The sequence below is a fragment of the Rhinolophus sinicus genome, linkage group LG13 (assembly GCF_036562045.2).
Source record: "Rhinolophus sinicus isolate RSC01 linkage group LG13, ASM3656204v1, whole genome shotgun sequence".
NCBI classification, from domain to species: domain Eukaryota; kingdom Metazoa; phylum Chordata; class Mammalia; order Chiroptera; family Rhinolophidae; genus Rhinolophus; species Rhinolophus sinicus.
The window spans coordinates 23843164-24131521 of NC_133762.1; the positions used below are offsets into that span (position 1 = coordinate 23843164).

The window sequence follows — 288358 nt, forward strand, 5'->3', positions numbered from 1 at the left end:
TTCCTTCTACCTACAACACGCTTCCCCATACTCCCTCACTTTCTTAACAAGGTTGTTTTTTACAACATTTTTCCATCGATCTATTCACACTTTTTTTTTTTCAGGTATAAGTTCTGCTTGTCTTTCTTTTATGGTTTCAGCATTCCTTGAGTGGTGATTATTGGCTGTTCTCTCTTTCTGTAGTTGAGATTCTTCATTTGTTTGTGCCACCCACGACGACAGGGCCTGAAGTTGTGACTTTAATTTTGGTGAGCGTTGGGGAATGGAGGCCTTTTTGTAGTTGCTCTTCTGAGCATGTAACTCCATATGTCCGCCTGCCTCTGAGTCAAGCTCCTACGTTCTCTGTTCTAACTTGCAGGCAGATACCTCCCTGGCTGGGCCTGGTTTAAAAGAAGGGCTGCAGGGGTCACCCATCATGACCTGGTCCTCCAATGAACCTTGTCATTCGATCATGGGCTCTCTCTCACTTCTGCCTGTTCTACCTCTGGGCATGGAACACCTGCGATGGAAATCCAGTCTTAAGAACAAACTATTTCTTATCTTTATATGAGACCACATATTTCATTTCTTTAAAAAATAGTTTTTCTACCATTTCGACCTGTTTAATACAGAAAGATTGGGTCTGGAGCATGTCCTCTGCCTATCATCTTGAAAGAGAAGGTATTATTTATTATGTCTTTCTCATTAGACTATAACCTCCAAGATAGTGTGGGCCACCACGTCTGTCTTTCTCACTAGAGTATAATTGGCATCTATCACAAACTCTAAAAGATGGCAGGAACTCAATAAATATTTACTGAACAACAACAACAAAAATAGAGAGTCGCAGATTTTCGATAACTCGTGTTTACTATTGGGAGAACCAACAGCTCACAACACAATTGAGCCTAGAGCCGTTTTGAAAGATGAAAAGTGAGCAAAGAATCTTAACCAAAATCTCTTTATGCTTTTAATTCCCATTCATGTCTCTTTGTTGTAACAGGAAGAGGTTCTCTGGTTCTGAGAGTGAAGATCTGAGAAAGACCCTCTCCTGGCCCTGGCAGGGAGAAGAGAATAGCAATCACCATGAAATAAGCCCAACACATCCTTCATAACAAAGCTTGCTCTCCAGGAGAAAAGACTTTACCAGAACCCTATCACAGATAAGGGTAGGGAATTCCTCTCACTATAGCCTGCTCCAGGCCCATGGCCATAATGGGAACAACAAAATGAATTAAGTATTTGGGTTACAACCCAAAATGTAAAATAAATATTCATGCTGATATAAACCAATGATTGGATGGATATACACATATATACATACACACATAAATGGAAACGAACTGACCAATCTTTCACGCAGAAGAACTCCAAATAATTTATATAGATACTCTATCCTCAAGGAGGTGGAGAAAAGCCCCTCAACTCCTTGGGCATGAGCTATACAGAGTGACTTCTTTCCAAAGAATACAGTATAGAGAGTGGGGGGAGAGTAACTTCATGGGTGAGAAACCTGGCAGACAGTACCTCAGCCAAGTGTTCAAGATTCATGTCAACAGGGGGTAAGTTGGGTGGATCGCACGTACTCTTGATTTGATGTGATGAAAATGGCGCTTCACCTCTGTGGTCTCTCATCTCCCCCAGGCATATAATCCTAGTCTCATAGTGAGGAAAACATTAGACAAATCCTCATTGGAGGACATTCTGCAAAATACCTAACCAGTATTCCTCAAAGCTGCCAGAGTCACAAAAAACAAGAAAAGTCTGAGAAACTGTCATCACCAGGAGGAACCTAAGGAGACGTGACAAGCAAGTGTCATGTGGTGGCCTGGGTGGGATCCTGGACCAGAAGGAGGACATTAGAAAAGAACTAAGGGACTCTGAACAAACTATTGACTTTAGTTAATAATATATCAGTATTGGCTCATTAATTGGGACAAACATACTAATGTAAGGTCATAATAGGGGAAATTGGGTATGGGGTCCATGGGAACATTCTGTGCTACCTTCACAACTTTCCTGTTAACGTAATTTTTTTCCTAAATAAATTTAAATAAATAAAAAGCTTATTTTTTAAAAATCCACTCAGCTCCCCCTAAAATCAGCAGCCAGAATCAAATAAAATCAAGTGTCCAGCACCCAGCACGACTCCACCTTTCACCGTATCCCACCTCCTTCCTCCGCTTCCGATTCCTTTTGAAGATCCCAGCTCCTGACCCCAGTTCTCGCTTTTGCTTCTACGGGAACTAAGCACCGAGGACACGGTAGCATACCACGTTCTCCTTCCTATGTATTTTGGGATATATGGTCTGATATCTCCTTTCACCTCCCCGTCAGAATTCTGCCTGGAAGAATAGACTTAAAATGCTTACGAGCACAATGAGGCCCAGAATACCTGATTTATTAAGGCTCCCAGTTCAGTAATCCTGCCCAAATGCAGGGTTTTGCCAGTAGACGTTGTACTGGTAAGAAGGGACGTTACAGGGCTGACTCTGCCAAGCCTCAAAGTGGAGAGAAATTGTTAAGGAAGAGAAGGAGGGAGGGAGGGGGCAAGGGAAGGGGGTGGAGGGAAGAACAGAAGAAGGCGAGGGGAGTGAGAATGGAGCGGTACAAACTAGTTTTCCACAAATCAAAGCTGGTAGCTTTTTATGATTGTGCTCTGTGCTCATGCATATTTGGGAAATTCTAGACAAAAAAATAAAAACCTAAACATGTTTCTTTAGGGCAGAACTTCTCAGATCTTTTGATATGCTGATAAAAGGAATATCTAATATGGAGATAGAGAAAGCAGCAGTTCCTATGCTTATTTAATTATGGATTTTTTGTTGGTGGTGGTGGTGGTGGCATGCCTATTAGCATTATAAGGTTTAACAAAAGAGAATTTCAGAAACACTGTCTTAGAGGTATAAATGACCCTGTGCCCTCATCACAATACCATCACCAAATATTTGAGTATCAGTTATGTGTGAGACAGCACAGCTGTCAACCTGCTTTTCGGGAACTACAGATATGGACTCTCCTACTTGGCTCCAGTTCCTTCTAGGAAGGGTGGACAGCCTAAGGGTCAGGTCAGGCAAAGCAGATGTGCAAATTACTTGGCTTATTTTCCTCATCACCAAAGTCAGCTGGAGATACAAGCAGTGCCGTGAAATACTCGAAAGCACCTTCCTTCCTATTGTTGTACAGTTTTTCCGCATGCTTTCCTGGACCTTGCTTGTCCAATGAGCAGCTGGCTTCTCTGATGTGTGACTCCTCAACTCACCGTTGACTTCACTGGCAAGTGGGTATTCTAACTGTTATGTCCAAAACATAGAGGGGGACCCCACTGCCAAGGAAAGCAGCAGTGGGAGCCCCACCCCATTAAGTGACGGACACCTCTGCTCTCTCTGCTAAGAGGCCAGCTGTCCTTTGGACACACCTCAGGTCAGCGGACATAGCATGTCAGACATTCTGTGAGCTCACCCTCTCCAATGTATTTCCAAGCATTCCATGTTACCTACATTTACTGATTTAACTCAGTTTATGTGTCTTAATGCTTTGTCTAACTCAGTGACTTCCCTTTTGATCACTACTGCATTCTCAATACACTCTAGTCAGAGAGAGAGAGAATAGAAATATTTCTATATGTAAATAACATAGGAGAAGCGAATGCAGAATCTAGAAGTAAACTAATAAATTACTATTCTATTGGGTGCTCTTGTGCTAAACTCTTTACAATGAATTGTATTTGAATCTCATCTTTTAGGACAATAATCATTATTTTCCCCATTGCACAGAAGGAAATGAGGCTACAAGAAGTCTACAAGACTTGCCAAAGCTATATTAGACTTGGGTCGTTGGGCACCAAAAGCAGCGGCGTCCCAATACAGGCTCTTGTGTGCTTCTCTGGGAGGTTCCAACAGACAGCACGCTTGGTAGACACGGCCTTTCAAACTGGGTAGGGCAATCAACACATGCTATTTTTTTAAAAGGAATACATAAATATCTAAACATTAACAACATAACCACTATATTACTTCATGATTTCCAACGTTCTCAAAGGATGTTGCTGCTTCTTAGGGCTGATTTATAAGTGACACACAGGTGACTAATGCCAAATTACAGTGCTTCCCTGTTTTATTAAAACACATTAAGAGGGTTTCTGATGTTGATTTGTATGCACATCAGATATTCTGGACTACTCCCCCCACCCCGTCTTTGGTCCATGGCGTGCTGTGGAATTACTCAAAAGGCAGCATGGTCTGGAGTCCTGATTTCATTCAAGTCGGAAGGATGCAGTAATGAAATCATTCCTTATAACATGTTTCAGCTCTATTAAATAAGCACATTGAAGAATTCCTGTTTCATCTGAAATGGGCTTGTCACAGTAACCTAATTGCAGTGTCTGTACATCAGGAAAAACGTAGCCTTCTTGGGATGATTTTAAGAATTAATTATTTAAGTTTCCTATTTCCACTTAATAATCTCTACAGATTAGTGCATTATACTTATCCCATTATGATTTGTAAATTTGTCTAATTATTGTTCTTGGTACAGCCAAGCATGACATTCTTAAATGTGTTCATTCCCACCTATGGGAAGGATTGCTGAGCTAGGGTGTCTGTAGGTAAGAAAAAACTTTGTCGGGCCAATTTACTAATAAAACCTGGCATGATGCTTGCTGCAAAGATGCTGCCTGTCAAAGGCTTAATCAGGGAGAATAATCTTGCCCACTGTTGCATCCAGGAAAGTCATTGTTTATGACTTCAGGGAGTAAGTACTATCTTGTTAATTCAAGAGATAAGCTGAAAACCCTTCTAGAAAAGTGCATAAAGGGCTGGGGACGGGGGAGGCTTATGTAGGGTGCTTTACGCTTGTTTCACATCAGTGAACCTTAAAAGAATCACAGAAACTCTTCTGGACTGAAATTTGGAGGGGAGCTGGCTGATGATTTTCAGCCTTTCCATGCCATCTACACAAAACCCTGGCCAGTTAAAAGTTCAATTTGCATCGGGATTTAGGTCAGTAACAGAGAAGCTCCTGCATAGATTGTCACTAACGTGTAGTTCCCAGACCAAAAGCATCAGCATTATCTGGGGGCTTGTTAGAAAACCAGAACCTCAAACCTCACCCCAGACCGGCTGAATCAAGATCCACATTTAAACAAGATCTCCAGGCTACTTACAAGCACATTAAAATTTGAAAAGTACTTGCTTGGAGCAATCATCTCCAGAGTGGGTGCATTTACCCCACGGGGTATCCAAGAAGACCCAGTGGGGAATGTAAACAATAGTAACATTGATTTTTATATACTTGTATAATTTCTATTTTGTGAATTTAAATAATGTGTATGGTATTGCATAGCAGTACTTGAATAAAACTTATAAATTACACATATTGGTTATGCATGCTCAAAATTTTCCCAGGCTCCACCATGACCCACTGAAACAATCTCTGGGTCCAGGCATCAACAATCTGAATTCCATACAATGTTCATGGACCATTCTGCTACGTGCTACAATTTGAGAACCACTGTGTTAGTCCACCTCCCGCCTACTTTGTTTGGAGTGAGATATTAGATGATGATGTTCATTGGCTTCCCAAAACTTAATTACCACATCCATTGTTTTTCACCTGGACCAACAGCCAAACATCAAGATTTTCATGATACCGTTTCATGACATTTATATCATTTGTACATCGTTATAGTCTTTCATTTTTTCACTTAATAAAAATATTGCTACCATGATTTTGGAATATGTTTCAGGCTCTTTAGATACGTTCATAAACAAAGGAAATAAGAATATGTCTACATACTTTCCTTCTCTAGAGTTAGTTGATATTTGTGTCTGTGTACTTCCCTCTCAGCCTCCAATACTGGGAGGTAACAGCCAAAATGAAATAAAACTTGGAGACCAACAGTGGTCAGAAGGGGGCCATTTTATCAACATTCCTCTCCAATGTAGTAAGGGACAGGTGTCTTATCAGATTCTACAGGTGTCTTAAATTTGAAGGAAATTCAATACCATTCCTGATTTTCAGGGGGGCCCAAGAAATAATTCTGGCCAAGGTCAGATACCCCTCAAAGCACCTCAATTTTCCTATTTGTTTCCCACTAGGTTTAAACAGCACGCAAACAGTAAGCAAACTCTTCATGTAATCCCACTATGAACTGCGGGCACAGAGATAAATCAAATATTTGTCTGTGTAGAGTAGCATGAAGTGTGATGTTAAAGACTCCATAACCAATTAAATAAATTATGATGTGTAAAATGCAAAAAAAAAAAAGAATTTGGGGCAAAACCTATGGGAATAGTCAAGAAGAAAGCAATTCCTTCTTCTTTGGCAAGGTAGTGGGAGAAGTAAAGGAGGGCTACACAGCACAGATGATCACTTGCTGGGCTCAGCCTTGAAGGATGAATGGAATTGCACTGGCAGAGAAAGGAGGGGTGAAATAGAAAAGAAATTCATTATTCCTAGGCCCAATTCCTGCTGCTTCTCAAATCATCTGTTTTATACAGATTTTGTAGAATGTGATGTGGGATGGGTTCCTCCTACCATCATCATCATCATCATCATCGTCAATAATATTAGTTTTTCGTCTGTGCCTTGCACATGTCTTTTCTAATTTAATCCTCAACATGACCCTGGGGGGTTATATTCTACCATCGCCTCTATGAATAGCTGGAAAAACAGAGGAACAGAAGGCATAAGTAATTTGCCCAAGACCACACAGCTCGTAAAACTGCATGATGGGATTCAGACCTACGTACTGGACTCATGACATCTCTCAAGATGACTTGTTCTTTGCTGGTCACTGGCCCCATGAACAAGACACACAGCTGTTAGTGGAGCCACGCACCGTGCATGACTCTAGTCACTGAATTAACTCTTCAGGTGAAGTTACATCCACGAGCAGCTGCCCCTGGTTGACCAAGTTAAAGTGCCCTTCAGAAAGCTGGCTTGCGCCATATCATTTTTGTTCCTGCACAAGGTGATTTGTTGTAATGCTGCCAATTGCCTAGCAATCAACTGCCAGCTCTGGAAATAAACCCTGCTCCCATTTAGAGAGCAGTAAGGAGGAGCCCTTGATGGCTGTGAGTTGGCAGGAAGACATGGATCCCACCACTTTCGACATCCAACCTATGGAAATTAATTGTCCTTGCAGTGCCTGGCTGTTGACCTATATCTGGGCTGCAGACCTGGTCCCCATCCAATGCACTCTTTGGATCATGGATCTGTGTCTCCAGGGCTGTGAATAAGGTCCTTTTTCCCAGCACTGAATTTCTCCGAAAATTTATTTTCCAAAACATTATTTTTAATGTTAAACAACCCCAAAATGCATTTTTCATGTTTATTGCTAGTGCATAAAATTACAATGCTGTGAACATTTTTAGCAGCATACCAATATCGTGATCCATAATTTAAAAGGTGACTTTAGTACGGCAATAAATTTCATGAGACACTGAAACCTCTGCAGAAAGTATACAAATTAAGGGCCAGCCATTCAGCCAACATTTGGGGGGATGTGGTTAATTACTGTGTCCACCATTAGAGAGAACTGTGGGAGTGGCTATCATCTGTGCCCTGGTGGAACTGTTGGTGCAGGAAATACTGAGGGACCGGGTTTGCAAACTCTCCTTTAAGAAGATGGTGATGACGTTTAGTAGCAAGAGTGATGAAATCAGGGTAAGAGACATGCCTTCACAGATTTACCCCATTAGGAAAAAAAAAAACCCTTAGCAAATGCACACACACCCCGGCTCTGTTGCATTTGCCAGAAAGTGAACTCTGTGTGTCGGGAGTGTGGCTATTAGCTCTCGCTGGCTAAGTTTCACAGTTTGAAATTAATTTTTTTTTTTCTGTATTTTTGCCCTCCTGAGGTCCTGACCAATTGCCACTTTGTCGGTGAGCTTTTTTAATTTTCAGGGAAGGTAGGTGGTGTGTGAAACAAATCAATTGCTCCTCCAGAAACCACATCTGTATGGCTTCTCACTTTAGCTTCTGCCAAGCTGGAGGCAACACAGGGGTTTTTTTCTGTTTTTTTGTTTTTTTTTCCAAAAGGTCTGAAGCCCAATTAGGAAGCCAAGTGAATATGGAAACAGTTTCATCAGGCAAAGAAACTGCACAAGGATCGTTTTCTTGGCGGAAGGTGGTCACGGACGGATGCTGGGGTGAGATGCTGGACAATGAACACATGCCTCGCAAACGGACACCGAGGGCATCGGTTCCCTCTGTGTGCTTACGGGAAGGGACTCGGTGATGGCAGGAAGATCATTAGCAAGTGCAAAGCTCTAATGAAGCCTTGGAAATTAGCACAGCCCTACAAGTTGCAGGGCCGGGACCACACAATATGCACACACAGGCGCACACACACGGCCCAGATCACATGTTTCAGATGACTCTCCACATTGGCATCATTACTCTATTTAGGCTAACGATGCCTGAGACCACCAGAGCTACCACTGCTCTGAAAATGATAAGTACTGTATAGAAAGGCCCCCCGGGGAAATTTGGCCTGTTAAGTCTCTTCAGGTCTGATGGATTTTTTTTAATCTGTGTACCAGACTGCTTTGAAAGCTAAGTGGGTGCCCATCAACAGGCTGCCAATGGTCAGCAACGTCACATATTTTGCTTGTGTTGACAATTTTTGTTTCCATCGAATGGGTCGTTAGCCAGATGGCTGCTGTCCTCGTTAGGGTCTTTTAGCACATCAAGTGAGCATTCTTTGGGCTGATTTCTGTAAAAATGGGGTGGTCCTTTGTTCCCAACTTTTTTCTTTTAGATCTGAATTCACTGGTGGATGTGTTTTAAGGGATGTGTGCCTATGGGTATCACCAAGGTGCATGTATAAGCATATGGTGGGTACTGGGTGTACAATCCCTTCTTGTATACATAGCGTGGGATACAGACAGAAATATAAACTTAGGAAAAGGAACATTAGTTAGGAAATCCCTTCATTGATGGCCACTGAAAGTTCAAAGTCCTTGGAAATACCACATCAAGTACTGTTTAACATCTTGGCTTCTAAGGGCAGCAGTAACAATTCTTTCTGTAGCACGACCTTTGGCACTCGAACAGGAGAAATGTTGCAAAGATCTAACCACTTCCTGAGTGACACAGGCAACTGAAAATGTTTCTCCCCCCACAGTACCCTCCTAAATGAGCCCCTTTCCTCAGCTCCTCCTTGCAGCAAACTTCTCAGTGGACTTGCAGAATCACCCCCTTTGCTTCACTCTCCTGCAGGTCGTTAAGATATTGCAGGCCAGCTCCTCACCCACACTTCTGTGTGCTTATTTGAGAGAAGGCTCTGTTCTGTCCTCAGCTTTCCACCAAGGCTCCCAATCCTATTGTCCCTCTCAAGCTGTTTGCTAATTGCCACCATGTTTCCAGGTCTGTGGCTCATATATCTCTGGCCTCATTTTACTCAACCCATCAGAAGCACTCTACACAGGTGACTACTTGCCCCACCCATCCTCTTCACTCTCTCTATTGTTCTTATGGCATCTTGTGGGTTTCTCCATTGTCTCCCTGTCCAACTCTCTCTCTTTCCTGCTGGTTCTCCACTGTCTGCTTTAACCTCAATATACAGACTGATTTCAGGTGTGGTTCTCAAGTTCTCTATTTTTCCCTGTCTGTACTCTTGCCTTAGGCAACTTCATCTAGTGTTATGGTTTTAAATATCGACGCTTAGTAACTTCCAAACTTTATTCTGAGCTCTGTTTTTGTTTTTTGTTTTTCCCACTGAATGCCACTCAATAATTGCCCACCTCTATATTTGATTTCTCCACTCGGATGACCACATATGCATCTCAAATTTGACATGTCTTTAAAAGAACTTTCTAAATTTTCTGCAAAATTGTTTCGTCTTGGTAAATGGCAGCACCATCTACTCAGGTCCTCAAGCTGAAGAACTGGAAATCATCCCTGAAACCTCTGCTGGCCTCATTCCTCACATGCCATTCACCGGCCAGTCCTGTGCCCACAAAATATCCCTCATCTGTTTTCTTCTCTCCACCTCCACCTCCACCAACCCAAATTTCTTAGATTATTGTGACTGCCCTCCTAATCTCTTTTATTCTGGTCCCTCAACAATCCACTTTTCACAGCAGCAAAAATTACCTTTCAAAATAAGTTCAGCAGATCGTATTAATTTCCTACCAAAAACCCACCAATGGCTTCACAACATATGCAGAACAAAATCTCAACTTCTTCCCCGTCACCTTGCAGGACTGGGCCACACCTCTTAGCTTCCATCTCCTGCCATTCCTCTCCCCTCACTGTGCTCCAGAGATGTCCAGGCACATACCCAGCTGCTCCTCCTAAGGACTGATGCGTTTGTTTGTCTGTTTCTGCCTTGAATGCTCTGCCCTCAAGCTTCACACATCCTGCTCCTCCTCATCCCTCAAGTTTCATCTCAGAGATGTCTGACGACCCTACCCCGAGTCACTATCATTTCAGCCTGTTTCAATTTCTTCCATCACTTAGCAGTGTCTGCAATTGTCTTGTTCGTGTGTTGTCTTTCTGGTTTGTGGTCTTGTCTCTCCATGGACTCTGTTTTGTTTACTCCTGTATCTCTGACACTTGGACCAGTGACTAGAAAGTCTAAGTGCTTAATAAATATCTACTTGTTAAAAAATAGGTATATCTGTATAATTCAATTTAGCACAGAATTACATATAGTCTGCCATTTTATAGAGTTTTGGGTCTTCCTCAACTAAATTATAAACCTTCAAAGGTAAGGACGCTGTTTCATAATTCCTTACAGGTGCTGATAAATGCTCATGAATAAATTGACATATAAATAAAGCCGTCTTTTAGGACATCCTTCCTATAGGACAGCCATATTCCCCTAGCTCTCTTCAGTTATATTTGACATAAGACAAAACAAAAATTAAAATTAAAACTTTGTTTATGGGGCAGTGGATGCATACTTCACATATAATGAAAATTGAACAAAGGGATTCATAGCAAAAGAAAGGAACACGAGGGAATCCAGGGAAAAACCATGCAAATCATGCAGCAGACACAACAGATGGAGTTATGAAGATCATTGTCAAAGCCATGAAGTTAGTGCTTCTACTAATTAACTTATTCATTCATTCAGAAAATATACATAGAAGTCCAACGACATGATGGGCTCTAGCTGTAAAACGGTGAACTAGAAGACACTGTTCATGACCTTCGAGGATGATTGACTAATAACAGACAGACAAGCGTTCAGGTAATTACATATACAGGGTAAATGGTAGTAAGATGGAAAACCACAGGGGCTGGAGAGAGACCCAGAAGAAGCCCTAATCCAGGCTTGAGGGTCTAAGAGAACATTCCAGAAGATGTGGTTGACCACATAATGTTAACACTGTGCTCACTGCATTTTAATGCTCTTCAGAATCACCTAGGAAGCTTGTTAAAATGCACACTTACAACACCCTCCCCAAGATCCGAATGCAAATCCCACTTAAAGAAACCGTGATCAGGAAGAGAAGGTTCTTTGGAGTTAGACACTCCTGGTTCTGAGTCCCAGCTCAGCTCACACACTGGCTATATGGTAAAGTTTCTTTCCGTCTCTCACCTCAGTTCCCCCACCTGAATAGCAACTCTCAGTCAACAGTAGCAAGTATCGCCATCATCAGTGTTATCATCAACCTAACACAGGAAAGGGAAATGGTGCAAGCAGAAGAAGTAACGTGGAAAAGCCAAAAGGCATGTGAGAAAATCTACTGTAACTATGGCTGGAATGACCTACAGAAGAGAACAAGCATCCCAGCCATTGTATATAGTATAGTCCAGACCAACGGTTGGCAAATCTGGCCCACTGCCTCTTTTTGTAAATAAAGTTTTATTGGCATACAGTCTTACCCATTCATTTACATGTTGCCTATGGCTCTGGCTTTACCTTACAATGGCAGCTGTAGTCGTACAACAGAAATGAGTAGTTGCAACAGAAACCATACGGCCTGAAAGCCTGAAATATTTACTATCTAACCTTTTATAGGAAAAAGTGTGTTGGCCTGGTCGAGAGGTAATACGGCGTGACGGTTAGGGGTTTGGGCTCTGGAGACGGAGCCCTTGGATTTGAATCCCAGCTTTCACGCGTACTTACTGTGAAAGCTTGTGTAAATGACTTAACTCTTTGTGTCTCAATTGCTTCTAAAAAATAGGGCCAATGAGGGTACCTTCCTCACAAACTTGTGAGGATCTTAATTAGCGAATACATATAAAATCCGTAGATGACAGCCTGGCACAGAATAGGCACTCCATAAATATTGTGCATTATTATTATTATTATTAATAAAGGCTAGGTCCTTATTTGATTGAATTTTAAGGGTTCATGAAAACTGTCTTGGATGGGGTATCTCTGGATGTAGACCGAGGCCAAGAAGAGGAAGGTAAGACAAATCTGCCACCGAGGAAATGGAAGTTACTAACTGCAACAGTTCTGATTGTGCCCTTCTAAGCCTGTAGTGTGTCATATATTCATGCAAAAAGCAACCAGACTCTTCACTAAGGTCTAGCAACAAACAAGCAATCTACCCCAAATCTGACCAAATTGTATTTATACGAAGACACTTTTATTTGTTTTCACACGTATAATTTAATTCCTTGGCCTGGCCACCTCACTGTCTGTTGGCTCAGCTGCGGTAGCATTCTCTTAATTACTACTATGTAAACTCATTTTTCTATTTTGGTTCCTTTTTCAGTCCCCTCTCCTCTTATGAATCCATGTCCACCTTAGACGAACTTGTTGGAAGGTGTTGCAAATAGACCTGCTGCATAAATGGTGTTGAATACAAATACTACTTTGAAGGCAGACAGCCAGACCTGAGCGTGAATTCCTGCTCTGTCCTTACTGGCAAGTTGAATAACTTCCGTTTACCAACAAACAAAATGGGAATTCAAATGATCCCTATACCCTAGGCTTGACATGGGGAGTCAGTCAGATAACATATGTGCAGCACCTTCCACATGTAAAAGTTTCCCAGTGAGTAACAACTATGATTTTTTTATTAGTAAAATTAGACACTTAGAAAGTTTTGATTATCGTTGAGGAGCAGTGTGGTAAAAGGCTTCATCCTAAGGGTTCACCAAGTGAATAGATTCTGCCCTCCTAGGAACACCATATTTTTTCCTCAAGAACATTTAGGCACTTTCTGACTGTTATTAAATTAAAATGTTTATCCCTCAGGAGAGAAAACAATCAACTCCCACGCCAGTTCTATTTATGAAACAAAATGCTTTGGTTTTTCCCTGACTCAAATCCTCCTTTATGTACAATCTCTTTGAAATAGCAGGGCGGTTAGAAAAATTTTTACACTGTGTGTGTGTGTGTGTGTGTGTGTGTGTGTTTCAGGGCTAAGCTGATATTTAGGGCTCGTCTTAGGAGCCATCCTTCATCTGCGGTTGGATAGGAGCCAAGATCAAGGGGGTGCTTGGCAGCCAGAGAGCTCTTGAGCCCTCATGGTTGGGGTGCTACCGTGCTATGTGGATGGGGATAAGTGGGAGGCTAAACAGGAGAAAGACAGGACCACAATTTGTACACATTTGTTATCTTTCTGGGAGAAGATCAGATATGGCCACACACCAGTTTCTAACATTCAGATGGACGCACACATTTCTCTGGGGTTGTAGGCACGTCATTCCTGTGGCGTATGTTAAACAATCAGTCAAGAGGAGTCATTCCTGGGGACAACCAGGCATCTTCCTATATTTCTGTCGCTACAACCCACTCTTTATAGTCCAGCGTAATGGAGGACCATTTACTTGGGATCCGGAATCATGGGCTTGATCCTATTTGTCCTTCAAAAGTGACATCGGAGGTGACCTCCTCGAGGCACCTTGTGCCGACCCCCACACACCACCCCATCAGGCTTCGGCCACTCCCCAGCATGATTACACACTGCGGTGCACGAAAGCCCTTACCACCTTTTTATTGTCTAACTGTGTGTCCCTCTTTGACAGAAGAGACTCTCTTTTATCTCCGAATCCCCAGGGCCCAGCCTAGTTCAGAGCTGTGGACAGTGCTCGGGAAGAGCTTGGTGAGTGATTGTGGCATGAGGGTCAGAGAAAAAAGAAAAGACAACACCAGGCAGAGTCTGAGGCACGGTTCTACTAAACCCAACTCATCCCAGTTTGCTGGGACTGCCTCAGTTTTAGCTGTGGAAGTCCCAAAGAAACTGGGATGGTTAGTCACCCTTTGTCTAGATGCGGAGTCTCGCACAAGTTGTCTGATCACTCATGTCACACTTCCTTCTCTTTCATCATCAGAACCACCGTCAGAATCACCACCTTCACAGCTATCATTTAATAACAGCTCATGGAGCAGCTGTCTATCGACAATCTCTGCCCTCTCTTCCACTCTCTCCCTCTGGTAACATCACCCCAGTTCTTCTTTCAGGGGCCATTCCTTCTCCAGTCTTAGTCCAAGTGATTGACTCCACCCTTGACTCCAAGCTTGGACACATAACCCAGGCCTGGCCAGTTACAGCGATCCATCCCCTTGGCCACTATGATGGATTTGGATTATGTGACATAAGCCAGGCTAAGGAGACACAATTCTGAGATGTGGGCTGGAAACACAGAGGAAGACGTGGTCTTATCTCACCAGGACTTTTCACTGGTAGACTGTGAGTCTAATGGTGCAGGGCACAGCCACGTGGAGAAAGGGCCTGCTGGAGTGTGAAGCCATCCCAGAGAGAAGCAAAGCTGAGAGATGGAGGGAGACACATCCTGCCAATCTCTCTGAGCCCCTGAACCATGCCCTGCCAGACCGGCCCTGGCTGTTTCAGTGGTCTGAACATATTTTGTGCTTTAGTTCATTTGATATGGAACCAAACTTGGAACCAGAGTCCTAACATAGTAAATTCACATCAACACAGGATGATAAATATCAGATTTTATATATTCCATTTTTCATTTTCTGAATCTGCCTTACATTTCCAACATTAAAAACATTCTCGTTTTCTGCCCATGACCATACAATTTGCATTTTATGCTTAAGAGTCAAGTGTAGTCTGTCCAAACAGGGGATGAAAGAGACATTTTCCTCCTACAAGTGTCTGCTCCCCTTCCCTTCCCACTGAACACTTACAGTAATGACTCACAATGCTAAGGCTTTATCGCTCACTTAAGTCTGATAACAACCCAAACATGAGGGACTCGGATGGTCCCCATTTACCAGAGGAAAGAACAGAAATTTACCAAGGTGAAGTAACTGAATCACCATGACACAGCCAGCAGCTCCAGAGCTGTAAATGGAGAGGCATTATAAAATAATAAAACGTATGCGTTCATTTACGTATTAAGTAAATGTTAGGAAGTGTCTGTTCTGTGTCAGAAACAGTTATAAGGTGCTGAAAATACTGAGGTGAACAAGATAGCCACAGGGATTTGCATTCTAATGGGGTGACATAATACACAAGAAACCACAAGAATATAATTTCTGGCAGTCATAGAGGCCAGGAGAAAACCTAAGGGGATAGTGACTGGAGAGGGGCAGACATTTTACATGAGTTGTCAGGATGGCCTTTCTCAGGAAGTGACATCAGAGTGGAGCCCTGAGTGAGCAGAGGAACGAGACCAAAACGAGGACTACGGGGCAAGTGTCCCTGGCAGGTAGTTGCAATACCTACCTGCAGTGTGGTCTCAAGGATGAAATGAAAGTCCGCATGGGAAAACACTTGGTAAATTATAAAGGCTCCACACGTGCTCATTTTGAGTCAGACTCCAGTGAACTACCACTCAGCAAACTCGCCCTGGAGGTTAGGCTCCTGGAAAGACTCTCGGCTTGTTTTCTGAGGTCTTCCAACTCTGTCCATCTCCTTTCTGTGGCATTTGACCTCTGTAAGCCAGTTTCCTTATCTGTGCATGTAGCACACTTTGCATGGTGCTTGCATACAGTAAGCACTTAATACATAATTCTCCCCCTTACATTTAATTTGGGGAATGCAAGAGAGGGACTCCTGTGGGGAAATGTTCTTTGTTTTCTTTAACACTGTCCATCTTGATAGGTGTATCTGTTAAGATGCTTTGGCTGCTACCGTGTTTTCCCAAAAATAAGACCTAGCTGGATAATCAGCTCGAATGCGTCTTTTGGAGCAAAAATTAATATAAGACTTGGTCTTATATTATATTGTATTATATAAGACCCGGTATTATTTTATACTATATTACATTATATTATATATATTATATTATATATTGAAGTATGTGGTTATGGTTACCTTCTATTATAGTAAAATAAGACCGAGTCTTATATTAATTTTTGCTCCAAAAGACGCATTAGAGCTGATTGTCCAGCTAGGTCTTATTTTCGGGGAAACACGGTAGCAACAGAAATCCATGTTGTCTATAAGCCAAAAGAGAAAGGGAGTGAGGGAGGGAGGGAGGGGAGGGGAGGGAGAAAGGAAGGAAAGAGGGAGAAAGAAAGGGAGAGATTTATTGGGAGGGTATAGAACAGGCCACAAAATCTAAAGGACAGCTATAGAATCAGGCCTCAACGCGCACAGGAACCGCAACTGCTCCACGAAGCTGCGAAGAAGAAACGGATGGACAGGAGGATGGGGATAAACCAGTGTCTGCATTCTTCTTTTCAAGACTCAGCTTGCCAGGAAATGGAACCGTTCGGTTTAGCTTGGGTCACAAGCCCGTCTATTGACCAAGGAGTGGTGGGAGTTTGGCTGACAGTCCTCCTAACCCTTGTAATCAAACGGAAAGAAATGGCACCCCAAATGCAGAGCAGAAGTCCTCACAATCATGAGCAGGCGAAAAGGCATAAGGCCACTACGACGAGCAAGCAGGTTGGACTCTCAAATAAACAGGTGTGAACTGCCACTACCAAAGAGAGACATTGTTTGTTTGTTTGTTTGACATTATAAATATGACACAGGGGCAGAGAAGATAGAATATAAATTGGTTTTTAGCCTCCTTTGCAGAGGTGATACATTAGAGTCATTATTAGGAAGAGCATGGGATCTGGTTTCCAACCAGCAGGGTTTGAACCCCAGCTCCGTGGCTTGCCAGCTGAGTGAGTTTGGGCAAGTGATGTCTCCATATAGATTCCTACGTCCTGGTCTAGTAATTGAACCTGCCTCATAAAGTTATTAAAATTAAATGAGCTAATATATCTAAAGTTCTCAGAAGATTGCCTAACATATTCAGTAATCAATAAATTTTAGTCTTTCTTATAATAATTGATGTTGATATATATGTGTATGTTATACAATAGCTGGGTTCTTGCTGTTGTCAGATTCCAATGTGGATCTGAAGGTAACCAATGCCCAGAAATTTGTAAGGAGTCCGAGGCACCAATCGGTGCCTTCACTTCCGCGTGGTTTCTGTTTTCTCTAATCTTGTAACATGATTAAACTTTTGTTTCTTTATATATAAACAGAACCGTAAGCAGAGTGAAATCTCTAGAAGGACTGTAAAAGGTAGTTTGTCAGGATGTCTTCAAGAAGCATGCTGCTCTTCCTGGAAGTACATCAAGGACACCCAGAAGCATGAACAAACATTTCTAATTTCAAGAATCACTGTCAATACTCGATCGCATTTAATTTGGTCTGCTTATAAAAAGGAGACCGGATAGCACATTTAGGAACAGCAAGTTCACCACCAACAAAAACAGAAAAAGGAAGGAAAAACCCTCTCTCCCCCTCCAATTTGTTGCATGTTCACATCTTTGTTGCCAATACTCAGCTAAATTGTAGCTTTTTCAGAATTTCTTCTTAGTAGCTTTCCCAAAAGAGCCTTGTGCTAATTTGACTTTCATTTCAGGAGCAGAATGGTGGACAGAGATGAGATTATCAGGATTCTAGGGGGTGGAAATACACATTCTTCCACGTGGAATCCTATCTGGCACCAAATATGAATCCCACACAGGACTTCCCCAGGGTCAGTGAGGAAATCAACACAGTGGGAAGTCGAACATGTACTTAGGGGATAAAGAGCTAGACTCCGTATTGTTGCAATCCCCTCTCCCCCTCCTCATTCTTTGTCTGCATTTCCTTTTAACATGCCAGTGGTCAAAGTGAATAATGATATATTTTTGTTGTTGTTTAAGAGAAGCCCTTGAAAGCCATTCTGAGACTGGGGTCCAGAAATCTAATCTTTGTTTGATTCTGTGTTTAGTGGGGATTCAAATCCCAACTTAATTTAATCTTTTGACTTATCCTGCAGGTGCTGCCTGATTATATTCCATTGCCACCAGTAATAGCATTGCAGGGACAGAATCTCGCTATTAGCACTTTGAGAAACACAAGCAGAACAGAAACAGTCACTGGTGTTCATCAATGAAACCTGCCGTAAATGAATGACTACCTCCCTCAGCATTTTCCCCACTGCCTGCGTCATTTTCATAAGCTGTCTCAAAGATACACATAAAAAGTTGTAGATTCCATTCATCTCCAGAAAATCCTGAATTTCAACTAAAATACAGAATCTGAAATTCTTTGCTAAGAGATATTTTAAAACAACAATCCCTAGTGACAGGTAGGTTCCGGTAATGATTTGTTAGTAGTTTTGATGATTTGCTTATCTCGTCGTTCTTCTTATTGGTTTTAGGACAGTTGGTTATTTTTAATCAACAGGGAAATAATATATAGCCTGGTAAATGGGAAAAGATTTCCATCTCTGTAAATAGGCTCCTGGGGTTACAATCTTCTTGCTAGATTGGTAACCTTAGATGAGTTAATAATCCCTCAGCAGCTCAGTTTTCTTATCCATGAAACGGGGACAGTGAGACTATCTATATCATGGGATTTTTGAAGGATTAAATGAAATGTTGCATGGAAAACCCTTACAAAATTTGTGAGCCCACAGAAATTATAAAAGAAACATTACCAGTTATTAGTACTAAGAAAAAGAGCAAATACAGAAAGGTGAAAGAAAGAAAAAGTAACCCTGCCTGTCAAAGAGCCATGACCTGTCATTCCGTGTGCTCCTTTGTTGAGATTCTCTAGCTTGGTGTACTACGAACAAAATGGAGCATATTCGACGGGGGGGACAATGCAGAGGGCAAAATCCAGTTGACAAGTACAAATGTAAAAAGATTCCAGACCCAATAGTGATCATTAAAACAAAAGCATATCAGATTTTCACCTAGCATATAAACAGAGCTGAAAACTATTTTAATACTCAGGGTCATGAGGGACACTAGGATGGTGTATATCCACGTTAGGGGGTCTTCCTTGCAAGCAGCGGTGAGCATGTAGGCTGATTTTAGCAGGAAAGCAATGTCTACATTGCTTAGTCACTCACAGCATTTCTGGGCAAGCTGGAGAATTACGTGTAGGGCCAGCAGTCACTACACATGGCCTCAGGGGACATACAGCTTTGGTCCAGTACTAGGTGCTACCGCATGGCCTCAGCTGCTGCCTCAGGCCCTGCCAGTGCTGCTCCGGGAACTTCACCTGGAGCTCAGAACCCCACTGCTTCCAGGGAGTTGTCCCTGCAGCCCCTGGCTGCTTTGTACCCCAAGCTCTCATTCACATATTAGCAGGCTGGGTATCTCATTGGAAGTGCCTCAACGATGACTTGGCTTGAAGGCAGCAGAGAGGTGAGAACATGAACATGTGACCATTTCAGGAACCATTGGGGGAGGTAGCCTCTACCTAAAAACTAAGGGGAGTCCTTAAACATAGAAAAGGGTTTACGGTATACAGAAAAAAAAAGACCAATGCATATATGCACCACTAAAGGACAGTATCTTACATTACCTGTGAGATTATAAAGCGATTTATTCTTTATCGAAAAGCAATTTCACAATATGCTGTAAGAGGCTTAAAATCACTTACATCTTTTGACTTTATAATAATCCCAAATGATCCCTTTTGATCATTTGTTCTAAGGAACTTATCAGAGAAGCAAATACTTATGTACAAGGGCGTTAAACAATGCGCTATATATATATATATATATATATATATATATATATATATATATATATATTAGAAAGTTGACAATACTCTAAATTTTTTTAACAATTAAAGGATGATTTAACAATGTTAGGTCTATTATCTTAAACATTATTTGAATTATATTGTTTAAAAAAAGTGGAAACTATAGTAGTAGAACACTGACCTTTCTGATCTTCCTCTTGGAGCTGGACTCCTTCCTTCCCGTATGCTAAGCAGATAATGCTTTTTTTCATCCTGAGCCTCACTCCTCATTCATCACCCACTATAAAAATTTACTTTTTTTTTTTTTTTAAAGACAACCTCTTTAGTTTTAGAATAGTTGTAGATTTACGGAAATATTGCAGAGATAGTATAGAGCGTTCCCATGTACCCCACTCCCAGTTAAACGTCTTACGTTACTATGGTGCATTTGTCACTACTAATGAACCAATAGTAATAGGCTATTATTAACTAAAGTCCGTGCCTTATTCAGTTTTCCGTGTTTTCCCCTAACGTCCTCTGTCTGTGCCAGGCCCCCATACAAGATAGCACATTACACTATGTCATCATGTCTCCTTGGTCTCCTCTGGGCTGATAACTACGCAGACTTTACTTATTTTTGATGACCTTGACAGTTTTGAGGAATACTGGTCAGGTACTTTGTAGAATGTTCCCCAACTGGGATTTGTCTGATGTTTTTCTTGTGATTAGACTGACGTTATGGATTTAGAGGAGGAAGACCAAAGAAGTCATGTGCCATTTTCATCACGTCATATCAAGGGTATATACTATCAACACAACTTGTCACTGTTAATATTAAGGTGGATCACCTGGCTAAGGTAATGCTGGGCAGGTGTTTCTACTATAAAGTTACTATTTCCTCCCCTTTCCCGTACTGTACTCTGGAAGTTACTATGCAAACCCTACACCTAAGGAGTAGGGGGTTATGCTCCACCTTGAGTATGGAGTATCTACATAGATTATCAGGAATTCTTCCACATGGGATTATTTGTCTATTCTCCCCCATTCACTTGTTTATTCAATCATTTATATCAGTAGGGACTCATGAATGTTTGTTGTACACTTTGAATCAATATAACTTTGTGTATTTTTTTTGCTTATATTGTTTGCTCTTCAACACCAATAATGCCAGTGAATAAAACCATTGTCCAACCCAAACCCTGAGACAACTGGAGACTGGTAAGAGTCAATGCCCAACAAATATTTATTGAGCCCCTACTGTGTACCACAAGAGATGGCTTTCTTCAGCAGATAATAATGCAATTGGCCATCCACTAACTTGCTTACTGTGATTTGTCCAAGATCAAATGCCTTTGACATCATTATAGAACCAATTTGCCCAGCGTTTGGCTTCTATGACCCTTCGTATCAAGACTTCCTTATGGAGAGGTTTGTAACACACATTCATGCATTGATTGGTTAGTGAGATCAAAAGCTTTCCCTAGTCTGCTGTGCAGCACTCCAGGTCAGGTGCCTGTCTCACTCCTCACCATGTCCATTTCTTATCTTCCGCCTCCTCCGTAAATGTCTTCCCTTTCAGCATGGACTTTGTTCATCTGAATAACGCATAACTGAAAAGAAGAGTCTAATGCATAGGCTCATTCATCTTTCTTCTCCTTTGTTTTCAAACTTACATACCCATTTCCACTACTACTCTCTTTCATTATGCATCCTATAATCCAAAGCCAGCTTCCTTGCTTCCATTCTTGACACTCGATCTATTGCCCTGGAGACTAACTCCATTAATTACCCAGTTTCTCTTCCTGTCTTTTTAGTCTTCTGTCATTCTCTACCTGCAAACACATCCACCTTCATCACTGTTATCAATGGCTAATATTTTTTGAATACTTAACTATGTGCCAAATATTGCAACGAGTGCTTTTTAAGTGTTTTTATTTAATCCTTGTTATCAACCCTATAATGTAGGTTCATTAGCCCCATTACAAAACAGGAAACAGGCTCTATGAGATAAAGGAATTTGACTAAGATCTTGTTAGAAAGCGGCAAAGCCAGGATAGACATATAGCAAGGCGCTGCAAGAAAATCTCCCACCTTCCCACTAACTTGAAGGGTTGTTTTTCTGCCACTTGTTCACTTTGCTCTGAGCAAAACAGGAAACACACTTCACTTAATTTTCCTCGCCACCATACCACAAACATACTAATTCCTGCTTCTCCTTCAAAAAGTCAATGTAAAATTTAAAATAACCATATTAAATTTTCAATCCTTCCAGAGGGGACAGTGGTGGAGTTAGCAAGGAGAATAAACAAACCCTACAAACAAAACCGTGGATTATCCAAAGTCCCTAGGCAGCACGTTTTAAGCTAGCTGGGAGGAAACAGTATGCTTGACACATGCCTAATGGCAGCTATCTCAACAAATGACATCTTGAGGGGTAGGAGTGTAAAAGGTCATAGGACGGAAGACATGTATCTTGGGTCCCCAGGATGAATGCAAAATTAAGAAAACAGGACTTTGATTCTGGCCCCCAATGCTCCTGATTTCTTTCCTTTCCTCTTTCTTTCTTTCTTTCTTTCTTTCTTTCTTTCTTTCTTTCTTTCTTTCTTTCTTTCTTTCCTTCCTTTCCTTCTTTCCTTCTTTCCTTCTTTCCTTCTTTCCTTCTTTCCTTCTTTCCTTCTTTCCTTCTTTCCTTCTCTTTTTCTTTTTTTAATGGACAAAAGAAGACTTCTAACCGGCAAGGTAAATAGTTCATGGGTTATTTATTTTATCTCTATTCCTGGTTAAATTGAGTTCAAAATAATTAGATAACCCTGGAAAAGCTGTGCCTGGTACTGCTAATTCCACCTAATGATTTTCTGGCGTAGCTGCCCAGTGAAAGGGGTTATCTGTTAAAACAAGCTTTAAACTATTAATAGAGTGAAATTACAGCTTCAGCAGTTAACCCCAGGTACAGTGGCTCTGGTAGGGTATTACGGCTCTGGGTTGGGGGCCAAGTTGCTCACTTCCCCCAAATGACCTTTCCTCCTCACTCCAAGTTGATTGTTCCACACCAGACGTTAACAGTTAACTTGCTCCCGACACCTTACACTATTTGTGGCTTTAATTGAGGGACCTAAACAAACAAATTAATCACCCTGGCCCATAAAAATGACAGAATTCATATGGTAGCATTCTTCATTCTCTCCAATTTGTTTTCCTGAATTCCCTGCAGCGATTTATTTGCTGAATATGCGAGTTTTTCCCCCTTATGAAAATTACAAATTGTTGTCAAGGTTAACGAGTTAATATTCTCATTCAATATTTATTTTATGGGGAGACGAAGGAAGTGCGACTGTTCCTGTACTTCTTTCCCCTGCAAAGTCTGGTTTCTTAATCAAAATGACAAGGACACTGTCCTTTGTATGATACTCGGAATCATCCAGACTAAAAAATGAGCTTTATTAATCAACAGGCCCTGATTAATTATTATAAAGTGAGGCGCCTACATTTCTGTACATTTTAATAATTCCTGCAGAAGGCTAACAACGTCCCTTGGGATCTGGAATCTCCGGGGTTTGAATTTTTCTAAGCAATGTCACAATAAATAGTCAAGAGTAGCGCTGCTCCTTCTCTAATCCACTTCGCTTAAAACCGGCAAACCAGGGAAAACCTGCCTTCTTTTTCCTATTTCCCATCTATAATTCATCATTTGCATACAAAGTAAAGAGCCAAGAATCAGCGATTTCATCAGTTTTCAAAATACCAAGGGACAATGAGGGTGATTTATCGCAGGCCGCATGATCAGTTCACATAATCAGAATATTTCTTTGGAAAACAGCCTGACATAATGGTTTGATAAGAGTGACCACACAAGCGATCGAGAGGAGAAAGGTCAGGGGTCTGAGACCCTCCTGTGAGCTGGGACTCCCTGACCTCCTTTTCCAGACACGCCCAGCCCAAGTCCCTGTCAACAAGGGGACAGGACCCAGCCCAAAGGTGACAGGCACACACACATCTTTAAGGCTTCTCAACAGCCCCTTTAATATGTCACCCGAAAAAGCCGAGAGCCCTGGTCTTGACTGGGTTACACCAGCAAAACTCACGGGATCATACCCTTAAGATCTATGCATTTCACTCTATATCAATTTGACCTCAATTTATATTTTGAAAAAAGAGCTTATAGGAGATAAGAAGTAAAATAGCAAGGTATATATGTCTATAATGTAGTAATAAGAAGATGAAGATATATGTATAAATATGCACATTCATATATACATACGTGTGTACAAAGGATATGTGTGTGTATATGTTTTGTATACCCAGCATGGGTATAGTATGTAGATATACATGTAGGTATAGAGCCTATGACCAGCCACAGTCTCCTGTTTCTTGTTCTCAAAATGGCTCTGAGGTGCAGGTGGATGAAAACTTGCTAAAGGGAGGAGGAAGAGCAGCTTCCAGGGCTGAGGGGCTCTTGGGGTTTAAATGATTCTACCCTGGGGAGTCTTACAAGGTGGTTACTGGGCTGGCAGGTCTTTACTGCCTCTGACCTTGGATGCACTGGGACAGGAATACTCTGTTCTCTACGTTCAACGCTGATGAGGCAGAGCCAAGGAGGGGCTCAGCACGTCACCCCAAGAACATCTTCTCCCAGCAGTTATCAGCCACGGTGCAGAGCGGCATGCCGTGGACTCTGGTGAAGTGGGTTATGAGCTACTCGTTGCCAACAACAAGGTGCTGACATTTGTAATGACCTGAAATAGAACAACAAATTAGCACAGATGCCAGCTTCTATCTGCCCACATAGGACCTGGGCCACCACATCTGTGGCAGGCGCAGCACCACGTCAACATGGCAGGATCACGGGATTCTCTTTCCTTGACACCTGAATTCAAAAGGATGAGAAAGTGTGCCTGTGAATAGCATCCAGGTAGATGGGCCTGAGGCAATTGTATAGATTTTCCTTCAAACAAGAAAGGTTTGAGAGTAGTGGAATGTTCCTTCTGCAACCAGCATAAATGTGATGCCAAGAGACAAAAAAAAAAAAAAAAAAAAAAAGAATCACAAAAGCCATCCTGTGCTCAGAACAAGAAGGATGCAGCTATGATCTGCACGGCTAGTCATCTAGGGCCAGATGACAGCAAGGTAGGTCAGCACGTGCCACATGAACAGAGGCAGAGACCAAAGACCAGATTCCACACCCCACTCCACACCTACTTCTGTTTCCTATGCAACCTCCTTGAACATAAAAACAACCGTGAAAAAGAAGGGAGGATACTGAATTAAAATACTGTATTTCCATCATTTGAGATAATAAAGACTTGCCTCAGTTGTGAATTAGGTCTAGACGTATATAATAGAAAATCCCAACAACAGTTAATGAGATAAGGAAGTATTTCTCTCTCATGTAAATAAAGACTGTTGGTAGGCATTCTAGGGCTAGTATGATGGCTCCAACATATTACCAGGAACTCAGCTCCTTTCTTTCTGTTCTTAGCATTAGCTTTCCAACTTCAAGCCCTCTGTGGGACTCCAATATGGTGCTAGAACTTCAGACATTGCATCAGCATTCCAGAAAAGGAGAGGAAGCAAGCGAAAAGCAAGAAACAGATGTCCCATTTTTAACCTCCACATACTGACTTGCACTTTTGTTTCATTGGCTGGAATGTTTTACATGGCTGCTGTTGGCTTCAAGTGTCACTGTGAAATGTTGCCTTTTCACTGGGCTCACTGTCACTCTGGATAAAATGTTTGTCCCGAAGAAAAGGAAGAATAGATATTTGGAAAGCAGTCGGCAGTCTCCAATCAGCAGTCTTCACCACAAGGTTCACAATAGAAATTAAGAACACCAGAGATGTTATGCTTCTTCTTACAGATTTGAGTTCGTGGCTTGAGATCTGCACCAGCCTCCTCTTTGACAATGCCCCTCCCTGAGCAGGAGACAAAAGGATGCTGTCACAGACAGAGTACATGGATTTGGGACTAGCCCCCAGCCTTTCCGCTCCATGGTGGAGCCCGAGTGGGCATCTATTGCAATGTGCCATTTGTAGTTATAGCAGTTAAGAATTACTTTCAAGCTTTACTTTGCAGTAAAATTCTTTTGAGATTTCATCAATGTCTAACGCACCTCTGGAAGTCCTATAGGTGACTTCATCACCCAAACTAGATGGGACCATGGAAAAAAAATAATCAAGAACACCTGGCTTGCGCTTTCCTAAGAAACACATGAAGGAGAAATGTGATTCTATCCATGATGCTTCTGGAAGGCAGTCCCTCTTGCCTTCTCACATCAGGTGTTTCTAGGACATGTACAGTAGAGTCCTTATAATACAGAGGTTACATTTCTTCATGGGGCTCAGGCAGTGTGAGGTCGGAACACACGCAGGTGCCCAGCTCAGAGTTTGTGGCTCCCCCTGCACACTTTCACTAGAGGAGTTCAGGGCCCTGGAATCCTGGCCTCCTCACCATGCTTACTTTTCACCCCCTAGAAGTACAAGTTTGAATCACAGATAACAAGTAAATGAGATTATGATGTTGGCTTTCTCCAGAGATAACAGCAGTCCAGGTCATAAAACTACCATATGGCAGATTTGGCAGTCTTTACTAAACGCCATGGATTAATTATCACATAGACAGACTCCGGTCCCCATTTGCAAGCGCCTCAGGCCCCCTGTGGCAGGGATTGGCAACCCGGTGAAGGCGAGAGCTTGTATTATGTTTGGCAGGGACACGATGTGACCTTACTGTGGCCAGCTCTGTCATCTCTTAACATTTCGCTCATGATTAAGTTTATCATTTCAAATAAACACAAAATGTCAGGTCTCTGGGTCTACTTAACATGGAGAGCCAAAATAGACCTCTCTCTGATTTAAAAGGGTCCAGGCCAAGGGAACGATCTGATTAGCTCTTCCATCTGACTTTTATTAGAGCTATTGGATAATATAGTGAGGGCAAGATTCTTGTTCCAATTGGCTGGTTGCCACAATCCAGACACACAGGGTAGCCGCCATATTTCCCTTGACATCTCCAGGTTAATAACTCAAAGCAGTGATTACAGGGTTGATCCTTCTGGAGTTTCACCTTTCCGCCTGGCACTTACTAGCCCTGAATGAATTCTGGTTACATTTATCTCTGTTCCCCATCAGGTGAGGACGCCTATACCTCCTGGGCTTTCCTTCTGCTCCAACTCTCAGTGATAGGGACCAATCAGAGTGCTCACCAACCTCCTCCCATCTGGGGCCTCAGTCAATATTCCATTCTCTCAATAGATGCCTTGCTACCGTTTGACACTGGACATAGGATGCTGGATGGTTTACTTCTCAAGCATTTCTTCATCCAACCGGAAATGACCAAGTGGAAGGGGTGAGGGAAAAATGCTCCCTGTCAGCTTAGTTCTAAACATGTTGCTATAGATAAGATACAACCAGTTAAGGTTTGTACTGAAGGTGCTGGAGGCTTCCCAAAGCTCTGCCTTTTGCTCATGCATAATTGTAAGAGTCAATATCCCATAACTACAGATTCCAAGCAACCATGCTTTTCAACCTAGAGCAGAAATCGTAACCTGTCTGCTCTTTGCTCGTTCACTCATTTATCCACTCAATAAACATGAAAGTGTCTGCTCTGGCCCCTGTCCACTCATCAGTTTATCATGTAGATCACCCTCTCTCTTTCTTTGTCCTACAGCCAAATGGGCCTTCTTTTAGTGCTTTGGACAAGCTGAGGTCTTCCCTCCCTCGGAGACCGCTGCCATGTTTCCTACTTCGGTGTTCTCCTTCCTCCTTCTATTTGATCACTGCTTGCCTATCTGACTTTTACTCATCTTTTACAGCGTCCCTTCCTCAGAAGATAAACCAGGAAACCCCATGGTATGCCTGCACAACCAGAGTGAAGCACACAATAAAGAACAAGGTTCACAGTTATGATGAATAAGAAGTGTGTGATGACTCGTTAAATGCCCACTTTCCTTGCTAGCATGTAAGCTCCGTGAAAGTCGCAGCTGTATTTTGATCAGTGCTGGTCTCCAGTGCCTGGCCCAGTGTCTTATGCAAAGTGACTCTCAATAAGTATTTGTTTATTGATGAAGTGAGCACTTACATGTGTTTACCAAGAGGGTTGCTCTGAGATGATAAAAGAAATGCTCCCTGAGGAGGGGCAAAGGGTAAACAAAGGGTGGCAATGCAATGTGATGCATGCGGTAACATAACGCATTGCAGGCCCTGCCAGGTAAAATGTGGCATTAAAATATGTGGGTTTTTCAATACCTTTTAGCACATTTCTAAAAACCTCCCCAAACTCTTTCAAGGGGAAGGTAGACACAGACTAGGATTTTTTTTTAAGCCAATTTGCAATTCATTGAACATGTAGAACAAATAATACCATGAAAGCCAAAGTGCTTTTGATTTTTCAAGAGGCAGGCTTTGTTCAGAGAAAAAAAAGAGGTTTTATCAGAATCCCAAATATTGATGTTAGAGCTTAGAAGACTGGGTAAACACTATGTTTCATAAATAAACCCCCAAATAAGGGGCAGATATAGGATGATGTAGTCTTATTCCCACTCAGTAAGGATTTTTCTTTTTTTAATTACAGAGGGTGGGAGAAGAATTTTGGACAACAGCAAAGCCACTGGTGGGTAGGCAAGAAGAAGCTCTTGCCTTTCTCCTCTCACGAAGAACCACCTTTGGTGGGAAAAGTTGGATGTGAGACAAACGCTCAGATAGGCTTGGGAAAATCCTGGGTCAAGAGGACTTGTAACTCACTTCCTCTGGCACATCCCAGGCAGTCTGTAAACTTCGTAGGGGAGTTTCCCACCCCCATTCAGCACAGAGCTATAGCAACATGGCAGCAGAGAAACACGGCCTCCAAGCAGTCTATTAGCAAGGGCTGAGGGACATCTGTAGGCGCAGAGTTCTAAGGAAGAGTGCCATAGAAAGAACACAGCGGCCAGTATGGTGTTGAGGAAACCATCCAGGAGATGCTGAGCTCCCAGGGAGTGGAGGGTAGGTGCAAAGAGGCAGAGAATCATCTAAGAATGCCAGAATGCTGGCCATGAGAAGGCGATTCCAGAACATGATCCCCAAACACCAGATGGAATAACCTATTTGTACCAGAGGCCAGTGGATGACGTCAGCCCTGGAAGTTTCTTTCCTAATGCCAGATGGCTTTCTCATCACACTGTAATGCTCCAAAACTTACAGAACCAAAGACGGGCAGCAGGCTAGGTAGAGAATCTTGAATATTCCCGACATTTAATTTGAAAGCAACAGAAGTGATGAGATCAAGAATTTTTAGCCATTAGTGGAAATAAGGACCCTTCAATTAAAACTTTATTTTAGTCGTAGGAAAATAAATCTACATTTCTGCAGCCCAGAGTCTTTGTCAATATTTGAACCTGTTACAGTACAAGTTGCTTTAAGAGCTAAAGAAAGGAATGACTAGATCTGGGAGTGAATTGAAAGAAGATACTTGAGTTAGGTCATGAAATGTAAGTAAGAATGTGCCAACTGAAGGTGGTGGGAGGTGAATTTCAGGTAGAGGGAACAGCAGGTGTTGAGCAAGAGGAGCCGAAGAAAAGGGAGCCGAAGAAAAGGGATCAGAGTAGCTGGAACATAAGGCTTTCCAAAGGAATGAAGTTGGGAAATGGTGAAACTAAGCTAAGCAAAAGAGGCTCAGTCTTGTAGCCTTCAAAATGGACGCTTTTAAGAGAGAGAATGAAGTTGTCAGCCTTCTGGAAGGAGAGAAACCCGAACAACTTCTCTAAAGGACTCTTGAGCTTTATCTCTCAAAGTTCAAATGTGCATGACCTTGACCAAGGAATTCTACTTCTAGGAATTAGACTCAGAAATACTTGCTTGCCCATGTACACAAAGCTGTGTGTACCTAAAGATTATTATTGCAACAGAGTGCAATATAGAAAAAAAAGTAAATAGTGGAAATGTTCATTTCAGGGGACTGATAAATGGTGAAATATTATACAGAAGTTAAAAGGAGTAAGATTTATCACTATGCCCTGAAATTGAAAGGTCACCAAGGTATAATTAAATCCCAGCTTCATCCCTTTAATAACTTATGTCCTTCTGCAATTTATTTAACCTCTCTGGGCCTCTGTTACCTCATGTGTAAAACATGGATGAGAAAATGTGTATCTTACAGAGTTGTCATGAGGATTAAATGAGTTAATACACATAAATGGCTTAAAACAATGTCTGACACATGTTAAACACAATATTTATGCATTATTGCCATTATGTACTAAGATAGAAAAAACAACAGCACAAAATGCACAGTGTCATCCCATGTGTTAAAAAAAAAAACTTACATGAAACTTATGTGACTTAAATATTTGTAACACCTTTTTGAAAGAAGAAACAAGAAACTGTTGGCAGGTGATAGACCTCAGAGTTGGAATAAAGGCTGAAGACTGGCAGGGAAAGGGGCCATTTTATCATTTTGTTCCATCCTGCACTGTTTTTAATTGTTTTAAGTAAAATAATGTGCTTGCACTATTTGTAACATGACCAAAAAGCAACAAAATTAATGATGATGTTCAACGTACTTATTTAGTAAGTCACTTGACCTTGAGTTACATAAGGTGATTTCAACAAATAAAATATTTAACGAGAAACTGTAACATACAATACAATGGCCAGGTCATTGTCATGCTGTCACTGGCTTGGAAACAAACTCAAGAAAAAGACCACAGCCCCATTTCCCATTTAGATCACCACCTTTGAGGCAGGAAAGACTTCCAATTATCATTAAATATTAAGTATAATTATTAAATATTATTATCAATGTTATTAAATATCATCGTCATTACTATTTGAGCTCCATAACTTACTAGTATAGTGACCTTGGCAGATTGTCTACCTTCTTTGGCCTCTTTTTCTTTATCTGCACGTAGTAATAGTCTTTACCTCTGGGTAGCAGTGAGAATCAAATGAGAAGGAATGTAAAGCATTTTGCACAATGCCTAGCAAATAGTAAGGGCTCAAAACTACATAGTGATGACAATAATTTTGCCCTCATCCTCTTCTTATGTTACCCACACTCAGGGTCATTTTCCCCTACTGAGACCATTCTCTTGAACCCCATGCAACAGAAGAACTGATTGAAAGAAGAGCTCCTAAGACATTCGAACTTCTTCCTGAAGGACACCATGCTCCACATGTATAGATGAACCCTTGTGGTTAGTGGGCGATGCAGACACCTAATCAAAATAAAGAACCATTAACACAAAAAATGACCTACTGTGTTCCAGGCACTATGAAGCTTGGGAACCCTGGCAAATGAATATACTTGAATGAAATGCATTTCCAATTTCCAACAAAAACCGAACCAAGCCAAACAATAACAATTGTTTTCTCTGCTTCAAAGGGAATGAATGCACCGTCCTTGTCTTTTGATGAGATGATGTCATCAAGAAGCCATCAGTCAATGCCAATTTCTGAGAATCAGCAACGCAAAGTAGAAAATTAAGTCATGGTGGGTATGCAGGAAAGGGACATAATTAACACTGACGGATGCGCGGATTTTTAAAAACCAACATTACAAAAACCACACAAAACTACAGTGTAATGTAAAACATTCTCTTGAGCTGGCAGGGAAGTGGACTGTGCGACCCACAGGGTCTCCGTTCCAACTCTAATTGCTATTATTCTCTGGGATGTGATATCTTAATCAGAAACAATAGCTTCTCTAATTGACTAAGGTTGGGGGGAAGCCTGCTACCTCTCACAGATATCTGAACAGCCAGTGCAGTAAATGAGTAATGCAATGAAATTAAGAAAGGACAATTCAGACAGTGAGATCAATTAGATTGTGAACAGTCATACAAGTGGAGGCCCAGAAGTTTCTTCACTTGAAGTATTTAAGACTAGAAAGGTGACAACAGAGAACATCCTCTGTGAAATGATCTTTTATTCGCAAGACTGGACAGTCTATTTTCTTTTTCAAAAATAATGTTGAATAATTGCTCACATTTATAAGGTGTCTTTCACTCAAGGAGCGTAAAGAATATTCAAATATATTATGTCCCTATGTCTGGTCGTCATTGCAAAATAGTTTATTGTAATCTCAAATTTTCAGATCGTAGAAATTAAGACAAAAGTGATCTATTATCTCCAATATACCAGATACATTATAGTATATAAAATAAAACATAGGAAAGACCATCTTTGAGACATAATAATCCTAGTTCAAAATCCTCATATTCCCAAATATACCGGGGGTGCCAAAAAATGTATACAAGTGAACACTTGGGTCAGCGTTGCTCAAGCGGTAGTTCACTGTAATCAGAAGCGTCTGGACACTGATGGTAACCACTTTGAGCACCTCTTGTAATTACAGAAGTCACACGTGACTTGTATTCATCTTTTGTTACCGGTATATATCGAGTATTGCTATTTTAATACAGTTTTCCTTTCTTAAAATGTGTATACATTTTTGGCACCTTCTGTAATTAGGAATATTCAACATAAACAGTATCACGTGGCTATTTTTATTCAAACTTTATGCTGGCATGTATCTGGACAAAAGTGGGGAAATCTCTTCTCTGAAAATCATTTTGTTAGACAGTCTTTGCTTATGCAGTTTGAATATACTTTTTTCCATAAGGTTGACAGCAAAGCTAGAATTCAGCTTGAAAGCAAAGGATACTGCTGGACTGAGAACCACGAGACCTGCCACTTGCTAGCCAGGTACATGATTTTCTGGACAGGTCAGTAAATGTCTCTGGAGTGACATTTACTTAATGTTTCCACATTCCTTTCTTCCCTCCCCTTTCTCTCCCATCCCAAGTGATCCACGCATATCTGTCACACTTCATTTACTACATAATGGACCTATTGCTCCTCACCCCTTATTTTATTGTCATTGCTATTTGCTCATCACCTGCCAATCAGAATTTTTGATTAGAAGATAACCATTATGACTACACTCAAGTGGACCAACAGCTTAATTTATTGATTTACTCTGGGTAAAATGCCCATGAGTCCTCTAGCATATTAAAATCAGTCCATACATCTTAATTCCTCTCTCTCAGGGCTTCTATGGGTCCAGGAGCTCCAAGCTAGGAACCACTAGACTAAGAGCCCCAAGCTCCAAAGAACAAATAAGGGTAAGAACAGGGTGGACCTCACTGCCTCTGTCCTCTTTCAAGAGCTCATAGCTACTCCATTTCACCACAGCTGCCATGCAGGTCCCCAGGGTTCAGAGGTCTTCCAACTTTCAGATATTGAATTGAAATCTCATGATGTTTAAATGTGGGTCATCCCTGTATTTATCAAGTCTAAGATGCCATCACTGAAGATGCATCTTCATTTCTGAGAACAATGTTAAAAAAAAAAAAAAAAGTTTTCCAGAATCAATGAAGTCTACCAAATTTCTTTCTTTTAAAAATGCTTTCATTTATAATTTTTTCATTAAAATTATGCTTCGCAAAATTTTAATTTATGGTAAAAGGATCATGATACTGAGTATGACCAAGGGGTCATCAGTTTTTTTGTGTGTTTTTCTTTCCCCACTTCTGCCTGGTCTATATGTTCTCCAATATCCCTTTAGCTCTAACATTTGATTATTTTTTTGCCGTCAACAGCATTGAGATGATAATAAACAGAAACCTTTTAAATAAAACATTCCCCAGGAAATCCAGTATTTGAAACAGATTAACTGAGAATTTTGTAAGTCCTAGATAGACATATCAAACACGCCTCACTTTAAATAAACTTATGTAGAACTAAATAAGAGTTGGTTACAGCTGGAGTCATTGATATATTATGATTCATATAAAATTTATTAAGGATTTACTGTCTTTGAGTTTAATTTTCTATTTTGAAACCATGAATTCTATTTTCAGGGCTCAAACATCTTCATAGAGCTTCACAAAACACCTAGCAACCAACCACTCGGCTTATGTTGCCTCACAGATAAAATGGCTCCTATGCAAAGAACTGGTCTATTTCATCCTTCAAGTGAGGACCTACTATGTGTCAGGGGACTGTGCCAGACGATTGTATGTAATATGTCATTTCTTTCTTTCATAACACTCTGAGGTAGGTATTATGCAGCTCTACCTTTCTAAAAAAGGAAACTGAGTCTCAAAGAAGTTAAAAAGACTTGCTCAGAGTTACAACTGATTATGTTGGTCCCTTCCTGACTCCCTCTGTACCATCTCCATGCTCTCTGTGCCCTGGGAGGCTAAGCAGTACACATTAACACAAAAGATTCTTCTTCCAGAAGTTTCTGGTTTCTGGTTGGGTTTGGACCGAGGGAATGCCACCAGGAAATTAGAGGGAAGAAAGAGAGAGTGATCTCAGTATGTTTTCCCTCCGGCTCCCTCTCTGAGTGGTGATAACAAGCTGACCAGGACCTTCTTGTGGTAAGTTGGTCCTCTGCACAGACAGCCCTCTCTCTCCTGAGTCTGGCTACCTCTCCTTCCTCTTGCCTCTTCAGGTTCAGGAGCAGTAAAAGAGCTCCTCTGTCATTAGCTCTCAGGTACTCCACTATTCTTGCTGGGTTCCCTGCATCCTGCCCACAGCTTTGTAAATATTCCCTTTATTTAACTCTCTTAAAAATATATGTATTATATGTACCAGGCCCAGATAGCTTCAGGGACTAATCAGAGATTTAAATGTAGGTCCACCAATTTAGAATCAAAGACACTTTTCACCCAACCACAGAGCTTCCCAAAAACCTCCTTAGAAATAATCTGAGCATGTGATACTATAGTAGTCTGTTTAAAAAGGACGGGTGGGGTGGGGTGGGTAGACATTAAAAAAATAGATAGTTGTTTCCTGTGGTATAACATCTTCATTAATATCAAATACCATTTATTTGAGAACCATCGAGTACCTTTGAAATGCTCAGAAGAAAAATGCCATGTAAATCCAAGGTATTAATTCTATATCATTTTTGCACGGTGATAAAAGCCCCAGTGACACAAGGCTACTACGGGATAAAACCTTTTCAGCAGGAGAAAATCTTTAGGAAACAGATTCTACTACAAAGGAATTCACTTTGTATAAAAAGTATAGGTTTGTCGAATTCAAAAAGGTGTTAGAGGATTTCCTAATGCAAGGAGGAACACAAGCTTATCTGTGTCTTGCGAATGGAATGTTCCGTTTCCTGTGGCGTCGGCAATGGTATCATTAATGACACAGGTGGTCACCTGGGACTGCTTTGGGCACACCTCAAAATTCTGCTCCAATACACATCATAAAATAACTGTTCTTAATGCCAGTGATGTCCCCCTCTTATTATTTATCCACAGTTTCTATTTATATACTAAGTAGCTCACCAGGAATTCTAGGTTCTTGTTTATTTTTATGTAAAACTAATGATACTATATCAAGAAGTAAAAGAATAAGCACTTTTAATAAATACTGTATACCAGACCCATGCCAAGCCGTTGATATGCAGGCCCTCCACAGATATCTTATTTACTATGTGCAATAACATGTGATTAAGCTAGTCTACTTTTGTTAGCCCCAAGTCACAGGTGAGAGAACAGACCCAGTGTGTTTATTTACCTTGCCCAAGGTGTGACAGGTAGGAGATAATAGAACCGAGACTTCAATCAACTGCAAAGCCAACACTCTTATGTTTTATCCAGAGAGATGAAATCAAATGCAAATTAAGACCAGAGAGGTACACAGAATTGATGGCGCCAGCTGGGGAGGCAATAACATTGTTTTATAACAACTGGAAAACAGATGCCCCACCTAAAGGGGCAGTTGCTGTCCAGCTCCAGCTGATCAATCATTTCCATCAAGAACAGGGACTTGGTGTAACCAGGGCTTTGGTTTTTCAAGAGAAGTGAAAATCCTGAATTTTCATATATGAATCTCCTGAGGTATCGATGCAGGCTATCAGTCAGTAGCAGTAGTTTAGGTTTTCAGGCTGAGCTCGTGTGCTCTTGTCTCAGCTCCATGGTGAACACAGAGAAGGCTCATCTCAACAATCCTTGCAAGATTTTCTCATCTAAATACCTTTGGGGCCTGGAATATTATGCAAGTTCGGGAATGTAGTCATAAGGAGGGCGACCAACCTATCCTCATTTGCCTGGGATGTCCCGGCTTTCAAAACTGTAAACCCCATGCCCCGGGAAACCCGATCCCCAGGCAAAGAGGGACCTAGGGAAAGCAGAGGACTGGCTTCTGGCATCTGCAAAATTCCAGAAGGTCAAATAACCTGACCTTTGAAATGTGTCCTTTCAGGGGAATGTTGCTCTCCTTGGAGGTGCTAATTTGCTAAATCTTTTGGGTCTCCACTTCAAAAATTAAACGTCCTCCACTGCCGATAACGTTCCCTAGGACAGCTCCCAAAAGCAAGTTTCTGAGCAACTCTCTGAGATAAGAAGAGGAGAACCCAGAAGGCAAGTGGACGTCCCTGAGAAAGCTTAGGGTTGTTATTTGTTAGAGAATCCTGATTCAAATCCAAGTGGGAACGCGCCATTATCGGGGACTCACACAGCTCCAGGTAAACAGCTAATGAGCAGGCTGCCAGTTCCATTTTTATCAAGAGCCCTTCGAGACTCAACGGTGCCATTTCATAAAATATGCAGATGATAGTGCGGGGAGAAGAGCAAAGGCTTTGAAAATGATTCACACAACCTAAAAATGATGTTGAAAAGGGAGGAATTAAATATTCACAAAGTGAGAGAAATTAAGGCATATTAACTGTTAGAATGTGGAAATGGAATGACTAACATGCATAGAGTTGATGAGAACTGCATGATTACAGATCTGTCAAAAGTTTCTAATTCTGACACGCTGATGTGGACGTGCTAGTTAGCTGGTAAGGGCAAAAAATTAGGTATGGGACAAGCCGCGCGGTGCTGACAGATCAGAGTCAGAGGGAGGCAGACACAGCCGTGATTACCATTAGGTTCCGGCGGGCGCTGTGGGTGAACTCCACGCTCACAAAATGAATGCTAATTACAAGCACAAAACAGACTTTAAGTTGGCTAGCTGCTTGATGTGGATGTGGCCATTAACTCCATAATGAGGGAGGCAGAAGAAGGCCCAACGGCTGGAGAGGCTCAATTCGGTGAGGTCATCCTACCCTCCACTTTTAGGGGATGGGGAAGCCAAATTGTGGCCCATCCAAACGAGAATTAGCAGTAATTATTATATAATATGTAATGATGGGATTTAAATGGCTAACACATTTTCTCTGCTGAGATCATTTAGACATGATTCATACAAATGATTAAATTAATAGATCTTCCTCTTTTCTGACTGCCAGGCAGCTTCAACTAGATTTTTCAACAGAGACTGATCCTACTGAAATCACATGAATAGAGAGATTTACGGAAATTGCAGGAGGAATTGGTTCAGTGTATAAGGGCACACTAGGGTTTAGAGAAATTCACCAATTCACCTCAAGGGTGAACACACAGTTCTTGCCTCTGGCTTTTTCTTTGCTTTGCTTTCTTTCTTTTTATTTATTTATTTTTTTAATCTACCTATATTTTTTAAAGGTGTTTTAGAAGTAACGATATAAAAATCAACATCTTCCATATAAAGAGATAAAACACCAAAAGCTAAACAAATATTTACAAAGAAAGAATTGCTTTCCTTGTTATCTAAAATGCAGCCACTTTTTAAAGAAAACATGTAAAAACACATTTTAAGTAATCACAGGAAGGTGATTCTGAGAAATTTAAAACTTAATACCAATTGAAAACACTGTAAAAGATGATATTATCTGCATCTGAGGTTTTCTTGATTTCAGTGCAGCATTTGAAATTTTCAAGAGCAAATTAAGAAAAAGATCAATTGCAAAGAAAAAGAGCAGCACAAAACCATCTTTGATAAAGCATTTCTCCAGTAACATCCTGTCTAAATCCCATCGTTGTTGCTGGACTGGAGAAATGTTTTTTTGTTTGTTTGTTTTTTTCCTCCCGCGGAAGTATAAAGCAGTTATTATGGACATGAGGAACTGCCAGGGATCCACGGTGTTGTCTGCGTGGAGTTCTCTAGTCCCATCAGCTGCATAGCATATGAGCAAATTAACAGGCACTTGGGGAAGAAGCCCACAGTAAGGGGCTTGGGCATGTCATAATTACCATAGCCTTGCCACCTCCGTGGCATCTTGGGAGGAAAATATTAATCATTCACAGCTGTGATCGCCTCAAAATCGCCTATTTTATGGCTTTGACACATCCATGAATAATGCCATTTACCATAATGTGCAGCCTATCAGAAAGACTGTTTTTACAGTATGGCTGCTCCTCTAGAATGCATTGTCAGACCAATGCGAACGCTTGGGGCCTGCAGCATCTATGGGAAACAGAACACAGTGCAGTCTGACTTCTACACCATATTTTACTGAGCACCCTCTATGTGCCAGAAAGTCCATGTAGTCTTTGCATAAGCCTTACAACGCCTGTGAAGGCACTGCTGTTATGATCTCCACCACATAAACAGAAAAAAAAATGGAAGACTGAAAGGTTAAAGTCAAATTGCCAAAATAAAATAAAAAAACAGAGACAAGATATGAACCTCAATCATGCTTTTCCCACAGCATGAAATTTGAAGGGAACTCAAAAAATTGCTGGGACATTGGTTTGCACAGTGCCCTCCACCCTCTCAGTCTCCGGGGTGGGGATCACCTTGGCAATTAACGCATTTAGAGAATCCATCCATTCAGAATTTCCTCTCCTCTGCTTCGTCACTTTGATCACCCTTCTTTTTCACATTTCCTATCCTTGCTTTGAGCATTCCACTCAAGTCCATGCCCTCCTCAATCCGTACCCCGCCCCCTAGAGTCGGAGAGTTTCCCAATGTCAATCGAGTTGGGAGCTCCCCTGACTAAAATCTCCACATTTGTCATTACACTTAAGATAAACATGTATACCACCTACAACGTCCCACATGACCTTGAACATCCCTACTCACCAGCTTCATTTCCTGTCCTCCTCCTAGATCTTTTACTAACATCCAGCAGAGGAGGGGTCTGCATTTCACAAAGCCATCCATCTCATCCCATCTCAAGCCCTTCCTCGGGCTAAGACGCCTCTGCCTGTCACACGGCTTTTCCCACTGTACTGCCCTCACTCCCATACCTCGCTCGTTTCTTCTCGTTCTTTCCATCTTCCCTTCAATTTCACTTTCTCAGAGCTGATACCCCTCACTCCCTAATCTAGGCTGAGTTCTCTAGAGCTTTCATAACTCTATGTGTGTTCTCTCTGGCAATTGTCACAATTATAAATGAACCGTTCTCTGTGAGATTGTTTGCATCATAACATCTGGCCCCCACCAGAGAGTTTCAACTCCACGACGGCCAAGACTGCGTCCAGTGTTAGTCATAGTAGGTGCTTAATAAAGATGTATTGAAAGAGAGAAGGGATGAAGGAAAGACTGGATGAGGCACCTGCATTTTCAGCCAGAATCCTTTCCTCCTGCCCTTTCTGCATTGCCTAAGTCAACACGGGAGCCTCTCCTTGCTGATATTCACACCACTTAGCAACAACCAGGAGCTATTGTATCAGAAACACTGTTGTTTTGTCCGGAGGTAACAGGGCAGGGACCCAGAGGATGTCCTTGGAGAATCAGCTGGCTGCAGGAGCACTGATTCCCTCAGGCGAAAGGAATTTGTCTTCCTCCCACAGGCCCCCCAAACTGCTACCACACAGCACTCTTAGGTTGTCCTAACATTGTCCTATAATTGCTTGTTTGTACGCGGCCCTCCCGACACACACACACCCATCAGACTGCTAAGTCTCCAGAGCAAGGACTTTACCTGGAGATGTTTGCATCACTTCAGCATCCAGGACTCGGCCACAGCAAGGAAGTAGTCAGGAAATGGCTGCCGAAAAACAATTGCATTACTGAGTGACTCAGTGAGTAATCAAGGAAACAACTAGTGAAATTAGTGAGTTCATAATAAAATAAGTGAAAAGTGAATGTGAAAACAATTATTCACCCAAGTGTTTCCTAAGGTGTAGTGTCCATCGCATGGGTGGCACACACAAGATCATTTTAAGGACTACATAAACTAATTTTTTATTTCAATCCCTAAGGAACGACAAAATCAATGTTAGAAAAAAAATTACCTTAAACATTAAATCCTTTATATCCTTGATAGTATTACTTAGGACAATTTGAGTTAAATACAAATATTAAGCAAATACAGTGCTATCACAGAAGGTACTTGGTGATGGTGAAAATTATGCAATTGGCATATAAATGAGTGAGGCTTGGCAACAAACAGATGGTCCAAAAAAGCACAGGAACGAAACCGCTAAGATTTCATGGGCTTTCACTATGTCCTAGGCCCTGCGTTAAGCGCTTGACCTGCACTGACTCCGGGAATCGTCCCAACGGCCCTAGGAGGAAAAGCCACCCCATTTTATAGTCGAGGGTGTGGAAACGGACATGTGCAGACGTGAAATGTGCCCAAGACGGCACAGCTAGAAAGCGTCTGAGCCAGGGTTCAAATCCAGGTGGAGCCCGTGCTGCTCAGACCCCAGGGCAGGGAATGAAAAGGGGCACAGAGGAGGGCATGTGCGAGCGCGCGAGCAGGTGATGGAGAGGACAAGGGGCCCAGGAAGGGCATACAGGTGGCAGCCGAGACAGTGCCTTTCCTGTGAGGGAAAGTGACGCGCAGCTTTGCTCTGCTTCTTGCTTTTCTTCGGCCGCAGAAGCGCAGTGACCCCTCTGGACGTGCACGTTGAGGAGACGTCTGTGGCTCGTGAAAGGGGGAGACGGCCCGGCCTCCTCCACCACTAGGTGAGCACGTCTGTGAGCCCGGACGTCCCGCAACACCGTGAACGTGAGGGGGGCCTGTCTGCTCCTGGACACCCTGCCCACGGAGGCGACGGCAGCAGAGGCATCTGCACGGCGGCCATCACGGCCCAGGGGGAGAAGGGACAGGGCGACCCCACGCTCACTCAGAAAAGAGGCTCCCCTCACTGTATGTGTAATGCGGGAGACCCTGCTCGCTGCGCCATTTGTCATGCAGGGTGTCCTGTGGGGTCTCTGCTCTCGCTCCCCACATAAGAACGCAGGATATGGTGAGGCCAAAAAGGAACACCCACGGAGCCATAGGTAGGGGAGTCATATCACTATATTCTCTCTGGCGGCACTATACTCTCACTGGAGGCTGGATCCACACTGTCCGCAAACCGCCATCCACACTTGCCAGCCCAGCCGCCATCTTCTTGCTAGCCCCCATTTTCTGCTCGCGTAGCCACAGCAGTTATATTAGTGGCCAATGGCTCACTGGTTACAGCTGACGGCCAACTAGCCACAGCTGATGGCCATCCAATCACAGTTGATGGCCATTTACTACCTGAGCCAGAACCTGTCTATGTGAGGCCGAGAGCCTGGAAACTGCTTTCTGGGGCTCTGTCCCCACAGTATGATTCTCTTAGAAGGAGCTCAGCACCTTCCCACACACAAGAGCCACAGAGTTCGCGACCAGGAAGCAGCCCCTCTCACGGCCTTTGCCGATGGGCCTTCCCCTCACCCTTCTTCCGCCACCGGAAATGCTGTCCCCTCACCCTCCGTGCAGCCCTCAGTGAGAGCTGACCAGGCCCTTCTGTTAGCTGCGGGCCCTCAGAAAGCTTACCTGCGCTCCATCTCCCTTCCTTCAGGTGTCAGAGAGACCCCCGGTGCCCCCACCTCAGCAGCGTGTTGTGAGGAGGAGGAGGATTGCGTTTTAAGCCCATGCGGCGCCATACTTGGCCCCGGGTCACACAACGTGAGGCGCCTTTTATCCTGGAGAGAAGCTCCCCCACTTAGCCCTGCTTTCGCTTCCCATAGTTTAAGGTACCCGTGGTCAACAGCGGCCCCGAAATAGTACGTGGAAAATTCCAGAAAGAAACCATTTGCGCGCTTTCAATGGCGTGCTGCTCTGCAATCTCGCAGGGTTGGAAGTCTCGCCCTGTGTGAACTCTCGCGCGGTCCCGCTCCATCCTGCTCCAGATGTCAATCAGCCCTTTCACCCAGCGTGGCCACAGGGTAGGCCTACCTGAGTGTCAGTCACTTAGTAGCCAGGGCTGTCCTGGTATCACGTGCTTGTGTTCGAGTCACCCTCCTTTTTACTTCCTAATGGTCCCAAAGCCCTGCTAGGAACTTACTGGATTCAGGGTCTCGCCTCTTCCCTCTCCTTGAGATCAAGTCGCAAGTCCCAGAGATTGGGTTTCTAGTCATTGGCCATTGTTACTTCTCTCTATGGGGATGCAGTGATATGTCCTTGTTTTGTCTTGGTCGTGAGAGTTGAAGCGACCCCAAAATGCAAGGCCCCGTCAGCAATCCCTGCCACTTCCGGGCCACGTTTGGATGGAGGTAACTTTCTGATTCTCCCCACTTTACACTCCAGTAAGGGACAGCTCTGGGCGCTACCTTGGAACTAAGTATCTGCCTATCATCCTGTAACCGTCCAGATTTGGCTGCAGAGAACATGAATACACTGAGGCACTGAACAATTGTGACAAGGACTGGAGGGTCACCTTCTTGGGGTGACTTCTGGACTCACACATGGACTTCCCAGGGAGCTGCAACCTCTCTGAACAATCAGGAAGCTGCCACTGGAACTATTGGCTTCAGGACCATGTCCTGATTCAGGATTAAGAAGCTGCTTCAACCATGGCTGGCTCCGGAGCCACGCCTGCCATGATTGCACTGGCAATAACATAGATACTCTGGCTCTGGATACGCACCAAACTGGTGTCTGGATACTGGGACTGCTTTGAATACTGCCATGAAAACCCCAATCCCCATGACTATGCTTTCCAGAAAAAAATACAAAAACAGAAGCAGCAGGAGTGTGACTTCAACCTCACTCCCACCTTCTACTTCTTAGCAAAGTGCCAGGTGAAGCAAGGATGAAGAAGGAAGGGAGAACTTGAAGACAGCCACCAAGGAATTCCTCTGATACCTGGCACCTTAGGTCAGGTTCCCAGCCTTTGCAGACTGTACAAACTCTGGGTTCACAAATTTTGCTATGCAAGCCCTTACCAGTGCCTTATCCTCTCAATGTTCTTTTCATGACCACTCCTCTGGTGTCATCATCTGCCCATTTCACAGGTAAGGGAACTGAGGACCCCATGGAGGAAGAATTCAGCATCACCAGCTGCAAGGATAGATAGATTAGGTCGTGTTGATCAAAAAACTTATTCGACTTGGATTCTCCTTTGAAAAAAGGAATTCAAATTAGTGATGTCAAATTTGAGAAGAAAGTGCATATTTATTGGGAAGGAGAAAATAAATCGAGACAAATTATAAATTTTAAAAAAACTAGCAAACATCACAAAATCTAGAAGAAAATAACTTCGTATTTTATTAATGGCCCGACATCTCTAGAATATTTTTCTTAACCATTTTTTGCTTCATGCTCTTTGTCTCATCATGACAAAGATTTTAAAAAAAATTTTTTTCTGTAGAGAAAATAGAAAAACAAGAATCTTTCCCTTAGCATGGTTAATCAAAACCTTTTCTATTGTTGGTAGTTTACAAATATTTACGTGAGCTTTACAACTCATTATTGGTAATGTCCTATACATTTTTAGGATAGTTCTCAAATGTGGGGATGTTTCTTTCCTACGTGAGCTGTAGGATTTCAGGGAAATTTCAAGTTTTTTTGTATAGTGACTAATCTTAAACACTCTTTAAATTAAGGACCCTCTAGTTACCAATTTGTCGCTGATGCTTTATTTTATGGTGTATTCTGAGTTTTATGTTATCTTCATCTATGCTGTGTCAAATCAGCAAGAAATTTAAACTGTGGTATTATAATTATTTTTTAATTTCTATCAAAAAAGAGAAATAACGTATGGCGCATTGATAATCATGTAGGCTGCTATACTCACTGATGTGAGTGCACTCCTGAGAGAATAGAACTACAGTTTGACCAAGGGTTGATGAGAATCAAATTCTCCACTTACTCGAGTACAGATCCGATGCCCAGAGGAATATCCCACATACTAGCTTCCACCTCCTTGCATTCCAAAGCTTATTTCTGCTCTACTGCTCACCGGTGGTGCAGACACCTTAGGACATCTTCCCACGGCAGGGCCGCCATTAGCCTTGCATCTTCCCACCACAGCAGTGGTTTCATTGACACAGCAAGTGGGGGAATATTCCTAGAAGCCATTGCTACACCAGGATGCTAGCTGTTCCTGAACTATAAATGTAAGTGATAAAGGAACACACAATATATCATATTGACCTCCAAATAAATCAATCCCCCATTCATATTTTCTATAACCAGAACATAAAATGCCAGGGGCCGTCCCAGTGCCACTGAACTCAAAGGGAAGTTGGAGCAGAAAAACACAGCATCTTAACCAATTGTGCTGAAAACGTTCTACTTTCACAGATGTTATACATCACCATGGCAACACATGGGAAGGACTCCTCCCAATCGGAAGGCCTAAAACGTGAGAGTCCCTGAAGCTTATGCATGCTTGGTCTCCAGGTATATCAACACAGCCAGAAATCCAGACCCGGAGCTTCTAAACTCTACAACAGGGCCTCTTTCCATGATGCCTGAAGACCTCCCCATTCCAAGAAGAGTCTGCACAGCCTAGGGACATCTGCTTGCTTTATATTAGCCACAATTAATAATCAGAAGCAGAGACACAGCCACTTAACGTATATCAACCACTCTTCTGGGAGTGAGCTGTCATCCTCCAGTTCTCCTTTCCCGAGATAGGGAAATTGATAGGTCACTAGTGTCTGTGAATAGCACTCAAAAGGTATCATATTTATTTTAGCTGCAGCTTCAAATCAGTGGCTATCTGCATTATGAAGAACATCATTCTATAAAACACATTTGGTCTTCATTTTTCAAATGCTCCTGAAGGGAACATATGGTAATCTGTTTAACTCTGTATTCCACAGAGATACCTAAACCCCATGCACCAAACGCTCATGCTATTTTTATTATAAAATTCATGTCCTTTTTATACCCTAAATATTCCCCCTTTCTCCTTAGATGGTTAAAAATACCTGAGGCTATAAGACGGCCCTGTTTACCATCAAATTCATGAGTCATGCCCTATTGTCATTAACCATAACAGAAATATTATTCACAAGGGGATTTACAACCACATATTGGCAGAGTCCAGATTCTTCAGGGTTTCATATATGAACTATTTTGGAGTTATTCTTTTTTTTTTTTTTTTTATCAGAACCCATGCTAATGTAAGCTCTCCATCTGAGCTTCCGAATTATTTGTCTCCTGCTAGAAGCTAACTAACCCCTGCACATTTTTTTCAGTTGCCCAGTTTTGGGGCTATATATTTCAGAATCTGATGATTTTCCCAGATCTGAACATTGCTTCTCCTTGCTTCTATTTCCCCCATCAGTAGTGTCATTTAAAACACGGGTTTCACTTCTTAAATATCCCTAAGCTCACTGCCCTTCCCCACTCCCAAAGAGAGCTCCATGTGGAATGTGACAATGGGAACTCCAGACCTCCATTCCAATGATAGTTATTATTGATGTTGAATCCATAAAACAGGGTTGGCGTTTAACTGAAAGTTGCTTGCCAATGCAAGGAAAGGAGCATAGTTCCTAAACTTTGGTTTGTGGGAGAGGTACCGTTTCTCTAAAAAGAATCAATACAGTTCTTTCTCCCAAAGCAGGCATAAACATGAAATATTAACCTGCCTTTCCTTACACATATCAACATTGACCAAAGATGGTCTATGACCAGGCAATTCTCTGTGGTCAACCATATTTAAAAAACACTTCATTTTCAATCCTCCTCTCTGGTTTTCATAATGTATATTAGCATATTTCAGGCTCTAGAACTTTTTCCCTGAAATAAACAAAACCTATCTTTTTTTTGTTGTTTAATTTTCCAATTGTACTTGATTGTATGATTTTTTTTCCCCTCTAACATCCAGCAAAACTAGTGCTGCACAAAGCTCACTTTGGGTAATGCTGCCATCATTAATTTTTTGTACGATTTTTCAATGGTATATTATGCTTTTGATGAATGGATTGTATGCAATAGAGGAGCATCTCAATAGGTTTCAGAACATTTGGTTAAAACTCGCTTTTTTTTTTTGAGATTGAGAAAAACAATAGAAGATATGCTTGCATAAAATAAGGTAGAAATTTCATGTAAACCTCAGAATTAAATTCCTGAATTCACAGTCCAAAAATCTTAAACTGCCTTTCTGCAACATCCCCACATCATAATTAATGGGATTAGGCTATTGACTAATCAAGCATTCATTTCCTCATTCATTGATTTTCATTTTTTAATTTTTATTTATTTATTTTTTTAAATTATTTTTTTAAGATTTTATTGGGGAAGGGGAACAGGATTTTATTGGGGAGCAGTGTGTACTTCCAAGACTTTTTTTTCTTTTTATTCCAAGTCAAGTTGTTGTCCTTTCCATCTTAATTGTGGAGGGTGCCGTTCAGCTTCAAGTTGTTGTCCTTTCAGTCTTAGTCGTGGAGGGCTCAGCTCAGCTCCAGGTCCAGTTGTTGTTGCTAGTTGCAGGGAGCGCAGCCCACCATCCCTTGCGGGATTCGAGGAGTTGAACCGGCAACCTTGTGGTTGAGAGCCCACTGGCCCATGTGGGAATTGAACTGGCAGCCTTTGTAGTTAGGAGCACGGAGCTCCAAACGCCTGAGCCACCGGGCCAGCCCCCATTGTTTTTTTATTTATGGGCAAACACTGTTGTAGGCAGTGAGATACCATGGGTAACTTGCTTATAGGGAGTTGGTACCCTACTGGAAAAATAACTATTTGTAAATAACACAAATATATAGTATTTAATACTAATTGAAGTAAGTTCTGTAAAGGAGAAGAAAGTAGCACAGTAATAATATATAACAGGAGAAAATGATCCACCTTTGGGGAAGAGGAAGCTGTCAGGGCAGGCTTCCTGGAGGAGGTAACATTAAGCTGTTACTGAAAGGATGATTTGAGACAGATCAGATTGAGGAAGAAAGAAAGAGTATTGCAGCCAATAACAGGAAGGGTGGAGGTGGGGGAGAATGTATGCAGGAAGAAATTATGCTGGTTCAGAGAACATGGAAGAAAGTAATGTGTCTAGAACTTAGAGGTCGGATCTTCCAAAGCCTGGAAAGCCAGTAAATATACATGAATATTTTAATTCCAAGATCAATGCAAAGCATGGTTGATCAGACCTTCCAGCTTCAAGATAAGATTTCAGAGTTCCTGGTTTGGAAAGCAAAATGGGTCCTATCTTGATTCACTGAAGCCTTACTTAATACTTAAATGCTTTAAAAATTAAATCCAAATAAACGATGAGAAGTAAGTAGCCCCAAATAAAAGAGGGTACAGTTATACAAGATGAACCAAGCTAGTTTTAAATCCCAGAATTCAGCTGTCATGAGGCGAGAATGTGTGGCTGCCTGGCCAACAGCTGTAACCCACATAACCGCAACCAGAAGACCCATCACCTAATCAGTGTGGTCCATAGGGCAGCTGTGGCCCCAAATCCACTTTAGCCTTTATCCCTCTCTGATACATCTGAAATATATTGGTTCTAATCACAGTCAGTGAATGAGGAGAGAAGGTGGGATTTCCATCTCCTTAGCACAATAATCTTCTCAGAACAAGTCATCTTTATAAAGAATTCCATATTATTCCAGTCATACTGTCTGGATATCTGGGACTTATTTAATGAAATGGTTGGCTTTAAATATTTCCAGAAGAAGGCTTTTAAAATTCAGAGCATATGTCTTCAAGACTAGAGGTCAAGGTTTGTGATCCAAATACGTAATGTACCCTCTGACTTGAAATACTGTACATGACCTGTTACTAGAAGAAGAATGCCCCCCCCCCCCAGAAGTTAGTAGCTGGTTCTGGGGAGGAAAATTCCTGCTTGAAATTATTTATAATAAATAATACCAATAAAATTGCTTTAATTCTGCAAACTCTTCTAACTGTCTCCTTTATCTCTGCAAAATGTCATTTCCAAGATGCTAGGCAGTCACCAGCCAAACCTTCCTTTTCCTATGCCCCCTGCTCCATACCCAGGCTATCTTTAAGTCTTGTTGGATCTATTCAATAAGGTCTGTTTATTCCCCTCCTCTTCTTAAGCATAACAAATCCACGTCGGTTTCCATTGCCTTTTGTCAGATGTAATTATTTCAGCTGTCTCAGAGAGAGATATGGGGTAAAGTGGATTTGAAACCACAGATATTTATCCTAGGGTAATGAAAAGACCATGGACTACTCTATCAGGAAGATCTGGGCTCAAATCCAGGTTCAAATCTCAAAGAAGTCGCTGCCCTTCTCTTAGCCTTGTTTTCTCCATCTACAAAATGGGCATGAAGCCAGGTTTGGGGCTGCACTCATAAGCAGTCATTAAAAGCCATGGGACCTGGAGCCAGTCTGCCTGCATTCCATTGGTGGTGCTCCTGTGTGACTTTGGAAAAGTCATTTAACCCTTGCAAACCTCAGTTTCCTCACCTCGAAAACGGGGATGCTCGTCATCGTCATCATCATAGGTCTGTTGGAAGAACACAGGGAGATGATGCACGTAAAACTCTGAGGGTCGTGCCTCCTGCCCCGTGAGCACTCTGATTGGTAGGTTGAGTATTAAGCCTGAACATGGTTACTCTCAGGTTCATCCAGATAGCATGACCGGAGTGGCATTCAAGTCCTGTGGGATCCCGTCTCCTGATGCCACGTGCCTCTCATAAAGTCACATACTCTCCTCCACCTCAGCCACACCTGCTGACACAGAGGCGCCAGGCCCCATTCCCCCTGCGTAGCCTCCCGCTCTTTCATTCTCCTTGCTGCACCTCAACGCAGCCTGTTTTCACCCCATTCCTGGCTTGATAGCGCTTTGGGTCAGGGACGAGGTCTTGTTTCATGTGCATGTAATTGGCAATAAATATTTCTTGGCAATAAATATTTGATGCATTTGTTGCACTGCCCCATAAAGCCATATTCTCACTCCATTCATTCCTCCCACAGAGGACGAAGGATGCTTCGGCCGCCCTGCAGTGTGCTGAGCTGTGGTCCCTGCGGCAAAACCCAGCCCCGCCCCCCAGCATAAAAACGACTGTTACCCAAATTCACCCCAGGCACATAGAGATCCTGGACCCTGATTTCCCAAAATCAATCCAAAGTGGGGAGGGAAGTTCACATTTTCAAATGTTGCTAGGTGCTCTGCCATACTAGAATAATGTCAAATTTTTCCTTTTATTTACCTCTTTTTTTTATTTTGGTGGGTAAGGAATATAGTAGAAGCAGCATGCGATCGTGTTTAAGAGGGAGACTTAGACTTCCTGGTTTCAGTCCCAGACTTTCTAATAACCTCAGGCAAGTGACTAATCTTTCAATTCTTTCCCCACCTATAAAATGGGTGATAATATTCTTACTTCATAAAATTGTTAATACACCTAAATGGTTAGAACGCTGCCTGGCTCAGGATCCTCATTGATTAGTCTTATCTACTGGTATTAGTAGTTCTTTCAATGACAGTCTGTCTAGTAACCAAGTAAATAACTAGATTCCCTCACCGCCCTCAAACTAATTTAAGTCTTACTATTAAATATGTTTTTATGTTTCCCTTATAAGTCGTGCATGCATGTGTGTGTGTGCGTGCGTGTGTGTGTGTGTGTGTGTGTGTGTGTGTGTATGTGAGTGGCACCTGCTATGGGCCAGACACTGTTCCAGGAAGCCGGGATAAAGGTGTGAAAACAGACCAGGTCTCTGTTTTTCTGCAAGGGAATAAAAAACAGGATTGAACAACTATATAAACAAGATAATTTGGTTTATATGCACCATGTGGCTCATAATGCAAGGCGGTGTGATAGAAAACTAATAGAGAGACAATTTTTGGTAAGTGGTTAGGGAGGGGTTCTCCAAGAGGTGACATTTAAACTGAGATCTGAATATAACAAAGGAATTATCATGCAAAAAGCCAGGGGAATAGAAAACCAGACAGATGGGGGAAATATGAGTAATCAAGTGTTTATCTGAGTAATGTCTGTCTCATAATGCAGATGAGAGATGAGAGACTACAGCTTGTGGGACAAATCTAGCCAGTAGCCTGTTTTTGTAAATAAAGTTTTATTGGGACCCAGACACGCCCATTTGGTGATGGGTTGTGTTGTGTATGGCTCTCTTAAGGCTACAAGGGCAGAGGTAAGTAGTTGTGACAGAGACTGTATGGCCCACAAGTCTAAAATAGTTCCTATCTGACCCTTTACGGAAAGAGTTTGCTGACCCCTGGACTAGACGACACGATTCATTGCTGCTTCCTTCAATCCTGGTTGGGTCTGGCCTACTAGATACCAGCAAATAGTTGCAGAAGGAATAAATGCAGGATATTTTGTGCCTGTGCCAATGGTTTAAAGACTTGTTTAATGAAATCTTTTGAATGATAGTTTCAGAACACAGTTTTCCTTCAGGAGAACATTAGTGGTTCCCCCACATATAGAGAAGCAGAAGCTAAAACCTGGTGACCCAGGTAATAACTACACATTTGATCTCACCACATGAATTTCCTGCAAGGTACTTAGATCAAGATTGGTTCCAGGCAGAAACACTTCAGTGGTTCTGTAGGGTGCCAGCTGATCTGGCAAGGATGGAAGTACTACAAAGAAGTCACCCCTCTGCCAACAGTGCAGGTAACTCACCATGTGCCTGATGGTAATTAAAAGAAAGCAGCATCCCTTCAGTGTGATATGGGCCAGGGTTAGTAGGCCTCGCAGTATCCACATTTAGGGCAAGAGAAGTCTTTGTTTGTGGGCCGTCTTGGGCACTGTAGAATGTTTAGCAGCATCTCTGGTCTCTACCCACTCAATGACAGCAGCATTCCTCCTCCAGATATGACAATCAAGAATGTCTCCAGTCATTGTCAAATGGCTCCAAGGGGTGTGGGGAGGATGGTGGGAGTGAGCAAATTCACCCCCCGTTGAGAAGTACTGGCATACGCCAAAAAAAGTCCTCCTCTTTCTAGGAGGAACTTTTATATAGATGTTGGATGCAAGTGTCAAAAATGAATGTATAGAGAGCTGTAATATTTGATGGCAACCTTACTATTCAAATCAGCCCATGTGTATTTTCACATCCGCCTAAGTGGGGTGTGGGTGCCAGTTCAAAGTGACAATGTGGATAATTCCCAGTAACCTTACGGAGATTAATTTTTCCTTCTAGCGGGCATGCCCTTTGAAAACTCATTTAATTTAATCCGAGGCTGAGAGTCCTGTGCCTTCTTTGGAGTTGGGGTGTTGTTGCAGTGGCTGTTTTAAAAACTCTTGTTGTGCGCAGATGCAATCTGAGTGCTGAGGTGCCTACCCGACTCGTAGATCAGGTGTGTTACAAAAATCGCTGAATCCTCTCTCTGCGGCTCATGTAAACTGAGCCAAACCTGCCTGCCTGCCCATAGTTAACACTCCAGAGGCTGCAACATGGAGGAAAGATGCACATCTGGGTGACATCCTCTGCCGAGGGTCCAGGAGGTGAGCCCACCTCAAAGAGCGAAACCGGGAAGAAGTGAGCATGGAGAGCGTGGCAGGCATCTATATATGTGGGTTCAAATTTTTCAACACAAAGAGGAGACAGCGTTAATTTGGCCGCCTAGGGGAGGGAAATTCAGAACAGCGACTTGTTGGCCTCATTGGCTACTGAACCTAAACATTCATGGTGGCTTAGGATGCTGTGTGCTCCCAACATCAGGGTAATTTTGGAAATAGTGTATTTCGTTATTATATTTATTGTTATATATCAAATAATTTCAGCAATAATTTCCCAAAAACTAGACCATACTTTGTAAACTAGCAACCTATAAATATTATATATGTGCATATATACGTATACATACACATTACATATATGTACATATATAATACGTACATATATTTGGCTCACATTTTGCTTTTGGCTTTGAATTGTCAGCTTTTAAAAACAGGAACTTTTCATGGAAAAATTGGGATGCTGGCTTCTCTTCAAAATCTGAAAGCTCTGCCACCACAGCCACCTTCTCGAAGGGTGACAATCCACTGAAGACGATCAATAAGCCATGTGCTTCCCAGTTTGCCACAGTCCCCACCACCCCACAATACCCAACCACCCCCCCTTGCCTGTTTCCCACTTCTAGGTCAGCTGTCTGGAACCTGTTGGCATTTCTGCTTGCAGCTGTGCATATATATTAATTTTATCTCTGGCCTCTTCCTGCAGCCAAGCCAAGTCCATTTTCACTTTCCAATAAGCTTGCCTGAAATGCATTGCTTCTGTAAAAGTTTTCCCCACTAATCTTATTCAAATTTCTTACTCACACTACTTTCTCCACTCAAATACATCATACTTCATTTATGGCAGCATTTCCTACAATGTACACTGTGCAACAAACATGTATTATGTAGAGAAAATATAAGGATTCTATGACTGAATGAATGAAGAAAATTCAACAGTCCCCAAAGTTAGGGTGTCTTTGCAGCAGGACTCTTTTGCGCCGATAAAATGCAAATATGTTCAATGAGTTTCCAAGAGGAAGGCAATGGGCATTTCCTAGTTTTCCGTGAAACTTAGGAAAACTAGTACATATTTGCTTGCCGTGTTAAAAATATGTGTTCACAGTCTCCAGTATTTTTGCTAATTGTTTTCAACCACAGATAAGTTATGGAGAAGGGAGATGAAGACCACCACAGGGAACTAACTTTTTATTTTGCATAGTAAGCTCATTAAAGAATAAGGTGTAAGCACCATCGATATAAACACCTCTGCCTAGAAGAGAAGTCATTTTAAATACTCCCCAAAGTAGGAAAAACAATATCTCCATAAAGGACCACCCTTTAAACTGAGTCTATTTGGCTTGTAAAATGTGTGCTATGTTTTTCTTATTTCCTTTATTTCACTGAGGATCTGTAAAAAACTTGGTCACAGACTGTCACCAATGTGCAAACCTGAATTTGGGAAATGCTGGTCGACATTGCATTAAATCTGGCAACAACACGAACTCAAAAACCACTGTAAAAATAGTTCACACATGAGAGAAAAGGTGCTAAGTTTCCAAGGCAGGGTTTTCAATGAATGTGGAAACACTGAAGCAAGAGAAGAGACAAGGATGGGACAAAAGTGAACTTTCCCTTTGAGGGGCTAATCCTGTCACTGACCTGGTCTTCCGTAGGGATGACACTGGGGAGGCTGAGCAATCCTGCATCAGCTCAGGGGCTGCCCATCCTGGCCTGGTAGGAATGGCGATGATCAGGGTATCGACTGAATGACCGTAACACTGTGAGTGAGAACAAAGAGGAACAGGAGCTTTACGTTTAAAAATGCAAAATGAAAAAATTCAGTGTACTGTCTTCATTCATTACCCATGTTCACATTCGTTATTCACAAAGGGATCTAGTGAGGGCTTTGTAGGATCATGCAGCAAGGACCCCTAAAATGTCTAGTTTCAGTGCCTGCTCTCAAAGGTTTATTAATCTCTTGAGGAGAAACCAGTATAAACAATAAAAAGAGGGGGGGGAATCCTCCTTAAAATAAAAAATGGATTATTTGGAAGCTCTATATTTTATCACCCTAATTAACTGGTCAGGGTCAAATGGCAAAAAATAAATAACTAAATAAACAAAACAGTAGGGAACTTGCCCACAGTTCTTACCCAGTATAACTCCAAAAAGGAGCTGTTGTTTTTAAAGGATGATTCCTAAGAGTTGAATCAAATTAACATCCATCTTCCAGGGAATTTTCTCTAACTCTACTGTCTAGGTTAGATGTCCTACTATGTGCCACCCGAGTCCCCTTGATAGCGGAGGGGACTGTCTTACTTGAGGTGACATTCTCAACACCTAGCACAATGACTGACATATTGTTAGCATATAGTATTTGAAGAAATAAATCAATGAATCGTTTGTCAACTGGCCCATTTGGAAAAGAAAAAAAACAAAAAACAAAACAAAACCAGAAAACCTTGAAGAGACAATACTTTGAAACCACATGACCAAAGTGAAGAGCGAGAGGCAAGCCAGGGCTGCCATGTTGTTCTGAGTCTATGTCGCCTGAGGCACTATTTATGAGACGGAAACGTTGGACACAAGCTAGTCTGTCAACATGGGAATAGATAAATGATATGTAGGATACTTAGCAGTGTAAAAGGAATGAGCAAGATCAATATGTATTGATGTGGGGGGACCTCCAAAGATGGCTGAAGAAAACGAGAAAGCAGCATAACAGCATGGACATTGCATGCTTTTTTCTAAAATATATCAAAATAGAAGGAACTCCAAGCAATACTGTGTGTTTTGTGTAAAAATAACAATTATATGTATTATCTCAGGGAATATAACCTAGATGCAATTTATTTAAAAACAAAAATGATGGGAGGCCATATCTCAAACTCCTGACAGTGGTTTCTTCAGAGGGATGGAGGAGAACTGAAATGGAGATGGGGCCAAAGGAGACTCAGTGTCATTCTTATTGTTCATTTCTATTTAGAAGAGTGCTTTTATTACTTGTATCCCTTGCACATGCAAACCTTTTTTCTCCTATACACTAAAAGTTGGTATAGTCCTAGACTTGAAACATTTGCAAATTGTGACCCCATCGCTCCAGCGATCTTGGTAGGATTTGTGGAATTTTTTCTTTCCCTTCTCTCCTTCTTTATTAAAAGCTGAGAAAAACATTTGTGAAGGATATTTCTTAGGCCAATCCTCCTCATTTTGGAACAATCTCATTGTTTGTCAACTGCCAGCTTTGACATTCTCTCTCACTTCCCACGGTCTGGCAGCCGAGAAGAAATCTGGAGCCAATTCGATTCTCCTCCTCTGAAGAAACAGCTTAGCAGTCTGCACTGTGTTTGGAGAGAACTAGTAAAATGTGCAATTTTTTTTTCCTCTATTCCAAATGCCCAAGTGTGTGTGTTAAGATGGGGAAAATCTGCCTCATGGCAGAAATGTGCTACCAGAATCCTCCATAAGAAGAATTATTTTTTGATATGTCTTGGTGTTTGATGGAAGGCTTGAAAGTACAACAAAAAAGCTTCCAGACTCCACCCCTTACTTCCAAAGTTTGAAATCAAAAACAGACAATGTGGACATAAATGTTTCAAAAGAATGACAAATATTGATTGAGTGCTATACATCCCAACAATTCCATGAACTAAGTCCTACTGTTATCATACCCATTTTACAGGTGAGTAAACTGAGGTTAAGTGAATTGCAGACAGTAATATACCTAATATATGATAGAGTCACAATTCAAACTGTGACCTTCTAGCTCCAGATAAACACAGTACCTTTTAACCACATTTCCATTGTTCCTTGTGTCAGAGTCTCTCCTGTTCAGTACTTAGCAAATAGAAGATCATCAATAAACACTTCTTGAATGAATTAACGAGTATTTTACATCTGACAGACACTCAATTAAAGGACACTGTGCAAAATCAAGAGCATGGTTAACCAGTCTAGGTATATTGACAGTGAGTGACATAACCTTATCTGGAAAATAATCATGAGATTTGGAGTCACAAAAACATAGATACAATCCTTGACTACTCCACTTACAAACTTGAGTAAGTTTCTTAGTCTTTCTAAGCCTCAATTTCCATATTTGTGAGAGAGGTAAAGTGTGACAGGCAAGTTCTAAGATGACCCCCGAGATTCTCGCCCCCTGGTGTTACACACGCTCTATAATCCCCCCTCTCACTGAGTAAGAATAGAACCTGTGATTATGATGAGATTTCCCTCCTGTAATTGAGGTACTAACCAACTGAGTTAGAGTTCATCAAAAGGAGATTACCCCTGGTGGGCCTGCCCTAATCAGAGGAGTTACTAATCAGTTGACTTAGAATTAATCAAAAGGGACTTATGCTGGGTGCGCCTGCCCTAATCAGAGGAGCCTTGAAAAGAGAATGAAGCTTCAGAGAGGTGAGTTCCTGCTGGCATAGGAGAAACTAAACTGCCATGTTGTAAACTGACTTCCAGGGGCTACTTGGCATGGAACTGTGGGCGACATTTAGGAGGTGAGAGCAGTTTCTGGCTGATGACTAGCAAGAAAAGGGGCACGTGAGTCATGCAGCCACGAGAAAATGAACCATGCTAACAACCAGCGAACTGGGAAGAGGACCCAGAGATGTGGATGAGAATCCCAGCCTCTACTGATTTCACCCCCGTGAGACGCTGAGCCGAGGACCCATGGAGCTGTGAGATAATGAATTTACATCGTTCTTAAGCTATGGCGTTTGTGTTAACTTTTTATATAGTAATAGAAAACGAATATGGACAGTGATACATCATATAGTGACAACAAATTAAATAAAATAACATAAGCGAATTGCCTAGCACATAGGTGGTCATGGTAAATTTTGGCTCCTTTCCTTCTTGGGAGATGTGAAGCTACCCATCTACTACTTTGAAAGTGAACATGATGGCTGGAGTTCCAACAGTCATCTTGGCCCATGAGGACAAGAACCATATTAGAGATGATGAGTGAAAAAATGGAGGGAGCCTGGAGCCCTTTACCTTCCCAGAGAAAAACATATCAACCTGGACTTAGGTAAGCAAACAATACTGATTCATGGCTGAATCACTCTTTCGGAGTTTCCCTATTACTCCCAGCCCAACCCAATTCTGTTAACAGGTTCTAATTAGTGAGATACATAACTCAATTTATTGACTCACAGTGAGGCTCTCAGCAGCAAAGATATTGACAGTGCTAACTTTATTTGTAGAAGCCGGATACCATGGACTTTCTAGAATAGAGAAATCCAAGGGATACCAAAAAAAAAAAAAGGGGGATGGGGGGCTATTCTACTTGTTGGCCAAGAATTCTGGAGAGAAGGGTGAAGATTTCTTCTTTGACTGAAGAAGGTATAAGTAAGTAATGAGAGAGATAGAAATAGAGAGGTAGAAGTAGAGATAGAGACAGAGACAGACAGAGGAGAGATAGAGATGATAGAGATGATAGAGACAGAGATGATAGAGACAGGTGATAGAGACAGACATGATAGAGATAATAGAGATAGAGATAGAGACAGAGGTAGTGATAGACAGAGACAGAATTAGAGGCAGACAGAAAGAGGTAGAGATAGAGACAGAGACAGACAGAGGAGAGATAGAGATGATAGAGATGATAGAGACAGAGATGATAGAGATAGAGATGATAGAGAGAGATAGAGACAGAGGTAGTGATAGACACAGAGACAGAATTAGAGACAGACAGAAAGAGGTAGAGATAGAGATAGAGACAGATAGAAAGAGAGACAGAGATAGAGACAGAGAGAGAGAGATAGGGAATTTCAGGTACATGGACATTCCTCTGTGCAGCTGGCTCCACTATATTTAAGACCCATCCTTCACCAGCATCATTAGCTGCTGAGGAGCACCATCAGGCAAGGAGTATCAGATTCTCTCCTGGAGCTCATTTCAATGCTAAAACTGCAGGTCTCTTTCTTTCTGGAGAGAATTCCCATTTTATCATTAAAACTGCTGATCGTAACCCTGCTAATATATGAATATTGCTCACACACACAGAAAAGGAGCTAATGCGATCAAACGCAACACTAATATTAAATTACCGTAACTCACTTACCTTGCCTGCGTATTATTAGCTCCCCCGCCCCTTCGCAAGGGCTTGTACACGCGCACAAAAATCTATAAACCCTTCCCAGGAACACAAAAGCATCCTCTGTGATGTTGATAAGAAACAGGACAGTCACTCTCTCCTGACATATTTGTTCTTTAAAAACAAATCAATGGCACAGGGATTTGGCACCTGAATACAGAACAACGGCTTGATGAGGCAAAGATTGTCTTCATTAAGCACATTAATATTCATAGGGAGTAGAAAATCTGACACAAGAGAGGACTCACTAACCTTTTCTCATATTAGATTTTTACTTCTTAACACAATTACAGTCCGGCAATGACTTAATTAATGCTGCTTTTCGTCAGCCGCCTTTAAAGAGCTGTCAATTTGGTCCTGCAGAGCCTGTCAACGAAACAGAAAGACAGTCATCTCGGTGAAAAAGACACAGGAAGAAATTCAAACGCTTAATCGTATTCAAAGTGCTAGGCAAAGTCACATATCCCCAGGAATTAAGGAGAATTTTTGTCTTTTCCCTTCCATCTTGTTTAAGGGAGTCTTGGCTATGGAGCATTGGGATTTCACTACCAGGTTTAGGAGGCACAGAGGAAGACGAAGTGAAAGGTGCAGAGAGGGAAGGAAAGAACCTGCCTCACTCAAAAATGTGGCATATCTACAACCTGGCATCTAGGATGACCTGAGGTGATCTGCTCGTTACAGTCACAGAACGTAGCACTGGACCTGAGAAAGAACTTGAGAAAGCATTTGTCCAAACACCTCTGTTTATAGGTGTGAAAACTAGTCCATTCCATGTTTCTGACCCATATGTCACAATCATAAGCTCTGCAGACCAAATTTCACCTGCAGGTTTTCTTTTTCCTTAGCATGCACAGTGTGAAAAATGATGCAAGTATTGCCAAGACATAAACTTCCAGGATGCAGCCTTTTTCTTAACACTTAGAATATTCAGCAACCCCACCTGCTTCTCCTCGTGACCAGGTCCTGCAGAACCTGGGCTCTGAGCGCCCTGTCCGCTTTTACCACCATCCCCCCGCTTACGCCTGGTCGCTTCCCTCCTTTCCTTTACTGCCTGACCCCTCAAGGCATTTGCCATTGACTCTCCCTTAACCCAGCCTGACTTCAGCCTCTCTCCAAACACAACTCCAGACGTTCCCAGATGGCCACGTCTGTGCTCAGCCCCAGGACTATTATTTGAGCAAACAATGCTGTTGTCTGGGGGTATTTTCCTTTGGTTATTTCTTGGCTAAAAATGGTGCCTGGCTGGACTACACTTCCCAGCTCCTAGCCTACGTCTCAAGTCATAGCACTTTTGACATTTGGGGTCGACTACGTCTCTACTGTGGGATCCATCCTGTACATTGGAGGATACTTGGCAGCTTCCTTGACTCTTCCCATGAGATGCCAGTAGCAACTTCCCCTGCCCCTTCTATGGAACAAACAAAAATGGCTCCAGACATGGCAAGGGTCCCCCCAGGGACAAAGTCACCTTCAGATGAGAACCACTGGCATAACTGGTAACTGGTCCCTTCTCTCTCTTTAGCTCCAACACCCCTGACAACTCGTCTGACGATGGTCAGAGAGACCTGCCCTGATCACTGTAACTCATTCTCCCTGATTCTCTGCTGGGGTGCTGTCCATGTCTCGAGCTGTATGTTGTAGGGTTTCTTTTCTTTTCTTTTTTTTATTCAGTATCTAGTTTGAAAGCAGCATGAAAATAAAGGCTACTATGAATAGTATTTGAAGAACTGATTCAGCATTTCACAATCTACCGTAGGGTTAATTATGCCTCCTCAGCAATGAGCTGTTGAATCCTTTCTCCTAAATGGCTTTGGGGAAGAAAGGCTCAGCATAGCTACTTCTTCCTGGTTGAGCTCTCGGTGACTCAGGTCACACACCCTTGACAAGCCAGCACCCTGCTTGCTATACGACTGTGCAAGTCTGCTTCCAGTGCCCAAGGTGTCAAAGATGAAGTGCCATTGGTTACATTCCGGACCTCGCCTTCCGCTTTGGAAAAGATGAACAGTCACGTAGATGACTGACCAGTGCATCGATGCCTTTACTTTTTTCTGCCCGAGAAGCTACTGGCTGCAACTCTGCCTATGAAGACCCAAAGGTAAATTTGCAGATTTTCTTTGCTTGAGGAGGAATTACTGGAGGGACCCCACCTACCCATGCAAAGAAAGTCCAGCAGACACTCATTTGCCCAGAGGTCAGGATGAGATAGGACGTGATGGGGCTGTCCTTCCCAGTATCGTTCACCATCAGAGCTGGTTACTGCAGAAGAGGTGGTAAATTTACACAGCGGACAAGGTGTCTGATGCAAAGAGAAGTTTTCTGACCCCTTTCCCTTTGGTGGCTCATTATTTTTAGACCCTCTCTGATTCATCAAGGTATTCTTATTTAAGATCTCATGACAGGTCTCAAGGGGGGCTCATTGAGAGACAAGGGCATTCTGGCCTGGTGACCTGGAGTCCACACCAGGCTCTGCAGTCGGCAGCAGGGATCACCAGGTGTCTAGGGCTGGAGAGACCTTAGACCTTGCCATTCCAGCACAGTGGGCACACGTCACAGAACCTGTGGAGCACACGGGTGAAAGCCAAGGGGGCTAACCCGTGGGATTCAAAAGCTGGGGTGGCACTCTGGTCAAAGCCAAGATCTTAAGCAGCTAAAAGGATTCCTTGCCTCAGTGGGCAGTCACATAGGCTGCATGGGACCAGTTCTCCACAGCGACACCATGTGGAAGCACCAGAAACAACAGCCACTGGGACCTGAGGTCAGTTTCCAGACTTCCCAACCCACCGTTTCTCTCTCCAACTGGGTTTTTGAAGCAAAGGTGTGGCTTTGAAATGAATACAGCTCCTGGGATTCGGGAACAATTCGTGTGGGCGTGGGAGGCAAGGTCTGAGGTCAGGGATGACTGCATGAGGGATATACCAAAATGTCTATGAGTGTTTATGGGGCTTTGAGTTATTAAATGAAACTAGTAAAAGAGATGTGGCTGTTTTTCTTCCTCAAGTTGTAGAATCACATTATACCAGGTATGCCTCTCAGAGTCTGCAATTTAATCAGGCTCTGATGTCAAAGACAAAAACAAACAAACAAAAGAAAACAAAACAAAATCTGTTATAAGACCACCAGTAAGCATCACTTCGATTTTGAAGTTTCAAGCAAGACTTGTAAGAATTTACCGACCTTCTTATTGGTCTTTTCTCTATGTATAAACCCACGGCTTGATGGGCATATTCACATTCAGGCTGACCAGGCCTGAGTTTCAGAAGCCAAGAGTGGACCACACCTCCCTCTCTACCATCAGCCCCTAGGAATGTAGGGCCGCATATACAGGCTTTGACATGACGCAGGTCTGAGCTTAAGTCCAGCTCTGGCATTTATCAGCTGTGTAATGTTGGACAAATTACTCAATCTCCTAGGCTTCAGTTTCCTTATCTGTAAGACGGTGATACGTTCTTCATCCCAGTTAGCATTTAGTGAATAAGAACTTCTTATCAGCCAAGATGTGCGCTTTTCAAGCGTCCTTTCACATCATCTCCCAATACGAGTATCTACAAAGTGCAAGCACTATTTTCATGAGCAAAGAGTGAGGTTCAGCAATGTTAACACATTGTTCAGGACGATGCAATTAGTAAGTTGTGACGTCAGGATGAGAACTCAGGCTGTGCTCCAACCATTACTCCGCACTGCTTCTCTCGTGGGGTTTTGTGGCCATCTAACAAGTTCAGGTACATAAGTACTTAGCCTAATACGTAGCGCGTAGTAAATAGATGCAATCTCTTACTCTTTCCACACATTAGCAGTCTTCTGCTAAGCATTACCTTCCTCTTACCTTTTCCTCCCAACTAATAGTGAAATCTCTTTGTTCACTTATTTAACCACAGCCTATTTCTGCAGACTTCTAGCTTAGGTCACAGCCTTCCTTCTCAGAACTTCTTTTCCCTCCTTTTTGTTCAAGAAACCGTTCTTGTCATTGCAGAAGCTCATGTTCTCTTACTTGTTCACGTGTAGACAGCAAGTACAATTTTTCATACAATCCTAACACAAATGTTTCAGTTGCTGTCTCAGTTGGCTGTCTGGGGCCCACAATAGCATCTTTGCCCCTAATAAGACCTCCTCACGTTGCAAGTGAGCCTTTCTGAATAATTGTATATGGCACTGATTTTGTAAATAGATTGAAAGCTTATAGTTGACTACCAATGGAAGCTGATTTGGCCTGAAGGTCTCTCCAGGCTCAAGTCATATTTTATCTGTAGACAAATCCATTTGCCTTTAAGACTATCATTGGAAGAAGGCTATCCTGATTTTCCCACTGCGGTACCACCTACTCCTTGGCAGACCTGGCGTACCAACATGGCAGGCAGACATGAGGGCACGGATCTTCTCATTTTGCCATTCGTGAACTCAGGGGAATCTCAGGCACAGGTGGTCCAGCAGATGCTCAGAGGGTGACCCACATTTTTCACTGAATGAACTCACTTATCTCTGAAGACTCTGTGTCTTTTCGGAGTCATGCCTGTCATGGGGAAGATGGAGAACACCTTTCAAAGGAAACCTAATTTACTTAAAGAAAAGTGTATGTGCCCCTTCAACAATCTTTTTGTGTACTATTCCATGGACAGGATGATGGAACAGACAATTTCAAGGCAAGGCACTTTTCCAAGACACCTGTCTGCAGATAACTGATCATGAAATACAAGTGTCTCAAACGCCCGGAAGAGGGATGGCCGTGCATCCACTGCGATAGGCTGGGGCAGGGATGGGTGTTTGCTCACTGTGTTTGGCAAATTCTCCCCTATTTAAGGGAAAAAAAGAAAGGTTGTCAGATCTAAAAAAGAGAGTCCTCCTCCTTCTGGACTCTCCTTGCCTTCCCCAACATAGAACTTGAGTCACGTGTCAGGGCAATAGAAAAGATAATTCTCATTCTATAAAATGGGTTCGAGGAAATGTCGGGAGAGAAATCAATAGAAATATTCATAAGCGATCTGCTTTAGAATTAGAATGCAAATATAATAAACTTAAAATGCAGATCTTACAGCTATTTTCAATTTTCATAGTCATTAACAATTGTTTGTATCGACATATATCTATATAAAGTCAACTGTAATAACAGATATTATGTATCGAATGCCTTGTGTGTGCCAGGTAATGCTCTAAGTTAGTCACATACCCTATCTTATTTAATCCTGACAACAATCCAATGGGGAAGGAATCACTATTTGTTATTTTATGGAGAGGAAAACTGAGGTCAGTTCTCTCTGACTCTAAGGTTTATACTCTTAAATCTTTGCTATATAATCTCATCTCACACACACAAATGTGCCTACGCATATATGTCAGTGTTCACACTGCCAGATTCTCATGAGTGTTTGTAGATTGCACTCTGGGAGGTCTCAGATAATGCATGGATGCAGAAGAGTGGGATCAAATAATTTTGCACTGTGATAATCCTCAGGGTGGCTGTCAACAAGCCTTAATTTAAAAATAAACCGAGTGAAACAAAACATGCAAATACAGTAATAGCCAAATGCTGCATTTACCCTTTGTCTCTTTTATAAACGACATGGAATCCTGAAGCAGACATGGGTTTGGTGCTTGGGTGTGTGCACTCCTCATCTAAATGCCTCACACAGCATCCACGTGTCAAATGTAATGGGACAGGATACATTCCATTTAGTGGCACCCCATTTGGGGTACTTTTCTGAAGCAATGATTGGAGGGAGAGATAAAGATGAACTTTTTCGTATCAACTCGTGCAGACTCTCACATTCACTTTTAATGAACAGGTCGTATGTGGTTCCACGCGTGTGTGAATTTTTCTTTAGACCTCATTTCTTCCCTTTGGCTGTAATGAGAGGGGAAGAGAGAGGCAGAGAGCCGCTCCAAGTCTTGCAATAGTTCATAAATATCTCTTTAAATATGAAGCTATCCAAACCCTCAGTGGCCATTACTTATTTATTAAGCTCCCTATCCAAACTTTTCTCCACATCGTGACTACTCCCTGAACTCACACAATGGTCTTTCAATAAGGCAAAACCTGAACCATCCCCCATCAGATCTCATCATCCTCTCTCTCCCCTTTGCAATCACCTTCTTGTTTGGCCCAAACTCTCTTTCACGTTATAATTCAGTGCAGTGTTCAATTTGCCATGGATTCTGCTGTATTGTCAGCTCTGGCATCATGGACGAACATAGGAACTCAGCCTTGGAACATGGATTTGTTCTCCACCCCAAATCCTTCTACCCAAGAGGCTAGACCCAGCAGTGTGTTCTCTGGCATCTATGTAACAAATACACTTTGCTAAAAAGTAAGTCATGTAGGGTTTGTTAGCAACAAAAATTTTTGAAACAGAAAACTATGAGGAAGAAAATTTTTAAATCATGACAAATATACTCACAACCAAATAACAATTTCAAACACTGGGGTATATTCCTAAGTGGCCTTTGTCTATGCAATTTGTCCCCCCCCCCTTGCACAGCTTAGATTATACTATACGTAATATTGTGAATTTTCCTCTCAACAATAAAATACAAGATTTTCACGTGTCAACAAAAATAGTCCCTGATCATCCTAAAAGAAGGAAAACAAAGAAGACGCAGTTATTAAAACCCAAGCAAAAGGGCCTAAAAAGAGAGGGTAGACTTCTACTCCCCAAACTTAGCCTTGTGTACTCCAGCTTGATCACAGGTCAAGTAGCATTCTTTGTATATCTCATATATCCTGGATTGTTTGTATAGTTGAAGGTTGTCCTGTGTATTCACATTCATTCTATCTGATTGGTCATCTTAATCAATATTTTACTTAACTATGAGTTCCATGAAGGAAGGTATCATATTTGTTGTATTTCCTCTGTATATTCAGTACCTAGCAGGACTACAGGCACATGGTACAAGCTTACCGTGTTTCCCCGAAAATGAGACCCAGCCGGACCATCAGCTCTAATGCGTCTTTTGGAGCAAAAATTATTATCAGACCCAGTATTATATTATATTATATCCGGTATTACATTATATTATATATTATATAAGACCCGGTATTATATTATATTATATTATACCTGGTATTATACATTATATTATATTATATTATATTATATTATATTATATTATATTATATCCAGTCTTATAGTAAAATAAGACCAAGTCTTATATTAATTTTTGCTCCAAAAGACGCATTAGAGCTGATTGTCTGGCTAGGTCTTATTTTTGGGGAAACACGGCAGAAAGTGTATATTGAATGAATAAATGATTTGTCTCTTTTTCCTGTCTAATCCTCAGGTGAGAATTAGATGCCAGTCAAGCAGCATTGGTATTAGACTGGGGAAGGAGGAAAACAAGAATGCTTCATTTTGTAGTCAACGTAACAAGAGGAAAAAGGGATTACTACCTAATTCAGCATTGTTGTTTTTTAATTATTCTGCCTGTTTAGAGAAATAAATAATTACAAATCCTTTTGTGAATTTTAATACGTTTAATCTCTGAAAGATTGGATCCAGTCAGGGAGCCCTTATAAACACAGTAAGCATTCTCAATCGCCTTTTGGGTAATTCTAACACTTCCTCACGTTGGGTGGATGGTAATTAATACCATCCCAATAGTCCACCTGAATACTTTATTATTCCACAAAGGCGAAGAGAGGAAGAAGCCTTATAAAAACAGAAAGCAAATAAAGTGACATCATTAAATGTTGGACACTCCATTGAATTCTGTGAGATGCTTTATAAACCTCAAAGCATGACAAAAGGTTTATGCACAGGACTCCAGGTGCAGAAAGAACTGTGGTTCTTTCCCAGACATTCACCAATTGTGCTTTATTTTCCCCTTTAAAAATAAGGATAAAAATAAAACCTACCCTTATAGAGTATTTATGGTTATAAGTGAATTAGTATCTTAAAGCACATAGAATATTACCTGGCACCCAGTAAGTACCCCAAAATGTTAAGAATCTTGTCCCTCACAATGTTCTTCTTTATATATATTTTATTATCTCTCATTATAAACGTTAAAATATTCTATTTTAGAATTTTTGGGGGGAAGAAAACAGAAAAGAGTAACAAATACTTCACTGTTATTACAAACAAGTATCTTTTTGTTTCGGTAAAAGTGATGATTCTAAAATGTTTACAACTTCTTTAACACTTCTTGCTTTAAAAGGTGGAGCCTAATTGTCCTCCCCTTGCATGGGGCCCAGAATCTAGCAAATAAGAAGAGGAGGAAGTGATGGTATGTGATTTCCGAGGGAGGCTAAGCCATAAAAGGCATTTCTACTTCCGCCCTGTTCATCTGGAGGGTCATACTGAGGAAGGCGGGTTGCCATATTGTAAGGACACTCCAGCAGCTTGTGGGGTGGCCCACGTGAGGGGTAATTGAGGCCTCCCACACACAACCAGAACCAACTTGCCAGCCATGTGCATGAGCCATCATAGAAAGGAATTCTTCCAAGATGCAGCCCCCACCCACATCTTGACTGTAACCTCATGAGAAGCCCAGAGCTGGAATCTCACAGCTAAGCTGCTTGCTGACCTACAAAACATTCCTGACCTATAAAACTATGAGATAATAAATGTGTATTTTTTCAGTTAGTCAGAGGCAGAATAAGGATGCATTCAGGGTGGCTGGACTCCAAACCCAGAGCTCTTAACGACACTGACTCATACCGTACTCCTTTTGGTAATAAGGGCTTGGAGAACATGTAATTACAACCACATTCTCCACAAACCATGTCTGCTCATGGAAATCACCAGAAGATGGCATCTCTCAGCGTCAGGTTTTCCTAAGAGTGCTGGCAGGCAGACTGGCCAGTCCTGGATCTCCAAGGACTTACGCTGGTTGTCATCCCAATGAAAACATGACAGGCAGACACTGCATCAAAGAAGCTCTCTAGTTTGAGCTTCAGAATATTTCTCAAGATCCAAGACCCCACAACACACAAACATACACAATTTTACCCTGTGTTCTTCGAACAACCTCGTCTCAAACTATCTTCGTTTCTCCTCCTCTCTGCTGATTATCAGAGTAACACAACTATAGAGTCTCTTCCCCCTCGCAAGTCTGGCATCTCAAAATATCACACTCACTGAAATAACTCTATTTAATTCCATTGGCTCAATGTATTGTATTTAAGCCAAATATAACATATTCCCAAGCACTTGTGCTTACTTAAAGAACCTCTCTACAAGGTCTCTGTTTCCACAAAAACTATTTAACTCTCTTACTAGTCCCCTCATGACCAATGTTACCCATAATACAGTATATTTTGCTAACACATTAATACCAAACACTATACTCTTTACTACCAACCTATATGCCCCAGGAGATGAGAGAGGCAGCACCTTACGTCATAAAGAATGGTTTACCATCCAGTTTCACTTATAATAATCTACCTATTTTCCAAGGTATTTGTGGCAACACCATGTTGTCTTTCCTTCTTCCTTTGCAAAAATGGATGCCTTCGCCTAGTCCTGGACATATCACATGCCAGCTTCCTCCCTGAAGCACAGCTTACAGGCTGCCACACAACATATAGTGGATCTCAGAAGTATACAGTGAGCCCGGGCGTTCCATTTTCATTGTGAACAGCTGCTCATTTGCAGTGGAGGAGAGAGGCCTCAGGGTTAGAAGGGACCGAACTGCTCAGCCTTTAATGTTTTTGCAAAATTATCTTGTTGACAAGTGCAGCATTATAAATTTGAATCCATTAGCTAAAAGGATCCATAAATATTTGAATAATGGCCTTTTTAGAGTTTTACCAGTCTATCAAACTTGTCACACGTCTACTTTTTACATTTTTTCCTACTGCTGAAAAGAAAAGGGCTGAACTAAATCTTATGGATGGTTTCTAGATACGGGTATTTTATCTTCACTTTCAAAATGGAAAAATGCTTTGCCAAGCGGAAGTTGACTCACAAAACCACACCGGTGTCTGGTGGTGGTGGCACTGTCCACTACAGTTTGCTCTCCCCTCCCATGCAGTGGCGTCTGGCCAGCTGGGACTCCCTTTCCTAGCCCTGCAACCGGGCATGGCCAGAAAACAAGTTCTGGCCAACTAAACATGAGCAGACACGGCATGAGTCACAATCGTCCACAGAGGAGTTTTATGGAGCCCGTATGTCTTCTCGCTGTCTCTTTCTCTTTCTTGTCTTGTAGAAAATGAAGACTCTGAGGCCACAAATGACAGAGCTATAGGCCAGAACCTTGGATGCTGAACCACTTCCTGGAGTAAAGTAATCCACGGGCTAACCACCCGCGCCAGCGTCAGGCTGCCTGTCGCACGTGTGAAAAATGCACGTCTACTGAGTTCCACCCTGGAAATTTTGAAATTGGTTTTAGCAGCTAGCAATACCTCAACTAAGAAAATGACCTACTGTGTGGAAGTCCATATTTCTTTGTTGTTGTTGTTGTTATTTCCAAAAGAGATCTCTTAAATGCTGAAGGGTGTCCCGTGAGTGTGTTCCCAAAGGGTGGAAGACAGCGTGGCTCTGTGGTGTTTCTATTTGATTATGAGTCACCGAGCCTGACGATGTGCAGAACGTGGCTCCTGGCAGACACTGAGCAGGTACGTTTTGAATTCCTGCCCGTCTGATGTCCAGAGAATCAGCACTCTCACCTCCTGTCAGCATTCAGCCTCACAGTCACACTGGTAGCATTTCTGGAAGGTCATTATATTCATTTCAGTCACATTTCTGGGCTTTCTTAAGTCTATCGATAGATGAAACAGCACAGAGGAGAGCTTCGTTGCATAGCAGCTCCCAAACCATCACCATCCTCGGCGGGGGGAAAACGTAGTGTTACCTTCTCTGCTTGTGGGACTGTTCGAATGGTTAACATTCATGGAGCTTTTACAATGTGCCAGGTACTGTGCTCGATGCACCCTCAACATTATTCCTGCTAATTGTCCTAACAACCCTGTAGGATTTATATAATTATCTCCAGGACACTGAGAATTGGAGAGTTTAAAAAACACGCCAAAATTACACAGCCGGTAAGTGGTGAAACATGGATTTCAAGTCAATCCACCTTGTTCCAAATCCATGTGCTGCAAGGCTCTCATAGAGAAGGATATGAACACGTACATGAAATATTGCCTTTTATCACCCAGGGTTTCTCAACCTTGGCTTATCGAACTTTGGAGCCAGATAATTCTTTGTTGTAAGGGGGCCATCTTGTGCATTGTAGGATGTGTGATAGCATCCCTGGCCTCTACCTACTAGATACCAGTAACCCTTCCCCTTGGTGTGACACCCAAAAATGTCTCCAGACATTGCCAAATGTCCCTGGGGAACAGCATCACCCTCGGTTGAGAACTAGCATCATAGCCTAACGTGAGAAATAGATTTTCATCCCCTACTGAGCTGATGCAATCCCTTCTTTCTGATAAAGAAAATTATGTAGTGATCGTGTCTCCATTTTCACTGTGGCTGCCAAGAAGCTCAAAGACAAACTTAAGTTTTAACTATTTCAAATAGGTAGTCCCAAAGTCCCGAGCAATTTCCATTGATCATTTTCTAATTCTCGATTTACTGTCTTTTCCCCTGCCTTCTTTATTTCTCTACTTTATTTTTCCCCATTAGAGTGCATCTTTCTCTATTTGAAGTTATTTGAAATACTTCACAGAAGAGCCTAAGCATAAATACAAACACATTTTTACACCAATTTTGAAATCAACTTGCTTAATTATTTCATCAAAGCTGAATCCTTCTAGGAATGATAGCTATTCCTGCTTTCTTTTTAAATATTTTAAGTAATTCTCTCTGACATTAAAAAGTCAAAGTTGGATTCAGAAATGGAACTTCACTGAAATTTTCTGGCTCCCAGAATCATCTTTCAAAATGGTTTCAGGCAATAGTAGAATAATAGACAGAATAAAACAAAAACCCAGAAAAGCTTTGGAAATCGATTTTTTTTTTCAAGTTCTCCCCCTGCAAAGGCTGAAAATTATTATTCCATTACAACATTTTTATTACGAAGTTTGCAAGGAGAATGTGTAATGATAAAGGGGACACCTCTCTCAGCTGCTTTCCTAAGATTCTGCTACCACTCCTGCCCTACACTGCTGCACAAACAAAGATTCAGCTAGTTGACAGACTCCACTCTTAGAATTCTACCACATGTTTTCACAAATGAATTTTCCAGTCTGTCAATTACTGGGGAGATAAAAATTGGGCCCAGAACAAAGGGTGACTCAGAGGCTCATTTGGAAATTTGGGATTTCTGGTTCTGCTTTGACAGATTCAGAAGAAGAGGCAAAACATTTCCTGTAAATACCATCGCTGGGACAGGTTCTCACTCTCTCGTTCCCCCATCAAACAGAAATCTATATTGTGCCTTGAGTTGAGCCCCAGAGAAATTATCAATACTCACACATCTGGCACAAATCTGTTGGAAGGAAAAAAGGCATTATGCCATCTGTATTTCTTCAATCGTTTTATAGCACAGCTCCAGTCTCTTGCAGTCATTTTGTCACAGACTCTTGTAAATATGAAGTTATATTACTTCTTGGCTTGTTTGAGGACAGTGTTCATCATAAGGGGAGGATGAGGAGATGATGTCACTGCCAGGAAAAAAAAAAAAAAAAAAAAAAAGCTCGCCTTCCCCAATTCCCCACCTTCCCTGGAGTATGGAGGAGCCAAATTTCATCAAGTTTGGCACAGTTGTAGGAATTAACATGACTGAAATGTATGCCAGATTTCAAAACAATTTCTAACAGTTTCTGTGAGACCGTGTAAGCAACTGAAAATTGACATGTTGTGTTGTGCCCGAGTCAGCCAACTGCTGTCACTGCATAATTAGATTTTCCTGCATGAGAGGAGAGTTTCCTTTAAAAAAATTATGAAATAAGGCAGAAGCTAATATAAAGTATAAGTGGGCCTGTTATTGTCAAAGAGGCAGCCTTCCACCAAAGAATGACTTTGGACACACACACACACACACACACACACAACACACAACACATATACACACATACACACACGTGCATGCAGACCCAGGAAAGGCCAGTGGCCCTGGCTTTCTGGGCCTCACATGCATGAAATGCTCTTTGCAAAGGGAAGAGGGCTCGGCATGGGCCAGATGGACGTGGACCCACTTGGCAGCTCACAGAGTGGCTGAAACCCAGAACCGAGAACAGATTTGAAGTTAATGAACGTGTGGGTCCTTCCTTCTGATACGGGACCAGAGATGTGGCAGAGTGTGCTGGGTGCCCCCGATGTTTATTCTCCCCTTTTTCAATAGTGACAGTAGGTTTTGCTCGGCACAAGGCCACCCAGCTAAAGACTACATTCCCCAGGCTCTCTCGCCTTCAGTATAACTCTATTAACTGGGTTCTGGCCAATGAGACGCGAGCAGAAGGAACGTTTCCAAATTTCAAGTCTGTATCCTTAATAAGAGAGGCAGGTGCCCTCCCTTTTCTGCCTTCTTGTCTTCCTGAGGGCAGGAGTGTATCTTTGATCATGCGAATGAGATCTCTACCATGTGAATGAGAGCTGCATCCTAGATGGGGCGGAAACATGAAATAAAAAGAGCCACGTCCCTCATACCTTGGAGCTGCCATACTGATCTTGGATGACCTTGTGGAATATTCCATAAAAGAAAGGCCATTTACTGCTTTGAGTAGTCCATTGTACTTTAGGATCTGTTACAATAGCAGCCTTTTCTGAGTTGTATTTGTGAGTAAAATTTCCGTGTATTTGTAAAAAAAAGAAAAGAAAAGAAAAAAAAATGTTAATTTAAAAAACTAATTTTTTAAAAAATAAATCTGACATCAATGGTTTTTTTCCCCTCTGGCCAGTAACAGAAACCCTTAACTCAAAGTGGCTGAATTACGAATGGGGCCTCACTGACTTATGCAACTGAAAAGTCTACTGGCAAAACTAGTTTTGTTCTGCCTTGATGTTGGGGCTGGAGCAATGCCCCCAAAACATGGCACCTGCCATTGCTCAGCACAACCCTTCCAGGTTGGTTTTACTCCCAGGTTCCATCTGATATCAAAATGGCTGCCAGTCTCTCTAGGCCTGTATCTCAGGCTGTTTAATTCCAACCGAAAGGAGCCCACAAAATGTAGTCTAATTAGTTTATGGGCCTGTCTGTCAACTAATAACTGTAGCGTTGAGGCCTCAGAGCTCTGATTGGCCAGATACAAATCATCTCTTAAATCCCAACCAGGTATAGACTCCAAGAGTAGAAGAAATGTGACCAAAGAGAGTACTGTCTCAAAAGAACAAGAAATGGATATGGGATAGGCAACAATAACAAAAATGCTCACTGCAAGGCTCTTTATATACTCAAATCTGCCTCGTCATAAAAATCTAAACTTAAATTTTATTATTCCCCTCCCAATTTTGTCCTAAACTATTGTTTCTCTCCACAGTAAGCTTTACTGATTTCCAGCCCTTTACACCTACTAACAAACATGTGTACACAAACAGTACACACACACACACACCACTCATTTCTCTGCCCAGTGCTGTTCTGATTTTCCTAAATATCATTTATCTTCTGGAGCTAGCCAGTACTCTCCAGGGATAATACTGCACCAAAGTGCTGGATTCAGATCAGGATTTGTAGCTCAGGTCTGCCAAAAATTGTACAATCTTGAGCAAGTAACTTAAACTTTGAAAGTGTTGATATCCTCATCTGAAGATGTAATCACTATCATTCCTAATCAGAGGACCAAATAAAGGATGCATATAACACTCTAAGCACAGGGTCTAAACCCACAATATGCGCTAGCTGGTATAGGTGATAGGTCACGGAGGGCCCGCCCCTCACCCCCTGACCCTTAGCCTTCCATCCTCTAGAGAGCATTAATTTGTCTTAACAATCTGCCCCAATTTGAACTTCCATAATACTTAACAACTGATGCAGTGTTTACTGGCTCTGAGGCATACACCATCTGCATTGGTTATCTGTCTTTCCAACAGTCAAAACACTGAGCCAGAGGTTGTCCCCAGTCCCATCCTGGATTCTACTCCCTTTTTGAAAGCTGACTTTCACAGTGTATATGGAGTCCGACAGACCAAGGTCTAAGTCTCAGCTTAGCCAGAGATCATGGAAAAATTATTTAACTTACATGAACTTCAGTTTTCTCCTTTGCAAAATACAGTTGATGTCAAACATAAACAAGGCAATGTAAATGCAGTACTGCATTATGTGGTTCTAGACCCATAGTGGGTGCTTACTAGTGCAGTCATTGGTTTATGTTACATGAATTTTTAACCTGTTTCAGTGCTTCAATTTCCCACCTTAATCATCCTGACAAGTGGTCATAGAATGAGTTTAATTGAGCTACAGTCCAAAATTTCCTAGGCATGATTGGATCGACCCCCAGACATATTTTTGTAAAGACCATTAGTCTAGATGGTCATATCCAAGCAGAAGGCACACTCAGATCCTTGACTAAGAAAATGTCAGCAGTCAAGTTCAGAGCAAGGATAATGACAGAACTAAGAAGGGCTGAGTTCCTGTTATGAACTGAAAATGCGTTGATCATTAATTTCATCATCTCAATTTGGTGAAACTTCACCAAATTTCATCATTCATTTGGTTTCCCAACATTCCTGAATAACCAGCCACCCCAAAAACATAGTGGTTTAAAACAACAACAGTGTAATATTGTCACAATTCAGTGGGTTGGCTGAAGTGTCTCTAGTGGTTTTATTTGGGTTCATTCATACAACCGTATTCAACTACGTAGAGGGGTGGGTGAGCTGTAATGTTCAAAATGGCCTCACTCATCTGTCCAGCAAGAGAACACCTTGGCTCTCCTGCGTGTGTTCACTTATGTAAGCCAAGTGGCTTTCTTTGAGCATGGTGGTTTCAGGGCAGAGTTCCAACAGGGCAACCGTCAGTGGCCCAGTTCTCATCAAACCTCAGCACGCACAGCCCACTCCAGTGAGCAATGACGTTCCATGGACTAAAGCAAGTCAGATGGCCAAGGCCAGAATTAATCTGGACATGCACTTAGAGTCTGTCTTTTAACGAGCGGTGTGGCAGAGAATTTGTGGCCACTTTTAATCTGTGGCCATTTTAATGTTGAATCACAGAGACTTTAAACAAGGTAGCCACTGAATGGCAGTTAAGAATCAAATTCAGGTCTGAATGTCCCGAGAGCCAAATACTGATGACTTTCCATAACCACTTAGGGTTATGCTTTCCTTCTTGTAACACATAGTGTCCCTACCACGTCAGCGGCATGATTTCTAGCTCTGGGGTAGAACAGTGTGCAAGACAACCAAAGACTCTGCTTTCAGAAAGCTAAGAACACGTAATAAGTCCAGATCAACAGGAGGAGGGTAACCAACGGAGGGGGAAATTTCAAATTGATTGGTCAGGAGAGGTCTCTATTCGGAGGCCTGAAATAAGAATGGGGAAATGAAGGCAGCCATGGGAAAATTATTCTAAACAAAGGTCCAGGAAATGTAATATCCACAAGATAAACAAGCTTGGTGTTGGGAAGACAGAAATAAACCAGTGTGGCTGGAGCAAAATGAGTGAAAGGAAGGCTATAGGGGGAGAGTTGGGAGGGGTGGAAAGAAACTAGAGTTTCATGGGCTCTCAGAGGCCATAGAAAGGTGTTTGGGTTTTATTTAAATTGAAACAGGCAGCCGGTTAGCACCTCGAGCAGGGGACTGACATGATCTAGTTCATGTCTGACCTGGGTAACACTTGATAAGACACCATGGTTCTAACTGCTATGTGGCACGTGGATTCTAGAGGTGCGAGAGGGAAGCGGAGCTCCGCTGGCAGGTTAAGTGCTGGCAGTGGCTATGGGCACAGAGGGAAGAGGAAGTCCCGTGATGTGCTTTGGTGTGAGGGCTTAGAGACTTCATGACGGATTTCTCATGGGATGGAGATTAGTAAAAATCAAATACTACAAATAGAGTGGAGAATATCAGCAAATGCCACTCACTAGGACCACAATCAACATAAGATGAGTCTATTTCTTTGTTTTGCCTTGTTTTCATAAAGCACAAACTTTATGAAAGTTTTGATTACTTTCAAACTCACACAGGTGCGGTAGGTGAAAAGGACAAAATGCTTTAACGAAGCGCAAAGGGAGAAAAAGGAAGCTGGAAGTGCATACTTTCCGGTTGCCGAGAATGTCTTATATCCATTATTCCCAGTTACGCTCTCTGATGAGAACGTATGCATTCACCTGTAAACTCAGAGGTAGTCAGATTGAATAATGAGGAAAGGAGAGATGAGCATTACATGAACTCCATTCCACGGCTCACATGGACACTCAATGGGTGATGCAACAAAATACAGTGTAATATTCATGAGAACAGTACCCTCTCTCAATAAACTGAGACATGTTAGCTGTTTCCTAATCCACTTCCCAATTCCTATATCTCCCCAGATCTCTATTCAGTTCTTTTCTGATTCTCAGTCTCAGGTTGTCCTCGGCACTTGTGTGAGAGGAGTGGACATCTACCCTTTTACATGTATCTCTTAGCCTCAAAATACCTAAATCAACCCATATCATTCAGAGGCAAGGACCTAGACCCCCATCCTGTCTAATAAATCACATCCTGAGACTTAATTCCCTGTTGTCTGAATACGTTTCCTGCATAAAGCTCCCCAAACAATAAATCATCTTTCTGTCTTGTCCATCATGTATGGGCTCATTACTTCATACATCATAATTATAATCAACGAACAAAACTCAAGAAAAAAAATCTGAACAATGAAATGATACTTTTTTCCCCTTAACATCAGTGCAACTTTGTATGATTAAAGCTTGTAATAATATAGATGGGTGCTTTGGATAATTTCCATGTAGCTCTTTTAAATTTTGCAGATATTCTTAACAGGTCCAACTACCTAAAGAGGGGGGAAAAAAGCTCTTTTTGCCTTTAAGACTTTGAAGTCTGATTTTTTAAGTGCACAGATAACTTTAATATCTAAATTGAAAAATGAGAAGAATATCCGTAGGGAAAAAGGAGCTTATTGCTGCCTCCCTGAAGTTCATCAAATGTTGTCACATATTTCTCTAACATTTTTGACTTGGTTAAGTGCAAATTTCGGTGAACACACTCTTTTTCCCAGGGTTCATAGCAACAGAAATATAATATGTATTTTCTGATGAATGAGTGCAGCTCCACAGTCTGAGCAATCTTAAACGAACGGGGCTTCCTGGAGGCAGAGGACTGGACAAAACGACCTCACATTTCCATTATTTCATGATTTAGTTGTTGCTAACTTTAAGTGCTGACTTCACCCTCTTTCTTAGGCATATAATACATTGAAATGGCCATTCTCAGAATTTAAATCCTCAACAATAGTGCACATCGTCCCTCCCCCATCCCCCATAAGTTTGAAGAAAACTTTAAATTAAGAATTAGGCACATGGATGAATGTAATTAAAACTCACCTTTAGTCCCACCAGTTCAGTTATTATATTCGTTGGAAAATCAATGAATTACAATTCGCATGATAATTGAAACACTGCCAAGCATATAAGCCCAAATTCTTTTTCAGTGTGTGATTTTGGCAGCATCGTCTAATTCACTGATGACAGACCAGATGCCCATAGCAATCTAACTTTTTATTTCATGGCATCATGGATGCCCTTTCATGAGGCTTGTGGTTATTGGGGAGCAACTGACAGTAGCTCTTAGGCCATCGTAACATCAGTCTTGACTAGGAAGCGTCTGAAAAATTGACCCTAAATAACAAGACTGCCTCTGAGAGAACTGTCTATGCCAATTGTGAATACCTTACTCTGTGTTATAAAATATTTCCCGGAATCTTTGTCTCCTGTTCCCTACGTGGCCTTGAGCATGAAGCTTAATTACTCTGGGCCTCTGTTAACTTATCGGCTAAATTATGGAGTTGTGGTAAAGTCGTCAATGAGTTAACACTTGCAAAATGCTTAGGGCAGTATGTGGTGTTAAATATTCGTTCATTTGGGGCTGTTGTTATTATTATGTCTTCATTTAGTGAATTTTCATTCATCCTTCCTGATTAGGCTATGTAAGCCCTCCTCTTGAATCCTGACTGAAACAAATTCTAAAAATAAATAGTAAATGGAATTGTAACAGCTATATATGATGTCAGAGGAGTAGCAGACTTGGGGGGGGGGAAGGTTATCACTTCGTGAGGGGTGTAAACATCTAATCATTATGTTGTTTTGTACACCTGAAACTAATGTAAAAAATAAATTAAAAAATATATAATAAAAAAGATAAATAAATAAATAAGTTGAATACTGACTGGATATTTGATAATATTAAGCCATTATTATTAATTACTTAAGGTGTAATCATGGTTATTTTCAAGAGTCCTTACCTTTGAAAGATATATACTGAAATAGCTACAGATGATATGATAATATGTCTGGGATTTTCTTCAAAATAATCCTAGGTGGGTGGAAATTTAGATCAAACAAGATAGAGAAAAAGTTGAAGATTTCTGAGATCGGGTGTGGCAATGTTCTACTTTCAGTGTGTTTACAATTCTTAATTATAAAAATAAACTTAAAGTTGAATAATTCTCTGTGTGTCAAAAGAAGCTTTTATATTTCCTGTTTCCCCTAGACTGAAAACTGTGACCATTTCTTTTGCTATCTGTGAGACCAGATGTATTTTACAATGTAAGTGTCCAATATTTGTTTACTGGATTGGATCGTCTTGCTTGTGAATTCTTTATATAGGATACGTATGAGTCATAACATGCATTTTCAATGGTTACTTTGTCAGCCGAAAAACAAAGAGTTATTGTACGTATTCTGCAGTAAATGTAACACCAATCATTGCATTAATAATAGCTAATAATTAATGAATGCTTACTTCCTTGCCACTACAGATGTTAATTTCCATGGAGTTAACCTCACTCAATTCTTGCAGAACTTTATGAGGTGAGACACATGTTATAAAACCACCATGGTGATACCACTGCCAATACAGAGACTAAAGCTCTGTGGGGTAGAGGTACTTTTCTTGTGATCATATGGTAAATGGCAGAGCCAAGGCTAAACCCAGATCTTCCAGAGTTCAAAACCCAAGTTCTTAACCTCTCCCATCTGGCACTTTTTCTTATGGGTCAGGTAGGGTGAGTGACTCAACATAAGAATAAAATAGGATCCTTTTTCATAAGAAGCGTTATAGAGACCTAATGTTAAGTCAGATGGCTACAGAGAGATGGGTGGGAGTAGAAAAGTTTTCCTGGACAAATTGAGATGAGCATTGGAGAGGGTGGTGGAGTTCAGACAAGCGTGACAACAACAAGTCTAAGATAGGAAAACAAGACAACCAAAAGCGTAGAGTAAATATTCCGAACCAGGGGTCCAGCCAAACTTTTTGTTTGGTCTACATAAGGTTTAAAATATTTTGAATGAACTGCCAGCATTCAAAACTCATAAAACTTCACACATAAATCCATATTTCTGGGCTTTAAAATAAGTCAAGAAGGTTTGCCAACACTGGGGTCATATTTCTACATAGTCATTAGAAGTTCTGAAGCAGGGGAGAGATTTGCTGAACGTAATGTTTTAGGCAGTAGCATGGAGACTGCATTTAAGGGAGAAGATGCTGGTATCAGAAATGCTTCACATGTCTGGGTCAAAATAATGAGGTTTTGGCCATCAAAAGGTTGAGGGAATAGAAAGAAAGGAGGAAAAATCTGCTAACAGAAGTGGCAATAGGACCTGGTGACAGAATGACTTAAGAAGTAAAGGTATGAGGTCAGACAATGAAGTTTGTGAAATTATTCTAGAAAAAGTGCTACAAACCTCATTGTTGAATATGACTACAGTCACCTTCGAAGTTCTCTCCTTGGGAATCTATGCACCAATGCCAGTGCCTAGTCCACCTTTCAAAGCAATTTTGGAACTCTTTCTGGAATGGCCATCAGAGCTGTCATCGTATCACCCTTGATGCCCTGAATGTCATCAAAACGTCTTCCTTTCAGTATTTCCTTTATCTTCAGGTAAAGAAAGAAGTCACTGGGTGCTAGATCAGGTGAGTAGGGAGAGTGTTCCAATACAGATATTTGTTTACTGGCTAAAAACTCCCTCTCAGACAGTGCCGTGTGAGCTGGTGCATTGTCGTGATGCAAGAGCCATGAATTGTTGGCGAAAAGTTCAGATCATCTAACTTTTTCATGCAGCCTTTTCAGCACTTCCAAATAGTACACTTGGTTAACTGTTTGTCCAGTTGGTACAAATTCATAATGAATAATCCCTCTGATATCAAAAAAGGTTAGCAGCATCGTTGCAACAAGTTCGCGAACTCAACTGTCTGACCTCATATGTGCTCATACCAAGTTATATTACCTTCAGGTTATCAAACCTCCGTGACTGGAAGAACAGGAGGCTGTGGGAGGGGCCTTGGCTGCATCAGGAAAGATGTTGGTTTTGTGTTGGAATCTATTGGGAGATGGCGACATAAGAGATTTCATAACTAGAAAATGATTTAAAATAAACCACAGTGCAGGATCCCCGTTGATATCTTGCAGCCACTTAGAAATAAGGACGCAGGGTTTGTGTAAGAGGCAGAAGACACTGACATTGGAAAACTGTTCACTTCTGTACGGTGCTTTGAAAGCTACAAGACCTGGAGATAGCCATCCCTCCACCAAAGAGTTTTACAGGGAGGTCAGAGGAAAGCACTATGTGACTCGCAGGAGAAGCTCAGGGCCAGTGGACACCAGATGAGGCCAAAGCAAAGGAATGACAAGGTGCCCACACCACATTTCTTGAAAGTATCACTTCTTGAACCACGTCATGAGGGAAGTGGAGGTACAGCACAAGAATGGGGATCAATATGAGAAAGTCTGCACTGAGGCAACCAATATTGGATGAAAGCCTACTAAGTGAAAAACTCATACAGCATATCTCTCCGTGGGCTTTATTCTGCCTCACGACACGTGACAATGCCGGATGTCACATCATGCATTGTGTAGGGGCTCACTTGCTTGATTCACGCCTGTCGCCCTCAGAACAAAGCAAGTTCCACGAGGACAGACTTCATCTCTTTTGCTTCCCATCCTCAAAGCTTACAAAAGTGCCTGCCGCATAGTAAGTTCTCAGCACATATTATGGAAATTGTCCGTCCTCACAGAGCTCACAGCCGAAGGTGAGCAAAGAATTGAGCAGGTAATTGCCCTGCGGTGTGACCGGCGTGAGCAGGTCACCGGCTAGGAGAGCATAGCGGTGCAGCCACAACGTGTCAACGGAAAAAAGAGCTCTTAACACCCCTACTTCACTGAAAGAGAAACAAGAGGGTTTATTCTCTTTGCAAGTTCGTTAAATAGGTTGTACTGAAAGGCACACGATCCGAAGCTAAAAGGATGATGAAATCGGGTCATTTTTACTTCTCGCTCCAGCTAACGCACATCATATACAAAGGAAAAATGCCGCACACGATTCTGTCATGAGATTTACTCGTCCCTGGTGCCACTGAAATGGAGGTGGGGAGAAACAAGCAGGAGATGAGAGCATCCGTGTCATTCATGAGATGTACAGAATCATCTCAACCTTCGTGGAATTAATTCAAGGCACTGGATGAGATTTTAAAGTGTGTGTGTGTGTGTGTGTGTGTGTGTGTGTGTGTGCATTCTCACCCTTATGAAGAGACAAGTGGACACTTTGCAGGCATGCCCAGCATCTGAAAAGCCCTTCCCCTCTCATCTCTTCCAGCCAGCCTGGACATCAAGGCAAACACCAGAAACCACCTCATCCAAATGCTTCCATTGCAAAGCAGCAAGAAACTGTCAGATATACATGGTGATGCTGACTTCTCCATAGGGGGGGGAAAGGACCTAAATTAGACTTCTATAAAAAGAATATTGCATATTTATTTCCACAATAACACCCAGGAAAAACGTTAGTCAAGAAGCAAGCAATTGGGTGAATAAATAAGCTTGTCTTTGTTCTCATCAATTAAGTTATTACATCAGTTGGAAAACCAGTGAATTATAATACAGATGTTTAATGAAACACTGCTGAGCCTATAAGTCAAACTCCTATTTTGTGGTGTGATTTTGGCTGCATAGTTTTGTGTGTGTTAAACCGTATTTATTAGCTGATACCCATTATTATTTTGAGCAAGGTATAATTCAGTTGTCAGCCTCCATCGCAGGCAAGGAGATTTAATCAGTAAGAGCCGCTTTGCTACCGAGTATAAAACAATGTGGGTTTCATGAAGCAATCACGGCAGTGTGAAAAAATGGGATTAATTAGTATTGTATAAGAACAGGCAGCATGCTCATTAAAACCTTGTGAGGTGGCTCTTGATAAACTGCTACTTGATAGGACCGCATTCATGTGACAAGGCAAAGACTTCATTTCCAAATCCTTTCTGATTGTATCTTGCTTTTAAGTTACCTGGAATGACCCCTCCTTGGTGTTCGGAATACAAAGATCAAAATGACTGCCCGGGGTCCGGAGCCACCTGATGGAGGAAACCAAGCATAGATGCTTCAAAGCCAACTTCTTTCCAACTCGCAGTCACACAGGAATCGATACCTGTAAATGAGGCAGCACCGGGGTGGTGGCGGGTTTGCGTTCGCACTCGGCAGGTCGGGCGGAAACGATTGGCAATTGGCAACCCACCTTAATGAAGGCCACGTACAAATCCTCTGTCTGTCTGCTCACCCAGTGCTGGTGGTGTTTGGAAATGTACAGGCCTGAGGAAGGTAGCAGGGGCCCCAGACAGCGGTGGGGGGCTGGGGGGAGGCTGCTGGAGGGAGAAAAGGAGGAAGGCAGTAACAGCCAGCCTGCTCTTGGACCCACCTCTCCACTCGCGCCCACTGACTGATGCTCTGGGCTCCCAAAATGCCTCTCTTAGTTTCTAAAATGCATAGTTATTTTATTGTTTTGGTTTGTTTTCACAGTGAAAGCATCTGCACGTGAAAAAAAGCCCTGTGAGAACAATCTGCTTTGGGTAAGGAATATTTTTTGACGCGCTTTAGACTGGTTTTCCTCTTTGGGCATCTGATTTGATTCTCTTTCAAACCTACAGTGGTGTGAATTGTGTCTTCATGCGGAACTAAGTCGTGTGGTGGGTGGGGGCAGGGGGGGCTCTCAAGTTAACATCTGTGGAAATGCCTTCTGAATGGGTCACCAGGTTCACAGTTTCCTTGAAGGAAACTTACCTGCATCACCCTGATTTCCATTTTCCTGGTGGCTTTAGCCAACACAGCTTGTAAGGCCACTCTGCATAGAACAGGGATTGTTGGGTATATTTTCAGAACCAAAAAGATTGTTCAGAAACCTCAAAGTCCCTTTCTCTCCCCACCCTACAACTAATACATTATATGTGTGTGTGTGTGTGTGTGTGTGTTAAATCTCACCAGCACATTAAATTAATGCTTTCTACTGTGAAGATTAAGTATCCAGCTCACAATTATAGGTTGTTAGCAATTGAACTTGGGAAATTCCAATCTGCAGATTCAAGGCAGTGGGCAGAAGTCAGGGTACCTGAGTGGGTGACATAGGATTAAGCATACTGCTTTATCAAGTGATGTGTTGCAATATTATTAATTTAAACCCTAACATCTCATTGTTGTGATCTGAGCTGCATGATGTAATGCAATATGACAGCCATTGAATTAATAGAAAATGGAATTCATCTCTCAAAACTGCACACAAAATAAAGCCACAGAGACAGACAAACACAGGGAGAAAGACAGACGAACACCTTTCATATTTTTTTCTGTGTCCCAATGCATCTCCCCACCGTCATATTTATTCCTCTGTGAGCCAAAGGAGCAACTCTGTTCCTATTTTGTTTCTTTTATTTTAGCAAGTGAATTGCATAGAGGTAATATGCCATAAGTGGAGGTGTGAGCATTACCATTTATGCGTAACACAGTAATAGGACGTGTTCTGCGCCTCTTAGCTTGATAAGAACCAGCTACAAAGACCCTCCAACTCCTTCAGGTACTAGCCACCTGCCTGATTTATAATCTCACAGTGGTGGAAGAGGTTAGCTGGGTAATTTAAATCACTCGACTTCGCTAATGAACTAGGACCAGGGAGAAAGCTCTTTACATTGTAAAGGCTCCATTTCACCTTTCTTATGTCCCACATACTTTATCTCCCAATTTTTACATTATTTATATAAAAAGGGAAATGGTTCTCTCAGAGGAAAATGAGTGAGCAAAGCCTCTCTCTCGCTGCTGATAGAGTGTCTCCTGCAATTCGCTGCCCTGTGGACATCCTCTCTCTGAGCAAGAAAAAATTGGGTTGCTGGATTCAGCAAAGAGAAACACAGAATACCCAGTTCAATTGGAATATCAGGTAAATAATAAATAATACACTCGTTTGCACACATTTATATTAAATCTTCTTTGTTGCCTATCTGAAATTCATGCTGAACTGGGCATCCTGTATTTTACCTGGAACTCTCAATTAAAAGGAAGGTGGAAAGGAGGTATGCTTCCCCCAGTGAGGGCATTACAGGAAATGTCAGGAGAAAAGGCTCCACAAAGCTTGGGAAGCGTCTTCTGGCATCTGTGCTTCTCGGTGGAGCATTTTTATTCAGCAGATTTCTATAGACTTCACTGTGCTTTGAAATAAACTATTGGTCACTTTTTTTTTCCAGCTTGGAGAAGCAAGTTTTAAAGGATGTTTCCTTCATATTAACCTCAAAGAGACTTTTCTACCATTGCATTTTGTGTAAAGAAACTATACAGGGGTTCTCAAACCTAGAATTCCTGGAAACTTCCCACCACCACAAACACCAAATATCCTCGTATATCTCCACAGGCTGCTGTTTCAAAAACATTGATCTTATAATATATCCTAAGAAATTGGAAACAAGTATTCAAACAAAGACCTGTACAAACAAATACTTGTCCATACATGTCCATAGAACCACTATTCAGAATAACCAGAAGCTAGAAACCACCAAAAGGGCCATCAGCTGATGAATGGATAATGAAACCATGGCCTATACATACAATGGAATATTATTCAGCTTTAAAAGGAATAAAGTACTGAGACATGTTACAACATGGATGAACGTTGAAAACATTAGGCTAAGTAAAAGAAGCCAGGTACAAAAGGTCACATATTATATGATTCCATTTCTATGAAACATCCAGAAAAGGTAAATCTATGGAAACATAAAGCACATTCATTATTGCCAACCGCCAGGAGGTGGGGGCAGGGAGCTGGAGAAGAAGGAAGTGACTTGGTGGGTACAGTTTTCCTTTTGGGGTGATAAAAGTATTTCAGAACTAACAAGAGGTGGAGTTTGCACAATCCTGTCAGTGTCCTAAATGCCACTGAATTGTCTACTTTAAAATGGTTCATTTTACATTATCTGAATGACACTGAAATAAAAATCAGTAAACAAATATATAATCCAACAAGAAAAAAAAAAATCATTGATCTTCATGAGAACACGGTGCTGGCTGTTTTGCCTTTGGACTCCTTTTGAATTTATTACCAGCTACAAAAAGACTTCCTCATTTTCCGTAAAGTTTATCAACTGAGAGACATTTCCATGTAAGGTATTCACTCCACGAATATGAATTGAGGCCCTTAGGAAACAGTCACAGGTAGCTCTGCAGAGCCCTTGTGCAAATTAGAAAAAGATGTCCCATCTGGGGCTGCTTGAAGAGCTGAGCCCAACTCACCACCGGGCAGGGTGTTTATGTCCAGTCCCAGCTTTCACTCTCACTGGCAGCTCCCCACGTACTGCATAGTATTGTCATGAATCTTAACGCACTTCTAAGGCAGGACAATGTAGTCATTCAATATGCCTGCGCCAGAGCCAGACTCCTTGGGTCCCTTAGCAGCTGTGTGACCTTAGGCAAGTCCTTAACCCCTGTGACTTCACTTTTCTTATCACTAAAATGGGGAGAGTAACAACGTCTACCTCCCAGAGCTGTTGGGGATGGGGTGAAGTGGTTAAATCTGTTTATCGCAGTAAGACAGTATCTGACACCAACCAAAATGGCTACAATTAAAGACTGGCCATACTATATGCTGTTGACATTGCAGAATAACTGAGTCCTTCCCAGGTCTGATGGGAGTGTCAACATGTGGGATGTCACCACCCTGGAAAACCATTCAGCAGTTTCTTAGAAAGTTAAATCTACCTACGTTATGATTCAGCAATTCCACCCCTAGGTCTTTACCCAAAAGGAATGAAAACTTATGTTTACAAAAATACTTGTAATAAGAATAGTCACCACAGCTTTTTTCATACTAGAAAAAAATAAATGGAAACAACCCAGATGGCCATCAGAGGTAAACTGGATAAACAAATTGTGCGTTCATATAATGGAATACTATACTTCAATAAAAAGGAATGACCTAGTGATACACAGAAAAATGGGTGAATTTCAAAAACATTATGTTCAGGGAAAGAATCCAGTTCCTGAAGAGGACCTACCACATGATTCTATTTTTAATGAATTTAGAAAAACAAACAAACAAATCCATGGGGATAGAAATCAGAGTAGTCTTTGCCTTGGGGGAGTGGGGTTAGGGTGGGGAGTAGAGCATGAGGGAACTTTCTAGCATGAAGGTGGTGCTTGACAGGGGTTGGAAAAGGTTTTCTGTAAAGGACCAGATAGTAAATACTTTATCCACATAGAATCTTTGTTGTGTTTGTTTGTTTGCTTGCTTGCTTATTTGTTTGTTTAATAACTCTTTTAAAATGTGAAAACCATTCTGAGCTCACAGACCACACTAGATCCCCCACAGTCTGGATCTGACCCAGGGGTTGCAGTCTGTCCACCTCTGCTCTACACTGAGTGTTGGTTACACAAGTGTATATATTTATCAGAACTCACTGAACAATACCCTTAAGACCTATGCATTTTACTTTGTGTAAGCATTTCTTAATAAAACAAAGAACAATGCCAGGTAGTTAATAGTCAAACATTAGCTTACATTATTTTGGCTTCACATAAATGATATATTTATTTAGTTTTAATTATAACAAAGAAATGATCATTCTTTCACATTGTAAAACAAATTCAAGCAACATATTTAAGGCTTCCATTATAATTCACTCAGTCCCTACCTCTGCCTACACACACTTTTCCATTCCCCTTCCCACAAAGAGAATTTTATTCACTAGGGCCACATCTCAAACCTCGAAACACTCCAATCCAGAGGATATGTACTCAGACAACTTGGGGTCCTTGAACGCTAGTCATAGAAAGAGGCATCTGTAAAGACCAAACTGTCCCTCTCACCTGGTGCCCAGGTAAGAACTAGCCCTCCCTCCACAAGACCACCTTGCTTTTGTACCCTACATCTTCCTTCCCACTTAGAGTTCTTACCAATGTCATCGCTGAGAAGAGAACATTGTTGAAGGAGAATCCCCTGTGTTTAAGAGCTGCCAGGTAAGGCTTTGAAGCACGTCCAAAGCAGAAGACACTCCGATCGAGAAAATTTTCTGTACATTCTTATCTACTGATATACATATTGGCATCACTTTTCACTCATGCTGAAGAATACTCTCTAAGGAACCGGCAATTCAAAACTGCCAAACAAAGCAGTGGAAGAAAGTATCGTGAGGAAAGTCCCAGATGGAATACAGAGCTCTCTACTCTGCCCAGCAAGAGAAGCCCTATTGGTGACGATAGGAAATAAGAAAGTGCTGTGCTGATTGAAGCGTCAGAAGACACAAGTATGGCTGCCACAAACCAGATTATTGAATTCCTCCTTAAAATTCCCATCAGAACCTCACCTGGGACAGTGGTGGGTCTCCTGTTCCTAGCAAAGTTTGCTTCCTATAATTAAATGATCCATCTCTCTTGCTGACTCTCTCATTCTCTCACTCATTCAATTATAGGTACTATATACCAGGGTGCCAACAGAATGTATACACATGACTTGTATTCACCTTTTGTTGTTGGTATATATTGAGTATTGCAATTTTAATATAGTTTTTTCCTTTCTTAAAATGTGTATACATTGTGTTGGCACCCTCTGTGTACATATATATATATAAACAATCAGGATGAAGAAGAAATAAACTCCTTAATTAATGCAATTAATTAAATTATGTATATTGAACAATACTTTTTATGTTTTTTTATATCTATATGTGCATTGTCACCACATGCTATTTGGAAAGGGGGGAAAGAAGAAAAAGCAGTTCACTGCTGTCTTCTGGAAGCCAACAGTCGTGTTGGGCAGAAAAGGGAAGCATCCCCACCATTCTCACCATCTTGGCAACAGACATTATTATCCCTGGCCTTGTACTAAACAGTTTAGATGCCCTGACTCATTTAATCCTTACCATAACCCTGGGAAATAGATGCTGTTTTTGCACCCATTCTACAGATGCAACAACTGAGGCTAGTCAGAAGATCCGCCCCTAAACAGTAAGTGATGGAGCTAGCATTAAAACACAGTTCCACAGGACTCCAAATTCTATGCTCTTAACCCGATGTATTTCCACAGTGTCTCCAAATACATCTGAAAACATAAGGAATGATGGACCAAAAGTAGTATCTAACATTCCAGAAAAGCATTCCAAGATGACCAAGGACTAGAATGGGGGGGGGGAACCCTGTATAAATTAAGTAAGACTTTAGCTTCAGTTGGAAATAGTAATTTGTGAACATGCAAAGATAGAAGAGGATGGCATTTCATAAGGACATCCCAACTTATCTGGGATAGATTCCTGGAAACGTCAGTAAGAAAAAGACATTAAATTCTCACAAGGGAACTTGAGTCCAATTAAAACAGCTTCATTTGCTGTCACATATTACCTTTTTACAGATACCGTGATCTGTTAAAATTGATCAGAGCATGATGAATATTTCAAAAAAAAACACCACTCTTCCCAGTAGTGGGGACAGCAATGTGTCATCGAACTTGGGGCAGCCACGTATATTACAGGACCACAGTGAAGACTGTAATTTGGCCTGGTAAGTGGAGTCATGGTACCATGTCTCAGATACAAGCTGATGTGCGTTTCATGTGCATGGCCACTGGTGGAGAGAGAAAGGGGCAGCAGGAATGAAGAAAGGCAAAACAAATCCAAAGGACTATACCCGGACTAGAAACATCTAACCTGTTCAGTGTCTCTCTTCTATGCTCGGTAACAAAGGACTGAGTCACTTTCCTGCAAACTCCAGAAAGGGAGATACCTGGCAAACCAGCCCAGTGTCAGGAAAGGCCCTTCGGGCCACACAGCTGGGGGGACCCTCCATGGCGGAGGGTGTCTCCATAGCCTGCCCTTGCTAGAGGGACTCTGGAGAGGAGGAGGAGCCGTTCTCCAAGGCCTCTGTTACTATGGCAACCTTCCCCTTTGTCTCCCTGGATCCAGAGCGGCTGCTTCATTTAGCGACTAGCATTCAGGTGAGGCAGCTGCGTTGATGGCATTAAGAAAATGGGGAAGTGGAAAAACAAAAGTGCTTGAACAAACACATGTGCACCCATCCTGGCCCTGAGAAGGCATTGTCAGGACAAGTTTCCAGACCTCTTGCCACTTTCTCTTTGAGCCCATCAGCGTCACATGACCACACTTGCTGTTGAGTAATATGCTTGGGGAATTTTCATTTTATCCTGGCTGTCATCTGGATGGTTGCCTCTCACATGTTCTTTCATTACCTGTAACGCTTTGCTTTCCCTCACCCCATGGACGGGGTCTCAGTGTAAAAGTCTCTTCCTCAAACAGGCTGACCACACCCCTCCACCTTCTGCCAGTGTTCTCTCCACTTCCTGTCTGCTTGCTTCACAGCTGTGAGCACCATTCATAACCATTTCATCGGTTGTCTCGTGTTCCTCGGGTATTGGCCTGTCTCCCCAGCTGGACTACGTGCTCCATGAGGACAGGGATGCAGCTATTCCACAGAGTGCTATGAAATGAAATGTGCCATGCAAGCGGCAACAAATAACTATTTGTAGAATAAATGGAGACTCTGATAATTCTGAAAATGTGACTTAGGAGGCCGAGATTGAGGTCAAGCACCAAGGCCAATGATTTCATCAGTCACACTTACATAAGAAAGCCTCCACAAAAACCCTCACAGAGGGGGTTCAGAGAGCTTCCAGGTTGGTGAACGCATGGAGGCGCTTTCCAGGCACGGAAGTTCTGCCCTTTTCCCACCTTGCCCTATGAATCTCTTCCATCTGGCTATTCCTGAGTTTCATTACTTTGTTTCTCCAATATCCCATTCATTGTACACATCTTCTCTCCACCCCACAGATAGATCTGACTCAGTTCATGTGGGGGGAAAGGGGGACCACATCTCTTTGCTCCAAAGATGGGTGACCCGGTCACACCAAATAGAGTTTTCTTTCCCTCTGGCCACAGTGAATTTTTTTCGATGGGCACATGACCCCAGCTGAGTTCTCGCTGAGACTTTTATCTATCAAAAGAGACATCAATAAAAATGTATAAGGTCCAAACCCAGGAAGCAATAACAATCCTATTAATAAGTCATCAAACCTATGAGCATAGAGTTGTGTTCCTCAATCAGGCATACCTGAGAGGTTTTTGTTTTTATTTTAAGCACACACCTGGTGTACTCCAAAGAAAACGAATCAGTATCTCAAGAAGATTCTGGCACATCTCTCTAAATGAGAAGCAGTTTTATAGAAATACAAGATTCTGGTGGGCAATTGAACTATGCGTTTATATTTTATACAGATCCCCCAAAATGAGCATATAGAATAAAATTACAGAGCGTTCACTCAGCTGCTAAATTGTTTAAAAGATATTTCCTATAGCAAAAAAAAAATGTATATTATAGAGCAGTAGATTAGGGGAGATTAAAATTAGAAATAATAGGAAATAGCCATATTAACCAGAATTTTTTTTTTTGATGGAAAGTGACAGAAAACCCAAATCAAAGGGCAAGTTAAAAGGGGGAGGCCTGATTGGCTCATATAGCTGGGACATCCAGGGGTAGAGTTACCTTCAGATACAGTTGGTCCAGAAGTTTAAAATATGGCACCTAAGCTCTCTCTTTTCCTCCATCTTAGATCCTGCCGACCTTTGCTTAGGAGCATTGTTCAACATGGTAGAGGAGATGACCCCACACCCTGTCTTCCCGAGGGTCCACTGTGGAAGTTCATCAACTCCAGTGGAAGGAGGATTTCTTCTCTTCAATGTCTACTTGTCAATTCCAAGAAGACCCTAGACAGCGGAGCTAGTTAGGACTAGGTGCCTGGACCAAGCAGGGTGACACCGATAATGAGTCCTATTATGAGGGGCTCATTCTGAGTCATATTTCACTGAGTGGAAGATTGCAGTTTAACATCTCACCAGAACACCTGGCCTGAGGAAAGAGGAGCTAGTCCCACGCCTACCCTAAGCCTGCAATGGAGAGATAGGAAGATAAAAATCAGCATAGGACCACTGCAGCCAGGTACAGGTTGAGCTCTCACTGAAGACTTGTCTTCATTCTTGATTCTCTCTGACCTGTCAATGACTTCCCAAATGTCCGAAGTCAATAAAAAAAAAATGTTAAAAAGAGAATATGACCCTTACCAACAATAGCAACATCTAATCATTGCTAAGTACAAATCGATGCATGTGGCCCTGGCTTAGAGCGCTGTCTCGGAGAGCACAGGTCCACAAGAGCCTTCTCAACTAGAGTCAGTCTCAGAGGGCAGCAAAATCTGAGTGTTCCATATCACTGAGGCTTTGTAAAAATGTTCTCTTTCATTCGAGAGAATTCAGTCTTCTTAATGGTGAACTGAGTCCAAGAAAAGGGGGGTATCTGACTATGTCTGATGTGATTTCTGCTAAAAGCCAATGCCAAACTCTTGAGTGACACCTAGTTTAGGAGTCTGGTAAACGTGCTGTATAAAGATGCCAAATGCTGGTTTCCAAACCAGCTCACAAATGGAAATAACACAATTAGTACAAATAGCTGCATTTACATAAGGATTTTCAGCCAACGAGCTTTGCAAATTAATTCTGCTAGAATGATACCCCTTTCAAACAATTCCTCGCACCCTCCACAACCACGACACATACACTGGAAGTCCGACTGGAAAAGCACACAATAAGAGTTCTGAATGTACCAGGACTGAGAATAAAGGATATGTCAGAAACTGGGAAAAATTTTAATATCTCAAAGTGTCAGGAAACAGAACCATTCCATCTGATTGGCTATTTTGGGCCCAGTGGCCGAATGTATTGACTGACTAGTTGGTTACACAAACAATGAAAGAAATGAAACCCTTTAATAAGTGACTAGAATCCATAGTCCACCAGAATCTATAGCACTCTACAGTGTTGAGTACCCTTTGACTGCACCACGGATTATGTGTTCAGGTGACTGTTCAAGTGACAGCAAACCCAATTCCATGAGCTGTAATATTTACATGAAATTTATCAAACAGCAACGTATCATGGATAGAAGATTTTAAATCAGACTCAGTCTAGACTTGAGTGAAATCTGAACTAAGGGTCTGAACCAAACCATGAGGCAACCCTAGAAGTAATTCAAGGTACTTTAACGCCAACATTTTTTTCTTACAAATAAACTAAAGGTTTTCATTTTTATCTAAAAAAAAAAAAAACCCAAAAAACCCGCAACTATACTATTTTCCAAAGAAGGGTGGATTTGCTTTGTAATTCAAAACAGTAGAGTAAAATAACACAACCACCATACAAGGGAGAATTTGGGTTCATTTATTGAACACCTAATATGTGCTAGCATTTGTGTACTCAGAATATGGTGGTGAACTCAGTAGACTAATTATATTGCTCGCCTCATGAATCTCAAATTCTAATGGAGAGAGACACAAATCAGGAAAATAAACAAAGGCACACAAAAAATCAGACCCTAGTTTCTCTTCAAGCAGAGGTTGGTATAATTACAGCCCTCGGGCTGCTCCTATAAATAAAGTTTTATTAGAACACTCCCATGCTCCTTTGTTTATACATCTACGGAGGTATTTGTGCTGTGGTGTAGGGTTGAGCAGTTGGGATATACACTGTATATTCCACAAAGCCTAAAATATTATCTGGCCTTTACAGAAAAAGTTTGCTGACTCTGTGAAGGAACAAAAAGGGTGATATATTAAGTGCCTGAAGTGGGGAATTGAGTACAAGGTCTGGGAAGGACTCGCTAAAGCAGTGGCATTTGAGTTGAAATCTGAGAGTGATGAGAAGAAACCAGCCATGGCAAACAAAGTGTTTTAGACAAACAGAGCAGTACAGTGATTTTAGTATTCTCTTGTTTGTTTTTAGTAAAGTATTACTTTAAAGGTGAGGAACAAGTTACCAGGTTATAACATTAAGAAAACTTCAAGCGGTAAAAGAAGCAAACATAAAACTTGCAGCTTATTTCTCGAGCAAGGTGGGAAAAGCATTTCAAGTCCTCTCTGTATTTTCATCCAAAAGAGGGGGTGCATGGCACGGAGTCCAAAAAGTGACTCTGCAAGGAAGAAATGCACGGGTGCATGCTAGATGACTGCCTTGATTTTTTGAGGTTAAAGGTTAGAGCCAAACTCGACTTTCTTTAGGAATTCCTCTCTCCTCGCTCTGTCTCGATTATGCTCTCTCTCTCTCACCTCCTTGCCTTTGTGCTTCTATAACACATCTGCTTAGACCATTGCTGGGAATACCTTTTCCCAGAAAAGGCACTGCAATGCCATTTGAGGAAAAGCAGAAGGGTCCAGACTGGTGACTCTAAGTGTATCAGATAACGAGGCGGGCTTTGGGCAAGCTTACTTCCGCCCACACTGTAAGTGGCCTTTTTGTGGTGAAGGAGGATGCATGCCTGGTCAGACTCCATTGTTCTTCTGTAATGCTCTGTGTCTCCACTTTTCAATAAAGGTTAAAAAACTCACTTCACCTTTTGTGCAGTATCTTACACCAATGCCCCTTGAACTCTGCATTATAACGCCCTACACTTAACGACTCGTATTTCGACACTTCACAAGTGTGTCCTTGCCTCTCTGTTCAGAACCTCATACCCCAGCTTCAGACATTTTCATGATACTTGTGGTGGTCTTGGATGGATGAATTAAATTTGCTTTTCTCCTGATTACCTCGCCGGTCCTCTTTGGAACTTCACTTTGTATTCCTTTCTGTTCAATATTTTTCAAAGTACTGAGAGTTTAAAGAGGTACACTAAATCCCAGATCAGTTTTTAATGACCACGGTAAGCCTGCTTGTAATATGTCAGTAAGCTGAACCTAAAAGCCAATGGGGAATAGGCCATTTCTGCCTTAGTAATTGCCTCCACAGAAAGATTTATAATGTCATTATCTGAATCTACAAGAAATAACTCATAGAGCTGAAATACCCTAAAAAAATATTACAATTCTCTTAAAATCTAGTCATTCATAAATGCTAAATCATAAAACTTTTTCCAAGATGTTTTATGTTAAAAGTGAAACCCAGTAAAAATATAAATGCTCATTTCTCAATCAGATTCCTCGTTCTTTATGTATCTGTTTGTAGCTTTGCAGTTTTCTGGGATGTATTTACAAACCTAACATTCAGCTGCCAGAATCCCTAGCCACTAGGAGAAGTCGTGGTGTTTAAAAAGGCGTCTCTCCTCACCTTTTTGTTTCTGTCGGAAAGCAGGGAGTAAGGAAGAAGAGGGCTAGTTAGTGTGGCAATAAAATTAATTTCAACAATAAAAGTCACCTTTTCCCTCTCATTTCCCCATGAAACACACACACACACACACACACACACACACACACACACACACACACTAAACTTCCTGCAAAGGCACCACAGAGCTGTTTTAAGCCGTTTTTGCAGCTTTCCTTCCCCCTTAGCACTCCCAAATCAAAAAAAGATCAGTCACTTATTTCAAATAACAGGAAACATCGTCCCCAATTTGTCCAGTTTAATAAAGTTCTGGTCTTGCCACGTCTCCTCCTCTCCCCATGCCATAAAATAGAGCAACGTTTATACTCATTTCTGCAGAGCAAAACTGTTCTTTGGAGTAGAGAATCTATTACAGCTTAAAAGAGACACTTTAGATGTTTTTCATAATTTGTAAAATCGTATTTTCTCCCTTTAAATACACTAATTTGGTGCAAATGTGAACACTGAATCAGGCTCTTTTCCTTCCTCCATTAGCCCAGTCAAGATTGGGATTTTATCTACATTTTTAATGTCCAGGATTGCAGCTCAGCCTTGCGGGGAAAGGGGGGACGGGCGTATAGAGAAGATTATTTATGATCATTTGGGGGAAAGTAAAGGAATCTTGTGTCTTTCGTTTGCTGTTCCTACTGCCACTTCATTGAGCCGACCACCATCATCCATTCCTTGATTATTATTTTCCAGGTTGATGTTTCGGCAAATAGTAGCTATCGAGTATCGCAAGGTATCTTGATGCAACAGATCTAAAACTGAACTAACCTTCCTCCCAGAAAAGTGCTGATCTCAGGGAATGATACCACCTGTCCATTTGTTCCCTAGGAACCACAAACCCAGGCAGAAAAGCCAACACCTGTCTCCCTTTCTCTCACCACCCATATGCAAACCACCACCAAGAAAAATTCTACCTCCAAAGAGCTCCCAAATATGAATATTTTCGTCTATCACTGACACCACAACACCTCAGTAATCTCTTACGTGAACTATTGCAACTACCTCTCAACTGATCACCACATTTATTGCTCCCTTGTTATCCACAAGCTGCACAAGAACCAAGGAGATTTTTGAAAAACCCAAGTCTGATCCTAAGCCCCTTCAATGGCGTTTTAATACTCTCGGGATAAAATTTAAAGTCCTCTTCATGCTTCTTCAAGATTCGATCACCGATGACCCCTATGACTGCATGGTATTGCCCTCTCCACCTGTGATCCCTTCCAGCACGCTCTTCTGGTTAATGTGGTACATCCACGTGCTCCTATCTTGCTGCCCCCACACCAGCTAGTCCTAGAAATGCCTTCTCTCACCCTACCTCTCTGCCCTCCCTAACTCATAATGTGGGTCTCAGGGAAGTCTTCCCTAAATCCACGGTGAGAGAGAGCTTCCCTTGTTATGAATTGTCTTAGCGACCTACCTCTCATCCTGTGTAGCACTCAGCACACTTGACACCACTTGCTTATTCCTGGTCCCCCTATCTGTAGGCACCATGGTGCCAGGGAACATCTGTTTCGTTCAGCATTGCATCCTCCGCTACGAATAAAGAGGACCTCAATAACTATTTGATGAATGAATTATTATAACAGTTCCATATTTCATCTTCCTATGACAGTCTCTACCCCATCCATCTGACCCTCAACAATATTTATTGAGACTTACTATGCCATGCACTGCTCGAAGCATTAGGATGAACCCAGGATAAATTAGGACAGATAGTGTTGCTAGTGGGGAGCCCCCCCAAAAAAAGTATATAAATAAAAAATATTTGGTAGTGATAAGAGCTATCACTAGTGATAAGAAAATACAGCAGAGTCATACCATGACACTGCAAGGAGGAATGTGAACGGAGAGCTGAATGCAGAAAAGGAATGAACCATGGAAAGATCCAGAAAAAGACAAGGCCAAGCTGGAGGTCTATCAGATAGCGGTTTCCTTGGGTAGAAACAAAACTCGTACGATCAAGAAAGACGGTGTGGCTGGGGCATTGTGATCTGGGGGCACAGATGCCTAAACTGAGGTAGGGTCCTCTCACACAAGGCCACAGATGCTATAGCACAGAATGCGGGTTCATCTAAGTGTGGGTAACCATCTGAAGGTTTTCAGTGAAGGAACAATCTGAACAATCTGAAGGAACAATCTGATTGGATTTTTATTTTACAAGGATAACTCAGCCGGCCTTTTGGGAAGCAGATTGGACTGGGGCCATGAGTGAGAGCCAAGCTAGGGAGGAAGCTGTTGTAACTGGGGTACAGTCTTCAACGACTCCCAACTGCCTCTGGACTAAGGCTCAAATTCCATCACATGACATTTAGGGTCTCCTGAATCCTGGCCCCTGCAGCCCCATTAGGCTTACTTCTACACACTCCTTGACGGTCTCTACACAAGAGCTGGTCAGCACAAAGAACCTTGAACCCACCCTAAATGTTTTCCCTCCAGCCTTTTGCATACGGTTTCTACTTTTTCTAATTTCCCTGAGAATAAGTTCTCTCTCAAATCCCATCTTCTACATGAGGATTCCAGAACACTCCAAGCCACAGTAACTTTCTTCCTCCCGAACAATGGGCTGTATTTAAAAAAGGGGGCAGGAGAGGGTGAAGGATAGGGGTAGATATACCTCTTGCTACCTCTTGGACTGTTGCTTTGTATTGTCATTTACCTCTTGTTTAGTTATTTCATTTTCCTTGTGTGTGCATATTTCCCATTTCCCCAACCACAGTGTAAAGCCCCTGAGGGCAAAGAGTTTCCCCCCCAACCTCCAGGGCCAGCCCGCTCCATACCCACAGCACAGCTCTACCTTGTTTGTCCACCTGCTATGGACACAATGCTAATACACTCGTCTGAACCCAGAGAAACAGTAAAGGGGCTTCATGACTAGGAGAGTAAAGGAGTTGAAAGTTGGAGAGATTTGTTTTTATGGCTGTTTTTTAATAGCTTCTTTCCTGGAAGCCTCTTTTCTATAAAAAACCACAATACTCTGAGTATAATCGGATATGGAATGTGAAATAAGCTTGATGTACTATTGATCATTGGCTCCAAAATTCTAATCGGACTGGAGATCAAAGATTTAGAACTAAGCCCCTCTGAAGGAGCAGCGGAAAGAAGCCACAAAGGCAGAGTTTGCATCTTGGCATGGCCCTGGATACATTAGATGCTCACACAATGTGAGGTTTGAAGGTTGAGAGTGGATAATAGGATTGAGGACAGAGAAAAGGTAAGCCGGGGTGAAAGAGAAAACCATCCACGTAGACGATTATTGCAAGTGAGACCATCTATCCTGTCAGAACCATGGATTAGGTTTGGAGAGAAATGGCCTCGGATTCTCGTTTCTTGTTATGTGTCTTCACTTTACTGGGCAGGAAATCCTATTGGCAGAGTAAGACAATGAATATGGAATAATAGAAGGGTAAAGGAATATGACTGACTGAATCGTAGCAATGGCATTTTTGTTCTCTAAAGGTAGTTTCCTGTGTTTATCAAACTGGAAGTCCCTGAAAGGGACATGGACCGTCACATGGAGGAAGGATAAGAGGTCTCTACTCAACTGTACATAGAACGTGGAACTGGTGGCTATTAAGAAAATAGCATTTATTATCTAAGACTTTTTCTAAGAAGGGCGATTCAGGAACGATGGATGGAGGGTGTCATAAATGGCTTCCCTGTGATTAAGGAGAAGCTAGAACTTCTGGTGCCATCTTCTAATCTAGAAACTTAGAAGACTCTATTAATCGTGCAAACTCTAGAGCAGGTTGCCTCAATCTTGGATTGCTGACATTTAGGACTGGATAATCCTATGTCGGGGTGGGGGTATCCTGTGTCTCATTGGACTAGCAGCATCCCTGGCCTCCACCCACTAGATGCCAGTAGCACCCCCCCAACCCAGTTGCAACCAAAAACATCTCTAGACATTGCTAAGTGGCCCCTGGCAGGGGGCTGGGGTGAGGAAATCACCTCCCATTGAAAACCTCTGGGTGACAGTCTGATAGACTTGGGTTGAAATTTCAGATTTGCCACTTTCTTATCTGTAGGATGGGAGTAAATATCAGCCCCCTTAAAGAGTTTGGGGGACTACTTAATGGATAAGGTAGGTATGTAAATCACACGCACATAGTAAAAGCTCAATAAATATTAACCATCACTTTTCTTGTCATTATTATTTGGTGACCATGGCCCAGGCAGATAATTCTGCACTCTGAATATTAGTTTTAACTCTTTTAAGTGAAAAGAAAAGGCATTTTTTCCTATATGATATTATTTCCTGTCCCTGCTAATGAGGAATTATATCTCTTGCCATATAATTTCTCACAGGTGAGTGAAGGCCCCTGAATTCTCTTAAGTTCACAGTACAAATAACTTGGATATTAAGGAAATTTGTCCATACTTGTCTTCTTTAAAAAAGAAAGGGAAATGCTTTTTTTTTCCTCATTGTGTGGTTGGTCTTTACTTAAAGCATCCATGTTTTTGACATAAATAGTCGTGAAGTGGTAAGTTTTCAGCATCATTGTTAGGCTGATTGCTGAGTGCCAGATACCAGAGGCTAAAGAGGTTTTAGCTTGAAAAAGTTAGTTTAGTGTCTTTCAGTTGAGGGGAAATCACTTCAGGTAAATGAAAATAAACTATGTCCTCACTGTTGGCCCCAGGTAATCGCCAACCTGTGTGCTAGAAGGTCTTGTGGAGGATCACAAAGGGGGAATGTGACGGGGCGCAGAAAAGAATTATTTATTATGTAGTTCTTCCATGATTGGTTGGGTTTTTAAACTGAGGAAGAGCTATAAATGAAAGAGCATGAGCAGGTCTCTAACTTGTACACAGACCTTCCCTCTTATATGTGAACTTTACAATAAAGCCTGCCAACAATGCAGGTCAACAGAGTGTTTCCATGTAAGACAATTAGATATGCAGAAATCCCAAAATGCATCTGTTCATCGGGGTTGTTCACCAAGACCGGCAAACTCTTTTCTGTATTAAGGCCAGGTAGTCAATATTGTAGGCATTGTGAGGTATGTAGTTTGTGTTGCGAGTACTCAGTTCTGCGGTAGGAGCACACACACACAAAAAGCAGTTATAAAAATCTATGTAAGCAAATGACTGTGGCTGTGTTCCAATAAAACTTTATTTACAAAACAAGGCAGCAGGCTGCATTTGGCCCAAAAGCCCTCGTCCGCTGACCCCTGATCAACGTAATACCCTATGAATGGCTTATCCTCAATACCATTGGTCTTGATTATTATATCTGTGCTTTCAGTGCATTTTGTGACCCTTTTTGTGCAAATAGCTATAGGAAAATGATAAATACCTAGAGGCCTTTTCATTTTCAAATGCCTGGACAGAATGATTGAGAAGGCTGCTCATTTTAACAGAATTATTCCAATGTCTTTGCAGACTAAATACGCCTCGTATGGAGCAGCACATTTAATTTAATTTTCCCCTCCAAAAATAAAAAGCAGCCGTATTAAGAAATCCCATCACTCAAGGCTGAGAGAAGCCCCTTCAAGTCTTCAGTGTTACAGTAATTACTAGCCGAGGAGCCCTGATGAGAGATCCTTGAGATATGGAAAATGTACCCAAAAAACTAATAAAAACCCAGTCAATTGCTATTAGATATCTCTAAATAGAAGGCAGGGAGGAGGCAAGGAGAATTACAGGGTCGTAGCAAGCACCCAGCTCAAAAAGAAAGTCAGGGGAAAAGACTTCAGGTGGGTGACTGCAGAGAGAGGGGTGGAGGACCAGGAGAGGATTGGCAACTTCTCTTCAGAGGTGGGTTTAGAATACAGTTCATCACCCTAATATATGGAGGTTAAATATATGGGTCAAGAGAGTAGGAAGGCAAGACAGGAGAAAAATGCCATCATCTTGGAAGTGGCTGTACACATTGAAATGGTTTATAACTTAAAACTATGCATGGAAAGGAAAGGAAAGGAAGGAAGGAAGGAAGGAAGGAAAGAAGGAAGGAAGGAAGGAAGGAAGGAAGGAAGGAAGGAAGGAAGGAAGGAAGGAAAGGGAAGGAGAGCAGGGGCTATAAAAACGTGGTCTCTAATGACCTAAAGTGGAAGGCAGTCACAGCTCTTGTATTCAGTTGGAGCCCCACAGTGGCATTCTCTAACTCCTCTGGGAACATGTTGCCCTCTAAATTTGCAGAAATCCAAAGAGTGGATGATGTTCTTATTTTTACGGCTGTGTTAAGAATGTAAGAGCTAAAGGTGCAGCGTTACTTCAAGAGCAATGTCAATTTATACCTCGATACTCCTGTTAACCAAAGCATGTCACTGAATGCTCACCGCTTGCATGTTTTAAAACTGTTGGTTTACTCTGAGCCAGCAAAGAGCAGCTAAAGGACACAGGCTGTGGTGCAGAGAGAATCCATTTACCCATTTCTGTCTGTGTGATCTCAGGCACTCCACCTGCCCTCTCAGAATCTCAGATTCTTCCCTGTTGAATGGGGCTAATGATGTTTATTGTGCGAGGTTGTTGTAAGGATTGGAGAATAATATATGGAAAGAGCCTGGCCCAGTGTCTGATACAGAGTAAGCACTCAGTAAGGATTCATTTTCTTTCCTGTTTTAGCATTATCATTATTCTGCTTCCATGGTGTCTGGTACATCATAAATTCTCAATAAATAAACTAGCTGTCATTGTTGTTAGTTCCATAAGGGTCCGCAGAATAGATATAGTAAAATCATCTGTGAATGGATAGAAGGAAATGGAAGGAAGGGAGGACAGGGGAGGGGAAGGAAAGTGAGTAGATTTCATTTAGTTAAGAACTATGCTTGAAGGATTACTATGTGCCAGTCATCATGGAGGGTATACATTGATAAAAAAAGGTTTAACCCTTCCCTCTCTGGAGTTGACAGTCTAGTAAGGAAAAGAGATGATAGGCAATTACTCATTTAAAAAAAAGTGTGTGCATGCATTGAGAAAATAAATATCAAGGAAACTAAAGGGACACAGTATTAGGTGATAGTTCATATACTGGTAGATAGAATGGTCAAGGAAACCTCTCTAAATTGGTAACAATTAAGCCAAGACCAGAAGATTAAATTGTAGCAGTTATTATTAGTACTGCTGACACTATTATTCACTAAGTCTCAGGTAAAATTACAAGCATACAATTCAAAACTATTTCTACAATTCAATTACTATAATAATAATTATTTTGAATTAAAATTAAACTCGGTTCTGTTCAGGCACTCAATAAACATTTACTGAGTACCAATGTAAATAGATTCAGCCAACTGATGGCTTTATAACCTGAAGTGAACATGAGAAGTGTGTGAGCCAACCAGGATGAAACAATTCTTACCAATGTCCACAGAAAAAAGAACAAATACATATGCAAACAATGCAAATCTCTTTATGTTTCCGTTACAAACCCTGCAAGTTTGTTTCAACCCAACGTCTTTACTAACATTAGTCGTTACTATTAATAAATGATAACGGAATGACGTATTTATTTATTTTGTACATTTTCAAATTCCCTTTACCAGAATATAAGCTCTCAAAGGGCAGAGCTATTTTCCGCACTTCCTAACTGCATCCCTTGCACCTAGAAAACACCTGACACATGCTAGGCACTCTATAGAGTACTGTCGAGTGAAGGCATTCGTGCATAGAGAAGTATGTTTGCATTTCCCCAAATGTATTTGCATTACAGACTTGTAATTTCACACTGGGTTTAGTCAATGTTTTTTAACACACTGACACTTATAATCAAGACTCAGAGACTTACTTGTGCTAACAAATGCTGATTCTTCCTAATATACAGTATTGCTTTACCCAGCTCCGAATATTAGCTTCTCATTCAATCTTTATGACATATATTTCTGAATAAATAAATGGGGTCCCCTGTGTAGTAGCGTCTATTGTAAAACTGATCGCTATGAGTCTATCTCATTAGGGGCTGGATACAGGATTAGGGACCTTCTGGGAAATAAAGAACTATACAAATGATGGAAGTGAAACAATCCTCTGACAAAGTACATGGGTCTCCACATCACTAAAGCCCCTGAAAGGGTCAAAAAAAAAGGGAAGTCAGAAGTACGCAGTGTGGTCAATACACGTAAGTGAGGGGCTTTTGCAATGGGAACACGCTTAAAGAACCAATCATCGTTGAATTGGCATGTTTAAGTCATTTTGGCAACCAGAACTGCAACCCTGTCTCCTGAATAAGATACTGCTGCTCTAGCAGAACAAAGGGCCATTAATGACACCAACTAACCCGTGTAATTATCACTTACACCTCTTTATTACCTTCCATATACTCCGCGTGATGCATTACACATTCCATTAATTGTTAACATACACGCAAGTCAAGATCTTTTATTATGCAAGGTCATCAGTCAATGATAACAGAGATATTGATGTATTAGGCTTCTCATCAGAAGTGGAGCAATATTTCCATTCAAGATGATACATGGACCCTTAAAACATACTCAATAATATTGAGCCTTAATCTTCTGTTGCTTTTCTCTGAATGTGCATTGAGACCTTTCTACATCTGTCTATCCACCCACCCATTTGTTAAACATTCAGCATTAATTTTCTACTCCTAGGGCCAGGACCATGCCTGTCCTGCTTATTGCTGTATTCTGAAAACCTAGAACATAGTAGGAACTCAATAAATTGCTGGGATTCAAAAAGAGTGAATGAAGGTGTGGTAGGCAGAATTCTAAATGGCCCCGTGCCCTTCATCTCCTGGTGTTACTCCTGTGATATTGTCACCATATATGTCAAAGGGATTTTGCAGATGTAATTAAAGCTAATAATCAGTCAACCTAATCAGTCAACCTTAAGAAGATAAGATTATCTGGGGCATAATCTAATTACCCAGGAACTTTAAAAGCAGAGAGCTTCCTATGGCTGAAAATGGAATGGGAAGTCAGAGAATTCCAATGCAACAGGAGGATTCAAAGCACATTGGTGAGTTTTTATTTTATTTTTTGAAAAAAAAAAAAAACAGCTTTGTGGAGATATAACTGAGGTACAAAGAACTGCACAAATTTAATGTGTACAAATTGATGAGTTTGGACATATGCAAACATCCATGATACCATAATCACAATCAATAATTAATGCTTAGATCTAATACCTCTGAGTTTCCTTGTGCCCCTTTGTTTGTTTGTTTTTTCTTTTTGTAAGAACACTTAACATGAGATCTACCCTCTTAACAAACGTGAAGTGCATAATACCATATTGTGAGTTACAGGCATTATGTTGAACAGCAGATCCCTAGAACCCATTCATCTAGCATAACTGAAACTTTGTAGCCACTGAATAACAGCTCCTCATTTTCCCCACCCACCACCTCCAGCCTCTGGCAACTGCTATTGTGATGTAATTTCTGTTTCTATGAATTTGACTATTTTATAAACCTCATATAAGTGGAATCATGCAGTATGTGTCCATCTGTTAGTGGCTTATTTAATTTAGCGGGTTCATTCATGTTGTTGCAGATGGCAAGATTTCCTTCTTTTTAAGGCTGAATAATATTCCACTGTATGTGTATGCTGATGGAGGAAGCAACGAGAGAACCAGAGAGTTGTCCCAGGAACTCAAATTGACCCCTGACTAACAGCCAGCAAGAAAGTAGCCACAACCAGTCCTACAACCACAAGGAATTTAATTCAGCCAACAACCCAAATTAGCTCATAAGAGGCTTCTTCCCCCAGGGGTCCAGATAAGACCCCAGGCCAGGTGACACAGTGGTTTCAATCTTGTAAGACCCTAAATCACAAAACGAAGTTGAGCCCACTCAGACTTCTGACCTACAGAACTAAAAGATAAGGCACAGGGGTGATTTTAAGCTACTACATTTATGTAATTTCTTATGCATCACAGATAACTAATACAGGGGAGATTTGGGGAAGATGTTGGTAGCAGCAACAATGTAATATTTTAATCTCCTGAAATCCTTACATAAAAACAGAGTGACTCAATATGAAAACCATGGACAATGTATACTGCATCTGTAGAAATCCCAAATTTCAAGTGAGGGGAAAGGACAAGAGCCCCAAGTCCTCAGTGGGCCCCTTTGCACAGAAGAAGCTGAGTAAAGAAATAGGGTGTCTGCCAACTTAAGAACAGTAGAAATTCTAAATAAACAACAGAAAGTCACTGGAAAGCATAGTGTACCCATTTGAGACAACACTGAGTATGCTATGATCACAAGAGCCAGTGAGTGTAAGAATCCAGGGTGAGTTGTGAAAGAGACAGGAGCCTTCTGGGCTACATAAACCCTCAGTGGCAACCAGTCAAAATTCCCTTCCAGGACAGGGCCCCACACTAAGGAGAAATTGCTGGGAAGATAATCAAAATTGAAGGCTCACATAAAAAATCTGTGTGCCATTTCATATAAAAATGACAACAGGAAAGTACTGAGGTCAGATCCCTTGCAACATTTCTCATAGAGAAAAAAGAGAACAAAAAACCAGTAACATTCTCACAGAGATAAAAATATTCCAGAAAGACATGCCCATAAAACAGATCAAAACTGTAGCCTATGACATTATACAATAAAATTCTACAATATCTGAAAAAGAAAAACTGCATAAATCAGAATCAGACAACTAAGAAACGAGGCAAAAGAACACAAGAAGTGTTTACAAATAAATATCATTTCACAAATGAAAGCTAAACAAGAAAAACTACAAGATTAAAACAATAAATACAAGAAATAGCACAAAATATACAATGCCTTAAGATGAATAAAAGGCTTAATATGATTTTTTTTAATAAAAAAGAAGCAAAAACTGAGGTAAAAATTTCAAGAGAGAGGACAAATATTAAAGATAGGCAGAGAAGATCTAAACATGGATGGAAAAGAGGAGTCCCTAGGGAAGAAAACCAATGCAGGAGAACAGAACAAATGCCATTACCTAATTTCAGAAAACTTTCCTGAAATTAAAAAAAAAAAAAAAAGGTATAAAAGCATATATATGATATGTAGATCTGTATTTGAAACTAAATGTTGAAAAGGCACACCATGTACTTGAGAATAGTAACCTGGAATGTTAATCTTCAAGACATAGTACATACTTAGATAGTCAAGGAAAGAAGATGTGAGTCAAGAATTTTATATCCAGCACAACTGACTTCCAATGGCACTAACTATTATCAATGTGCAAGAACTCAGGGGTAAAAATCAAAACCTTCACAAACCACAAATTTCAAGTGCTCTGACTTGTGGGGACGAGAGCCACAAGTCCTGGGTATATCAGACTCTGTGCAGAAGAAACAGAGGAAAGAAATGGAGCATCTGACAGACTTGCAGATAGAAGAAACCTTAAGTGCTACTTAAAGAATCTACCAGAGAATGAGTTTCAGACAATCAAAATGACTAGAGACATCTATAAGGGGACTGGTGGTGGAGATCAAACATAGTTACTTACCAGGTTTAAGACTAAAGGTGGGTTCAAGGGGAAAATATAATACACAACAACCACCTGCTCAGACCACGTGGACTTAGGATAACAGTCATAAAAAATAGGAGGGAGTGTTGAATGGGGAAAACAGGAAAAATATTTTTAACAGTTTTAAGTAATCATATTCACGGCAGTGTCATTTGTATTGTTTGTCCAAGGTTGTCACATAATCTGACATAAAGCAAATGAGAAATTATGAGATATTCTAATTTTATTATCCCCTATGAATCCAAGCAAAATTCAAAGCAAGGAAGAGAAGAAAATACAGATATAATGGAAAAGAGGTTTGGCAAAATCCTGTAGGCCTGAATTTGAGTTGGAAGTATCAATAGGAACTCATATGGTATTTTATCTTCTTCTTGGCTCTGTATACTATAAAAGCCTAAAACCAATGACCAACCAAGTAAAATGAGCATGCCTAGCACACAGGCTGTGGTCTTGAAATACCATTTTAAAAAGGGGAGGGCGGGAAGAGAGGGAGTCTTCTTCTAGAATCTGGGGGGGGGGGGGGGGAGTAGAATATTTTAGAACATCTTATTACACCAAAGAGTGAAGGACCTATCAGAGTCTTGTCAGAATGACTCAGGAGTCAACTTGTAAAGTTTCCCACTACCAAAAATGGAATAATGTGAGCTTCAATAAGACAATAATTGCAATGAATTGAAAGCTATCATATATCTCATTATGTTATAATGACATTAATAATCATAATAAAACAAAATGGTTTCTGGAGGATGTTAGAGAACCAGCTGAGCATCTCAAAAACTGATGAAAAGAATGCAGCATTCACCCCGCCTTTCCGATACGAACTTCCAGGAACTCAAATGGAAGATGAGGCCAAGTATCCCTTTGTAAAAGTATTCCAAGTTGCACGTTATAAAGCATTGATTCTATCAGAATTTCAACATTGTACAAGCCACAGTGAATTATCAGATGTAGGCTCTGCCCATGAGCAGCTGTGACATCACAGAAACAGAGCTAACCAGGCATTCTATGCCTTCTGAGGAAGGAACACACCACCTCCAGGAGCCTTGCCAGAGAAACTGAACCCAAGTCTGATCAAGTCTCTGGTTTCAACTGTCAATTTGCAGGAAACACAACAGACAGAGGAGCATGCTGAGCTGCACCAAAAGAATGTAATTTCAAAATCCAGACTGTGGGAAACTACAGGTTAAGTGTCCTGGGTCTCCCACAAATAAACTTGAAGGAAACTAAAGGGATGGGGGGATGGGTGCTGTAGATTAAAAGAAACTTAAAAGACATACAAAAAAACACGAAACACAGGCAAAACCTAGGGATGAACATTTGAATGATACAAGTACTTAAAAACTCAAGGAAATTACCACTATAAAATTTGAGATGAGGGGTCATCAAATTTTTCTGCAGTAAACATTTTTTAGGCTTTTAGGGCCAGTCTGTTTTAACTATCCAACTCTGTTGTTATAGCATGAAAGCAGCCCTAGACAAAAAGTAAATGAATGGGCGTGGCTATGTTCCAACAAAACTTCATTTACAAAAACAGTCGGCAGGCCAATCCCTGGTCAGAATTACGTTGACTTTGGAGGAGAGATTGAACTGGGGTTGGGATAGAATCCATGACGGGATTTCTGGGGTGACCCGCAGAGTTCTGCTTCCTGCACAGAGTGCTTGTTCATTAGAAGGGTGTTCAGATTATATTATTGCATTAAGCGACGTCATTCTGACACATGGTTTTCAGGGTCTGTGTTTCATTTCTAAATAAAACATTCAAATCAAGTGATTCATGTGGAGAGTGACTAAAGATTTCCCATTCAGTTTTGCTATGAAAGGTAACCAGTGTGTTCCCTTCACGTCGTACTTTTTCTTCTGAGTGGTCCAGTGAGCCCTGCAGCTGGTAACCTAGAGAAAGAGTCTGGGCCTTGCCAACATCGCCAGGATTTGGTCCCAGTTTCGCTAGTACTACCTGTGCGGGTTCGTTTTAGGGGTCATTGTGGGGAGGCCACAGTCCCCAGGTATGTGCTCCAAAACCAGTCTGAATGTTGCCATGAAGATACCTTGTCGACATGCTTAGTGTTTAAACCAGCAGACTTTGAGCAGAGTCTGCAGCCTCCAGAATGTGCCGGGCCTCATCCAATCAGGCAAAGGCCTCAGGAGAAAGAAGATGGGGGTCCCCTGAGGAAGAGGACTTCCATGTCCGCGTGGCCTTCGGACGCGAGCAGCAACATCATCTCTTCTCCGGGTCTCCAGGCTGCTGCCCGGCACTGCGTGTTTCCGACCAGACAGCCCCCAATCTCTCGGGCCTGTTCCTAAAAACATACATCCTACTGGCTCTGTTCCTGTGAAAAATCCTAATACACTAATTGCATAACCTTGAACAGGTTACCACCTCCCTATGTGCTGGGTGCTTCATTGCTAACATGGGACAATCGTAGTAAATACAAAACAAAACAGAAACACGAAAAAGTAGTTTCTTGCCCAATGTCTCAGTGTGTTAGGGTGGGGTGGGGGGCTTCCTGAATAGAAGACGAACCTTCCCGGGAGAAAGCCATTTGACTCCCCAAACCCACCCCCCTTCTGACATGGTATTATTAGGATGCGTGGAGGAGCAGCAGCCACCTCGTGACCAGGAAGATGAAAACCACATGCTGAGGACGGTGGATGAGCCAAAGCCACGGAGCCTGGGTTCCTGATGTGATCGCTTAGCTATCACACCTGGTCATGAGAGAAAACTGCGAGGCTGAGCCAGAAAACCACTACGGTTCAACCTCATAAATCTAACCCCAACCTTCCTCTTTACAGTCAAGCACGAAACAACAGACAGAATAATGAGCTAATATGTTGTACTTGGAACAGTGCCTAGAACACAGATACTCTTATCATTACCTTTCTGTGCCATCCCTCCATGCTGGATGTCCCACCACAGCTCAGTGGCTGCAGCAACAGCTCCAAACAATGACATCCTCAGCCTCAAATCCAGAGAAGGAAAGCATGTCTCTCCCTCAGGCATCCAACGAAACTTCTAGTCTTGGCTCTCAACAGCCATGGGAGATGCTGACCCAGCTTACACCAACTAGGGCCCAGGCCTTGATACTGTGGATTGGGGTTAGATAGAATACTGGCCAGATTTAGCAAATCAAAACACAAGATGCCCTGGGAAATTTGAATTTCAAATGAACAAGGACTTGTTTTCAGTATAATACGTGCCAGGTAACATTGGGGAAACAACTGCACTAAAAAAAAAAAAAAAATGCAGTCTATCTGAATTCAGATTTTACTGGGAATCCTCTATGTTATCTGACAACCCAATGGTTGGGGACCATTGTATCCAACACTTGAGCTGAGAGGGTGGTGGGGGCTGTGATTCATTAAATGAAATTCTGGTGCTCTTTTACCAAAAACAGGTGAATGGCTGCTAGAGAGGGCAGAACACACGAACACATGCATAGAGCTCAGATTCCTAACATCTCATTTTTTCTAAATAAAACAGCTTATAGAAATTGCAAGCTGAATATCTGCAACCTATAGGTAACCTATAGACATGGGGAGAAAGTAGGGATCTGAAAATGTAGGATAGAAAGTCTAAAGGTAGTTGTAATCCAACCACACTGATGATTATGACAAAAAAAAAATACTTCTATTTCTTTTCCTCCAGTCATTCAGTTGCTGGATGAAACCCCCAATAAGACATAAAGGAAATCACAGCAGAGAGTCTAAAGATTCAGAAAGAATATAATTATATGATAGGTGTGTGTGTGTGCTGTAAGCTTACACATATCTATCTCTTTCTTAAAAGTAGATTGCATAAAGAAAATCTCTGATTTCACTGAAAACAATAATTATGTCAGTTATGCTAAGAAAGGGATTATAATACTCAGAATTTGGAATACTTGGTAACTCACAGCTTCGTTTTCTGCATATCTTTGCAAGCTGGAATATTCTGGTATGATTTATAGCAGTGTGCATGTGTGTGTGTTTGTGTGTGCATATATATATATATATATATATATATATATATATATATATATATATATATATGTGGTTTTGTTTGTTTGTTTGTTTTCATTTCTCCTTGGTCTTAGCCTGTGATCTACTTGGATCTAGCAAAAATCCACTGTGGAGACATGGTAGGAATTAACAATATTATGTGAGTTTCAATGGTCTTAAATTAGACAGCTTTAAGGATGCCAGGATTCAAGTCCTTTGATTTCACATAACTGACAACTTCCACAGCACTTTAGTCAGGCAGACTCTACAACAATTAAATAAGAACAAAAGGCATCTAGTACTGACATTATTGCAAATATATATAGGATGTACAGTTAATTCACTCCCTTTACAAATTCTATTAACAGCCTAAGAGTAGCCTCAATTCTCTCATTCTTTGTGCAAACCCAAGCTTTGTGATAATGGGGGAAGTGAATTTAGCTCTGCAAAAAATGTGATATTCCAAAATAGACAAAGGAATCTGACGTGTGACAACTGAAAGTTATTTTTTTTCTCAAAAAGAAACTAACAGGAAATCTGTTTTTAGAGCCACCAACATTGAATGAAAGCATTGCATTCATTCATGCATGTTTCCATTCATTCATCCAGTATTAACTAAGCACCTATTTTGTGCCCAGCCTACGCACTGGGACACGAGAGGGAATAGGATACACTGTCTACCCCTCTGGGAAGAGATGCCCCACTCTGGATCATCAGAGCTGCTCTGTTCCCACAATACATGAGGTCTTCATATGTTGGGTTTGTTGTCCACTGACAAGATGCTAAGAGGAATTCATTGTAGTAAATGTAGATATTTTATGCCTTTGTTGTCCAAAGGGTGGCCAATATACCCCTCTTACATACAACACTATTTCAGGTGAGGCACAGATGAACTCTTAATATTTAATTAGTTATACATTTATTTATATTTTTTACCAATGTATACCTTTTATATGGGTTTTCCATTTCTATTTCCTATTACACTCGATTTTTAAGTTGGCTAAGATGGAGGGAAAAGCCACGTAAAAAATCAGAGGTGGAACATAGAAGGGCATCACTGGCTGCAAGTGACTCGCACCTCGGAAATACTATTTTATGTGATCCCCAGAGATCTCAGGAAAAGTCTTGCCTGCCCCCGTTCCTCTTGGCTTGTCTGCTTGAGGCTGAGATTCCTTTCATTTGGGACAAAACTCACAAAATCCTTTGGCAGATATTGCAAAGTAAGATATAAGAGCAAATGGTCCTGGGAGAAAGAACACATTGGTTTATGCTTACATAAAAGCTTAAAAGTGGATGATGTAAGACTTTCTGACATTTTTAGGGGGCGCCACTGGAGACAGGAAAAGTGTCTGGAAAGGGGTAAAATGGCAGGACTACACTGAGTTTCTCCACCTCCTCCAGGATTGGGCATGTTGAGCTGGATACAATACTGGCACTAAATGCCAGGCCTGGTAATCATATCATGAAGTTGACAACAACAACAATAAAACTAGAACATTCTTGGTTCTTTATTGAGAGCAAAGTGCTTTACACATTTTATTTAGTCTTCAAAAAAAACAACACAAAAACCATGAGGTGTTATTGTCACAACCCACACTGTACATTTGAGGACACATATGCTCAGAGTCATTAAGTAACTTGCCTAACGTCACTCTACAACCCACACCTCAGTCTTCTAATTACCTATTCATCTTCTTTTCTATGTTCTGTTTTCAGAATTACAGCGTGAAAAAGTACAAAAATATTGTAAATAGAAATTGAAATGTTCCTTATAATTCTTCCTCCAGTGATCGCTATTGCTAACCTTTTAGTGTATTTTTTTTTCCAAATGCTTTACTAGGCTAATAAAAAACGCTTGATAGACAGGCAGACAACTCAACTTTAGTACGTGTTATTTTTTCCTTTTCCTTTTTATCTTTTCGAATGTGACTAGATTTATAGCCAGGATGTCCTTCTGTGCTCACACCTCAGCTGTACCTCATTTTGGGGTTTTGGTTACAGGATATCTCACTCCATGGATGTACAAATACCATCATGCATTGAGTCAGTCCCGATGAAAGGCATTTATGTATTTTCAGATTTTTTTCTATTAAGCAGTAATGCAGTGACCATCGTCATGCATACGTCTTCCCACATTTGCATAAGTATTTCTGTAGAATTCATTTCAAACAGAGGGTTTACTAGAGCAGGACATATGATCACTTTTAATTTTTAGTTCCAGTGCATATTGCCAGTGCGCAATATAACCAGGGTGAATCTCATGAACCAGCAACAACTCAAAAGGATATTTTTAAATGAAGTAAAATATAAGAAAATAAAACCCAAATAGGAAAAAGCAACAGCAAGTTGCCCTTATCTGACACGCCAGAGTTTTTGCAATACACTTTTAGTGCTTCCGAATGAATCTTCTCTTTTGATCTTATCGGCAAAGGACTTCCTCCTGAACCCTGGGTCCCAAAATAAGTTAGGTGGCCAAGGCATATGTTGAGCTGAAATTCCTATTATGTATCAGGTCTCCACCCCATGCTCTGTCTATAGCAAAACTGTTAACCTTAATGAAAAGGTTCTTCGTATTCTTGGCAGAAATTATGAGGCCTTACGTATACAGAAGATCAGGTCGCTCTGACTGACAGCATTTCGGGTGTGTGTGCGTGTGTGTGTGAGTGTATGCGCACACACGCCATATTCAGGGTCTCAAAATCACATTCAGATTCATTTCTTTGAACTCCAACTGATTTGCCAAAAACCAAGTTGCTTTATAAAGACAGGACAATATTTGCATCATAGGCATCGCTCACTCAAGAATGATAACTCATCAAACTGAATTGACGTGAATAATTAGGTTGTTTACATTTGTGTGCGCTTGGTGGGTTTTTTGTGTGTTTTTTTGTTTGCTCGTTCTCACTTTTTTATTTTTTATCCCCACCTTTTTCCCAGTCGGCCCATCCCCTACATGTAAAGGAATCTGATTCATCTGATTTAATGTAGGGAATGTTGTTCTCCTTGCTACTGGCCTTCTCTGGGAGATTGTTACATATGCAACATCTCAGGTCACAGCCCAGACATACTGAAAAATAATAACAAAATAAAGAACCAGACCACAGATAAGACCTGTACGAACCTGCGTTGATAAAGGCAGGGAAGAAGGAAGAGAGAAAGGAAGGGGGGCGGGGAGAAGAAAAGCATGAAAGGGCTAATTAGTTAGCAATCTGGAAATATAGACCTTATTTCAAAGAACACTATGAAAATACCCTTTTCCTAGTCTCATTTTAAGCACCGGGGTTTTGTATTTCTTAGGAAAGGGGCTAAAAGCTAGAGCACCATATATTTTGTATAGGTGAGATTTTAATATGCTGCAGAACCCCCGGTGCCTAATGAAAGCCTTTTAAGTAAATCTCACCAAGCTCTAATCTCACAGAGACTCCCATGTTCTCCTCTGCTGTTCTTATTTAATTTTTAATAAGAACAATTCCACACAGCTCGAAAGCACGGCTCAATTAAGAAATATTCCTACCAGGCATCTTTGAAATCTTGCAGCATTCTCTTCCTTCTGTTTCTTGATGACCCTCAATTTGGTTGTGTCGAGTGGTTTGTGGGGAGGAGGGGAACAACCAAAGCTTATTTTTTAATTGCAAGTTCAATTTCACACAGTTCTGTATGAGATGGCAAGACCAATTTTCAAAGACAGAAACGCAACTCGTGTATCTGCTGCCAGAAGGCTACAGTGGAATATCTTAGTATTGTATTTTGAAATTTCAAGGGGCATCTTTGATCTGATTCCTTAGGCGTTAGATGTCCTTGAAGTTATAGAGAGGTCACGAGAAGTAATTTTAAAAGAAACAATTGTTTCTGAATGACAGACCCCCAACCACAAGTATCTTAAAGTAATCTAAACTCCATTCTAATGCCATATGGTTTATAACAGAAGAAACATTGCCTACTTCTTCCTGGTAAAATTTACCTTGCATTAATGTTTCCTTTCCTTTCTAAAGGCCAGTTTCTAGAGATTTAAATCTAGCCACAAATTTTCATTGTGTGCTCATATTTTTGGGCTGAAAATTTGTGTTTGTATCTGTCCATCGAAACACATACATGCATGGACTTATACATATGTCTAGGTGACAACAACAGTAAATGGTGCGCCCAGGTTGGTTAATTTCAAAAACACAAAAGGATAATAGATAATATATAAAATTATGTATTCATTATTTTTATTAGTAATCCATCCACTGCCTAAAATGTGAAGATGCCTACAAAAGTAAGCCTCATATAAATGGAACAATTATAGAAAATCATGAGGAAAACAAAGCAGGGAGTATCATCACCATACCTCAGACTTACAGCTACACAATCATTAAATTTAACTCTTCCTATCCTCATGGCCGAGACAGAAAGGAAAACATATTTAACTCTATGTCTCACACTGCATCACAGGAGAAAATGTACACATGCACCAGAAGTAAAAGTTCCTCATGACCCCAAAGACATTTCAGAGACCTCATGCAACCTAACAGCCAATTTCTACAAATACAGTTATCCTAAAGACAGAATATATCAATATGGATTTCTATTTGAATAATCGTTATCATAATAACTCAGGGTATTTCGGCAGGTAGATAAAGATAAAGCTGTCCAAAGTATGTAACGTGGGGAAAAGTCCGAGGTGCCAAACGTCTCCTGTCCCTTTCAAATACCAGGTGTTTCTAGGAAATTCATCAAGGCTACGTCTCTCGTTTCGCTAAACCGCTAATAGTCCCGTTGACTTCACCAGGTACACTGAGCATCTTTAGAAACCAAATGTTTCAAAGTAAGGATCAACAATCTGTGATTAAAATTTAGAAGCTTGAAAGTTTAACTCAGCCACAAAGCATCTTTTTCATAAAAGAAAAATTGTATTCAGTTATCATTCAATACCATAAAATTTATCCCACTTTAATTATCATAATTTTAGTAAATTTACTAAGGTGTGTGCAACCACCACCACGAGCCAGTGACAGAATATTTCATCACCCAAACAGATCTCTCCTGCACATTTATAACTGATCTCCAAACCTTCTGCAACCCTAGGCAAACACCAGCCTTCTTTCTTCCCCTTGGACTTGCCTTTTCTGGACATTCATATAAACACAACATGTGCTCTTTTGTGTCTGGCTTCTTTCACTTGGCACAACGTTTTTGAGATTCATCTCAGTAGTCGTATGTATCAGGGCTTCCTTCGTTTTTATGTCCAAATAGTATTCCAGCGTGTGGCTGGATATACCATTTTATCTAGTCATTCACCAGTTGACAGATATTTGGGTTGTTTCTAATTTCAGCCACAAAGAAACTTCCCAGCTGAGAGGGACATTCACAGATCCTAGAGATGGGCCCTTATTTTGCTTGAAAAGTACTTTAGATTTATGCAAGTGCTTGGACAAACAGGGAGCACCCAAAGCCCCAGTTTCCAGAGTCCCCTGACATGCAGGAGATAAATGAGGGACAAGTTTTGCCGAATCTTAATGTTCTCCCTGCCCCCCTTTTTCTCCTTCCCCTCAGCTAGTTTTTAATAATTACAAGAACTTAGAACAGTGCCTGGCACATCGTCAGACATACTTTAGCTAAAGCTACATAGTCCTTATCGTTGCCTGGGTCTGAGCTCCATGCCACCCAAAACAAAACTGAGGTTTACTAGCAAGAGGGAAGTTTGGGCTGGATGTCACGACACAATGACCGATAATGGTACATCACATAATGGCATATAACAGTGTTAGCAACCTCCTGTTTCCTCAAGCTGGAGGATCAATTTCATGTAATGGCTCTCCTAAGATATTGATATATAAGTAAAATAGGGAGGAAGTCATAGCCCTCACTTCTATCATTTCAAACTGGAAATCCATCCATCATAAGAACTTAGCTGCTTACTGTGGGTTTAGAAGTGATAATATGGTGCCAGCTTTCAGAAGCATTAAAAGCCTGTGTATACTCAGAGACTATTCAGCTTATTCCATCTCTTGTTTCTGTCCAGGAAGTCAAAAACCAAGGGGAGAAGCATGAAGCCGATAGAGACAGATGCCCTCCCTAACCACTTTCCCACGAGAGGAAGGACTAATAACGGAAAACTGTGCCCAGACCAGCTTGTTACCTATAATAATCTTTAAGAATGTATTTGTTCATTTAACAAATATACATGCATGCATATATACGTATTTTTTTTTGAGGGCACACTCTGGGTCAGACACAGTTCAAGATGCAGCAGTGGGGCAATCAGGTGAGCCGTCTATGGTTGATGGGAGTCATGGGTGGAGGCCGAACGGGCTGCCCTCGTGGAGTTTACATCATAGTAACGAGAGAACGTCAACAAGATAGATATGATATCGTCAGGATTTGGACTTGGGGCAATAAGACTCCATTATATTTTGTCTTCCTTTCTTAAATGGTTTTGCTGTATAGAAACAAGGGCTTAGATGAGGTTGATGAGGCTAGGAAAATGGTATAGACAACGTTAAACCACAAAAAATGCCGATGAACCCCTCATTTCATAAATAAGAAGTCCCAGAGACAGGAAGCGTGTCGCTCAAGATCACACTGTATATTAACCAGGAATCTTTCCAATGAAAAAACAAAACAAACTACTCAATTCAAACTCACTTAAACCAAAAAGAGGGTAGATGTGGTTTCTGTAATGGGCATGTCCGATGGGTAAAGCTAGGCTTCAGGTAAGGTTCGATCCAGGACTTCAAATACTACTGTTGGGATGCTAACTCTTTGTCCATCTCTCATGCCTGTTTTCTTCCCTCTTGGCTTCATTATCACAGAGGCTCACTCTGTGAATTTATGAAAATGACCCCCAGTAGCTTCAGGCTTACAGGTTCCCAGGACGGATAACATATCTCCAAGAGCTCAGCTCCAGACTGACAAGTTCAAATCCCAGCTCCACCACTCACAACCTCTGTGACCTCAGTCATATACCTTTAATCTCCCTGAGCCTCAGTTTTCCCATCTGTGAATGGGTACAAGACTAGATACAAGATAAGGTTGTTGTGAAGATGAGGAGATAATTCATGTAAAAGCATGTTTTTGAAGCACTGTCTGGCAGGCAGTAAACACTCAGTAAATGTGGGCTATTATTATTACCAGTTTATCAACTCCAGTGGAATTATCAATAACTCAAACCAGGTAGAAAAGGTAATTCATCCTGGCTGGGTCATGTGTTCATTCCTGTGTCTCTGGAGTTGGGGTGACAGAATGCCCTGATTGGCCAGGCCTGGGTCATGGCCCCTACTGGAGCCATGGATGCAGGAAGATGGATAAGTCTCTTCTGAATTCTATACTCTGAAAATCAGGGAAAGAGTGGATCTCCCACCAACAAAAAGGGGATGGCCAATACGAGAAGCGGGAAAATAGACACTGGGCTGACAAGCAGAATAGCTATCCATTCCAGAGAGCTTTGGGCATGTGGGGGTCTGGAAATGGAGAGCCAGAGGGGTGATGTAATAAGAAAACAAAATTATCAGTAGAGACACAAGTAGGCACAAAGCAAGTAAAGGGAGCATGGGGGAGTCCCTGAACCATCACTTCATGAAAACACAAGGAAGAATGCCCTGGGAAATAAAACCGAGGTTAACTAACATTTAATTAACATTTCCTCGACACCCTTACCTTGGGCTCACATTTTTAATGGGAGGGGACAGGGGTGGTGACTACGTGGTTAAATTCATTCTGAGAGCTGGCTATTTCTTTGCCCATGTTCTTGGTCCAAATTTTAAGGAAAATCCCTGGAACTTCATGTATAGCCAATGTGAAAAACTGTGTTTACATGGGAGGAATTTGGCTCTCAGATTGACTCATTCGATCCTACAATTGAAGTACCTTGTCCAGTATTTCAGAATAAGGAGACTTTATACCATCCCCAGATTTCTAGTTCCTCTTTTGATAAATCAAGACCTTTGGACACTCTGGGACCGCATTCTCACATGGAAATGGATGGAGTTGTGTTGCTCCTTTGGATAAAGTTGGTCTGTTCTATTGTATTCGTACTCAAAGTGTAACCCACTGACCAGCAGCGTTCGCAGCCCCTGGAACCTTGTTAGAAAGGCAGAACCTCGAGCCCCATTCCAGACCTGAACCATTCTGATTCAAAAACCCAAATCCCCAGTTGATTTGAACACATGCTCCAAGGGGAGAAGCACCATGCCAGCTAGTTCACCATACTCTCCAATTAGGCATCACCCACTTCTCTCACTGAAGGTCCCAGGACTAGGCGTAGGCCAGGAGAGGTACACAGGGCACCAAATGTAAAGGGGCCACCCTCTCAGGGTCAGGTATGTGCTCCTCCTCACATGAATGCTGGCAGGACCCCGAGAGTGAGCGCTTCCTTAATTGTGCCCTAGACGCATCCGTTGCCTCATGTGAGGCCAGGTCCTGACAAAGGTGTGCACTTTACTGCCAGTGTCCCATTGATACAGTGTTAGGACTAGCAGGAAACCCAGAAAAACTCCACAGCTTTGCCATTAGAAGTCTAGACTGAAAAGGGAGCACAAGTGGCCCAGAGTTGAGCTTCTGATCAGAGGCAGAGCAGACAAGAAACTCCAGGTCTCCCGTCGCCAGGGCCACCGAAGCCAGTCCCAGCACATCACAGCGCCCTCTCTTCCAAGCTGGCCATAGGTCCTGGGTATGCTTACGAAAAAGGAATGCGGTCTTGGACGTAGACTAAAGTTCGTAAAAGCAATATTTTCATTCCTTAATCAACCAATCATTACAAATGGTCACTTATTGATAAATATCTTGGTGGTGTAAATAATATGGATATACTTAAAGGAACTCGAAAGCTCATTTTCTTCTACTTGATGAGAAAGATCAATTTTTAAAATAATCAAAGGCAATGATTTCTTAGATGCAACACCAAAAGCATAATCCAAAAGTGGAAAGATGATACCTTGGCCTTGATCAAAATTAAGCAAGATGCTGTTAGGAGAATGGAAAGACAAGCCTTTGATAGGAAGAAAATATTTGCAAATCATAACTCTGATAAAAGACGTGTATCCAGATGACATGTGGAATAGTCAAAACTCCATTATCAGAAAACACGCAAACCAATACCACACACACACACACACAAAAAAAAAAAATGGGCAAAAGATGTGAACAGATACTTCATCAAAGAAAACATATGGAAGGATGGCAAATAAGCACATGAAAAACTGTCAACATTGCTAGTCATTAGGAAAATACAAATTGAAATTTCAGTAAAGTACCACTACACAACTATTTAAATATCTAAAATTATAAAGCTGATCATACCAAGTGTTGATGAGGAGGTAGAATAGCTACAAGTCTCACACAGCTGGCGGGAACGTAAAATGGTACAGGCACTTTGGAAAACAGGTTGACAGTTTCTTCAAAAGTTAAACATATACCTACCCTGTGATCCAGCCATTCCAACACTAGGCATCTACTCAAGAGAAATGAAAGCATGTGTCCAGACAAAGACTTGTGCATAAATGCGCACAGAGCTTTGTCTGTGGTCCCCTCATCCCCCAAACTGGAAATGCTCCAAACAAATGACTGGACAAATAAATTATGGAATACCCATACATTCAAAAAATGCTTGGCAATGAAAATAAATGAATTATTGATATACAACGCAACGTGAATGAATCTCAGAGTTACGATGATGAGTGAAAGAAGCCAGACCAACAACAGAAGAGAAAAAAAAGAGTATAAACTGTATGATTCCGTACATATAAAATTCTATAAAATGCAAATGAGGATAGAGTGACAGGACGCAGATCAGTCGTTAGGTGGGGATGGGGGTGAGGGGACAATGGGAAAAACAGGAGAGAGTGCAAAGGGGCACACAAAAATTTCTGGAGATGATGGAGTTATCCTGATTGTAAAGATGGTTTCATGTGCATTTACATATGTTAAAGCTTATCAAATTGTATGCGTTAATAGGTACAATTGAGTATCAGTCATACCTCAATTTTTAAAAAATGTACTGAGAACAATAACAAAAAATATTCAAACTTCTCATCCATTTGGCCTCCTTCCTGTTCTTAAACACAGCACACCACATATTTACCGCTCAGAGCCTTTGCATTTGCTGTTCCCTCTGCCTGGAATGCTCTTCCCCAAATTTTCCAAAAGCTTGCTCCTCATATGTTTTACGTCTTTGTTCACATATCACCTTCTCTACTTATAAGCTTAATCCCTTCCCCAGTGCTGCCTTTGCCTCTTTCCAGCTTAATTTCACGGCTCTCCACGTAACATCTGACGTACTATCCAGCTGGCTTATTTATCTAATCATGTGCCTCTGCCCACTGGAACGTAAGCTCAGCTCACTTGCAGCAGGGAATCTGGGACTGCTTTTATCCACTGCTATACTCCCAGCCCCTGGGATAATGCCTGGTGTATATTAGAAGCTTAATCGTATTTGCTGATATGAATCCATTGAAGCTTTTACTGTTCACTTGTTCACAGGCACCTACCTACCTCACAGCAGCATTTTTGTGGCTGCAGGTACATATTATTTGATTCAACTATAAAAAAAAAGTCTCTGACTAAAATTCTTCTCTTTTGAGTTATCAGTTCATTCAACAAAATTATTTGAAAACCAATAATTAAACATGAGATCATGGATGGGATAGCATTTTCTACGCGGCAAAGCACCACCTGACAACTATCAGTAATGAGACTTAAGAATAACCCTGGTTAATATTCTGAATCTGGGGTAACGTAATTCTGAGCCAGTCCCTTCAAAGGGTCTGGACTTCAGTTTACCCACCTGTAAAATAAGTAGTTTAATCTCAACAATATCTGACATCTGTAGGGAAATCCTATGTCACGCTAAAGAACATCAACTGTTATCAGACAGACCTGGGCTCAAATTCTTGTTCTGCCCATGTACCCACATAAGTCACTTAACTTCTCTAAGCCTCAGTTTCCACATTTGTAAAATGGGGGCAAACACTGTCCCTGCTTTTGTGGAATGCTGTAAGAGCCACATGAGATAATACCTGAAAGCTGCCCAGCATACGGTACATACTAAAATAGGTTCTGTATTATATCATGGTATTTTTCCTTTCTTGAGTTTTTGATCCATCTTTAATTCAACATCAGTTCACCTGATATTTCAGTCCCTTCTACCTTCTAGGGGGATTTGAATTTTGATTCTAATATTTATAAATCTTGAAAGTGAATGAGTTGAATCTTCCAGCCAGTAAAACTTGATTCAGTGCTCCCAGGTAGAAAGTTTCCAAAAAAACATGGAGTTCCACCCACCCATCTGGGCCTGGAAAGTCAGAAAGTTGAAGCACATTACACACTGCTCTATTTTAAATGCCACAATGAACAGCACAGACTTAACCGCAATTAAATAGTCCCCGCTGACCACTGAATATACAGTACATCATGTCAGGAGAGGCAAAACTGTCAGATTAGTGGAAATTCATTTTGGGGTTGCTGGGTAATTTCAAGAGCTGACAGCCAAGGAAAAATCCGTGATCCCTTGTGTGTGCCAGCATATATCACTCTTTAACGGCAGTTGTTTGGGAACTCATAATGCAGCAATAGTCCAGATTCTAAAGTTCACTTCCAGAGAGAAGTTGGAAAAGAAAATGTGAGTGATGAGATCATTATTTTAAATTATCAAAAAATGGAAGGAGATTCTTCTGGTACCAACCTTAGCTAAACAAATCGGAGGTGGGCTCATCCAGCTGGAAAACGATCTGTAGCCAGTCACTTCGGAGCAAAGGATTGGAGGGTTACCCGCCTAGACAACAGCTGGACGTCACGTCAGAACTCTGGAGGGGACCTTGGTGCTTTGGAGTCCTTGGCCTGAAAGGCCGTAACATTCTATATTTAGACGGTTTTCTGGAAGTTGCTTGGCCCTAGATGAGAGTCTTCAAACTCTCCACTCCAACCATCAGCCAAGCTGAGGCTTTCTATGTGATAATTTGTTTTGATGGGCAAGGAACATTTCACTTAGTAGGTAAGATAGAGAGGGCTTAAAAGTAAGAACTGACATGTAATAACTGCTCACTCTAACCCAGGCGCTGTGCTGAATGCTCAAGCTGGATTAGCTCTTAATTCTTACTTGGACCTTATGAGAGCAACATTCATATACCCATTACAGGGATGAAGAAACTAAGGCCTGGAGAGGTACAGCAATGTGGCTGCGGTCATACCACTCTTACAAGGATGACTGTGATTGGCTCCTACGGCATCTCACTCCACAGCAGTGGTTCTCAATCAGGGGAGATCCCCCCCACACCCCAGAGGACATTAGGCAACATCTGGAGACATGTTTCGTTGTCACAACTGCTACCGGCATGTCGTGAGCAGAGATGCTGTTAAACATCCTGTAGTGCAATGGAGAATTATCCATCCCCAAGTGTCGACAGTCCTGAGGCTGGGAAATGCTCCTCTAGGGCAGTGCATCTGAAGCGTGGCTCCTGGACCAGCAGCAGCAACCCCGGAGATCTCGTTAGAAATGCAGCACAGAGGGCTCCCACCAGACCCACCCACCTGTGTTCTCACAAGACCACCCAGTGAGTCTGATGCAGCACAAAGTTTGAGAACCACTGTTCTAGGACCATCCTACATGTGGACTGAGCCCCCCTGCTCACTCTAAATGCTCACAAGTCCTCAAAGTCCTTTAAAACAAAATAAGCATCAAAGCATTTGGCTTGTGAAATTCTACCCCTATCAGAATTCTGGACCAGCTGGACACCCTTCCTTGTTTCTGAAGCTACAAAAGGATGGCACCAGCCTGCCCAAGACTTTCCCTGTGATATGCAACAATTAGACATCTTCAGGATGACCAGAGACCCTCCAATGCTTCTCAGAACACTAAAGTACTCTTATAACAGCAGGTAAGTGAACATACATTGGGCCCCCACTTACATGAGCTTCTTAGAGAGGTGCTAGTGCATACGTCACCTCAATTATTACCATTAATAGGGACAATGATGATTACCATTTCTGGAGGACTTTTCACATCTCAGGCGTTTTACCTGCATGATTTCATTCTTCACCACTGCCCTGGGAGTTAGGTTTTGTAATCACGCCCATTTTAGAGATGAAGAAACTAAGGCTTATGACTGTATGTTCAGGACATTCCACCTGAGGCAGACATGCTCTGACTGGCTTGCCACACTTCAGCACTCACCTCAGGGGGAGTGAAAAGAGCACCAGGCTGGGGTTCGTGGAACTTGCTCAGCTAACATCGGTTTTTCTCTTTTGAGTAACATGGAAGGTCTAAACTAAAGCAACTCCAATTTCCTTCCCCATCCAACCAGTTATAATTATGGTGGGTAATAATTGTTCTGTGTTCTTAGGATCCGCACCATAAACATTATAACTCTTTACATTGACATGTATGTTGACTTCATTACACCACATTGATATCAGTTTACATTGACACGGCATTTAAAAATCTCCCACGTGCTTTGCCACCCCCGGTCTCATTTCCATTTGCCACTGTTCTGTGAGGTACAAAAGGAAGGCACATTGACTTCACCTGATCTTTGACCAGCAGAATGGTACATTGGGAGCACACATTCACTGGGTCCTCGCGACACGCCTGGCAAGTGCTGAGTGCTTTATGGTCCTTATCTCTTTCACCCTCACAGGACCCTAATGAGACAAGCATGGGGATCCCCATTTTTCAGATGAGCAAACCGAGGCTCTGAGAGACATCAGGGCCCAGGGAGACACGTTGTAAGTGCTGGACCTGCATTCGAACCAACGCCTGACCAACCCCAAAGCCCAACCTCCCCGTCCCACTATGCACAGGACTTCCAGGAAACTGAGGCACAGAGACACAGGACTGCTCTAATGGCATTTATCGAGTTGCCGCCTAGAATAAAATCCAAGCCCCTGCTTCCTGCCCTGTGGTCCTGCCACTAGGGCACAACTAGACTAGCCTCTGTCCTTTCTGGGGTGGGGGTGGGCATGGAATCAATGCCTGATTCATCCTGGCAGTGACGGGAAAGATGCTCACCTTCACCCTGCCTCCGCATGGGGGGGCGGGGCGGGGGCGGATCTACATGGCGCTTGTTCCCTTTAAACGGATGCACTAGCCCCTCGGGATATGAAGCTCATTGGTTCTGTCACTTGTGAGTAATGCACCATAGCTCCCTGGTGGGGAAAATGCCAGATTATACAATCGCATGCTTTGGTGTGCAACTGTCTTTAGAATAACAAATCTCCTCTTCTGCTTGTGAGCATTACGCTTTAATAAAAACCAAAATAGTGGCCACAAATCCCAGCTCTAGCTAAAGGGCATGCCTTGTAAATTCATGTTAGTTACACCCCTCACCATACCCCCCCCCCCAATAAAAAGCCACACACCTTTCATAATTCACAGGGAATGGCCCTGCTTGTGGCTTTATTTATCATTGTCCTTTGGTGGGGGGGTGAGCAGGGAACAGAGTTTCTCAGCCTGGGCACTATTGCAATTTGGGGCCAGATAATTCTTTGTTGGGAGAATGGGGGGCTGTGTGCTGTAGGATGTTTAGTAGCATCCCTGGTCTCTACTCACTAGATGACAGAAGCATCCCCACCCCCAGTTGTGACAATCAAAAATATCTCCAGACATTGCCAAAATGTCCCCTGAGGGGCAAAATCACCCCCAGTTGAGAACCTCAGTGCTAATGAGAAAATAAATAACCAACCATGTTGTGGGTGGGTGTCAGCAGAAATAATGCTTTACCATTGAAACTTTTCTTTCCTAAAGAAAAAAAAAAACAAATATATTCCTCTATGGAAGCATTCAGTCCTAATAGTGTGCAACATAAAATAGATCTCCCGGAGCAGTGGTCTTAGCTCAGCACAGCCATTCCACCCTTGGCCCTTAGGGAGGAGGGGGAGGGGGTTACAAATATTCAGCCGAAGCTAGGCTGGCAAGGCAGGGGGAGGGCGCCCTGCAGAGTGAAAGCTGGGGTGCAGAGGTGCAGACCGAGCTGCCGCCCGCCCATCTCAGCTGAGCTCGCACCACCTTCACAAGTTCCAAACTTAGAGGTGAAAGCTGCAGGTGAGAGATGCACAGGAACTGAGCCCCGCGACAGGTTGGAAATAGCAAGCTCTGGGAATACAGAGGATGTGTTCCCTTCCTGCCTTCAGAGAGGGGAAATATGGTAGAAACAAATTCAGGCATTTTTTTCCTTTGCAAATGGACACCAAATCGGTGCTCACCTCCATGTACCCTGTCTATTTTAGAGGCTCGACATGTTCCCCAAAAGATTCTGTTAGCCCCACAGAGTTTGTAAAATTTGGAATCATTGCCAACATTTAAAAATTGGGATATTGCTCATAAAAATGCAGGTGTCGGGCTTCTCAAGAAAAATCGGCAGTTCTGGGACGTAATAGGCCAGCAAATCAGCCTGGCAACCAGGAGCTGGGGCTGAGCAGTGGCGCCCCCTGTCGGCGGGGAAAGTGTTTTGCGGTTCACCCCTGAGCTCCGAGCCCATTTCACCCTTTTCCACTGCCTGCGAGGATTCTGCAGGCGATTAAATTAAGTGCCTTCTCTTCTCTGTTTTTAAAATATGTTGTTCTGGGTAATGTTTGATATATTAAAAATACATTAAAGACATAATTTAGGAAGCATAGCAAAACAAGCATCCGTGAATCTGCCACCTAACTTACTAGAACATTAACCTTTAACGTATTCACTATTCTCTCTCTCCCTCTCCCTCCCAGGTACACCTTATTTTGCATTTTGTGCTTATCATTCTCCTGCCTTTTAATATTTAGTTTTATAACGTATGTATGTATCTCTCAACCATATGTTGCTTAGTTTTGCTTGTATTTGATTTTTATTAAAATGATTCCTTAGTCTATGTAGTCTCAGGTGATGTGTTTTTAATCATTCAACTTGTAAGATTCATCTACACTGTTGCATGTAGCTATGGCGCTTTCATTTTTCACTGCTATCTAGTACTCCAACACACTGTGAGTTATTTCTTATTTCATGTTGTTCCCGGCGCCTGCATTTCACTTGCCTCACCCCCCTCAGGGATCAGCTTTACCATAAACACTTTCTCAGAGCACCTTGGCCACCATCTGTCAAAAGGATATGCTTTCCACATATTTCCTATAGAAGCGTTCAGATGTTTGCTTTCAAAACCCTTGCCACAATTTGTAATCACGTTTTCACTTGCTCATTGTCATTTTTCAGTAGACTGTACGTTCCATGAGGAGAGGGTCTTGCCTGCCTGTCTGTTGCTGTCACTTCAGCACTCAGCATAGTTCTTCACACATAACAATAAATACATGTTACTGTCTGTCTCAAAAAGTGACAACTATTCATTGGCACAGAACTGAGATCATACTCCCCCCCAAATGCTAGCTGGCCTTCCACGCTAGAGGCAGAAATCCAGTATGCCTTATTGAAGATGCCTGTGACCGAGGTGCTTGGTAAATATTTGTTAAGGGCTATGAGTGGATTGCTCTCAATTTAGTTCTCTCCCCTGGCAGAATGGTGGACATGGCAGTGAACCATTTTTTTTGTTGTTTTTTCTTTAAGATTTTATTGGAGAAGGGGAACAGGACTTTATTGGGGAACAGTGTGTACTTCCAGGCCTTTTTTCCAAGTCAAGTGGTGTCCTTTCAATCTCAGTTGTGGAGGGTGCCGTTCAGCTTCAAGTTGTTGTCCTTTCAGTCTTAGTTGTGGAGGGCGCAGCTCAGCTCCAGGTCCAGTTGCCGCTGCTAGTTGCAGGGGGCGCAGCCCACCATCCCTTGCAGGAGACGAATTGGCAACCTTGTGGTTGAGAGCCAACTGGCCCATGTGGGAATCAAACTGGCAGCCTTCGGAGTTAGGAGCATGGAGCTCTAACCGCCTGAGCCACCGGGCCAGCCCCCAGCAGTGAACCATTTTGAGCCAGACAGACAAGGAAGTTGTGCTAGTAATGGAGGAACAGCAAGAAGGAAGGTATTTGGGCAATGGGTACTGTGGACTGCCACACCAGCCCCAGACATAGACAGGAAATGCACTGCTCTCTTGTTTAAGCCACAGCCACATTGGATGCTTGCAACTGCAGTTAGCCCTCTCTGCTAACAGATACAGTCCATTGGTAGGACACCGTGGGAAGGGAATTCTTCTCCCCGCAAGGAGATGTACCCAACTGCTAAGCAACCCTGACTCTGCTTTCTGATCTGTTGTGTCCACAATGATGGGGAGTGGGCCCCAAGGATCCAGGGTCCCTCCCCCAAGCACCACCTCCTTCCCTTTCTCCAAACCCCCTCACTCTCTAATACTTCCCTTGTTGACAGCACTGTCAAACTCTCTCACCACTTGGCTCCATGACAACACTGGAGATCAGACTTTATTCCTGGAGTATTAGAGGAACTGAGAGAAAGACAGTGATGGGAAGACAACAAGGAGAAGAAGCTGGAACAAAGGTCAGAGGGCAATCCAGTACGCAAGCCAGAATTCCCAGAGTTTACCCCAAAATGTGTTTTGAATCTGCTCCAAGACACAGAATAGACAGTCAAGACCCAAGAGAACCTAGCTGTTCCCAAATCTTCATGGCCTAAAAATGTTTAAGGTAGACGTAACCAGGCACCATCCTTGACCAAAATGAAACCTTAATAAACCACCTGTAGCTATGATAATGCAACTTCCCAGAGAACCTGCCAAAACAAACCGTTCATAAAATGTACACCAAAGAAACTAAAGAAAGTGACTTCTTGTATGGGATCACTATTTATGTTCCAGAAACAAGTTTTAGAAGAGCAGGTCGGCCATCGATCCAGGTCACAATGGTTATGTATGTAGCAGGAGCCACTCCAGGGCTTATATAATGAACCAGACCATTCTAGGAGAGGGCTTACTTTCAGCTCCCTATAACACCAGGGTTTTCCTACAGCTCATCTCATAATGGTATCAGCTCATGGCAAACCAAGATACGATAACCAACAACAAATGGCAACCATGTGTTGAGTGCTTCCTACATGCCAGGTAAGAAGCCCAAGTGCTCTACACATATTATCTCATTCTAATTTCATAACAAAACTATGATGTACATTCTACCCCCATTTCCACCTGGGGAGAATCAAGGCTTGAAAAAGATAAACTACTTGCTGAAGGCTAAGAATCGGATGTGGGAAAAGTCTCTGTCACCTTGAGTGTCTACGACATCAATCTAAAGAGCAGCATATGGGGGTGTAGTCAGCAGATTGTTTGGCAGCGAGTCACTCCTTTCAGTGGAGTCCTACACAGGGACCTAAAGTAGAGGGGACCGAATATAACCAGAGATGTGAATGTGCTCGTTACATTAGCCTGTACTCGTAACTCATAACCTGGGCCCGGGAGCGTGGTTCCGTAACATTTCACACGTTCTAAGAACCTTTTTAAAGGAGGAGAGGTAGTATGTGGGCCAAATATGGCTCATGCTCAATTGTATGACCTTTGAGTGTGAATCAATACAATACAACGAGATGAGTCCAAAAGCAGAAGGTGGTGCCAAGGCGGAGAGGCCGCCCAGAGCTTCTTTACCTCCCCAGAGGTGAGTGGAAAGGGCTCGGAAGGCAGCTGGCACATTGGCCGAGAACCTGGGCTGTGAAGGAAATGCTGCCTCCATGCTCAGCTGGAGAAGCTCCGTTCTCTCACTGAGTCTCAGTGTCTGCACCCATAAAATGGAGTTGCTAAGAGCATTCCCCCTTAGAGTGCTCCTAGGAAGCCATGCAAAGTACATGCTAAAGGCCCGCTAACGGTAGCCATGATAATGGCTTGGTATGCCAAGTCCCAGCTTGGCTTTGAAATAGGCACTGAGCCCAGCAATGAAACCACGGTAGAATAAGAGGCTGTCAGCTTACAGCATTGCTACTAGTCTGACAGATAAGTGGGCTTCCGATGTGCTCTGTATTTGAGTACTTATGCTCACATATCCTTATACTTCATATTTGAGCACTCTAATTGGAAGAATGAGGTCCAACCCCGGACAAATCACAGATATGCAAAATTTCTATTTTTTTGTATAATTCACAAGTCAGAATTTCCATGAAACTTTGGAGCTTATCCTGCCTTTCTTTAGGATAGAAATATTCTTGAAACACAAGAAATTGTAGACAGCTCTCACTGCCTTCTGGGTAATCATGTCTATAAAGTAAACTCCTGAGGCTTATTATGAAACAAATTGCATCTTACCCTTGTCCTTGGAGAGAAGGTTTAGATGGATGGGAGTTGGAGTGAAAGCTTCCAAAAGCTCATCTCGTTTCAAAGGAAAAGAATGTGCTTTCAATTTTTGATGGTGTACAGTGGATTATTTTTATACCCATTCCTGAGTCTTTCATTGGAACACATAATGGCTATCTGCTGCCACAACAGTGAAGGAATTTTCCACTCTAATAACTGCAATGTTGTCTCATCTTTATGATGTGCAGAGGGAACAAGTACTGGCCTGGAATTAGCAACTTTTGACCCATCTTCTCCTGGGAGCTCAGGATGCAACAATACCATTTAGCAAACATTTATTGAACCCTTTCTGTGTGCACGGTACCCAGTGCTAGACTCTAGAGTTGCAGTCGTATGGGAGAGATCTGTACAACTGGGGTGACCTCTGCTGAAGGGGCCAGAGACCAGGATTAGAAGTGATGGTCTGAATCGGCCAGGGTCTCAGCAGCAAAGAGATGCAGACTTCAACTGTGGACATGCAAGGAGCATTTAATAAAGGGACCGCTTACACAGACGGAGGCAGTGATTAAAGAAAGCAATGAAGTACAGAGCTGTATGTTCAGAATGCAACAGTGGGAACCATTAACAAGTCCAGGCCTGAAGGGACACGAAGAAAAGGTGCCACCGGAACCCAGAGTCATGAAGGCATGAAGAGGAACACGAAAGGGACGTGTGGCTTTTGTTAAAAGGACAGCCAGCCCACGTACAGGCGCTGGGAGGGCGGGAGGGGAACGGTGCCACAAATTCTTCCTCTCCTGTCTTCTTACCTCCTTTGGTGCCCTTAATGGCCGGGCCCAACAGGAAACTGGAAGGCGAAAAGCCCGTGGAAGTAGACCCAGGGTCAGTCCCCCAGGGCACTGAGCAGGGCAGCTGGTATGTGGATGTAGAGAAACAAATGAAAGAAATCAGTGGCCCAAGAGGGCTACATGCTTCACCTGTGACGTTTTCATCTGTACAAAGAGAATGGATTCAAGTGAAGGAGGAGGAGAAACAGAGGAGAGAGAAAAAGAAAAAGAGGCAAGATAAGGCAATAACAGGTGAAGAAAGGCAAGTAAACAGGTGATTAAATTCAGAGCAAGTGTGTCCTTGCAGCAAGCACCAGTTGCTATGGGAACACCAAGAGGAATCCCTACCCCAGGCTTGGTGAGTCCGGAAAGGCCTCCCGAGGAAGGAACATCTGAGTTGAAACCTGTCGAGCTGGTAGGAACCAGCCAGGTAAGAGATGGAGACGGGTGGAGACATTTCCAAAAGCCCAAAAGTGAATCCAAGGTCTCGGATAGACTAGAGAATTGACTAGAGGTCCAAGGTAAGTGTGGGGAGATGCAAGAAGGAAACCTGGTGAAGTAGACAGAGAGCGGACCAATAGGAACCTCCAATGTAACTACAAAGAGCCCCAACTTCATCCTAAAGAAAATGGGGAGCCACAGAAGAGAGCAACAAGACTAATGGGCCCTTTCATGCTTTCCTCCAGCTTTACGCCCAGGAAGTACACCGGATGCTGTCATCAGCTAACACATATCTGTTTGTCCCCGTCCTTGACAAAAAGAAAGTGTGCATGGATTAGTTTGTCTTTTTAATCCATGCCAAGATCCAAAGGGTGAAGGGAAAAAAAGAAAAAACCCACACAGGTGGCTCTTTTGGTTAGTCGAATGTTTCCATAAAAAAGGAACTTGCTGGCGTACCTCTCTACTAACCACTGCACGCCTGAATAGAGACCAACATTTCCAACAGCAACCTGACACACCTTTGGCATTTAAAAAATAGAAGCCTTAAGCCTCAGCGTCATGAGCCGAGCCTTATTAATGACCTTTCAGAGGATAGGCTCAGGAATTAGAAATAGGTCAGCCTTGCAAAGAATTTTAAGAAATCCCTGAACCACAGCAAAGCAGATATCTCATTGGTTCCACTCACCCTTTAGAAACTGATCCTCTCCACATCCTGGGAGCCTCTCTTTCATCGGCTGTCTCCATTTGGGGGGTTGGGAGAACAAATATAGACTTCCTGCAATGACACTACCTTTGGTGCAAAACAAAGGACATACATAAATAGAAGCTTTTTTAATTCCTCTTTGAGTTCATCATTCACGGGCCACCAGTTCATGGAAGAAGGCCAATTTTCATAACTCATGTGAGTGTCCTCTGCATATTTGCTTCTTTTCATGGGATGTGTTTATGCAATGAATGAATCAAGAGAGTGATCTGACTGATAAAACTCCCAGGTCCTAGTTTGTTTTTATCTTTATCTTGGTAAAATTTATCCTGAAATGTGAGTTTGGAAAGCAACTCTCTTGTCCCGCCCTAGCACAGATAAACACTGGCAGGATCCCATCCCCCCTGCCACGCCCCAAAATCCTAAAACAAACATGAGCAGGATCCACTCGATTAGCCTATGTATCTTTCAAAGGATGAAAGAGATCTGCTTATTTACCTTCCTTTTTCTGGATCCCCTCATTTTGCTAAGATATAAACATCAGCACTTACCTGATGTCATATCCTAATAAGACACAGAGATTCTCCAACTACATCCCACCTCCTTGCCTTGGTCATGCTAAACACGTGCCAACATTTGGGCTCACATGTCTGCAAAGGTCTATTTTGGGGGAACCATGGCTTTGCCATAAGGGTTCTACCCAGAGCATCTGGCCCTTCTTGGGGAAAATGGCTCCTCCCCCACTCTCCCATCTTGTTCTGGGGATGAATGTTGGTCATCGCACTCCCTTCCCCTCACGGACCACACGAGTGCACACGGGCTGAGCCAATGGTCCCACCATATTCCCTGGCCATAGTGCTTGTTTGGTCCAGAGATGGCCCTGAGTCTAAAGCCAAGGCCAGTCCGAAAAGCAGATATAAACTCTACTTGGGAGAGAGTTCAGAGCAGGTCAGAGCCCCGGCTCCATTTGTGCCTGAAACCAGTCTGCTCCATCCTTCCCATGGTTAGATTAAATAAAGCAATAAATGAGCCTCTTTGGCTTAAGAGAGTGTGATTTGTCTGTCACCTGTACGTGAAGGAATTCTGATGAATGTATCGTGCTTTTTAGAAAACAAAGTTCTCAGTCTTCTCTATGTGCCAATTTTCTCTCCGCCTTGAACGCCAGCAGAACATGACAGGTCCCTGGTGTGGAGAGTGAAGAGCACCTCATCCCCAACCCCTTTTCAACTGCTCCCAGATATGCACAAGGGCTTTGCTCTCGCTGCTGGAAGGAGAGGAAGGAGGGAATGGCATGATGACAGCACCACCTAATACTATGGACCGTCTCTGGCCAGAGGGTTGAAGGCCAGAAGCTGCATGACCTACGTCCATGAGAAAACGCAGGAAATCCTGGGCTCCTGGCTCTGCCTTCACACCCAAAGGATAGAACGCGGAGCAGATTCGGAGAGTCAACCATATTTCCCCTCTCTGCGTAGAACTCAGGGCTGGCTCCACAGGCATTCAACCTGTGCTATCACATGGGGCTCCCGCTTGATTAATGCTTGGCTGTTGGTGTCTTAAAATCTTAATTCTGTGTGAAGAAGAGACCCCCCATTTTCATTTTGCACTGGACCCCACAAATTATGTAGCCAGTCCTGATAGAACCCACTCTCATGAAAGAAAGCGTGGCTTTTTTTATCTGCATATTATTCCCGGCTTTTTGAAACGTATGCTATAGCAAAAAAATAAATAAAAATAAAAGGCGGGGAGGAGGGGAGAGGACCTAAAATGAGACGGGCCAAAGAATAAAGAGAAAGATCAAAAAGAGGAAATTACCTCTGATGAAAGATTACCATTTATCCATGAGATTAAGATATCTTCCGGGACACAGCCAGAACACAGCTCACTTAAAATTGCACTGATGTAAAATATGATTTAGATTTTAAAGTATATATATCAGATAATATAATAATGACAAGTGTAAGCAGAAAGCCTGAGACGATGAACTTGGGTCAACATCAGAGTTCAAGGAGGAAGGTGCTTAGGGCTGAGCCAGGTTCTCAGTGAGTAGTATGTTCCTTTTTCTTTAAGGGCAATTTATCAGGACTTATCCAAGCCTGTAAGAGCAATCCCTTAAGACCATCCAATTTCCTTTCTTTCTAATTCCATACTTAGCAGAGCAACCTTCTGATAATTAATTTGGTTTCTCAGGTAAGTCAATACTGGGAAAGAGACTGGTTGAGTTATTGTGCTGGCTGTGTCGCCTGCTGTAAATGAATAAATTGGTTTGTGGATTTATCAGTCCACCTCCCAAGAGTTCATTTTGCAAACACCACTTTTCCTAGGGTACGCTGACATTTGACTTGTAGACCTGCAATGCGACGTGACCAAAGTGAGCAGAGTTGTTTTCAGACTTTCATATCCCTAGCCACTCTTATTGTCGGGATTAGCACCTCATGTTTTATCAACTGTATCCAAATACACTCACTTCCAGGGCTGTCCTATTGCAAAACACCAGTTGTGAATGCAGCTCCCATGAACTGCACAGTAACTGGATCTATTGTCTTTTCAAATCAAATATATATATATATATTTTTTTTTGTTAAAAAGAAATGGAAATAATTTTTATAGTGTTGCTTATTTAGTGCTAAGTTACTTATTTACTTTTGGCCATAAGTTCCCAGCAATCCATTCTCTGTTGCCCCCAGCATCCATTCTCTACTTCTTCATTTTAGTAATAGACCCCCACTCCCCACCCATCTGAGTTTCAGAAGACACAGAGTCATCTAGCTGGTGGCCTTTCTGTACCTCTAAATGTGGCCATATTTTTAAGTTTGCTCCATTAGATATGAGTAGGCACGATATGTGTGACTTCCAGATCACACTCCTTAAAACAGAAGTGACTTGATTTCCATGACCCACATTCCTTCTTGCTATGACCTGGAGCTAGTTAGTCAAAGTCAATGATTCAGACAAGGCTTCAGAGCCTGGCAGAGCAACAGGATGGAAGGAACCTGGACCCCTGGATGACATCGTGGAGCAGAGACGCCCTTCTCCCTGGACCACCCACCTAGCTCACACTGTTGCATGAGAGAGAAATAAACTATGCTGTTGGAGTTTTATTGTTAGATCTCTCTGTTACATAGGTTTGTCCTATATCCCAAAAAATAGTAGGGATGGTAGTGAAGTAAGAAAATCAAATTATATATTTTTAAAAATATAATGAAGATTTTTATGATGTTAAATTAAACAGGCCAGCATCCTTTCGGTTATTGGCTCAACACTACTCTCAGCCCGCATTTCCTCTCTCTCTCCCCATCACACACTCTCAGCCACACCGGCCTCCTTGTTTTCACCACATAGGCATCCCCGTGCCTCAGGATCTTTGCACTTGCTGTCCTTTCTCAGTGAATACCCTTTTCCCGTGAAACTTCACAGCAAATTCCTTCCCTCTTTCAGGCCTTTGTTCACATCTGACCTTCTCACTGAAGCCTTCCCTGAACACCCTATGTGAAAGTACAGTTACCCTTCTGCTCCCACCACCACCAGATGCCCTATGCCTCCTTCCCTGCCTTGTTTTCCTGATGGTAGTCACGACCATACAACGTTCCCTATCTTACTTATTGTGTGTATGGTCTTCCTGCTTTTATCACAAGGGCAGTATTTTTGTGCTTTGTTCACTGTAGTACCCCAGCACCCAGAACAGAAGGGAACCTAGTACGTGCTCAGTTAAGTATTTGTTGAATTAATAGATTAGTCATTTTCAAGTGACTTTTTTCTTTATAGGTTAAACTGATGGGGGGGGGGACAAATATTTTAGAGGTACAAGGTGTATGGCTTGTAGTCACTGTGCTAGAGCGCCTACTGTGCACAACGACCCCGGATGTGTGTGGGGGGGTGTCCACCTCCCCAAGCTCCCACCTTGCAGACATAGAACATTCGGTAGTCCTAACCCAACACAGCAGACACTGTGCTCCTCACACATCCCTTGAATCCCTTTCACAGTCTCTCTGTGCCCTGCTCCCCCCTTTACTCCTGCCCCAGTTTCTGTGAACTTTGTTCATACTTGTAATTCTTTGTAAGTGGCTGCCACAGGCTATGGGGACTACATTACCAAATGGGAGAGAACCAGACTTTCATGGGGGTTTATGCCCCTCCCAACTGGCTTTCAGCCAGTGACCACCTGGCGGGGGAGGATGAGAGCCCCATCTTTTGTCCCCAGTCGGAAAACAGCTCTGAGGTGGGATTTATACTCCAGAGTTCCCCACAGGGTCAGGCTGAGGCTGGGATTTCCCCAAGGTCACACCTTGCTGGGCTTCTTCCCCTTCCCTCTCCTGTGTCTCTCCTTCCCCTTAATATGATTCTTCTGGAAGCACATTCTTAGTAAATCCCTCACCTATGAATCCTTGTCTTGGGGTCTGTCTGCTTCTGGGGAATCTACCTAAGAACCCCAAAACAGCCTCACCACCTCACATCTTCCCAAGTCCTTAAGAGACGAAAGCTGTCGTGGCTGCCGCTGCCGGTGGTGGCTGCCTTCCCGCTAACCGAAATGAAACCACACGATGCTCTGCCGTGCTCTTCATGCCCGAATGGCCTTCTGATAGCTGAGAGGAGGGAGAAAGGACAGGATGCTGCAGGTAAGGAAAGGGAGCTCAGCAGCACGAAGGATGGAAAACAATGCCAGAACACTGAGAAATGGGTGCAAGCCCAACTCACCTGCAGATTTCGTATGTGACCCTCCATGGGCCTCCGTTTGATAAATTCAAGCCATCTTGCCCTCCAGGATCAAGCTCTGTGTTGAGCTTTTGATTCTTCCAAAGAAAATGTACCACTGCCTAGCTTTTGTTTCCAGCCTGCTTGTTTGAGTTAAAGCTTTGCAGCATTTTGGTTTATGGTATCTCTGGGGAGGAGTGAATATGTCAGTGTAATTAACTCATCTGATGAGAAAGGCCTTGTTTATTTCCCCCACAAAGTAACAGGTGGTGGCTGAGCTCCGATACATTATGGTGATATAAAATGCATTTAGAATAAATCATATTAAATAAATAGGGAGACAAAATGATTTCAAGGTACATTTTTTTATTGTTTTTAAATTAAGTTTTGAAAGGGAACAGCTGCATACCAAAAAGCCACAAAGCTGCAACCCACCTCCATCTGCTCTTCTGAGAAAGGGTTAATAACACTCTCAAGTTCAACCCACTAGGACTCAGAAACTGGAGACTGTTTTCACATTATTATCCCAACAGTCACTGGGTTTCTGAGAACCCTCTTTGTGTGTGGGAAATGACAGGCTAATCAATTTGGGTAATCAGTTAAAACAACCATACACAATTCATTTTACAAAATCCACAATGACATTCATTTAATAAACATGTAAGAGAAACACCATGTGCTGGGCATTAAGTAAATAAAAACAAATAAGACAGATTCTTTGCCGCTGAGCGCTCACAGTCTAAAGAAGGATGGTAGCTAAAGAGGGATTAAAATGACAAAGCATAGTCTTCCTCCCTTCAAAAACCTAATGAAATTCCAGAAATTAATTTTTTAAAAATATTGAAATAACTCATGGTATTAGAAAGCAAGTAGAAAAAAAAAGTGTCCACAAACCAGCAATGTTGAGGACATCCTGACGTTTTGGGGATGAGAAGACATGGTTGGCGCTGAGGAACTATCAGCCTGGAGGAGACCTTGCAGAAGGAGAAAGGGGAGAAAGTCAAGGTGCTGAAGGTCAGTGAAGACATGGAGGGAGGAAGGAGGCAGGGGGAGGAGAAATGGAAAAGGAAACAGGTCCATGTTGGGAGAATTGGAAGGGTTCAGAAGGAAGAAGAAGATACGCAGATTTGCAGGTATGGTTAAAGTAAGGATTTTGCGATGGAGAGATGATCGGGGATTATCTCAGGGGACCATGAAGGCCATTACAAGTGTCCTTATGAGAAAGAGGCAGAAGGAGATTTGATGCAGGGGTGGGGACAGGGAGAAGACACAGGAAGGCTGAACAAGATGGAGGAAGCAATTTCTAGGACTGTGGGAGTGACAGCAGAACTCTAACCCCAATATCTACAATTGGAAGGGACACAGGACACTGTCAATCTCTGAGTAAAGATATTAGACCCTAGTCCCTGGAACCTACAAATGTTACCTTACATGGAAAAAGTGGTCTGTGCAGACCTGGTTAAATTAAGGATCTTGTGATGGGGTGATTATCTGGGAATGTCCCAGTGGGCCCCAAATGCCACCATGAGTACCCTTATAAGAAAGAGGCAGAGGGAGAGGTGACACACAGACAGAAGAGCAGACAGTGTGACCACAGAGACAGATATTGGAAAATACAGACCCAAAACTTCTATTGTTCCCCAAGAAGGAATTCTAGAAGGAGAGAAGGGGTAACAATGATAATAATACAACAAAATCTCCTACAGCTAAAGAAAGAAAAATATCTTTAAACTGAATGGGCCTTTGACTAGCAAGCAAGATAAAAACTAATAATAATAAAATCAAAGACTCACTCCTATAAACATTGTGGTGACACTTCAGAACAAAAGACAAAATAGTTTACCTAAAAAGATTAAAATTCTAAGTCTCATTAGATTTCATTGATAACATTGTAGATAGAAGGCCATGAATCTAGAAGGGAAATTATTACAAACTTAGAACCTTGCACCTAATTAAACTACGTAGCACTCAAATTTTTGGTAACATGTAAGAAATCTAAAACTTTATCATCCACAGATTCTCTCTGACTGACTTGAAGATACACGACAGGGAAATTATCAAAGAGTCTCCACAAGAGGAAAGTGACATATAAGAGTTGGAAGCAAGAAACAGTAAAACATAAGGTCAAGTTTAAATAATTAATAAGTTACCTAAATATTTTTGATAAGAAATCCCAAAAGATTGTGACATGGCAGGTTAAGAGAGCCAGGGGACGCTTCAGGTTGGCCTCAACTGGATTATTTTTTTATTAGATTTTAAAGGACAGACTTTTTAAATCCTTGAGTCAGTTTCACCCACAGGTCTCACAGGTGAGGAGAATTCAGGGCAGATGTTAACTGTCATAGAGTCTAATCGAGGAGGCAAATCATGCCCCTGGTTTTCTCAGGGGGCCAGACACTGGGCAGCGTTTCTCACACGAGATGACTGATTAGTGAGGACAACAGATGAACTTGTGGGCACGATTTTATGTCAGGCCCTTGTGTATGTTATCTCATTTAATCTTCCAAGCAACCCTTATAATTGTGCTGTTAGCCTTATTGTTAACCCATTATACAGACTGGGGACTCGAGCTTATAGAGGCTATAAATTGCCTAAACTGACACACAGTAGGCAACCTTGGTCAGTCTAGTGCCCAAGTCTAGACTCATATTTTTTTTGCTTACATGGGGACATTACGGAAGTCACAAGAAAGAGCACAAGATTAGATGTCCAACGCGCGAGTTCAAATTCTACTGACACCATCTACAAGCTGGCGGGCAGCGTGACACAGAACTAAGAATTTAAGGGTCCATTTGGGCCAGGGTTCAATGTTCAGTCCACTCAGTCGTCAGCTGTTTAAAAACAGGTCAGCTGGTAAATGTCCCTAAGTAAGTAAGACTCCCTTATGGTTGGTTATGACACGCCTTATCTCTGCGAGTCCTGCACCTCCCTCATCACCAACGGTAAGTAAAGGTAGTGAAATAAATACAGGAGTGCAAAGGTGTCCTTGGGAACCAGGAGTGACAAACGAGAGAACTTGGATTTGGTCTGGTGCAAAGCCTTCTTTTGTTGCTCAGAAAGTGACAAGAAATTAAAAACCAGAATGCCCATCATTACCCAGATTTCCTGCTCCTCTTCAGGAAATCTGTCACTACTGAGACCTATTCTGACAGGACAACAAGTAAATTACACTGCCTCTGTCTCATCACAGCGAACTCCAGCGTGGCAGAGTCACCTCCACTCTGTTTTCTTACACCTGCCTCATTCACCCACTTGTATCAGCTGACTGGCCTAGGCAGGTATTTGAAATCGCAACCCCTGCCACAACCGAGACCTCTGGTCACCAATCCAGGGTTAGCTGGAGTGAGGTTCCTCTACCCCACCCGGGGCCAAGGTCCTAGGTCTGTAATGAACATGTTCCAAAATCATAATGTAGCACATTTATCGTTTCCTTTAAACGGGGTGACTGCAGAATTACATTTCCCATGTAAAACAGTATCACCATTCCCAGGCGAGGGACAAATAAATAAAACAGCTTCGTAATTATTTCGACAGTGGTCGGACTCCAGGAAACCCACCAAATCTCATTTGATGAGAGAGGGTGCTAAGCAGAACTGAGCAGACATTTTACCTGAGTCTAGCCCAACACATGCTACCCCGAAGATGACTCCTATAATGGAAAATCTGTCCTGTGCAAATGACTCATCATGTGAAAACTGGGCTGAAGGTGTTGGAGATTTGGGTGACGCATGCGACAATTAAATGAATCAATATGAAGATGGAGACCAGCAGTCTACCACAGCCAACTGGTTCAGTAATAATGAAACTGAGGGACCAGACAGGGGTGCGAGAAACTCATGAAAGTGCAGCAAATGGCAGTGGGAATCATGAGTGAGCACCTATTGCTAGAAATGGAGAAAAAAAGAGTAAACAGACAAAGCACAAAGTATTGACAGGAAACAACCACGTCCATGCCTACCTCCCCAGTGCAAGCCACCAATAGCTCTCCCCTGAATTATGACAATGAACTAACTATTCACGGGCCTGTTCCCACAGTATGTTCCCCTCACGGCAGCCAGAATAATCCTGTCAGAACACAGTTCATATGGAAGCACCCATCTAATCAGAATCTTCTGGTATCTGGGTCACGTGTTCATAAAAACCAATACCCCCACATGACCTATGAAACCTGAATGACTGAGTCCTCCATTACTTGTCACACCTTCACTTACTCCAGGCACACTAACTATACACACATTTTCCAAAACACTAGCCATGGTTGCATCTTGGAACATTTGCTGTTCCTCCCTCCTGGAATTTGCTTCTCTCAGGCAACCTCAGAAGTGTTTTTCACTGGTTTCCAGTCTTCCTTTAAAGGTCCCTCGTCAGTGCAGCTCTCGCAGCCAACCTGTCAGAAATTACAATCCTCTTCCCATACACACTTCCCACAATTTCTTCTCAGCATATAGCACTCTCTCAAATACACATATTTTAGTCAAGCTTCTGGTTTACTGCCTACCTCACTGGTTAGGCTGTGAACCTCAGCTGGTCAGGAAGTTTTGCCAGTTTTGTCCTGTTTGTACCCCAAGTACCAGATGAGTGTCTGGGATGTAGTAGGTGCTCAATAAATATTTGTTGACTACATGACTGTAATTCAGAGATAAGCAGGAAAAGAATGATGGTAACACATGCAAAGGAGTTAAGAAATGGACCATCCTGAAATATGCCCAGGTAATAGCCCCTCCCCTCCCCTCTGTATACATGGTGAGGCAATGTCAATCTTCTCTCAAATGAACAGATAAAATGAAGGTTCCGGAACCACCGGAGTGGAGAACTATGCCTGGAATGGTGGCATCCTGACCATTCTCGTCCCTGACTCCCCTGGAGTAGTTTATATGGTGAATCCTAGCCTGAAATCACCATTCAGTCTCTCTCCCCTCTTCGTTAAGAATCAAAATGGATTGCGTTACAATTCAGTTGAACAAACATTTGTTTCCTGAATGGAATTTGCAAGAACATTAAGGCTTCGAGGTGGCAGAAAAGGGAAAATTGTAAAGTTAGTCTGGGAAGGAGTTTTTCTTCCACTCATTTGTGAAGATGAATGATAAATATTGAGTATCAAACTGATTATGCTGCATTTGCACGTATCTTCTGCAAAAACCACTGATGGTAGTTTAATCATATGGGACGCTTATCTGCAAAACTATAGCAACAACAAGGGGTCAGCACTAGAAAACGGTCGCCTGCAGGATCTCCATTCGCAGAATGTATCGTCTGCATCTGGCAAGTTGTCCTTCTCTGTGTGGCAAACCGACCCTCTTACAGGGCAAACCATGGCTTCAAGACGGGTAACAGGGGCCAGAGAGGAAGGGCCACCTCAGAGAGCCATACATCTAAACTGCCAAGTATAATTTTCATTATCCTTTCTCCTTCCTTCAACTTAGAGAAGATGTGGGAAGGTTCGGTAAGCCCTCGGGATAAATAATCGTGCTTGTGAGTGAGCACTTTGTGTGTGTATGTGCTTCCACAGTAGCTGAGCAGTGCTTCTCAACCTCAGCACTGTTGACGCTGGGGCTGGAAAATTCTTTGTTGCGGGGGAGGGCTGCTCCATGCATTGCAGGATGTTCAGCTGCATCCATGACCTCCACCCACTAGATGCCAGTAGCACCACCACTGCCCACAATCAAATATGTCTCCAGACATTGCCAAGTGTTCCCTCTAGGACAGAGTCACCCTCGGTGGTGAACCACTGTCCTACAATGAGTCTTTCCATAAACTGAATTCTATTTTTACTACCTATAATGAAAAATAATACATGATTGAATCCTATAAAGGTATCACCACGGTATGTTTTATGGCCTTACTCCCTTTATGTATGACTTCTACCATATTTCAGGTTCTGCGGAGCCCTGTCCTAATCAGGGGGAAATTTGATTGCAAGGAGTTGAAACCAACTCTATTTGACCAAGTAACAAAGTATATGTCTTAAGTATGCAGAAAAATGTCTCAGACCAAAGGAAACAGAGTAAGGACATCCAGGGTTTATAGGACGTACAAATGGTCAATCTCTTATTTCCCTCTCCCTCTTCTCCTTTCTATTTCATACCCCCCACCACCCATTTGTCTTCCACATAAGCAGCAAGAGTGATTCCTTTAAAACATAAGTTGGGCCATGTTATGCCATGGTTTTCTATCATGCTTAGAATAAAATTTCTAGTCCTTCTCAGGACTCACCTAATCTGGTTTCTGACCTTATCTCTCCATATTCTGCCTCTGTGCTTCTCCAGCCGCACAAGCCTGCTTGCCTTTCTGAGGATGCTCACACCTCATGGCTCTTGTACTTTTCCTCTGCCTACAGTTTCTTTCCCCAGACACCCATGTGGCTTTCCCCTTTGCTTCATTCAAGTCCCCACTCAAACAGAATCTTTTCAGAGAGGCCTTCTATGGCTCTCTGATCTAAAATAGCAACGTCCACCATTATTCTCCGAATCCTTATGCTGTATTCTTTCTTCATAGCTTTTAACTCAAAAACATAATTTCACGAAGTGTTGTTTATTTGTTTTCGCTCTCCCACCTCTCTAAAGCAAATTCCTGGAGGTGAGGCCATGTCACTCTCACATTGCCAAAGCCTAGAACCCCAGAGCGGGCACTTCTCAATCCATATTTGTCAAATGAATGCATAGACAGCTCATTCTTCATTCTCAGAACATAGACCCCTGTGTTCAACACCCTTATAGGTAGTTCATCAAGGATAGTCCAAAATGTCAGCTTAAGATCCTGAGTTGATAAGATTCTCCAGTTTTGGCTATACACCAGTTCGCTAATTTAGTCTCTGTATCGTTCTAAATTTGGGGAGAGAAACTGATCTGACCATCTTGTTTGAGTGCTTGACCCTTGTCCAGCCGGTGGGGGTCAGAGAGTAGGCTTCTAGAGCTAAGCCTCCTAAGCCATGAACTGGGCAGATTATCTAAGAAAGGGCTGTGGGATGGGTGAAGATGATGGAACTGTAGGTACTGGGTTTTCAACTGTCCCACTGTCATCACTCTAAGAGCTCCCTGATGCTCTTCCTCAGGGAGCCAGGCAATGAAGCCCCTTCACAGAGCCTAGAACTCAGTCATGTCGGCAGGCAGAACCACTAAGGTAAGACACAGGCCAAAGACCAGGGCAAGTGGGGTGAAACCCACCACCATCACAAGGGTCATTACTAGGAGTTTTAATCCTGAAATCAGACAAGATGCAAAGATCCAATAAAAGGAGTCTGATTAAGGAGGTGAATGTAAATTAGTTTCAATGACCAAGAAAGCAAACAGAAAGTATGTCCAAACTTGAAATCAGACATGGTCCAGGCTGAGGTGTGGTTGCATATATATAAGGGAATGGGTTGTGGGGACAAAAAAGAATATTGATATTCAAAGATTCAAGACAGGCAAAAAGACTTAAGTATAAGGATTGAGCATGAGGAAATAGGCAAAAAATAGAATTCTCATCTTTTATTTGATAAAGGAGTCTTTCACAAGAGGACAGGCAGAATGGGGTCTCTTAGCAACAGCTCGACAAGAATCTAACTGTGATCACTGGAGAGGTTGTCTTCACACTGCCTTCATCTTACACCCATTTTCTGGTGTGAGAAGGTGTGTGAAGTCTCCTGAACAAAAGGCCGATCTCAGCAGGAGGCAGTGAGGTAGCTGGGCACCAAGCCCAGGGGATTTCTCATGGTCCTAATAACCAGCTCTCGTCATGGGCCAATCCATCACGTACACTATTGCCATGTTAATGTTATTAAAATGGCACTTAGAGCATGTCACTTCTTTGTTCAGAAGCCATCAATGACTCATTGATACTGACTGGATGAAGTACAAATGTCTGAACCCTGCACTTACAATTTTCCATGATTTACACTAAAGAGTTTATTGTTAAAAAAAAAAAAAAAAAAAAAAAAAAAGCCAAAGAATGCAAGACTGAGTGTTATGGGTTAAATTGGGCCCTTCTAAAAAGTTATGTCGAAATCCTAATCCTCAGTACCTCAGAATGTGACCTCACTTGGAAATAGGGTATTTGCAGATTTAACCAAGCTAAGATGAGGTCATCAGAATGGGCTTGAGTTCAATATAACTGACATCTTTAGTGAAAAGAGAAATTTGGACACAGAAACAGCACAGAGGGAAGACAATATGAAGACACCCAGAGAGAAGATGGCCGTGTGACGACAGAGGCAAAGATTGGACTGATGTATCTACCAAGCCAAAAAATACCAAGGATTGCCACCCATCATCAAAAGCTAGAAGAGGCAAGGAAGGGTGGTCCCCTAGAGCCATCAGAGAGAACATGGCCCTGCTAACACCATGATTTCACACTGATAACCTCCAGAGCTGTGATAGAATTAATTTGTGTTTTTTTAAGCCACCCAGTGTGTGATACTTTGTTATGGCAGCCTTAGAAAACCAATACACTGGGGAAAGGTGCAAAAGGATTTTTTTTGGTTTAATTTCACACGGCAGTAGCGTGACCAGTTGTTCTATTTCTAAAAAACTAAAGGGTTTTCACAGAGACTTTCAGTGGGAAATTCCAGAGACACTAGGGTGAATGAGTCACCTTCTATGGCTGATAAATCAGTCAGCCTTCTCCCTCAGTAGGCAGATGTCCCGGGAGGAAGTAGACCAGTTCCCATAAAGAACCAAGAACCTCTTCTTAAGAGTCAAAGTTAGGGAGAACTGTCAGGGTAGGTCAGGACTTATGGCCTCAACCAATGCACGGAAGCAAGAAAGGGCAAGGAGACTCAAAGAAAAAGTTAACATGAAGTCCTATTAATTAAGATTGTTAAGCTAGTCCCCAGAGGGTCTGAATCAGGAGAGATAAAAACAAATAGTGTTTCCATCTTGGGGAGATGGTGAGTAATAGAAACTGTCCATATCTGGACCTCCTGGGTCAGACTTACCATACCTTCCCCCAACATTGGTTTTGTTTTTTTGTGTTTTTTTAATTTATATATGTACATATATATTATAAATAGGTTAAAAGAAATCTGATTTTAATATGAATTTCTTTCATTTTAGGGTTGAACACTCGCAAATGTTTATTAGCCGTTTGTATTTCCTCTTGTATGAATGAAGTATTTAGGCTTTTGCCCATTGTTTCCCATAGGTCTTAGTGTTTAAAAATTACTTTGAATGAGCTCTTCAACAATAAATATGTTTACACCTTGTGTGCCATATAAGTTGCACATATTTCAATCTTATTTTTAAATTTATACAGTCCTTGGCCACACAGAGAACAAATTTAAATTGTTTTAAATTTTTTAATAGGAAATGTTAATATTTTATCTCTGGAAATAGGGACCCATCAGATTAAAATACTAATCTTCTGTTTCATTGTAATAAAAAATCATGGTGTCTTTACTTGTTCTATTCAGTAGCTCTCATTCTTCCTTCCTGTAGCTGGTACAACATTATCCAGGGCCTGGACGAGGGTGCGGGCCAAGAGGTGACTAGAGCACAGAGTTTCAGAAGGCCTCACTCTCAGGGCATAGCAGGATAGAAGGCTGGAAGGAGTAAACAGTTAATTAGCTAAGTAGCATGTTTGAAAACACGAATGGGACACTCACAACCTGAAGAATGGCAGATGGGGAACATGAAAGGGAATGCTGGAGAAAATAAGGGAGGGACTAAGAGAATGAACCTTATCAGAAATAAAATTAGGGGAAATCTTTAAGAAGGTGGGGTTGTAAGGATGAATTCGAAAATGATCAATATCTTGTTAATGAATGCAGTAGATACTAGAGAATCACATTAAATATTGCTTGCTTATCATTTTGTACTTACAGAACTAACTTTTTAAGGATGTATTTCACTTTAAGCTGTATTTTATGTTTTTGGTAAGTGATCTCTTTGGCTAAAAGAGAGTGAAGGCATAGTGTCTTAAAATACCAAAAGTCAAGATTCATAATGGAATACATTATAGAGATAGAGATAGATAGATAGATAGATAGATAGATAGATAGATAGATAGATGATAGATAGATAGATAGATAGATAGATAGATAAATGTATAGCTACAGAGATAGAGATAGAGATGATAATAACAGAGATGATATAAATGACATAGACATAGATGATATAAAGTATCCACACTTTATTTCTTCTTTGTGGACTTGAAGAATAAACATAAGGCACCAGAAACTCAGACCTCCAGTGGACTACAGCTGCTTTCTGTCCTTCTGCATCTAGTCTCCCAAATGCAGACATGAACTTGAGAGGGCGGGCTGAGGGTTTTTCTCCCACTCTCCCCTCTCCACCTGCATAACTTCTGTTTTCCTGAGACTCTCCTTGGGGGGTTTCTGCCTTTGATGTTTGAGTGATGGGCTCCTATGGTTCCTCATCCAGGAGTCCAGAGTTGTCCTTCGAAAGGAGCAATGATTCTATAAAATCTTTTTTTTATTATTTATATAATTCATCTTAAGTATTATTCAACACACACAGGGGCAGTATTCATGGAGTTGATGTTATCTCATGTTCAAGAGCTGGGAATGTGGTTCATGTCTTTTTATTTTCCATTACATTCCCCTGAAAAAGAATTCTCATGGCACCGGCCCGGTGGCTCAGGTTGTTGGAGCTCTGTGCTCCTAACGCCGAAGGCTGCCAGTTCGATTCCCACATGAGCCTGTGGGCTCTCAACCACAAGGTGGCCAGTTTGACTCCCACAAAGGATGGTGGGCTGTGCCCCTTGCAACTAGCAGCAGCAACTGGACCTGGAGCTGAGTTGTGCCCTCCACAACTACAATTGAAAGGAGAACAACTTGACTTGGAACAAAAGTCCTGGAAGTACACACTGTTCCCCAATAAAGTCCTGTTCCCCTTCCCCAATAAAATCTTTAAAAAAGCTAAAAAAAAAAAAAAAAAAAAGAATTTGCATGCATAAACTCCTTCCCTATAAGTTGTACTTTCTTCTTCTGAACCCTCAGCATGAATGAAGGACTAAATAATTCCCATTAGCAATTTTTTTCTTTCATATACATCACATTTTCCTGTGATATAATTTGAACATATAGGACAGACCAAATAACTCCCCACATATTGTTTTAGAACATAGCCTTGTCATGTATTGAAATCATCTGTATTTACAGAGCACTCTGAGCCCAACCTGTCCTGTGCGCTGGGAATTCAGGTTCATAAGGCGGACGTGGCCTCTACCTTGAGGTAGCGGACTTTGGAATGTGATTTAGGGAATACCTTCCTTCTCCTGGACTAGCAGTCCTGCACACCAGCCCTGTGGCACGTAGCTTAAAGACAGGAAGGGTCCACAGGCTTGTAGAAAATTTGGTGTGGAGCCAACAAGTTCACCTCCATTGTTTCCCCGGTGGGAAGAGTGGTGTAGAACGACTCTGCAGTTATACGCAACAATTTCCAAGAGGGATGCAAGGCACTGCCGATGTTGTCGGCACCTTGTTGATTAACTTGCTTTGGAAGAATATCTCTAGCAACTAATCAATAGCAGGGGTCATCTTTTCTTCTCCTACTACCTTGTCTTTGGTTGGTTGAAGTTTTAAAAAAATAATAAAACCACTATGTTTATGTAACTTTTAACAACTACCAGAACAAATTTTAAGTCGGTGTTTGACAAGCCAAATCCCTTGAAAGGTCTCCTAGGGATTGCAAGCTGTGTATTGATCGAATTCTTGTGTTTGGCAAATGACTTTCTCTAGGAAATTGGGGAAAGAAAGCCCAACAGTATGAAAGAGTTAGTCTTTTGTTCCAAAGCCAATAACAAAATAATTTATACAGAAGAATTATATGTGAATCAGCAAGTGAGACAGTGAGACTTATCTTCAGAGGAGAAAATCTAAATATTTGTCCAATTGAAAATAGTCCCACTTGTCTCCTGTCTGTTAAAGAAAAAAGTAAACAAGAGGCCTAGTACATTTATCCTCAGGAGAATGGCTTGAAAATGAAGATTTAAAATTTTCCCCAAGAAAAGGAATGAAAGATGGAAGTTTTTCACCTGTTTTATCTTTGAAACTGATAACATACGTCAAAATTGCACATTTATAGACAATTACAATTGGAACAGTTGGACAAGTCCTCAGTATATTTTATTAATTACCTATTACTTTTAGGTAGAAGCAATACCAAAATAATCAACAACCTATATAACACCAGAACCAACCAATCAGAACAGGTATTTATCCTTTTTCTGCTTGACTGCTAGAGTCCTAGGGTAGGGGCTGAGGTGGCCAGGACAGGGTAGGGGCATTGAGAGAGGCTTAGGGATGGAGCTAGATACAAACTGGTAAGGCAATACCAATGATCCTTGTTGACTATCAATTCTACTTGAAGTTCAAGGTCAAACCCCATCATAAAGGATGTCACAAAACCATCCCAATTCTTTTGCTGTGATATTTGGTCTTAAGTGATTCTATGACCATAATCCTAATTACACACTGTTGGTTTAAAGGTGAAGGAAAGGAAACAACCGAGGTATAGTCCTTTAAATGTCAATGAGGAAATGCAGACTTGTTAGCAAACTAGAGAGGAAATTCAATGTTATGTATTTGTCAGTACCACGTCTTCCTTTTTCCAGCTCTTAAATCTTTTGCTGTGCTGCTTTGGTTTTGGATGGTGTATTAGTCAGGGCTCTGCAGAGAAACAGAACCAACGGGATAGAAAGATAGAGAAAAAGAGATTTATTTTAAGAAATTTTTTCACACGATTGTGGGGGTTGGCAATGCCAATATTTGTAGGGGAGGCTGGAAGGAAATTCAGGTAAGGGTTGTTGCCATCTGGAATTTGAATCTGCAGTGCACACCAGCAGGCAGAAAACTCAAGCACGGTTTGTATGTTGCAGTCTTCAGACAAAACGGCTTCTTCCCCTGGAAACCTCAGTCTTCGCTCTTAAGGCTTTTGACTAACTGGATGAGGCCACCCACATATGGAGGGTCATCTGCTTTACTTAGAGTCCACTAATTGTAAATGATAGTCACGTCCACAAATGCAGGTGCCAGAAACTCACAGCAACATCTAGTCTAGTGTTTGACCAAACAATTGGGCACCTGGCCTAGGCAAGTTGACACAGAAAATTAACCATCACAGATGGGTATTTTAGAAGCTTAATAGCATGGCAAGATGCTACTACATGGCAAGATCAAAAGTCCATGACTAATTCCATAACTTTAAGCATATACTTTACTCCAGGCCCAGTGCCAACTACATCTCTCATTTACAATTCACAATTGCCCAATGGGATAAATATTCTTATTATCCTACTTTGCACATGACCAAACAATGATTTCCAGGTTAGGCTGTACTCGTTTCCCATTATTCCTGTAACAAATTAATACAAACTTCATGGCTTCAAACTACAGAAATTCATTATCTCACAGGTCAGAGGTCAAAAGTCCTCTTTCCATGCTCTCAAGGGGTCAGCAGGACTGCATTCCTTTGGGAGGCTCCAGGGGAGAATCCATTTCCTTCCCTTTTCTAGCTTCTAGAGCCTGCATTCCTTGGCACAATTGTGGCCCCCTCCTCCATCATCGAATTCAACAGCATAGCATCTTCCAATCCCTCTCCCTTGGACTCTGTTCCCCTTCTTGTGACATTGGGCCCACCCAGATAATCCAAGATAATATTCCACCTCAAGGTCCTTAATTCAATCACGTCTGCTAAATCCCTTTTGCTAGATAAGGTAACATATTCACAGGTTTCCGGGATTAGGGACACTGGCATCTTTGGGTAGCCATTACTTTACCTCCCACACATGCTCAATCTCACAAAGATAGTGGTGGTGGAGACCTGGACTCAAATCGAGTTCTGTCTGACCCCAGAGCCTACACTATGGACCACGGTGGGATTTCACCTTTCACAAACAGCACATGAACAGAATTAAAGTCATCAGGGTGATTATTTTATGAGCAGGGTCAGGGACGACCAAAAAGCACTAGTCATAGGGAATTGTAAGCAGGTTAACAAAGCACTGTTCGACAAGTTATCCAGCGGCACATGAAACACTTTGTTCTAAAGAATGCATCTACATCATGGGATCTTACTTTCATGACCAATTGAAAAAGTGAATTCTTCAGGCTTCCAACACTAAACGAAGCTTCTCTGATCACACAGATTAGCTATACAGCCAAATTTTGAAGAGATTGAATTAAAGAGTATTTTTGCCCGAAGATAGAAAAGAGACAAATAAGGACACATCAATACCAAAGTTTGGGCTATTGTCCGCACACAAAACACCCCGAAATCTCAAGGATCAGTTTTCAAACCCGACTGACTCTAAGAAGCCACATGGATAAAATGGGGTTTGGAGGATTTGAAAAATAAAGCTGGGAATCTCCAGGCTTGTGAGAGAAAGAAGACAGATTTATTTACTTGGGTGAGGGGGGTTCAAAACAGAACTCTAAAACATTCACAGATAAAATAGCCCAAGGAAAATGGAAAAGAATAAAACAAATAGTTCCAAATGAACTCACTGTCCGTTCTCATCTAATGGTCTTTTCACTAATTTCTCAGTTAACCAAGTTGCAAGATAAGATTTAAACTAAATGACCATGCAAGCAGCCTGTTCAAAGGGCATGCACCAGGGTGGACTGGTCAAGAATGCCTCATTCACAACTCACACATCAAAAAACCCCTTAGCTGAGGGCTTTTTTCTGACTTCTAGGTCCACCCTGACAACATGGCAAGCCTGAAGTGCCAGAGAGCCAACGCCCCCAGAGAGCAGCCCTCAACCAGTGGCTGGTGGAAACTGGTGTAGAAACGTCCCACCTCCCTCACCCCTGGCGTGGATAACACAGAGGTGTGTGTTCTACTGTCTCCCCAGGTTCCCCAGCAAGATAAAGCTCCAGGTATCCAGAACGATAATTTCCTTGACAACGTATCTTTGCATCCCTGTCTCACGTTTCCACCTCCCTACCGCGTCTCCACATAACCTACTCCCCTCCAAACCTGGTCTCAGCATTGGCTCCTGGGGGAACTTAGACTAACACACTCTACAGGACTGGGTGGATCAGGTTGCCAGGAAGGTGATGTCCCTGATTTAAATATGTCCGCATATTAGTGGGGCCCAGGCTTCAGTCCTGCTTGTTTCTCATCTCTGGGGCTGTATCCCTGTCCACAAGTTGGCAGGACTGAAATGGGAAGGGGAGCAGTAATCCATTCACGGAGTGACGAAATACATAATTCACCTCCAGCTCTGAGACTGGTATTAAAGGAAACTTGAGGTAATCTTCCGAGCAGAACGTGGGGGCACCGGTGACTTTTAAATGGAACGACTCTGTTTCATACTTTTAAAAGTGAAGCTCGAGGCTAAAAGCTTTGAACAATAAATCTCCCAAAGGCGCACGGCTCTAGGGACAAATACACGGGGACATGTTCAAAGAGGGTGCTTGGTTTATCACTTGGTATCTCTTTCCACTGAGGAAGGAAGTCCCTTTGTTTCCACTAAGAAATCAACTCCACCCGGACCTCCCTTATGGCTCAGAATTGCTTTGGCTCTCCCCTACCTCCACCTGTTAAAGACTGAACACCATGTCCTTTCAAACACAACCCTTCGGGAGTTGGAAGCAAACAGTGTGTTAGAATCAGCGTTGGTTTTTAAGCCCTTCCCTCACGAGCTGAAGAAGAAAGAATCAAACAAATAACAACAAAAAGAACCCATCCTGCTGTGGAATTAAAATACGGCTTCAAATCTGTTCTCTTATCCTTCATGGAAAACTGTGTCACGATAGTTGAGCACTTACTATGGTCCAGGCATTTAAATTCATTACCTCACTGAACAACGCCATAAATAACATTATTCCGTTTTACAGATGGAAAGTTCAAGAAGTAAAGCTTAAAGAACTGACCAAGGCCACGTAAGTAGCAGAGCTGGGATTTTTAATCTGGGAGAGTCTGACTTTGGAATTCTCCACTCAGAAACTGAAGTACAATTTCACTGACAAACATCGTCTGAGTAAAGCTGATAATTATTCCACTGGATATGAGAGATGGAATCACAGAACGTGTAAAAACAGAAGATCACCAGAAGGAACAGTCCAACGAATAGGAAAGCACTGTTGCAGCTCGTCAGTGAAGTTTTCCACCTAAGTTTCTGTAGGCATAAACTTGGTTTCTCATTTGTATGTCAAACATGCATGCAACCTCCAAGACAATCTTGGAGGAATCTGATCCGTAGAAAGTTGGTATTAAAGCCAGGCGTAATTGAATGAATAGGAAAACGAGACTTTCTCTCACTGCAGAAAGGGACCCATGTCCCACGGCAGTGACTCCAACACAAGGACTGTCAGACCTCACGGCTCCCACAGAAGCGCTTGTGCTAAGCTCTCCTCACAGTCCCAGCCTGCCTCGTGCCTTCAGCCTGGTAGCAAGCTGCCCTGCTTCAACTCTGAGCTCCAACACTTGCTATGGTTGCTGTAAAGATTGAAGGAGAAATTCGTGCAAAAGACATGACTCCGTGGCCTGCACATAATGAGTGCTCGATAAGCATTCAGGAGTATGCTTCTGCCCTTACCTGAGTCCTGAGCCTGCCAGGCAGGTGTGCAGTGACCTCTGGCCTCAGGCTCTACTCAGCTGCCGTGATGTTTGGCTCAGTCGCAGCGCAGAACAAAGGGGAGAAACCCTCGGTCTGGGAAGGGGCCTCTGCATTGAGTTCCAGGGAGGGACAGTCACGGTAATGGTACAACTATTCACAGGACTCTGAGGTCAGGGGAGTCCCCTGTCATTCCCAGCCCCTCTGAGTTGAGATCTTGCCGTGAAGGGCCTAGAGGGCCATCCAGCGTGGATTCAGAGGTTCTCATGGTGCTTTGGGGGAGCCCTGAACTGTAAGAGAAAGCTGACAACCAGGACAACAAGGCGGGTTTGGTGGGTGTTTGGGAAACTGAAGGGTGGCCCACCACATGCCCTCTTTGCTCCAGAGTCTCCTAATAGTATCTTCCGTTGATCGTTGATCAAAGATACTTCACAGAAATTACTCCTAGTTCTTGTCACGAGTCAATAAAATGCAGCAGTGTGCCCATTTTACAGATCGGATTGATCTCAAGTTTCAACCAACCTACCACAATGCCTAGCCAGAAAGACGTAGATTTGGGATAAGAACTCAGACGTCTCGGTCCAAAAGGCCACAATCTTTCTATTTCCTCTTCTGTGCCTCTCTTGAATGGTTGGTGCTTCTACAGAGAGACCTGAAATCAGTGTGTTGTAAACATAAAGATAGACCCAGATCTCCCTCCAGGGAAGACGTTGCTACCCAGCTGTCTCTTCTTGAATTCAGGAGTTGCCACAGCTGCGAAATGCCAACTGACCCCAAGTCCCGCCCTGGGAGCAGCTGGCAGAGTGATACAGTGGGGCATGAAGGCCTGGGCATTTCTGCCCCATGCAGGATACGGTGATGGGCAATGCCAGCCCAGAGCTCCCCGCAGGGCTGGCCGAGGCTCCACTGGGCCTGCATTTCAGTTTGACTCCTGCCTCTGCCCAATCCTGCTTCCTACCCACCTCTTTGTACGCGTTGACCCCCATAAACACCTTGAACCTCCAATTCTAACTCAGGGTCTGCTTCCAAAGTACTCAACCTGCACCACAAAGTGAGGCCCTTTAAGCCACAGGAAGGTGGGCTCAGATCATAAAACTCAGAATCGAGTTTTAGAGTCAAAAGACTTCGGTTAGACTCCTAGGGCTTTCCGTTCCTAGTTCTGTGTTGGGCAAACCACGTAACCTCATTGAACTTTGTCTGAAAAGAAAGAACAGTCATCCTTGATGGGTTCATCAATCAAGACAATGAAACAAACATCATAGCACATCCTAGGACGGTCATCACTGTTATCCTCAGTGCCCTCCCCCCGCCCCCCACCACGGGAGTGTTATTCTGTGAAATGGGAAGACGCTCTTTTCTTCCCAATGACTCGATTCCCCCCTTGCAAACAGAGCAAATGTCATCCTTTTCCAAAAGTCTCCAACACCACCAGCCCCAGGAGCGGCAGGAAAGTAAGGCACCTTGTTATTCTTGCACAGCAGAGCTGTAGCATATAATTAAATCATTAAGACTCAAATTAACTCCTTTAGCAAAACTCTTCTAAGTATTTGTGGGCAAACCCATCAGCATTGAGCCAGTAAATCCTGAAATTTCTTTGCAGGCAGAATGAGTAACTACAGCATCCAAGGCCAGGGGTGGGGTGGGGTGTGTGGTGTAGGGTGATTTGACCTGTGGAGACACGTGGGAGGGGAGGGTGGGGAGCCGATGGGACGAGAATGACATGTTGTGACAGTATTTCATAAACCCTTTCAAAATACAGCTGCCAAATCTCCCTGACCTAGAGCCAACAATAAATCTATTATTTTCCCAAGAAAACCATTCAAGTGCATTTGGTTTCCCATTCATTCTGTCCTCATCAACTGTACTCACTTCTGCTGAATTCATGCAGTTGGGATAGTTTGGTTTGGGATGGGGCATAGCCAGGGAGCTAGCGGGTATGTAGAAAAAGGCATTGTCCACTGGTGTCCTTTGTAGCTATTTATTTAGCAGGGTTTTCAGAATAATGAATATGAAGTTGGTTTCGATTTTGTAGCCAAATATATATTTACGCTATTGACTCAAATTCAAGCTGACCAATCTGTTTCACTGTCTGTGGCCTTCAATTCATTCAGGCTTGAGGGTTTCAGTCAATATGTTGATCATTTATATGATGACCCTGCTCAAACCATTTAATAAAATGTAAACAACACAAAAGTGCATTGGAAGTCAACATTATTGCCACTTCCACGCTCATCAAAATCCTGAGGGGGGTGTCTGACCTGATTGCAGGTTTCCTCCAGAGTCATACAATAATTTTAGCTGTGAAAGGAAATTTTATGGCATGTAAGATTAGCCCACACTAATGCAAGGTCAAAAATAATAGAATCAATAGGCAAACTCAATACTGTTAACATTTTGAGAAAATTACTACCAGAAAACAATGTCAACAACAGATTGAAATGGGTCTCCAAAGTCGTCCCATTGATTTCCTTTCACTTTGGTGGCAATCTAACTCTTTCTTTTATGCAATATGGAATTTTTAGTCATTTTTTTTCCAGCTCTGCTTTAAACATGGAATATTTCTGTTGTACTTTTTTTTTGATGGATGTCAAACATTACATGTATTGAAAAATGTAGATGGCCGTTCATATTGAAGAAAATATGGAGACTTATTCCATCATACAAAGCCTGCAGCGGGTCTTTAATTTAGGGCTCAGTTGATAAATTTAGGAGTTATTTTAATTATAGCAAGCATCGAAGTTCAAATGTAAACAATGCCATTAATAGATTACTAACTAACTAAAAACCTTATACTGAAAACACATGGCCTTGGAAATGGCTTTATATTGGATATATTGCATGCATTGTCATCATCCTTCGTGTTGGAAGGGCCGATCACAGTTGGACAGATCCATGTCTTTAGTAAGTAGACAAATTTTACCATCAGAATAGCAACCACAACCCACCCCAGATGTTTCCCCTCCAGTCTTCCCATTTTAGTCAATAATTCCATCAGCCCTATCACCACTGACTGACTTATCCAAGCCAAAACCTTGGGAATTAGCATTGATTTTTCTCTTTTCCTCTTTCCCACAGCCAATCCATCAGCAAGGTCTGGCAGGTTTACATCCAGATGATATCCTGAAACCACCCACTTCACTCCATCTCTGGTTTGTCATTGCCATAGCCTCTTTCCTGTTCTCCCAGGTTCCATTTTCTACCCAAAGGACATAATAGCCACTTTAAAACACAAATGAAATCATACAGTACTCACCCTTAAAACTCTTCCATGCGTGCCCATTGCACTTAATATAAAATCCAGACCCCCTTACCCTGGACTACCATGCCCTACGTGGTCTGTTCCCTGCCTAACTTTCTAGCTTCAGCCCCATTGGCTCATTTTGTGACCTAAAACATGCCAAGCTTAATAGCATTTCAAGGCCTTTCCCTGGGCTAGTTCTTCTTCCTGGCACTCTTTTCTCCCAACCTTTCCATCACAGGCTTCTTCTCTGGAGCCAGGTCTCAGTTCCTGAAGAGCCTTCGCTGAACATGTTATCAAAAGAATGCCCATGACCTCACCCTCCTCCCTTCTAATTACTGTCATCGTCTTCATCATTTTCATAAAGAAGTTGACATTTATAACTATGACTTTAGTGTATAAAATGGGGGGAAGGGAAGCAGATAACACGAATCATTTTCTCTAACATATAACCCTTTTGTTCTCAAGTTTCATTCCTACTGATAGCAGAAATCCCTTAATTCATTAATTAAGGGCATCACCGATCTATTTGTTAAATTTTCGTTTGGGTAATTTTCCAGCGTTTTAGAGTTTCTCCCCAGCCTCAGGATCTTACGCCTTCCCAAGTTGCATTGGGGAACCAAGGAAAGCTTACGTCCTCATAGTTCTGGGAAGGCATGTCTGGCCCATGAGCTCCCCCTTCCACACTGGTTCCTTCTGTTCATGGTCTTCAGGCATCCCCCTCCATCCTTACTGCAACTACTGTCACATAGTGCAGCCTCCATGCTCAGTGGGCATTCTAGGCTGGTGTCCACAAAGATGGAGTTGAACCCACCAACTCTGTTGGGCTCTGTGTTGGCACCTGGTGCTAATGAGCATAGATCTCACCGTTTCCTGTGGATATGAAGCCCCAGTCACCTAAACTTCCGTTTCTTGGACCTAATCTTCTTCCAGGTAAATGGTTCACACACTCCCACATCCCCCTTGGTACAGCGGTTGATTGTTCCCCAATTGTACCATGTATGTTGCCCCATGCCGGAGGCTGGGGGCTCAGTGAGCTGCCCGGGCTGACCAATGGTATTCTCCTGCCCCACGCCATGAGAGAGGAATCCTTGTGCCCAATAGGGTGCTTCCCTGAAGGACATACATTCTCACCAAACTTCAAAAGAAAGAGTTGTGTTCTAGACCCAAATTCTAGGTGGCCTCAAATCTGCAACCAAGATATTCCTGTCAGAACTACTGCTCTCCCCTGTCCTGGCCACATTAGTGGGCTCCTTCTCCGGGGCTCTGAGGGCTTTTCGTCACCGGTGCAATCAGAAACTTCTCTGAAGTCAAATCCTCACCTTTCCCACTCTAAGTTTTCCTTTGTGTCTGCCTACCAAGCCTTTGTTTCTGAGAAGTAAAAGCCCACTTGGGGAAATACCCAGAATAACAGTGTTTTCCTATAAAAGTCTAGCTTTTAAGACTATGTTCTTACTAAATATCTATTTTGAAACGCAAACCTAAGAATTGTAATTAAGATAATTATTCAATGAGTGTTGCCTGAGGATTTTTTTTTTTTTAATTTTGAATCCATCTCGAAATTGCAGAAAATTTTCCCCAAAAGATTGTTTTTACCCCTGAATTATAACATTAGGCTGTGGACCTGGTACCCCTAACATCTTACTGTGTATTTCCTTCACACACAAACATTCTCTTATATAATCACAATCAACCATCAGAATCAGAAAACTAACATGCAATATGCCTATCGCCTAATCCTCAGATCCTATTCGTTTCTCTTACTGTCCTGAGAGTGTCTTCTGTAGCAAAAGGATCAAGTTCAGTATCACCCATTGCATTTTGCCCTCATGCCTCTATCCTCTTCAGTTTCGAACAGTCCTTTAGTCTTTTCTAGACTTTCATGACCTTGACACTCAGAAAAATTATAAGGCAGTAATTTTGTAGCCTTCCACTGGCACTGCTGCTGCTGTGTGACATACTGTAGCATCATCTGAAGCCAGGGGTAAGAAGACAGACTTCCAGGGTCACATTCTGTCTGCACAAGCCCTGGTGGCATGGTCACTGGCAATTTATTTAACCACCCTGCACCTCGGTTCCCTGGCCAGTAGAACAAACGTCCCCATTGTGCTTATTTCCTGGAGCTGTGTCCCCTGGGACACTCTTCTTCCTGCATACTCAAAGCTTGAGTTGTCTGGGAGTGGATGACCCCTGGCCGTAGGTACAAGGGGTATCAATACCCCAGCTCCCTTGCCCCTGACCGGGAAGTCTGAGGTGGAGTCTACACTCCAAAGCACTCCTGTGGGCTCAACCCAAATCACCTTCCCCAGGACCGCCGAGATGGCATGCTTCTTGCTCTGCCTCCTTCCCTTCCTGGCTTCATTTCCCTGTTCCCCTTCTGGTCTTTTCTGGGAGCACTTCTTAATAATTTACTTGCAAGCAAGTCCTCATCCTCAGAGTTCGCTGCTGGGGGCACACAACCTAAGACAGTTTCCATCTTTTAAGAGAGCAGTTTGCCCTCCACATCAAGATCAAATCACACATAGGCCAGCTCAGAAGCTCCCGGAGTTGTCCGGATGGGAACCGCGTGGGCAGTGAACACACACAGAATCTACTTAGAGGTATTGTCTGCAGGACTGGCTTCCAACTAGGATACAGGGAATAAGGAAAAGAGACAAACCAAGGATGAATCTTTAGATGCATGCAAATCGTTTCACATGAGGAGCAGAACAGCACTTTAGCTATGGAGAGCTGATAGTCTTAGAATCTCTAATAATACGAAACCCTGTCGGTCACAAGGGCTGCAGACACGCAATAGAATTTAATCACTGGTACCACAGTCTCAGAGTGGGAAATTACAATGACTCAAATTTAGTAGGTTTTATTTTTGAAAGTGAATATTTTGCTTTTACAATCTCTCACTGCCAATGATGCTCTCGGATTAGGACGAATCCGTCTTCTTTTATCTGGACACAAGGACTTCGGCAATTTACATAGACGTGTTAGCTTCTTCCAAATGAAACAAAGACCACTGACCACTTGCATTGCTCTTCCTTCTTTATGTTCCAACCCTTTAATGACTTCAGAAAAGACTTCAGTTTCTTTTGATTTTAGCCAGCTAATGATGGGATAGTAGTACCCTCTTATCCACGGGAAATACGTTCCCCGACTCCCAGAGCATGCCTGCAACAGGGGACAGTACCCTATGTATACTATTCTTCTCCTATACATGCATACCTAATATAAGGTTTCATTTATAAATTAGGCACCGTAAGAGATTAATAATAATAACTAATAATGAAATAGAACAATTGTAACAATATACTGTAATAAAAGTTACATGAGTATGGTCTCTCTTGCAAAATATCTTATGGTATTGTACTCACCCTTCTTGTGATGATGTGAGATGATAAAATGTCCTACTAAGTCTTAAGGTTTTTCACCTTTTCGCTTACACTTTATAGCTTCTCTTTGGTGCATTGGAACTGACAGCATCACTACTCTTATGCTGTGGGTTTATCATTCAGTAAAATAAGGTGACTTGAATATAAGCAGCACGATACCATAACAGGCGATCTGATAACCCAGAAGGCTACTGAGTGACTACTGGGTGGCGAGTGCATACAACCTGGAGAAGCTGGACAAAGGGATAAGTCATGACCCCAGGAGGGATGGGCAGGACCGTGCAGGATTTCATCAAGCTGCTCAGAACAGCGCACAATTTAAAACTGATGAATTGTTCATTGCTGGAATTTTCCATTTCATATTTTCAGACCTCGGTTAACCAACTAAAGCCACAGAAAGTGAAACTGAGGCTAAGGCGGGACTATGGTATAGAAACAAAAGCATGGGAGTAAGTGTTGGAAGACCTGAGTTCTAGTCCGCCAACCCCAGAACGTGGTGAGTCACCCAAAATCTGATCTCCAGGATCCCAACTGATGGAATACTTGCATTCTGCAAATATTTATTAAGCATCTACTATTGATCAGGCTCAGTTATGTATCGGGGATACAGTGATAAAAAATGACCATCCTCATCCCTGACTTCACAGAGCTCATGGGAGGATAAAATTCTCCACCCCCATTGACAAATAAGTGTTTGTGATAGAAATGTTTTGTAAAATTAGTGCGTCAGGCAAATGCAAGTATTATTAGTATTTGTGTGATTTCTCTATCTGTAAACTCTTAAATGTTTCCCTCGAAACATTTAATACTAACAATTACAATTCAAATGCTTTTCTCATGCATGCTGAAAAAATGGTCATGTATAGTTGTTGAAGCCCATAATCCTCCATCCGGAACCCTTTAGGCCCAGTCTATTTCAGGATTCAGGTATTACTTGGGTCTTAGGTAATTCGGTACAGCTATAAGGAACACTCCCAAGGGGACTGGGGCACAGTCCTGTGATCAAACCCAATACTTTTGCAATGAAACATATAAATATCCCCACTCACCAGAATGAAGAAAAAACTATATCTACACTCATGTCAGTTTAATTCAATTTTGGTCATCCAGTGAATTATTTAAAAAATGTAAAATAAACCAACTGTGGTATTCAGGTCGTTTTTGGATTTCAGAATTACATTTAAGAAATGATGGGCCTAGAGCACATATTGTTTGAAATAAGTAGGACATGGGTTGGGGCTTAAAAACCAAATTTATCAAAGATATTCATTACAATTGCATTTGCTATAATGGTATTTGACCTATAGATGACCTACCTTAATAAATAAACTTAAAGCACCTCCAGGTCCATTAATATTTCATTGATCCATAAAATACTCCCAAGTACTTATATTTATCAGCCTCCCAGAAAGCTATATCTGATGTCGAAACCACATACACACGCACACACAAAAGCCACTTCGCTCGGGTGCCTGGACCATAGCTCACATGAACGTTAGTAGTCAGCTATAATGTAATTCTGAAGGCCCCAGGAGGGACCAATGAAAGGTGGCATGACAGAATTGGGCCATGCCATCTGGTGGGGCGGCTTTTCACATGCTCAAAGTAACAATATCCAGAGAGATCTCTTTCAAATGCATAGTGGAGCCAATGACTTCCTCTTAACAACCCCCACCTCCATGGCTCCCCACAGGACCTAGAATAAAGGGTAACTTCCTTATCTTGGTCTGGCACCATCTGACCTCATCTTTCTCCCTTTCTCTGGCTGCTCCCATCACCCTGGCCTTCTAATGCACACAACTCCCACCCAGCTCCTTACCTTTGCCTGAAGCACCTGAACAGGCCCCATCCTTCCCACAAATGACTCCACTTCATCATCCAGGTTGACGTTCAAACGTCAATCACGCAAAAAGAAATCCGTGACTCCACCCTATCTGATCACTCTCTATCACATCACCTTACTTACAGACTTCAAATCATTACTCTCTGAAATCATGGTTTATTTATGTCTTTTTTATTGGGTCTTTCCTTGTATTGCTTAGAATGTGGTCTGGTGGTTGAGTTTTGCCCAGGTCTTAATTTATAAAGGTGACTAAGTGATGACACAGAGCAGTCAATGCCATTGAAAGAGAAGTTGAATGTTACTCACGGTTCCCCTAGAAATGAGAGGCAAGACACACGATGCAGGGTCATGGGGGGAACAGCAGTGTTGGTCAGGAGGCTGGAAGAAGCAAGCAGAAGACTTAGGTCACAGCTTTTATTTGTATTTCCACGGGAAAGGCCAGGCAGGGCAGGGTAAACAGCTTAGGATTGGCTAGTTGGAATACTCCCGTTGCGCTTTGGGGCAAAAGGGTAGCCCTCGTTGTCTGGCAGCTGGGCCTAGGTCGATTGACAGCAGGAGAAGCATGGGTTCGGTGTGTGAGAGGGACGTTAGGAGGTGGTTCTGAATATGGACCCAGGATTGCAGGGGAGACGTGAACCACCGCGTGTGGCCATTTGGGTGGCTCGGTAATGGATGGGTGCCAAACAGACAAACACAGCATCGAAGAAAACACAAAACAGCAGTGCATAACACCAAAACCAAAAACAAAAGTGTTTAAAATAAGACAGAAGTGTATTTCTCTCATGCATAAAAGAAGTCCAGAAGTAGCACATTCAGAGCCGGGAGGTAGTTGTCATCCGAGGAGACTGATGTTCCTAAGTGTTCAGTCTCCCCATCCTAGCACAAGGTTCTAGCCTCAGCATCACTTGCCATCAGCTTCCTACTGCTGCTATGACAGATTGCCATAAACTTGGTGGCTTAAAGCATCACAAACTTATCATTGCACAGTTCTGGAGGCCAGAGTTTAAAATGAGCCTTAGGGGCTAAAATCAAGGTGCAGCCAGACTGTATTTCTTCTGAAGGCTCTAGGGGATAATTCATCCCCTGCTTTTTGCAGTTTCCAGCAGCTGCCTACACTCCTTGGCTCATGGCCCCTACCTCCCAGTTCAAAGCACATCACTGCAGCCTCTGCTGGCATCACATCTCCTTTTTCAGACATTGACCCACCTGCTTCCTTCTTATAAAACCCCTCTGATTACACTTAGCCCTCCTGGGTACTCTCTCCATCTCAATGAAGTCCTTAACTCCATCCTATTTGTAGTTGTCTCTTTTGCTACGTGAGGTAACACATTCACAGCTTTGGGGAATTAAGACATGGCTATCCGTTATTCTGTCTATCCTACATCGCATTCTCCAAGGTGTCGGTCAACCAGCGCTCTGAGAATCAAATCCACATTCCAGGCAGCCGATGAAGAAGGAGTAGAAAGTCTCGCCCCCTCCCCCTGCGAGGGGAGCCTTCCCAGGAATCCCCCACAGCACTGTCACTTGCATGGCATTAGCCAGCCTTAATCACATAGCCATGCATTCAAAGGAAACACAAGAGAGACAAAGAAATGCAGGTTTTATTCCAGGTGGCATGTGCCCAGCTCAAAACGAAGCAGGGGGAATAGATATGTGGAGGCCCCCCGTGAACTTACTACATTTCCCAAGTTGACCCTAAGTGTCACAGTGGCTGGAATAGTCTCTCTGCTGACTGTTCTTTCCCACAGAAGTTGGACAGCCTCTGCGACCCAGCAGACACCACCACGGGCTGTCGTAGGAAGCCAGTCCCGCTGGAAGCCATGCTCCCTGCACACAGGAACCTCATCGTTCATGCTTCCTCCTCACGTCTAGTGCCTGAAACAGTGCCAGGCACACAGAAGTCTTGCAATATTTGTTGAGTTCCAGGGAATGAGTCTTTTCTCTTTCGTGTCTCGTGCAGAGGTTTTTAGTTGGAGGTAATTTGGACCCCCAGGGGACATTTGGCAATGTCCGGAGATATTTTTTGTTGTCACAATCAGAATAGGGGTGCTCGTGGCATCTGGTAGGTGGAAGCCACAGATGCTTCTCAACATCCAAGAGGGCACTGGATGGTCCTCACACCAGGAAATGATTCAGCCCCCAAATGCCAATAATGACAAGGATGGATGGAAACACCACCTCCTTGCAAGTCACTACACATAACTCCATATCCACGAGTTCCTTTGCTCAAGAAACTGCTCTCTCCTTTCTTACCTGTTTATATTTTCATGTCTTTTAAGATCCAGGACAAGAGCTATTTTCATTTTGGAAACTTTCTAAAATCTTTTTTCATTTTTTCATCAGAGTGAGTCAGGTTCTTGCCTAAATGCCCATGGGACCCTCCTCACGGCATATGACTTGCTAGTGATGTATTAGTTCTAGGGCTGTGGTTACAAAGTACCAGACATTGGATGGCACAAAACAACAGAAATGTGTTGCCTCACAGTTCTAGAGGTTAGAAGTCCAAAATCAAGGTGTTAGCCAGGTCATGTTCTCTCTGAAGACTCTAAGGGAGGGTCCTTTCTTCTCTCTTTCACCTTTTGATGACTGCAGGTGTCCCTTGGCTTGGGGCAGCAGCACTCTGGTCTCTGCCTCCATCTTCACATGGTGATTTGCTCCCTGAGTGTCTCTTCTTTCATGAGGACACCAGTCATATTAAAGACCCAGCCTACTCTGGTATGACCTCATCTTAACTAATTACACCTGCAACACCACTACGTTCAAATAAGGTCATGTTCTGAGGTATTGGGTGTTAGGATTTCAACCTATCTTTTGGGGGGACACAATTCAATCCATAATGACTGACATAACAATAATTAAATGTGTTTGTCTCTGGAGAGAGAATAAGAGAAATTCCGCCAAATTGGTTGAAGTGAAAGAAGAGATTGTATTGGTTAATATACCTGGACAGACCAAAAGGTAAGTGTACCTTCAGGCATGGCTGGATCCAGGAGACCAAATGTAATTGTATGTGTTTGATCTCTGTCAGTCTCTGAACTCCGATCTCCAATGTGCTTGGCTTCATTTTCAGGCAAGCATTCTCTATGTGGTAGCCCCCAGAAATTGAAGAATTACATTACCTAGAAATACTATTAGGTGCAAGTACAGCAGGTAAGAATTCATTTTTCTTTGATTTCTTCCAAGAGTAAGATTGAAGATTATCATAATGCTTTAAGTCAGATGCTTTAGGAGTAGAAGTGGGGTCAGCCCTCTCTCCAACTCATGGCCTGAGAATGGAGATGAATGACATCATGAAAAATCAGAAGAAGGAATGGTTTGGGGAATGGAAAAGACACCAGATATTTACTATGTGTAATTTTCTGTTCCTTGTTTCCTCGGAGATGGTACGAAGGTGGATGTAAAGCATGGATTTCATCTTGTTTGATTCTGTAAGAAACAACACCAGGTAGACAGAGCACATGGTACAGAGTAGGTGATCAATAAAGGTTTCTCAGATTGAACTGGGATTTTATTTTTTCTGGTATTTCTATGGCTGGGCATCTCTTCCTTTCTTTTGCTCTAAGAGTCATGCATGCTCGTCAAGCAAATCCCTTTTTTCTCATCAGTGAAAAGTAATAAGCCATTCTAAGTATAAACAGTTTTTTCTTCTCTTTTTGCAAAAGTATGATCATATTGTTGGTTGAGAAAGCATTATATAACTATGACTATGTATATAATTGTCACTACTGCAATGACAATGTTTAAATGCCCACCTTTCTCTCAGGACCCACCACCAACATCCTCAGAAAATACGTGATTTATAATACAAATAAGAAAGTTATGCTGCAAAACTCCTAACCATTTTTCTGCCATTCTAATGGCACTCGATGAACAGATGTTGGTCAAAAACTATGTCAATAGCAATTGAGTTTCACCGGCTTTTGCCAACATGGCATAAAAGAGTCTGATTTTAATCAAAGTTTGTCATCCACCCAGAACTTAAGAAATGAATTTTCATCAAAAGGAAATTTCAGCTTCTGAAAGTTACCTAGCCCTAGAGCCACGAGGGTGAACTCTGGATCCAAAAGGAAAATAAAAATCAATCACGACAATTATTTTACTAACTTATTTTAAACTGCAGTGTATCAAGAAGGCTCGGGTAAATGTCGACTGTCACAGCAACAAGCAGTGCTGTCCCATCACTGACCTTTTTCTTGTTAAAATGCATGTCAATATGCAAAACAGAAGTGTTCCATATCAGAGCCAAGCGCACTCTCCATGTCTAGTGGTTCCCAAAACAATCTGCAGAAAATGGAATGCTAGAGACACGTACAAACAACCTTTAAAAATTGTCTTATTTGAGGGTTTGTTCCTTCATCATGCCAGCTCTTATTTCAATGAATTCAGACCCGAGTCTGCTTCAACATAAGGCAGAGTTGAGTGAGAAGCCCTAATAGCAAAACATTCTGAAATAACCTCATTCATACAGAGGTCCCTTCTCCACCAATTTCCATCATCTAGAATACATCCCTAAACCCATCGAAAAGCAAAAGAAATGGTCCTTGGGATAACCCAAATAGATGTTGCCAAACCCAACCACCTTCTCAGTGAGGGAGTTACATTCCAAATCGACGGACACTTACTTAACTGGTAGTAAAAATCTAACCATTTCAGTGGAGCAGTCAAGGGCCTATCAAAAATCAGACAGCACGCTCAAATGAGGAGAGTTCACGGACAGCTGGGTAAAGGCACCATTTGGAAAGGGGCGTGGCATTGGGAAGTCAACTCAACCCACAGGCCTGATGGGACAGCTCAGAGAAGCCCACACACACACACACACACATACACACACACACACACACACACACACTACCTCCCATCTCCACAGCCAGCAGTGGAGACTCTTCCTCATGTCGAATCTCCCTCATTCTCTGAATCTCTTTCCTCAGTCCAGTCTCCTTTAGGGGATCCCCTGATCTGGTCAGGCCCACCCAGGATAATCTCCCTATGTTAAGGCCACTGGATTACACATCTTAATTTACATCGGCAAAAGTCCTTTCTTCCCTAGGGGTGATATTTCGTTATATGCACAGGTTCCCCCCTCCCTGGAGGGGTGGAGATCACCGAGGGTCCGCCTGGAATTCTGCCTGCGTCCCTGGCATTCACATAGGACGATCCCAAAGCTGGAGCTGGCCTTCAGGACCTTCTTCGAATGTACACACAGAAGTCATTAACCTTGCAACCCTGGAGGCGGACTGGAGGGGCCCTTGCCCCACTCAGCCTCTGTTATTCAAGTTGTTTAATTTCTCTGAACCTCAGAGAAGTTTCCTTCACTGGTGGTGAAAAAATGATAGTTATACACCCCAGAGGGTTGTTTCAAGGAGTCCAGATTAAATCCACATGACTACCTAACAAGGAGTAGGCACGGAGTAGCTCTTAGCTATTAGAATGAGTATTAGCCCTACTGTTAATATCTTTATCGCTATTCCTATTTGAGTTGGTTAACCAGAATTGAGATAAGCCCGGACTGAGTTCACAACATAGATGAGAAAACCTGTCACTTATGTGTTTTAACATGGATTCTGGGAGCAATAAGCCTGGTCACTGATGCATCAACTCAGGAATAAAAGCAAGTGGCCCCTGGCAAGGAAGGAACAAGAACACCTCACATTCCAGCTCCGTTTACAAGGTGGCTTATTGCTCTTTATAGATTCCTCAGACGCAAGAGCACAAAGGCTCCCGGATAGCAAAGCCGGAGCTACTCTAATAGATGGACAAAAACATTCCCCAAAGCACCTCGTCTCCACCCAAAGCAACAGAACCCCTCCCCCCACATCTATTTAAACGACCCCAAGCTTTTTATTTGCATTCGCTCCAATTTAAACAACGTGGTGTGTCAGGCTTCTTCCTATAAGAGACAACTACTGCAGCTCCTTTTGCTTCATCACTCAAAGGAAGCCACTCCAGGGGACAAAGTGTGGGGGCTGTGTCACTATTTGGGACTGTGTCCTTTCTAGAAGCATTACCCCTTTGAACTGGTAAGGGCCAAGGAAGTGGTTTGTGTTTTCATCTCGAACAGTGGCTGCCAAAGCAGACAACAGGGAGGGAAAAAAATAAAACATTTGACCTATTTATACTTATTTTCATACTAAAAATAAGAAAGGCATTGAGCTTTGTTATATTTTAATAAGCAGCTTGACACGTGTCTCGGTCTAAGGGGTTGCATGTAATGTTGCAGGAATCCTGAGAGAAGATGGGACTTCTACGGGGGGTTGGAAAGTTGGGTGGGGGGTAATGGAGTTCTCATTCCCTCTAGCCAACAGCCTCTTGAGGTTTCTCACAATTTACACATGCCCAGGACTGTGGATTCACGGACAGCATTACCTACTCTTAACTAGAGCAACAATAATGAGAACTTTTTTACACATGAAATATCTTGTTACACTCCACAATTTAGATATGTATTTGCAACTGGCTAAGTGCATAGTTTCTTAAACAAAGAAAAGAAAATACACAATTGAACTGAAGACTCAGAATATTTTTCAAGTACATACTGTCAGGCACCCTCCTGCTGCCTTGAAATACGAATTTAATCTTCAAACCATCCCAGTGGTTGAGTCAACACTTCCGGTCCTTCACCCCTTAGTGTAAAAGGCTCTTACCAGCTCCTGAGGGAGATTTTTCTGGAGCACAAGGGAAATGTGTCTGAAGGTGTTTTATTTGAGAGTCTTTTGGCAGTTCGTGTCAAAAACCTAATTTCATCCGATTTAAGCAAAAAGGGGCTTTTGTTGTCTTACATACCATAGAAGCTTAAATGATAAGTCTACCTTCAGGCAGGGCTAGATCCAGCAATTCCAGGATTTCCTCAGGATTTTTTCTTCACTTCAGAGCTCTGCTTTGCCTGATGTTGGCTTTATTCTCTCACTGCCAACTCTCCCTTTTATAGTAACAAAGCACCAGGATTGCATCCTGGGGGCTCTGTGATCCTAGTGAAAAGATGGCTTCTTGTTCTCTGTAGAGAACTAACATTGGCCACACTTAGGTCAGAGGTCACACCTGGAGCCAGAGGGAGGAGTCGTATCTCTCCAAGCCTCACGGACTGTGATGAGGGAAGCCTGGTTCCCCAAAAGGAAATTTGAGGCACTGTTACTGGAAGAAGGAGGACCGGGGCAAGCAAAGCAACAGAAGAGTATTTCAAGGGCTACAGAGAGGGAGTGATGAGGACATGGAGACCACCGCCCCCAGCCCCCAGACTCTCAGGAGCTATCGTGGACCACAAAGCCTGCCACGTGGCAAACAGAGCAATGAAAGATAAACCAAGGAGCCTCGAGAAGCCAGAAGGTCACACAAGGACAGTGGAAACGTCTGCCCTGCTGATTCAGAAAGACTGGTGTGATTCCTGCACACTTTAAAGTTTAAGAGCCCTGGGATTTGAACTCGGCTACGAAGGACACCTCTAGCCATCTGCCCACACTCCTACAAGTTCGAGAAGAGGACAGACATTACAGGTGGTGCTGCTAAACATCGAGCCGAATCACTCCTGGCTCCCTTGCGCCCCACCACCTGGTTGCTGGGGACGCTGTGATTTCACTTCCCTGAGATTCATTTCCTCGTCAGGCGAATGGAGCTGGTTACAGTACCGACCTCTCAGCTCCCAGGCAGCATTAAATGAGATTGTGCTCACTTCAAGACTTGCGTAATGAACAGTTAAGACGGTGGGGAATGGGATCCCACTGCTTGCAAGAAGTGTTTGCTCTCCTACCCGTGGGCTGTAGGTAAACTTGGGTGATGTATTTAACTACTCTGAAATTGTTTACTTACTAAGAAGAAGTCAAATCGGTAACAGGACTTGCATCCTGGTTCGGTTCGGTTCGGTTCGGTTCGGTTTGGTTGTGGGGTCCGCGTCTCAGAAGTTCTGCACTGTGTCTGCCCGAGAGTAAGCACCCAGCCCACAGTGCTGGTCTTCTGCGGGTTCTGCTCTCACTCGCTTGCAAGTCCCATGAGGACAGCGTTCTTCATCTAACTTGGTTGCTGCTGCTGGCACATAATAGATGTTCAATACATATTGGTTAAATGACCAATCAATACTTGTCGTCAGTTGGAAGCTTGCAACCTCAGCCCTCGGCTTTCTCGTGCACAGCTCCCCATACTTCCCCCTTTTTCTGACTGGGATGTTTTATTCAACAAATAGTTATCGGGCACCTACCTACTTTGTTTCAGATACTGACCTACCACACTCTGGAAATAGAGCAGTGAACAAGACGTGCGTAACAGCTCCTCCTAGGAGTTGATAGTCCCATAGAGAGAGGGGGGCACTACACCTCAGGAGGTGATGAGGTCTGTGAAAGAAGAAAAATCCAGGGAAGACACGGACTTGCGGGCTGGGCGCTGATGCGGAAGGATGGGAAGGAGCCAGCCATGGAAAGACCTAACAGAAGGGGATTCAAAGTAGACGTTGTGGGGGGTGTTATGGGTTGAATTGTGTCCCCCAAAAAGATGTGCTGAAGTCCTAACACCCCATACTTGTAAATATGACCTTATTTGGAAATAGGGCCTTTAAAGATGTCCCCAAGTGAAGACGTGCCCACTAGCCTCCAGAACTGTGAGAGGACAGGTAGCTGTTGTTCGCAGCCACCCATGCCCGGTACTTGCTTCGAGCAGCCCTAGGACATGAACAGAGGTGGGAATAAGCTTGGCTTGTTTGGGGGATAGAAATGAAGAGCAGGGACGCTGGACGGCCGAGGAGAGAGTAAGAAAGGAGGCCAGCGTTAGGAAAGAGCAGGCTCAGGTAGGACCTTGATGGCCATGTCACTCAGTCTGTGACTAGAAGCGGAGGGAGGGACAGAAAGCACGTGATCTGACTTACGTTTTTCTAAACCACTCAGGCATCTGTGACATGGGGACACCTGACAAAGCAAGAGGACCAGTTAGCCTGGAGAAAGTCATCCCTGTTAAGAGCCTGGGTGGCTTTTAATACCTTGGCAACACCCTCAAATACATGCGGAACGGAGGGGCCATCCACTGAGTCCAGTTGGGCCCACACGTTGCTCAGAAGGCATGTCAGATGCTAAATGTTTCCTTGGGCCCTCAGGTCTTTCTACCTCAAACCACAGTCTGCCATCGTTCTCCCATCCGAAATTCACTAATAATGTTCCAGACGTGACGCGTATCTTTCCAAGGGATGCGGATATAGACACGCATGTAACATACATAGTTTGCACATTGTCCTGAATCCAGGGCACATACTTGTGGGAGAAACACATACTAGTTCCGGCTACCTATGTCAACCTAGGCTTCTTTCGGGTTTTTTCCCTCTCTCTTTCTCTCTAAGCATAAAAATACTGCATTTTGTATGTTTTCCCTCACTGTGATCATTCTGGTTTTGTGACTGTGTATTAGTTACCCTGGCAACATGGTAGACTTGGATCTGATTGGCCAGGTTGGCAGGTTCATTGTCAGAGCCGTGGGCCCAGTTTTGAGTGGTAGGGGTGAGTGTGTGTGTGTGTGTGTGTGTGTGTGTGTGTGTGTGAACCAGAGCTACACAGACAAGGTTGGCCAGGAAAACCCAGTCTAGCAGAATTTCTGCATCCCCTAAGCCTGCCAAAAGGACCCTTCCTCCAGCTGCTGTGACTATCCCTTGCATCGCTTTTGGGAAGATGTAAAAGCATCTTTGAATATATATACCTTTGAAATATCTGTTAGGAGACATGCTCGGTGTCGGGAAGTTCAGCCTGTGGTGCAGAACGCATTTATTTGTAATGAGAAATTAATTCTAACGGAGGCTAACAGAGAATGGCCCAATTGCTGGACCATGGGATTAGAACCTATTACAAAGTCTTACTTCAGACTCGCTGTGCAATTTGGAATAAGCCAGAAACCCAGCTAAAATGCTTCATCTTCTATAAATCAGTTTCATTCATAAAGACAGAGCCTTCTCTTAAGAATGAGATCCTAGGAGCATAGTATGCTAAAGATTTAAACTGGGACCCCCAAAAAAGTTATAGCCCAGTTTATGCCGACAATATTGAATCATGTATTTATTCCATTTATCACATACATCGTTTACTTCTTAGAGTCTGGCTCTATTCATTTACCAATTACCTAGGGAAAAACAAACCCCTACCTAGAGCTAAAAATCTTTATCAGCTAATGAATACAGAAACATAACGCAAAGTACAGACCTATGCCTAAAAAAGTAATAACTATATTTTTCTTATTTGCAGAAATTTCTAAGTTCCATACTGGGCTCACTTTTTGCAATCTTTGCGTTTTCAAGGGAAGCATATCATTGATGCCTGGGTTTATCACACTCTCTGCATTTGAACACGTTATATTTAACCACGCTATGTAACCAGCATAATCTTAATATAGATGTAAAAGTCATTGGCAAGAAGTCATTTTTCACCTGGGTTAAGTGTTACAGTATGTTCAGCTCTAGTAAAGTTAACATTTAGGCTGTCCAATTTCAAAGGAAAAAAAAAAATCTGAAGGGAAACGAGATGAGAAGCACAATCCAAATAGTCTTCCCAAAAAAAGATGATTGCATAGTAATAATTAATTCCTCGGCTGAAGTTACTGGGGCGGGGGGGACCAACCAAACAAACATGCCTTCTAAATGTTATACACCCCCACCAACCCGCCACCCATTGAAAAGAAATGCCTTGTTAATTGTGCACAGAGCAACGAGAGAATCAGACTATGATCAGGGAACCAACCAACTTGCCTCAGGATTTAGCCAGTAAACCAACTGATATTAGCTTTCAACTAGCACATGCTTCCTAAGAGATCACCTTCAGTGTCTGAGTTTTCTTCGTGAGTCTTGTTTGCAAGGCTATCAGGAGTGCGTACTGAATATTGTTTAAAAATCCACTAATTTTCCTACACGTCGCACAATTACACAGTCTTAGATTTGTGCAAGAAGTGTTCACTTGTTAAGTATACGTATTTGAAATACAACACAATTTTTATAATCCTCATTGGTATGTTTTCATGATCTAACACACTGGGAACCCCCCCAAATGGAAGTGGCCGGGGCCTCGACCCCTGAGAGGCCTGTTTGCTCCAGCATTTGTGTCTAGGGAAACTTCTTTGGGTTGGGTGGGTGTTGGTAAGATCAGGCTCCCCACTGAGCCCCAGCGTGGGGCCTCTCACTTCAAACAACTCCAGATCACAGACAACTGCCTGGAACACCACATTCAGATTTTCGAAGACACGGCAGAGCAAGAAAATGAAAAATGCAATGTCCGTGGGGCGAGCACTAGTTGAAAGGAAAATAATAATAATAATAATAATAAGGGCGGGGTGGGGAAAAGGAGTGGGAAACAACAAAACCTCCTTTGGAGCCAACAGAGGTAACGTGAGGGAAAGCAGAGAATGGAGCCCATATGAGAGATTCCGTGCAAATCTAGGGAGAAGACGCAGTGATGTGCGAGGAGACAAAAGGACGCGGGCATTAATAAAACAGGGAAAATGAAAACGCAACACAAAGCCCTGCGGTTCTACATACAAGCCAAGGTACACACACATGCCAATAAAAGCAGGCAAGTGGGGAACAAAGGATGTCATAGCAACCTCAACGTCGTGCTACCAACTGCAGGGCTCCTGGTCATCCATCAAGGAGCGTCCGAGATCCAAATGCCACATTCATGTGGGAAGGGCTGTGGCGTCTCAGTCAGAGGTGTCCAGACCCCTGCAATGAATTCTCGCCTCCCTTTCTTCCTTCCTCCCCCCTAAAATCCCAGCGAGGTCTGTGCCAAGCCTCTCCCTCCCTTCTCCTAACAGCTGCTTTCTCTGAAAGGCAGGAAAACAATCTGGACACAGCATCAGAATACACTCATGTCCCCCAGTGATGGTTCCCAAATTGTTTCAGATCTGGGTAAAGGGGCCTTCCCCTGGGCTCTCAAAAACTCCCCTGCCCCTTCTGAAACCACAGATAAGATAATAACGAAAGAAAGGCGGGGAACGCACATGCATGCTTTTTGCTTGATCTTGCAAAATCAAGCATCCCACCATTCAAATTCATTTGGGACCGTGGATTTCCAGGGGGACGTAAAGCTCATTTACCTGTGTCTAATTCAAAAGGGAAATGCTCATTTCCTTCTACCTCTATTTTCTACTTAAATTATAGTTTCCTTCTTTATTAACAGACCATTGTTTCTTTCTACTTTCTTCTGGTTAGAGTGGGGAAAATACTGTGACACTGGGGGGGGGGGGGGAAGGAAAGATGAGAGTTTCACCACCAAGACTTGGAACCCTAGAAAATAAAAGAGAATTTTTACAAGAGCCTAATGGAGATATTGACATGTGTGTCTGGAAATCTCAACTTAGCAAGTGTAAGGCAAGAAACAGGCTTTCTCACTTTATTTCTGTATCTGGAAAGTTTCAGCGGCTGGTACCATATGAATATTTATTAATGCATTGTGAATTAGAACCTGTGATTATTACTCAAACTATCTTTTTACCTTACAAGCTTCAACTCAGAAGAATAAAAACACATCTGCTTTTGCTCTTCCCATATTTTATTCAATGTTTGAACAGCTTTGCTGTAAATATCTCATCCATTACGATTCAGTTGTGACTATATCGGCTTCACGTCTCCTGTTTTATTACTGTCATTGCCGTGAAACAAAACACTGTTGATTCTGTTAACGAACAACTTCATTGTTCAAGCGAGGCAACCATCTCCCGTTTGTTGGGTCCACATGTTAAAGGAGAATTGGTTATAAATCAAGGAAGGGCCTGAGTGAGGCTTGTTCCCTTTGTTCAGATGAGTGGGTCTTCATTTGAGATGGTCATTGAATATGCTATCTTGGAAGAAATGAGTAAATCTGCAGATAGAGCCAAATCCAATCGTATTAGATGAAGAGGTTACACAACCCTCCAAGAATGCAGCTCTGGAATAAGCAAGCACCCTTCAAGCTTCAGCTTCTCTGCGTGAAACTTGTGCCTCCTGTAGAGCTCCCATCCAATGTGGACCTTGTAAACCTGTCTCCTTCTAGATTCTTTCCAGTGGAAACGGGCTGATATTTCTTTTCCCCAGACATGACTTCGTCTGTCTGTCAGTGTAGTCTGACAGTTAGGAATGCGGGTTTTGCAGCCCGGCAGCCTGGGTTTGCTTTCCAGCTCTGACATTACACAGTTGTCTGGACGTGGATGATTTACTTACCACCCGTGAACCTCATCTGCAAAATGGGAGCAGCAGTCACATGACCTCATCGGGTGGTGTGTGACGATGAAAGAAGCAAATGTGTGTCAAGTTCTGTGTCGATGAGCTTCCAGCGCAGGAAGTAGAAATCCCTATAGGTATTTCAAGCCCATAATGAGTTGATTTGGGTATTAGGTGTGCACCGGTTACCTATTATTATGATTGTACACACACACACACACACACACACAGGCTTAAAACAATGTGCATGTATTTAAATCCCGGATCTGCAGCCCAGAGATTAGGGTGTGGATGGCTGGGCAGCGCTTCTGCTCCTGGGAGGCTCACTCCAGGCCTTGCTGTTGGCTGGTGCATCCGGGCTGAACTGGTAGTTCTCCAGCAGAAGAACCCCGGGCATTCTCCAGGCAGAGACAGAGGAGCAAAAGGGCTTCTTCTTGGGTGATGTTTGCAAGTATCCCATTGACCAAAGCAAGTCACACATTCAGCGCCCTGGCAAGGCTTGGGGTAGACAGAAGGCCCCACCCCAAGCAGCTGTGACCAACCGTTCTAGTTTTCCAGAATCCAGGGGTTTCCCAGGATGCAGGACTTCCAGTGCTAAAGTTGGGACAGTCCTGGAAAAAACTGGGATGCAAGGAGGGTTAAGAATTGCAGCCTTAGAAGCCCGAAGGTCATGGCACTGTGTTGGTTACTGTTACCCCTCTGCTATTATCCCCACCAAACGGGCAACCGGACGCTGGAACATGGAATCGAGCTGATGTGGAATCACCCTGTGAGCACTTGCTCGTCATCCGTCACGGTCATAGGCGGTATCTGCACCCCTGCCACCTTCCTGACCGCCCCTGAGGACAACTGATGAGAAGAGCCTCACCCTAACCCAGAACTCCGACTGCAGGGGAATCTGAGAAGCGTGCTCTTGAGCTTTCCAACCTCCTGGAAGAGGAGGGAGACATAGAGCGTAAGTGCTGGATCCAAGTACCTACCACAAAGCCTATGTATGGACACCTGGGCTCATGAAGAGTGTAACTGGCTGTGGTGGGGGTGGTCAGACCCATTCAGACTGAGGTCCCTCATGTGACCTGCTACTAATCCCCAGGTCTGTAACCCAATCTAGGGTTTAGCTAAAATTATTGGCAAACAGGTTACCTTCCAAGATACCTGATTCTTAAAAGGCTACCCTCAAAGGCGCAGAATAATCACAAAGAAAATGGGCTTGTAGCATTTCAACTCCCAAGGATAATTGGGGATTTTTAAAGAAGGCACAAGCCTTTTTCATCTGGTTTTGTTTTAGGTATTGCTGTTCTTTGTTGTTTCTTTTTTTTTTAATTCCTCTTCTTCTGAAAATTATCTGGGTATTCTCAACCTCCGAAAGGTTTTGTTCAAATACTGGGTAAAGGTTTACATCAATTTTCATCACTTCGGTCCGGATGACTTTTTTGTAATCACACATAGTTACAAAATAAGTAAGAAAAAAGAATGAATACTGAGGGTATCTAAAATGATCTTCATAGGTCTTGGCCTGTATGTGACCTAGTCTTAAGAAAGAAAAAGACAAAACACCGTATCTTCAGAAGGTCATTTGAGGCTAGTAATTTCAAAACAAATGAGCTGAATTTATTAGGAAAAATGCTGGTTCATTAGAGATAATTTTTCTAAGGTCTAGTTCCTTGAGGAAAACATACCTTAGTTGTGATTCTACATCTGTCTGCTGAGAAATCTGGGATGGCTGCTGATAATTTTGAATTCCTTGCCGCCCTTAACTTTCTGGCTGCATGTTAGAAATCATTTTAAATGAATTGAATAAAATTCACAAGTGTTATATGTCAGCAAGTGATGAACTCACAGGAAATATGACTCAAATCCACTTTTTTCATTTTGCTCTTTTTTTCTCATAATAAATAGAAATGAACAAATGTAGCTTTAATGACATCTTGGAGTGAGAGCTTTTATTGATATATTATCAGTTGGAAGCGTGTAATGCTTTGGTGAAATAAACTCCATTCCACATATTTATAACCAGATTGAAAAAGGTATGTTTGTTATTTTGTGTGACACTTCCTAATGAGAGTGAAGTTTTATATATGAAGATATACATGCACCATCATAAAAACGAACAATATTTCAACTTACAAAATGTTTCTTTGATTGAAGATGTTTTTGTACTTACTTAGTTTCCAATTACTTTTTTAACCTGTGCTCACAAACTTGCAAAATACCTTTTCCTCATTACAATAACAGTGTAAACAGATGCTCCAAATTGTGTCTGTTGGGCGGGGGGGGGGGGGGGATGTGGAACATCTGTTTTAGAGTGACAAGTCCTCCTTTGCACAACTGAGGTTCTGGTCATTAGCCAATTCGGTTTGTATCAGGTCAGACTCTTCGGACAGCAAAAAAAAAAAAAGACACTGGCTTAAGAAAAAAAGGGCATCCACTGGCCCATGGGAGTTACGTGCAGAGGGAAGGCTTCAGACATGGTGGGATGAAGGTGCTCAGACAGTGTCACCAGAACCTAGTATCCCTCCATCGCTCAGCTTTGCTTTCTCACTTGTGTTAGCTTTCTTCTAAGACGGGGTCTCTCCATAAAGTGTGAAGATGACAACAGCTCCAGTATGCGTGTGTGTGCGCGCACACACACACACACACACACAGAGTCATATCCAGGAAAAAGGAAGCTCGAATGTTCGCAGCAATATGTCAATGCTTTGTCTCTAAAGGGACAGCTGCCACTCAGGTCCAGCTTCCTGCTGCCATGTGGGAACATGAAGCTGGTGTTAACAGATCTCCTGAGAAAAATAAGAAATTCTTACTTGTATCTGAACTGTCCTATTGGCTCCATTAAAAACGAAACACAGTTAAACAAGTGTGCTGGTCCAACAAAACTGGTCTGCAGGCTGGATTCAATACACTGACGACCAGTTTGAGACGTATAACCTAATGGTTGTATTTCTGAGATCAACCCTAAGGAGAGAGAGGAAAACAAGAAGGAAATAGCAAAACTACGGAGACAATAAAAAGATCAGTGGTTGCCAGGGCTTAGGGAGAAGGGAATGACCAAAAGGCAGATCACTGAGGGTCTTCAGGGCAGAGAAACTGCTCTGTGTGATGCTATAATGGTGGGACCTGTCACTACCCATGTGTCAGAACACATAGGAAGAACACCACCAAGAATGAACCCTAATGGGTGACAGTGATGTGTAGGGTCATCAGCTGTAGCAAATGCACCTCTCTGGTGTGGGATGCTGATAACGGGGGAAGCCCCCCATTATGGTGGGGGAAGGGGCAGAGGTGTTTATGGAAAATCTCAGTAACTTCCACTCAATTGTGCTGTGAACCTAAAACTGCTCTAAAAATAAAGTCTATTAAAAATAGAAATAAAATTATTTAGGAAGCGTAACTACATCTATGTAAAACAAGTAAGTATATACCAATCGATGTCTACTGGTAAGGAGTACATTTATGGACTAACAAGTGCTTTTGAGGGCTCGGGTGACAGATGAATTTTTTCTCTTGGTCCATTTTCCAAACTTCCTTCATGAGCAAGTTGTACAGGCAGTCCTCTCTTTCACAGCAATGTGGGATAATAAAAATGACTGCAAGCCGAAACCGTGCAAAATGATATTAATAATCAGTGGTAAAAATTCCAATCGTTGCATGACCTTTAAAGATGTTTGTCAAAACATTAAAACTGTCTTACTGTCACTTACAAATGCATGGGGAAATGAAAAAATAGTAAAACTAAAATGTATTTAGAACACTATACTTTAATCATTGGAACCATCGAGAATTAAAGTGTTCATTTCCTGGTGAAAGTGTATCCAGTAGTTTGAAGGCTGCCGCTCTTTTCATTGTAGAACTTCACGTCACAAAGACATGTTTTCCACGCCTTGATGAATTGTCATACTTAACTCTAAGTTTGGATCCTGTTCTCATAGTTTGATCTTAGTATTTTCAATGTCCCGAAATCTCTCAGAGTTCCTTTAATGTGAAGTTGTTTTGCATGTGTCACTTTCTCTGGGACGCCTGCATCCTCCTGTCACGCCCACTTTCTTCACTCACTGATAAGGTTGTCGTTGTCCCCACTCAGTCTCTCTAGCCACACGCACATGTAGTCTCTCAAACAGAAGTGTCAACACCCCCAAGGGCATTTGTTTCTCCCATCATTCCATTTACGTTAAAAGCAAACTTCACTTCCAGCGTCACTTTTTGTTTCTTTGCTGCACGTTTCTCTTTGTTGGCCGATGCCCTGCTTGGATGGCTCACTTTTATGAAATGGCACCTGGGTTTATCACTAGGCGACAAGGAGTCAACCCAAGCATACGTTTGGCTGTCTGTGTGTCGACTGAACAGATACACAGAGACCAGCCTCCGACAGACAGAGGAAGGGATGTGCTAGGTCATTGGGGGGTGGGGGGGGGGCGGGGATGGGGTCGCATCTGATATTCACATAGTGATTCGTGGGTGGAAGAACTAGCAGTGAAGTGTGTATTGTTTTGTGATTAATCACAGATAATATATCATGGTAACTCGAAATTGAATCATGTTGTTGAGGGGACTGGTGTTATTTAACTAAAACACAGTAACTCAAATGTGTGCAGAGCAGGAACATGTAAAGCAAGGACTTGGCTGATACTTTGACATTGGAAAAATGAACTTGATTAGAAAAGAAAATGATTCTGTGCTCTGTTTGCGGTCACGGGCGGACTCAAGGACTAAAGACAGACTCCTGAAGAAGACACACGGCCGGCTGAGCTCAGTTGATTTATGACCCTGGAGACCTCACAGAACATGTCATAATGCTATTTGGTTCAGACTCCCCATGAATATGTACATCTGGAGATGTATATATTTATGGAAAATGATAAATATTTTGTCTCCCCTACCTTATGTCTAAGTAGGTCATGTTGGCAATATTTTGAGCAGTTATTACATCTCAGCCCATGTATTTCCGAGAGCATGTTGAATGTAGCTGTCGGACACACATGGGTGGTGACAGCGAGTGTCTCCCTCCTCGAAGTCCTGTAAACATGATGGTTCTCTGAGAGCTCAGCTAGGAAACGAACACATCATGGATCGAAGCAGAAAAATGCAAAGTCCACTGAGAAATAAAATTTTCAAAAGTTATCTGATGTCCTTCATAGGTGCAAAATGGATAAAAATTCAACAATTCTTCACGGTTTTTTACCTAAGAGGAACTTAGTACAAAAAGAAAAATCTTCAAAAGGGTAAACAGCTATAACAAATATCATTCTTCAGGTTGAAAATTTAGAAGAATTGCTATCAAAGGTAGCAACATCACAAGCATAGCCCATCACTATTATTTTTTTATTAAAATGTATTGGGGTGACAATGGTCAACAAAACTACATAGGTTTCAAGTGTACCACTGTATAATACATCATCTATATATTGCTTTGTGTTCATCATGCAGAATCAGTTCTCCTTTTGTCACCATATTTGACCCCACCCCACCCCAATCACTGTTATATTACAAAACAGTTCTGAAGGTCTCAGTGAATGCATTAAACAAAGAAAAGCGACTAGGAGGAACAGGGATTCAAAAGGAAGCAATTACCATGGGCAGCCAACAAGATCCTCAATAAAGAAAACAGACATTCAACAGATGATTACGACAAAAGGAAAAATGCACCAAAGTGGTTCGACATCAGGTGGACCTTTAGAATGTCCTGGATACGAGAAATAATCGAGTAGAAAATTTGAGGAAGTATTAATGGGATTTCCAAGCCAGCAAAGCTGGAGGGAAGCAGATTGAAGGTATTAACACAGCTAGGCAACCACGTGGCGATGTAGGGGACTGGGTGAACCACGAATTCAGGGACAGTGAGAATCCCAGAGGACCGTACCAGTGAAGCCCAGACAAGGCCTAGCTTGTGACACAGGTATCTGATCCAACTGTCAAATCGGTCAAGACTGTGAGACCAGTTAGTAGCTGAAGCCATCGTTTTTCCTACTCGTATATAACTAACTCACCTCCAGTCACCCCGTTCCTTAAGATTTCAACACATAGGCATCATGCCCTTTGTTTCCCAGTCCTTGGGAGTTCAGTGCTGCCCAACAATTTATCAAGTTCAACCAATGGTGTCCACAGGACGAGCAGCTTTTGCATCCATTAGCAAAGAATCCTGCCTCTCTAGGAAGGAAGGCTTCTCCAGGGCCCAAACCCTCCCCTTTCCCTGAAAGTCAAGAAAAAGATGTACGTGGATTGCCCATATATTGTCAGCCGCAAATCCCCTTGAGAAAATGATTATGTGAGCCATATCCCTTCTCCCCAGAGAACATATTGCACATATTTCCAGGGGGTTCACTGACTTCCTGAAGCCAAGAGAACCCAGACTAAACACCGTTGCCCGGTAACGCATGGCGCACAACTACCCAGGATGCATCACCAGTGTTCATCACAGTGGTTCAATATAAAGAAGCCCTTCCCATCCGCTGCTGGAGATTGCATCTTCACTTGGCCCATAATCAGCTGTGACACTGATTACATCACTTAACTCCTCTGGGCCTCAGTGTTACCATTTGCAATGGGGGTCACCATAGAACCTACCTCATTAGGTTATTATGAGGAGCAAATGAGACAAAGCAGGGAAAGATGCTGGCACAGAGCCTGCCACATAATAAATGACCAAGAAATGTTAGTTGTTATTATTTTGTTATTAAGTACCCTATGACTGCTTTGCATTCTATTTTGTTTTAGCTTTTTAAGATCAATACACTTTATAATCTATCCCGGAGCAATTCAACCTCAGTGCTGTTGACAGTTGGGCCAGATAATTTTCTGTGGTGGGGGCTGTCCTGGGCATTGAAAGATGTTCAGCAGCCTCCCTGGGCTCCGCCCGCTAGATGTCAGACGCACCTCTACAGTTGTAACAACCAAAAATGTCTCCAGACATTTACAAATATCCCTTGGTGGGCAAAATCACCCCTGATTGAGAATCAGTGTTCTATACTAATTATATGGACATTTTGAGATTTTTTTTTCCTAATGGCAGAGGCAGAAGTCATCATAATATTTAAAATGTTACCATTGCTGATGAAAAGACAACGAGGCCAAGAAATTTGTCCTCCACATGGAGACGAAAGGGCTCCGAGTGAGGAAGGGGAAGTGACGGTGAGAAGGAGGACCGGCCATCGTAAGTCTCAACACAAGCACGGGGGCGAAAGCGATTAACGGGAAACATAGGCGTTGTGAAAGATACAGAGGAAAAATATATTTTGGCAGTGGAATGAATACATTGGAAACTCAGGAGAAAAAAAAAAAAGGCTTAGCCTGGAAAATACTCAACATGAGTAACACCTGGAAAAGGTCCATAGAGACCGAATATGAAAAGCAGAGAGAGGCAGTGACAAAAAGGGTTCTGTGGATTCCATGAGCGCTCGGTACCACTGACTCGGGAGAAGACGGGATGATTGGATGTGGGAGAGCCAGGGGTTAAGAAATCTTTGGACAGGACCAAAGCTGACGTTGGGCTGAGATCCTGAGTTTCAGCCTGTTAAGAAACGCACATGGCATATTCATTCCTGAAATGAAATGAATATCTTGTGTGTATGTAGTCTACGTCCTGTCATAAAGTTCTGCATACGTAAGTATATGGGGGCTCAAAGTCTCTTTTTAAGAAGAGAAGCTCAGAGACGTTAGACATCAGCCCTGATCAGAAGGTGCTTCGTCTGCGAGTGAGACGTGTACCCCTTCCCTTGGGTGGCGGCCGCAGAAGCGTAGCAGCCATTTCAATGTTGATGTTGGTCATAGGAATCTACTGAGCACTTGTGAGCTCTCTGCCTGTGAAAAACTAAACTTTTTTCTTATCCCATTTAATCCCCAAAACAACCTTAGAGGCACCAACAATTATAATCCCCACTTTACAGATGAGAAACCAAGGTTTTAACAGGTAAAGTTTGCTCCAAACATGCACAGCTAGAAGGCAAGAATTTAACCCCCAGGGGCCCGTCGCTAACACTTGTTGTTTTGGCTGTGGTAGTGAGCTCTCTTGAGGACACGTGGGTAGGGGTGAGGTACTGAATTCTCCTCTACTCAACGTGCTCAACAGACCTTAGTTAACCCAGACCAAGGGTTAAACGGACTGAGAACACTTAAATAATGTGTCTCTGGTCTGTGGAGCATTTATTTTTATACCATTAATATTTCACTTTACAATTGAACGGTGCCTAAACATGTTAGTCATGTCACTGAAGGTGATGGAGGGTAAAGAGGGGGAAATCCTGCTGGGGGGAAACTGCTATGGTCACCTGCATCGTCAATTCACCCTGTAATGACCAAAACCAATCCGCAAAAGAATACGGACTCTGTGTGTTACTCTATGCCAGGTATTCCCATGTAAATTATTTCACTTCCGCTGACATTTACATTTTTTCCCCCCAAGTTGGCATCATTATCCACATTGTTCAGATACAGATACGCAAACCAAAGTAACCCAGCAATCGAAAAAAGGAGCTAAGACCAAAGCATATTCGATCTGACTCCAAAGTCTAAGGTTTCTTCCTATCAGATCAAAGCAAACATATTCAAATCAAGAATCCTGTGCTCTGACATCTTTTCCACGTCTCCAAATTTTTTGCCATGTGTGACCAATTAGCACAGTTGGCCAGAACATGGTGCTAATGAGGGCAAGGTCAGGGGTTTAATTCCCTCATGGGCTGAAACTTGATGCTTCCTTCCCAGAGTCACAGGCTGTGGCCTGCCCCGGAGCTGGTTCCCTCCCAGGGGCATCATACTGGTCATAAGTGCCGCTGACAAAGCCTCACTGAATCACAGTCACTCCACCCACACTGCTGGGTCAACTCAGAACACAGGCTGTACCGACAGTGTGACTATAAACATACATGAAGACCAACAATGTAATTAGTTGAATAAATTAATCATTTTGCCTACATTCTACCAATTTTCACTGCACTGTTTATGGATCAATGGAGCCGTGACTGTATTTCTAAAAACTCATGTATATGAAGAGAGAGATGCTAAAATCTTGAGATGGTGAGTGACATATGCAGGACTATCTCATTTACTTAAACTCATAAGGAAATGTGTTATTTTGTATATGTAAACTATGTTCAGATAATGGAAGTGTCTCCTTAGTACCAAGACATTTTCATGTTAGAAATGTGGATGAAAATCTTTCTAAGTGGAACTCACACTTTCCTGACTTCTCAAATAGGAGAGATGGGACATAATGTATCCCAGATATCGGCTATTTACAAGAAACGCAATGTAAACAAAGTAATTTTTTTAGTTGAAAATAAACAGGTGGAAAAAGATATACCAACAAGGAAAGGCCATGTGAACACCAGACAAGGTAGAATTTAAGGTTAAAGTAACAACAGGATAAAGAGGAATACAATGTAATCATAGAAGACAGTTTTTTCCCCCAAAGAAAATGCAATAATCATAAACCTATGTGCACCAAATTACATAACATCCTCACTGAGACCCACCTTTTTTGGCCTTCTCTATTCCTTAAATAAGCTGAAGTAGTTTCTCACTCAGAGACTTTGTGTCTAGTTTATCATGCCTGGAACTCACTTCCTCTGAGACTTGCATTCCCTCCTTATTCATTTCTCTGCCCAAATATCATCCACCTAATGATGGCTGACTGCTCTATCTGATTTGTCATCTATGATCTCAAGATTTCAAATTGTTCAATAATTGACCCCTTATATATATGAGGTCTTATTGCTGTGGGAAAAAGGAAAGATACGCAGAGCCTAAATACACCTACCCTAAAGTGCATGAGGTTCCTAACAAGTGTCTCCTAACCTCAAAATCCTCTAAGTAAATGTGCTCTGTATTAACATTTAAGACTTTAGACCTAAAACCCCACAGACAGAATAAGCCCATAGCCTCCCGCTTGGCCCCTTTTTTTCAATAGCCACTTTTGATCTTGGCTATTAAGTTCTGATCCCCCCAAGCATGAGGAAAGTCGCATAAATATGAATACAATACAAAATATATCATTCTTTCTGTATTACTGTCTTCTAACAAATTACCACAAACTTGATGGCTGATGACAATAGAAATTTATTCTCTCACAGTCCCAGAGGCCAAAAGTCTGAAACCAGTGGGTTGGTGAGGCCATGCTTCCTCCAGAAGCCTGAGGTGAGAGTCCATTTCTTTACCTCTTCCAGCTTCTGGTGGCTGATGTCAATTCCATGGCTTATGGCCACACAACTTTAATCTCTGCCTCCATCTTCACATTGCCTTCGTGTGTGTGTGTGTGTGTGTGTGTGTGTGTGTGTGTGTGTCAAATTCCCTCTATCTCTCTTACAAGGACACTTATAATATCTACTTGGATAACCCAGGATTATGTCCTCATCTCAAGATCCTTAACTTAATTATATCTGCAAAGATCCTTTTTTTTTTTTTTCAAAGAAGGTAACATTGACAGGTCCCAGGAATTTGAACCTGGTATCTTTGGGACCACCATGCAGCCCACTATACTTTCTAATTTCAGGTGCATATGTTACATCACTTTTCCCTGAAACCCTACTGTGGTTTTCTAGGTTTTCCAATGGTGGGAAGCTGCTTTATAAATGATAGACACTCCAAATCCATCCATACATAATGGTCACATGACATTCTTGGCATAGAAGCAATGGAAGGAAGTCAATAAAAGATAAAATGATCCTAAAAGAGTAAGCCCTGAAAGGACAAACAATATTTTTTTAAATGCATTTTTTCATCATTTGCTCTTCCCACAAAAAACTCCAGGCCCAGTGTCTTGGCCATGCTGTGGTCTCGCCTGATAGGGAAGGCATGAGATATGAGAGAACCTTCTCTTCAGAACTGATCGGCATAGGAGGAAGCCCTGACGTCCACCATCAATGACTGCAAACCTTCTCATCTGTACTCAGCAGAGGCTGGACGCAGCCTCAGAGTCCTGCCCGACATTGTGCTCTGAGAGCCACCCAATCCTTCAAACTTGTCACATGCAACAAGACGTCTTTGCCATGGCTGTCTTAGAAATTATCTTCTCTGATCGCCTACATCCCCTTTCCCATGATTAACTCACTCATTCAGAAGATATTTATAGACCACCGACTATGTGCAAATATTCTATAAGTACTAAAAATACAGTGGTCAGCCAAACCAGACTTAGTCTCTGCCCTCGGAAACTTACCACCTAAGGAGAAAAGACACATTCATTAAAAAGTAGCAATTTCCATTGTAAGATGGAAACTGTGACAATTGTTCTGAATGAATCCTCTGTAGGGAGGACCTAGACTGGGGGGATTTGAACCATTCAGGAAGTCAAGAAAGGATTCCCACAGGAAGTGATGCTTGTGCAGAAACCTGAAGAATGAACAGGAATGTACCAGGTGGAGGTGACAGAGGTAGAACACGTGCAAAGATCTTACATCAGGAGAATGCACAGAGAGAGGGAGGGAGAGTACAGTGGAAGATGAAAGAGGAAGCTGGAGAGATCAATCTATTTGGCCATTTTAAAATTCTTTTGTTCAATTGCATGTTTTATAACCTTAAGGGCACTGAGGAGCTATTGAAGGTTTTGCCCAAGGAAGCTACCAGGATTAAATTTGTATTTTGCAAAGATTATTCTAGGCTGTCTTTGGAGAGTGGTTTGAAAGAGGGGCCAAGAGTGAAGCCAGTGGATGACTGGAGATTCTCAGAGTTCAAGAGGACACTGATGACGACCTGAACTGGAGAAGGGGTGGCACTGGTGAAGAAGAAAAGCATACACGGATTTAGGAGAGATTTAAAACATAAAATTGGGAGGGCACCATGAATTGGGTAGGGGGTTGGGGGACAGACAGGTATCAAGGATGAGCCCTAGACTTCCAGGTTTCCTAGAGGGTACTTTCACCTTCACTGAGCGAGACTGTGGAAAGAACACTAGGTGGGAGGCATTGCATAGGGCGAGTTGTGTGATGAGATTAACTTTAGACATGTTGAGTGTGGAGACGCCTTTGAAATCCCAGGTATCCCAAAGCTGACGTCAAGGTGACTTAATGTGAGTCTAGCACTCAGAAGAGTTCACAGGAAAGGTCTAGTCTACAGCGATCAATGTATGAGTTATCTGAGCTTAGGGGTAACAAAGCTGCAGGCAGAGAAGGATCTTGGTTATGTAGAGCCTGGTGTTGATACAATTTGGAAACCCTAATTAAGAACAGTAATACAAGAATATAAAATTAGGTACAGAAGAGAATATTTATGAAATAAGAAACCACAATTACAAATTACATAGAAATTACAAATTTTTAAAAGCTGAAAATGCCACAAGATCCAGAAAAATAACATAGTTATTATTAATTAACTGCCCAATGCCCCTCTGTAATAAACCCCTTTTCCACATTTTAGGCTGTATGCAATTTAATAGTCTTTCTAATAACAATCTTTTTATATTTTCCATAACAATGTAATGTAATCAGACCTTTATCTAATATGGTTCATGGAAGCTGGTTCCCTGTTATTGATAACTGGGCTACATAAAATACGTGAGTCCGTGTATGGATGTATTTCCCTTCTTACTACTGCTATAGATTCACACCCCACAGTTCAAGAATTCTGACAAAGTGTATTTGGCATCGCTTTAAAAATAATAGAAATGTATACTGCGTTGATTATTATATACATTGTATTATCAAGTGTATTTCAGACAGGAGAGAAATCGTTTTGTCCTGACATCAATGAGAAATTAATCCTCTGCTTCAATTTACACATATGATGATTGGAAAACAATTTTCCATGGACTAGCTTCTGGCTCCACCATATTTTAAAATGTGTATCTCCTTCACTACCCACCTCCACCCAGTACTGGGTGCATAGGAAATACTCACGTCCCTAACGAGCTCCTAGTCTAGATCTTTGTGTCACCGCGCTGGGGGGAGGGCACAGTGGGCATTAGGACTAATCTGGAAGCCATTCCTACCTGCCCCCCATACAATGAGTAGTAACCGAATCATATACATGGTGACCCAGAACCTCATGTGACTATTCCACTGAACCCAAATGAAAAGAATTCCCAGCTCTTTCCTTTAGCCATATCCGAAAACTTCCAGCAGCCACCTTCCTTCGCAAATTGGGCAAGAACACATGACCACGTGAATATGCTGCCGTGGTCCCTGCCAGGTGCTCCGAAGGGCTGGTGCGAGTGAACGAGAGGCTTCCGCTTCACCAGCTTCACAGAAAATTCATCTCCCTTCTGGGTGTGTACGAGATTCCGCTAGAGCAGGGCTTCTCTGCTTGGCACCCCTGACATTGGGGCTGGATAATGCTTTGCGATGGGGGGCTGTCCTGTACATTGGAGGATGTTTAGCGTTATCCCTGGTCTCTAGCCGCTTGACGGGGTAGTAGTTTACCCCCCCCCCCAGTGGGTGTACCCAAAAGGTCTCCAGATATTGCCAGATGTCCCCAGAGGGGCAACACTGCCCCCTGTTGAACAACCACTGCTTTGGAGAAAGAATTTAGAGAAGAGACGACAATTCATTTATTTTGTGAATGCTTATTGAACACCTACTATGTTTAAAACCCTAGGGAAGGTCGCTTTGCATAAGGCCTCTGCAGTTGGGAAGGCACAGAGTGAATATAAATTTCAGTGGGATTCAGGGAGCGCCATAAGGAAGGTCTCAAAGACACCGTGGGAATCCAAGACAATCCTTTTTCCTACTTCACAAGGCGATTGCGGGAATCAAAGTGAGGAGGGTTGTACAAGATGAGAGTGCTCTGCAGTTATGCCACCAAAGCATTTCTTTATGTTGGCGTGATATAAGCTGAACACATACAGGGAATTACAGGAAATACTTCAATTAGCCATAACAGTCGCTATTTACAAATCTTGGCCAAGAAAGATTGAGAAAGTGTATTAATCGTGACGAGGTGGAGGAATCCATCTCCTTTTCGTTTACTCTGGCAGTTCCAGCCCTTAGACCATGCCAGCCACACTCATACTTGAACTCTACAAATACGTAGATGGAGTCATTCCTCGGAGAGGTTGACAATTTTATTCATAGAAGATTTGCCACAAGGATTTATCCCAGCTAAACGGAGGGGGAAGAGAGAGGCTGAATCAATGAGAATTTAACTTGTGAACAGCACTGTATATAAATTAAAAAAATATATACACTCACCTGATTAGACACACATCATTCCTCTAGAACACATGAGGTAACCCTGGTATTGTTTTTACCCTATTGTATTTCCCCCCACAGTCAATTATTAAACCTATTGACAACCAAAGACAAGAACCAAGGATCCAATGAAAATCGGTGTCTATTTCACTCAGGGTGTCTTCTCAATCACCAAATGGATTTGTTCCCAGAAAGACATACAACGGACAATATGTCCCTTTGCTGAGCTGTTTGCGTTTCTGTAAAATTAGTAATTGGAGAGGGACTATCACTAATTCCCATTTCTCCTTCTAACTGTGTAACTGTGCTCGGCAGAAATGAGTTAACCATTAGCTCACTCTGATTGCATTTAATCACAGAAGCCCCTTAAAAGCGTGTTCCTTTCATCTTTTTCTTAATCATCACTCTTTATTTTGCTGAGCTTACCTTAATTTGGCCATTCAAACCTCTTCTAGTGGGTGCTCTGCAGCCCGCACGTGGATGAATTAATCAATGATTACAATAATTCCCACTTACATAGTGCTTGATCATTAGAAATTAATTTTGATATTGGCAAAAAGTAGTTTAACGTTGTGGTTTTAAAGCAGTGTTTCCTCAAAATTTATTAGAAAAATAGCATAGGCTAATGCATTGAGCCCACGGTTCTACTAGGATACCACCCCTGGGGGTGAGGTTACATTTATTTAAATTGTTTAAAAATCAGGAAAATAATAATGCAGGTGTCTCCTTGTACAGCAAAGACCATTAAAGAGAGTGTGGAGTGCCTGACACATCAGAGAGCCTGGCTAAGCCCAGACTGAAACCTGCTCTTCTTGCTTCCCGGGGCTCACGACATCTTTGACAAGTCACAGGGTCTCATCTTTCAATAAGGCTCATCACATTTATAGTGTTGTGGTGAGGATTAAACCAGATAATCCGCATAGAGTCCAATGCTGTGCCTGACATATAACCACACTGGACATTTCAGGTCAAGGAGAAAAGTGATTACTTGTTTAAGCGTTCAGTAATATCAGTGTACACACACACACACACACACACACACACACACACACACACGCACTGCCATTGCCATTTTAAATGAACAGAGAGATCAGTTATAGAAAATAACCAAATTAACAAGGCTTTCCCACCCACAAATGGACCAATTATTAATTAGGGAGAAAAGTCTGAGTCAATTCAGTCAAAACAGGTCCACGGCATTAGTTAGTGGGTTAGCTAAGCGGTTAGTTGTTTAGGTAACTGGCTACTAAGTTTCTAAGTTACTTAGTTTCTAAGTAACTTGTTTCTCCATGTCCTATGGTGGGTCTAAAAATCTCAGCGCTATTGATATTTTGGGCCAGATAACTCTTTGTTGGGGGGCTGCCCTGTGCATTGCAGGATGTTTAGTAGCACCCCAGGCCTCAACCCATTCGATGCCCGTAGCACCCACCCACCCCTAGTTGTGACAACTAAAAATGTCTCCCGGTGTTATCATGTTTCTCCTGGGTTGAGAATCACATAGTTTACATCAACATGAATATAACTTTCCCACATGTGCTAATTACTTTCCAACCTCATTTCCCTGCACCCCCACCCCCATTATTTCTGGAGTCCTCACCTGAATTTAATAGCTACACTCAGTATGGAATTTTAAGCCTTGCTAATAATTTTTTAAAAAACTATAGAATTGCTGATTGTTCTTCGTTATAATCATTATTTTAAAAGGACTACCTCAATTTCCAAATATTATGTGGGGGGGGGGTCTTCATTTTGTCATCAATTGCAAAAATATAAATTCATCTCTGCCATCACATAGCTTATGCTTTAATTTGGGAAATGATACATAAGAGTGTGAAATTTTAAGTCAGGGTGGCTAAGTGGAGAATGGAAGTCACCAGAAGTACGTGTGTCTTGTCTGTGCGGTAAGTTCTAGATCTCTCCACGGAAGCACTCAGGGTAGGAAACTGCCTGTAGGTGTCCAGGGTTTGTGCGTGGTGGTGGGGAGAGTTTCTAGGGTTTGGAGAATGTCAGGCAAGGCAGGGAGAGGGGTGAGGTGAGTGGGAGGCTCGGAGGGAGAGAGAATAACATTTTTACAAGTTGGGACCTTTTGGGGGAAAGGAGTTTCAGGAAGCTTTCTGTATGGCACATTGAGTAAATTCAGCCGTCAGACTAGCTCCTTCAAGGTAAGCTGCAGCGAGGATTTCTATAATTCCTTAAGGTCTGCAGTCATCTGTATGTTCTGTTTGGATTTGGGTTGATCTACTGACGGTGATCAGGGCTTCAAGGTCCTGTAATACCTGGGTTTCACCAGAGTCTACACTTCTAAAATCCATAACAATAGGGACCAGTAGTGTGTTTACCACGAAGCTAATGAGTTGAAGTCTCATGACCCATCACGTGCACAGGCTCCTTCTGAGGTCCTTAACTTAATTTTGGATATATAATTGAATGCTCTTTTCCAAAACAGCACCCTCCAAATGGGGGTTTTGGTCCCCATGAAATTTGGCTCTCCCTTTAACAGACACCATGTCCTTTCAGTTCCCCTCTGTATCCTCAGCACCCCCTCCACACACAGTGCCTGGAATATGACACACAATGACGTTTGCTGAGTGACTGAGTGACCGACTCAAAGAATGAACAAAGGCAACAGTGATTTCCACACTTCAGGAAAGCATGGGAGGCCATAGTGTAGCCAAGGGCATGATTTATTGCCTGCTGGCTTAGACAGACAGTAAAGGTCAGCGGCGTTCAAAAGAGAGAGAGATTACTACAGGTGTGATGAAAAGGAGACATTCCAAGCCAATCATAGACTCATAGAGTTTAAAAGCAACATTGCAATGAGCACAGTAGCTGACACAAGATGAGACTGACTCTGAGCTTGGACTCTTTAATCCCTAAGACCCACAGCTCACCAGGGGAACTCGCCCAGCGACTCTCCCTAAGATGGGGACAAAATAGTACCTATGCCAGAAGATAGTGACAAGGATTAGACTGATGTCCCCTGCAAAGTGTGGAGTGTGGCACTCAGTATACAGTAGGCACTCAATAACCATTAGCTAATAATATCCCTGCTGGGTTTCAATGGGCCGGGCGTCCTGCTGAGTGCTTTCCAGACCTTAACGGGGAAATGCCCGTAAGTTCTGTGCAAAAGGGACCATTGGCTGAGCACCAACGCTCACATCCTCCACTGTGTTCTCCAGTTGATATTCACTGCAACTCAGTAACGTAGGTGTTATTCCAATTTTGTAAGTGTCAGCTCAGTCTGCGAGAAGTTCGTTACAGGCAAGGTGCTAAGTGAGCGAGACGAGATGGACCACAGCTACCGAATTCCAAAGCTGCTCTTTCTGCTGATGGGCCCTCTTTGACTTGATGCTACTGGCCATAGAGCTTCAGGGTCAGATGTCAGAGTTCAAATCCTGGCTCAGCCCTGCTGGTCCCTTTGGCAACTTATTTATCCTTTTAAAGCTCCGTCCCCTTAGTTGTAAGACAGAGACGACAATTGTATTGATATCATAGGATTATAGAAAGGACCGAGTGACATAATGCCTGTGAATGACCCAGTTCAGTGCCGGGTACATGGTAAATGTTCTCCGTAGTGTTTCATCCATAAGGATGAAAAAGGAGGAGGTGCTCTTTGCACCACTTTCAAATCCCACTTTTATGTGTGGGATGCCTGAAAGGAGTGGCCTGATAAAAATTTAAATTTCAGATTCACATTCTGCCCACCCAATTAACTGAAAAGGTCCAGCTCCCTTACACACCGGGGAGAGAATGGCTGATGCTCCAAGGCCAACATCCTGGTGAGCGAACTGGAAAAAGTTCGTGAGGATCAGGAGAGCAGTGAGTCCCTCGATGTTTGGAAGCAGATGCCGGATCCCTGTGCCTCAGGGCCACATGCCCAAGGTATTAGAGCAGTAAATTATGTACTTGACATCGGTGGCCTGTGAGCACGTTGAGGACACGTAGCTTCCTGGAATAGCAACAGTGACCTCTAGAAAGATGGCAGCCAAATCTTTAGTTTTGAAAATTATTAATCTTTACATGAAATTCCTAGTCAGTGGCAGGGAGACTATTAGTATTATTTAATTTTATTCAAATTACACTACAAAAAACAATTAAGGTGAATAATTATGAAAGTAAGGTCAACTCAATTTTCTATAATAATGTTTTTTTGTTACCAGGCTCATTATTGCTAATTCCTTTCATAATCTTTGCCATCTAACCTCATTTGTTTCATTTATAAGTGGCAAGAAATGCACATCATCAAACAGCAATGAAATCAAGACAGCAGCATGTCACTTGGGCGATGTCTGGAGAAAGTAATTATTGTCTCTAGTTAACCTTTTAGGGAGAAACTCGTCTGCATATTCCCAATGTAGGTGTTGCATTTGTCAAAGTGAAGTTTTCCTCTTAATAATTTTTTAGTCATATATCCTGGCTTGAGAGGGTACAGGCTTGCCAAAAGTTGAAGTTTTATCCTGCTGTTCTGAATACTTATAAACCAAATGAAAAAGCACTCAAGTGGATTTTAAATGGGCTTTTAGTGGAACCTAACACACACACTCACACAGACACACACACACACACACTTTAAATATTCAGAATCACCTTGCTTATATTACTTTAAAAACAAATCTTTCATGTTCATTACCAAGACACTCCCATTTGAGATGCTCAGAATTTAATTCGCCCCCATTACTACACTTTGAACCTGTACTTTTGGGTTTATGAAGAATCTCACAATTTTTACTGACAAAGGCTTGACCTACTTTAAAACACCTCATGTCTTAAACATACTCGTAAATATTCCACTGCTAGAAATTTACTCTGGCACAGGGTTGGTCAACTTTTGAATCAACACCACCCCTGCCATACTGGTGTTTAAATACTTTGACTATCACCCTTTTTGCCGATCACTAAAGAAACATTCAAGAACAAACAAACATAATCCCTGAGCTCTTGGACCCCACAACCTATTAAGTTAATAGACATAGCAACAAATGACAGTATGATTATCAGTTATGATAAGCGTGTTCGAAACAATGGACAGACAGGGTCTTAGTGAGTTTGGGCTGCTGTAACTAATTATCACAAGCTGCAGGGTTTACACAACAGTTCAGGAGGCTGGAAATCCAAAATCAGGGTGCTGCATGGCCAGGTTGTGATGAGAACTCTCTTCCTGGATTGCAGATGGCCCCCTGCTTGTTCTGTCCTCTCATGGCAGAGAGGGGGTGGGCCCTGGCCTCTTCCTCTTCTTATAAAGACACTAACTCTGACAAGGGCCCTTCCCTCATGCTCTCAACTAAACGTAATCACCTCCCAAATAAACGACTCAGGTGTCCCTTTGCGGAACCTATATTAAAATCAGGACCTACTGTGGGAAGATAACATTTAACCTGGTCCATGAAAGAAGAGAAGCAGCCCTCCTGCAAGCATCTGGGGGGCATGTATTTCATGGAAAAGGAAGAAGCAACAGCGGAGCCAAAGGCCCTGAGGTAGGAAGCAGCTGTTACATTGGAGCGTCTGAAAGAAGCCAACATGTGGAATCACAGTGAAAAGTGACATCCAGGCAGGGTCCAGACCAGAAAGAACCTGGTATAAGTTATAAGAGGGAGTTACGGTTGTGTTCTAAATATACCTCCATTTTCAAATGGAGAAACTGAAGGTGAGAGAAGTTATAGTGCAAAATCAAATGGCCAGTAAATGTTTGAGCGAGAATCTGAAAACAGGGCAATTTGAACACAGAGCCCATATTTTCAACCACTCATCAACCAAACCCAACGCTAAAATAATTTAAACCTGTATTTCCTTTCTCTTTTCACACCTTCCTGACAACGGTCTCTGCTTAAGTCCCACTACCAACATGACAGATAATGAACTGTTTCTCATATCACTGGAAGATCAGCTCACCTGCATTCCTAGCCAATTTCTGGTACATCCTCTTGCAACATCAAGATATATGGCCTCTGTAAATTTTCAGAGACATATTAACGTTCACCTCCATAATGCCTTAATTGTACAGAAACCATTAGACAAGAGTGTTAAGGTGACAAAGGGACCCATGCAAATGGTAAAGAAAGAGAGCAAGATGCCTAAATTAAAAGGGGTGAAGGGTCCAGGACAGTCTTTCATGGGGAAAAGATTCATGGAGATTTGCTGTCTTCACAAGAATGGACTGCCTCATAAATTATCTCAATATGATGCCAGTAAGTCAAGGGGAACTTTTTTAAAGTAGGAATTTGCAAAAGGTTAAATTAAAATGAAGGCTGAACAATTATTTTTGTCCTCCTGCCTGGCAGGGCTTCTGCTAATGTTTGTGTACAGAAGTGATAACGGCGGGATACTTCAAAGCCTTTTCAGGGGAAAGAAAATCATATCATTGGTGAGAAAGGATTTGATTTTCGTAAAAAGCTTACATTGTAAGTGATATTGAAAATAAAAAGACAAGAGTGCATGAGCTAAGTGCTTTATTTTTGTTAGAGCTGGTGGGGTTCCACAGATCCTCGTCGGGCCCGTAATTGGGGTTTTAAAAGTGGGAATAGAGAAGTACATGTTTTCCTTTGTCTGTAAAGATGGTAGCCGTGACTCACCAGTGGAGGTCCATGTACTTTAAATTTTGTTTCCAGCAAAGAAGAGGTATTTTCTTCAAGGAATCCTGGTTGTTGGGGCCGGACCTTAGCATTGGATAAATGCTATGGGAACCACTTTAAGGGCAACATGTTGAGTTAACCTCGTGCGTGTCTTGATCCATTCTCCTCACGTACTGTAACTAACTTCCTAGAGAGGAAGAGGTTGAATAAGCTGGGAAAAATAACAACTTCTAGCCCGGGAGACTCTGAGCATCCTGTGAGCAGCGGGCATATACCCTCCTCATTTCTGATCCTCAGTGCCTGGCCGGGGTCCATTGCCTAGAGGAGGTGCATTTACTGCAAGTAACATAAAGCCCTACTGCACCTTGAAATAAGGAAAGTGATTTTCTCATGCAACTAGAAATCTAGAGGTGGGGTCCCTTCTGGAGTCATAAATATCCTCAGCAACAGCTCCCAAGTCCCCATGCTGTTTCCACGTTTCTTCCATGTGAGCAAGGTTTACAGATTAGCTTCCTTTGAGGTTTAAAGAAGTCTCCTAATGGCAGTTCCTTAAAAACAACAACAACAACAACAAAACAGGTTTCCTGGAAGCTTCCTAGAGACCTCACTTTGTACTTCATTGCTTATGCTTATGGCTTCAACAAGTGCATTGCAAAAGAAATGGGACTGACGTAAGTGGCGTAGACTATCAAGATCTGCCCCTGGGTTGGGAGACGGAGTAGCCTCCCCTCAAACACATGGCCACTTAAAGGGGGGGACAGTCAAGCAGTCAGTGACTCCATTAGAAAGAAGACATGGAAGCTAAGGAGTAGATATTGACAATCAACAGTCTCTGCTAAAATAAAAAATTTTAGTAAATATCTATTAAAGAAAACATTGAATAAACAAATGAGTGTCTCTTATGTCATTCATTCTTTTCTTTCTCTTGTTTTTTTGTTGTTGTTATTTTTTGAGTATCAGTTCGTCTTTCCAGCAACTATTCCTCCCTCTTCTCATAGTAGTGTCCCCATCTCCCCTTGAAGATCCCATAGCCTCCATCATCAGTTCGTGTGTTTCAATTGGTGCGAACCTGTTCCAAGGTGCATAGAGACACATGTCCCAATCTGTCCCATCAGTACCTTCCATCCCTCTCACCATAACAATTAGTTCACATGAAAAACTGAACCAATGAGCATTAATTCAAAGAAACTATGGGAAAGGTGAGTGTCTGTTCCCACTAGAATTAGTAGGTGTTTGGAGCTTCCATAGTACAATCCTGGAGAGTATTTGTTTGTATTGGAGGGACACAAGAGAGTGAATCCAACACAGAGGAAAGCAAAACCAGGAATTGGAGAGAGACTAAATCTTGGTGATAAGAGTGTAGAGTTTGGATCTGGGCATGGGTGGATAAATATTTCTAAACTTTTGGTCAAATAACCCAGTGCATTCCTTGTTTTCCCTTAAGTCAGTTTGAATTGAATTTCTGTCACTTGCAACCAAAAGAGTCCTGTCTAATACATTCCTTTATCCCTATTATGTGATGAGTTTCCTAAGACCTTCAGCCGTGACATAGTCATCTTGTAATTTCCATGGTCCTCAGTACGGGGCAGAGTGTTTCCCAATGATTTTATTATATGAGAACTCCTTTTTAATATAAAAAAAATTAGCAGGCCTTTACACAACAGTGGTTTTGCTTTTAAATATCTGTTGAGTAAGAAAATATATACCAAAAGCACTCAAAACTAGGGATGGTTTTGTTAAATGAATTTGTATTTTATGACTCACAAAGGCCTTTACCCACATTTTAAAACAGTCATATGTAATGTGCAAAGATCTTACTTATTTAGCTTAAGACAAATTTTGGTCCATGCATGGACTTGTGGTTTATGAATTTAATAACTGCACAAGGGCATCTGTAGACCACAAAACTCTTCTCTGAGCTTTACAATTCATCAAAGTACTAGGATGGGTGTGGATAAAAGGAAATCATGCTTATACACTACAAAAGTAAAATGATCCATGACTGAACCGTTCTGTCAAGGATGCTGAGTGCATCTCCTCTAGGGTCCCTTTTGAAGAGGAAGGAAGTATGTAATACAAGATATTTGTTAAGAGCTAGAGAACGCAGGACTGGCAGAATCACTCAGGAGAATGTTTGTTAAGGGGAAGTCAATTCAAGTGCCAAGACTATAGATGTTGAGGACAGGACCTCTGTAAAACACTGCCATTACTATTGTTTTTAAATAATTCCTACTGTTTATTCTTTTAAAAATGCAGATATCTCAGCGTAGGAAATTCTCTCTACGATAAGACACCTAGAAATAAGATTCCAATACATTGACTTTGCAAAAATTGCCATAAGTTTCCAATACACTCACTTTGTAAAAATTGCCTACCTGCTCCCTGTTTTCTAATTCTTCAGAGTTTATTTGTGGAGGATGTTACTGTTGCTAAACAACAGCCTCACCCCCTACCCCTCACCCTGCCCAACTTCATGTCATTCTCACTGCAACGCAGCTATGAGATTTGCATCCAGGGCCGTTCTCTGATGGGTCCCACCCCCTGGTCACATGATTGGCTCAGGTTTGCTCCAGTCAGAGTGAAGCTCAGGACTTCTGTTCAGTGGCTCTCAGAAGTGATTCTCTCTCCTCACTCACACACGAATAGGAAATAGGCAGGTCCAGTTGCGAATGGCAGCCTTGAAGGAATCCAGGCTCGGGGTAAAACCAACCCAGGTAGGACGGCAGAATGAAGATAATCCCAAAGAAATGAACTGAAATCCTGAATTAGCTCATCTTGAAGCCTGCACTACCTCTAAATTGTTGAACTATGTAAGACAATAAATCCCCTTTTTGTTTAAGCCGGGGGTCCGCAAACTACAGCCTCGTCATCAAATCTAACCCACCACATGTTTTTGCACAGGTTGCAAGCTGAGAATGGATTTTACAGATGAATATTTGCAATCGATTTGGTGATAGTGAACACTAACTTTGAATCCCAATTAAGGAAAACATTATCCTTCTCAAAATAAGAATTCTATTTTTCTTATTAGCAGACCTGTGTTACAAAAAAAAAAAGTGAACTCAATTATTATTGTATTTTCGTCGATGGAAAACATTATGAAAATTTGTTTTTTCTCTCTTTGATTTCTCTCTTTTGCCCCTTGGCCCATGAAGCCTAAAATATTTATTCTCTGTCCCTTTAATAGCTGACCCCTCTGTTAAGCTGTTACATTTCAATTTCCTGAAATGTGCAAATAAAGTCATGTTGAGTGGTACACTATGGTTTTAAGAGCAGAAATGAAATATGACAATTTTAGCTTCTAAAATTTTCTGTTACATGAAAACTCAACCAGAACAACTAAATCAACTGGCTGAAAGGGCCTCTACTTTCAGCCTCTCCCAGCTCCCTTTATCCCTCAACAAGTAAACACTGTCCTCTTAGATGATATTTTCTATCCTTTGAATCTTTGATCATGTGCTTTCCTGTCATCTCCCATAATCCTATTGTAAAACAGAACCAGAAACTTAATATGGGATGATTAATGAATTGTGAAACAATTACTTTATGGTTTTTAGGAATTTCTTTTCTATATCTCAGCATCCCCAACAACAGCAAGACATTCATGACTCATACTTTTCTTGATATTAACTGGAAGCAGGAGATTGCTTTTTCTTGGAAAATGGCACTTTTTCTCAGAGGAAACATCACCAGTCAGAAGGTGTGGGTGTGAACTGTACAGTGTTGAACCACTTCTGGTAAAAGAACACTTTTCCCTGAAGAACCACTCATATTCACCTCCACTCATGTTCATCTCCTGTGACTGGGTGCCGCTGACAGGACCACCAGCTTCCCTGATGGCCTTGGGGCCCAAATCCAGCCAGACGAGTACATAGGTCTCTGGGTCCAGTGATTGGTTCAAAGATGGGCACATGACCAAGGGAGAGCCAATCAGATCAAATCTTAGGACTTGAGCTGAATTCAAAGATGGGCTCATTACCCACTCATAGCCAATCAGATCTAGTCTTAGGACTTACCTGGAGTTATCTGGGGAGAGATGCTCTCTTTCCCACTGGACTTAACCCTAGGATGATGTAAATCATTGGAAAGATCGCCTGCCTGAGAAAGAAGTCAATGCAGAGGAAAGCAGACCAGAGAGATGGAAAGAGAGAAATAGAGCGCTGGTAACATCGTTTAAAGGAATAGATTCAATGGTGCCTGAAGCTAGAGCTATTAGCCTGGACTGTTCAATTACATGAGCCAATAAATTCTTTTCTGCTTGAGCCAGTTTAAGCTGGGGTTTCTGTCACTTGCAATGGCAATATACAACCACAGTCTAATGTGGTGGCTGTGTTGGGTTGGGTTCTCCCAGAAGCAAGCCCTAAGACAAAGACAGGAGTGTAAGTAACTTATCAGGGACATGCTCCCAGGAAGCACTGGTAGTGGGGCAAAGAATTAAAACAAAGAGGGGAAGGCAGCTACATCGGTGTATGATGCAGCGTGCTGACACTGAGATCAACTGGGGCTGAATCCTGCTGCAGAACTAAGAGGCAGGGTAGAATACGTGCCTCAGAGTTACTCTCCTTCGTGGCTCCAGGAGCGAGGAAGCTGGAGTACTTATCCTCTGACTCACAGCCATCATTGGCTGGGAGGCTGTTTTTTGGAGCATTAATGCTCCACATTTCCAGCCCACCACTTGCAGGAGACGGCTCTCTGGAGGAGAGTTGCACAGGTGTGCAGGAGAACCTATGGCATGTCCTGGATGCTGACTGCTGAGGTGAAATGCGCAAGGCACTTATCAGATGGGCTTCTCATGTCCCACACCACGCCACAGTAATCAGAAATATTTGGGAGTCTATGAGTGTAGTGTGGCGGCTCCCCCACCTCTGTCATTTAACTATAGCCATAAAAATGTCATGCAACTTCGAAACTCAGTGCCTTTGAGCAACAAGGATATATTCTCTCAGGCTGGTGAAGGGGCAGCAGCTACCCCAAGGAATCTCTCCTCACCGCCATGGCAGACGGAAGCCCACCCTGTCAAACCCCAGTTTGCAGCATCTGCTAACATCCCACTGGCCCAAAGTAAGTCACATGGCCAACCTCATAGCCAATGAAAAGGGAAGTACACTCAGCCTGGAGGGAGGAGCTAAGAGCCGCCTGGCAAAGGGAAGGGATGCTGAGGGAGGGGTGAAGAACTGAAAGCAACAATGCAATCGACCACATCCTCAAATTGAAATTCTCTGAAAGAACCCTGTCTGCATTTTTTACTGCTTTATCCCCAGAGCCACAGAGCACGCACACAGTAGGCACTTCATATGGATATGCTAAACATTCTGAATTCCAAAGAATATACTCCAGATGAACTTTTGTAACCCAATCCATTTTGGAGTCAGGAGCTGCTTGTAATGTGAGGATGCATGAAATATATCCCCCGGAAAGGTAATGGCACATGTGCTAGACTCTAAATCAGCCATCAACAAGCGAGTATCACAGCGTCTTCAATGGATTATAAAAACGATGGCTTTGAAGAATGCTTTTGCCTTGCTGGAATTATGATTTGTTATTCATCTTGTGGATTTTTAAACAGAACCTGTACTTAGTATTCAAATTAATGACTCCAATGTATTTGCCTGGATTAAAAAAAAAAGAACCATTTTGCACAATACACGTAATAGTTACATTTCTATGATAAACTTACTTGGTAAAAGCTTTCTCGATTTTATCATTTAGACAAGTAGATATCAGTATATCAAACTCAAAAGGTGGAATGGTGGAGAGGGAGACAGGCTTACAAACCAGGGTGTAAGGCAAGCTTTCAGTTCAGCAAGGACAGTGGCAGGAAAAATGGAAGAAGGAAAAACTAAACCAATACAGAAGAATGTAAAAATGTTCCAGGAAATCACCTCCAGTCAGCAACCTGTTATCTTGCAATTTTCTGATTTGATTCATTAAAAACTCATCTAGCCGGGGAACAATTTGATGAACTATGGTGTTCTAAGTGGAAAGAACAAAAACTTTGAACATAGTTCATACTCAAACTCTGGATCCATCATTTCCGAATTGAGCAACCTAGGAAAACATAGTAAAAGGTCCTATGCCTCCATTTCATCATCTGCAAAATGGGACAGAAAGTCAGGGAGTATGAATAGGGGCAAGTCATGAAGATAAAAAAAAAAAATTGCACATCATTCATCCCAAATACCAATCAATAGGCCCCCTGTGGTCTCTGAAAACATCTTCACGGGTCCACCATAGAATGAGAAAAGTACAGGGTTACGGGTTGAGTTGTGTCCCCCAAAAGATTATGTTGAAGTCCTAACCACCTATGGTACCTATGAATATGACCTTATTCGGACATGAGATCTTTGCAGATGTAATCAAGTTAAGATGAGGTCATTAGGGCGGGAAAGGAAAACCCACAGGAACACAGAGACACAAGGAGAACACCGTGTGAGAACTGAGGCAGAGCTTGGAGGGATGCAGCTGCAAACCAAGGGTCAATGCCACCTCTGGAAGCGAGGGAGAGGCGAGGAAAGAGTCTCTCCAGAGTTTCAGAGAGTGCATGGACCTGCCACCTTGACTTCAGACTCTGGCTTCCCAAACTGAGACAGTAAATTTCTGTTGTTTTAAGCCACCTGCGTTGTGGTACTTTGTTATGGCAAACCTAGGAAACTTTTTATATGTTAGAACAATTTAGATTTACAGAAAAATTAAAATTGAAAATACATTATAGAGAATTCCCATATACCCTGTATCCAGTTTTCCCTCTTAGTAACATCTTATATTAGTATGTTATACTGGTTACCATTAATGAACGAATATTGATACATTATTAGAAACAAAAGTCTATACTTATTCAAATTCCCTTATTTTTCACCATATGTCCTCTTTGTGTTCCAGGTCCCATCTAGGATCCATTACAGTTAGTTATACTCTCTCCTTAGGATCTCCTGGGCTGTGTTAGTGTCTCAGACTTTTCTTGTTTTCGATGACCTTGATAGTGTTGAGGAGTACTGGTCAGCTATTTTGTAGAATGCCTCCCTGTTTTATTTTTTTTTTTAGGTAAAATTTACATAACATAAAATTAACCACTTTAAAGTATACAATTTAAGGGTATTTTGCATATTCACAAAATTGTACAGCTATCATCTCTCTCTGGTCCAAACATTTTCATCATCCTCAAAGGAAAAGCCGCACCCCTTAGCAAGTCACTTCCCATTCCCCTCTCCCCAACCCCTGGTAACTGCTGATCTCCTTTCTGTCTCTATGGATTTGCCTATTCTGGGTATTTCATATCAATGGGATCGTACACTATGTGACACTTTATGTCTGGCTTTTGTCATTTAGCATATTTTCAAGGTTCAACCGGACTGCAGCATTGTATCAGAACTTCATTCTTTTTATGGCTGAGGAATATTCCATGAGATGGTTATCACACATTCTTTTTATCCAGTCACCTGTCAATAGACATTTGGGTGTTTCCCACCTATTGTTTCTTGTGAATAATTTTGCTATAAACATTTGCATGAAAGTATTTATTTGAATGAACACCTGTTTTCTTTTTTTTTTCTCTTGTATATACCTAGAAGTGGAAAGGCTGGTTCATATGGTAACTTGATTTTCCACCTTTTGAGGACTCACCAAACTGCTTTTACACAGCACCTGCATCATTTCACAGAAGTCTTTACAATTCTTTACTTTTAGGCCAGTTTTAGGTTTACAGAAAGATTGGGAAGCACAGAGAATTCCCCCGTTCCTCTCTCTCCCCACGCATACAGTTTCCCTATTATTCACATCTTATATGAGTTTGGTACATTTATTTGCAGAATAGATTTTTCTTCTGCATCTTGGCCAGAATTTTGTTGTTTTCTTTTTTAGAATGGCTTTTTAAATGAGATATTTTTCCTATTTGTGTGTGTGATGGTAAAAAGACGTAAGTGAAATTACAGTGATGTTGGATGGTAAGCAGGGGTGTGTGTGTGTGTTTAAGGACCTTACATGACAACCCAAGTTAGTACACTGTGTTTGTTCTACTAGTGGATGAAATATAAGACGTTAAAAATCGGGCAATCACTAGGAAAGATAAAACATGCAAGTCCCAGCCTGACACACAGTACCCAATAAATGCTGATGCTGGGTTCTATGGCAACCCAGGCATGGTGAGAGCATAGCAGTCTGCATTTTTATTTGTCAAGTTTCTGTGACCTTTGGGATAGACAGGAAACTGCACGTCCTCCAGTTAGGGTGGGCCCTGAACCAATCTGTCCGTGTCAGAGGACACCAACTGTTCTATTCAGAGGTCACGACCACGTGCTAGTGTTCATGCTCTGTCTCCAGCATTCCTCATTCCCATCACTCCCTCCTACACAGGACTCGTGCTGGAGTCAAAGGCAACGTGGAATTTTGAGATTTAGCAGCACTGTGTCTGGTAAACGTAAGGCAAAGCCGATCGAGGCTTATCTTTTCTTGGGAGGATGGAGAAAGCCCCATATTTTAAAATGTTCTGTCTCCACCTTGCCAAAATGTTCAGAGGACTTAAAAAATGGATGACCAAAGAGAAGCGGGATGACCTCTTGGAATTTGTTTGCACGTTTCATGGAGGGATGAAAGTGCTTAATGCTGCTACAAGTGTATTGCCATTTTTCACCGTAACTCTCAGTATTAACATTTTTCTCATCTGAATCTTTTCATGCCAGAGGTTCATTTAGACCTTTCCCTTACTTCTTAAGGTTCAGGGGCCAGAATGACGCTCCAACCAATTTGTCACTGTGCTTCAGGAAGCATAAATGTTTGAGTTCCCAAAGTCTGTTTGACTTTTCACACTACAGCTTTATTCCTTCAACAAATTAATACCTGCATATTATTAGACAAAATAGTATATTAAGTGGCATCTCATTAGATCTATTTTCTCTTGAAAAGACCCTTTACCACAACCCAAACCATTTACTTATTATTTTTTTCACTTTCCTTATTGTTTCTGATTTAGTATAATCCCCATGAAAACTCAACAACCAGCCAGTCATTTTGGAAATACCTTTCAACGGTTTTGTTTCATTTACGAAATCTAAATTTCCAAGTAGATTGAGGTCTTTCCCCCCCTCCCCCCAGATAAAGCCAGTGGACATTTAAGAGGCTTAAAATACAGAAATAAACTTCCTCCCTTTCATTTTATCTTCTCTTCTGAAGTTTTCATCTTCTCCTACCACATAATGTGATTGTTCTAAAATTTCAGATAAGGGTACAATCAGCTAGGACAGGCCACTGCCCCCTTTTTGTTGAAATGTTCTACTTGGTAACTCTCTCTCTTTTTTGCCCTTCCACTGGAACACACAAGTTCCATTGTCTGATGAACATATACACCTATGCAGAAGTAAATAATTCCTCATGTACACTCATGAGCATCAGCTTAGCTATTCTTTCTATGCTTTGATAGTAATCTTTTTGTTCTGGTCGTTCATGGGTCTTTTAAAAATGTGTTCAACAGCCTTTTCATTACCTTGAAATCCACCACTATTGGTGTTTAACTGAGTGCAGAAGAGAGAAAATTAAAATAATCAATGAATGTAGTTTGCTGCTTGGTCAATGTCATCAGCATTTAATTTACTCCTTCCCTCCAGCGACTGGAGTTAGCGTCACTCTTTGCACTACTCTTCATAATGAAATTATCTTCATTCCCCTTCCCACTGGAAGCTGAAATGGCTTAGCCATAGAAGGATCTTTATGTGCCCATTGAGAGAGAGAGAGAGAGAGAGAGAGAGAGAGAGAGAGAGATTTCATGAAAGGAAGGAAGGAAGGAAGGAAGGAAGGAAGGAAGGAAGGAAGGAAGGAAGGAAGAGGAGAAGTGTCCTCAGTTTGAACCGGAAGACCGTTTTCAGATGCTCATAGGACTAGTTCTGATCAATTCCTTGTTGTTAGTGTGTAGGTCCAGCTGTGATGGTGGAGGCTCATGTAACGATCTCTGTTGAACATCACAATTCACCCAGTGGGACCCACGTAACAGACATTTTTAGACAACTTGCTAAGTCCCTAATTTTCAGTTAGAAATAGCAATCCTCAGATCCATTAGGCTTAAAATACCTCTGATCTTAGATGATGCAGACAATACTTTTAAATCGAATTTCTTTCCAAGTTTGGTGGCTTAACAGTTAGCAAACATGGAACACCACAGGCCAGGAGAGGGCCAGCTTCTGAGAATACCGAGAAGGAATTCTTCTCTGACCGAAAGATAGAACTGTGGGTGTAAATCGGACATGGCGATGGGAGATTTTAAAATGGGTTCTGAGTGAGGTGGTAACAATGACCAGGAGGTGACATGCCCTTTGATCCACTTTTCAGGCACAGTAAGGGGACGAAGGCTATCAAGGCATCAATCTTATGCTTGATCTTAGATTTTATTTTACTACAAGGGAACACACCAACTCGGATTTTATTTGATTAAAAAGGGACATTAAACTGAGAAAATCTGAGAGAAGTCTGTATATTAGAGAGTAATAGCATATCAAGTTTAGCTTTCCAATTATGATAACTATATGAGAATCAAAGAATGTGTTTTTAGTAAATATACACTGAAGAATTCAGGGGTAAAGGGACATCATGCCTGCAACTTACAAGTAAACAGTTCTGGAAAAAATTATATATGTGATTTATATATGATATATACATGTACACACATATCTAACTATCTGTACATTTATCTAGAGGGATATAGACATATACATAGGCTATATGTCTATGACACATAGATAGATAGGTAGGTAGGTAGGTAGGTAGGTAGATAGATAGATAGATAGATAGATAGATAGATAGACAGACAGACAGACAGACAGACAGACAGACAGACAGATAGATAAGGAGATAGATAGAGATAGATAGATAGACAGACAGACAGACAGACAGACAGACAGACAGATAGATAGACAGGGAGAGAATGTGGAATGGAAAAAAAGCACATGTAGTAAAATATTAATATTTGGGGAGTCCCAGTAACCTTTACCTGGAAATACTGTGCACTATTCTTACTTCTTTCCTTTACATCGAATATTATAACAAAATAATTTATTTAAAAAGACACTCAGCCTTACCTAGCTCCCTTTTTAACTAGCAGTTACATATATTCACCATATATGACAGGTCACATATTCTGCGTGACTCTTTCTTCCAGGGTCTAACTACTGACCGGTTAAGCTCCCCCAGCAAAACAAAGAGAATTGCTTACATTTTGTGGAAAAAGACACTTTATCTTGTGTCTCAGAATCTACTCTATATTTGGATTGCCATGATAATTGCAGAACTCTGTAAATTTATGAACTGTACATTTAAATAGGTGAACGTTATGGTACGTAAATCACATCTCAATGAAGCTGTGAAAAATTAAAAAGAAAAGCCAGATACCAGGTTACTCAGAAAGGGTTATGTTTCCGGCTGCCCAGTCAAATAAAACAAGGCTTCTTCTCCACCTTTGTTCCAAGAAGAAACATCTACTATTTAACCTGCTTTAAGATAGAAACCAGGTTAATGAAACCAGGTTAATAACCACATTCCCTGTGCTGGGCAGCTACGCCCTGCGTATCGCATCCCACATTAGGTACTTCACCTGCATTATACCACGTAATCCTCACAGCTAAACCTGCAAAGTCTCCAATGCTATTGTCTCCCATAAATTTATAGATGAGAAAGTTGAGGTTCTCACAGGCCAAAAAGACGCTCAAGGTTACCCAGCGAGCAAGTGGTACAGCTAAGATTATAACCTAGCAAGAGTTATGCCGTCATTTCATTCCTTCCCTTAAAGAAACCTTCTGGGGACTCATTCTGGACATATTTGTAGCCTTTTCTGATCTAAAACGAGGACTTGTACGTCAACTCACAACAAATCGGTAAACAGGAGAGAAATACTAGCATACTCATTTAATTGACAGAATTTAATCTATATTATAAAAGTGAACATATATAATAGCTCTTACTGATTTAAGAGACAACCAAAAAGCTTCCTGTAGGTTGAATCTTTGTGAGTTATAAAAACAAAATCCATTTACCTATCTCTGACATTCTAATAAAAAGATAAGATGATGATTCTCGAGAATTATATAGATGATAAACACAGAAAAGCTGAAAGACAGGGAAAATGCAATAAATAAAATACCACACTGCAAAAATCCAGGACAACCAGCGTGTCTAACAAGAGATAAATAAATTATGGTATATCCATAAAATCAAATATGATGTAGCCTTGAAAAATCATGTTTTCAAAGAATACTTAATGACATAGGAAAATGTTTAAGATATAATTTAGTGAGAAAAGCAGGATATAAAATCCCATAAAGACTATAATACCAAATTTGTAATAAAGAGTTAAGTAGATACATACACACACACACACACACACACACACACACACACACACACATATAAATACACAAATAAGAATGTATATATGAACTATGTGTGTGTATGTGACTGGAAGAAAAATGCACCAAAAATAATATTAACAGAGGTTATCTCTGCATGGTGGGATAATTCATGAATTTTATTTTCTTGCTTATACTTTGCCACATTTTGCAAATAAACATGATTTACTTTTAAAGTTAGAAAGTGCTTTTATATGTATACAAACATTTTTAAGGAAATCATAGTTATTAGAAAAATGGACTTTATTTTTAACTAAAACCTTGCTCTACAAATAAACACTCACATATGATATCGATGGGTGTATGTCTGACATTTTATGTGGAGCACTGAGGTCTAACTTCTAGAACGAATTTTTCCTTTGTTTCATTTGAAAGCAATTTGAGAGACCCTCCCAGATTACCTCTCTCCTTTCTCAGTAGGATCCTCACTGCCCGCCCTGGATAACTCTGTTCAGATGAAATGGGGACTGTTTTGGTGTCCACTCACTGACAGCCTTGAAAATTATTTAGCTTGTATCATGATGGATACCCTTTGCCTAAAATGATGGATGGGCAACATCTGAAAAAGGACGTCATGAAATTTGAAAAATGATACAAGTGCTGGTGGACAGACATTTTTTTTTTTTTAAAGAAAAGTTGACATAAGTTTGAAATATGACATGGAGGCCTGTTCTATCATTTTTCTCTCTTGGAAGAAATCAGTAGCTGTCCTTTATCAATATGCTCTTTGAGGAAGAAACCCTATATTTAAGTAAAAATTAATTCTTTTCCCCTCCTTATGAAGTACCCAGGTAAGCCCTGAGAGTGGAGGCGTGTATTCACCCACTCAACAACTTACTGGGTACCTACTTTATGAAGGATATTGCTGGCTTAGAGGCTGGGGGTATAAAGATGAATTAGATACAGGCCCTGTCTCTGGCGATTGGCGATTACAGACCCCAGCAAAGAAAGAGATGAGCAAACAGATCATTACAATCCGATGCCATGTGAAGGAGGTTAGTACCATGTAGAGGGGGATGGGGATCCTAGAGAAATGGGATGAAAATCGTCTTGCACAGGGAGGCAGGGTGTCAGAGCAGTCTTCCCTGAGAATATGACATCTGAAATGAATCCTTTTCAATGTTCAATTATTATTATTATTATTTTTGCCTTGGCTAAATCTGGACGATCTGCCCATGACTCATCCACTTATTGACTTAGAGACAAACCTTTTCCTGTGAACCATAGTATTTCCTCAACAATTGTAGACAACCCCTCGGCAGTGGGCTGGCATGTGCCCAGAGAATTCCAGTTCCTTCAACAGATTAACTTTCAAAGGTTTCATCCCCCTCAACAAAGCAAGGATTTTCCACAAAGGGAAGCTAGTGTCTCTCCCTCGTTTCCTCCTCCCTCACAATTCTACAAGACACACGCATGTCATCAAGGTGATTTATTTTTTCTGATGCGGAGGTACAGGCATGTGCTTGTGTTACCTCAGGTTTTAGGGTGGATGGAAGAACACAAAGGGGAGTAAGGGAAATTGGGCTTGCCTCACACCCAGGCCCCAAGGACAGGCAATGGTATCCTGCAAGCCCTGGGAACTATGCCCTCCAAAGCTGGCATCCTCTAAGCTCTAACCTGTGCTTTGGCATTGGGATGTCTCAGCTACTCTCAGCCTCTCCAAACTGACTCTACACTTTCTATCCTTCTCATCATCAATTCTGGGACTCCCCGGCCTCATGGCACCTGCTCACTCCCTTCTCTGTCCCGACTCACTAGTCTAATTCAAGTTCAAAATACCTCGAGTCTTTGCAGCTAAAAGAGCTTGACTAGAAGCTCATGCTAACACAATACGATCTTTTTATATTTGTTGAAAGTAGTCTCATTTTTTTAAACGTGCATAGGTACAAAATATAAAGGTTTTTAAACTCTAATATCTGACTAGCCCCAAACAGAAATATTCTTAGGGAAGTAACTACCTTTCCGTAAGAAAATACTTTGATGCAAGGCGGTGGGTAGCCACAGCGGATCAAACAAACGATACAGCTAAACTTATGTCTTAGAAAGAAGTAGGAGGTCCCACAATGCACAGGGCAGCCCCCACTGAGCAAGAAATGATCTGACCCCAAACCTTAGCAGTGCTGAGCCTTAGGAATCTCGCTCTATCCTAACGGGCACGCTGCCACGTACTGTTTCGGTTGGCTCCACCACGCTGTGAACTCCTGGTGGGCTGGGCTCATATTCTCCTCACCCTGAGTCCCATCCCTCAGCACAGAACGGACCTCAGCACACATTTGCACAGCAGAGTCATTAAACATTAGTAAATAAGAAAGTCTTGCTGGCCTCCCCCGAGATGCCAGCTGGAGTTGCCCATGAAGAAACAGTTCAACTGCGATCGACTCCTGGACTCCAGACATCTGTCCTTTGTGCCCTTCGGTTGGACTCACACTGAAAGGACTGTGTGTTACTCTGACAACATCATCTTGATATGAACCATCTCTCCTCTAGTTGGCAGTCACATGGGCCTCTTGTTGAACCTGTGTGGGCTACCCTGGGCATCATCATGCATCTCTCCAAGGTCCCCCTCCCACCCCCACAAAATGAATTTCACCAACTCTACAGAAACTACAAGTCTAAATATCCCAAACCTCTAAATTTGGTGATGATCCTTCTAACCATTATTATTTAATGCTATGAGGTCTGACAATTATATTCGCGAACTCATCCTAGAAAAGTGCTACATCCCTCACTGCTGAATATCACTACAGTCACCTTTGAAGTACTCCTCTTGGGAAGCTATGCACCAATGCCAGTGTCTAGTCCATCCATCAAAGCAATTTTGGATGTCTTTTTTCTGGAATGGCCATCGGAGCTGTCATCGTATTACCCTTGATGTCCTAAATGTCATCAAAATGTCTTCCTTTCAATATTTCCTTTATCTTCGGGGAAAGAAAGAAGTCATTGGGGGCCAGATCAGGTGAGTGGGGAGGGTGTTTCAATACAGTTATTTGTTTACTGGCTAAAAACTCCCTCACAGACAATACAGTGTGAGCTGGTGCATTGTCGTGATGCAAGAGCCATGAATTGTTGGCAAAAAGTTCAGACCATCTAACTTTTTCATCCCACCTTTTCAGCACTTCCTAGTAGTAAACTTGGTTAACTGTTTGTCCAATTGGTACAAATTCATAATGAATAATCCCTCTGATATCGAAAAAGGTTCGCACCATCGTTGCAACAAGTCCGCAAACTTACCTGTCAGGCCTCATATAATGAGCAGATAAAAAAACTAAGTTTATTTCTATAGATTAAATGATTTTGGAAGAGGAGCAAGAAGCCGTTGAAAAGACCAAATTAAAAAATAATAATGCAAAGAAAGAAGGATAATGAGATAGAAGAAAAAGAGGGAAAGCAATAGAAGCAGACACGAGGAGACAACATAGAAACCTCCAGCCATGGTCTCAGTGGTTTCTGGTCTCCATGGTTACAGAGGCCACTCTAGGTGGGTCTTTGGATACATTTGGGTCTCACTATGAAGTAGGTCACACTATAACACTTACTTCATAAAGGACTGATGAGGAAATGCATGCAAAGTGCTTTGAAGGTATCTAGTAAGTAATATATGCCCACAAGATATTAATTATTGCTGTGGTGCTTACTACCACTTAGGAACAAAGGATTTGGTCTTAACTTCTCCTCATGTTTATACACGTGCAACCTGCGTCTTGAAATGACTGGGGAAAGTTCTAAAATCCTCTTGGTGGTTCTTGGCCAAAGCAGATAGGGTCCCCCAGAGGTGATGTTTAGCACTGAGAGGAAGGGTACTTCCGTGTGTCACTGACTAGGAGGCACCTAACAGCATGTAAGCCTGGGGGTCCTGAGATGCTAAACATCCTGCCCTGCACAGGACAGTCCCACACAGTAAAGAACTAGTCTGCTCCATGGACCAGCAGTGGTCCCCACCACGAGAAACCCTGGGCCAACTGTCCCTCAAGACCCATCTGAAGTCATCCACATATTCTGTGAGTTGCCAGCCTTCCAAATGGTGTCACATCAAATCTTAATTTTTGGGTGCAGCAGGCTTTTCTGGATGGCAATCGAGTTAGCTAGGAATGTCGAGATGAAAAAAAAAATTTGCCAAGAGAGGGAGGGGATTGCAAGTGAGTACAATTAAAAATAGCCTTCCATTTTTATAGGACCCTGATTTGATTTCTCCCTTGTCGTATTGCATGCACTATAAATTAGGGTTGGAAAGGCTGCCCCTCGTTTGGAGACACTCCTATTTTCCCAGTCCATTCTCAGCTTGGTGTAGTACCATTTAGAAAGAAAAGCAACAGGATTTATGTCTCACCACATTTTGCAAAGACAAAAAATAGTTCCCAGCATGAAGAAGCAAAGGGATGCCAAATTTCAGTCTCAAACAAAATTTTGCTCCTTGCTAAAATTCACTGAAAATGGCCATCTATATTGGAAACTATAATTTACACTTCACGATGGATGTGACAGAAGAAACCTAGAAAGATTTTTGGAAAAGACAGCAGATGAGGGGGCAAAAAAAAAAAAAAAAAAGAGAGAGAGAGAGAGAGAAATACACTGATTCTATTTTCCTCTGGTTCCTATTTTTCTCCTCTTCTTTTTCTTCCTTAATAAAAATGCTCAAATATTTATTTTAATGACTTGAATGTATCATAGAAACTGTTGTTCTAATTTGTCTCATGATCCATTCACCACTTTTTATACCCTTCTATCCCCAATCCAGCACAATGCACTGTCTTAATTCTATGAGCCATGGTTTGGGGAGGGCTGCTAAAATCCAGCCAACCACTATGTATTAAATTAACATCCAAGTTAGGCCAACAGTGTAAATGTTCATGCTATAAATAGAAATATTTAACAGAAACAGAACATACACATCTGTCCTTCCAGCCCTTGCAATCTAGTTTAGGAATGATGACATTCCTGCAAACCTGTGTACATTCACTTAACAAATACTTATTATGCTGTTGGGCCAGATCCTGTGCCAAATATTAGGAATACTGCTGGGGACCCAAGAGGCATTTTGTCCTGCCCTCATGGAGCTTCCAATCTAGATGGGGAAACAGATCATTAATAATTAATCACTAAACTATATGAGTATGATCAGAACTATGAGGGAAACGGTAGAGAATTCAAATAAGGTAGTAGATGAATTCGTGTGACAAGGAAACAAGGAAGAGCAGATTTCTTCTATAAAAACAAAGGGAGGTAAGCGTTAGGGACGCGGAATTCTAGGCAGAGAGGAAAGCCTGTGTGAAGGTCCTACATTAGAACATTATTCTCCTGGCTCAGAGGGAGGCCAGTGAGGCAGGGACAAGGGCAGGAGACAAGGTCATGAGGGAGGGCGGTGTCAGATGGAGGACGACAGGAAGTCCCTGACCGCGATGAGTGGGGTGAACAGCTCCAGAATCACCGCTCGTGTTTTCCGAATGCTTCTACTTCCACGGAGAACACAGAGGACAGGGCATGGGGAGTGTTTGCAGAAAACGTTCTCCACCAGGTAGGAGACAGATGACAGTGGCGTGCAGTGCCCAACTTCTGGAAAATGAAACAAAGAAGAGCAGACAGGTGGGAGATGTATCTTTCCGGTAGCAAAGAACAGGACCTGCAAGTTGGGAAGAGGAAGAATCAAAGGCAACTCGGGTTTCTGGCTGGAGAAGCTCTGGCAAAGCTGAGATCTTGAAGGACAAGTTCAGGAGGGAGCTGGGTGAATGGCAAAGGAGATGGTGTTGCAAATATTTGGGGACTGGACCGTGTGGCAAGGTCAGAAAAGGCATGTAGTGCATCTGGGCTTCAACACAGAGTGTTTGAAGGGGTTGTGAGCGGGGATGGGGAGGGAAGCAGGGGAGGCCTAAAGGTAACAAGGACTTCAGGGCATGGAAACTGTCCCTCAGATGCTCAAATCTACATTTCAATCCATGCAACCCCTTATCTGTCCCAGGCTGAGTTGCAGCACCTAAACACATAATGGTTGGAAGCTCAGGCTCTGGAGTCAGAGTGTGCACTGTGTGGCATTTCTGTCATTGACTGGCTGTGCTGCACCTCTCGGAGCCTCAGTTTCCTCATCTGTACAACAGGAATGATAATGGTTCCTGCCATGGAGAGGACCATATGTGATAATGTATGAAATGAGCTCAGTCCAGAGACCGGGACACAGAAAGAGTGCAGTAAACTGTAGTGACTGTTATTATTTTTTATCATTTTTATAAATGCTATGCCTTTCCAATGGCCAAATCTGTTTTTCTATGGTTGGTACCTGTCAGGGCTTATTCTGAAGAACCTTGAGTATCAGGGACTCACTAATGTTTTATGATATTTTACCTCCCTTTATGGTAGTCATTTATGACAAGACCAGTCTGACATAAAATGCCATAAAGCAAAGCAGAGCAATCACACAAATGACCATAAATCAAGGGGTGCAACTGAAAAGGGTCATAAAGGGAAGGAAATTGAGGGAAACAAGAGTGAGGGAGAGTGTGAAGTTAGCAGCACAAACTTTGAGAGAGTGGAATTTCAATTTTTTTAAGAACAAACTCAAAAAAAAAAATTAGATGGATGTCTTCAAGGGTTGTTTAAATTTCACATACACATTTCCAGACAAATATGGTACACTTTCATGGTTTCAAAGAGAAATACATTATTTCATGTACTACTCTGTTATGCATTTTTTATTGCAAATGCTATTTCTAATCCGACCAGTGTGTTTCGAATCCATATTGGACTTCAGAGATTTTTAGAATTCACAAGACTAGGAAATACTTTTGCAGTTCAGGAGCTATTGATGTCCCCAGATTCTTTTGGATCCCTACTGGCTAAAAGGGATTTCTTAATAAGTAGGTTTTTTTTCTTTTCCTTTTTCTTTTTTCAATATTTCTTTTACACTGGTTTTTTTCTTTTTTTTTTTTTTTTTCTGGAGCTTACCATAATGGCTAGAGATTCAGAGAGTTTATAGACTCAATGTGCTTAGAATAATTCTGCTCAGGTATGTACAGGTGAATAAGAGATGCATAGATGGCTCAAGTAAGAATATTTCCAAGACCCTTGCTTGAGTAGACTTTACTCAACTTTTACATGAAGACACACAATCAAACAAGGACAATTGTTTTGGACCAATTTCTGACTATAACTTCCCTAGTTGTTTTAAGATGAGTCAGGTAGTAAACAGGACCTAGATGGGAAGGAGACATGAACATACAAAAATTGACCTTCTGTTCTTGGCTTAGAGGAAATATTTGTGGCCAAATACCACACCCATCCCAAGCGGAGTATGTGAAAATACATGTAGTAGATCCTGTTTGAGTGATTTAAAAATCAAACCCTCTTTCAGATGTGTTAAAGATTTGCCAAGCTAAAAGAACACTTTGGTTTAAGTGCCCTAAAAATCAACAATTCCTTTGTAACGTAATCACTCTCCTTCCAAATAAATGTACACGGTTTATTCAAGTTAGAATGCACGGATTTGGGGTTTTCGCGTAGCACAGCCCATCTGCTTTTCAAAGGACATTGAGCTTCCAGGGTGTGAGATGTCCAGTGTTCCAGTACAGACTTAACACACAAATGCCAGGTTTCTCCCAGGAACCACACTCTGCCAGTGTGCAGGCTGGTGCATAAGACAAGAAATTAATATCAGGAAGTCTGTATTACACAGCAGTGAATTGTGTGTCTCCCTCACAGATGTTTCAGAAACCTGGTGAAAATCTAAGCTCCTCTGCCATAAGCTTTTCACCACTGTATTTTCAGATGCCCTTTAAAGGGAAGTTGTGGGCTTTCTTTGCTTTTCTTTTGCTTTTATCATTCAGGTACTGTTCTTACATTCTTGATTCTAATTCTCACACAAGCACTACCAAGTATTGTGGGTCTGTTTTTTCATTTACTTATATCATGTGGTTTTGGTATATCTCTTCGATACTTAACTACCCAATAGGGTCTCCCTTCTATTTGGCTAAAAATGCTACTTTTTGGCCCAGATATAGCAGCATATCTTGGCCCAGATATAGCAGCATAGGAAGTATTTGGACAACTATACATTGATTTTTAATTATAAAAAATGAAAACGCCCTAAATGTCCACTAACAGAAAATTTTAATTTAAGTGCAATGTATCCATTCAATAGGATACCATGGTGAAGTTTAAAAGGATATGAATGCATTGGAATGGCATGTATTGACATTTGTACAGAAAAACATATAGTCACACACACGTATCTTAAAAACCTGGAAGTATATACACAAAACAGTTGTCAATGATTACCTCTGAAGGTTTGACATTTCTGAGGAAATTTTCATTTTCCATTTTTTACACTTTTTTATTGGGCGAACTCACATAATGGGCATATATCACATGGATATTAGGTTTTTAAAAGATACTTTTATTTTGGGAAACATGTTAAGTTCCCATTTTTATTTGCTCACACAGACATGGACATAGAACATTCATGGCAGTTGTCTCTGAAGAGTAAGAATATTAGGGATTTCTATTTTCCAAATTTCCTACAATGAACATGTACTAATTTTATAATACGGGAAATGCATTTAATTTTTTTTAGAAATGCCCTTAAAATATAATAAAATACCTAACAGGAAGGAAGGGAGGGAGGGAGGAAGGCCAGCTCTCCTACTGAAGTTTCTCCCTTCCTGGAAACCAGGGGGCCCAAGAGGCTTAGAACGTCTCTTTTCCACAACATATGTAACAAGCGAAACAACTGTGATAAAAAGAGCAAGCATGAGCTTGTACAATACATTTAGAGTTTCAGATGAATAGTCACCCTGGTCGGAACCAATCTGGGGGTCTTCCCAGGCCCCCTTCCCTACAAACATCCTCCAGCCCTCAATGTTCACTGAGGGTAAACAGGCGGAGCCTGGCCAGCCATGTTTGTGGTACCCTCTCCCGCCCAGCTAGAGCACACTGAACAAAGAACAGACTGCTAGCCACTGGAGCAGACACACAGAGAAAAGAGGAGCCCAGAGACAACGTGGGTAAAACAATGGTTTCATAGCTAAAACAGTAGCAATTCCTAGCCCCAAATACCATGAGGAATTATCATTTCTAACTACAGGTTCCGTTACGCTTTGGACAAAATGCTCTCACTGCATAGGCTTTGGAGAGTTCCTGTTCTAGAAACTCCCTCTACAATGCCAGTTCCACAGAGAAAATTGTCCATCTCGTCAGCAGTGGGACCCCAGTTCCTAGAACAGTGCCTTGGATATTGCAAGTCCTTGATACGTGTTTATCGAATGAACTAATGAACCAAAGGACTTAATGAAAATAGTCCTGATGCTCCAAAGGGGGCTGGATTGATGGGCAAAGAGAGAGGACAAGAGCGAGGGGTTTCACGTTTGAAAATCCACCAAGTGAAAGATATGAATGCCTGAGACCCCTCATACCAGGGGATGTGCAATCGGGATGCAAAACATCCTTGAAATTTTAAAGAGACTTTAAAGTCTTCATGATTGACATTGCCTATACCTAACCAACATCCTGGCATAAGCATTTGGGTAGCAGGGGATGGGCTATTTGAATGGGTTTGCTCTGCCCAGAAAGTCAAAGGGAGCCCTTGAATTGAGTGTATGATATATAAACACATCAGCACTCCAGAAGCCCATGTATATGCAACGACACTGAGAGCTCCTCTTTTTCAATGAAGTAGGCTACATTACCCAAGAAGCAGAGCCGCAAACGATCTCTGGAAGGAGCAGGAAAATAGAATGTGCTCAAAGAATACAGCAATTTCACCCAGTGCAACGGATGAAACATCATCTTCAAAAAAATAAAAAACTGACTTCTCTTTCCTTCCATATCCCAGTAGGTATGCTTGAGACAATCTAATTTTATGTTGAACAACCATACTTGAGAGGAAACATAAAGATATGAGTCTGGGGCAGAACTCTATCGATTGCCTTGACAGGCAAAAAAGACAAATAAAGTATCAATAGTAGCATGCAATATGATAGAGACTGTTTTACATGTGTTTTGCATAATGCTCTTTCAGTCCTTTCTTTCCTGTCCAGGAAGGATTTTATTTTATTTTATTTTATTTTTTTTGGTCTTCCAAAATAAATTCTAGAGAAGAAAGGGCAGGTGTGGAGGGGGGAAAAAAAACAACCTATAGTTTATATTGTTTCTTGGCACAACTAGTAAGAATCATTTTCTGAAGTAAAAAGGGTATTGATTAGGATGATACGTCCATGGCTACATTGCTTGAGAAAATAAAATAAATTAACAGAAGGATGGCAGAGGGAGGGAGAAGCTGATATCTGGATTTTTGGTGCAGCCTTTGCATTCTTGTTATTGCGTTCTCTTTTTGTATTACTTTTGCTTTATAACGTAATTGGAGAACCATAGAAATGATAATGGAAGCAGTACAGCTTTAAGGGTGACAAAAATGTTTGCTAATTATTGTCTTTAAACTTGGTTAATCATTGAAGCATTCATTTTCTGAGTTCATTTCAGATGGGACCACCATTGGGGGAGGTCAGGGTGAAATGTATTGTCTAGATAGAAAGGCAACTTTCATAATTTTGTTGTATTTCCTCCTTGGTTGACCTTTTAAAGAAAGGGACAGATTGTAAATTAAAATTCTCTGCACTAGGGCTCAATAGCAAACCTTAAGGTGAGTCATTGCATTTGTTTTGTATTTAGATGAGAAATTGTTGCTCATGTTTACTTTTTTTTTTTCAATGTGTGCTGCTCATTATCTTAAGGGAGAGACTGAGAATATTGCAATGATTATTAGCGAGGCTGGTGATGAGGTTACTGAACCATTTGGAGTTGACTTTCCTTTTGTGATGCATAATTATAAGGGTTTATTTACAGTCTTTTTTTTTTCTTTTTAATGATTCACATTTTTATTCTTTGTTCTCTCCCCTGTGAAGGGTATGATTTTTCCATTCTTAGTATGAATTATTATTTAGAGTGCTCCATTGTTCCCTGGAATGCTAAAATTAAAGAAAAATTTTCAAAACTAAATAAATAAAGGGCTAACCTCACTACGGTAATGTTCTCAAGATCTGGATAAAGCATACCAAAACAGGAAGGCATGGTGCCATTATTCAACTAACACGTTTCCCACTTGTATGACAATCCTGGGGCACATTATGTTGTAAAATATCTTATTCCCCTTCTAACTTCTTAAATTGCTCCAGATGCTCCTTAACCATAAAAACATGTAATGATAATTTTTTTTAAAGCTGCATCATCTGTTTCCATATCCGACATCTCTGAAATGTACCAGTTCGTTTGGGAAGTTCGAATCAGAAGCAAGTTTATGTATATGGTTCATTTGCACATAAATAGAGATGGAAGACCATAGCAAGCATCACAGTGGCAAAGACTAACCACCTCAGTTTAGCAGAGAACTGTTGAAATGCTCTGTGATATAATTTCCTCATCCACAAAATGACAGTGATGATAAAGCCTACCTGATGGGTGTTTTAAGGATTAAATTCACTCATACACATAAAATATTTAGAAGCCAATACGAGGCACATAAGCGCTTAATGAATGTAAACTTCATATCCTAAAGTTGGCTAATCATCCCTTTGGTGGATATAAGATGGTTTGGGGTGATTCATAGGGAAATTTTTATTTTAATGTTTAATGTGTATCAATTAGAATGTTCTTGGCTATAAATAGTAGAGCTTATTTGTGAACAGTAATTTTCAACCAATAAAAATTTTAAAGTAAAAATTGCCTTAAAACAGGGGTTGGCAACACTGAACCATTGTCTGTTTTAGTATGATCTGCAAATCAAGAATGGTTCTTACAGATGGATATTCACAAACAATTTCATAATAGAGAACACTGAAAAAAAATTCCATTTTTATTCGTAAATCTCCACTATAAAAATTATGCTCTATTAATTATTACTGCATTTTGAATTTCATCAATAAATGTTGAAGATTTGTTTTGCCTCATGTTATATAAATACATATACAACACCTTTGATTTTTGCCTCTTGACCTGTACAGCCTAAAATATTTACTCCCTGGCCCTTTACTATTCTCTCATACAGTATGTGGTCCAGAAGTATAGCAAGTCTCAGTTGGTTCAGAGAGTGGTCCTATGATTCATCAATAGCGGGATTCTCCCCATGCATCCACCCACTCTGCCATCCTTAATGTGTGATCCCTATCTGTAGGCTGGCCTCTTTCATGTCCACAAGACGAGTTTCTGCAGCTTCAGAGGCAGAAATAGCCTCTTCTGATATTTCCTTAAGAAACATTCTTTCCTAAGAATAAGAAAACCTTTCCCATAAATCCCCCTCTTCTTACCTCTCATTGGCCAGAACTGGGTCATATGACCACCCCTGAACCAATGGCTGGAAAGGGGAACAGATTTTGATAACTGGCTTAGACTAATTAGATTCTACCTTCTTGAACTGGGCATCAGTTGAACTGTGGTCAGCTTTCCTTGAAGCACATTAGTGCATGCAAGAAGAATGGGTGGATAATCCAACACATTGCGGTTCTGTTAGAAAAAGGGAAGGGTGTAAATGGACGTTGGATAAGCAATCTACAGCATGTTTATTTCTTTAAATATGTATTAGAAAAAAACTAAAATTGGCATATTGAACCATGTTTTGCTCTTATTACTTAGGATAAGGCTATTTTTAAGTCTATTTAAATAAAAATATGCTTTAAATAAGAGTATAGTAAGGAAAAGGTCATGGCAAAAATTAGGAATGTGGTACATGAGAGGGTAAATCACAAAGTGACCAAGATTTAGGTGATTCTGTATGAATCGTAGCAAAAAGCTATGCTTTTTGTATAGGAACTCATTGATTCTTCAAAGCCCAAACTACATGTTGTCTCCTCACTGGAGTCCCTGACCTCCTCCTATTCTGTTCATGCTCATGTAGAACTGGTTTCTCCCAGGGCACTGTCTTTTTCTTATACCTCTTGTAACAAGGGCCAGGTTGTGTTGTGTATCCACTCCTGACTGGAAACACCGACTCATCTTTCAGTCATTCATCAAACAGTTGTTGAGCACCACATACATGACTCACAGAGAATATTTTTATGTTTATTTCTAGCCCTGGCAACTAAGGCATGACATACGTGAGTTGCTTATAGTATGTTTGCTGTACTCATGAAGGAAGAATTGATCAAATAATTTCACGAGTTGACAGTAACTCCCTATGCAAGTTTAGCAAAGGGGGAACACACTTTCTGAACACCTAGCACTTGAGCAATTTCTTACTTAATTCAAAACAAAACCAACCAATCTCATTAAATCTCTGAAGTCTGCAGCACTTTTAGAAACAGGCTAAGACAAAATTATGTCTGGAGAGGACGGAATTAATGCATGGATAATTGGAGGTACAGCCTTTTGCCCCAACCATGAACTGTCCATTATTTTACTCTAAGAGTGTCTGTTGCTTTCCTTCTTGTAAGGGAACCAAGGCAAATTGAAAATGGACTCTTCACCATTTTAAAAAAATTATTTCTAATTTATTTGAATAAACTAGAAAAAATTAAAATTTGATCACTCTATTACCTTACTTGGAACATTTCGATGGCATCTCATTTTTCTGGGGCTATAGGCAGCAACCTTCAGTATGGCTTTCACCAGCATGGTAATTTTACTGAAAACTTGCTTTCTTTCCTCCTTTGTCTCTCTGCTACCACCCCACTGGCTTGCTCTCATATTTTACACATGAAGCTGCTCCCACCCCAGTACCTTTGCTCACGCTTTCCCTCTGCTCCGAATACTCTCCAACTCCTATTTCGCCTTGAGGTCTCAGGTTAAATGTTACTTTTCCAAGGAAGCCTTCCTGGTCTCTCCAAGGCAGACTAGGCTCCCATATCACATGTTCTCATGGCTCTTGTATTTTTTTTCTTCAAAATAGTTATTGAACTTTTGATTAAATCCATCACTTATATGATTATGTGTTTATTTTCCCCATAAGAAGGTAAGGGGACCGTGCACTGTGGACTGCTATACATGCAGTGCTTAGTATGATCCAGCACATAGTAGGTCCTCAGTAAAAACTAGTTGAATAAATAAGTAAATGAGCCTGTCCACCGAGCAAGAATGTCACTGCCTAGGCCAGTTGGTATTCCTCCACGACCACACAAATTCCAAAGTCCCATTCTTGTGACAACAAATACTCACTTCTGCATTCATGCAACAAACGTTTATTGAGTACTTTCTATGTGCCAGAATTCTTGTAGCCAGTGGAGATAGAGCCCTGAACTAAATGACTAAAACCCTGGCCTCATGGAGCTTACATTCTGGTGGGGAGACCAAAAACGAACACATAAGCCAATAAACGCATCACAAAATATCAGAGGATAACACAGACCATGAAGAAAGAGCCAGATTTTTCTTTGAAAATATGTTTCTGTGGCGGAGGTGTCCTTTTCCAAAAATTGACTTTCTGTGTTATGAAAAATAACAGCCACCATAAATTTAGCAAGTATCTGAGCTTAGCTTACCTCGGAATGACTCTTCATACCAGCTCGCAAGAATCTGTTTACGTGAGGATCTCATTCCTGAGTGGGAAACAGACAAGAAATAATATATTTCAGGGTTTATTTAACTTTTCAAATTACAAATTCATTGAAAGCGCCATCACCACCAGGCAGTAACTCATGGTGCTGCCAGGTTTTAAGTACTATGGCAAAGGGCTGGAGCTGAGCTCCTTACACACACTTCTTAAAAGATGGCTACCCTGCGGTTTATAGCAAGCCTATCTAATCATATATTGAAGCTTGGCTTATTTATTTCCATGTTTCTGAACTCCCATTCATCATTTTTCTAAGATGGCTGATATGTTACATAATTAATAAAAACACAGGAGCTTCGGAAGAGGGCCCAGAGACATTTGGACGAACACTGAGAAACGGTGTCATTTTTTGGTCCTGGTGAATATCTCCATCTTCAAAAGATCAAGTCTTAACTGGAGAAATATGAGACAATCATTTTTCTTTTCTTTCTTTTTTTTCCCAGCCTTCTCCTCCCTTTCTGTGTTTGCTGAACTTAAACACTGGTCAAGAGCTAATTTTTTCTTTTTTTTTTTTACTGAGAAAGAAAGTGGGTGTAGAGGGAGGGCTGAGAAGGGGGGAATAAAATCATTAATTCAGTTTCTCACCGTTTCGTCTCTGGCGATTGCCATCCCTGTGGGTAATAGCTTGTCTGTGGTTCTGACCCAATTCTTAAACCCTTCTCCTGGTGCTCCACCAATTAATCTAATGGTTCATTAATTGCAAATATCCGAAATCATTAGAACGTGATGGAGCACAGAAGCATCAAACCTTCCAAAGCTGTAACTGCTTAACCAGCAAATGGGCTCATTGCAAAGGAATGTCGATGTTTATAGTAGATGTAACCCAAACTCGGGTGTTCATTGACACATCGTTCCATTTGTATACAAGCACCCTGGCATCTATCTGTTCAAGAGAGCATGATTTATCCAGTGCTACATCCTGGAACTGACAGGCCAAAGATTAGAGCTTGACCCAGATGAAAGCCAAGGCTATGTGTATTCCTAAAACAAATATTTAGTATCTGACAAGCTCTGGTTAATATTAATTTGTGATAGAAAGCAGTCAATTTAAGCTTAGTTCATGCCAAAATCTATTTGGGTTTTGTAAATCATTTTTCAGGATTAGAGTGTAGAGAATCAGACAAAAAGGAGTCTTCTCTAACATTAGAAATCTGCAGATCTGGAGAGAGCTTTCAGAAAACATCTCACCCAGGCTTACAAACGGGCAGCCCACAAGTATGAAATCCTCCTGTAGATATGTTTTCTTTGACTAGCACGGTGTTTTCAAATAATCGTTTTTAATTATTTGCCGAGCCTGAATTTCTGATGTTTCTTGCAGATCTAGCAATACTCAGGTCCCCACAAGGCATCAGTCAGCTGGAGCTGAGTCGAGCGTGCCCCTGTGGAAGAGACACACACGGGCCATTTCTGTATACTCCCTATTGTGTACTTTCCCACTTACACCTGCCCACTGCTCCTCTGACAGGTGAGGATATGAGTGTCTAGAAAGGGATATAGGTTGTCCAAGGACATGCATTCCTTTAGTGTCACGGCTGAGAGGGCGAGAACCCAAATCTGATTCTACTTTATTGTTTATTTAGTTAGCATCACTCCATGGCATTCCACACTGATACACGCATGGTTTTTGGAAGAAAAATTTTAACCTGGTATTTAGGGAGTTTGCAAAGGCCAGAGAGTATGCCTGGGTCACCAACCGTTATTGTCACTCCCTCTTCACTGCAGCTCATGCATGTTGTTACTTCTGCAAATCTGAATAAGTACCGTGTTGCAAAACCACAAAAATCCATTAAGACCTTCCTATCTCCCTGCCCATCTAAGTAGAGTGGGCAGTGACTTCCTGCATTAGCATACTGCCATTCTCCCCTGACCCCGTGCCAGGTCTGTAATAATAAGTACCGCTACCATTTATTAGACACCTGCTGTGTTCCAAACTGTATGTATACACTTTTCTCTGCACTATGCAGAGCAATCCTCTGGGTTGATTGTTCTCACTTTTCAGATGAGGAATCTTAGGCTCAGGAGGACTAAGCAGCTAGATCAGGATGACACCGCTGGTGGATGGCAGAGCTGGAGTTTGAGCCTAAATATATTGGGTTCACTCCCCTGGTTTTATGACTGCACCCCACACTGGCTGACGGCTGCTGCGTTAGGCTTGTGCCCTGTTGGTGTACACACAAGCCATGCTCCTATGTCCTGTGCGGCTCAAAAGCAGAAGGCACAGAAATACAGGAGAGACACGCAGCCGAGAATGGGTTAAATTTTCTGTTAGCATTGGTTTAAAAACACAAATTTTTTGCGTCTTTCAAATGTGTGTTGGAAGCATATTTCTCGGTGTGCAACAAAAACATTTAGGCTACCCTGTCATTTAGGTGAATTTTGTTTGCATGCTCTCTTCGTGGAATACTGATGCTAATTTTTGGTTAAGTTTAATCTTATGAAGTGTAAAGCAATTTGATAGAATAAGTAACCTTTCATTAAAGTTCAATACCGTACTTAAGGAAAATGGGACCGTGTGCATTAATTGATAGTTGACAGCTATTATTTCCATGAAAACCTTTTATAGTAAAATTTCTATTTGATGGATTGGAATTTTATAAAATTTGCATTTCACTGAGCTGGATTCAACTGGAAGTACTGGGGATGTGTTTCTTCTTCAATTTTCCATCCTTACATTTTTACTAAACATGTATTCATTAATAAATAAATAAATAATAAATAAAGATGGAATCTTAATTTAAAGAGTACAGCACTGATTTTATTTAATAAGTCAGGTTTATTAGTGCATGAACACTAGTATTTGCCCTGTATTTGACTTTGATACAACATGACTATTTATGAGTATATTTATCCATGGAGACTTAATTAGTACAGATGAGTTTGGGGCAAATTGCTTAATAAAGAATTTTTTTATTTTATTTTACTTTTTAAATCTCACAATAAATTACGTAAATATCACTGGGAATTTTTCTTCCAGCCAACAGTTTAGAAGGAAGTAATATCTCAGATTTAGCATATTTGACTGGAATGACAAAACTGTGGAATGGAATTCTAATTTTATTCAGATTCTGCTCCCCCAGCCACCCACCTCTTTACAAATATGAGTGAAGATGCTTGAGACACTAAGATTTAGTCTGGCTTCGTTTTCCAAGATTTTAACAAATAAGATGATATTAACACAGAAGCTATTTTTCTCCCATTAATTCTGATCAAAATATTCGCAATATTTCCCATGGTTTTCTGTAAAGCACTCATGTTGAAGTTGCTATTGCCATTTAAGAGACACGCAGGTGAGAAGGTTGAGGCCAAAAACGGTGAAGTTCCTTGAAATTCAACTAATACAAAAATATGTCAAGGTCAAAATCTAGAGCACCTGAGCTCTTTTTCCAAAATGTAGCCACCATATGAAACGCTTTCCCCTATGCTTCTCCCTCTACCTGGAAAGTTATTTTCTTCTTCCAGGTAGACCTGGTTCCATGATGTCCTTTTGGGTTCGGGTGACGTCCATAGCATGACATCCTGGACCACCGTCTCTAGTTAAGTGATGCGTGCTGTTATCTACCACAGCAGGGCAAGGATGCTATGTAATTCACTCACCCTCTCCATACTCAGTACATGGAATGAACCAGGCTCTTGGTGAATTGGTGAATGAACGGATGGGCAGAGACTCTTAAAACTCAGAGCTCAAACTTAGTTTCTCCATCCACAAAGCAAACTTCCTGTGAGACCAAACTTCCTAGTTTGTATGGTAAGGCACAGTTTCTTTCTGTCCTCCACAAATTGGAAAAGAGAAATCTTAGCCGGATATTTATATGCACGGCTTAAAAGTCCTTATGATGTTATACAAATCAGAAAGCTGAATGTCTCTTCTCAGTAGACCCATTCATTTCCCTGAAAGCCACTGATGTGGCACCAGCCGTGAATCCAAACCCTAAACTAGGGCCTAAACTAGGCTATTCTTAACTGCCTCAAAAGAACCTCTGTTTATTTTCCCCTTAGCAACATGCCTACTCCAAAAGTAATTCAACAGGAATGTCAGTGCAACTTACTAGACATGATAAAAGATACTTGTATAGCAATACCTCATGATGATGCTATTTATTCTAAAGGACAACATGGAGCTACATGAAGAGAACATGAGAAAATTTCATACGGAAATGGGCGATGATGTAACTGCTATGAGAACTACTCTCTGTCCAGATTTGAGGACCAGGGTCGCTGAAGGGCAGTAAGTTCCTGTGAGCTCTAAATTCCTGTATTTTCAGCGACTTTCCCTCTGCTTCTGCTCTCTTTAATTAAAACAGTTGTTGAGTTCTTATCATTTTTTTAAGGGCCAGAGAGTCAATATTTTAGGCTTTGCAGTCCATTCAGTTTCTGTCACTCAGCTCTGCCCTTGTAACACTGAAGCAGCTATAGATAATGCATGAATAAGTGGACATGACTATGTTCTAATAAAGCTTTATTTATAAAAATAGGTGGCTGGCTCACGGGCCATAATTTGCCAGCCTCTGATGTAGGCTAAAATTTTGGATAAAACCAGATTTTCTAGTGAGGAGTTAAAAAGAGCTCACGTCTGGGAAGGCCTGGAATTCACTCCACCCCCCACCCCCAAAAGAAAAATGCTTCCACCCATTGATGGAGTCTGAAATCATACCTTAAAGATTTCAATTCTTTTTGTATTAATATATTTTAATAGGTGTACACCTGTGAAGAAGAAAAGTGTCACGTAGTCAAGTATGTTTGGGATGTTAGACCAATAAATTTAAGCAGATTTACTTATTGAGGAACCTATTATTATGCTTTTAATATGCTAATGTGCCTTGAAAATAGGGGAAGGAAGAGCATAAGCATTTTCTAAATGTATTTGACTACAAAATCCTTTTGCGAGGGCATTTGCAGGACTGCTGTCTACCAAACACATCTTGGGAAATGTTATTTTAAGATAAAAATGCCGTTGGGAAGGAGTAATAAATAATGGCAGTTATCATTTATTGAATCCTTACCACATATGATTACATATGCATTATTTCATTTAATTGTTACAACCTCCCTATGGATTACATCCCCCTTTATAATTAGGAATATTGAAATGTAAACAGGTTAAGAAACTCAGTCTTGGTTCTATAACTAATAAGTGACAGAACCAGGTTTCAAATGTATGTGTGTTTGACTTCAAAACTCAAGGTCTTAACTTCTATAAATCTTAGAGTCACTAACACTTTAGTTTGAAATAAAGACTTCCTAAAATCAAAGAATTTTAGACCAAAGGGGCCATAAGAGATATAGTTTCATCCACTTATAAAATAATGAACTTATTCCTTAGAAGAGAAAATCAAAACCCAGAGAAAGGACGGGACTGGTCCAAGGACATTAGTTCTCAAGCTGCAGGGTCAAAAAAATCAAAGAATATTGTTTTAATCTCAGTCTAATTCCCTTTCCAAAGACTACTGAGATTTGCTCAAAGGAGGAAAAAGAAAGGTTATATTAGTCGGGGATACTTTCTTTGAAAGAGACAGAAAACTCTATTCATTCTGACTTAAGCAGCTGAAGACTTTGTTGGCTCATGTAACTGCAAAGCAGAGATATACTTGGCTTCAGGATGGGCTCATCCAGGAGCAAAACAGTTTCACTGAGACCTGACTCTCTCTTTGCAATGCCCTCTGCCCTCGGGCTCTGTGTGGTGGCAAGAAGTCTGACAGCAGCCACATGACTATTAGCCGAGGTTCAAATCCAGCAGGAAAAAGAAATTTCCCTTCCTCCAACAACTGGGACGAAATTTCTGGGTCTGACTCTCATTTGATAAAACTGTCACGTGGTCACTACTGTGCGAAACTGTGGTCAGAGGAATAACAGACACTTAAGCCCTTTGTATCGCCAAATACACTCTTAGCTAGGAAGCTAGAATCAGCTGTATAGAAAAAAGAGAAAAAATATATATTTAACTTCTCTGAGAATAAAATCAGGGATAAAATGGATATATTAACACTTACCTCGAAAGACTGTTTCAAGGATTAAAAACAACAAATTACGTATCTACCATGACACCTGACAGATGGTATGTGCTCGATCAATAAGAATTATTCTTCTTTCTACGTTGACTACCATCACAGATTGAACACTAATAGGATTCTCTTGCTATCCACATCTATTACCATCCAAATATTCCCATGTTGTTGTTCATGATGGGTCTAGGGCAGGGGTGTCCAAACTGCAGCCCACGGGCCAACTGCGGCCCGCAATCCATTATTAATTGGCCCACAGCAAATTCCAAAAATATATTTAGTTTACTTAAATAAACCAGGTGAGGCAATACGTACTTCACCTCGAGTGAGTGGCTCGGCTGTTTGTGTATTTTACCGCATATGGCCCTTGGTAAAAAACGTTGAAAAAAGTTTGGACACCCCTGGTCTAGGGATAAAGGGATCCAATACAGCCAACAGATGTACACAACAAGAAAATCACACCAATGTGTTTGCATTGGCAGGGAGATTATTCTCAGAACTGGATCATCGGAATAAGAAGGTCTTGTATTCCCCATAGAACGGTTTTCACACCATGGTGACGACGGCTGAAGATGACAACGTTTTAACAGCTTAGAGGAGCCCAGAAACCAGATTAAAATGGAAGTTCACACAAGTGTCCTGAAAAGGCCAACAGAATTTTCAGGAAGTGTAGGGAGAAAGGATGGATCCTGGAGGAACCCAAACCCAGATTGCTAGTAACAATTTCACCTATTTTTCGGCTAGAAGTTCTAAAAAACACAACTGAATCAATAAGTGACCAAATTAAACCACAACACCATTTAGTGACTGTTATGTCTGAGTGATACTTCTAAATGTGACTTAGCATCTGTCATTGTCACTAACGTCATTGTTACTCCTTAAAACTAGTGGAATAGGAACTTGTGATTCTGGAAGAAATTAAACATTTCTTTTTTCTCTTAATGAAAACAGCTCACCAAAAACTGCAAGAAAATCTTGAAAGCTTCAAGAGAAGAACACATTCCATACGAGGGAACAAAGATGGGATCAACTACCAATTTCCCATCAGAAACAGTGGAAGCCAGAAGATGTTGGAATGACATATCCAAAGTGCTAAGAGGGGGGAAAAAGTCATTTAACCGAGAATTCTATGTCCAGCAACAGCAGTTCCCCACTCCTTTGGTGTGGGCTGTGCATGATGACTTATTTCAAAAGATCATAGTATGGAATGGTGGGGAGAGTAACATTGAAGAAACCTGACAAACTCCATCTCAGCCAAGTAATCAAGTGAAACAGCAAGTCAGAAATCATGTTGATATTACATAGCCTTGATATAAATAATGATAGTTTATCACTGTCTTCTTCCTCCTGATAACCCATAATCCCAGTCTTATCATGAAAAAAAAATAAGACAAATTTCAATAAAGGGGTATTCTACAAAATGATCAGTACTCCTCAGAACTTTCAAGGTAATTAAAAATAAGGAAAGTCTGAGAAATTAACACAGCCAAGAGGAGCCAAGGAGACATGATGATTAAATGTATCTTGGAGAGGATCCTAAAACAGAAAAAGAACAATAGATAAAAACTAAGGAAATTTTAATAAACTGTGGACTTTTGTTAATAATAATGTATTAATATTTATACATTAATTGTCACAATTATACCTACTAATTTACGATCTTAATAACAGGAGAAACTGGGTATAGGATATATGAGAACTCTGTACTATCTTCTCAATTTTTCTGTAAATCTAAATGCATTCTAAAAAATAAAATCTATTTTGAAGTCCCAAATAAAGTTAAAAGAACCAAATTCACACAAAATATGTCCTCTGACCATAACAGAATTAAAGCAGAAATCAATAATGAAAATACGACATATCAAAATGTGTGGAATGCTGCTAAAGCAGGGCTCAGAGGGAAATATATAGCCATACATACTTACGTTTGATAAGAAGAAAGGTCTAAAATCGATTATCTAAGTTTTCACCTTAAGAAACTAGACTAATAAAAGCAAATTAAACTCTAAGAAAGAAAAATAAATAAAATAAGAAAGCATCAGAGAAATATATTTACAAAATACACATCTTGCAAAGGACTTGTATCCAGAATATATAAATAATATCTCAATAATATGACAAACAGAACAATAAAAAATGGGTGAAAGACTTGAGTAGACCCTTCATAAATATATATGAGATATATATATATATATATCTGACCAACAAATACATGAAAAGATATGTAACATCAATGGTCATTAGTAAAATATGCAAATTAAAAGCACAATGAGATACTCTATAAAGCCACCAAAATAGCTAAAATAAAAATGATTGACAATACCAAGTGTTGGTGAGAATGTTAAACACCTGGGGACCTTAGACAATGATGATACAAAATGTAAAATGATACGATCATTGTGGAAGATAGAGCTGCAGTTTCTCAAAAAGTTAAAAATAAAATACTTATCATATAATCCAATAATTTCATCCTAAGGAAAAATGAAACAATGGGGCTATATTATTTATAACAGCCAAAAATGAAAACAAACCAAGGGCACATCAACTAGTGAATGGATAAACAAAAGGTGGTATCATGCGGGCAATGGAATATCAGTGAACAATACAAAGGAATGAACGATTGATTGATACATGCACCGGCTCTGAGAAAAGCTTCTTGACACAAAGGATTAAAATTAAAATATACTTTAATGGAAAGGCGATAAATATTATTTAAAATAAGCACTGATTGCAATCATTTCTGCTTTCAAGGGATGTGACAAATTCATCCTAAGGAAGATTCCTCCCACCTTTTTTATTTTTTAATCTACAAAACCGCCTTGAGAGAGTCCTTGAAGCATAAAAACTGAGGGTTTTATAGGTCACAGTATGGAAGTCAAGAGTAAAACATAGAAAGGGTTAAATACTTTCATATTAGGAAAAGGAAATGAATGGCCCTTTGAGGGTTACTCTGGAGGCTGTGAGGTGAAGAAGCGTCTGGAAGACTACCCATATGACGTCAAAAGAAGGAGAAGGGAAGAAGGTCCTGACCAACATGCCAGGAGTTCAGAGGGTGTCAGGCTGTAGGAAATTCCTCATGGCAGGAAAGCATCTAAAAACGTCTAGGATTGTTGATGACTTACACTGAAAGGCTTTCATTCACCAAACATTTATTGAGCCCCTACTCTGTGCCATGTTCTAGTCTACACATCAGGGATACAACAGTCAGTCAATAAAATCACAGGTTGCCCAAAGGATACTCTCAACAATTTGAGGTGGTTTTCTACCCTGGATTGTAATTTCCCTTAATTGCACCCCAAACTGGAAATACAATTCTGCTACGAACTAAAACATTGTTTTAATGGTGCACTGGGGGAGGAAAGGACAACAGACGTTGTCCCATACAAGTTAAAATAAGACCTGCAGGATTAGATGACAATCACAGGAAGAAAAAGTAATGGCGACAAACAGGTTCACGTCAGACCAACAGACTGGAGCAAAGGATGACTGAGAAAGCCTTAGAGACGTCAGGGAGTTGTTAGTAGATCTACATGAGGAGGTGTGGCAGTGTGGTAATATTTAGGGCTATTCACCAATGTTTCAGTACCACCACCACCCCCTTTCAGGAAAATGGTAGAAATGCAGGCCCCTTCCTCCCTCAAGTTCAACATGGTCCTACGACTCGGTTTTGCCAATGGAATATGAGCAGAAATGGAATATGTCATTTTCATGGTGCTCTCTTTTGAAGAAAATGGATAAATCGCCATTTTCTTTTCTTCCCCTACTGTGGCAACCGACAACCATGCAGCTCGTAAACGGTGTCAGCCAGGTTTTCTCAGTGAAGAGACTTAAGAAAGAGTCCCCCAGCTAACTTGAACTTGACATAAAGCAAGCAAGAAATCAACCTTTGTCATTTAGAAGCCACGAAAATTTGGGGTTTGTTAATTACCGCAGCACAACCTAGCTTATCATGGCTGATACAGGCAGACTGAGCCAGCCTGTGTGAATATCGCAGGAAAGCTGCAGGACCCGGAGATGTCAAGAGATTTTTAAAGATCTTTTTAAATAACAGAGTCCTCTGAAGGAAATAGGAAGAGAGTGTACTTTCAGGTGCCAGATTGGAACAGATGAGAACATAAAAGCAGTAAATTCAGCCCTAAGGATTCTAGAAGGAAAGGCAAGCATCATGACAGGTATACTTGTCTTTTTCTGACAGGAAAAAGTATACACCTTCATTCAGAGACAATACTTTTTATCTTCCTAGAACTAAATTCAAGCTGGATTTGTCCTCTGGGGATTTGTTTAAAGGATGAGTAACAGAGTGAACAACATCTCCCACCACAAAAATCACAGAAACACTGTAAAACCGGACGGTCCTTGCAGTGACCCCATGTAGAAGGAAAAAGCATAACTTTAAGTGGTGAGGCAGTGGAGGCATTTTCTGTGCAAAGTTAGCATAACGTGGCTCAAGCACGCTACTTTCAGATGGCCTAAGTCAGGGTTACCCAAACTCCAGTCACTCGCAAAACATTTTCACAAGCTTTTTTCCATGGCCACCTGCTCTCTGTACTTTAGTTACTGAACGTTTTCTTTAAATTGATTCTCACTTATTTCCTTAATTAAATTTATTGTAAAAGAAAAAAATTGATTTGAATAGTGTACATTGAAAAGCGGCGTCATTAGCCGTAAATAAAAACCAATTGATAAGTCCCCAGAGTGGGAAATAAACAGGAAAACAAAACAACAAATAAAATTATTCCATTCTATCTGGATAATGTAACTTGCTAAACTTCATAAGCCCGAGGCTTGCCTATTGTTAAAAGTGGGGGATTACAAAACCGATAGCATCAACCTGAGTCTTTCTCCGTCACTCACCAGAATTAAAGAGGGTTATAAAGGAAATAATTTTAATACTAAACAATTCGATGTACTATCTAAAATCATCCCAAGTTCTCTCTGCGGTATGTGCCCCACATTGGAGGAAACACTGATTGAGGCGACCTGTGAAAATGGGCCTGTCAGATTTCTGACCATGGGGCGCACAATTGACCGACAAGCCCCGATGCTGAAATCCCTCATGTTCCTTCTCACAGAAGCCATGCTTCCCAGAGGCTGCTCCCAGCCAGTGACTGGGGACGGCTGGGTGCTAAGGCAGGGAGACCGGGTTCCTGAAGACACGGTTCTCCTGGGACAGGCCACTGTGGCTCAGCAGCCGTGTCAAATATCCTTAGAACTGCACTGCACTCTGAGGGCCTTCCATCCAACCCCTCTTTTTCACAAGGGTCAGACCCACACCATGGTCTGGACCCTCCCCATTTCCTCTGGTCGGTGTTAACCTGCCTCACGTCTGCTCCTCAGAGGGCCCAGACTCACCTGGAGATCTCCTAATACGTCTTTTGGAGACAACATGAACAGGCAGCAAAATGCCCCCACTAAATTGTTCTGTCCATGCATCAACTGTCTCAGATAAATCTCAGATAAGGTGACTCTGTCTAATCTTCCCAAGGCAGACACAGTACTCTCTTCTTGTTGACTAAAGTTAAAGCCTCAAGCTCTGTGTATCGGGATGAAGGAACGCAAAGCTGACCTTCTGTGGTAGGAGTTTAAATGCTTCCTTTATATCCTTCCGCAAAACATTAGGCAAGCGTCTGCTTACGTTTTAAGACCCAGCTCAAACATCCCTGGGCCTGAGGACTCTTCCCCAGTCTGACCAGCTAGCATTGGTCCTGTCTGCCTCTGCGTCCCCACAACGTCCCATTAGTACAGCCTTTCCTGAAGCACTTAACCACGTTGCACTGTAATGAGAGTGGGGTCATAGCTTATGAGAATCCGGTTGAAACGTCAGAGCCTGGAGCAAAGACTGTGCAAGGGACATTTATTTTTCAAAATCCCTCATAAAAGTCTTGTGATGCAGACGGACATACAGTTTCTCAGTGAGTCCATCCATGGCTAGGTTTTCCTCCGGTGTCGGACAAAATCCCTGTGCCTTCGACTAAGCACCTCGGAGAGAGCTTGACGTGTATATGAAGGCCATGTTGCATGACAAATAGAACCATGTTGAATCTTCAAATTCGAGAATCATGCTCAACACAAATAAAGGTGTTCTGTGAGAGACCCACACAACCAAAGGCTCACTGAGACAACCCCAGCTTTCTATCCCCACCTCACATTCCAGCTAGGATCTGCATTTTATTGAGTGAAGTGACAGCCCACTGGTATCTGTCTCTTACTTTTTAAACTTTATGTACAGTTGAATTCACAAACAGTAAACTCAGTATCGACCATAAGCTCAGTATCAACCATGTTTTTCTCACTAAAGTCCACTTGACTGGAAGCTTCCTGGCATCAACCACAGTGTGTACACAGCTGGTATTAAAAATATGAGGGAGAGAAGGGGAGAGGGAGGGAGGGAGGAAAAAAGGAAGGGAGGGAGGGGGGGAAGACAGAGGAGAGGAAAGGAGGGATGGATGCAAGAAACGGACACCGAACAAATTCATTCCTGGAAGGTGTCTTAGGTTGGTTCCCCCCGGAAGGAGACCCCAAGACAAGGATTTGAATGGAAGGTGATCCCAGCAGCATGAGGAAGGGAAATGTGAGGCATTGAACAAGGGATGGAAGCCTTTCCCTAAAGGATGAATGAATGACCAGGAGACTGCCGTGGGCAGCTGGGGCCCAACCCCACTGAGGGCTTCTGGGAGACCATGCAGAGCACAGCTCATTCCTATTAGGGATGAGGAGGCTGGAATATTTGTCCACCAACTTCACCCACAAGCACAAGCCCACCTTCCTGCGGTGAGAGAAACCCCTCAAGATGAGTGAGATTCGCGGCTCTGCAGTAGGACGCCACCGTCATGCATGAGAAGGGGGAGTGCTGAGGGACCATGGGTGGGACACAGACTTCCATTGTCACAGAAGGGAATGGTGTTCTGTTACTTCTCTTTCTATCTCTGCCCTTTTTCCTTCTGATGAAATGAATTTTGTTCTTTCATTTTGTCTCACCCAATAAACACTGTCAGTTACAGTAAGGAAGTCAGAATTTGAGCATCTTGGGATTCTGGTATTGTTTTTTGCCCTTTGCAGAACATTCCTTACTTGGGATTGCAAGTTAACAATGAGCCTAAACTATGTCGCCTGTGTCTCTCTCCTAAGCACTGTCTTTGTAATCTTTGTATGAATGACTGCATTGGTGTTTCAAGCAATTTTTGAAATTAAAAAAGAATCTAATTGTAACATTCTAACTTCACTCATTTTAAATGTATAGAAATGTACACACAAAACCTATAAATCTGTATAAGCTTGCTTCCAGCAAGTTGTTGCACAGTATTCTCGACCGTTAGCTTCATTCACATTTAAATGTTTATACTAAGCAGAATTTTTTATGAGTTAAAACAAATCTATAGAGTGAAATTAAGATTTTATAGTCTTGGAAAGAATTCTCCCTCACTGTCCATTAAGAAGTTATCACGAGGCAGTGTTTGTTAAAGGTAAAAATTAAAGATCACAAGATCATGTAGCAAGCAGCCTTGCCTTTAAATTTTCACATACATGCCAACACTTGACTGTTATAAATAGAGAACTGGAGAAGCAAGGAGATAAGTTATATAATCCTGATTCAATGCCCTGGATTTGGGCAGCCTATTTGGAAATTGTGAAAACCAAAAGGGAGATTCTTTCTCTACAAACAATGAAATATGAATTTAGAACACTGGCGGTTTTGTTACATTTCTAGCATCCGTATTTCTAGCCTGATCATTGGTCTAAACCCCACATAAAGTTTTTCCTTGCGAATTTTTATGCAGGTTGTGCTTTGGAATCCTGAGTCTCATTAAAACCCCAGTCCAGGTCACTGTCTAATGTGTTGCCAAGTTCAAAAAAGTATCATTTCCTTTAAGCAAACGCTGCACGTGAATCCCGGATCTCTTTATTCCTGCTGGTGGGAAGGGCGTGTGAGCTCACTCTCTCTCTGGATCTTGCAGCCCTCCATGACTCATCCCTTCGGTCTCTATCCTTGACCTTCAGACCCCTGCTCTGAACCCTCACCGCGGCCCCATGGACACCTCCTTAGAGAAAAAACACCAAGTTTTAAAACTCCCGGACCTTTTTGTTATCGTAGAGAACGTGATGATACCTTTGGTGGGAAAGCCGAGATGTGATTCTGCTGTGACTACTCCAGAGAAACAGGATGGACCCTCACCCTAAATTGGGGTTAAGTGTCAAGACCGATGATAATACTACATGCATTCCAAGAGGGTGTGAAAGGTTCACCACAGGCATAATGAAGCTTTCGGAAAGCAGGGGAGGCTCCCACGCAGGTCCAAAATGCGTGGGAGAGCAGGGAAAGAAGACTGATTAGGGTTTTTTGGTGGTTAAGGGGTGGCCCCACGTGAGGGTTTTCATGTGGGGTTTCAACTTCCTGCCGGCACCAAAGTAAGAATTACCTGGCCTTTTTTTTTTAATCCACTTGCTCAGATGTGAGGCAGAAGGAGAGGATGAATGAGGTTTTAAAGTTGTCAGCAGTCAAACATCAAAAAAATGGCATTAGGCTCTTTACACAGCTTCCCAATTAAATCATGGTTTTCATATATTGATATAATAATAGATCATAAAACTTATGAGAGTTATTTAGGTATCTACTACGTGTCTATACTATTTACATACATCATTTCATTGAATTCTCACAACCCTGAGAGTTAGTGCCTTTGTTTGGGTTCCCTCCAAAGGAGAACTTCAAGGAGTTGAAAAGAAGTCATTTATTTGAGAAGTTAGGGCAGGAACATAGTGAAGCGTTGGGAAAGAGCCTTGAGGCGGGTGGGGGGAGGGAGGGGGAGGGCGAATGCCAACAAGGGTGCTATACCGTGCTGGTTGCCACAGGGTGCATCTGGAACTCGATCCAACTCAGAGCCTTGTGAAGGACGTGTGGGAAATATTCATATCGTCCCCCTGGTTGGGGTTCGTGGTGACGAAGCTGGGATGTTTATTCACCGACTCCCACCCTCATCATTGGGAGGTCACCACTGAGGGCATCACCTCCAGCACCCCTAGCCGAGCCCAGAAAGCCTACAAGCAGAGAGATGCTGGTGTTCAAAGTAGGAAGCTGTCAGCAGGTACAGAAACTGTCCTATGCACAGCAGAGCACTTTTCCAAGAGCCACAGGGAGGTGGCAGCCACTGCCTTCCCGCAGAAGAAACTATTATCACCCCCATTTTACAGATGGGGATATGAAAGCTCAGAGAGGAAAAACAATGCTTTCCAAGGTCACACATGTGATAACTAAAGAGCTGAAACTAAAACTCAAGGCCAGGTGACTTCTGAGCCACACTGGTAAACAAAGCACACTGATAGAGGAGGGATCACCATTCTCAGAGTGTGAAATTGAAACAGATAGAGGTGGGGGAGGGGACAGAGGGCTAAGAATATGTGCCCGAAGTCAGACTGTATCCTTTCAAATTCTAACACTGGCACTTATTAGCCTGGTAACCTTGAGCAAGTCTTGTGACCTATCTGTGCCTCAGTTTCATCATCTATACAATGGGGATAACAATAGCATCTTCATCATATGCTTGTTAAAATGAGTTTATACAGTGCCCAGAAAATGCTGTCATTTTTTTTTCCCACAGGTTTGGCTGACTGTCAACTCAGGAAGTATCTTGAAATCTGATTTTCATTCCAAACCTATAGTTTCAGAAAATAATTCATTTGACCTGGTTTACTTTTGGGAAACCATTTTATACGGTTATAAATGTATATTTTTAAAAATATACGTATCAGCTGTTCCCCATTTTCCATGCCACTTCCTCAATCTTTCTCTATGTGTCTTGCCCTCACTTCTCAAACAATAGGCTTTTTTCAAATCCCTCAAGTTCTCCTTTATGGAGGAAACCAAACAAATACAAAATATAAAAATACATTTTTAAGATATATAGCTACGTATGTACTAAATATATATATGGGCTAAGAAAATTAGTCCAGCCACATGCAGGTTCTGCTTTACTGTTTATTTCGGATCCCTCTACAGATGAGATTTATAAGACGTGTCTTTCTGACCTATCAAACTTTATGGAATAAATTAATCCTTACACCCAAAAAAAAAAAAAAAACTTTATGCAAGTATCAGCAGGCTCTACTCCAGTATAGTTCTCTCCTCCAGGCTCTGATTGGGCAATATACTGGCTTAGAAGAAGGCAGATGAAAAGACAAGTCAAATAAAACCCAGATTTCCTGGCTACTCCGTGTCTGGAGAGTCCCTCACCCCTTTCAGTGAATGCAGCATCCAAGAATAAGCCTGTCTGGGAGGTGATAAGTTGACCAAGGATTCTGGCTGCATTACCTCTGGACCACTCTCTATCCCTGCTCCACCCAACCTCCTCTACATCCAATAATAATAATAGTCAGTACTTACGGGGAACTCATGCTCCTGACACTAGTGTAAGCACTTAACTTAGATTTACACAGTTAACGCTTACGGCAACTCTAGGAGATAATGTTTTATTACTATCTTTATTTCATTTACAGAAACTAAGGTATACCAGGAATTTAAGCTGACTTCTTTCAAATTTCGATAACATTTCAAATGGTTCAGTTGGCCATTTGTGTCATGGGTAGCTAGTCTAGCAAAAACCAACATATCAAGACCAGACTTTGAACAACAAATTTGAGATGTTTCCTAAATGTGTCTCTATCCAATTTACTCACCCACAAAAATACTCATTGAACCCTGAATTAGAGTCACTTACCCAAACCCAACTCCCCCAAAGAGTTTTTGAAAGTTCCAACCAACCCCATGGAGATATTTTTGGACATTCAAACATAAAAATGGAAAGTAAGGCAAAATGTGTAAAAAAAACAAACAAACAAACAAAAAACGCCCTTTATTTTGCTGGCTAAAACAGTCACTCCACAAACTGCTTATCAGGTGTTTTGTTTCTTTCTTTTTTTTTTTTTTTTTTTATTAAGAAAACCTTCAGAGATTTCAGCTTAAAAATAAAATACATCTTCTTGCATTGGAAGCTATTTCCATCTTCCTTTAACACAAAGTAACACCCTCACCTTCTAGCTTTTGATAGTTTTAACAGATTCTGCTGTAAATCAGTCTAAGATGAGTGTTATCATACTACCCAGGATAAGATGCTCTAAGCTGAGCCTGCATTTCTTCTGCATCTTGAGGAATAGAGAGGTATGCCCTGGAGGAATGCACTGGATGCTATGGTTAATTAACTAATTTATTCAATCAAGTTTAACAGTGGTTTTAACTTTAATGAGACCATTACATTTTAATATGGAAATAACAGCCTTGTATCCTTAACCATCCCCACAGTCTGCACATCTACCTCCCTCTTCCGCCCACTTCACACCAGCATTGATGTTGATTTGTGAACCTGAACGGCTGGGTGTAACATCCAGAACTTGTAATACACATGTAATGGCTGTAGCCATTACAGATACAACCCACGTAACCACTGCTCTGCTTTCTGGGGGGCCCTGATTGTGCACTCTGGACGCACGCAGCAGTTGTCGCTCATGTAAAAGCCTAAGTTTTATCATGGGCAGAGTCCTTTCTAGATAAACCTTTCCATGGGGTCTTTTGATACCGAACACTGGTGTGAGTGAGGAAGACAGGCAGACCGTGTCAGAAAGTCCAAGAGGAGAGAAATGAAACCTGGGTTTCACCTGTCCCAGGGAGACCTACCCTCCGGCTGCCATCCCCCACTTGGGTTGCATTGAATTGGGCTCCTGTAACGGCCAGTAAGCCATTAATATAATGGTCTTCCAAACTCTTACTGAGAACTTTTATTATTCCAGATACAGTACTTTGGAGATTAACTACGAAAAGTTTTACAAGACGGTGAAGGTAATGAATCATGAATTCTGTGAGGGTAAACGCAACACGCTGAAACCAAGTACAGCTGTCTTATATTTGCTCTGTGTGCATTTTGCTACCCGTAATTTTGTCATCAATTTTCATCTTTTGTTTAAACATATTTGTCTTTTGGACAAGATAGGTCATATTTCATAGGTTTGATGAATTTTCTCCTTGGTCCAGTTTTACAGAATTTGCACTTAATTAATTGCCCAACCTTTAATTCGACAGACTGTTTTTAATGGCTATGTAGTTTCAAAAGCATATACACAGTGGAATTTTGAAAAAGTAATTGTTTTTGTGTCACTTCCAAAGAAAGTTGCAATTATTAAAATGTGTAAATAATTTGTCAAATGCGCAATGGGCAATAATTAGGAAGATATCAAATAAACCTTTAATGGATATTTTTAATTTGGTGTTCAGCGGGAATATTTAAATAATGCAACAAAATATGTCATTTCTCTCCTCAGGACTATAGAAGCCAAATCCCAGTGTGAAAACGCGCCTTTCAATTACATTGACTGGGTCAGGATGGAGGTGACACTCATAAAAGATGTTTTAGGTCGCAGCAGAGTCTAAACCAGGACCCCTTCCATCTGGCAGACAGCACAGAATCCGAAAACCTGCCTATCAAAAGCATCACTCAAGCCATAAGGCTCTTCTGTGCCAGGGAAAAAGCAGGCAGGAAAAGAGAAGACAAAGGTCAGCTGTCAATTCTTTATCAGGGTGCCTGTGCTGGCAGTTTGCAAGGAACTGCCATGTTTCCCTAGCAACTTTGTGTGTATACAGATGCGTTTAGTACATTTTTTCCCCTTGTTATTTTCAGACCATCTTTTTGTACTGTGGACTATTTTGAATGTACTCTCCGAGTTACATAGACCTTTTTATGAAGAGGATCGAGAGGCTGACATTTTTTGGAGGAGAGGTTCCCTGAGTTTGGGGCAGTAGAAACCAGAGTTCAATCTTTAGTCACATTGCAAATAAACAGCAGGAGGAAAAAGGCTGGGCTCAGGAAAATACATTGGACCAAGAGAAAGCTGAAAGTATTTGGTTTCTAGAAATTGGAACCTGAGATACCATGACATTCCTGAAATGGTAGTTTGCCACCTCTTTTAAAGAAATGTCAGGCAAAGCTTCCCAGAAACTCTACCTGACTTTTTATGTCTCCCTTTGGTTTTGTGATTGTTCCAGAGCCTGGAATCAACATTTAATTTTGATACATCTGTTCCTGCTTCGTACTGATTAGTGGCAAGGAATGGACATTTAAAAATAACTCTCACCAAGCTCTGCTCTTTATTAATATATCCACAACGTTTATTGGGCACTTACAGATTACCAGGCACTGTGCTGGGCATATGTGAGGTGTGATCAAAAATACAATGAACGTTTAAATTTTTTTAAAAATTATTACAGTAAAAGACACATTGCCATTAATCCCCCTCAAAAGACGCCTTCTCACTTCAAACACACTTATCCCATCATTCTTGCCACTTTCTGAAGCAGTTCTGGAAGTCCTCTTTCGTGAGTGTCTTTAGTTGTGCTGTCATGGCTGCCTCGATGTCCTGAATCATTTTCACTTTGGGGAAAAGCCAGAAATTGCACAGTGCAAGATTCAATGAATAAGGTGGATGAGGATACACTGTAATGTTTTTATTTGACAGAAATTGCCGTATATCAAAAGTGATGTGTGACACAGACAGTTGTCATGATGGAAGATGATTTATGGCACACTTTAAGACACACCTTCTCTCAACCATAGCTCATGCCCAACTGACTGCACAGAACAAGTTGAAACTTGTCACACACTGTTACTAAGGTTTGACGTGCCACTTCCCATATTGAAGATCCCTGCCTTTCCATTGGATGGCACTCGGCAGCAGCATTTGCCGTATGTTTTGATCACAACAGAAAGGCTCCAAGTCCCACATCGCTTCTGGTATAGCAATTTCTGTCAAATAAAAACATTATTGTGTGCCCTCATCCACCTTATGCACTGAATCTGGCACCGTTCAACTTCTGGCTCTTCCCCAAAGTCAAAATGACCATGAAAGGTAATTGATTCAGGACATCAAGGCAGCCACGACAGCGCGACTAAAGACACTCACAAAAGAGGACTTCCAGAGCCGCTTCAGAAAGTGGCAAGAATGGTGGGATAAGTGTGTTCGAAGCGAGGGGGATTATTTTGAGGGGGATTAATGGCAATGTGTCTTTTAGTGTAACAAAATTTTTTATTGACACATTCACTGTATGGTTTGGTCACACCTTGCACAGCAGGGGTCTGTACAGTGCCAGAGACAGACCCCTAAACATTTTAGGCTCTACAGACTAGCCATCCAGTCTCGGTCACAACTCAACTCTGCTGTTGTATGTTGGAGCAGCCACAGACAATCTGCAAATGAATGGGCGTGGTGGTATGCCAGTAAAGGTTTACATCTGGACGCTAAAACTTGAACTTCATATCATTTTCACACATCACGAAATAGTATTCTGATTTTTGTTTTCAACCATTAAAAAATGTGTAAAACATTCTTAACTCGCAGGCCACACAAAAACAGGCAGCAAACTGGATGGGGCCCATGGGCGCTGGTTTGCTGACTCCAGGTATAAAAGCAGAGCTTGGGTTCTCCTGGGACTGACATTATGGAAGGGACACAGACAGGAAAGATGGAAAAGAATGCATAACCAAGATGACACCAGGTTACTCTTAAGTGATATAAGGAAGTAAAACAGGATGATGTGGTAAAGAGTGACTGAGAGATGGTGTTATTTAGATAGAGCTGACAGGAAGGACCTCTGTGAGACCTGAATGACAAAGGGGGTCAGTCCATTGTTTGTCCACACTCCATCGTTCACCGAGGCATCTCTAAGCACACTAATTCCATCACACAGGTGCTTTTAGGCCTAATTATTAATTTCTAGATTTACACTGCCAAACAGCAGAAAACAAAGCAATGGATTCACCTGGCCCTGTTATCAAAATTGTGGAAGATAAGTATATGCTGGTAAGAAAAATGCTTATTAATATGACAGATTTCCCGGTGCTGCGTGGAACACCTAATCCCGGTCGCTAGGAGATACGAGTTTCAAATGTGCAGCACCGTTTTTCAAAGCAGATTTGTTGTTTTTTGTTTTTTAATTGGGAACCATGCCACGACCTTAGGTCATTTCTCTTCTCCTTTCAAAACTCATAGAGTCTAAATAATGGCGCACCCTCAAATCACAAACTTGGGTTGATGGGGCCCCTTTTATTTACATCCTATTGAACCACATTATGTTTCACAGCTGCTAAAATATTTTTTAAGGGAAACAAAATGATCTTTGGGAAAATTATCTTGGGGAAAACAGAGTCATAAAGAGACTCGCTGTTTCATTTGCTTTTAGGGGACAGGCCAAAGATGAACACTGCTCTTTCTGCTCTTCTCATAGTTTGCTGATTAATTTCAAACCCAGTGCCAAAGGATTTGATGGCACTTTTTTATTTTTCACTGAAGGTGTGATCTCAGGCATGTCACTCCATCCCCTTGCCTGTAAAATGGACTTGTGACCTTAGAATCAAATGAAATGACTTATGGGAAAACTACAAAATCATAAAATGCCTGTATATTTTATCATAATCATGATTCCCTGTTGTGATATGATCAACACTTGGGGCTTCGGTCTGAATGAGACCATGTTATTTTGTGCCTATTGACATGTTGCCTGTAATCAAGTTCAAATTCAACTGTAAACTCCCCCAAATACGGAATTGGACCTGTCATCATTTCCACATGTTTAGTGTAGTGCTGTGCACACAATAGGCTCCAAAATGTATTCCTTGACACGGTATTGGGAGACTAATTACTGCCAAAGACCTTTTTCTCGCTTGCGAATACTGTGGTCCCCTTACATAACGCTTGCCACCGTGGAGAGAGGGTGATGTCCCCAGACTCATGCTTTGAAATAGGGTTCCCACAAGTGCCTTTCTCAGAACCCAAGTCACAGAGATGTTCTGGAAAATCCGAGTCGTGTTGTAGCCCTCTTACGACGTCATAAAGCCTGAGAGCGTGCTCAAAGAGTCAACATTTCTGCTGGAAGATGGACATCTTTGTTCACTCTGGGGTCTCACAAATCCATTTGAAGAGAGATGCTTTCTTTCCATTAGCAGCAATTTGTACCCCTGCCAACAAGTATCACTTCCAAGTCACTTCGGGAAATGCTCAGGAAGAGTGTTTTATAAACTACAGGTCATAAAATCAATTTAGTGGACTAGAGTGGGGATTGGCAAACCATGGCCCACGGGCCAAATCCAACCCACCACCTGTTTTCATATGGCCCGCAAGTTAAGAGTGCTTTTTATATTTCTAAGTGGTTGGAAAAAATCAAAGGAAGAATTATATTTTGTGACACAAGCAAGTTACATGAAATTCAAATTTCTGTGTCCGTAAGGAAAGATTTTTGGAACACAGCCATGCCCATTTGTTTATGTCTTGCCTCTGCTGCCTTCACACTACAATGGCAGAGTTGACTAGTTCTGAGTTGTCCCTCAAAGCCGAAAATACTTACTATCTGGCCTTTTGCAGAAAAAGATTGCCAACGCCTGGTCTAGAGCAGCAGTTTTTAAAAAATGAAATAGGAGAGAATAGAAAATACCAGAGTATATCACATGCAGGAAGGATAATTAGTGGCTTCATGGGACATTTGCTTCAAGAAAATGTATGTATACTGCGTATGTGTGCACACCTGGCCATGGTGATTGCATTCCTTACTGTGAATCACTGTCCAAAAAAAATGTTTTTCAATGATTTTAGCAGCAGATGAGAACCGGCCTATGTCCTATGCCTGCAACTCAAGGAAGTCCGTGATACCATTACACAGACTAAATGGTGAGCGAGAAAAAGCAGAAAGACAAATGACTGATCCACAAATTCAGGTACTTGACTGTGTCCACATAAAGGCATCTCAATGAAGATTCTTTTCCAATGAGAAAGAGATGAAATTTGCCCAAAGCAATACGAGTGATCTACTGAATCTGAATATGATCCCTTATACTAAGAGGGTTGGTTTATCCAAGACTCCTTACACGGAATCAAACAATGTAAAACGTTACTGTCCATTTTACCTCAGAGAAGGCATCATTCTGAAAATAATTTTCCATTTACCCATCCAACACACGGTCATCAAATCTGGAAAGATTTGGAGTAAGGAGATGTAGGTGGCCTGAGTAAAACTATGCCAGTAATAATTATAATAAGTAAATAAAATTATTATAATAATTAAAGTCATAATATTTCAACACTTAGTACAATTGTCAGGGATGGTACTAAGCTCATTCATTTTACTCAGTCCTCCAAACATCCCTATTCTGTGGGGATAATTATCACCCCCATTCTCCAGATAAAGTCATTGAAGCACAGAGAGGCTGATAACTTGCTAAGATCACCCAGGAGAGAAGAAAATGACATGGGACTTGAATCCAGGCCGCAGACGCCCCAAACCTGCCCTTTTGACCATTTCATTATATTTTCTTGCCACTCATATGTCTCATCAACTCATGTCTGCTGAAAAATAAACCAAACCAACTGAGTAATGAAGCTGTAGAATATAGGCTTTATTATGGAAATTGTTCTATGGAAAGAATTCTATAACAATCAAAATAATAAACACCACCCAATAACACATGTACCACTGGATACTGCTAGAAATGATGCAACTATGCCGGTATTGAATTATCTCCAAGTGTGAGTTATAGAGGCATAGCTCAAATTATCCCTTTTGCCTGGTACCCACCCCAAAAGACATATTTTTTTTAATAAACACTGTGTGCTACCTTGCCTCCTCGTGCCACATGCTACCATGTGAAAGCTACAGCCGTCCTAACGTGATTCATCAGAAAAATCAAAGGGGAAAATAGTCGTGATCTGATATACTGAGCACTCTTAAATTACACAGCAGCCACTTCCCGGGTTGTGCAGGGGAGACAGAAATGCAGTGACTAAGTACCTCGCAGCCTGTCACGTCCGTGAACTGCAGAATGGGGCAGGTCACTGAATTATGTCCCAGCGCCTCTGCACATCCATCGAGACATGAGGTAGCCAAGCCAGCTTGCCCGAGATGAAAGTCTGAGCAATTCAGAGGAGGCTGTAATTCTTTATAAAACATACACTAAGTAGTTGTGTTGACGCCTACATGACATTTCCAAGGTAGCTGGGAAACCAGACCATTTGTTACACTGAATCTAGATCAATAGTGTGGAGGAAGATGAGCAATGTTTTGTAAAAAATTTAATTGAACAGGAGTTGAATAATTCCATAATCCACAACATCGCCAAGCTTATGTTTAAACTTCAAGATCGAGAAGAGAGAAAAACAAAAAACTCAACAATATGGCACAGTACCAGGAGCCCATTTCTCGTCTTGGATAACATTTAAAGAAGAAAATATTTTTGTCCCATTAGACACAAATATAAGGAAATAGTCAATTGTTTTTACCCCTTCTCTCTCTCTTTCTTTTTCTTTTTCTTTTTCTTTTCTTTTTTTTTTGTTTTTTTTTTTTTTTTTTTTTTTTGTGGCTGTCGTCAGTGTCACTCTGACAGGAGTCTGAAAAATTAACACATCACTAGGACTTACCATGTGAGATTTAACTTTTGATAAACAACAAAGTGGGTTACTGCTGTGCTAGCTATTTTTAATCCACCTTGTGTGTGTGCTTTTTTTATTGCTTTATACAGCATATCTGATTCCCTCTAAAGCACCAACTAAAAATCCATCCAGCTGTCATTTGGTGGCCAGTAACATCTATCATCACACAGCCTGGCAGGTCTAGTCTATGAGGCAGAGGGGAGAGGAGACAGGAGGCAGAGTCAAGGACTGTCACATGGGATGGGGAAAAAACTTGTCACAATTATTTATGGCTCTTGCTGGGGCACATAATAGGACACATAAGCCTGTTTCAGTTTCAAGCACCCTTGCACGGCTGTTCCCTTGTCGAAGTTGGATGCAAGCAGCTCTGCTTTACACATACAATTTCCTGAACAATGCCAAGCACTTCGGAAGTGACAGTGACAAATATTGGAGTTGGTGGCTGTAGCTCTGTGGGCTGTTAGGAGCCTGTGAGTGTCAGTAACCAGGAGAAGTGCCATAAGAAGCCCCAGTGCCTCTCTTCCCCTAGTCCTTTCTTCCTGGCGAAAGACTTTCTTCCTGCTCCTTGCTTTTCCCTGCTGGGGACACGTGTTTAGAGAACAAGACATGGTACATTCCAGCCTGATTTTATTATTCTAAGCCATAGTGATCCGATCCAAGGAGGAGTGCACGTCTGTATTCATTTGTTCTTTCCTTTACTCTTCTCTTCACACACAGAACAAGAAACCAATTCCATAATTTCATCTGTAAGTGCTCTTTGGTTTCACACCTGCTAAATATCCATGTTTCTGAGCAGCTGGTTCAATTAATATTCTGCCTCTGGATGTATTCGCAGAAGCCAGGGCTGGATTAGATGGTAATTTTGTCCAGTTCTGTCATCTAAATCCTGCTACAAGCCCCCTTGGTCATAGTAGCCTCATAAGGGCCTAACCTTTGACCCTTTGGAGGGACTTAAGGGAAACTTGATCAACATTCTCTCTACCCGACAGACCGTGGCAAACTGAAGAGCTGAGCTTGCAATGTTTAAGATAATTAAACAGAAAATGGAGGTCCGGTCCCGTAAGTGACTCTTGCACACTTTATGACTTTGCATGGCACCCACATTAACCTAGGGGCCCACACAGAGCCCTCGGGCACCTTGGCATCACCTGCCCCAACCCTGCTGATGGAAAATGGCAAAGACCTCAATAAAAGATAATAAGAGCAGAATGGCCTGTATCTACCCTGGAAGCCAAATCAGAAATTAATATGGGAAAGAAGAAAACCTGTGAATAGACGCACCTGGAAACATCAGAATCATTCCAATTATCTGTTTAGAATTTGCTAACCCAAAAGTCAGCCACCTTGGCTTAGAAATATCACGGGAGCCCAAGATAAGAAACAGAAAACGCTCTTCTTTCACGGGATTCATCTCAACCTATTATTCATACTGTGTTTCCCCGAAAATAAGACCCAGCCGGACCATCAGGCCTAACGTGTCTTTTGGAGCAAACGTTAATATAAGACCGGGTCTTATATTATATAATATATTATATATATTAATATGAGATCGGGTCTTATATTATATAATATATTATATTATATAAGACCCGGTCTCATATTAAAATAAGACCTGGTATTATATTATATTATATTATATCATATCATGCACAGTCTTATATTATATTAAAATAAGACCGGGTCTTACATTAATTTTTGCTCCAAAAGATGTATTAGAGCTGATGGTCCAGCTAGGTCTTATTTTTGGGGAAACACGGTAGTGCACGAGAACCAAAATGCCGTGATGCGGTGACAGTCAAACACCATGTTATCGGTGGAGGTATGCACACCTCTGCCTTAACCCTAAACGGGTGTCTGTACTAAGCTAAGGAATGAAGAAGCTGATAGGGATCCCCCAAGATTCCCCATCTTCCCAGGAATCTTCTCTCCTGTCTTCACTCCCTCCCTTTCTGCACCCTCTTGGGAAATGCAAGGTTGGATTCCATGGACGCCATTATGCTGGCCTCTGTCTTGTTTGTCTACAAAGTGATTTTTTTAACATGTTGAATTGGAATATCTTTAGGCTGAATATGTGCTCTCCAGATCATTAAAGATCTCACCATTCCTTCTCCACACATCCATGTTCCCCATCTGGCCTCTAAAGACAGTTCGGTTTTCAATACCTCTCCCCTTTCTTTCAGATTATTTTCTCATGGTCCTTTCATATATAGTATTAGGAGGTCACATTTACACACACACACACACACACACACACACAATTTTTCACATTCCCAAATAGGAGAGGGCCTACCTCTCCCCATCCCAGGCAGAATGAGCACATCTTTCCCTTCCGCTACTGCGTCTCTGCTTCTCATCTTAGAAGTAAGTTGACGGTAGACCAGATATTTATGAGGCCACACTGCAAGGTATGGAGTCACTGCACTGAAATTTCTAACAGGCTCCCTGCTAGAACGTTCACATATCCAACTCAACTTGACAGTGCAAAAATTATCATTAGAATGCACACTTCACTCCAAAACCTATAACTTCCATCCTCATTATGTTTAGAAACATTTATTTAGCAGCTATTCACTGAGCACCTCTGGGCCAAGGGTGGTGACAGGGTAGTGAACAAGAAGAACATAATTTTTGATTTCATGGAGTTTTCTCCAGGATGACTCTTTCGTTACAGCAGTGAAATGTGCATGGAAAAGCAAATACAGGGAGTAATCGTAACAGCATGTCATGCAGGGACCTGCCCCAGGTTAGGGGATAAGAGGAGGTCTCTCTTAGGAAGTGACAGGAGGAGTTATTAGGGTTGGTGACTTCAATGAGTTACTCACTGTCTCTGCTGGGAAGGTGAAATAAACTCATGGAGGGAGAAAAGCACCATATAAACTATGAAAGGGTTAGTTGGTGATGTTGCAAAAAGGAGAAAGGTGACAGTGTACCCTGAAAGTTACTAGAGGAACAGATCAAAGCTTGTAGAGTCAGACAGTTCAAGTTCCGACTCTACCATTCTCTCCCAATGGAGGTTAGGCCACTACTTAACCGACCTCAGTCTCAGTTTCTTGTCTATTAAAATTGAGATAATAATACCTGATTAATCAAACAGGATTACGCATGTAAACCCCCTTCTTAGAAGGGCATATATGAAAAAATGCACAGTAAATGTAAGTTTGATTTTTATTACTATGTGTCTGGCATCCAGAAAAATAGAAGGTGAAGAACAAAATGTGGTGAAGAACCATCAGCAGGGAACCATCCAGAATTTCACTGTAAAGTGGATAATCCTGCCTCGTACTTAAGCAGTACCGTCTGGCTCAGCAAGCATTTCCATGATCTCATTCAGTCCTGCAATTATCTCTTTAAGCTCTATCTTCATCTAACCAATGAAACACCGTGAATCAAAAAGTGATCCATCCAAAATCTTCAAAATGATGGAGACAGATCTGGAGTTTCGGTGGTGTGGCTCTGAACGCACCGCTCTTCAGCCACAGCACACTCAGTTCTCCAGGGTACTGTGGACTCCGGGGCATTAAGACCCTCTGTGGCAGGAGCTGGATTTCTTTTTATATAGCCAGCATCAGCAAACTATGACCCAAGGCCCCTGCCGCCTGCCTTTTGTTGTCAATAAAGTTTTATTGGAACACAGCCATGCCCTTTCATTACTGTATTGTGCCTGGCTGCTTTTGCTTACAGTGGCAGCGTTGAGTGGTCATAGCCGACGCCATATGGGCAGCAAAACCAAAGTATTTATGATCTGGCCCTTTACTTGCCACTCCTTATCTATACCATTTGTAATCTGACAACTCCAGAGCGTGTACTGCTAGACGCAGGGTGGAACGGGGTGCTTCACATGAATCTCCAGTGCAACAAATTGATCACACAGGTTAGTGACCAAAGGCAAGGTTTTCTGATAGTTTTAAATACCTCTACTATTTAAAAGGGTCCTCTAACTGGTGAGAGAGTGTGTGTGTGTGTGTGTGTGTGTGTGTGTGTGTGATCAAGAAATTATTCTTAATTTAGGGTTACTTTTTTTAAAGGCTTACTCTATAAAGCTATATACTGATGACTTTGCAATGAAAAGATACAATGCCTGGGATTTGCTTTAAAATACACCAGAGGGGAAAAAAAGCAGATGTGGTGGGGATAAGTGAGGCAAAAATGAAGTAGAGTAGCAGAATGTCAATAATAATTGTTGGAGCTGGGCGATGAGGCACGAAGGGGAGCATTATACTTTTCTCCTTAGTTTAGTATGTGTCTGATCATTTCCATAATTAAAAGTTTTATTTCAACCAGGAATTTCAAAAGGCTAGATTAACTCTTTTTTAAAAAAAAGTAAGAATCTCATCTGACTATAACAATGCATATGTTTATTGTTGCAGAGTAATGTTTATTATCTGAAGATATGGCCCAAATACGCAACCACATGCTTTGCTTTCTCAGGAAGGGGAGACTGAGAGGGACATGCTAATAAAAGCTCGTTGTCCGTCCTTGACCTCTGATGTTCTCTTCTCCCACCCTCCAACTGCTCTCTCCTTTTACATTTGTACAGTTTTAACATGTTATTAAATATTTAAAGAGTAATTTAGGGAACTAAAGTTCACTGTGGTTGATGTCTTATAACCACAAAATAGTGCTGTTCTAACTGACCTTTCTCATCACTAGAGACCAAATATGATGGTCTCTATGGTTAAGGTGTGATCCTGTCCATGCCCAGGTGTTCCAGGTGAACGCCTTACGAGGCCGTCAAGCAGAAGGAAATCAAAGATGGAGCTGCAGGTTTCTATACACTAAGTATCAGAGTCTGTACATTTATGTTATATTACTTTGTTGATGAGTGGGAAGAATGTTGCCTTATGCTTTAAATTTCTCCCTCTTTGTCAGTGTGGAAAATTCTACAATAATAAATATTAGTCAAAGGAAACTGAACGTGGTTAAAATCTTCAAATCATCATTATTCATGATCATCATCACCTTCATCATCATTTTCATCATCGTTACCATCTCCACCATCACCATTACCTTCAGCGTTATCTCTTGATCATTTATACAGAATTAGCCATTTGCCAATCACACAGAATTTCTTGTATTCCTCACAACAACTTCATGAGATAGATAAACTGGAGTGGTATCATATCTGAATTCAACCACATGAATTGGGCCAAAAAAAAGCGGGTGTGAGAAATAAAACTAGCAATCGAATGGCATATCTAATACACTATAAAATTATAGTTTGCATATGTTCTCTCTATTTTATGGAGTGTATTTTATTATATGCATTATTATACATTTACATACACCTATCCTGTAAAATTGTATACATAAAACCACGAGTAATCTATTTTATGGGTGATAAAATGGTTCTCCCATGACAACGTTAGCCACATCCAATTTATACCTTACCTTACGAGTTCATTTAAAACCTGAACTCTGAGTAAGCTGTGACTTCACCGTTTTATTACACCTATTGTACAGATAAGAAAAGTGGGGTTTAAAGAGCTAAACATCTCACGTGAATATTTAGACACAATAATGGACAAATGGTAAGGTGGTAGCCCTAAGCCTGTCTGAGAACAAACCTACGCTGTCAACCACTGTACCATCTTCTGAGAGACGCTAATACTGATAGAGACACAGACACAGAGAGAGACAGAAAGAAAAATAAAATAGGACTTTAACACCTTAATTTTTTGTTTGTTTTCCATGGGCAAGCAATGGGATGTGGGTGAGGGTAGGAACAGAATTAGCCAAACTAAAGTAGGAATTGTGGCATTTCATGGGTGATGCATCTCAATTTGTTTTTCCACGCTGTGTTGGCAGAGAAGTGTTTAGTGATGAGGCAATTCTTCTAAAGAGGAAGTCTGGACCTCTAATCAGTAACAAAGCACAGTTAATTAAAACAATAGTTGAGGAGTTCTCCTAAACCATCTTCAGCTTCTGCCTGGAAGCCTTCTTCCTTGCTTTTCCTGTTTCTAGGCTTGTCTTCTGGTTGTGGCAGAACAGAAAATTGTCCCACGAACTAGGTGAAAAATGGTTACAGTAAAACCTAGTCCGCGTAATGGCATAGCTTGCTCAGAACTATAAAAGTCCTTTAAGCGAGACTACATGCCATGTAGCCCTGCGTGTAGAATGTAGAGCTTTGCTGGGGTCTGTGATCTCCTGTTACCATTAACCTGGAGGAAGCATTTACTGATGGTATTTCCAGAATTGGGCAAATAGGAAAGTTGCTTTCAGAAAGACCCTTGGCTGCCTCAATAAAAGGGACAGTTTTGGAAGGGAACCAGTTGTAGATTTGGTAGTAAATAAGCTGAGATCCTCAAATAGAGCTTGAATTGTGTCTTCCCAAACAGCCTTCTCAGGGCTTTGGTGCTTGAATAACACTTCAAGTTCACTCCTCAAAGTTCCAATGAAGCTCCCAAGTCCATGATACCGCTTTGAAATAGTATAGCAAATATGGGAACACACATGAATTATTCACTCTCTTCTGGCACCCATATCAATGCCATTTTTATTTGGAAAAAGAAAAAACAGAGCTCAAATGAAATGAAAAAAAGTAATGAAAGGAGGGCTGTAACATTTGTCATTAAGGAAAGGACAGACGAGGCTGCAAGGTTCCAAAGGACACAAAACACACTTTCATTCATCGAGCACGTATTTCCTCAGAGTCTACTCTCTAAAGAAGAACTATGTCTGTGACCTTGGACACATACTGAAACGGCTTTTTGACTTCCTTAAACTCATGTACAGGTGCTCAGAACAAACACAGAGTGTGAGAGTGAGGGCAATTTAAATAGTGTAGAATATTCCAGCCATATGCTACCAAATGAACATATGCCCATAAGTGTGTGATATGGCAGGTATGAATCTGCTGTAATTTGGGGGGAAAGGCTCTCTAGCTTTCTCTTGGTAGGAGCAATTCTGCATTTCACTGAATAAAAAACCTAGCTGTGGCTCAAATAATGGAAACCACAGTTGGTTTCAATACCAGAGGAAATGTGATGCTGGACTGACTAAGGGTTGATAAAGGACTGAAATCTATGGGAGGTTTGAAGAAATTTAAGTTTTACTATAAGCAACTTTCACCTTCCAGATTAACTTCAGTTACATATACCTAAGAAATGATTTTACTGGGTAGTGACAAATCCCGTCATAAAATTCAGAGCTAAATGGATGAAACAATAGAAAAGGAAACAAGTAAATCCATGCACAATTTTTTGAGGGCTGTGAGGACAGAAAAGAGTGCTATGCATGTATTTCCTAACTCTGTCCATTGGAAGGACGAGAAGCAAAGACGCCTCAGCAGCAATGAGCACACCCGGCACCCAGTCTTGGAGTCCCAGTGCCATTCCACAGTAAAGAAAACCAGGAATCTTTGGAGAAATGGCTGATTCCAGCATTGTGGCAGATAAAGTAAAAGATGGTCCTGTAAATCTCATGGTACCAAAGTAATGAGGGGGACATGTCAGAAGGACACAGCAGCCATCTTTAAGGGACTCCCAGGTGGAGCAATTTGAGCATCAAAATAAATAATATTAACAGACTAAAATCTGTTGAATAAAATAGAAAACTAAGAATCCATAATAATTAAAAAAATGCATCAGTTGAAATTTCGATGAAGAATGGAATTGTGATAAGCAGAATAATGGCCCCAAAGATACCCATGTCCTAATCCCCGGAACCTGTGAATATGTTTTATTACTTAGCAAGGGGAGATTTAAGTGGCAGATGGCACTCAAGTTGCCAAGCAGCTGACCTCAAAATAGGGATATAAAGCTGGGTTACCTGGTAAGTCCCAGTGTAATCACAGTTTCCTTAGAAGCGGAAGAGGGAGTGGACTAGTCAGAGTGACGTGTAAGCCTGACACAGAGCGAGAACGTGTTGACCCACCACTGCTGACTTTGAAAATGAGGAGGCCACAGACCAAGCCATATGAGCAGCCTCTAAAAACTAAAAAAGGCAAGAAAAACAGATCCTCCCTTTGCAGTTCCAGAAAGGAACACTGCCCTGCCAATATCTTGACTTTACCCAGCAAGACCCATTTCAGATTCTACAGGTGTCTAGGTTAAGGTGCACCCTGGGAAATCTGTGTGCTATTTTTGCAACATTTTAAGTCAAATTATTTCTAAAGAAAAAAGCTTTTAAAATGAAAATGTGATTAGCCTGAAGTACAATAAGACAATAAATTCATGCTTTAAGCCACTAAATTTGTGGTAATTTGTTATAGCAGGAATAGGAAATGAATACAGAATATTTATATACTTTCAAAATACCTCCCTATAAGATACTTGTTCATTACAAAAGGAAAAATAGTAACACTATGGTGGAAAAGCCTGGCAGACACCACTTAAACGCAATGATCAGAGTTAACATCACCAATGAGAAGGCACAGTGACCTCACGTACCTCCTGAAATGATGCAACGAGATGGTCACAGCATCACTTCTGGGGAATTCCCCCCCCCCCCAATAATGCACAACACTGGTATAATCAAGAGAAATCTTCAGACAAACCCAAATGAGGCCATTCTACAAAAAAGCTCTTTTAAAATGTTAATATCATGAAAGACAAGGAAAGACTGAAAAACTGACCCAGATTGGAGGAGTCTAAGGAGACAGTACAACTCAATGCAATGTGAGATGTTGGATTATATGTTGGACCAAAAATAGGGCATTCATGGGACAGTTTGGAATTTCAAATATGATCTTTAGGTGAGTACTGGATCAATTTTCATTTGGGGTTTAGATTATTATACCATGTTCGTGCTAGATGTTAACATTTGGAGAATCTAGGTTAAGGTGTACCCTGGGAATCTGTGTGCTATTTTTGCAATATTTTAAGTCAAATTATTTCTAAAGCAAAAGCTTTTAAAATGAAAATGTGATCATGATCTTATGCTAAGAAGGCCTGAGAGATCAAACTCCTTTTTTAAAAGCCTATTCATGTCTTTCTTTAAAGAAGTCACTTCGTTGGGTACCCATATGTCCACGTATCTTTCAGTCTTGGTGATCCCTTCCAACAAGTCAACCAGGACCCAGCAAAGGCTTCACAGGTAATTAGATTTAAAAAAGCAAAGGTTTGTAACATTAGCACTGAAGTCTTGGTTCTAGAGGGGTTTTTCCCTAAAAAAAAAGAACACAAACAAGTGAAAGACACTCCACAGAAAAGCATTCTCATACTCCCACCCTCTTCTAAGCCATTCTTCATGTGCATTTGGAACACTCAAACTTCATCATGCTATTTATTCCCTTGTTTAAAAGCTTCTTCGTTCTTTCCATGGCTCCTACGCCTTAGCATGGCCCAGCTCTAGCTGCCTCTCCATCTCACCTACTATCCATGCCCTCATGCACTAACGTCCAACAGACTAACCTTCAATGGACTAAGTTCTTTCTCACCTTAGTATCTTTGCACATACATTTCTTCTACCTAGAATGTTGGTTCCTCTTATCTTGACCTAAGTAAATAAATTGCTTAACGGCAGACAGCTAATAAACGGCAAAGTCAGGATTCCAAGACCTTGTTAATAAATCATGGTATTATGGGCACTTGTCTTATTAGGGAGACCACCTCATGGACGGTGTAGATGCCTGACCACTACACTGTACACCTGAAGCTGAAGCTGAATAATATTGAATGTCAACTATAATTAAATATATATACACCGTGTTTTCCTGAAAATAAGACCTCGCTGGACAATCAGTACTAATGTGTCTTCTGGAGCAAAAATTAATATAAGATTTGTTCTTGGGGCAGCCAGGTGGCTCAGTTGGCTAGAGCACAAGCTCTCATTAACAAGGTTGCCAGTTCAATTCCCATATGGGATGGTGGGCTGCACCCCCTGCAACTAAATATTGAAAACGGCAACCGGACTTAGAGCTGAGCTGCAGTCTCCACAAGTAGATTGAAGGACAACAACTTGGAGCTGATGGGCCCTGGAGAAACACACTGTTCCCCAATATTCCCCAATAGAATTTATAAAAAAAAAAAAAAGAGACCCGGTCTTATTTTACGATAATATAAGACCCGGTATAATACAATACCAGGTCTTATATTAATTTTTGCTCCCAAAGACACATTAGAGCTGATTGTCCAGTTAGGTCTTATTTTCGGGGAAACATGGTATATATATTCATGGGATGTGGAGTAAAGCAGAGGGAACAGAGTCAATGGAATTGTAGCAGCTATGTATGATTTCAGAGGGGTACTAGATTGGGGGAGGGGGGTTATTACTTTGTGAGGGGTGTAAATATATGCTACACTGGTTTGTACACCTGAAACTAATTATAAAAAAATAAAAAATAATAGAAAATGCAATGTTAAATAAAATTTTTATTTTCCACTGATTTTAAATAAATAAATAAATCACAGTATTTCCAAAGAGTGGATTATTAGTTAGCATTAAAAAGAATGAGGTAGATCTTCCAAGAATATCACACACAATTCACACAATTAAGACCTATTTTGTTGTTAACATATTAATTATATGTTTACCTAGTATATACCCCAAATAAAAGCATTCTGAAAAGATCTATTCAGTAGGATTAACAATGGCTAATTTGGGGTAAAGTTTTTTACTTAAGAAATATTACAGCAATGACTTTAAACTGTGGCTAAAGTTCTCATAAATTTTAAACTCATATTGCCGTGGAATTGGACCCACCATCACCAGAAACAGCACAAATCAGCCATAGAATTCCATATAGTTATTTTCCGAGGTGTGGCTTTTGCTGTGATGTTTCTGTGTTGCCGTGGCCTCTCACACGTCTAAGTTTTCATATGAATGAGACATCAAATCCATCAAAGGGTCTTCCAGAGGGGACAACCCAGAACAGAGCATTGCTGGAACACTTTAGAGAAACTCAATACATGGTAAAATGGATATAACCCAGTTGGAGGGAGTCAGACTCCTGTGAATCTGGGATCCCGGAGCCACCAGAGCCACCATCAATGACAATTACTGTCCTGTGACATAATGAGCTCTTCCTGACCCAGCCATCACAGCAGTTGTTCCATCTGCCCAGAATATCTATACCTTTGCATATCTACTATATGTACAGTATACATTTGCATAGTTGACTCTCTCTCTCTCATCTTTCAGCTTTCAGGTGAAATATGGACCTTTAAACAATACTGTCCACAACAAATCATATTCATTTCCTCTGGTTAAATCAGGAGTAGTGATTCAGTAGCCTCCTGTTAGTACATGCACCCAACGTTAACCGGAAGGAAAGTTTAATCTCCCCAAATGGTAAGAATTTAGCATTCGCTATCACCACTGGATGCCGGATATCAGCCAGTGCTTGCCTGACTTAAAAGGTGCAACGGTACATAACACAACGAACGAAATGTAAGACTTGTTTTGTTCCCAGAATTACACCTTGGGGTGGGGGGTGGACCGGGCAAGAGCCTCACATACCACAGGGCACACTCTCAGTGGCTTACACCACTTTCTTGTTCAAAACAAAGTAACTATCTAAACCGGTCTGGACCCTCTTGTGCCCAGGCACATTCTAGCAGGTCCTTCTGCTTCACTATCTTCACAGCATTTATCACTATCTAAAATTATCTTGTTTAGTTTTTTTTTTTTTTAAATTTGCTACTCAGTAAATAAGTGCTGAAAGAGAGGGGGATAAAAGAAAGAATGGAAGGAAGGAAGAGGAGAGGAGGAGAGAGGAAGAGAGAGGGGAGAAGGGGAGAAGAAGATGGGGAGGGAGGGAGGGAGGGAGGGAGGGAGGGAGGGAGGGAGGGAGGGAGGGAGGAGGAGGGAGGGAGGGAGAAATTATAAACTGTGTAGGTTCCGGTTAAAGGCTAACTAAACTTAACAGACTCCCAGGTGAAAGAGGAGTTACAGTACATACTGGGTTTCTCCTTTCATGTAGGAGTTTAAAATCTTTTCTTTCGCTCTTAAGTGAGAACCCTGTGCATTTTTTTTACGTACGTGAAAAAACTAGCTCTTCCACCTGGTGGTCTTTAACCACTGCTCCAAGAGTTTTACATTTTTTTTAGCCACACATTCCTGTCTTCACACACAAAATTGCAGAAGTCCAATAAATAAAACAGATGATCCACAGCTGTTCTGGATGAACCTGGGGTGAAGGGCTGGTTGGCCTGGACACCCAACCACTCAGCAACCCCCATCATGCGAAACCCCACAGCAACCACAGCTGCCGGTTGCATTCAGAGAACAGTTTGGACAACAATGAAATACTGAAATGTGGAGCTTCCCTCTCAAAATACAACAGAGCTTCCATTGAAAGTGCGGTATCAGCACTTTCACATTAAGTTTCCATTGTATCCCAAATGGTTATGATTTGATTATGAGCCCACTCCATCGGGTGGCTATGCGATGCTTTTTTATAATTAGAAAACAGAAGGTCTGAACACCAACGACATTCGTCGTAGCCATCGGTTTTGTGCAATCTTTCCAGGCAGCATCCGGATGCAACTGAACCACTGACTTCAACTTTTCTGCAAATTGCATGTATAATAACCCATGATATACTTAGCATTAGTTGTTCTTCAATTTGCGGAAATGCTGATTTGAAACATAATTTAACAAATTATTCAGTCAAGCATAAGAAGGACAAAAATTCTCCCTCCCATAAAATTTACGGAGACATTTGGGCAAAGGAAGCAAGAGTTCAGTGAAATTTGCTGAAAAGTCTAGCGCACATACCTTTTTTTTCCCCCTTCCGCAGATCTACTATTATGAAGTGGCAACGCCCAAGCACAGAGACTGTCCATTAAAAAGCATCTATCGAATGCAATCTTTAACAAACTTTTCTGGAGCTGCAATGATTACCTCAAAACCCACAGCATGAATTTTTTAAAGCAAATTTGATGCTACTAAACAGGAATGGATTGACAGCCCTGGAGACTGAAGTCTTCTACTGAACCGCAATCCGGGTGCAGCACAGACGGAGGCAATGGAAACCTTCCCTGCTTGTCCCCCACTGGTCCTCAGACTTACAGAGGAGACAATTTGGGGGAGGAATGGGCTCTGTGGCTCGTGCTTGTGTTTGATCCGTGGCCATTTCACAGGCTGGCTCTGCAGATATGTACGAGGTCTGATAATTAAGTTCACGAACTTTTTGCAATGATGCTGCTGACCTTTTTTGATATCAGAGGGATTACTCATTAAGTATTTGTACCAACTGGACATACAGTTAACCAAGTTTACTATTTGGAAGTGCTGAAAAGCCTGTGTGAAAAAGTCAGACGAAAACGACCTGAGCTTTTCACCAACAATTCATGGCACTTGCATGACAACAATGCACCAGCTCACACGGCACTGTCTGTGAGGGAGTTTTGAGCCAGTAAACAAATAATTGTATTGGAACACCCTCCTACTCAGCTGATCTGACTTCTTTACCTAAAGATAAAAGACATATTGAAAGGAAGACATTTTGATGACATTCAGGACATCAAGGGTAATACGACGACAGCTCTGATGGCCATTCCAGGAAAAGAATTCCAAATAGCTTTGAAGGGTGGACTAGGTGCTGGTGTCAATGCATAGCTTCCCAAAGGGAGTACTTTGAAGGTGACCCTAGTGATATTCAGCAAGCAGTGAGGTATGTAGCTCTTTTCTAGGATGAGTTCGCAAACATAATTGTCCAACCTTGTACGTTCTTATCCACATGAGGCCAAGATCATGGCGTTTCCACACTGACACACTTGCATTTCCCAGGTCAACCCCAGTTGATCAGAGACCTCTCATTAACCATTTCAGTGGCCTCTCAGTAAACACAAGGCAAGGACCCAGCACAGATGAGGACTCAGGCATTCACATCAGTGGCATCACCTCTTGAGGAAGATAATGCAAGAACTGAACCTTCACAACGACCGGGAGCTTGGGGCCCTCTAACAGAAATACCAGTTTATCATCCCAAGGACTTTAGATGACTAAATCACGTGAATAAAATCTCAAACGTGGCAACAATAAAGAGTTGAAACCTTTACACAAGGGTTTCTTAACCTCGGCACTACTGACATTTGGGGCTGGATAATTCCTTACTGGGGCAGGGGGCCGTCCTGTGCACTGTAGGATATTCAGCAGCGTCCCTGGCCTCCACCCACTAGATGCCGATAGCACCTGCCCAGTCGTGACAACCGCAAGTGTCTCCAGACATTGTCATACGCCCTTCACGGCTGAAATCATCCCCGGTGGAGCCTCTGCTCTCTATACACTGATAGCTTCCCTTCCTTAGATGTCAGATAGTCATAGGTGTGCAAATGTGTGTCTTATTTCTTTTTACATTCTTCTCTTCTTTTGGCCCTAGAGGGATGGTTCCAAACATATCATTGGACAGACAAGATATTGTATACATAGCTGGGCTGGGCAGCGTTTGGCCAAGAGCCATGGGCTCAGTGCTGTCTTCTGCCCTTTGTCAGGAGCGTCTTTCTGTTTTACAATTGGTTGAATTATGCTCAAGCTCCCAGGCAGAGCGGCTGGAGGAGATCTGATGAAAACCACATTGTTTGGTTCACGGAATGTGATTTACACCCCCCTAGATACTGGATTTTAATTTGTTATATATGTCTATTAAATTCTGCCTTCCTCCTCCCCTTTCTCAGGATGAAAACAGATTATTTAGTGCACAATCTAAAAATCGGTCGGTTATTAAATTTTCCTTTTCGTTTAGTTTTGAAGCTTTTATGCCTCTGAAACTTATTTACATGCTGTATACATTAAATAAAGTGTAATCCATAGTACTCACAGGATTCAAAAATGATGAGGTACTCTCCCCATGGTCTCAAAGCAGAGTCCACCTGACTCATCAAAAGAAGGAGACACTTATAGCATTGGTCTACAACTCAAGAACACATTTCAACCACAATGACAATTTATACCAATATTTGGGAAACACATACGATGCCGCACATAGAAATGGTTCCATATGTTCTAAATCATTCATTGCCATATAGATACCTAATGCAATAAAATATAGCCCTATGAAACGCTAAGAAAAATACAAGTACTTATATATTATTACATGTATCATATACTATGCATTTTATGTTTTATTCAGCAGCATGCATAGGAAGCAAAAAAAAAAGACAGGAAAAGCTACCATATTATATTTTCAGTTATATTTTTCCTTGTACAAATTAAGTCTACCTTTAGCTCTCTTAAAAATAAGATGCATTAATTTGCATAATCATTAATAATAAAACGCATGACCGCTTTAATAAATATGGCTTCTGTATTTTCAGTACCTACGACTACAGGAGGCCTACGACACGTTTATTTTTTTAATTTAATGCTCACAACAGCTTGGAATTGTCAGCATAGTTAATCCCATTTTGCACATGAGAAAAAGGTTCAGAGAGGTTATGTCATTTTCCTAAGGTGGCATGACTAGCGAGCAGCAGAGCTGGAATTTGAATCCCATCTGACGGAGCCTACTGTGCATGCTGGGTCTACCTTATTCCTTCACCTCATTCTTTGATTTGCTCTCGAAGGCCTCGTTGCTTGAAATCAAGCCAGAATCTTGGGGGAAATCCAAGGTAAACTGCATGCTTAGGTGCTCGGTAAAATTCTACTTAAAGAGTCTCTGGTATTTGTAAAAGTTTTCTGAAAGGTTCAATTCTCAGATTCATGGAATTTAATCGCTACTTATATTATTTTGATCTGCAAAACAGCAGAGCCCAGAGCTTTCCTGGTAGTGCTGTCCCTCTTCTGCTTTCTGGTCACTCACCTTTCCATGGCTCCCTCCTGCCCCTGTCCAGCCCTCACTACTACACCCTCATCTGTCCCTGTCCCCACCTCAAATTCCATGCCCCAGCCCGAGTTACTTCCGGTTCCCACAGCACCTTGGCGTCTTTGACTATATATCACGATCATGCGTTCACTGTTTGGTTTGTTTATCAGGTACCTGCACCATTGTAGGTGTTGGAAAGACAGAGGTAAGACCAAGCTGCTGCCCTCATGCAGCTTCCATGCTAATTTGGAAATGGTAGACAATGAGTGAATAAAAATTAAATATCTAGTATCTTGGACTGTGATAAAGGCTTTGGAAGAAAAATCAAGCTGGGAAAGGGATCCGTGAGTGCTGGAAGGGAAAGAGTTCCTGTAAGTTTCCAAAGGGTTTCAGGGAAAGGGACCCTGACAAAGTGGCATTTGAACAAAAACCAGAAAGAGGAGAGGGCGTGCCATGGAGACCAGTATCGAGGGGTCCCATAGAATGAGCAAAGCAGAACGTAGAGGAGGCAATATGGTAAGGGTGGTGGGTAAAGGTGTCCTGTCAGGACTTGACCACGTTTATGAGGGCTTTGACATTTACTCTGAGTGGCCCAAAGGATCTCTCCATGTTCTGTGCCTTTGGTAATGTGAAGGCTATGTCCTAACCTAGTCTCTGAGCTGTCAGACGTGCTCAATGCTTTTTATGCAGGGATTAGAAACTCAGTCTAAGGACCCCAGGAGCTACTGGAAATAGGAAAGGAGACTGGAGAGGGATGACCAGTCTGCCATCTGGAATGTGGTCCCTAAGCCCAAACGTCACACACCTCTGGGCCGGCAGCTGTGGCTGGGAGGCCACCAACAGACGGCCTCTCTTGTCACTCCGCCTGTGTTTCATGAATGAATTAAGAAAACACTGCAGTGGAGTATTTTGGAGAAATATTGTAAACAGCAGCAGTAACAATCCTCATGAAGCCTTCTGTTATAGACTGAATGTTTGTGTTCCCTAAAAATTCCTATGTTACAATCTAATCCCCACTGTGATGGTATTTGGAGGTGGGGCCTTTGGGAGGTGCTTAGGTCATGCGAGTAGAGCCCTCGTGAATGGGATTAGTGCCCTTATGAGAAAAAGGCCAGAGACCTAGATCTCTCTGCTCTGTGCCAAGGTAGGATGCAACGAGAAGACAGCCATCTGCAAATCAGGAAGTGGGCTCTCGCCAGAACCAAATCTGCTGGCACCTTGATCTTGGACTTCCAGCCTCCAGAACAGTGAGAAACAAATGTCTGTTGTTTATAAGCCATTCAGTCCACGGCATTTTGTTACAGCAGCTTGAACTAAGACTCCTTCCATCTCATTGATGGATCAAAAGTTTTAGTGCATCCTCTCTCATGTAATATCAAACTACCCATGTTTTGAAAAATGATGCTTTCTACATTCTGTTTCCCAGAGATTACTGCATCCTCCTAAGGTTAACGAGACACTTCTTGCTTCTGTAACTCTTGCCATGCTTCTTCGGCAAGAGCTGTTAGTTTAATGGAGTAGGAGCAAATCTATATATTAAATTTCCTTAATTGTCACTAGAAAGGATTGCTATCTTGAAATGCAGATGTAAACAAAAAAAAGGGACTTTGTTTATAAATGAGCCAGAGTGAAGCATAAGTGTGGGGAGGATTTTCTGATGGCTTTAACTAGGGAAATGCTGAATATGCAGTGATTTTTTTTACATTAATAATAATAGGAAATGGTAGATAGTGGCACCTCAGCACAATTCTAATTTAATGAGAAACAATAAAATAGTTTTCCAAAGGGGCCTATTTAGGTCCAAGAAAGGGGGATATTAAAGTTCCAAGATTTATTCTACTTTCGTTAAGGTATGCTGATACACATTTTCGAAGGCTATATTCTACTCACTGATTAGATCTCTCTCTTTATAATTTTCTTACATGTAAGGGAATTAGATTGGTATTTTCCTGGCCAAATAACTCTTAGACAAAGTATTTAAACTGAATCAATTCATTTCCAGCACAAGTAAAGGTTGATCAAATATCACTCAGACAGCCCTGTGAGGCATATTTTTAATATATTTAGATATTATGAACTGCAAAGCCATGGGAGTCAACTCTTAAGACATGGTTTTTAGAAAAAAATCTAATACACATAAAACTTCTGGCACAGTACTGTCTTTGAATTGAGCCCCTTATCTATTTTGCTGTGGTGGTTGTTTTGGTGTCTCAAATTAATGGCATGAGTTAACCAAATGCATCATTGCAATGTTCAAGCAGTATGCTCTGTGCGGTCACATATGAGGATTACGAGGAGGAGGAGGATGGCAACGGTGACAGCTGACACTAACTGAGCCCTTTCTACACTCTGGACACTGCGCTAAGCACATTGTATTCCTGGCTTCATTTGATCCCAACTTTCAGTACATGCTAATATCTGTGTTCCGTGTGTAAAGGACCTTTCTAACACCTCACAAGTTACGTTGCCACTCCCATTTCACAGATAAGAAAACTGACACTGGGAGAAGCTGAGGGACCAAGGGTCACCTCACTGACAGTCCATCGGGAGCGGAGTTTAAAAGGCTGGCAGAGATGGGAGGGCAACCCCTGGGGAATACTGACACCTCTGATGCAAGGGTGCTCTCAGATGCCTCCCATCATCTCTAGTGAGGGTAAGGGCCCTGGACGGGGAAAAAATATTCCCGAATGTTTATCAAACTCTCACTACTGGCCAACATTGCCCTGAATCCTGTATTCTTATTTTTCTCTTTAGTTCCCATTATAAAGGCATCAGGAGAGAGCATTGAGAGCCCACTTTACAGGTGGAGAAGACTGAGCACAGGAGTTGTTTGTCCATAAGCAAATGACTATAAATGGTGGCGCTGGGTTTGACCTAGGAGATGAAACTCAGAGCTTATGTTCTTAGCCACGATTGTATCCTGACCGTTGACAAGACAAACCAAGCTCTTTGCCCAAGCTTAGTATGGAAGGAAGAGTACTGCACCCTTCAAATGGACACATGGGCCAGGACCAACAAGTCCTAAAGAGAGTGACTACAGATTAAAAGACTGATTGGGGGGGACACTCTTGAAACCCGGCAGCTTTTCTGCTGTCCTAAACAGAGCTAAGGAGTGGCAGCAAGAAGAGAAAAGGCGCAATGCAAAGAACCAAGTTCAGAAGACACGGGATAAAACTCTAAAAAGCTGTGCATTTTCTATGAAGGGTTGTAGGTTCGGGGCTGGGGTTCTGGAAAGGGCGGAAACCACGTGAATCCTGGCTCCATCACCATCTAGTCATTGGGCTGATGCTCAACCTTTCTAAGCATCAGTTTCTTCATCTGCAAGACAAAGGCAGCAATGCCCCACCTCATGGGACTGTTGTGAAGTTTAGCGAAGTCTAGAAATTATTTAGCATGCCGAACAAATAGGCAGCAAGCACTCAAAACATTGCTAATTAATATCAGCAATGTTTTTCTGTCAGTACAAATAATAATATTCCTACATTCCTCTTTTAAAGGATTCCCACTTACTAGTTAATAAAGGAAGGAGGGAATGTCATCAACCACAGCAAACAGGAAAAACCCACGAGGAATCTTTCTTTCACACCCATGCACTTATATACAATGTCCTGTGTGAAGGTGCCCGATGGTGTCCACTTTGGTGGATGAACATGAACCAGTCCCTGATCAGAGGAAATGAATAAATGAGTAAATGCACTACAATTGCAGGCTTACATGGGGTTCACAGTGTGGACAACCGTCATCCCTGAGGGATAAGTGTCAACCTGATAGCTATCCAACCTGAACTACGTTTCAAAAGCTGGAGATGGGGGCTGGTTCTGACCACATCTTCAGCAGCATGTTTGAGCTCTACTGCAATCCCTCCTCAGCGATGACCTTGCTTTGTAACCCATCCAATGCCACTGATACATCGCTGATTTCCATAAGACCCATCTCAAAATTAATCCAGCACAATACCAACAACAATTAACATGTACCCACTGCTTTCAGTGTGCCAGACATCATGCCGATTGGTTGACACCAATTGGTTGAACCAACCCCCATCTCCAGCTTTTTCTTTGAGAGAATGGAAGTAAATCAAAACAAACGTAGATTAGGGGGAAAAAAAAAAAACTCTACTGTTTCTCTTTCCACCTTCTCCTGCTATGGGATAACCATATACTGAATTCCTTCCGTGAAAACTTACGGATACAGTGGATCATCTGTTGAAATCTAATAAAATTTCCCATTACATTTATAATGGAATCTACATTTCTTAAAATGGTATTTGAGTCCCCACATGAGTTAGCTGCCTCCTATCTCTATTATCTCCCAGTGTTTTCTGTTTCCGTGTTCTAGTCCCTCTGCATCCTCATTTCCAGTGGAGAACATATTAAGTTTGTGGCCTTCAGGACCTTTGCACTTGCGACATGTCCAGTCTGCCTGGAAAGATCTTCCTTCTCATGGCGAGCTCCTCATCACTCACATCTTGGCTCAAATGTCACTCTCTCAGAGGCCTCACCTCGCAGCCCTTCCTGAAACTGACATAACACTCCCGGAGGTGTTCTGGAGCTGGCTTATCCTGTGGGCACCTCATCCCAATGCCTAGTTATGCCAGTAGCTTGAAATCAGACATGATGGGAGTATTTACACCAAAGCAATTGGCAAACATTGCAAATGAGGGTTTCCCCCCTGCCAATTGAACATTTACCTGCACACCTGTACCTCCTTCTACTCCCTACCTGTTCCTGTCCAACCCATGGGTTTTCTCATTTTCTTCATAGCATCCATCACTCTGAAATCATCTTTTCTATGTGTTGTTTTTTTAACTCTCTCTTTCAGATACAACCCAAAAAGAGCAAAGACCCTCTGAAATTGCTCACTGCTATACCTGCTATACCCCTAACACTTAGAAGCATGTGTATATAAGAATTTTAAAATTCTTTTTGTAAGAATGAATAAATCCATTATATTATGTGCCCCACTGTATTTATGGTTCTGAATTTACTAACGGAGGTCTTTCATGATTAAGATACTTTCAACCTAGAATTTTCTAGTAGCTATAGCTTCCAGAATGATCAAAACTGACAGTGTGTGTATGCCTGTCCCATCACCAATTAAGAACTGGAATGATGATTAAAACATCACTTACTAGTTTCCCTACTCTATAATATCTGTTTCAAAATTGTGAAGAGTTTACCCTTGTTTTTTCCCATTCTAGAGCTCTACATAGAAAAACGTCTCCCTTCTGAAGGGCACTTACTGTTAATCTCTTTGTTGGGATAACAGGACCATCTGGCCCCATCCATCTTGTTGCAATTTGATCCTGGGTTAATTGCACCCTGTCACTAGCCAAGATTGGCACTGTATGTTTTCTCTCTTCACTATGACTAGTTCATTATGGAGGCAGCTGTTTGAAAACCCAAATTCTATAAGTCTTTTTCACAGCTGTGTAAATGGGACCAAGGACTTTTGCCGGGGTTTTCCTGGTGGCCCACAGGATAAGTACGTCCCCAAAAATAAGATATGAGGGGGAAAGTTTGCCACAAGAGGAAATAAGATATCAATCCTTTGGAAGGGTGACAAGCAATATCTCATGGGCAAAGGGAGCGAGGAGCAGTTAAACAATCGGTCTGATTGCTTATCCACCCCTGCCAGATGATACAGGTGGGAACGCTGCTTAACAAAAGTATGGCATCCCTGCAGTGTATAGATATGAGCTCCCAAACTCAAATGCCTATAGGAGCTAAACAAGTAAATATTGAGGCAAATAAAGTGTAAAATAACCAGTAATGGGAAGTACTGTGGCAAACTGAAGACTCAATGCACCCTTCTAAAAGGGGTAACGTATACCCATCGCAAACCACTTTTTGCCAAGAAGGAATATGAAACCTGTAATGACAAATTATAATGGATATATTATTGATTGCCTGCCAGTATCAATTCTCTCCTTCTAGGTCCATGTAACCCGTTTCCCCTGCATGATTCAGGGAAAGTTGGCTCTATTCCCATTCCAGTCTCCAGGGCTACAACTATATTGGCCCAAGCCAATTAGGAGAATTATGTTTTCCTTGTCAGTGGTTAGTATAAGAATGCACGTGTGACCCAATTCTAGCCAATGAGACATCTTTGAAGAAAAGCTACTCTTGTGCCTGGGCTCCCAAAGAAAGAAACAAGAAGAGACAGTCTTTCTTCCTTTGGGCAGAGTTGTGTCTAGCTGTAATGCTGGAAACTGCTGTCGCCATCTTGCTACACAGAGCCTAGGGCATCTGAAGAAGACACCTAAAACACTAAACCTGGAACCAACCTCTGGGTTGAGTCATGAGATAATAAATTTTATGGCTTAAGCCAGTCTAAGTAAGGTTTTATTTGTTACTTGCAGACGAAAGCACTCCCACATGATATCGCAAATCTTCCAACTTTTCAAAAGAACTGAAAAATTCCATCTTCTATAATTCCGTATTTTAGATTGTGGCCACTAATTCTTAGTATTGCATAAGAAAACCCCCTCTGATTAAGACAACACAAAGCAGAACTAAATTCAGTAGCGGCATTTGTTTTCAACTCATGGCCTAGCTTGTCCCCCTAACTCCCAGTTCTATGCGCAATCTCTCCCAAATAGCACATCCTGGGATGTTCTTAGTTCCTGGAATTTCATGTGTAGCCCCTCCATTGATGAAGAGAACACCCATTTCTGCCTGACTGTCAGAGTTTCACTTCCTGCATAATTTAGATAGAATATCCATCGCCAAACATAGCGTAGTGTGGTGCTCTGCAAAAAGAGATGTGGGGCTCTTGGAGAGAAGACCTTCAAGCAATGAAAAGGTTTGTTAATTAAGTTTCTTGCAAGAAAAAGGTCGTGAAAATGAGAAAATACTTAGGTTATTAAAGTCCAACAAAATCAATAAACTTAAATTACTATGTATATTAACATGGTTAGGTCTGCAAATATGAAGCATTCCTGGCTTCTGGGCTTTGTTCATAACTTTTCCTTCTTGCAAAGTTCCTTCTCTTGTCCCCTTGCCCATCCATAGTTTACCCAGATTTTAAGACCCAGCTCGAAGCCTGCCTCTTTCAAGGAGCTGCTGCAGATGGAAATCTCTCACTGTTTCTTTATGTGTGGTCTACATATAGACTATGGTTGCTGAGTCATCTGGAGCCATCTGCCTGATGAATAATAGATTTCCAACTCCAACCAAAACTACTGGGTCTGGGTTTGGGAATCTACAAATGATATGCTCTTCAAGTGAGCTCTCTACACAGTATAATTAAGAGACACTGCTTCAATGTACTCAAAAGTATATCATTTTGATCGAGTTTGAATTATTACCTGGGTTTATTCTCATATCATTCTTTCCAATGAGGGCACATCGTCTCAAATAGATGGTAAGCTCCTGGAAAGCAACAACCTAACTTTATAATTCCATGTTCTTATTCATGCTTTCTGAGCTGCAGTTTCTTCGTCAGCAACACGTAAATTCGTAGTTCAGTGTTGGGTCTTTTTTTCTTCGAGGATTAAATGAGATAATAAAAAAATGAAAATATATTGAATCCTAACTATGTACAAAGACACAGCTCTAAGCCTTAGATACCTGATTTCATTTAACCTTCAAAATAACCCCAGGGAAGGGGTGGGATCATCCCCATCTCACTAAGGAGGAGACTGAACCCCAGAGGAATTAGGAAGTCTGGAAAAGTTCACAGAGCCAGTAAGGGTGGAGGTGGATGTTGAAGCCACATTCCTTCCATTCAAAAGTTCATGCTTTGACTCCTATCCTGATGTCTGCGCAAATAAAAATCCACGGTGATAGACACATCCTGGGATGTAGTTCCCAAAGACCCAAAACACACAAGTGCCCAGAGACAAGGGATGTTAAAATGTCCCACCTAGACCTTGGAGCTGGAGAAAAATTGCCTCATTCTTCTTGTATCAAGAATTTCATACTGATGTTTGACCTTCTCCCGAGAGTACAGAACTGAGTCCCACCTCGGTGGACACAAGGCCCTCACAGAAGAAACTCAAGGAAAGCAGCAGTTCGACTTGGAAAACCCATTGGAATGGGAGCAACCACTGAAGTCATAACAGCAGCCAGAGCAGAAGGACACCTAGCACGTTTATTCATCCAGGGCAACGTTCTCACCCCCAGCTGCATCTAATAATCATCTAATTCATCAAAGTGTCCAAAAAGCTTAGAGTTTACCCACTCAGCCCTTAACTGCCGTGCTCTCCTGGGAGATGGTTCTCCTTGGGTGCCTCATGTTTCTGTATGTCCTGAAAGGTGAGGCCTGCACATAACAGCTTTTTCTACAGACTCTCTTTTCCAGGATGTTCATCTAGCAAACAGCCTTGGAAGATAGAGATAGCAGCTCCCTCCAGGCAGAGGGCAGATTTATTTTCCTGGTCAGTATAATAGAGACAATGTCTTCCTCCAGGGCAGAAATGGAGCAGGTTTGCTAGCAGCCCCCTCATTGAAACATTGGGTTTCCAACTCTCAGGGTCCCTCAGCTGTGCCATAAACCCACTGTATGTGGGACCTACCTGGGCCATTCACTTCATCCCCACAGGCCTCGGGACGCAAAGGGAACCAATGCAAACACAAACCTCATGCTGCACACTGTGCTGTGAGCAATAAAATCCTTTGTCTCTGACCCAGGGGACTTATGTCTTCTGTCGAAACCCATGGAATTGTGATGGGTTCACTTGTTAGCTTACAAGTAGGATGAAAATCTCAGATCCTTCACAATTCTTGACACATTCCTATATATCTTTCAAGATTCCCCTCTGTGAGGTTTCTTTGACACCCCCCACCAAAAAAAAATTAATACTATGCCTTTTCTTATGCTCACCAGTGTTGGATAGAGCTTTATCTCTCAGCACACTGGCTAAAATTACCAGCTTACAAGTTTGCCTTCCTTACAAGACTCAAACTTATTTAAAAACAGGAACAAGCTGATTTTAATGATTAATACAGTAAACTAAAATCCTTTGTACATGATCTGCGTATCCTCATCTTTCCCCCCCATCTCGCGGACCTGTCTCTCCCACTGTCCACCTCACTCACTCTTTGCAGCCACACTGGCCTCCCAACCAGGTTCTTGCCTCAGACCTTCACCCCTTCCCTGGAATTCTCTTCCTTCTGATTTCCACATCGCTCCTTCCTGCACTTCATTCAGATTCCTGCTTCCCACAATTATTTAAGTTCCATGAGGCGCTTTATCTGTTTTGCTCAGTTGAATCCTCAGTGCTAAGCATTGTTCTAGAAACAGTGTCCAATAGGTGCCAATGAATACCGTGTTTCCCCAAAAATAAGACCTAGCCAGACCATCAGCTCTAATGCATCTTTTAGAACAAAAATTTTATATAAGTCCCGGTCTTATATTAAAATAAGACCGGGTCTTATATTAATTTTTGCTCCAAAAGATGCATTAGAGATGATGGTCTGGCTAGGTCTTATTTTGGGGGAAACATGGTATTCATTGAGTACATGAATGAATTAAAGAATAAAAGCACCACAAGCAATAAGAAGTGTTGAAGAGGTTATGGAGAAAAAGGAACCCTCATACACTGCTGGTAAAAATGTAAATTGACAGCCACTATAGAAAACAGTATGGAGGTACCTCAATAAATAAAGAATAGAATTACTTTATGACCCAGGAATCTCTCTCCTGGATATCTACGCAGAAAAATCTGAAAACATTTGTTCATAAGGATATATGTGCCACTATGTTCATTGCAGCATTATTCACGGTGACCAAGACATGGAAATACCCAAAGTGTCCTTCCACAGATGATTGAATAAAGATGGGGTACATACACATACAATGGACTATTACTCGGCCATAAGAAAAGATGAAATACTGCCATTCGCAATAATATGGGAGGATCTTGAGATTATTATGCTAAGTGAAATAAGTCAGACAGAAAAAGTCAAGAACCATATAACTTCACTGATAAGTGGAATATAAAACTGAAAGCAACAAATAAACAAGACAAACAAACAAAAACTCATAGACACAGACAACAGTATGGTGGTTACCACAGGGTACAGGGGGAGGAGGGATGGTAAAAGAGTGTAAAGAAGGTCAAATAGGTGGTGATAAATGTAGAACTGACTCTGGGTGGTGAACACATAATGCGATATACAGATGATACATTACAGAATTGTACACTTGAAGCTTATATAATTTTACTAACCAATGTCACCCCAATAAATTCAATAAAAATTTTAAAAAATAAAAGCACCTAGTATAGCTACTTGCATATAATAAGTGTTCTATAGAAGTGTCTGCCCTTAATGTAACCATAGTGGATATTTTAATTTTTATTATAATTTTAGCTGGCAACACCCAATACACAAAATACCACATTTCTTTATTTCATTGGAATTTTAATCTGCTTCAAGACTCCTCTGTTAGGCTGGTGAGAAGCTCAATCTCAAACATTGGGAGGGGGCTCTCTAAAATCATGCAAGAACCCCAGGAGGTGGATGCAACTCAGAACATTCAGAAAAGGGTTTTTTGAATTTTACACGATAGCTGTCACTGCTGATAGCCGCCCTACACACTCATATACACATGCACACTCCTTTCTAAAAAATAACATCTGTAGAGAACCACAGATACCTCTCCAAGGTTTAGCCACCTCCTGGGGCATTGCAAAAGAGGGGTAAGGCCCATTCTACCAACAAAAATGCAAAATTCCCTGCACCAGCTCTGAGGTAGCTCCCCAGCCTCTCTCTCTCTCTTCTGTCTGCTCCTACCTCCAGCTCCTAAAAGTGTTCCTCTCTGCTCCCTCTAGCACAGTACCCTTCAAACAACTTTAGATTTTCCAAATTTTAAGCTTGGAAAATTTTGCCTTTGGCCCTACTACACACAAGCTGCTGTAAAATGCTAAATGAGGCATTTAAACAGACTTGTTGAAATTCAACCAGGCAAATTCAAAGTCTCAGTTCCCTTCTTTGCATGGCAGGGAAAATACATCAGAGAGAACAAAATACACAATGATACCCAATAAATTACCTGCCACATTAGAATTAGTCTTTGTTTGTGTGTGTCCCAGAATTTAGCCTAGTGCCTCGCTCATAACTGTTGAATAAACGTTTGTGGAATTCATGCCTGAATGAATAAATTGAATTTATCGCAAGTAAATTGACCTTAACAAATGACCTCTGGGGTGGACATCTCCCTAGAGCGAGTTTCTTATTCCCGATTCTCTATCTACTCTTCTCCTCTCTTCTCTGGGTTCAGGAGGTTGACCTTCTGCCTCTGGTTAGGTTTGGGATACACCAACAGAATATCTCAGAGAGGGAGGAGAGTAATTGAGGTATTAATTCTCCCTACCCATGGTCAATTTCAATAGTGTCGCCAAGAGCTAACCATGTTCCTTGTTTCTCAGTGTTTGTGATGGTCTGAATGTTCCCCACTCCCCAACCAAATCCATATGATAAAACCCTAGTCCCAGTGTGATGGTACTGAAGGTGGGGTCTTTGGATGTGATTACATCATGAGGGTGGAGCCCTCGTGAATGGGATTAGCCCCCTTATGAGAAGAGGTGAGAGAGCCAGCTCACTCTTTCTGCCATGTGAGGATACAAGAAGTCGACAGCCTACAACCCAAAGGAGGGCTCTCCCCAGAACCTGACATGCTGGCAGCCACGTCTCAGATATCCACACTCTAGAACAGCGAAAAAGAAATTTCTGTTACTTACAAGCTACCCAGCCGATGGTGTTGTGTTTTAGCAATCCGAACTGATTAAGGACAGAGAAGCAGAACTACTAGGCAATATATAAATGTGTGCGCACGCGCGCGCGTGTGTGTGATGCCTACATATACGTATATCCTCCTTTGTTCCAGGGATTTGGCCGTATGCACTGAGGAAGCAGGTGACACTGAGAAGCCTCTGTACAGCTGTTGTCTCCATGTGAGACGCTGGAGCTGAAGTCCACAGGGCAAGCAGTCAAGAAGGAAGATGGATGTGAAGGGGGAGACAGTGAGGACAAGCTGAGACCCACAGGATGAGCTGGGACCTACGAGGACAGACTGAAATCCATGTCAGCTCCGGCTGCCTCTGCCTGCAGGGACGAGGGGGTCCTGCAGTGGCCAGGGCCTTCAGCACCGATCTGAACACACACCGGAGCTGGAAGTCAGAGAGGCTGAAGGAGGAACCAGGGGAAGGTGGATCATTGGCTGACCCAGCCGCTGCCTCAGGCCAGAGGTGAGCCAGCAGATGAGTGACAATGTGCAATGTGCGTGAGCCACAAACATGCTGTGATTTCACTTCACCCTCCAAACCTCCCACGAGAATCTCGCGGTGGCTTTCTCTGACCACACTCCTCTAGAGGAGGGGACTCTAGGAGATACACTCCAGCCTGGACACATTGGCACGTACAAAGCCAGCACCTGCCTCAAGGAAAGCTCACAGCTCTGCCCCAACACCCCCTCGTCGCAGCCAGTTCGTTCTCTTGCAGGGTCTCTGCCCATCTAGCAAACTCTCCTCCCCTTCCCCCCTGAGCTCAGGGGGTGGAGGCCAGTGGCCCACGCCACCAGCCCCAGGGCACTGCACTGTCCCTGGGGGTTTCCACAAACACTGCCCATACCGCTGTCAATATACTCTTTCATACATTCTCCTCAAATTACCCAGTTGGAGCGTGCCATCTGTTTCCTGCTGGGATCCTGATGGAGGGTACACCCACCCTTGATGCAGAGGAACAGACAGAACATGAACTGGTAGATTTACACATTGCTTCTCTGCTGGAGATAGATTTATTTAAAAATATTAATTGAGCATCTACAAATGGAGTACCTACGTGGCCAAAAATTGTGCTCAGGGATGCAGAGGTGGAAAAAAGACACAGGTCCTCTGCTCTAAAGGAGCTTACCATCTAGTAGAGGAGACAGATAACAGCACATCTGCTCTTAGAGCCTCGCGGAATACATACATACACGGGGGATGCTCATGCTGTTTCTAGAACCTACTGAAGAAATTTTAATGGCGATTTATGAAACACAGTTATTGTAATACTGCATCTCCAAAGATATTTATTTTGTCTCACTTTTAAGAATGCACCCCTGAATAAAATTTTGAAAAGGGGAGGTATCATGCATGCATGCAATGTGGCTGAGTCTGTACTAGGCTGTTTATATAGAATATCTCATTTAATACTCATGCAATGTCTCAAAATGAGTGAGCAGAAATGGTCTCCACTAGGTAAATGGAGAAACTGAGGCTGGGAAAGGTGAAGTGGCCAGCCCAGGCTCACACAGCTAATAAGGGAAGTAAATGAGATTTTTATTTTTGGTCTTGGCTCTATACGTGTGATGAATTGTACCAAAGGTTTTGTTTTGTTTTGTTTAATTTTTTAAAACCTTACAATAAGCCTAATAGGTTTTATGGCCACCCCTTTTATGAAAGAGGGAAGCTGAGTGTTGAGAGGACACACAGATACTAAGCAGAGGAGCCAGGAACTGAACCCAGCTCAGCCAGATTCCAGAGCCCACCCTCTGTCTAGTCTGCACCACAACCCATAAAACACAATTGACATGACATTTGTTAAGGCTATGTTTCATTCTTGAATATCTTTCTCCATAAATACAGGGAGAGATCTACATATCTATAGAGATATAGCCACACATATCCATTATATCCTATTCAACACATAACACAGACATTCCATCTAATGCTTCAAGCTGTTCTACTTCAAGCATTGAATTATTTGCTTCCCCCAACCTCCATTAACCAAGTTTGGGGAGAAAAGCTAGCTGCCACATACGTCTTGATGAGAATAAAGTCTCTTTATTACTATTATTATTCCCCTAATGGTCTGTGTAGTATCGTACATAACTTTTTAGTCCTTCATAAAATCCCGTTGATAAACATTTGACAACTTGTTACAATTTTAAAACTTCCATCGCCGGATCTGTGCCCGTGCCATTGGCGTCTAACAACGTGATGGGAAGGCAGCCGCGGTAGCTTTCTGTGATGCTATAAAGAATTTTGCAGCCTCTCTCGGCTCCTAATTTATGACATGTGCACTGATGAATGATCAAGACTCACTATTTGCCATTATATAAGAAACAGGCCAACCAATTCATAATTTTCAGGAAAGCTGATTTTAACAGCCCTATTAGTTTTACAATTCCGACTTTTGTAAGCTTCAATTTGTTATGTTTAAGTTATTTGCTCTGAGGAGTTTGAGTGCTCTTACTGGGGTCTTCAGGTCTATTTTTCCAAACAGAGTTTGCAAAGAAAGACAATGGCCGGGCTGAAAGTTCAACTAAGATAAATTCTAAGAGTCAAAGAAAAAAATTGTGGATGTCCATTCAAGTTGAAAATACACAGAGCCTTTCTACCCCTTGTCTGTTTATTTAAAAAAAATACCATGTTGCCCCAAAAATAAGACCCAGTTAAGATCGTCAGCCAGATGGACACATTTAGTATGCTATGACGAAGTTTCAGAACAATATGACTGTATTTGAATAAATAAAGATTGTTGTACATGAAAAAAATAAGACATCCCCTGAAAATATGCCTTAATGTGTCTTTTGGAGCAAAAATTAATATAAGACCCAGTCTTATTCTCAGGGAAATATGGTATAAGACCCGGTCTTATTTTCAGAGAAACACGGTATAATAACCTGGAGATGATTTTTGCTGTGGTCTATGGGTTACATTATAGTTTTTAGACATTTGCAAAACCAGATCCTGTATCTAAACTTCACAAGATGAATCCCTTTGTCTCTTGAAGGATGGTTAAAATGTGAAAATGAGTAAGACATATACATTCAAAAGGCACAATTGATCCTGGTCTATAGCTGTTCAAATATATAAGCTTAAAAATAGGTTTTAATAGTACATACCTAGTGTTTACACAGTCGTTCATTCATTCCTGAAACTAATGATTTGTAAACATCTAGTACAGGAGTTGGTAAACTCGAGCCCACAGACCAAATTCAGCCCTCTGCCTGTTTTTGTGTGGCCCATAAACCATACAAAATAAAATAAAATAAGAATAAGAATATTATTCTTAACTAGAATAATAATAATAATTTTCTTACAAGTGAAAATTGTATGCAATTCAAGTTTCAGTGTCACAAATAAAGTTTTATTGGAACACAGCTCCACTCATACGTTCACATGTTGTCTATGGCTATTTCACATTACAGTGTGAGAGGTCCGTAGAGCTGTCAGAGCCACATGACCCACCAAACCTGAAATATTTACCACCTGGCCCTGATCTATTACATTCCACGTACTACAGATGAAAACACAACAAGAAGACAGTGGTAAAATACAGCAAGCTTTTTCCTCGTGCAGGGTAGCAATAAACGGGTCAAGGGGTTACAAGTGTTACGGGGAATAAATCACTAAAAGTATATCAAATACAGACTGATAAGGTGTGTTGAATAGGTGACTCACATACCAGGTGGCATTGCCATCAGGGACCCGATTTTTGAAACGGTGAATAACTCTTCATGAATTTCCAAACAAAATAAAGTACCACTCTCCTTCGATTCACGCAGGGTGTATTAAAACTGTACAAAGAACGCTTTGTGCTATATATAAAGTGGAATTTGGTTCTAGGCCCAGATAATTATAATCAGGTTTTTCAACTACCTGACAGGATGCTAAAAAGTTATGCAGGATATGGAACAATCCTTGGTTGTGCTGGACTGTCCCTCTCATGGCAGATATTGAGTAACCCTGGCCCTCACCCACTAATTCAACATAGAGGTTGAAATCTCGGAGAGTGTTGTCAGACTTGTTGGGCAAAAAAAAGTTGTGATCCACAAGCCAAGTCTTCAACAAACGAAGAGGGGCGCCAATGGAGAGGTAGATAATCACAGAGGAATAATCACTGGCATGCTGGGAAATATTTAACAACTGGCTCTGATTTTGTAGCATTTGCCAATTTTCATGGTGTAAATACTCCCATCATGGCCAATGTCAAGCTACCAACATGATGTCATTGAATGTAGAATGTAGAAAGAGTTGTGTACAACCAGCACTCCAGAGCCAGGATAGGCCAGTTGCAGCAAACCCATGGGATCCAGGCAAAGGGCATGAGCCTCAAATGAGCAGAAATTTGTACATGAACATCTAGGAACAGCCATCGGAAAGATGCATGTGAGTGACATATTACCAACCCCAAACCCAACTTCCCAACCCAGAAGGACACAGAGAATGTGGAGATAAATACCTTCCCTGGATTAAGTCGTAACCTCAGGGATTCAATTGAGGTGGGAAAGGAAGAAAGCACTTTTTAAAGCTGATAAGAATTTAATAATTTGTTTACCAGAAAACAGAATTCTGGGGGAAAAAAATTTTGGGTATGTTCTAGAGAAAATGTAGCAGAGGGAGGCTGGGCAAGGAAATCCCCAGCACAGAACACATTCTGGGTGAGACCAAGGGTGACAGAGAGCCACTCTCCATTCCAAACCAAATCTGACAGCCATCGAGGAGGCACTATTTCAGCAAATTCATCTCACACACAGTCATCAAATTATTATAATTTAGCTTCAGCAACTACTGTAGCTACTCAAAAAACACATTACTACAGTAGAGCTCTGAGAAATCTTTTGCACATACAGCAAACGTGGCAAAATTTGCCACTTCATTGACTTTGTAAAACTGAAAGAGCTCCCCCTTTGTCTTGTAAGTTTCACTAATTGCGTCATTATCAGAAGGCCATTTGACCAACATGGAGGAGATAAAAACGACTTTTTCTACATTTTAAGTGGAAATGTAAGTTAAACTATAAAGATATTCATGCCTGTGTGGTGCAGAATCCATATGAGATAAGACAGTCAAGTGATTATAGAGACATCACTTTAAAAAAAATCAAAAGAACAAACTCCTTTTGTGTCCAACTGATGTGATTATACAACCCATCTCAGCTTCTCAATCTTCATAATGTGGACACTGTTTGATAAAGAAAAATAAGGCAGGGTGGGTGCAAAAGCTCTAGCACAAGAAGAAAGGGTCTGAAGAGAAAGGGATGGATGTGAGAAAGCAAATAAAGGCAGTGTCCTTGAGACTGGATACAGTACAAATGGGGACCTTGGTCTTGTCAGAGGTCGATGAACTCTGAATGTAGAATCTGCTGACAGTGGATGGTGATGGGTGGGGTGGCGGGCCTGAGAACAATAATGGATGCTAATGCCCATGAAAGGAACACACAATTAACCAATGTACTATTTGTCTGCCCGAAGTTCCAGTCTACTACATATATGGGAATGAAAATATATGTAAAATATGTGGCATAAAGAAATCTTGACCGGATAACCTTGTGCCTATAGCTATAATTAAAAGTACCAATGAGTTGGCTGAACTCTGTTCCAGTGAAAGCCGTTAGCACCATTTGGTTTTTGGGAATGTGACTCAACCAATGCCAATCAACCCTAGGACCAAGTTGGCAATGGGGACTCAGCGCTAGAGAGCCATGTGGGTCACAATAGAAGAAGCCCCTTGAAGAAGCACTTTACAGTGTGAAGAGGAGCCCAGGGATGAAGAACAGCCTGTCAAGTCAGACCTGGCCTGAGTCCTGGCATCCCCTCCCACACCACCTCATGCTGTGAGACTGCACAATTCAATTACCCTCTCGGAGCCTCAGTGTCCTCAACTGCAAAATGGAGATAAAATAGTACCTACCTCCTAGACCTGACATATGGCTTAGATTAGACAATGCGTGGAAGTGGTTAACACAGGGGACGAGAAAGCCCTCAGGCGGAGAGAAGCAGATTCTTGCAGCAGGAAACAATTCTCAGGGACGTAACAAATGTGGGGCACCTGGGAGGGCAGAGAAGAGCCCATGGAGAAAAAGTGGCAGTTGAACAAAGATCTGAAGAAAGAAAGAGAGCAAGCCCGGCCTATATTTGGGGGAAAACTTCCCAGGCAAAAGGAACAGCAAGCACAAATGCCCTGAGGTGGGAACATGCCAAGCTTGGGAGCAGAAAAGTAAAGAGGCCAGTGTGTCTGGAGCAGACGCGGGCGGGAAGGTGTTAAGAAATGAGTTGGTAGCCACAAGAGGAGGCAGATGGAGGGCCATACCAGCCACTGCAGGGACTTGGCCAGGGAGGAGATGGAAGGCCGTTGGAGGCTTCGGAGTACAAAGCCTGACTTAAATTCAAAAGGATTCCTTGGGCAGTTATTTGGATATTTATTGTGTATATTTAGACAGATGATAGAGAGATGATAGATGATAGATGATAGATAGATAGATAGATAGATAGATAGATAGATAGATAGATAGATAGATAGATAGACAGACATGGAGGCAAGAGCAGAACAGGGACACCAGTAAGGAGACCACTGCAAAACCTGAGTCAGAGATGATGGTGGCTTCGACCAAGGTACAACGGAATCCAGGTGCTCCAATGATGTCATCAGGAGTCCATTTTTCTGTATCTCCTCTTCTATTTTCCTCTGCATTGGCTTCATAGCACCAAGAGGAGGGAAAACTACCAGAAGCAACTCCCAAGATTACATCCAACCAGCGAAGCCACCCCAGAAGAAAGGGGTGTTTTCACCATTAGTTGGAGCAAGGACCAAGGACTATGTCTCTTTGGTCCTTCTTGGTTGCCTGGGCAACTGTAAACTAAACCCTGCAGCCATGATGATGGGGTGTGTTGATGAGCCAACTCTGGTTCACATGCCCATCCCTGGAAGTCAGAGGCGAGAACAGCCCCACAGCAATCACATCCTCTGAAAGAGGAAGGGAGGTAGTTCCCTCAAAGGGAGTCTGCTAGAGATTGTAAAGGAAAATCTCCATCCTCCTCTACATACTCATAGTAATAGAGTTCCTAGCTGAACACATGGCCACATAAAATCCATATTCCCCAGTGTGGCTTGCAATTGGGTGTGGCTGTGTAGTTAAACGATATGTGAACAGAAGTGATAATGTACACCTTGTATATTTTGCCCTTAAAAGAAAGGGGATGCTATCCACCCTCCCCACCCCTCTGTCTGGAATACAACCCCCAATGGTAGTGATCTTGGGTCATGAGGACAATAGAAGCATCCTAATAATAGAAAGTAATGGGATAAAAGTACCCAGGGTTCCTAACAGATTTTCAGAACAGGGTCACCCTCTCAGCTTGGATTTTTATTCCTGAGAGACTGAAATAAAATCATATTGTCTAAGTCACTATTTTGGGGGTCCTGCTCAAAGCATACCATAATCCTAACTTATACAGAGTTTGAGTTTTATTATCACAAGGAGGAATGGAGAATGAAAAAAAAAATGCCAGTAATGATCTTCATAGTCAGCATCCAGTAGGATTGCTAATTCTAGAAATTTAACAGTCACTGATGTGGGGTTTTCCATAGAAACGTTACAGTTCTGCAAGAGTTCTATCCCACTTGAGATCTATTGCATCAATTTGCTCAAACAAAGCTTTGAGACTTTTTCATTTACAAATGTAACCAACCCTGCTTAATCTTGGCATTACGTCTTCACTACTAAACTTGTCGGTGGTATTCCTTGAGCCCTTCTGAGAACCAAAAGAAATCACCAAATTGTTGAGTGATTTGATGCAGTGAGCCGATGCAGTTGGAATAGAGCCCAAGATCCCACAAGAACCAAAAAGGGGCAAATTACAAAAATCTGATCATCGTATCCTCTCCCGAAAGATTTCGTTCAAACGCAAGAGTCAAGAGTCTTGCTTCTCTGACAAGAAAGAAAAATGCACACAAACCACAAACAAATGTGTTTTGTTTAGTGAGCAAGGAGGTAAAGATGCTCCATACACCCAGAGGGATAAAAATTTTATCTATATTATCTTTAGTATGGATAAAACTGTTCTCTTTCTCACTAACATTTTATCATCCCAACATGCTCCTAAATATAACGGAAGACCCCATTAATTTTTATACTACTATTTCATAGGACAAAGTTTAATTATGTTATATAAAATATTATAATATGAATCATAATAACTAACCTGTATGAAGTGCCCTTCAATCCATTTTGGGCACCACAGTCACAAACCATCTTGTCAAGTAGGTGCAATTAACATCATAATATGGGTAAGAAGATGGACCCACAGACAGGGTCACTCAGCCAGGGAGTGGCTGGTCCAGAAATCAAAGCTAGGAAGTCACCCTCTGGAGCTATATCTTGAAACATTATTCGCCAGTGCTGCCCAAATCTTCCTTCAAGGGAGGTTTTCCTACCCAGCTTCAACAGACAGACAGACATTGACTCCTTTAGGGTCAACAGAAGCCAAAAGCCACCTCCTCGAGGTCACGCCCTGCCAAGGGTGACACCAAGGCATCAGCATAAACTGCTGCCATTTTGGCCCAACACAGGACACTCTGAAGGACAGTACATGCTCTAGAGTCACTGCTGGGTTGGCCAAGGCTGTAGGCTGCATCCCAGCTCCACTTGGGTCTCTGTCCAATCTCGCTTCCTCACTCATCCCTCAGTAGATGTTGATGCCAAATAAACATCTCAAACCCGAAACTCTAGCTCAGTGCCTGCGTCTGACACTTGTTCCGCCAACTTTACTAATAGAGATGTCGATTGATTGATTGATTGATTGAGAATGAATGAATGAATGAATGAATGAATGAATATGTGGTTATATGGTGAACACACTGTTTTGAAGCCTTGGGTTCTGTATAACAATCCATTCAAACAATGATCTCCCTCTGTGTTCCAAGCACCTTCTGAGGCAAGGACAAAACAGGCAAGGTGCCGATGGCAAGGACTGGGCTAAGGTCAGTGGTTCTCAGTCTTCTTTGTTCATGAGAACCATTGAAGAACTTTTTTGTGGTGTTGTGTTTTAGTGAAACTCTGCCTGGGCCCTACTGGAATGGAACCGAATAAGAATACAATGAAGGCAGAGGGCTGTAGGGCCAGGTGACATGCCAGGACTTCTCAAATGTTCCCGGGTATATGAACCACCTGGGGCTCTAGTTAAAGGGCAAATTGATTCAGCAGGCCTTGGGTGCTGGTGCTACTGTAGGTGCCGGTGCCAAACCACACGGGGCTTAGGAGATGCGAGGAAGCCTAAAAGAAACATAAATAGGAACGTCCAGAGCTCCCAGCACATGACTTGCAATTATTTGACGTTTTTACATGACAGATACAGACCCTGCACATTAAGATATTACAACTTTAGAGAAACTACTGAGCACGCTTCAATCCCCTTTTTGCCTTAACGGATAAGACACAGGCTCAACTGACCTATAAGAGTGAATGTTATAGAAGAAAAGAATACAGAACACCAAACCATTTCTCCTGATGCCATTTAAATATTCCGATAAACCTTTCTGTTGTTTACTTTTTGCAATTAGATGCTGAGGTTACCAGCTGTGTGTGTGTGTGTGTGTGTGTGTGTGTGTGTGTGTGTGTGTGTCTGGCAATTCTGAAGGTATCAAGACTTTTCTTCTTTTCTAAACACAGCCATCTTCACAAACAACTTTGACAAATACACTTTCATTGTGTCAGAGTTGCTTGGGATGAAATTCGCTCAGCCATTAAAAGGTGGGAAAGTGTCCTGCTGCTGTGTATATGAGAGAAGGCCACTGTTTTGTCACATGTCAGCTCCCCATCAGTCGAGGCAGAGAAAGCGATTGGTACATGATGGGGTCGGTAAGAAGCCCTCTAAACCTTAATTATCAGAGTGCCCCCCAGTTTCGCTGGGCTTGTCAGTGACTCTTGACAGCTCAGAGGCAGACGAAAAGACAATGGCATATCACCAACTGGTTAATTAGCAGTGAGCATACAGCAACCCAAATTACAAGACCAAGAAAATATGCCACAGCGTTGCTTTTGTACGTTGGATTTAAGCAACACGTGCAAGGGGAGATGGTGACTATTTCAAAAGTAGCTCAATTGTTCTTTTGGGTCAGCTTTGGCAGTCCGGACGGCAAGTAGTTATTTTATCCCTCAAAGAGTTACTGAGGACCTACTGTGTGTCTGGTCCATAGGCTATGAAGAAGAATGTAATGAGGATGGCTGATTCATTCTTTCTTTCATGTCCTCATTCTACAGGTATGTTGTCTATTACCTCCTATACCCAAGCGCTGAGCTAGAGTCTCGGTGTGTGGTTATTACAAAACAAAGGCACACTCTGACACCTGCTACAACACAGATGGACCTTGAAGACATTATGCTGCATGAAATAAGCCAGTTGCAAAAGCACAAATATCATATGAGTCCACTTATATGAGGTCCCTAGAGTAGTCAAATTCATAGACACAGAGAATAGAAAGGTGGTTGCCAGGGGCTGGGAGGGGAGGAAGACTGAGGAGTTAGTGTTGAATGAGTACGGAGTTTCAGTCTGAGAACATAAAAACGTCTGGAGATGGATAGTGGTGATGGTTGTACAACAAGGTAAATGTGTTTAATGCCACTAAACTGTCCACTTAAAAAAATGGTTAAAATGGTAACTTGTTTGTTATGAATATTTTACAATTTTAAAAGAAAAAATTTAAAGAAAGAAAAAAATACAGAGGCATGATTTCTGCTCTCACAGTAATGACAGTCTATTGGGAAGATAGACATGAAATAAACTGAGAAATTAACATGCAACTATGCATCGTAAAACTGCTATGAAAGGACAGGACTCTCTCGTCTGGGTCAACGTGACTAATATTCCTAAATGCAAAACAACCATGGTATTAGTTGCTTTATAAAAGCATTCTTCACTTTACAAACATATCCCTTTAAATATTGAACGCTCGAGTATGTCGAAGGTTTATAGACAAATCACTCACTATATAACTAAGAGGTCTAAAGGCACAGAATTTTCAAGATAAACTGTTACGAGGCAGAACCCATTGAAGATCAATCAGAACTTACAATAAGCATCTTGGTAATTACAACAAAAACTAATGAATAAAATGATTTAAGTCATAAAAGTTTACTATATACCCAGTTTTACACACACATATACCTATAAAATGATGCAGTGAGAAAAAAATCTATACGATGCTGCATAGTTTGCATATTTAATAGACACAGTTAATGCTTGTGAGTATAATGTTCCATATTTACTTGTCCAATATCCCTGCCCCTGCTGATTATTTGAGCATTGATGTTTTATAAAATATAAAAACAGCATGTCACTTCAATACCCACTGCTATTGTGCAAAGGGTTTAAACTTTTGTGCCTTTGTTTAAAAAAAAATCCTTAGCTAAAGCTCTCATTAAAATGTAGAGAAGATAAGCATCCAAAAATTTAACTTGGAACTTGCATTGAAAAAAAAAAAAAAACTACACAAAGCCTTTGGATGGAACACTGTGCTTTTATCCTCTGACAATGTGGCAAACTTTCAGCATTTCCTGGAATATTTTCCAACTCCTTTAAACACCTGAAGGGTTTCTTGCATGTTGGATTGGTTGGCAGGAAGGGTGTGAGTAAAGAGAAAACAGCAGAAGGGCAGAAAAAAGAGAAAGAATACCTTTTAGATTAACCCGCAAAATCATCATATCCTTTAACGGTGACTTCATCAGGTCGAAAGCAAAGAAAATAACTGCCAGGATAATTAATAATTCTGGTTTTAAAAAGCTGAGGTTGATTATATAAAGGGCAGGCTGTTCTTTAAATTAAAGATGATATCTGAGGCATTTACAGCAATATATGTCCACCGATATTATACATAATATCGATATTATACATAAATATATAGGTCAGAAGTCCTCTCCCAGATGTCTGGAAAAGCTAGGCTGGTGAAAAAACTGAGTGGAGTGGGCTGGGTAGAAACAGAGGTGAACCAGAGAGCGCACACTCTTATGAAAATGGGCAGATGTTTCTCAACCGACTGTGGCCAGGCAGACAAGGCCCCATGTGGACAGAGCTTCTAATTTCAGAAGAAAGCAGAAGTTCTAATTTTCATGTAAAATCTCCCATTTTTTAAATATTGACACATGTGATTCATTTTTTAATACATAATTTTATCATTGCTGTGCAGGGTAGCCAAAATGTATCTGCAAGCTGAATTTACTGGGGACCACTAATTTTTTACCTACGTCCTAGTTGATCCCCGTTCCCAGACATGGTGATGAGAGAACATTCTGAAACGGGTCCCACTCAGATTGCAGAAGCAGTCCTGAGTGCTAGTGACACACTGGGTCCCCATGGCTCAGAGGATCTCATAACCCTGGCCGTGGATGCCCCGGGTGATATCAAAGAACAACCCTCCAGCAGGAAGTGTGGGCTTCAAGTCTCGCCTTTAAGATGGTCCAGCAAGGGTTCGCTCCATCCACACTGTCAGGGTTTTGCATCAAGGTCTCTCCATTTCCTCCTTGCTCTCCACCCCCTTCCACAACCCAAACAGTATGGAGGCTGTGCCCAATCTGCTTTCTAGAGCTTACAAATGGTTTTCTGTATGAAGACTTGGGTCCCTAAAGATTGACACAAATTAAAAACAAAATCTTAAGAGTTATCATTGGCAAAAGAGATAAAGGTATTCCCTACAGCTAGTACTGGCCCAGTTTCAAATGAACAGATTCTTTTTTTTTCTTTTTTTTTAACCAAAGAACTACCTAGTGAAAGAGGTTAGGAGAGATAACTGACATACTACAGCTATGTGCTTTAAAAAACAACAAAACACTTTTCTTTGGTATGCCCAAATCTTCCAAGCTCTACTACTAGATTCCCAAACAAGCAGTTCTCAGAGAAAACCTGCCCTTGAAAGGGTTTGATTTGACTGGCACAGGTTTATGTTTTGTTTTGTTTTGAATAGTTTTAATTTTACCATTTTGGGGTGTGCACTCTCCAGGTTGGTTAAATGCCCCATGACTCCCATCTGTCTTAAACCCAGCTGAGGCACACATGTATGTTGTCTGCCTAATCTCTGTAGATATTTGAATTTGCTGTTTCTGGACTTTGTTCCTTTTCTTTTTGCCATTCCTGTATTTACTCTTCTAAAAAGAAACCAACCTCAAAATGAACTTGAAGGTCAGATACAATACATCTGAACCAATCACACAAAAATAGACCTACTGCATGTAGAATGGCACTGATGATAAAATAGTGAGTAAAGACACAGGGCCAGTCATTCAAGAGCTCAAGATCATATAGGAGAAATCAGCGAAGAAACAGGGTCACTGCTAAGTGAAAGTTGTTCCAATGTAGATGTGCTTGGGTACTAGGGACACAAGTCAAGATAATTGCTCACTGGATTTCAGGGGCTCTGGCCTCCCAGCCCCTCTGAGGCAGATGCCTGGTCAGTCTGGACCTAGTTTATTTGGTTTTGCAGGATGAGAACCAGGCTTTAATCAGTGAAGGTCATGCCATTGGTGGGAGGGGTATGGCCCCTCCCTCATCACTGTTGGGTTTGACCATGTGCTTTTGCCAGTGGAATGTGAGCAGATGTGTCCAAACAGAAGTTCCAGAAGGAAGACGTACATAGAGCAGAGCCACAGCCAACCACTGTTTCAGTTTAACAAAAATTGTCTGTGATTGTAAGCCACAGAGACTAGGGGGGCTGTTTGTTACACAGCAAAGCCAACTAATGCACTAGCACAGTTTACTGCCATTTTTTAAGAGGAGAAATGTTGACACTCCTCTGGTCAAATAATGTTCACACATCAGTTGACCCATTTAGCAGAAACAAGAGGTATCCGTGATAGTATAAATACATAAACAGAATGAAACAGAAGGACCAATACCAAAAGCCTATTTTCCCCCAAAACTATGCCCACACCCACTGGTTTTGCCCATTTCAGTAAATGCTAACTCATCTGTCTTGTTGTTGAGAACATTTTGGTCATCCTTGATTTGACTTCTCTTTCTCTCACACCTCACAGCCCAATCAACAGCAAATTGTGTTGGCTCTACTGTTGAAATACATCATAAAATTGCCCCTTTTCACCATATCCGCTATTACAACCCTGATCCCAGCGACCATAATATCGCGCCTGACTTATTGCAATGAACTTCTGATTTCCTACTTCTACCCTATCCCCTCAACAGTCTATGTTTTACCCAGTTTTCAGATTAATTGTATTAAAATCAACTGTATATCATGTTCGCCTTTTTCTCAACTCTACCCAATGACTCCTATCTCACTCACAGTAAAAGCCACAGTTCTTACAACAGCCCACCAGGTCTCCTAGTCTTTCCCTTGCTCACGTGAACAAACAGGTCGCACACATGCCCACTGCAGTTTTTCCACTTGCTGCTTGTTCTGCCTGGACAACTCCACACAGAAAACTCATTGGCGTGTTCTCACTTCCCTCGGGTCTGGGCTCAGATGTACCCTTTATCAATGAAATCCGACAAACTGTATAGTTAGTTCTTTCCTGATTCCCTCGACTAGAGTTAAGCCCCAGAAGGATAAGAATTTAAGTTTGTCCACTATGTCATCCCTCAGTTCTTACAAAATCCCAGGCACGTAGTAAGTATTCGATATAGTATATATTTCTTGACCAATAATATTGGACTCAGACACATTTACATTTGCATTCCAGCTCTGACAGTTACTAGTTGTGTGACCCTAGACAGGTCACATTACCTCTCTGAACTTCTATTTACTCACCTCCTAAATGTGATAATAATCTCTCCCTTCCAAGTTTTTGCAAGATAGAGAGGTAAAGCATCTTAAGTGCTGCCATCAGTAAGTAGTAGCTATTATCATTACAGGTACTGCTCATCTCCCACCTCTCCGACATCTTTGTTTACTCTGCACCAGCCACATTGGCCTGAGCACTCGCTAAAACACACCGAGCAAGTGCCCACGTGACCTTTGCACCTGCCACTTCATTGGCCTGGAACACTGGTCCCCAGCTCTCTGCATCACTGGCTTCTTCTCATCACTCAAGTTACAGCTATGAGGGGACCTCCTCAAAGAAGACATCCCAGGCCTCGCTGCCTCAAGTACCCCATCAGTCACACTCGATCGCATCATTAGTCTATTTCCTCCATAGACTTTTATCACCTTGTTATTGCTTTGTTTGCTTAGCCTTTGCATGGCTGCCCCCACTAGAAGATAAACTTTAGGAGGAAAAACAACTCATCTGTCAGGTTCACCAGCATTTCTGCAATACCTGGTATGTAATACTCACTGAATAAATATCTGTTGAATAGACAGACAAAAGATTTAATGGAGGAAACATACAAAGACAATAAGGCATATGCGTAATAATGCATATTTATGATTATCATGGTAGAATCTCACTCCATGTGGATTGAGAATTCAGGTGATGATGTGGGAAGAGGGAAAAGCAGAATGGTGAGAAAGGTTTGAAGGATTCGGCATCCAAGAGGAAGAGACCAGGAAAACATTCTATTTTTAAAAAGACAGAGTAAAGTGAAAGTGTAGTTTGAAGTAGGTACTAAAATAGAAAAATCATCAGTCTTATCCAGATGACACCAAAAACCTAGGAACGCAAGGAAACTTTGGCTGGAATCACAACTCTCGGACTCACAAAAGAGGCCTGGCACCTCAAAGAGGAAGCAAGGAGCCCTGCCCGATGCGTGTGTGAGCAGATGCGTTGAAACATGGAGAGCTGGGGAGTCACTGTGGCTGGATAATTCAGAGCACCTCATCTTCATTCTCCTCCTGAGTAGAGACAGTTTTGCCCTTTGGGCATACAGGCTGAAATGCCTCCTCCCCTTTGGGATTCAAAACAGAAATGAAAACATCCTTCTAAAAAAGGTCACGACTCTCAGGTTTGGGAGACTTGCCAGTGCAACCTGGAACCAGACATCAAAAACTAAAAATACTGCTTCAATTTCTGTAACCACTTGACACATCTGTGTCTAAATGTAATCTGTAGCATGGACGAACCCACTGGTGAGACGGCAAACATTTTGTAAGAGGACACAGCGTCTCACAGGATTCAAGGAAGATGCTTAGATCTCTAATTATTTCAAAGATGCTATTTATCAACCCTGGGAAGGATGCATATTGAAATATCAGCATTTTGCTTTTGGTCAGCTGCATGCACTTACATGGAGGACACTAAGCAAACTGGCAACTGTCACATCTTTACATTTGTTCAAATTAAAGGCAGATATAGAGGTGAGTTTCCCATCCAGGACAATCAGGGAAAATTCATTTCTTTCTTTTCCTTTAGTGTTTCCTATAATTCACTCTGATCGTGGTGCATAGGAAGCAAGAATTGCCTGTAAAAAGGGGCTTTTAAACTCTTAGTTGTTTGCAGAATATTAGTAACACTATAAAAAGTTTATGTTAATTAATGCTGCATTTTAATAGATTTCCTGGAAGTTTGTAACTGCGTACTATAAAGGCTTTCAAGATAATGTATTATACAGTGGTTATCATAAACTCCAAAGCAGTTCAAATGTTCCTTTTATGTCTCAATAACTTTCCCCCAAAAGTTACAGTATTTAAAAGATTCAAATGCAGAAATAAAAAGAAAAAATTTTCCCCACCAGGGGATATTTTAAAGTTTTATATGTCTCATCATGATCAATCTCATTGCTCAACAACACTGTACTTAAGCTTGTTTGTAAGCAAAAAGCCATCTGTACGTTCCATCAGTTCCACGAGGAGAAACCAGCCCCCATCCAACAGGATTTACAGAGGGCCAGCGGTTCAGATACCTCACAACTTCCATATTCTTCTGGACTAAGACTTCATATGAATTTATATGAACATTCTCTTATCATTGTTTATCT

General features: G+C 41.8%; 1 long non-coding RNA gene across 1 annotated transcript; it reads right to left on the bottom strand.

Moving 5' to 3' along the window:
* Positions 1 to 52882: 52882 nt before the first annotated feature.
* Positions 52883 to 220357, bottom strand: LOC141568094 (uncharacterized). Its single transcript, XR_012491103.1, has 4 exons — positions 220235 to 220357; positions 219579 to 219635; positions 57582 to 57695; positions 52883 to 52995 (listed from the first exon to the last, which is right to left on the bottom strand). It is a non-coding gene; the product is annotated as an uncharacterized LOC141568094 (long non-coding RNA).
* Positions 220358 to 288358: the final 68001 nt, after the last annotated feature.